Source organism: Scardinius erythrophthalmus, assembly GCF_964197995.2.
Source record: "Scardinius erythrophthalmus genome assembly, chromosome: 10".
Taxonomy (NCBI): Eukaryota; Metazoa; Chordata; class Actinopteri; order Cypriniformes; family Leuciscidae; genus Scardinius; species Scardinius erythrophthalmus.
In genome coordinates this window covers 45,271,365-45,522,431 of record NC_138230.1, presented here as the reverse complement: position 1 = coordinate 45,522,431, position 251,067 = coordinate 45,271,365, and the positions used below count along the sequence as shown (strand labels likewise).

General features: G+C 40.4%; 11 protein-coding genes across 25 annotated transcripts; 6 read left to right on the top strand and 5 right to left on the bottom strand.

Annotated features, from left to right (window-relative positions):
• Positions 1–19,245: 19,245 nt before the first annotated feature.
• cdca8 (cell division cycle associated 8) lies at positions 19,246–30,078 on the bottom strand. 2 transcript variants are annotated; one of them, XM_081376394.1, is made up of 12 exons: positions 29,957–30,078; positions 28,535–28,754; positions 28,346–28,446; positions 28,131–28,259; positions 27,065–27,102; positions 26,767–26,839; positions 26,618–26,682; positions 24,083–24,165; positions 23,897–23,992; positions 23,179–23,308; positions 21,009–21,095; positions 19,246–20,249 (listed from the first exon to the last, which is right to left on the bottom strand). In XM_081376394.1, the coding sequence occupies exons 3-12, from the start codon at positions 28,437–28,439 to the stop codon at positions 20,214–20,216; spliced, it is 831 nt and encodes a 276-aa protein (XP_081232520.1). In that variant the 5' UTR covers positions 28,440–28,446; positions 28,535–28,754; positions 29,957–30,078; the 3' UTR covers positions 19,246–20,213. The 2 variants fall into 2 exon arrangements, with proteins under 2 accessions (XP_081232520.1, XP_081232521.1); XM_081376395.1 differs by lacking the exon at positions 29,957–30,078 and having other exon boundaries at positions 19,327–20,249; positions 28,346–28,821.
• Positions 28,822–34,567, top strand: airim (AFG2 interacting ribosome maturation factor). Its single transcript, XM_081376396.1, has 4 exons — positions 28,822–29,242; positions 30,641–30,820; positions 33,194–33,312; positions 33,523–34,567. The coding sequence occupies exons 1-4, from the start codon at positions 28,974–28,976 to the stop codon at positions 33,561–33,563; spliced, it is 609 nt and encodes a 202-aa protein (XP_081232522.1). The 5' UTR covers positions 28,822–28,973; the 3' UTR covers positions 33,564–34,567.
• Positions 34,568–36,276: 1,709 nt separating this feature from the next.
• On the bottom strand, positions 36,277–36,964 carry cldn35 (claudin 35; the record flags this gene model as incomplete). The annotated part of the gene is made up of 1 exon (XM_081376185.1): positions 36,277–36,964. The coding sequence occupies one exon, from the start codon at positions 36,962–36,964 to the stop codon at positions 36,278–36,280; it is 687 nt and encodes a 228-aa protein (XP_081232311.1). The 3' UTR covers position 36,277.
• A 4,190-nt stretch (positions 36,965–41,154) lies between these two features.
• On the bottom strand, positions 41,155–70,753 carry ago4 (argonaute RISC component 4). 9 transcript variants are annotated; one of them, XM_081377232.1, is made up of 20 exons: positions 70,621–70,753; positions 63,146–63,317; positions 62,714–62,834; positions 61,624–61,805; positions 60,837–60,973; positions 60,412–60,546; positions 60,105–60,176; positions 59,210–59,297; positions 58,967–59,114; positions 58,766–58,885; positions 57,752–57,913; positions 54,660–54,808; positions 53,449–53,633; positions 52,366–52,525; positions 51,380–51,695; positions 47,934–48,068; positions 46,817–46,918; positions 45,734–45,933; positions 45,165–45,203; positions 41,155–44,061 (listed from the first exon to the last, which is right to left on the bottom strand). In XM_081377232.1, exons 1-20 carry the CDS (start codon positions 70,637–70,639, stop codon positions 43,953–43,955), a joined length of 2,751 nt encoding a protein of 916 aa, XP_081233358.1. In that variant the 5' UTR covers positions 70,640–70,753; the 3' UTR covers positions 41,155–43,952. The 9 variants fall into 9 exon arrangements, with proteins under 9 accessions (XP_081233358.1, XP_081233350.1, XP_081233351.1 ...); XM_081377224.1 differs by having other exon boundaries at positions 54,660–54,793; XM_081377225.1 differs by having other exon boundaries at positions 57,785–57,913.
• A 26-nt stretch (positions 70,754–70,779) lies between these two features.
• Positions 70,780–95,834, top strand: clspn (claspin). 3 transcript variants are annotated; one of them, XM_081377221.1, is made up of 24 exons: positions 70,780–71,573; positions 72,020–72,131; positions 74,124–74,470; positions 75,443–75,595; positions 75,689–75,745; positions 76,311–76,383; positions 78,570–78,672; positions 79,110–79,570; positions 80,189–80,377; positions 83,365–83,525; positions 85,594–85,775; positions 85,877–85,929; positions 87,039–87,223; positions 87,580–88,102; positions 88,193–88,253; positions 89,204–89,303; positions 89,974–90,077; positions 90,355–90,516; positions 92,181–92,302; positions 92,389–92,516; positions 92,749–92,872; positions 93,073–93,149; positions 94,256–94,417; positions 95,525–95,834. In XM_081377221.1, exons 1-24 carry the CDS (start codon positions 71,550–71,552, stop codon positions 95,636–95,638), a joined length of 3,777 nt encoding a protein of 1,258 aa, XP_081233347.1. In that variant the 5' UTR covers positions 70,780–71,549; the 3' UTR covers positions 95,639–95,834. The 3 variants fall into 3 exon arrangements, with proteins under 3 accessions (XP_081233347.1, XP_081233348.1, XP_081233349.1); XM_081377222.1 differs by having other exon boundaries at positions 89,977–90,077; positions 95,525–95,826; XM_081377223.1 differs by having other exon boundaries at positions 70,914–71,012.
• A 4,830-nt stretch (positions 95,835–100,664) lies between these two features.
• On the top strand, positions 100,665–103,384 carry c19h1orf216 (chromosome 19 C1orf216 homolog). 2 transcript variants are annotated; one of them, XM_081376931.1, is made up of 2 exons: positions 100,665–100,759; positions 101,574–103,384. In XM_081376931.1, the coding sequence occupies exon 2, from the start codon at positions 101,602–101,604 to the stop codon at positions 102,493–102,495; it is 894 nt and encodes a 297-aa protein (XP_081233057.1). In that variant the 5' UTR covers positions 100,665–100,759; positions 101,574–101,601; the 3' UTR covers positions 102,496–103,384. The 2 variants fall into 2 exon arrangements, with proteins under 2 accessions (XP_081233057.1, XP_081233056.1); XM_081376930.1 differs by lacking the exon at positions 100,665–100,759 and adding an exon at positions 100,804–100,887 and having other exon boundaries at positions 101,574–102,730.
• A 7,714-nt stretch (positions 103,385–111,098) lies between these two features.
• psmb2 (proteasome 20S subunit beta 2) lies at positions 111,099–129,676 on the top strand (the record flags this gene model as incomplete). The annotated part of the gene is made up of 8 exons (XM_081376564.1): positions 111,099–111,343; positions 113,195–113,317; positions 113,521–113,591; positions 126,488–126,650; positions 126,734–126,783; positions 127,531–127,631; positions 127,835–127,905; positions 129,651–129,676. The coding sequence occupies exons 1-8, from the start codon at positions 111,253–111,255 to the stop codon at positions 129,674–129,676; spliced, it is 696 nt and encodes a 231-aa protein (XP_081232690.1). The 5' UTR covers positions 111,099–111,252.
• Positions 129,545–149,167, bottom strand: tfap2e (transcription factor AP-2 epsilon). Of its 2 annotated transcripts, none has more exons than XM_081376176.1 (7): positions 149,035–149,167; positions 146,445–146,900; positions 144,348–144,402; positions 138,718–138,931; positions 137,672–137,790; positions 130,695–130,833; positions 129,545–130,013 (listed from the first exon to the last, which is right to left on the bottom strand). In XM_081376176.1, the coding sequence occupies exons 1-7, from the start codon at positions 149,077–149,079 to the stop codon at positions 129,758–129,760; spliced, it is 1,284 nt and encodes a 427-aa protein (XP_081232302.1). In that variant the 5' UTR covers positions 149,080–149,167; the 3' UTR covers positions 129,545–129,757. The 2 variants fall into 2 exon arrangements, with proteins under 2 accessions (XP_081232302.1, XP_081232303.1); XM_081376177.1 differs by lacking the exon at positions 149,035–149,167 and adding an exon at positions 148,329–148,370.
• Positions 149,168–150,928: 1,761 nt separating this feature from the next.
• ncdn (neurochondrin) lies at positions 150,929–162,328 on the bottom strand. Its single transcript, XM_081377133.1, has 7 exons — positions 162,227–162,328; positions 161,147–161,333; positions 158,320–159,744; positions 157,131–157,375; positions 155,399–155,614; positions 154,610–154,752; positions 150,929–151,456 (listed from the first exon to the last, which is right to left on the bottom strand). Exons 2-7 carry the CDS (start codon positions 161,318–161,320, stop codon positions 151,032–151,034), a joined length of 2,628 nt encoding a protein of 875 aa, XP_081233259.1. The 5' UTR covers positions 161,321–161,333; positions 162,227–162,328; the 3' UTR covers positions 150,929–151,031.
• LOC308697698 (mediator of RNA polymerase II transcription subunit 30) lies at positions 161,403–177,738 on the top strand. Of its 2 annotated transcripts, none has more exons than XM_081377135.1 (5): positions 161,403–161,468; positions 163,648–163,821; positions 167,911–168,069; positions 171,170–171,259; positions 176,973–177,636. In XM_081377135.1, exons 2-5 carry the CDS (start codon positions 163,648–163,650, stop codon positions 177,066–177,068), a joined length of 519 nt encoding a protein of 172 aa, XP_081233261.1. In that variant the 5' UTR covers positions 161,403–161,468; the 3' UTR covers positions 177,069–177,636. The 2 variants fall into 2 exon arrangements, with proteins under 2 accessions (XP_081233261.1, XP_081233260.1); XM_081377134.1 differs by lacking the exon at positions 161,403–161,468 and adding an exon at positions 162,772–162,958 and having other exon boundaries at positions 176,973–177,738.
• Positions 177,739–211,805: 34,067 nt separating this feature from the next.
• LOC308697278 (fucolectin-6-like) lies at positions 211,806–221,033 on the top strand. The gene is made up of 7 exons (XM_081376450.1): positions 211,806–212,036; positions 212,377–219,052; positions 219,332–219,465; positions 219,546–219,578; positions 220,049–220,328; positions 220,507–220,643; positions 220,743–221,033. Exons 2-7 carry the CDS (start codon positions 218,790–218,792, stop codon positions 220,745–220,747), a joined length of 852 nt encoding a protein of 283 aa, XP_081232576.1. The 5' UTR covers positions 211,806–212,036; positions 212,377–218,789; the 3' UTR covers positions 220,748–221,033.
• Positions 221,034–251,067: the final 30,034 nt, after the last annotated feature.

The window sequence follows — 251,067 nt, the reverse complement described above, 5'->3', positions numbered from 1 at the left end:
GGAAGGCAGAACGTAGTTGTATCCCTGCCGCTAATGTTTCTGATTATGGAGTCCCCCACTATCAGAGTCCTGGGCTCAGCTGTGCTCTGAGCTGAGTGCCGCTGTCTGCTCGACCTTGAGCGCCAGTTAGCATCAGTGTTAGCTACGGGCCCATTCAGTCTGTGTTCGATCACATTCATCACGTTTGGGGATTCCTCATTTACATTCATTAGCACTTCAAATCTGTTCTCAAGATGTATAGGGGGTGGTAGAAGACCGGTGTTTGCAATCCTTGTCAGAGCTGTATCTGGGGTAGAGGATGCTACTGCGGCAATATGTGATGCTCGTGACAATCTGATGTCTCGAGTGCCTTTGGGTCTCGCTTCCTGTTTCGCCATCGATTAGTAAGTCGATCGGCTTGTTTCTCTACCTGTCGAGGAGCACTAGTTTCATGGGACTCACCGGTATGCTGAGGGTGTTCATGACGAAGCTCTGTTGTGTGCTCCGTCTGGTTTGGTGGTCCCGTAAGTAACTTTGTTTCAAGAACTGCAATCCTTTGTTAAAGTCTGTGGCAGTTAGTGCAGCAAGTAGATTCTTGAACCAGAAGAGGCATTTTCTCTCTTATCCTTATGAGTGTAGGCAGTTGTGTTTTCCTTTCCCCGGAATGTAAGCTGGTCGGGTAAAAGAATTCTGCGTTTTTGTAGCAATCCAAACTTTGTCGTATGAGCACTGTGCTGATTTGCTGAAGTTAAAAATAGGAGATAAAAGGAAATAAAATACATACACTCACACACAAACACACACTCACTCTCACAAACACACTGTTACACACACACACACACACACACACACACACACACACACACACACACACACACACACAAACACTAACTCACTCACACACTCACACACACACAGACACTCTCTCACACACACTCTCAGAGCCAGTGGCACTTCATCCAATTCATCCAAACCACAGAGTCAGTCAGACATAAACAACTGTATGACGACTGAAACAAGTTCAAGTTTTATCAAGCGGTGCATCACAATGTTATTGACATTTATGATCCGCTGCTGGAGGAAAGGAAATAACGATACGGCGGGAAGAGTAGGATGACAAACTGAGTCTCTGAGGAATGAATGCGATTAATTCGAGAGGGACTGAAAGATCCCCTGCGGTTACAGACTCTTCTAGCTCTGCTGTCACTCCGATGCAGATGCGGTACATTTCTGTACGGATGGATGGATGGACGGATGGATGGATGGATGGATGGATGGATGGTGGGTTGGTGGGTAGGTGGATGGATGGATGGTTGGTGGGTAGGTGGGTGGATGGATGGATGGATGGTGGGTTGGTGGATGGATGGATGGTTGGTGGGTAGGTGGGTGGATGGATGGATGGATGGTGGGTTGGTGGATGGATGGATGGATGGATGGTTGGTGGGTAGGTGGATGGATGGATGGATGGATGGTGGGTTGGTGGATGGATGGATGGATGGTTGGTGGGTTGGTGGGTAGGTGGATGGATGGATGGATGGATGGATGGATGGTGGGTTGGTGGGTAGGTGGATGGATGGATGGTGGGTAGGTGGATGGATGGATGGATGGATGGATGGATGGATGGTTGGTGGGTAGGTGGATGGATGGATGGTGGGTTGGTGGATGGATGGATGGATGGATGGATGGATGGATGGATGGATGGTTAGTGGGTTGGTGGGTAGGTGGATGGATGGATGGATGGTTAGTGGGTTGGTGGGTAGGTGGGTAGGTGGATGGATGGATGGATGGTTAGTGGGTTGGTGGGTAGGTGGGTAGGTGGATGGATGGATGGATGGATGGATGGTGGGTTGGTGGGTAGGTGGATGGATGGATGGATGGATGGTGGGTTGGTGGGTAGGTGGATGGATGATGGATGGATGGATGATGGATGGATGATGGATGGATGATGGATGATGGATGGATGATGGATGGTGGGTTGGTGGATGGATGGATGGATGGATGGATGGATGGATGGATGGATGGATGATGGATGGATGATGGATGGATGATGGATGGACTCCCATCAGTTAAAGCTTGTTTCTTGTTTCAAAGAGAGTAAAACACCTTTGACGACGAGTCATTACCCAGAAGCCCTGAAGGCAAATCCTCAAACTCTGTGTTTTTGCTCTTTTCCCTCGCTCACTCCCTGCAGCGCTGGATCGTTTTCCTTTGTTAAATCTGTGCACTTTCTTCTTCAAATGTTGCTGTGCTGCGGGACAGACCTCAGGAGGAACAGAGGCCCATATAATGCCCTTAACCATCTCTTCGTTTCTCTATTAGCTGAGCTGGACTGACTTCTGCTTGAACCGTAAGAAGTTCCTGCTTCCAAAAAGTCCCATTTACTTTTCCAAATCAGACATCAATCTTCTTCCGCCATCGTTTACTTTTGCCCAATATTTAATTGGTACTTTCGCATGTATATATTTATTAACAATACACTTCTTTGGGTCTGAATCTGATCAACAGTTTTGCGAGGCAGTTTTTAGCTTGATTTAATAAAAGGTTTTAAAGCGTCAGTGTCTATTTCTGTCTGTCTTCCTCTTGTCTTGTTCATGTCCTGAAACTGCAGCAAAGTCACGGAGAGCGGCTGATTTATTTCCCTGGACAGAACATTATGGCACCTCATTAACATACACACACACACACACACACACTCACACTTTCATTTTCACTGGTATTGCTCTCGTCAGTAAAGGCCACAGAAGGAATTCTGTAAAGGGAGTGAGTGACAGAAGCAGGAAGAGAACACACACTCACACACACACAGTTAGACAGCTGCAGTTACGCATGAGTGTGTTGAGAAGAACAAAAAAACAGCAAGAGACGGAGAGAGAGGGGGAGAGAGACATCAAGGTACATTACTTCAGTTCATACTCCATCAAGCAGAACTCTCTCTCTCTCTCTCTCTCTCTCTCTCTCTCTCTCTCCCACTCTCTCTCTCTCCCACTCTCTCTCTCTCTCTCTCTCTCTGCTGTAGAATAAAGAGAGAGGAACATGTGACCGGGTGCAGTGACAGATTTACCACCTTCATTTCCCCCTTCTGCTGTTATTATTTCATCCCTCTCTTTCAATTTATCTTTTGACTGCTTTACTCTATTCCCTTGTACATAAAACATGGCTGTCATATTACAAAATGCAATTATTATTCACTAAAAACAGTGATATACAGGTAATATTAGGGGTGTAACGGTACATGTATTTATCCTGAACGGACCCGGTACAGACTTCCCGGTTCGGTTCGTACAGCCAGAATACGAATACAGTCAATACACACTCCAGTCCAGAAGGGGGCGCACACGGTAATGCAATGCTGTTTGCTATAACCACCGCAACAGGAAAAAGAGTTCATGAAAAAGAAACCGGGAAATGAGTGTGCACAAATAAAAATAGACCCTTTACAGTTTCGAATGACGTCTTAAAGCGTAACTCTCGCCAAAATGCAACCTAGGCTTTTTGTGAATCTACCCGAGGCGAACTTTCATTTAAAGCATGATTAGAATGGAAACGCCACTTTTAAGTTTGACCGTATTTTCGTTTTAGGTTAAATGCCTTGTGAATGGGAGTGAACTTTTATGATAGCATCAAAAATCTCTATTTTTAAAACACTAATGCGGCTCGACACAACATGAAACTGTGCTGAAGTGTCACCAGCGGCTCTACACATGAACTCCAGAGTCTGAAGTCTTCGTAAAATTACTTTTTTTCCGTATTCGTCATTCGGTGGCTCTAAATTGTCGAAACATCTCTCAAAGCGCTTGGTACAGCACGAAAAACGTAGAAATGGCTAAACGAGTTGAGAACTGCTGGTATAAAGCTATTCAAAACATAATTTAATGTAAGTTGTAAAAAACTGTAATTAATAAATCACAAATAAAATTCAAGGGAATAATCTTTTTGTCATAATCGTGCAGCCCTACTCTACACACAACAACAATAAAATAAAAATAGAAGTAAATAAAAATGTGTTCCCATCTTAACTGGTCTCTTTTTTGCTCTGTCGAATGGAAGGCTGGTTGAAAAGGAATTCCTGTTATTCAGGAATAAGAAATAAGAAAAGAACGGCTCCCAGCATCGGCTCCTCGGGAGAGACTGAACATCAGAAGTCTCACACACACACACACACACGTGACGCTGATGGATGACACACACGCCTCAGCATTCATCACTGGATCCTCATAAGACCTGCACAAGTTTCAGCATCTTCTCCCTCGGATGAACAGAGCGAAGGAGCGAGAGAAAGAAGACTGACGCTGCGTTCACACCAACGCGAATAGAGCGTCTGGCGCGAGTGATTTCAATGTTAAGTCAATGTAAAGATGCGTTTACGCGCGTCTGGAGGTCCTGCGGCGCGAATGAGGCGTGAATGATTTTATTTGGTGCTTTTTGTGCATTCACGCGTTTGACGCCCGAGTTGAAAAATCTGAACTTTGGCGTCTGTTCGCGCCGCGTTAACCAATCAGGAGCCTGCTTGCTGCTGTCACGTGGCAAAGTGACGGGATAAACTCCCGCCCGGAGCCACTCATTTAAAATGGAGTATAGCAATATAGCCGAATATAATATTCAATATAGCAGTTAACTGAGTATCACTAGAAAGTGAGTATATACTAGTGAGTATCACTAGAAAGAGCACCAACAGTGGTATCCGTACCACAGTTTGAAAAACATTGATCGTTTTTCAATATTTAATATACTGTATTTAAAAATTCATATCCATTTTCTAAGCGAAGACAGACGGACAGGCGCAGCTGGGATAGAGCGACTGTAGTTGGTGTCCTCGCTCCGGTGCGGTGACTCTCTCGATGAGTGCTCGATCAACATCAGCCATCTTGCAAACAGACAAGCGGATTTCGCCTCAGACGCGCGTCAATTTCGCTTCAAACTTTTGCTTTTTACGCGCGTCAATTTCGCTCTGGACGTGCGAATGGATTCAAAAAGTTCAAGCGTCCAACTAGACGCGGTAGACGCGAATTTGACGCCCTATTTGCGTTTGGTGTGAACGCACAGTGAAGGGTCTCAGGATCATTCTCTGTTCTCAAGCAGGAGCAAAACTGAGAACATGATCATGATCAACCTTGATTTGGGAGCGTGTGTATCCGGGACTCCATCATGTTCTCGGTTTTGCTTTAACCCAACTTTGGGTCAAATACGGACAACCCATTTTTAACCCAACAGCTGGGTTTGTCCGTGTTTGTTAAAACAACCCAGCATTTTTCCATAGACAGTAAAAGAAATGGACACAGCGACCCCATTGGATTCAACGGAGAAAAGTGAAGTCAGTTAGAAGCTCTCTCTTCCTGATGGCTGAGCGTACTGCGCAGACTCACACTGAGCTTGATGACGTAGATGTGACGTGAGCAACCCGTCTGTCTTCTAGTGGCTGTGCCGAGAGAAATCTGAATCATTCCCTTCTTGATGAAACTTCAGAAACTTGCAGAGACGGAGAGTGTGAGTAGGAGCTGTCCATGAGCTGGAGCAGGAGCAACTTTTGCTAAGTATTCTGATTAATTATTTTGTCACTTTGTCTCCACGTCCCCCCGATCGCCCGCAAGCTTCTCCTCCTGTCCATACGGTAATCTCTCTACTGTGCGACAGAGAGTCGCGTGGTTATGATGCAATCGTTAGACTATTTTTACAAAAACTGCTTCTACGGGGCCATAACGTAAGATACAAGGTAATGGAGTCTTTTATACATTTTCGTGTTTCTTTATAAATAAATAATGGACAAATGGAGTCTTTAAACGCCTCAGATGTAAAGTTATTCGCTGTCAAAGTGACGCCAAAATGAATGGGAGTCAATGGGATGCTAACAGCAGGTGGGGGTCCGCTAATCAATGGCGGCGCCCGGGAAAGCTTCAGTTTCTTCCGAAACATTGACCCCTGCATTTTTTAGAGTGTAGTTTTGCTGTTACCAGAGAGCCATCAAATAGCAATCTTATAACGGTCAAAGGGAACACTATGTATCGCTACTTCAACTTGTTCATTTGTGCCATAAAGGAGAAGGACCTCCAACACAAGAACGACTCAACACAAGAGGAAAGTGGAGGAGAACGTCGAGAATAACCTTGGTTTGCTCAAATCAAAGGAACGACACACTCGACAGTCTTTTATATAACCCTCTTCAGAGATGAACAACCGATATACTTCTGATTTATTACAGATCTAGAAGAATGACGACTGTAGTTATGACTCTCAGATGGCTGGATTATGATTTTGAAATAGCTGTATATTTATATAACGACCAGGCAGATTAATCTGACAATATTTGGTCAATTTAAGATTATCAGATAATTTATTTATATTTATGAGTGTTAAAGTCCCTCCGTTGTCAATAATTGTATCCATTAAAACTCATCTTTGATCACCAAAATGACATATTTAAACGTTTTTACCTTGAAAACAATATTCTTCATGCCTTAAAATATCTTGAATGTAACTCGACACCCTTGCCTCATTTAGTATGCGCGGTTCTATGAATATGCAAATGAGCCCCGCCTCCACTCACTCACTCAGCTCAGAGATCCACTGGTTGACGATCACACGTTGATCTGATTGGTTACAAGGTAGTTTGTGACGTCAGAAACACCAGCGATTTCAAAGCGTGTTTTTGAGACTGTCTTTGGTTCACTGCAGTTTTAAGGAGGAAATACTCAGCAATGCTGTCGACTTATGAACTTACACATGGTGTGTCTTAAAGCGTATTAAAAACACCACATAGACACATAAACAAGCTGGATTTTCACTAGGGGACTTTAAGTATTATATATATTAATAAAATACAATTTTAGACAGTATAGTATAGAATTTTAAAATTGTCCATTTAGTTTCGTGAAAATCAGTTTTTTAAATCAGTATATATTGATAGACAGTATATCGATAACTCGGCATATAAATCATTGTTAAAATATGTATATATATATATATATATATATATACACACACACACACACACACACACAAGTTCTATGCTATACTGTAAAAGAATATATTTAACATAAAACATAAAAATAAAAAGAAATTGAAATACAGGGAACATGTACAAGTTTAGGCATCGCTTTATGATGTATTTTATGAAAGATGCATCTTCAGTTTAAATGACATGATACAGTAAGTACACAGAAGTCTAAAGTTTTAAACTCCATCACTGGATGAGCATCAGATCTAAACACAGCGTATGATCCGCTGGAGTGTGTGTGTGTGTGTGTGTGTGTGTGTGTGTGAGGTGATGAGCGGCTAAAGAGTCTCTCACTTCATATTTCACACACTCTTTCATGCCCGCCAACTCCATTACTTTCAATTGACTGCCTCAATAATGAAGCAGCAAAATTTTCTTTTGTCATTCATCTATCTTTTCCGTGCCAGCCATCGGTTTAGCCCAAGACATATTAAAATATCCAACCAAACCGTATTAATATTAGATGGAGCGCACAGACTGTAATATATGCTCCACCGGAGGCCGTGCATCGTAAGAGAAATGAGAATATTAATCGCTGTCATCTTATTAAAATAACTCTCTCTTATTATTATGCACCTCTAAAGCCAGAGATATTAAACACACAGCAGTTATTAATAGAGAAATAACACAGAGAGGCTTTTGTTTGAAGTGGTCATTACTGAATCACAAAGGAGGACAGGAACAGCGGATAAACACCGGAGAACAAGCGCACACTCCTCATGTAAGAGTCAGACGTTTACTCATTAACGTCTCTTTGCTCATTAAAAACGCATTAAGATCCCGTCCCCGAGGCGAGAACCCGTACACACCCGTACACACCCTGCGAACCACCAAACTCTGGAGGAGAAGCATCTAACCGGGTCTTTAGCGGGATAACCAGATCTATCCTGCTCACCCGCGGCTCCGGAGTCAACATCTAATGGACGACGGGCAATTAAAGGAGCTCGTTTAACCTTGGGGGGGGGGGGGGAGAGAGAGAGGGGGGGGTGAGAGAGAGAGGGGGGGGGGGTGAGAGAGAGAGAGAGAGAGAGAGAGAGAGAGAGAGAGAGAGAGAGAGAGAGAGAGAGAGAGAGAGAGAGAGAGAGAGAGAGAGAGAGAGAGAGGTAAACAAAAAATTGTTGAAAGAGGTAGACATTTAAAAGTGTGGAGACCAAGAGAGGAACGTGTCTGTTCACACTGCCACCAGGATATCGAAACAGAATTACATTTCCTATGTACATGTCCCAAATATGAAGACTTAAGAACCAAATATTTCCAAAAATTTGAAAAACATATACCAGGCTTCACTACCTACACTGAGGACAAAAAGCTTCCTTTTTTATTAGGGGAAGATAAAAGCACAGCATGGCTAGCAGCTAAATATGTCTTCTCCTGCCACAATACAAGGCTAAATTAATAGAAAATTGTTTAAGAGGTATTTATACAAGTTATGTATTATATATATGTATATTTATATATTTTTTTTTTTTGTTATTATCTTGTTTGTCTGTATTCTCTTCTTTTTTTATGTACATATATATGTGTATATGTATGTATGTATGTTTGTGTATATATATATATATATATATGTGTATGTGTGTATATATATATATATATATATATATATTATTGTTTCAATGTACCCTTTGAGGGACATGCACAGAATGTGTTTAGTATCTGCATCTACATCATAATTATCCTGTTTACTTGTATTACTATATCAGATGTATTAACTCCTTGTTGTTGTTTATATTTGTTCTTATGCTTTGGCAACACAGATGCATTTTTTTTGTCATGCCAATAAAGCAACATGAAATTGAAATTGAAAAATTGAAAATTGAGAGAGAGAGAGAGAGAGAGAGAGAGAGAGAGAGAGAGAGAGAGAGAGAGAGAGAGAGAGAGAGAGAGAGAGAGAGAGAGAGAGAGAGAGAGAGAGATAGAGAGAGAGTGAGTAAGCATTTACTCTGCATCATTAGACCGAGAACAGGAGAGGAGGAAGAGAGAGAAACTAATAGGAGGAGCTGGAGCCGAAAGGGAATCTGAGAAAAATCGGAATAATGCCGGAGTGGGAAAGAGAAAGACAAACAGCTCATGCAAAACCTCATCAGAAGGAGAGAGAGAGGAATCCCTTGGGAAGCGCACTGTTAGACGGCTTCTCCAACTCTGCATCCATTATCTGATCCTCTGCCCATCACTCTTCACTTTAATTCATTCTCAAGAAGACAAAGATAAGCATTTACAATTATTTAGATCACAAAACAACTTATAAGCAATTTAACACGTAAATTAATAATAGTATATAAACTACCATGCAACAGTTTGGCACCACTATGATTTTTCAAAATGAAATTCATACTTTTATTTAGCAAGGAAATATTAAATTGATCAAAGGCGACAGTAAAGACATTTATAATGTTACAAAAGATTCTGTTTCAAATAAATGCTGTTCTTTTAAACTTTATATTCATCAAAGAATCCCTAAAAATAAAATGTATCACAGTTTCCACACAAATTTACTTACACTGATAATAATCATAAATGTTTCTTGAGCCTCAAATCCTCATATTAGAGTGATTTCTGAAGGATCATGTGACTCTGAAGACTGGAGTAATGATGCTGAACATTCAGCTTTGATCACAGGAATAAATTATGATTTACATTGCAATAATATTTCACTGTTTTACTGCATTTTTGATCAAATAAATGCAGCTTTGATGAGCAGAAGAGACTCTTTCACAAACTTTTGAACAGTCGTGTATTGCAATATTCTGATAAATGGTTATTAAAGAAATCTGCACCACAAAACATCTCAAGTCCTTCACTTGCAATCTCTGAAGAATGTAAAACAACAAAGAAACAGAGATGGAACGACCTGAGCTCTCTCCGTGTGTATGTTGATCTCATTTGGCCCCTCTGGATCCCCAAACTCTCTCCTCGGCTCTAATGAAACCCAGTTCAGCGAGAGAGACCAGTAAACACAGAGCAAACTCACTCCATCAGCCTCAGATATGAGGACATCTGCTCAGAAACTGCTGAATAGCTGAAAGAAACAAAGCAAGCACCTTTTCTGCTGACGCCTGGGAGGTTTCTCCTCCACGGGAATGACGTGCCCTCATTCCTTCATCTCACGGAGTGTGTGTTGTTACTGTGGATCTTCAGGATCTGAGAGAGAGAGAGAGAGAGAGAGAGAGAGAGAGAGAGAGAGAGAGAGGAGGATATGGAAATAATGTATACATTGACATGGTGCACATATTTCCTCACAGTGATGACTGATGGGTTTCCGGATGAGTCCATCATTGATTCACTGGGGCTTCGATGCAAACAAACAATCAGAGATTTGCCATGCAAGCAAATATTAGTCTGGGTTAAATGGTAAACACACACATAAACACTGGGAATTCTTCTTCTAATGAGGCTGAACTGCTGAGCAAGCAAATGTTTATGTGTTTATGCTCCAAGAAACTCTAAAACAATGAAGTTCAATTGTTCCTTTTATAAACTGCACTTTAAATCCTTATAGTAGGCAAGAATGGAAGAAATGAAGTAATGTATTCAGTGCTGGTACTTTTTACTTTAAGAGCTTTCACTGTAGTTTTGAATCGTTTGAAAATGTCTTTACCTGTAGTTCAGTTCAGAGTCGTTCACACGTCCATCTTCATCGATGATTAACTGGTTTCAGGTTTGAGATGGTTTGTAAGTAAACACCCAATTCATCCACCGATCTGTATTAATATTTAACCGAGTAAGAAGAAGAATACGAGGAATCCAAACGATTCAGTGAGCTGTCCGATTCATTGAATCGCGAACCGATTCAGACCGTTTCGCTAACACGTAGGAGTGAATTCGGTTTGGTTGGGACACTTTTTTTCCCTGTCATAGTCAAAAACGATCCCAATCAAACTAAATTCACCCCATGTATATTTAATTGGGGGGAAAAAACGAATGATTCATTCCCGATTGGGCATCGCTAATTCTGATTCAAACAGCCGACAGAAAATACGCGACTTAATTGTTGAAATATTGTCAGGATGAATATTTTGTACGTTGTGTTGTTATAAAGTAATCTCCCTAATATAAGTAAGATTTTACCGTGTTTCAGAATCCTTTTCCTCCACAATGAAATTTCCTTAAATCAGATGCGTATTTAAACACTTCCAAAATAAAAGGACTTATAGCTAACTAAAAACAATAAAATATATTTAAACACATATTTCACATATCATAGTGTTAAAAAAAAAAAAAAGTACTTTAATATTTACCCTAATGAAAATCAAAGTCACATTGCAGTCTTACACATGCTCCAGATTTATTAAAATAAGCTGTGAAGAAAACCAAGGAAAATCGTTCATTGACAGTCATTAAAATATTTTAGAACATATGCCTATTAAAAAACTTTGACATTAAAAATGACAAGAAAGAAATGGTGTTTTGAGCTTGAAACAAAAGCTCAGTCCCACTAAAGCAGTCCAGTTGCAGAAGGGGGAGGGGCATTCTTATTCTAGAGAGCATCTGATTGGACAAAAATGTATGCAGTGCAGGATGACTCATCAATATTACAGGTCCATTTTCCTGGGAAGAAAAATACTGTACAGATATTTTAAATGCACATATCAGCTAAATGTTATTTTGGTCAACACTTCCAATTAGCCTATTGAAAAAAAGGCTTGCTAAGTCTAGATCTTTGACCATCAAATTATGTGTGTATGTTTTCCCTGAATAAACTGTTGCCTTGCACTCAACAGGCGAGCCACACAACACCATGCATCCCTCCTCTCCTCTTCATCCCGCGCTCCGACAGAAGGATTTCAGTTTCACACTGAAGATTGAGCTCTTCGCTCAGAGATAGCCGTGACCTTCATCCTCGAATGTCGGCGTTCTTAATTTGCTCGCACAAAGAGCGGCTCCCATCCCTCCATCCATCACACCATCCCGGAAAACACACGCTGGTCCTGCAATCCCGATCCATGCCTCATCCTAATTTATTTATCTTCCCGAGAACTGCATCATTGCCAAAATAAAACACAGTCACCCCGCGTCACCCCAATCTGCCAAGATTTCCAATCCCGAGTCTGCGCGCGCATGTCAGGACAGCGAGTGTGTGCATCGCTCACCGCGTTTAATATTCATAACGAGAAGCTCGTTTTCAGGTCTCTTAATTTTAAGCATATCTATAAAGCCAACCTGCCCTATCCCGGTCGAGCGGGAGAAATGCAACATTACCGTGGCAACCGCTCAGTCTTGACTGATGTAAATGAGCTATTTCATAAAATAACCCTCATTTAAATAGTTTGATTGCTTGTCTCAACATCAGGATAAAACATGCATCGCAATGCTCATCATCGCTTCTTTTAGTAATACTGTTTTTAATGCATTTTCTTGAACACTTACACAACAATGCACATCGCGTGTCTGTAACAACACATATAATGTACAAAAACACAACAAATAAACACACACTCATATCACAAACCAACACTGGATAATACAGTATATGTTAACAATCAATAATGCCACAGATATGAGCACACAAACAGGGTTAATATAGTGCAAAATAAAATATATTTGTATATGAATATAATACCTAATCAAGCACTTTGTTCCTCCTCTATTATATTATATTTTCATCATCACTTTTAATTGAAATGATTCATTTTTCATCCTCAATCTGCGTCTGTTTCTGTGAATCTGTGGAACTGTGAGCGTAAGAGACGCTCTGGTGTGTGTGTGTGTGTGTGTGTGTGTGTGTCGCAGTAAAGCCGGGTTATTTCTCTGATCACAGAGTCGAGCTGGAAAAGGCCATCGTGGATTTGAAGAGGGAACACGAAGCGACTCTCAGACCTTTCACTCTTCAGAAGAGGACGAGCCTTCAGCTTTATCCTCCACACACACCGCAGTTCCTCAAACACTCAACACTCAAACACACACACCAATTCTGCAAAACCATACACTCATTCTCGGCCTTCGACTCAGTTCTCAATTTCATAAACCTTTTGCAAACCACAACACACACTTCTCTATGTAACACACAAATCTAACAGGAAGAATATTGATTTCCTACACTACCTGAAAACACCATCGTAATTCATCAGTTCCTCACACACACACACACACTCATCGCTTTACTGAACACCAGCCAATCATGGCTTTAGAATAGGCCTATAAACAGGTCAAAGGTCAAGTTAAAGGTTCTTCGGACTGTGTAAAACTGTATTCACATCCACAAATGCTCACAGTAAAAGAATCAAGAGTTTGGTTTCAATCTTGCTTTTGGGTTAGGGTTAGGATTATCTCTCAGATAATTACTTTCAGTCTTGTGCAGAGATGTGTATAGAAGCGTGAAATATTGACAAATTGTGTGTATATTATGAAATATCCAAAAATATATTATTATTATGGCAGGTTTTGCAACGTAACACAAATGTTTGCTTTTGAGAAGTGTGTGATATTCTGAATGCAGTGCTTCACTTGGGAAGAGATGTGAGGCATTGTGCATTTTGTGTGCAATTCTTGGATTTGTGTGTAAAGTTTTGGGGAAAAAAAGAGGATACATTTTGAAAATGTGTGTAAAGTACAATTTATCACCAAATGAAACAAAAATGGCTCCAAAATTAACAGATGAAAATGCAAAAGTATAAATGAGAGTATATACACTGCTCAAAAAAAATTAAAGGAACACTTTGAAAACACATCAGATCTCAATGGGGAAAAATATCATGCTGGATATCTATACTAATATGGACTGGGTAATGTGTTGAACGAATGAACGAAAGGATGCCACATCGTTTGATGGAAATGAAAATGATCAACCTACAGAGGATTGAATTCAAAGACACCCCGGAAATCTAAAAGAAAAAATGATGCAGCAGGCTTGTCAATTTTGCTGAAATTTCATTGCAGCAACTCAAAATGGTTCTCAGTAGTTTGTATGGCCCCCACGTGCTTGTGTGCATGCCTGACAACGTCGGGGCATGCTCCTAATGAGACGACGATCTGGACCCAGATCTGGACCAGCGCATCACTGAGCTCCTGGACAGTCTGAGGTGCAACCAGGTGATGTCAGATGGACTGAAACACAATGTCCCAGAGGTGTCCTATTGGATGTAGGTCAGGTGAGCGTGGTGGCCCTTCAATGGTATCATTCCTTCATCCTCCAGGAACTGCCTGCATGCTCTCGCCACATGAGGCCGGGCATTGTTGTGCACCAGGAGGAACCCAGGACCCACTGCACCAGCATAGGGTCTGACAATGGATCCAAGGATTTCATCCCGATACCTAATGGCAGTCAGGGTGCCATTGTCTAGCCTGCAGAGGTCTGTGCGTCCCTCCATGGATATGCCTCCCCAGACCATCACTGACCCACCACCAAACCGGTCATGCTGAACGTTGTTACAGGCAGCATAACATTCTCCACGGCTTCTCCAGACCCTTTCCTGTCTGTCACGTGCTCAGGGTGAACCTGCTCTCATTTGTGAAAACCACAGGGCACCAGTGGCGGACCTGCCAATTCTGGTGTTCAATGGGAAATGCCAATCGAGCTCCCTGGTGCTGGGCAGTGAGCACAGGGCCCACTAGAGGACATCGGGCCCTCAGGCCACCCTCATGAAGTCTGTTTCTGGTTGTTTGGTCAGAGACATTCACACCAGTGGCCTGCTGGAGGTCATTTTGTAGGGCTCTGGCAGTGCTCATCATGTTCCTCCTCGCACAAAGGAGCAGATACCGGTCCTGCTGATGGGTTAAGGACCTTCTACGGCCCTGTCCAGCTCTCCTAGAGTAGCTGTCTGTCTTCCTGGAATCTCCTCCATGCTCTTGAGACTGTGCTGGGAGACACAGCAAACCTTCTGGCAATGGCACGTACTGATGAGCCATCCTGAAGGAGCTGGACTGCCTGCGCAACCTCTGTAGGGTCCAGGTATCGCCTCATGCTACCAGTAGTGACACTGACCCAAATGCAAAACTGGTGAAAAACAGTCCGAAAAGATGAGTAGGGAAAAAATGCCAGTGGCCTCCACCTGTAAAACCATTCCTGTTTTGGGGGTTGTCTCACTGTTGCCCATCTAGTGCACCTGCTGTTAATGTCATTAACACTAAAGCAGCTGAAACTGATTACCAACCCCCTCTGTTACTTAACTGACCAGATCAATATCCCAGGAGTTTAACTGACTTGATGCTATTCTCTGAATAAAAAGTGTTCCCTTTATTTTTTTTTGAGCAGTGTATATACAGTACTTTAAAGAACATTAGTAAAAGACAGGACCATACGTCTCCAAAAAGTAAAATAATTATTACTTACAAAACTTGCATTGCTTTAATGTCTTCTTTACTATATAATCTCCAAGTAAGTGTAAAAACCATCGTTACATTGAATTTTTTTTTTTATATATATTAGACTCACAAACAGGAGATATTTATCAAACCTTTGCTGTCTTGAATGAGACGTCATGGCGAGAGACGGATCGACATATTGATCTATTATTTGTGCAGATTAAACAGAAATATGGTGTGATGTTCCTGCAGTGGCAGAGAGTCACTGTACGTCGGCTGAAGTCGTGTGTGTGTGTGTGTGTGTGTGTGTGTGTGAGAGAGAGAGAGTGAGTGTGTGTGAGTAAGTGTGTTTGTTTTTGTGTGTGAGTGAGTGTGTGTGTGTCTCTGTGTGAGTGTGTTTGTGTGTGTGTTTGTTTGTATGAGTATGTCTGTGTGTGAGTGCATGTGTGTGTCTCTGTGTGTGTGTGCGTTCATGTATGTGTGTCTGTCTGTGCTTGTGTGTGAGTGAGTGTGTGTGTTTGTTTGTTTGTTTGTTTGTGTGTCTGTCTGTGTGTGAGTGAGAGTGTATGTGAGTGAGTGAGTGAGTGAGTGTGTGTGTGTGTGTGTGTGTGTGTGTGAGAGAGTGTATGTGTGTGAGTGTTTGTGTGTGTGTGAGAGTATGTGTGTGAGTGAGTGTGTGTGTGTGTGTGTGTGTGTGTGTGTGAGAGAGTGAGTGTGTGTTTGTCTGTGTGTGAGTGAGTGAGTGTGAGAGAGTGTATGTGAGTGAGTGTGTGTGTGTGTGTGTGTGTGTGAGAGAGTGAGTGAGGGAGTGTATGTGAGTGTGTGTGTGTGTGTGTGTGTGTGTGTGTGTGTGTGTGTGTGTGTGTGTGTGTATGGACTGACCTGTACATGTGAAAGTCTATTTCAGCACCTGAAGGTTCACAGAAGTCAAGTCATCTTCATTTATATAGCGCTTTTAACAATGTAGATTGTTTCAGAAGTGTGAAGGCTGGAACGATAAACTCGTATAACACACACTTCTCTCACACTCACAGTTTATTTAATTCAACAACATGATGAGAGAATTCTGCTGATCTGTGTTCTGACCCCCACACCCCGTGATTGGGCATTTTGCAATAAAGTGTACAAAATCAAAGCAGTACAAAAAATACAGCTCAGATGGAAATGACCCTAATAAATATACGTGATTATATATACATATATCAGACACACCTCATCTTTAGGCTTCATCCAAAAGCCGTTCTCATGAGCGAACTCTTCACACTCCTCATATAGACGCGATTCTCCTCAGAGTCCGAGATGTTCGACCCGTGAGGACTCGGACACTCGCGCTGGATGAGCTGTTCTCCGGCTGTTTTTCTCCCTGCTCGACTAATAAATTGGTTTTGCCCTGTTTGCTTGCAAATTACCCTCCCTCCTCTCCTAATTTTCCAATTTGCTGTGTCATTTATATGTAATTTGGGATCGCACTGGGCCATATTACTTTCGCAAATAAGGTGATAGACTTTATTGAGGCACTTTAAGAGAAAGAGTGCGATGAACCAAAGCGCTCCTGCAAACCTGAAGAGATTCTGCTTTCTCAAAGACAAGCTAATTTCATTCTCAGCTCAAGGTACATCAAACCCACACAACATATAAGACGTTAAAATAAAGCCAATGCTGATTTGTCGACATGCAGCCACATTTCTCAAACTACATGAGTAAAGTTGGATGACAAACTTTGATGTTGGCTTGACAAAGCCTTGTCTGAACATTTTAATTGGCTTTCAAAAGCTTAAAGTTCAAAGATTTAAGTTAAAATATGTTAATAGCATGTTCTAGCTAGCACATTGCTAACATGTTTTAACAAGTTACTAACATGTTTCCATTTTTAAGCATGTTGTTAACATGATTTAGTACAACACTAACATCTTTCTAGCATGAGTGGTACATTGCTAGCATGTTTCTTAAATGATTTAACACTCTGCTAGCATGATTAAGGACATTGCTAGCATGTTTTAACATATTACTAGCATGATTTAGCACATTGCTATTATGTTTAGCATTTTGTAAGCATGATTTAACACATTGCTAACATATTTAACATTTTGCTAACATGATTTAACATATTGCTAGCATGTTTTATTTGTTGCTGTCATGATTAGCACATAGCTGCCATGTTTTAATGTTGTTAACATTATTTAACACATTGCTACCATGGTTTAACGTGGCTAGAATGATTTACAAATTTGCTAAACTGTTTAACATTGTTAGCATGATTTTGCATGTTGCTGCAGTCCCCCTGTATCAATAATTGTATCCCTTAAAACTCATCTTTTATCACCAAAATTACATATTTACATTTTCCCTCTAAAAAAAAAAAAGTGCTTCATGTCTTAAAATATCTTGAATGTAACTCGACACCCTTGCCTCATTTAGAATGCGTGGTTCTATGAATATGCAAATGAGCCCCGCCTCCACTCACTCAGCTCAGAGATCCACTGGTTGACGATCACACGTTGATCTGATTGGTTACAAGGTAGTTTGTGACGTCAGAAACACCAGCGATTTCAAAGCGTGTGTTTGAGACTGTCTTTGGTTCACTGCAGTTTTAAGGAGGAAATACTCAGCAATGCTGTCGACTTATGAACTTACACATGGTTTGACTTAAAGCAGATTAAAAACTCCACATAGACACATAAACAACATTAAAAGCTGGATTTGCACTAAATCTAGTTTTCTCTTTGAATGAAGGTGATTTTTCTGACTCTACTGATATTTGTTCTTGTTTCAAGCACAAACTCACTTCATATCTTCATTCTCCAGTGTATGTATCTTAATTTAATAATGAAAAACAAGACAAATACTGAAAGAACAAATGGCTTTTCACTGTAAATTATGATTTGTTCTTTTTTTAATTCCTAAAATTATACATTTAATAGTATTTTATTGTACAATTACATGAAACACAAGGTTAGATTTACAGTTTTCCTCATATATACTAACAAATCCTCTCATGTCTGGAGTGAGGAAAGTGTTTCCAGCGGAAGAACTGTGGAAGTGTGTGTGAGAACGGGATCTGAACTCTTCTGTTCATCCCCCAGGGTCAGAGGTCAGAGGTCATCTCCCGCTCTCTCCTGTAATGAGGGCGTCGCATTAACAAGCACTAATTGGATGCATTTCCCAGTTTTTCCCAAACCTGAAGGTCGGACACCGAGGATGAGAGGAGACTGAGCTGTTAGCGTATTCCTCTTTTTTTATTGATGTTGGAATATTAATTTAATAAAAGTTTGAGTTTGAATAATGACTAAACTGACCAGGATCTTAGTCAGCTGTTCTGTCCTGACCTTGGACAATTATGATAATAGTGTTGAATATGGACATGCACACACTGCCCTCTAGTGGCACACACTGGCAGCACAGGCTTACATTTACATGCATTAATATATACAGAAGACAAGTGGATCAACAAAGTCCATCACAGCTGTCCGAAGACAAGAACGGGTGTTGTTCAAATTACATGTGTAACTTTGATGAACGGTTTTGATCCACTTCAAATGTTGAATACTGTATATTTATTTACACTGCCGTTCAAACGTTTTGGATCTGTAAGATTTTTAATGTGTTTAAAAGAGTCTCTTCTGCTCATCAAAGCTGCATTTATTTACAAAAAATACAGTAAAAACAGTGAAATATTATTATATTGTAAATCATCTGTTTTCTATGTGAATATACAGTAAAGTGTAATTTATTCCTGTGATCAAAGCTGAATGTTCAGCATCATTACTCCAGTCTTCAGTGTCACATGACCCTTCAGAAATCACTCTAATATGAGGATTTGAAGACTGGAGTAATGATGCTGAACATTCAGCTTTGATCACAGGAATAAATTTTTTAAAATATTAAAATAGTTATTTTAAATCGTCATAATATTTAACAATCTTACTTTGTGTATTTTTAATCAAATAAATGCAGCAAATAATTGTGTAATAATATTATAAGATTATTACATTAACAATATTTATTCATATTAATAAATATTTATTATTAGTAATAAATGTAACATTTTATTATGTAATAATAAAATATTTCAGATATTTAATATTACCTGATTAATAATATTTGTGTTATGTTTTCTCTTGAACTGTGCAGACACTTCAGCGGTAAACCATCACAGAGAGTCTGAGCACATCTGAGCGATTCTGGACAGAGTTGAGTTTCCGAGAACAAGATCTAAACATCCATATGCAAAATTATTCAACCTCAAAGTAAAACTAACTGAACTTCAGCACATACATAAACTTAATGTATGCATGAATCACAACTAAAGCCATATGAAGAGTCATTACAGAGGAAAATTATATATCCGGTCAAGATCATTTTGAAACGAACCAGTTATTGATTTAAGAGAAAGTATATTCAACTTTTTTGTCCCACAGAACTAATGCCTGTGTGTGTGTGTGTGTGTGTGTGTGTGTGTGAAGAGATGAACAGCATAACTCAGGCATTCACAATCATCTAGAGATCATCAATACTGTAGAAATATAGAGCTTTAGGTTATTAATAAGCACTGAAAGCTCTTCCTCTCTCTCGTGTTTATATCAGTGAAGGACAGGAATATTAACTTACATTAGTCTTTGCTATCAGATTTGTGTTGGTGTTTAACTCTTCTTAAGAGCTTGAAGCGCCCCGGTTAGCTTATACTCACATGTGATAAAGAATAAATGCTTGTGAGTGTTTGGTGAAGCATCTCGAGGCTGATTTAAAGAAGCAGGAGAAGCGGGGATGAGGATCACGGCCTTTTAGAGTCATATTTACAAAAACATGTTACAACACAGATGATGATGATGATGATGATGATGATGATGATGGCTAGAGCTAATCTTATTTACATTTGCCTTTTAAAAGATCATAGCAAAGAAACTACAGCACATGAAGGAAAAAAGGAGTAAAACCCACAGATGGTTATAAAACAAGGATAAAATGGGGATGAACACTTTCACACACAGCGCTGGCGGAGAGTTCACTGCGCTGCTCCACAGAGAGTCGTCAGGCGATTCTGCATTAGAAAGAACAACATGTGTTGTAAGTTCAGCAGTTTACAGGAGGCGTTTAAACTCAGTCTAACAGTGGAAAATGACAGGGTTTCTGCAGGTGTTATAAAGAGACCATTATAAAGACATTAAGAGTAAAGAAACGTTCAGGAATAAACAGACGGGAGCAGTGTGTGTGTTCTCGAAACGTCCAGGGAGAAATCAGCAACACAAACTTCTGTATGAAACTGAAAACACAATACGTCTTTCCTCGCTCTGCTCTGGAGCGCTAGAATATGCAGATCTCTTCTTCTGTACCTTCAGCTAGAGCTGGTTCTCCAGCACAAATATCTGAACATTCTTAGATAAGACACATTTACTGCAGACGCAGAATTATAACAAATGAATTTCCTGTGAAATTTAGTGAGTCGATGATCAAAACAAGAACAAACATGGATCCGAGAGCTCAGAAATATCTTCATAACTCAAAGGGAAGTTGATAACTCTGACAGATATTAACTTGTGTGTTTTCTGCTAAAAACATTCACATCCACACCAGGTCAATGTATATTTCTTGATTTAAAGATGCCTAGATATTTGTATTGAAAAATAGGATGAAAATACTGAGGAAGATGTAATTTTTTGCAGAGCATGCAGCATTTAATGCCATGATGACCATGAGTTTCAGACTTCTGCTCTGATTTCAGCCTTTAATGATGTAGTTAGAGTGACTTGAGCCCACAGAAACCCAGTTCCCCGTGTTCTCCCGGTGGAGCGAGGCGTACCTGCAGGGTTCTGATGCTCTGCAGGGCTTTCTCATCCAGCCGGCTCAGATCTACAGAGTCCATCTCACTGGCCAGCAGCTGAACACACTGAAACACCAACACAGATAGAGTTACTTAATGCCACGTCAGCATCTGAGGCTATTTTCATGGCAGAAAGTGCATTACAAAAATACAAATATCATATAAATACAATAAAACCAAGCAAACAAACACAGGGTTCCCACACCTCGGTTAACTTCAAACTCAAGGACTTTCCAGGTCCAAAACCCTCAAACTCAAGGATTAATGTGGGGACACATATCAAGAGAGAGCAAGGTTACCTTTTAATATACACTGTTACAGTTTTTGCAAAAAAAAAAAAAAAAATATTCTTTGCATTTATTGTTGTCCATAAGACAGATCTGATATTCTATTTGTGGTATTTCTGTTTTGCACATTCGGTACATCCTCCTAAACTGTGCATTCAAATGATCTGAACGTTTGCATGACTGTTGAGACGAGCTTATGCTCATGTAACCAGCCTATGTTTGCAATGTTTCACGGTGTGTGTGTGTGTGTGTGTGTGTGTGTGACGTTGAGGTTCCATCAGGGTAGTACACACAGCACCTCACGCGGGAAACACTTAACGTAACGCGTAAATGTGCGTAACTAACGGTAATCAAGCAAGCTAGTGCGCATCGGCCACGAAGTGTTGGTGGAATAACACATTAGCGGACCGGAGGGAATAATATGGGAATTTTTCCAGAAAACTTCTTGCACAAAATAAATTCGAGTGGTTTCCAGGACCTGTATCTGTGTGCGCTTACTTTCAAGACCTTTCCAGGGCCTTGAAATCTTTTTTTCCAGATTCACAAACTTTCAAGGACCCGTGGGAACCCTGTCTTACACAATTACTTTTTTTTAAATTAACATGATAAAAAAACAAAACCTTTTCAGGTTAAAGTCGTTAAGTGAAATAACGTCATATAAGAGCATTCTGTGTGAGAGCCAGGACAGTCACCGTGAGGAAGAGGAGGAGATGGTGTCACGCAGGCGTTCATACACTCGATTTAAAGAGATCCTCGACAGTAAGTGACCCGTGTCGAGTAACTGGCGAGACGAGAACACATGAACCGCATTATTACACCGGTTTCTAAGGCTGACACCGTTTAAAATAATAATAATAATAATATAGCACAGTGCTATTGCGAAATCACAAAGTTGGGTTGGGAATCTAGTTTAGCAACTAGTCTAAAATGAAGGCTTCTATTTGTGACGTGCTGTCTTTGCATTTGAACACTGCGCATTTTAAACAGGACACACATTAGCTGAATAAATGTTACCCAATACAAACATATTTATAGAAAACAGTTGACAATGATTTTACAGGAGTCCAATAATAGCATAACGAATCACTTATTCTAGAAAGAATATACGTAGTTTAGAGTGACAAATCCTAGCAGCGTACTTTGAGGTCAAAATGCGTATCCGCTACGCAAAATGCGTACAGGTTGGCAGGTCTGTAAACACTGCTCACACACACTCAGTCTCTGCATACGCTGTGTGTTTAGGTCTCCAATTACGTGCGTTTGAGAACGCAAAGTTGGTTTGTGTTTCATAGTGTCACTGTTATCATTCATAGGCGTTTCTCACACTCCATCTCTGCATGCTGTGAGTGTGTGTTGCTTAGAACACTCATCTGGGAACGCAGTGTGTGAACGCCACTTCACAAGATTCGTAACATCCGTCATTAGTAAATCTCCTCCAACACAGAAGAATACATAAATGTTTCTAAATATGTTCTTGTTCAAGAGATGACAGCGGCGGTTGCATTTCTATCGTGCAAAAGTGACCAGATATTAAAGATTAAGTGGACATGTGAATTAAATGTTGTTTGGCCGATATTAAACAAGGATTTGATCATGCCGTGATGTAACAACAACTATCACCGCTTCTGTAGGCTTTTGTTATAATACATAATGTACACAAGTTATGTTTATGTAATTTATTTTACAAGGTGTGTTTTAACAGTGTTGTTCAATAAAATGATCACTCTGATACTTTATTTGAACCAATTATTATATTTGTATGTTAAGTCAGTTTAAAGGCTGTTGTTCACTTGGATTTATTTTTATCTCCACGATTTTAACCGATTAATCGTTAGAACTCTTTACGAGCAGCGGCCACTGACCTCTCCGTTTCCCAGCGGGACACTGATGACCACGTCTTCTCCACCGCCAGCGATAGGAGAACCGTTGACCGACATGCTGTAGATCTTCTCCCGGTGACGCGCAAGTCTCAGTCCTGGAGTCTTCGGCAATCTGACACACAAAACACACTAGAGCTTCAGATCTGCGTTCTGGTCCAGAGAGAGCCGGGTCAGGAAACAGTCTTTTCAACCAGTCTCATTATTTCTGTCTTACAAGCATACAGATTATCACAGAAGCACTGGAATAAAAGTTTATAGTGTGTGTATATAAACACATCAATAGAGTAAATCACCTTTTGAAAGTACATTGACGCCTCAAAGATTGTATCAATTTCATCGTTACACCAGTAGGTGGCGACAAGTGACTGTCATTGAATCATTCATTCAAGAGATTCGTATTAAAACACTGATTCATCCAGTTATGAAACAAGTGAAGTCTTTAAGAGAGTCATTGAATCATTCACTCAATCTGATTAAAAAAATATATATATATATAATTAAGTATCTTAATTAGATATTTTGAAAATAGACTGCAGTAATTACACCATTACACCAGTAGGTGGCGACAAGTGACTTAAATGCGTTTGTCATTGAATCATTCACTCAAAAGATTCATTCAAAAACGCTGATTCAACCAGTAATGAAACAATTCTTTATGAGTGTAAGGAAAGTCGTGAAAGGAAACCGTGCAGTCACTGACCTCGGGTCGAAGCGCGGCGTGATGAGCGGCGTGGAGCCGATGACCGAAGACTCGAGGAAACCCCTCGCAGGAGTGATCAGAGGCTTCCTCGTAGATCTGCGAACACAGAGCAGACGGACGGAGGCTTCAGAGGAGCACACCACTGGCGTGCGGGAGTAAAGCGGGGCGATGGTGTGGTGCGTTTACCTCTGGATGGTGTTGCTCTGCTTGCTGATGGAGAGAGCTCTGGCCTTCTTGGATGTTGAGGGCGCCTTCTTTGAGGCTTTCTTCTGCATTACACACATTAAAGAGAGAGAGTTAGGCTTCTGTACACAAAGCGTTTCCTTAAACAGTAAAGGCACTTGGGAGGGAAACGCCATGAGTTTGATTCCTAGGGAATGCAAGAACTGATAAAAAGTAAACCTTGAATTCGTCTGTCAAATGCATAAATAAGCGTACACTTTCATATACAGCTCTTTTAACAATATAGAGTTTCACAGCCGCTTTACAGAGATAACAGGAGATTACAGTAACAGAGATTGTTTTACAGCAGATCTGGAATAAAGTTATTGTCCAGATAAAGTTAGTTTTGATTGATTCACTTCCGTTGCAAAGATCATTAGTTATTAACTTAGGGGCCGCTAACACACACCGTTCTCACAGAAGACAGAAGCTTTTAATGTGTTCTGGACGTTCATTCGCACGATAGCTGTGTTTGGAGCTCAAGAACACACACTCTGAAACAGGATCCAATGTGCAAGTTTTGAAAAATGTTTTCATCTGTAAACGTGCAAAACGTGAATCTGTGAAAACACTGACGGCGTGCTCATGTGTATTACGTGTTTAGTCTATAGATATGCATGTTTGAATGTATATATGTGCGCAGGCAATTAATCATAATAAATTAGCATGGCCCCTCAGTGATAAAACTCATTTATTTAATAAACTCGCGATTTATTGACGGATGGCAGTTTTGTGATCCCGCTGATCACGTGATCAGTCTCATGATGGTTTGCTTTAGCTAACTAAAACGTCATATGCTTGGAATAACATGAATAAATTAGTATTTAATTTAATAACAAGAAAACAATGCTCTATTTATTTAATTCTCATTTTTAAAATAGGTACGGCATATTCGAAATAGTTCTTATATTCTTGCATTTTATCATAAAAGGATGTAATTTAAAAAAATACGGAAATTAGCGTTAACAAGTTAATGCAGACTCTTATTTACATGAGGTGAAAATAAAGCTGCAGGGTTTGTATTTTTAATGTTGTGCATAATAAAACGGTTAATTTTAAAACGGTACGTGGTGTTTGCGTGCTGTTTTCTCCTGTGTGTGTGCGCTGAGGTGGAGCGCTGATGAGATACTGCTCTTGTAAATACTTTCCAGCACTTCAGTAATAAAAGTGTACATCTTTAACGCATGCAGATTACAGTGAAGCGCAACAGTTATCGTACGTGCGGAGATCGGCAGTGGTCAGAAAGGATTTAAACAGTGAATTTTGAGGTGATCTCTTCTTAAACTCAGAGATGTGGATTCAGACGGCAATTAAATTACAACACGACCTTGTGTTCGTCAAACAACAGAAGGTCACTCGCTCTGGGACTTTTACGCGGGTGGAGGGAGAAAAACACTGACATTCTGCATTCGGCCCACAATAATCACAGACTAACCCCTGTAAATGTTGAAAATACCCATGAGAAACACTTACCGTCCGGATAGGGCTTTAGATGATCTTAATCTAGATGTGCATATTTATTCACAGGTGACTTCAGCTTAGGCTTGTTGCGATAGTCGGTGTTACCGGTGATACACGGTGTTTAACCCACCTACCGGTCATAGCACTTGACCACCGGCACCGTCCCCATCGTGTTGAAGTTTTAGCCTAGAGTAATAAAGCACTTAATTCAGTTAGTGACTATGTGCCTTCGTAATTTAGCGTAAGCGGAACGAGCGCCGCAGTAAAGCAGCAGGTGCCCGATTTCATTTATCATTTGAGGAGAGTGAGGCGAGCTAACTGGCAAAGAATGGCGGAAGATCTGGTTTCAAAGAGAAATGCAAACGTGAGTTTAATATTTTTATATTAGTTTTTTTTTGCACTTAAGTGTCCAGTGATTATTCGGGTAGGCTACCTTATTTAACGAAGTTTTTGATGTTCGTTCGTTTCATATTCGATCGTTGTGCGGTGTTTTTTTTTTTTTTTGCTGAAAAAGGCAGGCACTTTATTTAACGAATAGTGATTTTTTTAATATAATTTCTTGTTTGATACTTGCACGATGTGTGCAGTGGTTCGTTTTGTTAATAAAAACACTTTAAAGGTGTTTCATAAGTGCTTTTGTTTAGTTTTTACATGGTGTGTTAAGTTATTATTCATTTTGCAATAAAGATGTGTGTAATACAAGCGAGTGTCTTATTGTTTTGTGTATTTTTATTAAGAATAAAATAAATTAACCCATGATTAATTCAAACAAATGCTACTGAATTGCCGCTAATTAAAGTGAAAGTAAATTGAGACGTGTGCACGTCCGCATTTTCGGCCACCCGAAATCCCCGACACGCAACCCCGGTGACACCGGGATTACCGGTTCTTTTACACGTCGATTAACCGGTGGAAAAAATCCGTCACCGCAACATCCCTACTTCAGCTGGCTGATTTATAATGATGAATCTATGCTTATGTAAATACAATAACTTAAGACATGACATGATAGATTACAAAACCCATACTAGCACAAACCTTCTTCACTGTAGACTTCAGAGGAGCAATGTTCTCATCCTCTGAGTTTGCACCGTTCTTGGCTTCTGCAAACGAGGCGAATCGAGAAGATCAGCTTTTAAAATGCAGGAAAGAATGTTTTACAAGTTGACGGAGGACAGAAAAAGTACCTTTTCCAGCACATTTGGGAATCGCATGATTCTCAGCAATAGCAAGCTCCACTTGAGCAGCTTCTTCCCTCACCTAGAGAGAGAGAGAGAGAGAGAGAGAGAGAGAGAGAGAGAGAGAGAGAGAGAGAGAGAGAGAGAGAGAGAGAGAGAGAGAGAGAGAGAGGGAGAGGGAGAGAGAGAGAGAGAGAGAGAGAGAGAGAGAGAGAGAGAGAGAGAGAGAGAGAGAGCTTAAAATCAAGAACAACAGTGATGGATTTGACAAACACATTGGTGTAATTAACTGGTTTAGTGGAAGTACCTTTGAATCGTCCACTTGTGACTTTGGCTTCTCTATATCTGAAGGTAAAATGAGAATCATGACTCAGAATATCAAAGTATAGTTACATGATATTCTCATCAATATCTTATAAATTTTTCCAGTTGTTTACATTATTATGCATGTCTCTTATGACCATAACCGAGAGACTAAGTTACATAGACTATTTGTTTTAAAAAAAGGAACTAAAAAGCAACTAAAGTTATACAGTAGACAACATTTGAAGTGGATCAAAAGAGTTCATCAAAGTTGTCCGAAGACAAGAACGGGTATTGGTCAAAATTCATGGATGAGTTTGATGAAAGGTTTTGATCAACTTCAATTGTTGACAACTGTAAGAATGATCATATTTGTGACCCTGGATCACAAAACCAGTCATAAGAGCACGGGTATACTTATGGGGGTCAAAATTATCGATTTTTCTTTTATGCCAAAAGTCATTAGGATATTAAAAAAGAGGTTCACTTTTAAAATGAAAATTCTGTCATCATATAATCACCCTCATGTTTTTTCAAACCTGTATGAATTTCTTTCTTCTGCTGAACAGAAAGGAAGATATTTAGAAGAATATCAGTAACCAGGCAGTTTTTGGGTCCCATTGACTTCCATAGTAGGAAAAAAATATACTATGGAAGTCAATGGGACCCAGAAACTGCCTAGTTACTGATATTCTTCTAAATATCTTCCTTTCTGTTCAGCAGAAGAAAGAAATTCATACAGGTTTGAAACAACATGAGGGTGATTATATGATGACAGAATTTTCATTTTAAAAGTGAACTTGTCCTTTAAGTAAAGATGGTGTTCCATGAAGATATTTTATAAATTTCCTACCGTAAATATGTAAAACATAGATTTTTTTGCACCCTCAGATTCCCAATAGTTGTATGTCGGCCAAATATTGTCCTATCCTAACAAACCATCCGTCAATGGAAAGCTTATTTATTCAGCTTTCAGATGATGTTTAAATCTCACACATGACTGACTGGTTCTGTGGTCCAGGGTCCCATCTGACAGATGTGGTGGAACAGAGAGAAGAACAGTGTCTTACTGCAGTACTCGATCCAGTTCATCTTCCTCACGGCCATGGGGAGCTTGATCAGAGCCGTCTTATACAGGTTATCTGCGTCTTTCAGGAGATTGTTCGTCTTCTCCTTCAGCCTTTCGACAATAGTGTGAACTAAAAAACAAAGAATAAACAGAAAATATAGACAAAACACAGCCTAAACAGCGTGTATTCGGAATACAGCGAGTAAAGTAAGAAACCTTCGTCGTCGAAATCCAGCAGGAACGCTTCCAGTTTGGGAGCTTTGGGATTCTTCTTGCTTTTAGCATTTTGAGTGCGTTTTCTGGGCGCCATGATGAAACTGATCAACAAACACGACAAATTCCTTCAGCCTCACGACGAAAACGTGTGTGTGCTAGTCAATTAAATCAAATTAATGTTTTTCTTACCCTAACAACACTATCTGTGTTGGTTTCAACGATGCCTCTCACTGACTGACTGACTGAGGCGGTTAGGAAACAGGAAGAGCTTTTCAAATTTAACGCCGCTACATCTCTAAGCCAATCAGCATGCAGCTTTGACCCTCGCTTTGTAAATAGCTCCGCGTTCTGACCAATAAGATCAGTACATGAAGAATCTGGCCAATAGTTGAGTGTTTCACTCTTACGGCTGCAGAAAGAATCAAGCGGATTGGTGGATGATGATGATGTTGATGATTTCCCGGAAGAAGCTTAGCGCTGCGCTATTCTCACATGTGGAAACGGGATGATTTTATACGCGCAGTCACAGATATTATGTGTTTACCAGATAAAATAAGTATCTGGATGAGCTTTAAATGGCATATTTAATACATTTATAATGTTTTGTAAATAACACCGGAGTTTAAAAATGTCCAGTTCCGTTTTATCACCCTTGCACCAGGAGCTCAAGCGCTGCTTCTCGGCTCTGCGAGCGAGTAAAGCCGAGTGGGACCGCGCGCTGGCGGGCTGCGAGCCTCTCGTGAGCTCTGTGGGGAACATCGCAGTGCAGTTGAAGGCTCTCAAACACGTCCAGCTCGCACACACTCCTCTCGCCAGTTTCCCAGGTTTACACGAACGCCTGCACTACAAGCTCTCTGTGGCCGTGGACACCGCGCTCGGGAAGCTGGCAGAGAACATGTGAGTCCTGATGATCATATCATGCACACAACCTCCTCACTCGAGTCAAAGCACAGATCTACTGGTCACATATAAGACCGATTTTTACTGAAGTAAAAGCACAGAAGTACTCGTTTTAAAGTATCAAAAGTAAACGTCAATGCATTGTTGTATGCAGGCTTGGGAGGGTTACTTTAAAAATGTATTCCGTTACAGTTACAAATTACTTCATAAAAAAAGTATTTAGTAACGTAATCCAAGTACTATAATATTAAAGTAATGTAACTGATTACTTTTGGATTACTTCAAGGTCACGTATATAAATAAAGTCAAGCAAGAAGAATATACACACAGGCCTGAATATATATTTATGTAAAGGGCTATACAGACATCTAGTGGCTAATGTATGGTATTACAGATTATTTTGTTTTATTTTTCACAAATTTTTAACTAAAAAATAAAAACACAACATTTAAAATTTTTACACAATCTACATATTAGTTTATTTTAAAATAGGCTAGGCTTACATGTTGGCTAAAGCCGTGATCTTTCTTAATTTGCCTGACTGAACTTGGGGCGTTGGCAGTGGGAGTTCCCCTACGTTAAGTTACCTAGACAGCGAACATCCCGTTACGCGAGAAAAGATTAAGAAAGGACATTTTGGGTACTAAAAAAGCTACTCTCCTAATTTCTACAAAATAGCAGCAGAATTTCCATGAATAAAAACAAATTTACCCGCAGACAGCATCGTTTCTACTAGCAGCAGTGATTCAATCTGCGTCTGAGGAGATTGTAGACAGCTGTTATTTGCGCATGCACCAGCGCGTGGCACACGAGTCATTACCGGCAACAGAACCAGGAACTATAATCAAGCCGCGCTTAATATAGTGTTATTATGCCAAAATACAGATGTATTTAGTTTTAAATGAAACCATTGTAATCCTGAAAGTATTCCCCCTTTTTTCAAAATGTAACTATAATCTGATTACCAAGTTTTTTTACGTAACTGTAACGGATTACAGTTACTGGATTTTTGTATTCTGATTACATAACGCCGTTACATGTATTCCGTTACTCCCCAACCCTGGTTGTATGTAATGACCTTATGCCTCTGCAGTTAGTAGTGTCTGAGGAATTAAGAGCTTGTAGAATGTTATAAAATCATAGAAATTAAACAACTGAACTGACAAAAAAGAAAGAAAGAAATCTTTATTTCCAACCAAAATGCAAACCCTGACAGACGTTTCTACTTTCTACTCAAGGACTTAGAGTAAAAAGTATGATATTTGTCTTTCAAATGTTGAAGTTAAAAGTTTCCAGAAGATATAATACTCAAGTAAAGTACAGTCCTCCAGTAAATGAGTTTGTTGATGACGTGAACGATGACAGTGCCCTGTGTGACGGTGTGTCTATCTGCAGGGATGCTCTCCAGCGAGCGCGAGATGCCATCGGTCAGCAGGTTTCGGCTGTTTTCCAGTTCTACGAGAGAAACACACACACGCTTGACCTCGCTGCTTGTGTGTCCAGATCGGCCGTGTGTCCCTCCATCTCAGACATGTTGGAGTGGCTTCAGGACGCAGAACGACACTATCGTCTACAGTATCCTTTAAAGGCACCACGAAATCAAAATTGACATCGTTGTTTTTAAGTCCCCCTGTAGTCAATCATTTTATCCCTTAAAACTCGTCTTTGATCACCAAAATGATTTTTTGTTTATATATATATATTCTTCATGCCTTAAAATATCTTGAATGTAACTCGACACCCTCGCCTCATTTAGTATGCGCGGTTCTATGAATATGCAAATGAGCCCCGCCTCCACTCACTCCCTCAGCTCAGAGATCCACTGGTTGACGATCACACGTTGATCTGATTGGTTACAAGGTAGTTTGTGACGTCAGAAACACCAGCGATTTCAAAGCGTGGTTTTGAGACTGTCTTTGGTTCACTGCAGTTTTAAAGGTGCAATATGCAAGAATTTTGCATTAAAATATCCCATAATCTCAAGGCCAGTGTTATATATTTTGTTAAGTTGATTACTTACAATATCCCAAATGTTTCCAACTATTTTTAAATCGTGATAAAATTAAGATTTAAACCAAGGAAACGGGGCGTTAGAGCGGGGGGGGAGCTGGGAGTCGCCAGTCAGTGGCGTCATATCCCCGTTACCCTCGGCTTCCGCTCGTCCTGCGTGGAGTCCTGGACAAATGCGGAAGTTGTAGTTGTAGCGTCTGCAACAAACGTTAGCTTGTTTCGTGCAGTCGTTATGGAACACAATTATTCTTTACCGATTGCAGCTGGTTCTGTCGACAAAGCATGCTTAATTTTATATTTTCCAAATGTAGCATTCTGTAATAGTTATGTTTAGGGTTGCCAACTCTCTGAAATGAAAATAAGGAACGGGGGGACATGCCCCCGGACACGCCCCCAAGGAATAATAAAAAAAAAAAAAATAAATAACTTCTGAAATGATGACTTCTGGTGAATATTGTGGAAACTAATTGATATATTTAGATAAATATATTTAATACATTGTATCATATTATAATACAACTTATAGGCCTATAGAATAGCAAAGTAGGCCTAATCAATATACAAGACTGAACCACATATGTGAAATATAAAGCCTATCATGATCATTTTGCCAACAATGAACCATGGACTTGTTTAGTTTATAATACATTTTATTTTTAACTTAAACAAATACAACATCTAACATTCAAAACTTCTGTAGCCTTGTGCAAACTTATTCAATAGAATTAGACTTCTAGAAGGTTCTTTCCAGTGCAAAAAAATATATTTTTAATTTAATTAGACAACATTTTAAGGAAGTGTAGTGCAAATAAATTTATATAATTATACTTCCATTATCGTTAACTTTCTTTCCAGTGCAAAACAATAATATAAAAACATAAATAAAAAAGCTAATAAAGAAAATCTAAAATATTGCACTCAAATACTGCATTCAAGCAATACAACACCTGTATGTATGCACATGGAAAATCTCACAGAAATAAATAAACCTCCAGACTAAAAGCAAAACAAACAAAAGTTGTGCACAACGCGCATTCACCGTGGACACCGCGACGGCACAAACCAGTTCAAAAATGAGAGCTCGGATCCACCGGTTTTCTTTCTCTGCGTCCAATTTTCTCTTCAGTCTCTCTCTCGTTCCAGCGCGGATTATAAGCGTCTCTCCAGCGCGTGGATCACAGCAATAAGACACAGGTGTTCGTCATTTGCACTTGACCTACTTGCATCCCGCTCGTCTCTTCTCTTTCCCATTACAGACCGCGCTGAACCACAAAAAGCATGTCATTATAAAAATAGAACTTAGCCTCATCCATGAACATGATTTTTCGATTCCCGTCTGACTGATTTACATCCACAGTGGAGTTTAAAACGACAGTTCCCATCATTCCACGCTCCTTCACATCGTCATCAAGCTACGCCGTTGTTGTTGTTTGGATGTAGCGCCCTCTAGCGGCAAAAATGTTTTTGCATATTGTAGCTTTAAGGAGGAAATACTCAGCAATGCTGTCGACTTATGAATTTACACATGGTTTGTCTTAAAGCAGATTAAAAATGGATGGATGTTCACCACAGGGGGACTTTAACTTGATGTTCCTGGTAATCTTGAATCTCATCTCTTCTCTGATGACCAACATTTGATCATGTTTGATAAAGTTTCACTCGTCACAAAAGGGAAGAAAGAAACGCAACTTCCGTTTCATGCCGACGAAGTCTTGTTGGTCATTTGGTAATAGTTTCTGTGCATCTATTTACGGAGAAAAAATTAGGATTTTTTTTTTGTCAATGCTCTTTGCATGCGGTTTGTTAGGGAACGTAAAGCTTTTGCGAGTAATTATAAAAGCACTGGAATGCATGTTTTCCTCCCGTATCTGTACGATAGCTCTCCTCTCCTGTGAGCCAAACACATGCAGTGATGAACTCCTCAACTCGTCTGGTCAGATTAGTGCAGAGAAGGACGCTCCTGCAGACGCTGACTCCCAGTGACCTCGCGCTAATGGAAACGGCACCCAAGAGATGGGAATCTCTACATTCCTCTGGCGGAGAACAGAGAATCGCTGGTATTTGCTCGTATTCATTAGATGAGGCGATCTCTCGGGCCCATTTTCACATATGTCTCTGATTACAAGTGGTTAGCACTGAATACAGCTGTAAAAAATGCTTTGTGATCATAAGAGACACATTTAAACACCATGTGTAGTGTATATATATATATATATATATATATATATATATATATATATATATATTTGTTTGTGTGTGTGTTCCAGATGCATTGTGTCAAGTATCATTCTTCATGGAGACTGACTGAACGTCAGCTGTGATTATCAAGAGGTCATTTATTCTCAGTATCGCAACAGAGGATCCTTCATACAGAGAGTTTGGGATCTGGACACACACACAGTTCTTCTCGATCCACGGAACTCGGACTCCGGAATTAATTTTATTTTTGCTAAACATGCTTTGCAGGACTGAACATCAGCTCTATTTTAATAAATGTGGTTATTTAACCCTCTGGTACTGTTCATAATTTTATTTTATTTCAATGAAATGAATGTACTATATTTTAGTTCAATGTTTTTTATTTCATATTTGGTCTTTTTGGGGGATTTTATGGTACTAACGTATATTTATGCAGTAGTTATATTACATTTCACTTTGAGCATAGACCAGAAAATGACATTTCCAAAGTCTTAAATCTTGAACGCTTTAGAGCGACAGACTCAAGTTTGATCTCTTTTTAAAGACGACACTTGGCAGATTATTGATGAAGTTTTGAAAAGTGAACTTGAAAAGTTATAAAATTGTACATTTATTGTTATGAAAAATGCTCAAAAATACTATTTAAATTTTTTATATGAAATATATATTTTTCAAAACAAGTTTAGAAAATCAAAGCCATAAATCTAAACAAGCTGTGTTCCAAATTTGAGGTTGATATCTCAAAAAATGAGCTTGAAATGAAACTAGATTTAGTCTCTCATTCATTTCTGACCATAAACAATACAAGTGTGACGACTTTTTTCAGGACCATTTACCCTTTTCAAATCATGTCCACAAGTTGTTGTTTTTTTGTGTGTGTTCACACAGAAAGTGCCAAAACCTTTACCAAAGTCCGTACCATTCCGATGAAGTAAAATAATAATAATAATAATATTTCGGTCAAAAATGACCGAAAAGCACCAGAGAATTATTTAATGCTTTATTTCATTGCTAAAATGATTACATTGTTGTTATTGAATATCACATAACACATCCTTTTTATTCCTAAAATGGTTCAAACACACATTTTCAATAAATAGAGAAATCACAGTGAACAGCGTTGTGTTGACGTGTGTCCTCAAAACACAAGATAAATTACAATTTACACAAGAACAAAACACTGCAAAATGGGCCTAAGAGTTCACTTAGCCCACAGATAATACTATTGGTCTAAAAACCAATTTAAAAACAAATGAACACTTTAGTTTGGGGACCAATTCTCACTATTAACTAGTTGTTTATTATCATGCATATTACTAAGATATTGGCTGTTTATTAGTACTTATAAAGCACATATTAATGCCTTATTCCGCATGATCATATTCTCCATCCCTAATCTAAATTTAACAACTATCTTACTAACTATTAATAAGCAGTAATTACGAGTTTGAGGCTAAAGTCGTAGTTATTAGTGAATATGTTCCCCAGACTGAAGTGACCAAAGACATAAACTCTAAATAAAGTACTCATAAACAGGACAGTCCCTGAATAAACACCAGTAATAGCAGAGAGAGACACACATCAGGGAAAGGAAGTGTTTCTCACTGCAAACACTCGAACACTATGATCTCGCTCTAGATACTAGACCGTCGTTAATTAAAGGTGCACTCAGCAAATCTTCCCACGTTAGAAAGTTTTACTCCTAGAGAAATTAATAATGCATTTGACATGTAAAATGATGTCATTTTTGACATGTAAAATGTCATTTGACATGTAAAATGATGTCAAATGATGTCACTCAGCCTTAACGAGACTGACATGTTGAGATCTCACTGAGAACACTGAGTCTTACAATTCAGTTAAGTTACAAAATGAATTAATTGGGATGAGACAATCTATTTATCAACGGTAATTGGCAATCATCATTTTTTTTTTTCAATTTAATTTTTGCTAGTGGTGCAGAAACTCAGTTTTTCAAGTTCTAATCCTCCAACGTTAATCTACTAACTCTCCTGACTGCTTTGTCGGACAAAAATGGCGGATTATGATTGGTCAGATCGTCTGTCAATCAAACTCCCTGTGAAGGGTCAATTGGATTGCAATTGCATTTTGGTGCCACTAGATATGCAGAAATTTGCCTGTGGTGTAAATCCAGCATTTAATGTTGTTTATGTGTCTATGTGGAGTTTTTAATCTGCTTTAAGACAAACCATGTGTAAGTTCATAAGTCGACAGCATTGCTGAGTATTTCCTCCTTAAAACTGCAGTGAACCAAAGACAGTCTCAAACACACGCTTTGAAATCGCTGGTGTTTCTGACGTCACAAACTACCTTGTAACCAATCAGATCAACGTGTGATCGTCAACCAGTGGATCTCTGAGCTGAGTGAGTGAGTGGAGGCGGGGCTCATTTGCATATTCATAGAACCACGCATACTAAATGAGGCAAGGGTGTCGAGTTACATTCAAGATATTTTAAGGCAATTTTTTCAAGGAAAAACATTTTGGTGATCAAAGATGAGTTTTAAGAGATAAAATGATTGACTACAGAGGGACGTTAAATATAAAGCTTTAAAAACCTAAACATAAAAGTGCCTTTGAGCAAAAGCAAACCCACCAGTATAACAATATGCATATTAAGGACAACAAGTCAACAGCATCATGTGTCCGATTTACCAAACACAAGGAGCGAAGGAACAGAGTAGATAAATGATTGGACTTCAATTGCCACGAAATGCATCCGTCCATTGAAACAAAAACAAAAAAAGTTCTGAGTGCATCTTTAATTATTGTCCCTGTTGAGCCACGCCTTAACTTCTCTCCATCATACGTACTCCTTAAGAGGAAGGGTGCTGGTGGTGATAGTTTTGGGAAGATCGGGAGCAGAAGGCCTGGAGTTTGCAAAGCTACGACCCATGTACCCGCGTCTATACCCTCCTCTCTCCATGTGTGGACAAGTGCTGCTCAGAACCGCGCCGCTAATCATGAGGATCACCGCGGACGCCCATCCCAGGTAAATCGCCTGACCCAGCTCTCGCTTGTGCTGGAGGGGAACGTTAGGGTTGTAGAAGTCTTGCACCACAGTGTTTGCAGTCCAAGAAACCGGGACTAGAACGCACAGGCCCGTCAGGATGAAGAGCACCCCGCCGGACAGCGCTATACCCGCCTTAGCATGACGATCATCCCCGGCGCACGTGGTGCACTTCATCCCACAGCAAGAAACAGTGCAGGATAACCATCCCAAGAAGATAGCGATGCACATCAGCGCTCGAGCCGCCTGGATGTCGGGCGGGAGAGCCAGCATGGAGTCGTAGGTCTTGCACTGCATGTGGCCGGTGGTCTGGTAGATGCAGTTCATCCAGATCCCCTGCCAGACGATCTCCGAGGTCAAGATGTTGCTGCCGATGAAGGCCGTGACCTTCCACTGGGGAAGCGCGGTCACTGCGATGGCCATCACCCATCCGGTCACCGCACAGGTGAAGCTGATCAGCTGCATGCCCGTGTTCACCATCTCGCCACCCTCTGAGTACCACGCCTCCTCGGGCCACAACCTCGACGACACCTTTACGCTGCAGGGGCTCCAACTACGGATAATTGCCTCAGCCCTACTCGGCCACAGAGGTCGGCACGCTCGCCAATCCTCAGCCAGAAGCGTCGCTCAGTCCTCCTCGAGAAATCTCTCAAATTTCTCAATGCAAAATTTTGTTTTAGTCTGTCTATGGGTCACGTTTGCCTATCCTAGAAGGTTCCTTGCCAGATTTGTCTCAAATTTCTCAATGCAAAATTTTGTTTTAGTCCGTCTATGGGTCACGTTTGCCAATCGCTCAGTCCTCACTGAAAGTTCCTTGCCAATTTCGTCTCAAATTTCTCAATGCAAAATTGTGGCCCAGTTTGCCAATCCTCAGCCAGAAGCGTCGCTCAGTCCTCCTTGAAAGTTCCTTGCCAGTGTCGTCTCAAATATCTCAGAGCAAAATTTTGTTTTAATCCGTCTTTGGGTCACGTTCGCCAATCCTCATCAACTAGTTTTGGTTAGTAATTCCTCACCAGATCTCTTGGTTTGGTCTTTCCAATTTCTCAAAGCAACATAACGTTATTCTAGCCGGTCACGTTTGCCAATCCGTCTCGGTCAGCCCTTCTTGAAAGTTCCTTGCCAGTTTTGTCTTTCGGTTTTCTCAGAGCAAAGTTTCGTTCTAGTCTGTCTTTTGGTCTCTCAGACTAGTTCACTTTCGCCTGGTCTTTTTTTGAGGTGATGAATAATTGAAGAACTCAGAGCCCCGCTGCCACTCGTCTCAACTCGCATACACGGGATTGATCAAACTTCAATGAGAGTCCCATCCGGAGGGTAGAAGCCGGTCTGGCACCACTGTAAAGAAAGATCCACTCTTATCGCAGGGACATGTGTCTCTGTTGCCACCCAGTCCGGTGTTGCCTTTCCCAAATGGGTCACGCCGATTGAATTTGATACTCTGACGTGGCTGTCAAAGATGCATTACTTCCAAGGACCCAACAAACGTCAAACAGTCTAACCGATGGCAAAGCCCTCTGTAAATTATCCAACAGTTTCGTTTTAAAAGTGTATTACACCTGTAAGGATAGAAGCCGTTGAGGAGTAAAGACGTCCTTTTCAAGATCTTTACGTTGGGTCTACTGCTCTTTTCCAGAGCAGAAACAAAAAGGTTGCTGTGCTTCAGGCCAATTGCGCAAAGACAAAAGCGATTCAACAAAACCTTCACAGGTTGGTTGGTTGCGTTCAGAGTGGCGATCGCCAATTGGGCGGCCCGATAACCCTTACAGGTGATTCAAGTGTGCCAGTCTGGAAACACTGCTGAGCTAAGCCACTCTCAACCTGAGAGGAAAGCAGCGGATGGAGGGATATAAAGGCAGACGGAGCGAAACAGAGGTGGGAGGGAGGGCGAGCGAATCAATCAACACAAAGACAATCTATGAGCCATCAACAATACGCCCAAGCCTTTTGAAGGGCCGTGGCAAACGAGTGCTAGCTTTCCTTTATGAGACAGAGAAAGAAAGAATGTTTTTGGCCATTTCTGACAGCAAGATCCTTACACTTTGCAACAGTATGCACGTCGATTGTTTTTGTTTTTTTGTGATGGATGCATTTCACACACACAAAAAAAGAGTGTGAATTTCCATGTCTGTGAAATTGTAGGGATATTTTTACAAAGGTACAAATTGACCGATTACAGCAGGTTACCTTGCAAGGTGATTTAAAGAGGAATTATAAGGTTTTTATATTTAGGGGATACTTGCATTTAAAATTTGTATTTGCTAAAGAGACTAATAAATGGTTTCAAATCATGTCATTTCGCCCTTGTTTTGTCCGGCTCCATGTGCAGACATTAGCGTCTGCGGTGATGAATTAAATATTATGGGTACAAGATCCCTGGTTTAAGTTTCCTTTCTCTGCCTCTCCTTGGCAACAGTGGTCATGACAACAGCACAGGACACGGGAACGAGAGAGGGCACGCGAAACAAAGAGAGCAGACGAAAGGGTGACGGCCCACAGAGAAGCTCTGGAGAGGTTTAACAATCATACAAGGATGCAGAATTTGAACAGCTGTGTGATAAAGAAACGTGAGCGCAGTAATATCAACAGCTGATCTGTAGGCTTCAGTCTCTGCACACAGAACGCAGTTCTCGAATGACATATATTATACTATTATTATTATTATTCAAATACATACTTATAGTAAGTACATGTAGTTGCTTAATATTACTCAGTACTTAAATATATAATTACACAGTAACAATGACACTTGTGTAACCCTTTATTTTAAGTTGTCCTTGATAGTGTAATTATATATTTGAGTAACAGTACTTAACGTGTACTCACTATAGGGTTAAACTTAGGAGTTACTGTTATTACTAAAGTACATGTAGCAAGTTTACTGTTATTACTTCAGTATATGTAACGTAACAAGTTTGTTATTACTAAAGTACATGTAACATGTAACAAGTTTACTGTTATTACTAAAGTACATGTAACAAGTTTACTGTTATTACTTCAGTATATGTAACGTAACAAGTTTGTTATTACTAAAGTACATGTAACACATGTAACAAGTTTACTGTTATTACTAAAGTACATGTAACAAGTTTACTGTTATTACTTCAGTATATGTAACGTAACAAGTTTATTACTAAAGTACATGTAACAAGTTTACTGTTATTACTAAAGTACATGAAACACATGTAACAAGTTTACTGTAATTACTTCAGTATATGTAATGTAACAAGTTTACTGTAATTACTAAAGTACATGTAACAAGTTTACTGTTATTACTAAAGTACATGTAACAAGTTTACTGTTATTACTTCAGTATATGTAACGTAACAAGTTTATTACTAAAGTACATGTAAAAAGTTTACTGTTATTACTTAAGTACATGAAACACATGTAACAAGTTTACTGTAATTACTTCAGTATATGTAATGTAACAAGTTTACTGTAATTACTAAAGTACATGTAACAAGTTTACTGTAATTACTAAAGTACATGTAACAAGTTTACTGTTATTACTAAAGTACATGTAACGTAAGTTTGTTATTACTAAAGTACATGTAATAAATGTAACAAGTTAAATGTAACAAGTTTACTGTAATTACTAAAGTACATGTAACAAGTTTACTGTAATTACTAAAGTACATGTAACAAGTTTACTGTTATTACTTCAGTATATGTAACGTAAGTTTGTTATTACTAAAGAACATGTAATAAATGTAACAAGTTAAATGTAACAAGTTTACTGTAATTACTAAAGTACATGTAATAAATGTAACAAGTTAAATGTAACAAGTTTACTGTAATTACTAAAGTACATGTAACAAGTTTACTGTTATTACTAAAGTACATGTAACGTAAGTTTGTTATTACTAAAGTACATGTAATAAATGTAACAAGTTAAATGTAACAAGTTTACTGTAATTACTAAAGTACATGTAATAAATGTAACAAGTTAAATGTAACAAGTTTACTGTAATTACTAAAGTACATGTAACAAGTTTACTGTAATTACTAAAGTACATGTAACAAGTTTACTGTTATTACTTCAGTATATGTAACGTAAGTTTGCTATTACTAAAGTACATGTAATAAATGTAACAAGTTAAATGTAACAAGTTTACTGTAATTACTAAAGTACATGTAACAAGTTTACTGTTATTATAGGAGTACATGTACTGTAGTAATAAAAGCAAATTTGTTATGTACTTTAATAACAGTAAACTTGTTACAAATGTCACATGTACTGAGTACTGAAGTAATAACAATAAACTTGTTACATTTATTACATGTACTTTAGTAATACATTTGTTACATATACTGAAGTAATTACAGTAAACTTACATGTACTGTAGTAATAAAAGTACATTAGTTACATGTAATAAATGTAACAAGTTTACTGTTATTATTTCAGTATATGTAGCAAATGTAACAAGCACATGCTGAACTTAAAATGTTGGTCTATTGCATTAGAAAATCATTTGTATTTAAACATTCAACAAAGAAAACCATTTACTCTGGATAGTGCTGCATCACAACAGCAAGTTCTAGATATTAGCAGGCAATGCCATCTAGTGGCTTGGAAATCAATCTATTTTTGGAAAAAGTCCCTTAAAAAACAAAAGTTATGATAAATCAACTGTACTGTACATACTGACTTCAATAATGACAGGACACATAGGTGTGTGTTATAGGCATAAAATACCAATTTATTACTTTGCACAATAACACAAATATTCCCTGCAGGCTAAAAAAAAAAAGGAGGGGAGATTTTTTTTTAAATGTCACCAAGCAATACAGCAACTGACGGGGCACTCGAACGGAGAAGCTACAGGCGTTCCCCAGCAGGTCAAAGAAACAGCGCCCGCTATTGCTATCGGACAAATCACACAGCTCAGAACACGAGAATAGAACCGCACAAAAAAAGCTACACACCAGTTATAGAAACAAAAAAATTAAATTATAATACACATTTTTCAAATAACAAAGCCATATATATCAAATAGGAATTTAAAAAAAATCATGCTCTCTTTAAATCGGGGCAGAGAATGGCTTAAAAACAAAACAAGAGGTTAAAAGAGGTAATTCTTTCGCAGAGAGAAGTGTGGAGGAGCCACCAGGGCGGCGCCACAGAACAAAGGGGGAACCAGAACGAAAGGGCGAGGAGGTCAGTCTTAGTGACCCGGTGATTGAAGAAAGTACCTCGTTTGGGTTCGAGCGCCCAAAGACCGAGACCCTCGCCCCTTCAGCCCCCACATCTGTCCCTCAGAGTTACTGACATTTACAGAGAAAACTTTAAAAATCCCGGACAACACCGCTACTCGAAACAGTCTCACTGTATTTGATTTACGCATAAAAAAAAAAAAAAAAGAAAAAAAAAAAAAAACGAAATTTCCGCGCCGTAATAAATATTTCATAACAATACTCTGGCATGCAGGCGAGCACAGTTTAAATTTGAACATTTTTCCACATAGCCTAAAAGAGCTAGTCCACCATATGCACATTCCCACTGATTGATACAAGCAAAATAAGTACATAAACAAACGTCAATAAGATTCCAACCAACAGCCACATCGACGATTACAGCTTCTTAACTTGTTCTGGGTTTCGGGTTATATTGCTTTGCAATGATATCATGATAGAAACTGTCATGTAACAATTTAGCGCACCGCCTAAAAAGGACACAGACATACACTACTCAAACGCGGTATTCTCTGGAAGCCATGACTCGAGTAACCCATTCGACGCCTAAATCCAATTTATTGCATGTGTCTTGCCCGTTTCCTCCTCTTCCTCTTCCTCCACGGGGCCAGCGTTCACGCCGCCGACAGGCCGGGGCTCAAACTCATTCATAGCAAACCTGCTGCTTTACGGATGGTTTATTACAAAAGGTTTTTCGGAGAGCGTCCTCCCTGACGAGGCGTGCGCGTTGGAGACCCTCAAACCAAAGGCTCCTGTGTCTTCATGCACGGTGTCCTATCTTTAATACGCAAGAGAACGTCCATTCAGATTCATATCATCGATTCAAGTTCATATACACACACACACACACACACACACAGAGATAAGTAATAAACACACTTAAAGTGTAAAATTCATATAACTGCTGAACATTGCTAACTCCGCCCTAAAAGGTTCAGATTTGTCACTTTCTTGCCATTAACTTGGAGTTGAAACTCAAACGGATCATCTCAAACGTGGAAAAGGACAGACCGGAGCAGTTTGGGCCCTCACAAGAAATTAAGCTTTATAAAAAAAACCCACAATGCCTCCTAATTAGTTACGCGACCGATTTTCAGACAACTGATCAATATCGACATTAAAACGACAAGAACGACGGTTTATCTACTCTAACAAACTGTTAAAGTTTACCACAAAAAACATTTATATTAAACTCTTACAAATCTGATTTGAATCTTATGTATAAATGCATAAAAGAAGGGAGAGTGCTGTATGTTGCAAGCCGAGTCTGATACTGTGCAATGGCCAAACCTTTCAACCCTGTAAAATAATAAAACCATCCGAACGAGAACATCAAGCGCGTCCGGTCTCGCCACGGGCAGAGCGGCACCAGAACCGAGCCCGGCTAGCCCACGGGTAATGCTACTGCTACACAAAACCATCAGCTTATGAAAGCCCGTTGTGGAATATGCTTATAGAGTTGTAAATATTTATAGAATTTTTTATATATCTTTGTGTGAGTTAATATAAAAAAACGAGGCATTTACAGCAGTTCGCTCCTAGATTTCCCTTTACAATTCAGTGGCCTGCCATGAGACATGAACTCTCACTCTCACACACACACACACACACACACACACACACACGCAAGCACACGAAACGGTAGCGGGTAATGGGTGTGTATACCCAGGTCACCTCGTTTGTAAAAGACTGAGAGGAGAGTCCAAATACAACCATAAAAAGGAGACAAAACAAGTACCCCCCCCCCCCCCATACATGCAAGCCCCGCCCCCGCCCCGCCCTAATAGACATGTGACAAGATTCAGCCAATGGTGGCTTGAGGTAAAAGTAGACAGAGTCCAGCTTAGCTAAGAGAGCCAGAGCTGCCCTGACCAATGGCGCAGGTTTGCTCACACTCAGTGTATATTACAAATTAAAAACATTCAAAAACAAGAAAAGGAAAAGTTAAAAATGGCTCAAATTGATTTTTTTTCTGTGTGCATTGGAGGCCAGAAGCCTCTCAGTGCAGGACTGCTGGTAGAGGTTGGTTCTTCCAAGGCCTGTATATATATCGCCTGGATCGACGGATGAGTTTCAGAGCGGCTTGGCTGCAGACGACGCCGCGATAGAGAGAGAGAGAGAGAGAGAGAGAGAGAGAGAGAGAGAGAGAGAGAGAGAGAGAGAGAGAGAGAGAGAGAGAGAGAGAGAGAGAGAGAGAGAGAGAGAGAGAGAGAGAGAGAGAGAGAGAGAGAGAGAGAGAGAGAGAGGAGTGTAGAAGAGCGCCTCCTGCTGGCCGGCGTCAGGCGAAGTACATGGTGTGCTGGGTGTCATAGTGGATCTGGACCGCCTTGGCCAGCGCCTGCGGGTCTCGGCCGTTGCTCTGTCCTGACACGTGACTGCCTTCAGCACTGCAGAGAGAGAGGGATACAGAGAGCATTAAAGAGGATCTATGATGATCTTTCCTCATCTTCGTCTTTCTTTAGTGTGTTTAATGCTGCAGTTTGAGCATGAAAAGGGTTTCTGTAGTCGCTCCAGCGGGAGTGAAGGTCCGTGTACACCGGGTCCGAAACTTTCGTCCGTCATAAACTAAACTCAGATCGGGGTTTGATTTTCTGTGTTTTATTGTGAATTGTACTTTTATGGCGTTTCTTTGTCATTTTTGAAGCTCCTTAAATCCCCATTTTTTGCCTTTATTGTGATAGGATAGTATAGAGTGGACAGGAAGCGAGGTCGGAGAGAGAAGGGGGGCGGGATCGGGAAAGGTCCACGAGCCGGGATTCAAACTCGGGTCACCTGAAGCGCACCGGTGCTATATGTCGCCCCATGAGCCTATCGGTGCCGACATCCCCATTCACTTTCATTGCATGGAAAACCGTTAGTGTTTTTCTTACAGCAGGGGCAAACACAAAACATAAAATTGGTCAAAATTGGTAAAAACACGTCACAATATTATCTCATAATAATAATTTACACGCAGAATAAAGGGGCGGGGCCTGGTTGAGTGAGTTTGTAGTGTGTTGAACTGGCGGTTATGGTAAGGGGCGGGACATTTCCCAAACACACTCGAAGCACTCGACCAATCACAACACACTGCTCCAGCCGACCAATCAGAGCCCAGTGTGCTTTTCAGAAGGAGGGGCTTCATAGAGACAGGAAGTAAACAGGGGTGTGTTTCACAAAAGCACCAACCGAACTATGGTCACAAGTTCTGTCGTTACAACATAGAAGAGCGATTTCCCGAAACCAAACATTCGCAAACAGCGTCGCAAACTTGCAAGCTGTGGTTAGAAGCAGTTTCTTGTTAAAATGACATGTGGACACAATAAGCAAGCTAACATTCAGCACATTCTATGTCTTTCATCCCATTCAGATATTAATAAACACCTGCACGTGATGTCATCAACGACAGTTCTACACTAACGCTGGTTCAGACGACAGGGGGAAACAGTCTAGCTAGTTAGTTTCTACAACGATGCATCGTACTGGGTGGTTAAGCAGTGCGTTAACTCACCAGAGCGTTACTGACAGACTGGGAGGAGAGGTGCTGCAACTATGTCAAATATGGAAAAAAATATTGCTTTTTTTTAACATTCGTGCATGAAAACCTATTCTAGTAGAGCCCACAAACAAAATCAACACTTCATAGGTCCTTTTTTTAAAGAGTAGTTCACTTTACAATGAAAATTAGCCCATGATTTACTCTCCCTGAACTCATCCTAGGTGTGTATGACATTCTTCTCTCAGACGAACACAATCAGAGTTATATTAATAAACACCCTGACGCTTCCGAGCTTGATAATGCCAGTGGATTGCAGCCATGAGTATGAAGCTCAAAAAAGTGCATCTATGCATCATAATAAAAGTGCATTATCATGGATAGATGCACTTTTTTGAGCTTCATACTCATGGTTGTCCACTGGCATTATAAAGCTCGGAAGCGTCAGGGTGTTTATTAATATAACTCTGATTGTGTTCGTCTGAGAGAAGAATGTCATACACACCTAGGATGGAGTAAATCATGGAGTAATTTTCATTTTCCCTTGAACTTCCCAAGCGCCTCCTGCTTTGGTGTGGACGTACCTGTCGTGGTCTTTGTCCACGAGGTGGTAGCGGGCCCTGAAGGCCACGAGCCGGGCGTAGTAAGCAGGAGCGGGGATGGAGACGGAGCGCGTGCAGCGCACGTATGTGTGGCAGAGCTGGTACGTCAACAGTTGCAGTTCGTCGGCGGTGAAACAGTTGTCGTCCCACAAGACGTGATAGTGAGACGGGCGGCTCGTGCCCTGTGGGAGGAAGAGGAAACGCAAACGCATGAAATGCCATGAATGGACAATTAGATAATCAGGGCTCGTACAGACACTGTCAAATGAAATTCCAGGACTTTAAGCACTACTTTTTTTGGTTTTTAAGGACTACAGTCAAAGATCTCACTTATCAAACATTTACATTTATTCATTTAGCAGACGCTTTTATCCAAAGCGACTTACAAATGAGAACAATAGAAGCAGTGAAGCTAACAATAGGACAACAATATACAAGTGCTGTGACCCTTCCCAGTTTAATCCAAAGCAGTTTTTTAATAGAAGAGAAAGTGTTAGTGTTAATGTATAAATTACACAATATCTTCATTATCTTTCAAATTCTACAAAAAGATTATAGATAAATAAAAAAATACAGGCTACTAATAAAACAAAATTGTACAAATAAATAAGAGGCGGTGTTAAGTCATTTCAAAAATGGGGAAATTTGCAGGAATGTGTTATTTTGCAGATAAAATGCAACACAGAAAAACATTTCAACTATAGCGCGTCAATCTTCCCATTTTTAAACAGGAGGTTTAATAATCAAATAATATAAGGATATCATTATTTTATTACATAAGAATTTATTCTCATTATGTGTATCATATGTAGCATATGTATCAGACGGGCAGCAGCGTTAATTTAGCATTAAAATATTTGATGGTTAAATAAAAAAATTAAACACTTGGTCTATATATACAATGTCTTCCAATAATTTAAGCACTTTTCAAGTACCCATTCAGGAATATTGCAGTTTTTAAGGGTTTTCCAGGCTTTAAATTTCAAAAAGTCAAATTCAAGTATTTCCAGCACCTTGTACAAACACTGGATAATTCAACGAATCAGCAGCCGGGCTGCGGCTCACCTGGATTCCAGCGTGACTGCACAGGTAGAAGTCGAACTCTGAGGGGTGTGTGATGGTGCTGTCCACTGTAGTGCCTGCTGGGACATTCCCACTCTTCCCCACCTGAGGCAAGGCAAAGAAACTTGAATGCAAGATTTGGAAGTGAATGCAGTAAATGTTATCAGTCCTTGGTTTATATAGTTGCTCTGAACTGCTTTTGAATGGTAGTGCACACTTAAAGAATGACTTCACTTCAGAATTTTTTAATTTTCTCTCCTCCACATCATCCAAGATATTCACGTCTTTCTTTCTTTCTTTCTAAGGTTCTTGAGGAAAACATTCCAGGATGTTCCTCCATATAGTGTCTTCAATGGGGTCCAACGGGTCGAAGGTCCAGATGTGAGTTTCAGTGCAGCTTCAAAGTCTCGACACGATCCAGCCGAGGAATAGGAGTCTCATCTAGACAAACCAGCGGACATTTTAGAAAATAAAATCAACATTTATAAACTTTTAACCACAGATGCTGGTCTTGCTCTCGCTGTGATACATTACGTAATCAGGTTGAAAGGTCACGCGGGTCAGAAATGTAGATAGGGTGAAAATCTCCCTCTCATTTTCTCCTCCAACTTCAAAATCGTCCGACATCGTTGTTTTACCTTTTATTTATTTATTTGTTTTGTAAAAGGCGTTTGACTCAGTCTTTGCACGTTCTCTTTGTAAACACTGGGTCTGTTCTTACGCCTACGTCACGCTTGACCTTTCAACCTGATTACGTAATGTGTGTCGCATCACAGCGAGTGCAAGACCAGCATCTGTGGTTAAAAGTATATAAATGTTGATTTTGTTGTAAAATGTCCGCTGGTTTGTCTAGATGAGACTCCTATTCCTCGGCTGGATCGTGTCGAGACTTTGAAGCTGCACTGAAACTCACATCTGGACCTTCGACCCGTTGGACCCCATTGAAGACACTATATGGAGAACAATCCTGGAATGTTTTCCTTAATGTCTTTTCCACTGAAGAAATGAACATCTTGGATGACGTGTGGAGAGTGAATCATCAGGAGATTTTAATTCATCCTTTAACAGTGCTGATCACAGACTACAGAGTAGATGAAGTGAATAGCATCTGTAAACTCACCCGCTCGGCTTTATCAGAGCAGAAGAGTCGAGTGTGGTGGCGTTTCTGCACTACGATGTAGGTGATCCCGGGTCTGTAATCCTCTTCTAGACTAATGCACGCTTTCCTGATGGCGATCAGCTCGGGCCAGGCGACCTGCACAAGACCATTAACAAGATCAACCCAAGAAGGAAAACGAGAGAAGAAATAACGATTTTAAGACGAATAAATTACATTCAAACAAAATCATCACTGCAGTTGGAGTTTGGATTAAAGGGATAGATCACCCAAATAAATAAATTGTCGCTTCCTCGCCCTTATGTCGTTAAAAACAATCCATAAGACTTTTGTTCATCTCCAGAACCCAAATGAATTCATTAATGAAACCTGAGCGATTTTTACAGCATTCAAATATAGTAAACAGAAGGTTCGTTCTTCACATAAAGTATGGCTGAGCATCGCTTTATGTTCATTTGTGTTCATTGATCAATGTGAATAAAAGCCTAAAATTAAATCCGTTCATCATATAATAAAGTCATCGTATCTCTTCAGAAGACGTAGATTAACCCCTTAAGCACTGAGGGCATTTTTAGAGCTGTTTTGTCTGAGTGACATACACAAAACTAAAGACTCATAACTCCAAAAAGAGTCAAAAGGTAGGTATTGTTTGAAAGAAAACTTTTCAATTTTTTTAAAAATATAATACATTACATTTGGACATTCTCCTGCAGAGAAACTGCTGATAAAAAGGCAATATATATACATATATAATTTTTATAATGATAATGCATATCTTTCTTATTTGACATGGAATAACTCAGGAAGGAAATAAGGTAGGAGGAAATTTTTTTGGGGGAAGTCCCTCTGCATATGAGCAGAATCTGGATAAAATTTTGTGGTGATTGGATAAAGCAATCAAAAGTTACAGCATTTGGAACCAAGATAGCCTTTTGGTTGAGACCTTGACGCCCCCTCATGGGCATTTTTAAAATTGTTTCACCATGAAGAATATCTTGTCATAAAAGCAATAGATTAAGTTAATTTTGGGCTCATTTTAATTGTATTAATATGCTGTAAAAAATGAAGTGCCATTTTCATCGATTTTGGAATGTTTCATGAGATGTATGATGTTTTTGATGCATTGCAGTACATAGAATAATTTTTTTCATAATCTATAAAATACTTTTTTGTACTATCTATCAGCAAATAACTCAACAATACTTAGGAGTTTTTCAAATTGGCTACATTCACTGTAAAGTTCAGACTCTAAGCTTTCAAATTACACCAATTTTGTGTTAATCTAGGCAATATTTTTGTGATAATGAAAAAAATATGATAATGAATATTTTCGCAGCTAGGAGGCGCCTGCGGGCGGTACACGCCGGTTTAGAACGACTAGTCAGCTGTCTTTCAGATTTGATCGAAGTGGTTGGATGCTTTAAAAAGCTGAGACTCTAAAGCTTTAAAGGGCACCTATTATGCAAAATTCACTTTTACATGGTGTTTGAACATAAATGTGTGTTGGCAGTGTGTGAGCAAAACCACCCTAGAATGATAAAAATCCACCCAGTAGTTTTTTTACTATCTCAAAAAATCATAAGCACTGTCTCAGAACACCCTGTTCTAGATTGCCCTCACTGTGACGTAGAATTGCGCTAAGCCCCACCGACGTGATTTGATTGACATCTGGTTTTGGCATAGACCCCGCCCTCGGTGATCTGCATCCTTGTTTCAACGACAGTCGGTAATGTCTCCTAAGAAGTGTAAGTTAGGTGTTCTGTTGTGGGATGTAAGAATGGACATACTAGTCTTCACTGACATCAGAACCACTGAAAACGCAGCGGATGGATTTTATTTATGAAGAAAAGGCGCCACTTAAACTTCCTAAATACAAGAATCATGTTCTGACTGACTGTTTAGTGAAAGAGGGTCAAAGTTAATCCTCAAGTGTGGATCGTTGCCTACAGTTCGCGATCCAACGTCACCTCCAGAAAAAGTAAGTGTATTTTATGATTTTTGAGCAAATAGTCATTTCAATCGATGTCAGCCAGTTCAACAACAAATGCGTCTAAAGCTATTTATTGTCGTCATAGGATGTCTCAACAAACAACGCGTCAGACAGTTTTATGTCACGTAGGCATTTTTTTGCAGCATTTACAAATGTAAATAAATTAAGGTCTGCTCTATCTCCATAGACAGTATATAAACGTCTATCTCCCTCCCCTTAAGAAATAAATAAATCGTTTGTACTTAGCAAACGTTATCACAGTAGTGTGTGTGTGTGTGTGTGTAGTTTCAAAACATTGCGCGAACGTTATTACAGTTCGTGTGTGTGTGTGTGTGTGTGTGTGTGTGTGTGTGTGTGTGTGTGTGTGTGTGTGTGTGTGTGTGTGTGTGTGTGTGGGTGTTGCACATCCATAATGGCAAAGGGGACGCGATTAAAACTTTGTAAGTACATAAATGTATCAAATAACTATTCCGAGACGTTTAGTCCATTCTCATTCGACTCTGTGCCGCGGAGTCTCTTCATCATCTGGGTCCAGCAGCAGGGCGGGGATTATGCAGCTCATTTACATTTAAAGTGATACACACAAAACAGCTCTTTTTAAAACAGGCCCCAAAAATGACATTTTCAAATGGTTATAATAAATTAACTGTGGGGTATTTTGTGCTGAAACTTCACAAATACATTCTGGGGACACCCAAGACCATTATTACATCTTCTAAAAAGGGGCATAATAGGTGCCCTTTAAGGTGATATATATATTGTGTTATTCCACGTTTGAAAGCGAGCACGGACGGTTCCGGGAAAACACTTTGCACCCCGGAAAGATGAGAGACTTGTTTTTTATCCAAGTATGCATCACTTCATGAGGAATATCTCGTGATCAAAGCAATGGATTATGTTGTGTTTGTGCTCTTTGTAATCGTGAGAATCTGATGTCAATAAAGATGTTCCCACCGGTGGGACACTTCGAGTTTAAGGGGTTAAACCACTCTGCTCGTACAGATTTATTTTACAATCTCTTTATGAACATTTTGAAGTGGGTTTTGTATGGAAGCTTGTTTCGGCCACAGAATAAAAAATTTTTCAAGATAATTGCGACTTTTTAATCTCACAATTGCGAGTTTAAATCTCACAATTTTTACTATTTCTCAGAATTGCGAGATATAAACATGCAATTCTGAGAGCAAAAGTCAGAACTGCAAGTTTATTTCTCGCAATTTGACTTTATATCATGCAATTCTGAGATAAAAAGAGATGTAAACTCGCAATTGTGAGAAAAAAAAGTCGCAATTATCTTTTTATTTTTTGTTCTGTGGCGGAAACAAGCTTCCACAGTTTTAGGTGAACAGACTTTCAACAAAGGGACAGAAATCTCTCAGACTTTTAAACAGGATGAGTAAATGACAGAATTTACATTTTTGTGAGCAGTCATGTTAATCAGCCTCCTCTTGTAACTCACCTGCTTCATCTGGCCCTCAGAAACCCCCCCGCGGTAGTAGATGATGCGCGTGGGCTTAAACCGGGTGGACTTGTAGAACTGGATGAGGAGCTCTCGCACCATGTTGGTGAGGTCCTGGATGACCTCCTGGCTGAAGAGCTGCTCCTGGGACAGGTCCTGGCGTGAGGTTTGCACCCGCACCGTGGCACAGTACCGGCTCGGGTGCCCGTCCATGCTGCCCACCACTGCAGCGATGGAGGGCTTCTTCCCGTCGCCCGCCGGCGGGTGCGTCACATCCGCCCCGAGGAAGATCACCGGCTGCTGGAACACCGAGGGCCTGGGGAACAAACACACGGCAAGTGTCCCTTACTCCTCGATGCATTAAAGAGCACCTGTTATGCTTTACGTTGTCAATATTCCTCATTATAATAACTCATGCGCAGAATAAAGGGGCGGGGCCTAGTTGAGTTAGTTAGTAGTGTGTTAAACTGGCGGTTATGGTAAGGGACAGGACATTTCCCAAACACACTCTAAGCGCTCGACCAATCACAACACACTGCTCCAGCCGACCAATCAGAGCACAGTGTGCTTTTCAGAAGGAGGGGCTTCATAGAGACAGGAAGTAAACAGAGCGTTACTGACAGACTGGGAAGAGAGGAGCCGCAACAATGGAGAATATGAGGAGAATAATCAACATTCAAGCAGAAAACCTGTTCTAGTAGAGCCTGAAAACAACAAGGGCATAATATGGTCTTTAAAGTCTACAATAGTCAATCCTGTTGCTAGGTGATGTGTTTTTTTCTTTCTAAAAATGTATATTTTATGCAAGCATTGTCTGGGCCACACTCTTATCATTTACTTTTGATGTTTCAATCTGAATCACAATAGAAAAAAAAAAGGGGTTCGTTCAAACTGCAACTCAAAGATCTGAATCTTTTCAAAATGAAGTACTATAGACAACATAACAGCCTTTATAGCATCATAAACAAACCTTTAGTGAAACCCACCTCTGATGTGGCACCAGCACGTTGTTGATGCCCCCTAGTTTGGCGTTGATCTTCAGACAGAGGTTGGACAGCGTCTGAGGGGACGTTTTCACCACGTTCTTCACCTGCACGCATTGAGTGGCCATTCCCAGCAGGGTATCTCCGACACGCTTCACCTCCGCTGCAGACGCACAACATCATCATCATCATTACAGTGTCAAATCCTCTGAGATTTCTTTTAGGGGTGCGGGAAAAAATAGATTAATTTATGAATCGCGATTCTATCTTCTACCGATTTGAATCGATTCACAAATTTCAAAAATCGATTTTCTAAAGTGTTACACTTCACAGTACTACTTAAACTTAGTTAACGTTAATGATGTTAATCACAATAAGCAGCGAAACAAGGACTCAATGCGGTGAGGACTCAAATCGGAAACAAATGGGAGAAAACCGGATGTGTAACTATAACCGTGCATTCATTCTCAAAGAGACAGCAGCCTCATAAACTGTGGCTATACGTTTCTTTAATGTTAATAAAAAACACTGCTTTTGCCTGAATCACTTTTTTATCCTTATTACGAATCAATTTATATATAATTCATACAGCGTTTTATTTAATTTCGGTAGTATTTCTTACTTTATGTTAAATAAACCTATGCTAGTGTACCTTAAAAACTTAGTTTATTGAAATTTGTATATTTATCTATTATACGTGTCCTATTGTTTGTAATTTGCTTTGTTCCGATTTTTAATATAAAAAATAAAATAAAAATTGCCTGCCTTGCTTTATTACAGAAGAGTTATGATTGTTGTCAGCTTAAAGAGCATTTGTTTTATAACATTGGGTTGACTAAAAATGGGAAGAGAAACTAAATTTCAAGGTTCCCATTTAATTCAGTAGGGTTGTTTGCCCTTCTAGACCTATTAAACGGTCTACCGCAGTCAAATAAGTAACACAAAACAGTAAACTACAATCAAAATGCACATATCGGATCGAAATTTGATTCAAAAATCGAGAATCGATTTTAAATTTGTCACGATTCGATTCGTGAGGTACCAAAAGATTCCCAGCCCTAATGTCTTTGCTTCCAATCTCTTTACCATAGACCGGTGTTTTCCCAGGCAGAATGACCACAATGAGCTGTAGTCCCACGTACGACATCTTGAGATGCTTGAACATCGGCTCCACGCTGTCTGCGCCCTGGGCGTATTTGCAGAAACAGGGCTGGCCTTGGATCGGCATCCCTGCGTCTTTGGAGATCTTGCGCAGCTGGTCAGTGAAACTCCTAAAAACACACAGCGTAGAATCTTTAAAGGAACAGTTCACTAAAAAAATAAAATTCTGTCATCATTTACTCTCCCTCAAGTTGTTTCAAGCCTGTATGAATTTTTCTTTCTTCTGGAGTGGGAAAATAACACTATGGAAGTCAATGGGGTCCAACAACTGTCGGGTTACGACATTCTTCAAAATATCTTCTGTGTTCAACAGAAGACAGAAATTCATACAGGTTTGAAACAACTTGAAGGAACTTTAACAAAGCTCATCTTGACCAGGGTTATTAGTCAACTGAAACTAAAACCAGATTCAAACTTTATGTCTCGAACTAAATTAAGGCATCTAGGTTACTTTAAGTTGAACCAACAATGTTGGTGGAAAACGGTGTCTTTTAATTATAATCTTCAGTCTTTTTCATTTCGTATATATTATCATTGATGAAAAACAGGTGTAAACAATGGACAAACAAAGCACATTATAAAAAGGCAATAACAGGGTTCGTACAGATACTGCAAAATGAAATTAAGACTTTAAGCACTACTTTTTTGGCTCAAGGACTACAACGAGAGATCTCACTTCTCAAAATATCTTTATTATCTTTCAAATTCTAAAAAAGTGAGTAGATTAATAAAAATAAAAACAAAATGGTACAAATAAAGCGCAACACATGCAATGACTGCGGGAACTTTAACCATTGAAAGGAAATGACAAAGATATCGCGTTCCTCTTTCAAACTGATTTTTTCTCCCATTAATAATATATGATTGAGCTGAAGAATGAAAGCTGTATCGTATACTTGGATATTCATATGAGCAATACACTCGCATAAAATTTTTATTAATGCACATAAATTAGCACTAAAACTACTTTCACAAAAAAAATCTTTGAATTATTGATAGACAATATATAAAGTACCTTTTCATAAATGTGGCCGTTTCAGGTTTTTTCAAGGATTTAAATTGTTTAAAGAGATTAAAGTACTTCAAGCTCTTTGTATGAACCCTGCCATTAGGAAAGAGTTGAGAGTGCTCCTTACTTGAGCAGATCCTCTCGGCACTGTTTCTGCGGGGCGAAGCAGGCCACGGCCCACACCTTGATCTCGATACCCGCGTAAAACTGCTTCCCTCTCATGTCCCAGACGCCCTGGTTGGGTGTGGCCACCGTCTTGTTCTGAGGAGAGAGTCCCTACACTCTTAGTGAACCCCTCGGCTCTCTACCCAACATGCCAAACCATCAAACCCAACACAACCCATCAAACCCATCTCTGCAGGCCTGGACTAATGGTGCGTTCAAGTTATCTCGTAAAGATCGTATTTACAAGTTGAATGCACATGAACTCCACCACAATGTTATAAATCCAGTGGGAAGCTTGGGATTTTCCTCAAGCCCCAATCTTTACGAGTTGGGGCGTGTCAGTGAGCAACATGGCGGAATACCACAATACTTAAAGGGGTGGTATAATGCCCTTTCACAAGATGTAAAATAAGTCTCTGATGTCCCCAGAGTGTGTGTGTGAAGTTTTAGCTCAAAATACCCCACAGATATTTTTATACAGCAGGTTAAAGTTTGAGGGTGAGCAAAAACGCGTCGTTTTGTGTGTGTCCCTTTAAATGCAAATGAGCTGCTGCTCCCGGCGCAGGGGGCGGAGCTTCAACAGCTCGTGTCCTTTTACCTCACACACACACTGAAAATTTCAAAAACTTTTACCCTGTTATGTTCAAACTGTAGTCAGATGATGGAGAGACTCTAGAAGAAGTGAAACATGTAGAAGCAACAGGACATTTCTGAATGGTTAGTTAGATAAATCAATCATGTTCTGGGGGCGGGGTTTATGTAAATTTTAGGGTTTGTGAAGTCACTAACCCGGGAGGAAGCTTGTGTAGTTCCTACCAGCCGTTTGTTGTAGTCCTTAAAAAACAATTTCTTTAAAAGCAAATATCTCCCCTTGCTTTGAACTTTGAGAATTGTAACTTTGTTTATGCTCAAACAGCAACATTACACACTAACTAAAGTTGGAAAAGAGAAATAATAATCAACCACCCCTTTAAAGGTATTTATCAGTCATATAGTCAGGCTTTTCGGTTTACAGCGCAGTTAGCTGCACAGAACATGATGGCATTATGAAATAACAACGTAATATGTGACGGTAAGGTTTGCAGTGGCTTCATAAATTAATTAAAAACATTAAAAAAACAAAGTGCACCTGGTGCACATTTCTTTGTTCTTAATTTTCTAGAAGTAGAGTTTAAGAACCTTGCTGTATTTTAGTGTAATTAATTAAGAGAAAGCACTCCGCCATCTTACTCCGACGAAACACGACTTCCCACCTCGTGCGTACGAGCTTCCCAGGAGGACTTGAACACACCGTATTACCAGAAAACAACATAAGCAGAAAAAACCCACTCCCAACCTCCTTATTGGTTAAACACAGAATGTTTAATAATGTTATAAAAAAATTAGTCTAGAAATGCAGAACAAATCAGCTGTACAGGTTAAGCATGAAGCAAGTAACTAATGCAATAACATTCATTTAATGTCAATATAGGAGTTATTTGAATTTAATACAGTAAAGGATCGCTCCAGTGTTCAGGGTTTATGAAAAACTATTAAAAAGGTCAACAGAAAATATTCCAGATGTTTTTACATCAATATATAAATTAATAAAAATATATTTATATAATAAAAATAATCAAATGTAATATAACCAAATTTAATAAAAAAAAATATAATCAATTATATTACATTAAAATACAATAAATTATAATACAAATCAAAAATATTATAATCAAATACTTTCATATATAATAAATATAATCAAATACAATAAATTATATGTATTATATATTATATTAAATTATATTATAACCTAACAGGAAAAGCCCTGAAGACTGAAGCACACATTATTTAATTTTATTTAAAAGTATTTATAACATGCACACAAGCAAGATGTTAGTGATAATAGTAACTCGATTTTAAATTAAGCTCATTATATTCATTAGTGACAATATTGACTGCCCACACATTTAGTGCACAGTATAAGTTAGTGACAGTGGTTGGTAAATGTTAATAGCAAAGACATGATGTTGCAGATCCCTTTACATACAAGTATTTCAGCCCAAGCAAAACAACCGGCACTGTTTGCAAACAGAGAGCAATCACTCACGAGGTTATCTCACAGGAATGAGGTTCAGACTCTACTGGGAGGTTAAAGAAATCCCAATATTCAGATGAACAGTGATGCTGCTTCTCTACTGATGAGTAACATCTCATATCCATTTGTGGAAGTTAAAATGAGATGTTTATGCAGTTTTAGTCTTAAAGTCCCCCTGTAATCAATAAATGTATCCCTTAAAACTCATTTTTTAATCACCAAAGTGGCTTATTTAAATGTTTTTTTCCCTTGAAAAAAAAATAATGCCTTAAAATATCTTGAATGTAACTCGACACCCTTGCCTCATTTAGTATGCGCAGTTCTATGAATATGCAAATGAGCCCCGCCTCCACTCACTCACTCAGCTCAGAGATCCACTGGTTGGCGATCACACGTTGATCTGATTGGTTACAAGGTAGTTTGTGACGTCAGAAACACCAGCGATTTCAAAGCGTGTTTTTGAGACTGTCTTTGGTTCACTGCAGTTTTAAGGAGGAAATACTCAGCAATGGAGTCGACTTATGAACTTACACATGGTGTGTCTTAAAGCGTATTAAAAAGGCAAGCTTGATGTTCACCACAGGGGGACTTTAAGCAACAGCAAAGAGACTGTGATGAACACTACTAATGATCTAGACTTGAGTTCCTCAACATCATCTGAGAAGTTGAGCTGAAACACACCCGTAGGGTCTGATCATCATTCCTTGGGTTAGTCCATTCACCCCACGACACACACACACACACACACACACACACACACACACACACACACACACACACACACACACACACACACACACACACACACACACACACACACACACACACACACACACACACACACACACACACACACACACACACACACACACACACACACACACACACACACACACACACACACACACACACACACACACACACACACACACACACACACACACACACACACACCGCACCCGAGCCCCAGTACTCACCCTGCTACAGTCCCTCCCAGTGTCAGTACTCACCCGGCCCCCGTACTGGAGCATGGGCGCTGGGAGGACCCGCCCCGTCACCTCGGTCATGTCATTGTGCACCACGATCCCGAACTCCTTCAGGTACGGGTCGGGCCCGCCCACCATGCTGTTGCTTTTGACCTGGAATGATTAATAGGAGCTTTAGTGGTGAAAGCAGTCAAGTTACATTCTGAATCTAGTTAACTACAACATTCTTGTATAATAATTAGGGATGCACTGATATAAAAATTGTCCAATACCGATAATTTTTTTATTTTGAAGGCCGATAACCGATATATTGGCTGATAAATCTAAATCCAAATCCACATTTTGATACATCTTTTGAGAGCCTGATTACAAAAACAAGTCTCGCCATTAAAATCCAATTATAATCACACAATTATAATGTTGTCTTTAAAATTTTCTGTATCCGATATGACAGAAATGTTGTACTTAACTGGATTCCAATCATAATTCAAGCAACTCAAAACCATCAGGTTGAACAGTGCGCATCTGAAGTGTCTCAAGATGTAAGAAATAACCCATTATTTATCGACTGAAAAAAAATTCTAGAAATGCACCGACACGAAAATTTTGGCCAAAACGATAACCGATAACTCTTCATATTTGAAAGCCGATAACCGATATATTGGCCAATAAATATAAATCCAAAGTTTTTACAATTTTGAGAGCCTGATTACAAAAACAAAAGTCATCATTAAAAGCCGTGTCCCAATCACACAATTATGATGTTCTCATTTCAATTTTATGTAGCCGATATGACAAATTTGCACTTTACTGTATTTTCCTTTTTGAAGTGATTCCAATCATATTTCAAGGAATTCAAAACCATCATGTTGAACTGTGCGCATCTCATTGGGCCGATAACGATAACATTAAAAATGAACAAATATCGGCCGATATATATACCGATATATCCCTAATAATAATAACAATAATAATAATAATAATAATAATAATAATAATAATAACCAGTCTGCTGATCTCTTCCTGTCTGTCAGGGGCTGAGCGGGCCGTAGCTTTGATCATGGTCGAGGTCTGGTTATCTGTGAGTTTCTTTATACAGCGCTGTCCCGCCACTATGTTACAAACCTTTATGGAGGAAACAAGACAAGTGTTATCACATTCATTTCTGTATATGTGAAAGCTCCTCATATGATGGGCAAGTGTTACCTCGAGGGGCAGGTAGGTGTGCTTTTGTTCCTGCCCCACCTGGAGGCAGGGCAGATGGGGGTATTTGAGCTGCAGGCTGTACTTTTGTTTGAAATACTGGGCAACGGTGCACTCCATGGCTTGCCCGTTCTCGAGCTGCAAAGGAAACCTGCAGGAACACGCAGAGGGAATGTAACTGGTGGGTCAATAATCATGCATACATTTTTATAATGCAAACACTGATAAAATGTTGAAGACACTAACGTCTGATGGCTGGCTGGGCGGCGCGTGACGTTACACACACGGTACTTCCTCTTCATCTGCCCGCAGTGTGTGACCTCCACCTTCAGTCCTAAACACACAATGATATTAACTCAGCAATCAATACACAACCAGAATTTAAGCAGTCTTGGCCCTTGATGTAGTGCAACTTTAAAAAAAATAAAAATAAAAAAATAATACTTTAATCAGCAAGGATGCATTAAATTGATCAAAAGCAACAGCACAGACATTTATAATGTTACAAAATATTCCATTTCTATTCAAAGAAGCCTGAAAAAAAAAAGTAAGTTTCCATAAATAAAAAATATGAAGCAGCACAAGCGTTTTCAACATCAGCTTTGCATAGGAATAAACACATTTTACAATATATTAGAACTGCACAATTCTGGATTAATTGAGAATTATGATTTTTGTTTGTGTTTGTTTGTTTAAAATAGAGATCTCGATTTTGAACAGACAACTAAACAAAAGAACGTGTACTTTACTAAAGGTTCAAAATGTTATAATTTCTGCAGTCAAAATATCTAATTAAAATACTAATAAAAATTCAGATTGAGTGAATGATTCAATGACTCACTCAAAGACTTCACTTGTTTCATAACTGGATGAATCAGTGTTTTAATACGAATCTCTTGAATGAAAGATTTAATGACAAACAGTCACTTGTCGCCACCTACTGGTGTAACGATGAAATTGATAAAAATCTTTATTTGAAGCGTCAAGTTACTTTCAAAAGGTGATTTGCTCTATTTTGATCGCTACTGTAAACATCAGTGTTTATATCCCGACTATAAACTTAATTATTAATGATTGCAAGACAGAAATAATGATACTGTGTGGTTAAAAAAAAAAGACTGTTTGTGAAGCTGTTTCATACCTATATATGACACCTGCTCTCTCTGGGTCAGCGGCAGCGCCAACTCAGATCCCAATGTTCGCTGTGATCGTACTTGTCAAAAGTTTAATAGACAATTGGTAATTGTGCAGCTCTACAATATATTACAATTGAAAGTACTTTAATAAATAAATTGTATTTTCATATTACTGTTTTACTGTATTTTTGATCAAATAAAATGCAGCCTTGATGAGCAAGAAGAGCCTCTTCAAAGACATTTTTATAAAAATCATACAATCCCCAAACTTTTGAACAATAAATGACATAAAGACCCTGCTCCAGTCCTCACCTCGAATCTCCTTGGTGAACTTGACACGTTGTGAATCTGTGAGGGGTTTGGTTTGCTCGTTGATGTTCTGGATGTCCAGAACCTCACACATGAACTCGATGACAGGCTGGGCTCGGTAGAAGGCTGTGGCTGACACTGGAGTGTGTGGAAAAACAAAAAATAAATAAAAAATGTGCAATATACACATAATTAAATTTGCATACAATTCACATTCACAGTTTCAAAGCAGCTTTACAGAAAAAGTCCACATTACAGCTTACAGTGATCTGTTAGCAGAGGTAACCGTCATTTCAGAAATGTACACATACGAAATCATAGTTAGCTATAAATGTAAGGCAGAAACAAAGATCTCACTGAAGTAATGAATACTTGTTTGTTAACAAATGATTAGTAACGCATAGAAAGCTTCAGAAGACAAAACACACCATCTATGTTGAGCATCATGTTCCACATCGCTGGACGGACCGACTGGTGGAAGCCGAACCACACCTCCCGCCCTCCTCCCAGCGGGTGATAGTATCCCTCTGGCGGAGAGAAGAAGGAGCGACCCACTGGAGTGTACCTGCGTCACACGGAGCCAACCAGGTCGTGTCAACCACAACTCACAGGGCAAACAGTCCAAGATTTTAGGGTGCGTTCACACTTCAAGAAAATTACACATTTAGTCCGGTTTCGCTTAGCAATCACACTGTCAGGTTTAAAGGATTAGTTCACTTCAGAATTAAAATTATGATCTCTGTAAACCCATGAACGTGTGTATTTGTGGATATATAATGACATAAAAAGGAAGAGTTGTCATTAAAAGTGTCTTATTGGTGTGATTAACCATAAAACAAGACCTACGATTTAATAAGATAACATATTATAAAGACAATTCATATTTAATAGTTGATTTGTTAATTGCATTAAATGGATTACACTTTCAATAAGAGGTGTTTTTATGCTTGTTTGCGCTGAGTTTTACACTGTTCTGACCAGCGCTTCGAAACAACGAATCATTTTGGGAAAGCAATTGATTCAAAGTTTCCTCCAATCACTCCATCTTGTCCTGTTTTTGGTTTGTTTAGAAGTCTTTGTTCAATGTTGCATTCATATTTCAGTCGACCGCAGCAGAGTTTGTTTGGAAGAGAATGTGCTTGTTTGGGTGTGGGCTTATTCAGATGAACCGCACTAACAGAGCAGTCGCACCCGTCATGTGTGAGACGGGCTTACCGCATGGAGGGCAGGTGCCGAGTGATGACATCCAGAGCCTGAACCGAGTCCTCCGGGACCTCGTTGAGATGCCCAGACAGAGCTTCCAGGAGCATCTGCAGACTCACCACCGACACCCACTGCAGAGACACCTTAAAGGTCTGGTCCTTGCCCTCGCCCGGCAGCGTCACCTCCAGGTCCACCTGCAACAGTGGACGTCACATCCACGTTAATGGAAGATACAACATTTCATATAGGGTCATATATGGCAATAATGATAAACTGAGGGAAAAATGTGCTGACAAATAGAACTGAAGCTTCATTATTTTACTAAATTTGTGCATTGCAAACTGTATTATAAAAAAATAGAGACAAAAATGAAGAATTCAGATCCAGATTTCAGTGACGGATGTTAATGAAGATTCAGACGTGCCTTTAGGCTGGATCTGAATTCTTAATTTTGTCTCTAATTTTTTATAATACAATTTTTAATAATACGAATCAGATTAAAAATTAAGACAAAAATGTGACCATTTCCATTTTTGTTGTAAATACCGGACAGAAATCTGTGTGTTTTAATATCGTAGCCTATGTCTAAGTTAAATTATTTAAAAATATTAAGTACATTTTTCCCAGATATAGCATTTTATACTTTTTATTTTATTTGTGATAATACACTGTTTAACATATGTGACCCTGGACCACAAAACCAGTCACATGCGTAATTTTTTTTTTTTAAATTGAGATTTATACATTAACTGAAAGCTGAATAAATAATCTTTCCATTGATGTCTGGTTTGTTAGGACAGGACAATATTTGGTCGAGATACAACTATTGTAAATCTGGAATCTGAGGGGGCACAAAAAAAAAAATCTAACCATTGAGAAAATCGTCTTTAAAGTTGTGCATTTATGTTGGCGACTGTGCTGCATTCACTCACACAACTAATGTTTTATATATTTACGTTAAGAAATTCACAAAATATCTTCATGGAACATGATCTTTACTTAAAATGACCCATATAATGTATTGTTGGCTATTGCCACAGATAAACCCGTGCGACTCGAGACTGGTTTAGTGATCCTGGGTCACATGTGTTCCTTGCATTACCCGGTCCCTCCCGATGGGCAGCGGATGCGCCGTGTACATGTTCCTCTTGCCGTCGTAACCAGGCTGCCGGTCCCCGAAGATCTGCATCTTGAAGTGTCTCACCATCGTGTCCACAACCTCTCTATGAATAAAACATGACACAAACTTTAATACATGCGATTACTTAAACTCATTGCTAATTATAGCTGCATTACTGTTTTCAATTTCCACAAATACACACCCTAAATAAATAAATAAATGCAGTATTATTCTAAAGTTTTGTGTCAGTAAGATTGTTTTATATACATAAAATGTTTATATGTAAAAAAAAATAAATAAAAAAAAATCAGGATTCTTTGGTGGTTAAATTTATAATACACATGTTCCTTTGCACAGTACTCATATTATACTGCTATTATTATATTATATTATAATAAATATATGTAGCCTCACCTGTTGACCCTGCGGGGTCGCTTCTCAGGCTTGATGTCGATGTCATAATGGTAGACGTCGATCTTGGGGATCTGCACCTGGAAGTGATTGGCCAGGAGGCGAATCGGTTTTCCCACCGTTCCCAAGCCGGGCCGGCGCGGCGGCTGGAAGAGGGAGGGAGGAGCAGGCGGGCCTGAGGACACACACACACACACACACACACACACACACACACACACACACACACACACACACACACAGAGTTCAGAGGAAGCCTAAAGGCGGATCGCAGTTGATCCGCACGAACTATACCCTTTATACCATGTTTTTAATAATGTTTGAACTTCATCTGTTAGTAGTTTAAGATGTGGTGTCGAAGAACTTCAAGTGAGCTTTAAGTAATAAATGAAAAGCAAAGTTACACCCCCCTCCATATATCCATACACATATACATATACATAAATATATATATATATATATATATATATATATCTATAAGGGATCGCAGTTGATCTGCACGCTTCGGCACGCATGTGATTCGCGGATTAACTGCTAAATTTAACCATCATACAGTGAAAGTTTATAATTTGGACGTTTTGTCTTGTCAATTTACACGTTCAAACCATTTTAAACATGGAAGAGGCGAAAATCAGGACTGGAGCATTATCTGTGCACACAGAGATATACAAAATATATATTTTTCTTTCTCTGATCTCTGATCTGAAAAATGATCCTATCCGTGGCTCAAAAACAATAAATGATCCGAAATGTGAATTTTGTGATGCGTTCACTAGTACCGACGTGCCCTTTGCCATGTCCGGCTTTCAGATTGATCGACAGACAATGACAAGCAACTTAACAAGACAACATGACAGCCACCTTGACCTTTGACCCCCAGTGGGGTAAAAAACACAGATAAAATAAGGAACAATAACAGCCAATCATGTGTCCCGCCTCCACGCAAGCCATCAGACAAAAGAGTGTGTGTGTGTGTGTCCTGCGCAGACAGACGGCAGCAGGGTCACATGGGGGGGGTGATGCGATGATCCCAACACACACTCGCCTGCTAAAACACTAACTCAAGTAAAATCTAACATTTTAAACATGATGGAAATTTAATTCAACCCTATTCAGGGACCAAAGATGTTCTCAAGAAATCAGAAATGCAGAATCCAGGAATTTACAGCATAATGTGGAATTTTACACATTTTGGATGAATAAATCAAAAGCAGGGCTGTGCACAAAGTTATTAATCACACACATTTTCTGCTACCGGTAATTTTAACAACCTCTGCTGTGCAGGAATTATTTAATATTCATTAAATTACATTATAAAAGATTCAATAAATGCAGGCTTTTATTTTATTACCACCGTTTTTGCTAATAAATTTGTATACAAACATAAATCCAGAAAAAAATACACCACATAATTTCTGAAAACTAAAAAATAGGGATCTATCCCGAAAAATAGGGATCTATTATTGTAAAACCATAAGAACACATCATTAAATTTTTAAAATTTCATGACTTCAATTGATTAGTCAAGCTTTTTGATTACTAACATTTATCCATTAAACCCAGAAAAATTCAAACGGAAAACACAGAATTTGGGAATAATAAAACAGAATAAAAACCCTGATTTAACAGAGCTCTCCTATTGGACACCGGGAAGCAGGAGCGCCTCAAACGGTGCAACATCACTTCCTTACTTCAAACTGTGCCGTGCGCTTTGGGGGACGATGGTTTATTGGGGCCCATCATGTGATACGATGCACCCGTTGGTCACACCGCTGTGTTTGCAGGCGTCGGAGCCACACACACACACACACACACACACACACACACACACACACACACACACACGACACGCTCCAGTTAGCAAGACAAGCGGCGGGAAGAACAATTGGGAGCCTCTAAACGTCCCGTCCACACACTGCCCCCCCCCCCCCCACGCCAACCCAGCATGAACACAGCCGGGGGGGGGGGGGGGAGACACTCGGGGGGGCAAAGACATCTATTTTTCGATTATTTATTTTTTTAAGGCCATGAATTATTTTTTTCCCCATATTCATTTATCAATCGCCCAACGCCAGCGCTCCTCCACTGCTCACAGGCCTGCAGCCTCCGCGTTACAGCCAACACTGACAGATTTGGGTGTTTTATCTTAAATATAAAATAACCTGATCGTGTTTGATCAAGACTCTTCGACTCGTCCAATTTACAGCATCAATTTCTCGTCTCGCATCAAAACCCTGTCGACTCGTCGCATGCATCTGAAGTATAGAGCTGGGTTCTGTTTCAATCTACCTAAAATATAAAGAGTTCAATATACACTTCATTTATTTTTATTAATTAACCACTTGTAAACGTATGTTCACTGTTCTTTTAATAAACAGGATTTGTATTACATCTATATTCATTAAGGGGAATCGAATGGGAACATCTGAATGGAGACGGGGAACCAGGAGCACTCTATATATAGGCTATCAGCTGTTACACTTCACACACACACACACACACACACACACACACACACACACACACACACACACACACACACACACACACACACACACACACACACACACACACACACACACACACACACACACACACACACACACACACACACGCTAGAAGTGGGAAGCTAGGGCTCAATGTGCTCTCCTAATGCTTTCAATGGCATTATGGGTAAAATAACCCCTGAACATAAAGGCACTGGATTGCATATTCGATCCAGAACATCAAATAACAGCTTTTGGGCCTAGAGATCATTTGAAGAGTGAGAGCATTTACTGTGAAGTAGGGCTGGGCGATATGGCTGAAAACTGTATCACGATATAAGTGTTTCATATCGGTCGATATCGATAATTATTGAATTTTTTTATAACATATTTAAAATAAGGACCAGTCCAGGAGACAAATATATTACATTTAAAGATTTTTTTATTTTAAACTTAACCTACCTTTGATTATAATCCCATCAGTTATAAAGGCAGAAATGTCAACACGACCATGGAAAACTCAAAAGTCTAAAAATCACAATGAACACTTAACAATTATCTCTTAACATTAAGGTGCAAAATTAAAGAATACGTAAGAAATGCTTTATAAAGGGGTGGGCGATATGGCAAAAATATAATATTACGATTTCTTTCTATAAATTCTATAAATCTATTTCTTTCTATTTTCTATAAATTATACATTGATACTTATTAAAGCTATTAATAAAGTTATTAGTCAAGAGCAGTGAGTGATTTTCTCTTTACATTTTGTTGTTTTATTAACATTAAAGGGATAGTTCTCCTAAAAATTCTAATTTTCATAATTTACTCTCTCACGTTGTTTTAAACTCGAATAAGTTCCTTTCTTCTGTTGAAAATAAAAGTTATTTGGAAGAATGACCAACAGTTGATGTACCCCAGTGACTTCCATAGTATATTTTTATGGAAGTCAATGGGGACCAGCTACTGTTTGGATACCCACATTCTTCAAAATATTAATATTAGAAAATATTAGATAATTTTTATTTTTGGGTGAACTATCCCTTTAAGGATAGTTTACTATTACTGTCTCTTTAAGAGCTGCGCGCGACGCGTCTATTATACACGCATTTGACAAACAGATTTTCTCTCAATTTTCTCAAGTTTGCTTTTACTTTAGACATATCCGACTAGTTTATGTAAACCTTGTGTGTATATAACAGTATTAGCAAAATAAGACTCGAAAGATAACTTAGTATTCAGGCGCTGGTAGACAGGCTTTTAGTGCATGTGAGCTTCACATGTATGCGCTGAGAAACGCACACGCTAGAACGCATCAGCACGCGAATAACAGAGAAACTGACGACGGTCTTGCATAATCTGCAGACGACATTGGTCTGACTACGGTCAGACTTTAAGTCAGGCGAGCTGACTTTTTCTGTTTTATCTAGTTACTAGAGAGTGAGTGCCTTTGTTCATGCAATCAAACTTGCTTTGCTGGTTGGTTCCAACGAAAAAAAAAAAAAAAATTATCGAACGTTTTATCGAACGCATTTTTTATTGATATTGATTAGGTGTCTATCGCGATACATATCGTTATCGTTTTATCGCCCAGCCCTACTGTGAAGGATACACTACTATATTATAGTACGTACTTTAAAACATAAAAAAACAGCTATATATACACACTGTTGCATTATTTTCCTGTTTTCTCTGTAAAGCTGCTTTGAAATAATCTATATTGTAAAAAGCGCAGTATGAATAAAGGTGACGACTTTAATAGTGAGTAAATCAGCTCCACGACGGCCACAGAGAGCCGTGACCCACTGCAGTCACATCACCCATCACACTGCATGTGGAGTAATAATCCCCTCTGTGTAAAAGGCCATAACACTGGGTGGATCCAAGCAAACATGTCATCAAAAAAAGAGAAGTAAAAAAGTGTAAGCTGCAATTCATCACAGCAGAAGTGAAAACCTGATTTTGCGTTGCATGCATTTTGCACATACACCGAGTTATGTGTGTGTTCATGCAGGGATGCACCGATAACTCTTTATACCTGAAAGCCTATAACCGATATATTGGCTGATAAATCTAATTCCAAATTTTTGAGAGCCTGAGCCTTGACAAAAAAGGAAGTCTCACCATTAAAGCCACATCTTTCTCATAATATCATGTAGTCTTTATGTCAGACATGTTGCACTTTACTGTATTTTCCTTTGTGAAGTGATTCCAATCATATTTCAAGCAATTCATCATGAACAGTCGCATCTGAAGCGTCTCAGCTGAAGGAAATAATACATTATTTATCAGCTTTAATATATCTGCCAAGTGTTATTATCGGGCCGATAACAGTAACATTAAAATTGATCATATATCAGCCGATACCGATATGGTGGCCAGTATATCATGCATCCCGAGTACTGAATCTGGCCAACTAAACGAGTACTGAGCGAAGGAATATGAACAGTAAGATCATGCAACTCTATCTGGCAAATGCAAACGCACAAAAACCAAGAGGGTGTAAAATGAAGAGCCACATTTTTACTAAAAAAGTTAGTTACCCTACCCTTGGCTCAAAGTGAGAAAAAAAACACATTTCCCCACATTTGTGGAGCCATGGTGTGCCGACGTTTTTCGTTTTTTATTAATTTCCTTGTTGAGCAACATATTGCTTTGGATCTGATTTTCCCACATTTTTACTCCAATGCATTAGAAATTTCAATTTGAAAGGTTAATTTTGGCCATAAAAAAAAAGTGCACTAAATGCATAAAGTCTAAATAGTATCCCAGCATGCATTGTGTCTCTAATGAGGGGCAACAGGCTTTTGCTGTGAGCTCAGCTAAATGGCATGGTAGGCTTAAACTGAGGGGCATCTGGAGCCAGTGATGATGATGATGATGATGATGATGATGAAGACACAGGCAGATCACCTGGATTATATAGCGAATGCTCCGCATGACAGGATCCATGTTTCCGGCACACGGACTCGCGCCAGCGCCGCGATCGATCAACGCATCAGATCTAGTCCAACACAAGAGCTGCGGATCCTTCATGCGTTTCCTCTTCATTTCCAGAAGTTTAACAGTACTTATGAAAAGCATAATGCGCAAGATGGCAAAAAAGTTCAACATGAATGGTAGTTTCAACTAGGGATGCACCGATAATGACAACTCTTTATATTTGAAAGCCGATAACCGATATATTGGCCGATAAATCTAAATCCAAATCCAAATTTTTATATAATTTTTGAGAGCCTGATTACAAAAACAAAAGTCTCACCATTTAAAACCACGTCCCAAACACACAATTATGATGTTCTCATAATAATTTTAAGCAGCCGACAAGACACTTGCACTTTACTGTATTTTCCTTTTTTTTTTTTTTTTAGTGATTCCAATCACATTTCAAGCAATTAAAACCCATCATGTTGAACAGTGCACATCTGAAGTGCACTGAAATAATACTTTAATATATCGGCCAAATAGTCTTATCGGGCCGATAACAATAACATTAAAATGAATGTTATCCGATACCGTTATGGTGGCCGATATATCGCGCATGCCTAGTTTCAACCCATTTTATTCCTTCAATCTGGTGCATTTATTCCTTATTCCTTAAGGAATTGAATGGATGGTGAAAGTGGGAATTACAGAGTTTGCTAAAACAACGCAATGTTTGGCAGTTGTTTAACATTACTACATAGTTATGCAATTTACTACATTTAGATTAAAGATTGCAATTTTTCAGGGAAGTGTTCGAAAATAAGGCCAGTGGATCAAGTCATGTTGATTTGTGTAGTAACAGGGAAAAAACAAAACAAAGCCACAACACTCGTCAACACACACGCGCACAGAGCTTTATTGTGGCCCAGAATTACGCAACAACGATAAACATACAGTGTCACTTTTGCACTTTGATGGCAGATCTTTGGCCTGACCTCACAGCTGGAGAACGAAAGCCACATTTCCAGAGAACACATTCCCAAAACACACAACAACTGCTTTTTCTTTTAGACACCCTGTTCATTTCCTTACGAAGTGTGCTGAGAGTAATGCACATGGCTTCCACATTGTCTTGTACACAAACATGAATATAGACATTACTGATTGGATAAACTGAAGTTAGTGAGCCAGAAGGTTAATGAAAAGCGAGACGTCAAAAGCACATGCATTCACTTTGTAAGCAAACAACATGAAAACAAATGCATGTGGTAGAAATAGAAAATCAGCTTGTGCTCTAAAACACAGCAATTTGAAGAAGTCAAAGTGGACTAGCTTGTAATAAAATGATGATCCCGTAGCGACATCCGATCATTATCATGCATGACATGCCTGAGATCATAACTAAGCCTATTTGTCAGAGGTCAGCGAGTTCATTCTTGCAGTGACAACGGCTGCTCGTTTGCTGTGCCTGGCTCTGAAAGTCCTGTCAATCGCTTTCCTCTGGCATGGTCAACATTTAGGCATAAACAAACGCACATGGGGATCAAACAAAGCGCCAGCAATTAAAAAAACAACAGACCCCGCGCGCGCGCTTTAACTTAACAGCACGCGCACGTCCTATTCGCGTTTCGAGCTCGCGCAAAACACCCATAAACGACATTTGACAAACAGTCGAAATAAAACCCAGAATGCGTGTCGTTTTCAACACAAATGTCGTGTTGTTTATTATGCAGGCTTGCTCACGGCAGACGCGGAAGGAAAATGCGTGTGGTTAAATCCCCACCACACAATGCCGTCCTGTCTTCCGCACTGGACTCGAGCCATTTAACGCTCATTCAGTAATAAACACACACTTGTTGGCTTCTCAAATACTCGCTCTAAAGGGTGGAGTACGATTATTAACGGTTGAGTGTCGTTAGGATGGTTTTGACAAACAGGCGCGGCGTGATATGTGGATTGTTTTCGTTTTTTTCCGTTGAGGCCTAAACAGCGCGGAGCCTCGGGCCCTGGTGAGGCAGAGCGACGGCCCGCGCTACGCTGTCACACGGCGTAATTTCCCGCACTTACCGGGTCCGGGCGCTTCCATGGCCGAGGGATCTCTCTCCGTCTCTGTCCCGGCCTGGCGGCTCCGTACCGACACTGATATTGGGGGCGGTATCGCGAAGCTGAAAGTGGCTAATTTAAGAAATGGAAGGATGCGTAGATGTGTAGCGCTGTGCTTGCGTTGTCTTCTGAGTGATTTAAAGCAGATCCATGGGATTTGTAAGTGCGCATGCGCGAGGACGCGAAATTCGGTTGGTGGACGCGCACATTGACACTCAAAGGGAAAATGATAAAGGTTTGGGCGGCGAGGCGCACGAATGCTCATCAAGTCGCGTGTTTTATTACTTAATTTGATTTTAGGAACCAGGACCATCTAAATCCTGGGAAAATCTGCTACGCGCCCTTTAATTTCTGTTGTAAGTGACATTCGGCACGTGTCTTGATTGATCGATTACAAATTAATGTATTTTCTTTATTTGTTATCTTTATTTGTTCTTTATTTATTTGCTGAAAAAGCCTCCGTCTGATGTGCTTTATAATGGAGATATCCTTCCTGCCCCACTATTATTTGCTGGAACTCTGTTGTTGTCCATTTACAGTCAGCGTTGACCAATCCTAAGCGTTATTGGTGTTTCACAGCTGACAGTCCTGTCCAATCAGCACAGCCCATGAGCGCCCAACAACCGTTCGTCCAATAGCGAGGCTCGAAGAGAATGACGTAGTCAGTTAAAGAAAAGCGCTCGAGCTCAGCGCGCGAAGGCTGAAGTTCTATTGCTATCGGGCGGGAGTTGGATGTATACGTTTTGGCATTGTAAAAATAACATTTACATTTTAACTTTATGACGTATTCAATATAAAGATTGCGTTTACTACGTTTATACGTCGGTGGAGTGACTTCCTTGTGCGATTGATGTAGTTTTGCACCGAATAAAGCTCAAGACTCGACCTGAAAGATGAGCTCTCTTCTCTGTGAGCGGGTAACGTATCAGAGCGCAATAACTGCAAATTACCTCAAAAATACATATAAATGACTACATTCGGTAAACAAGTAGAAGCTAAGAAATAATTCTCCCGACAGGTGATAGAAGTTTTGAATGAATTCATCAGGTTATTTGTGTTTAGCTAGCCAGCTTAGCTATTCATCCTGTTCTTTCTAACTTAAGGCCTGAGGGAAATTGCGCTAACTTTTTATGCTCGTTGTTTCCAGATTTTGAATTTCTTTTTATTATATTCTATATAGTGTTTACAGCAGATAAAAAGAGCAATAATTACAGTGTAGGTAGCTAGTTATGTAGTCACCATTGCGATGTTTACATTCTGTTGTGTTTTCAAAAGCGCGCGATTCATCAAACTGAACGTTATTGGTTTTATTTGCACTGGTAGTTTGTCAGAATGATATAAACGTGAATGTTATATGTTGTAGGCTGTAGATCTGTCCGAAAGACGAACAGCTGAGAGTGATTCGGACAGTGGCATGGGATCCCCGATGGAGCAGGCGGTGATTGACAGCAACACGATCACTGAGAGCCAACAAGGTAAGAGAGTTAAAGGGATAGCTCACCCAAAAATTAAAATTAGCCTATGGCTAATCAGATTTACTCACCCTCAAGTCATCTTAGGTGTGTTTGACATTCTTCTTTCAGACGAATACAATAGGAGTTATATTAAAAAATGTATTATGATGGCATTATAATGGTATGCGTTTATAATGGCAGTGAATGGCTGTTTCTGTATTGAAGTCCATTAAAGTGCATCTATCCATCATAAAAGTGCATCTATCCATCATAAAAGTGCATCTATCCATCATTAAAGTGAAGCCATGTGTTTGTGTAAGAAAAATATCCTTATTTAAAACTTTACAAACTGTAATCTCTAACTTCCGCTAAGTGTCGTACGCACGTTCGCGAGAGACTGATGTTCTTGCGTATGATGTCGACGTCCGGTGGAACGTGGAAGCGCAGAGGATAGAACATATTCTCACCGGAGCGTCCTACATCATATTATCATGGATAAATGCACTTTTATGATGATAGATGCACTTTTATCATGAACAGATGCACTACTATGATGGATAAATGCACTTTTATGATGATAGATGCACTTTTATCATGAACAGATGCACTACTATGATGGATAAATGCACTTTTATGATGGATAAATGCACTTTTATGATGGATAGATGCACTTTTATGTTGATAGATGCACTTTTATCATGAACAGATGCACTACTATGATGGATAAATGCACTTTTATGATGGATAAATGCAATTTTATGATGATAGATGCACTTTTATCATGAACAGATGCACTTTTATGATGGATAAATGTACTTTTATGATGATAGATGCACTTTTATGATGATAGATGCACTTTTATCATGAACAGATGCACTACTATGATGAATAAATGTACTTTTATGATGTTAGATGCACTTTTATGGACTTCAAAACAGAAACGGCCATTCACTGCCATTATTAAGCTTGGAAGAGCCAGGACATTTTTTAATATAACTCTGATTGTATTCGTCTGAAAGAAGAATGTCATATACACCTAGGATGCCTTCAGGATGAGTAAATCATGGGCTAATTTTCATTTTTGGGTGAACTATCCCTTTTTTAAAGTCACCATGAAATCAAAATTGACAAATCTTATTTTTATGGAACAGTGCTGTATTTATTATAAATGTCCATGCACATCACTAGTTTTATTTATTTATGTGCCCTTGTAATTTTTAATTAAAATCCCCAGCCTTTTGCAATGACATCTTGTCTCTGATGATGTGTTTACTGGCGCGAGGGCGGGGCTACCTGTCACTCGCGTGTGATCGACCAATAGCAAACCACAAACATCCGATCTAGTGCTTGACAAGTGGATTTGAGTGGAAGAGTATTTTATTTGCCCGACCGGAAAAGTAGCCCGGTTAAAACTTCAGTGACTAAATATAACTAGGGAAGCATCGAGACGCAAGAATGATTCTGTTTTTAATAGTTTCAGTGGAAACGGTGATTGATAATGAATAGTGTATTTCTGGTATCAAGGTTGTGCTGTTGAAACTCGCGCTGCCTGTCTCGTTGTGAGAGACTTTCGTGGAGAAATCAAAACAAATGAGCGTAACAACACACATAAAGACTCTCACAGAAGAAACTAAATATCAAAATGTTGCGTTTTCTTGCGTATAACATGATATAACCGAGGAGCTGTTTTGCCAGATATGATCACGATTGCAAATGCATATTTTGACTATTGACTTTATAGTTACTTCATTTTTAGACACAATATTGACTGTTCTTGTTCTATTTCGCCAATGAAAATGGTTCCAAACAAAGATCCCAGCAGAACTATTGCGCGTTCTCAAAGCAAATGCAGATTTATGTAAAAGCTGATTAAAAACGCTGATGAAAAATTGCTTCAGAATAAATTGTTTACACCACCAATAATCCAGCGAGTTACAGCGTTGTACGGGAAACACACCCCTGATTAGTGACACCTAAATCTATTGTTTATAATAAAGATGCATTATGTTCCAGATTCAGACGAAGAGATCGCCGTCAGTCGTAAGGGCCGCTCTCGGAAGGCCCTGCAGGACAGCGACAGCGACGGGGATCTGGAAGAGGCGGGGATGGAGAACGCTCTGGTTCTGTCCGAGTCCAGCGACGAGCAGACGAACACCGGCGAGACCCAGAGCATCAGAGACAAGCGAGCGAAGCGAGTGTCCCGGATCTCGATGATGGAGAGTGATGAGAGCGAGCCTGAGAAAGCGGACGTTCAAAGCAAACCAAAAGAAGCAAAGAAGAAGAGGGAGAAGTCAGAAAGACGCAAAGAAAAAGAGAAACGCAACGCTGCTCTTGTGAAGCGACTGAAGGAGAGAACAGAGGTGTGTGTTCGGATCATGTAACAACCGTGAGCGTTTCACAACCCTGGAGGAACGAAGTAAACTAGACTAATTCAGTGTACTTCAAGTGTGCTAATGATCAGATAACTTGAAGTGTGCTTTTTTGAAACAACTAATTTTGACCTAGTATATTATAGTTGTGATTAAATTGTAGTAAAGCATAACTTTAAGTGTATTAGTGTACTTTTATGTGCTAAACTGGAACAACTTCAAGTATACTCCAAGTATATGCCTGTGAAGCGACTAATTACATGCTTGATTAGTGATATTAAAGTGTACTTTATTTGTGTTACAAGTACATTATAAATTCATTACGAGTGTCTTCAAAACATACTAGCGATATATCATATTATATTTATTATATTTTAGAATAGAATAGAATGAGGCATTTATATAGCGCTTTCATATGTACTACTGTACACCCAGTGTATTTTTAGTGTATTATATTTTAATAAAAAGTAAATGCTCAGTAATACCTTATATAGCTTATTCCAAATACTACAAATTGCACACTTTGTCTTCAATAACAAATGCATATTAATAAACAAATATTACTTTTCTATACTTAGTACAATATACTATTGAGTACTATAATGTATTTTTAAAGTATACTTTTAATGCATTGTTACAATGATCATTTCCAGCACACAGTTAAAAATATACTAAAATATTTGTAAGTTAAAGTAAATACACTTTTCAAAAATAATTAATTTTCACTTCAAGTATATTTTTTCTAAAACATATTTCTAGAAAATATACTAAAGTACAATTATTTTAGAGTGTGTTAATAGTTGTATTGTGAAAATGGGTAAAAGCATGATGCTAATATACTTTTAATAAAAGTAATTACATTTTTTTTTGTATATTTGCAATGTATTATTGAAAAAGGGAATTTATTTCAAGTATACTTTTTATTTTATTTATTCAATTCCATTTGTTTTTCCCTATTTTAAGGAGGCCCTTCCAATCAGAGCGCTGAATGACAGCGGCTGTTTGCTGGGAGACTCCGATCTGTTCGATGCCCAGTTAGAGGAAGGCTCTGAGGAGGAAGAGGAAGAGTCTCTTGATGCCATCCGATCTGCTGTGAAAAAGAAGGCCAAGCACAGAGTAAGCGCAGAATACAGGTTTCCGTGTTCAAAACGTCGACGCAAATCTGAATGCGCTACTAATGGCTACTTTTGTATTATTGCTTGTCTATAGGCTCGTGTGTCTGAGTTCAGTGGCGACGAGGAGCAAGAGAACAAGCCACAGCGAAAGGTGGGCGTGCTAAAGGTCATGCGGTGTTGTTGATTGTGTTCATTGTAGGGCTGTAACGAGACCCTCATATCACGATACTGAACTCACGAGACGATATTATTGCGATATGGTAAAAGGTTAACAAAAAATGCACTGTTGTTTTGTGTGTGTAAATGAACAGGCTTGGACTTGGTGCTGGAAACTCAAAGCACAGGACAATAGAGACACCAGAATAAACATATTCATGATTCTGAAGCTGAAAATACTGAATTATTTTAGACGAATATGCTTGATCTCAGTCACTGACTAGATATATTTAAAATAATGTAGGACACTTTTACCTGTAACAAGACATTTAGCATCATCAGGAGCCACAAATATTCCCCCATTGCATTATATTCAACATTATATATATCAGTTTAATGTAGAACTGACACTAAAACTCTGAAAACTTTTGGGTGAACTATCCACAATACATATTGTTTCATTTTTGTGTTGCGATATATTGTGACATGATATATTGTTACACCCCTAGTTAATTGTGAATCACTGACTTGTGTTTTTACTGACCAAACTGTGTTTTCAGGAGAGGAAAGCGGCGAGAGCCAGCAAGGAGGCAATCAAGCAGCTTCACAGCGAGAGCCAGAGACTGGTCCGAGGTCAGTGGCTGTGCTGTTTCCACAAAAATATGAAGCCTAATGTTTTCAACACTGATAATAATCAAAACTGTTTGTTGATCATCAAATCCTCATATTAGAGTGATTTCTGAAGGATCATGTGACACTGAAGACTGGAGTAATGATGCTGAACATTCAGCTTTGATCACAGGAATAACTTACACTTTACTATATAGAAAACAGCTTTTTTAATTTGTAATATTATTTCATAATTTTTACAGTATTTTTGATCAAATAAATGCAGCCTTGGTGGGCAGAAGAGACTTCTTCCAAAAACAAAAAATTACTCCATAATTATTAGAGGTCGACCGATAGTGGATTTTACCGATAACGATAGCTAGGTTGGGCCATACTTGCCGATAACCGATTAATCAACCGATAGTTTTTAAAATTGATACTGAATAAAAACAAATTGCACCTTGATCATTCATGTTAGTTTGATGGTTAACAAATGGTAAACAAACATGTTAGTTTGATGGCTAACTATGGTTAACAAATAAAAACCTTAATTTAAAAATGTATTAGTACATGTTAATTAACAAACAAACAATGAACAATCCTTATACAGCAGTTATTAACCTTAGTTAATGTTACATATGGAAGTGTTATCATTTCATATAAATCCAAACAGTCGTCATGCTTAAAGATATTTTAAATATCTACAACGCTAGAGCATTGAAATGACATAAATATTACATGTATAGTCTCACACTTTTGCTTCTATTTTATAAACACTTGATGATTATCTAATCAAAATAACAAAATATGTATTAAAGTGATGATGAAAAAATAACCGAAATCGAATGCTTTTCTGATTTATGTTTCTGTCAGCTGAATGAACATATCAGTTTGCTATCTTACGTCTCTAGCTTTAAATATGCAACTTCTCTGCATATTTAATGCATAAAAGTGACTAGCTGGATATAAACTAATGCAAATAGATGTTAACAATTGTGACATTAAACATTCGGGTCGGACTTATTTTATTTTTGTCAGTGTTTTAACCGCTTGAGGTGCTACTAATGTTAGGGTCCTCTCAGCCTCGAAGGCAAACAAACAAACTGTTGTGCTGTTCTTTCTCTACTAATGCAGCATTTAGTCAACAAATTAATCGCTTTATAATGATATGAAAAAATACCTTTTAGCTGTCAGTGGTTTAAACGCGCATCTGAGCGCTCTCCACGCAGCTTGTGCTCTCAGTGCAGCACGCAGCATCACGTGTGGAAATAAACAACACGAGGCATCAGCGATAGTTTTTATTACACCTCTAGAGGCCGCTCTTGTACTGCATGATGCCAGCAGACCCTTCTCCGCTCTCTCTTACTGTGTAATGAATGACAGCGCGCGCTTCTCAGCCGCTCCAACAAGGGACGCAACCAGGAAAAACTATCGGTATGTATTTTTGCCAATAACGATAGTTCCACCAATCAACTATCGGTGCCGATTAATCGGCAAAACCGATGAATCGGTCGACCTCTAATAATTATTAATGGAGGTGTAGACAGGGCAAATATCATCTCATAATAATAATAAAGGTAATTCCTTACACCGTGTCCTAACTACACGCGACACGATAAGATTCCAGCGTGTCACAGTGTGTCTTTCCACACTAGATGCGACGCGACTGTGAGACACCACAACGCCAATCAGAAATCACACCCAATCAGAACAGCATGTGGGCGGAGTCTCGTGGCAAATGCACAGCACTAGAGGGTAATCTTGACGCCACTCGCAAGAAAATGGTGTAATATTTGTGAATTTGATTATGTAGCTACTTATCCATTTAAAAAAAAACATAGGCTACTGAGTTACTAAAGCAATCTTTGTCAAAGAATACACTTGTTTGTTCACAGTTTGAGCGTTCTCGTTTCCATTTGTTTAATTTGAAGATCTGAGGTGAATTATCCATTGTTGCTTTTACAGCCTCAAAGCTGGAGCACTAAATGATATTCAGAGTCACATGACACGCTTTTAACATTAAATAAAGCGGATAAACAGCGCCTGAGATCATCATCGCCACACTTTGTGTTTGTTGTTCCAGCGCGATGTCGCAGAAAAATAGAAACAGTTTCTAAACTAGAATTGTCGCGTGTTGCCGTCGCGCCTGGTTAGGACAAACACTCTGATCAACATGGAAAGTTACATTTCTTTCTCTTGTGTATCTGCAGAGTCCATGCTGAATCTGCCATATCACATGCCAGAACCCAAAAGTATCGACCAGTTCTTCAAGAGAAGAGCTCGCCCCGAGGGTCCTGCCATGGCTTTGCTCAAGTATGAGATTAAAGTCTTATCAGTTCTGTCACTAATGAACTCATTTATCTCATGCATACGCTTTTGTCGCCTTTAGTTCACTTTTGGCTTGCTTAGTTTTCACTTAATATTCAACAATATTATTGATCTCCTGCATTGACACCATTATATGAGCTTGACGATGACATCACAGTTTTCTCCAGAGCGGCTATATATATAAATGAACTAAATTAATAACTTTTTTACAAAAAAAAAATGAACTGAACTTACTTAAGCTGGACTATGACGCTATTTTTTTATCTAGATCTGCTGTACAGCCAAAACACACTTTGTTGCATTATTTTGCTGTTATCTCTGTAAAGCTGCTTTGAAATATAAATGCTGTATAAATAAAGGTGACATGACTAGACTTAGCGATAGAAATAACCAAAATAATCTCTTTCTCACCCATCCTCAAGGTCTGCCAAGTACCAGGCTTGTATTTTAGAGACTAATGCACATCTACCTCCAGATCAAGCCACGAAACCTCAGCAGGAAGTAAACCCTCCAACAGAGTCCTCTCTGGATAACCGTTCGTCCACAACATCTCTGTCTCTGGAAGACACGGACGCCAGTCCTACTAATGATGGCAAACCACAGACCTCCCACGAAGCACAGGTAGAACATGAAACGAGCACTGATGAACTCAAACCTGTGGGTCACGATAAAGACGCTCGCGTTGAGCAAGGAGCCGAGGGAGACGAACATTCAGACGAGGACCGAGAGAAGCAGCCGGCTCAGACGCCATCTCATGTTCTCAAACCCCGAAGGGATAAACTAGCCAGACTACGCGAGCTCGGCCTCGACCCGCCTCCGGTGGCGAAGCTGTGTGCAGACGACGGGGCGTTTGTGCAGCTGGAGCCGCCTCAGGAGAACCCAGGTGAGGTTTTGGACATGATGATGGTGTTTGTACACGGTGCTTGAATTTGACTTTCTGAAATGAAAGTCCTGGAAAGCCCTTGAAAACAGCCATATTTATGAGAAGGTGCTTTAAAAGTGTTTGAATCATTTAAAGAAAATATATATGAAATTTTATTGATAAAACAATATTTTGACACAAAATGAACACTGCAGCCCAACTGATATAGATATAGAGCCGTTTCGTATGGCTATGAGTGTGATATTGCTCATTAATATCCAAGTATTTGATACAGCTTCCATTCTTCAGCTCAATCATATATTCATGAGGGAAAAAAATCAGTTTGAATAAGAAAGCGAAGTCCTTGTCATAGTATCTTTTCAATGGTTAAAGTTACCGCAGTTATTGCATCTGCTGCATTTTATTTGTATTATGTTTTATTAGTTTATTTAACTTTTTTAGAATTTGAAAGATGTAAAGATATTATTCAACAAGTGAGATCTCTTATTGTAGTCCTGCAAAAACAAAAAAGTAGTGCTTGAAAAGTCCTGGAATTATATTTTACAGAAGCTGTACAAACCCTGGTTTTAATTTCCTTCACCCTTTCAATGTGTGTGTGTGTGTGTGTGTGTGTGACAGCTCTGAAAGCACTACAGGAGCGCTTCATGAAGCACGTCCAGCCTGCTCCTCGGCCTAAACGCGAGCGCACTTTGCAGCTGAATGTTGTGAGGAAAGACAGCGCCCCCTCAGGACAGGAGGAACTGCTCTCCGAGTCGATCGCGATCACGGTCAACGAGGGAGAGGACGAGCCTGCGAAGGTCAAACCAGGTACAGGCTCAACATTTAACTTGCATGTGCGACTAAAAATAGATGTGTGTGTGAACTGAAAAATGTGTTTTGGAATAAAAAGTAGGTCCACGTGGTTTTTTAAAAGTCAGTTTTGTCAAATATAAATATCTTATTAAAGAAAGTCTTGAGTATCATTTCAAGAGGACTTAAATTTGAGGCTGTAAAACAGGAATGTGGCTTAATGTGATTATTGGGGATTTAATTGTGAGCGCTGCACAGTCAACGTCAAAATGTGGCATTGTTGCACGTTTTACAGGCGTTTAGGGCTGAAACGATTCATCGAGTTACTCGATTACAAAAATTCCTCGTTGAATTCCTATGACGCGCACTATACGCGCAGGGATCTGATTGTTTCACACGGACCGTTGTTCAGTGTTCAGGCAAAACTCCGCTCAGTGCCGCCGGCAACGCTGTAACTGTGCGTTCACACCGCCGCCGACTTGAGCTGCAAAGAAGCTCTGGCCGCCCAGTCAAAGACGCTTGTCAAAAAGTACGGGGAAGCTTGTTGACGCTTTGGCCGCTCTGACGTAGCAGCATTCTGTGTTCGATCATGGAAGAAGAGAAGTGTCACACCATGAAATGTAAACAGAAAAAACAAGCAATGCATTCGGCAATTTAGGATATCGCGCAAGATTTGTCAACACAGAAAACATTTCATCACTGGAGAGTTTTTTTTTCGACACCATCGTATCAATTGATTTTGAATAATATGCGCGAGGGAGAGAGAGAGAGCAAGAGTCTTGCATTCAAGACAGCGCTCGGGTGAGTAAGCGCGCGCGCGGCCGGGGATCTCTCTCTCTCTGCTCGTTCTTGCTGACAGGACTTTAAAACACATGCAAATGATACACTTTCACTGTATGATGGTTAAACTCTGCAATTAATAATTTTTTCTCGGAACTAATGTTTTGGTAGGAACGAAAGTTTACATCGTATGTTTCTCCGGAATCAGCCAGCGCGAAGGACGTCTATATTCCGATTGGTTGCTGGCGTTTTGCCGCTGCTTGCCGCTGAACCGCGTCATAGCTCATTACCATAAAGTTGAGCTTCTCTCAACTTTCAGATTGACGCTCAAAACGCCCAAAACGCGACGCCGAGGAATTTGACGCTCCTTGCAGCTGAGAGAAGCCAGCTTCCATTGAAAATGAATGATTTCCGGTAACTTTGGAAGCTCAAGTCGGCGGCGGTGTGAACGCACAGTAACGTCTCCGCTCTGGGGTGTGTCTGTTGCGAGTGTGTTTAATCTAAGTTTTTTTTTAACACACGGACAGTATGATCATCAGCGATGCACGCGATTACATTTAGAAATAGACCAGCTTTGTTTCCAAATGCACCAGGCAAAGATATCCTTTCAATTTTATAAACTTTTATAAACCCAGCCAATATAATCAAAATGAACACATCCAAAATAAAATCTTTAAAATTTATATAACAACTGCAAAGCGTCTAATTTGTAAACAAAATGATTTACGCATTCATTTACTACGTATTCATAGTTTTACATGTTATACATGTTTTACAGTAAGTTGACTCAACTGTATTGTTATATAATTGTTGGCACTGGCACTTATAAACACTAAATGGGTAAAAATGGCAATAAATAGGCTTAGTTTTGGAGTCAAATGTTGGAGTTGGAATAAATACCTGTTTTTTTTTTCTTTTTTGAGAAATAAAAGCCAAATGCTTGACCATTTCACAGCCACATTATTTTCGTTATGCATTATTTGTTTTGGTTGTTTAAAAATACAACATTTTTTTTTATCCGATTAATCGATCGATTAAGTGCCAGATTAATCGATTACAAAAAGAATCGATAGCTGCAGCCCTACAGGCGTTTCAGAGCAGTTTGCACGCGATGAATGCCATTCATTTATGTCACACTATTGTTTATGATATACCGTTAATGACTTATGACTGTTTACTTTGTTGTTTGGATCGTGATATGTTTTCGATGTTGTAAGAGTGCATATTTAGGCTCCCTCAACTCCTGGTTTTTATTGGTATTTTATTGCAAAATAAATTCAATCTGGCATTTAATTCAATGTTTAAAATACACATAATTATTAAATAAAAAGTAGTTTGAAGCAGAAATATTTTAAAATCGTGAATAGGGCTGTCACTTTTGTGAAAAAATCATATTCGATTTGAGACATAAGTGTGCATTGAATCGATTGTAAAATTGATTTTCCATGTCTAAAGACGTTTCCATTTTAAACGCCAAATATGGGCAAATCCACGGACGACTACCAGGCATTAGGACGAACGTAAAGAGGGCGCTTGAGACGCACACAAGTCAGCAATATTCCTGATGATTTATTGGCGTGAAGTTTCGTGCACAATGACAAACAGGAGTAACATCAGTGAGAAACATCACTGCAGTCTTCAACATGCCTGTGTTTACGGTTAGAAAAGTCAAACTAATTTCGCCTACGAAGGCGATTGTAGACCGTAGCCCGAATCGGTGTCTGTATGCATGAGACTGTCTGAATACCGGCAGAATTCACAGTTTTGTAGTAAAAAGAGACACATTATGCAGAAGTATAATCTGCTGATGTGTGTGTGTGTGTGTGTGTGTGTGTGTGTGTGTGTGTGTGTGTGTGTGTGTGTGTGTGTGTGTGTGTGTGTGTGTGTGTGTGTGTGTGTGTGTGTGTGTGTGTGTGTCAGAGCCTGCAGTCGCTGTGTGACGCGCGTTCGCTGTGGGCGTATCGTGACGAGCTGGACGCGCTCCGAGAGAAGGCCGTTAAAATCGATTCCCTATTTTCGTTTTCGAAACTTGCGTTGGTTGGTCCGATCGACTGTGCAATCGATTTTCGAACGTAAAGTGACAGCCCTAATCGTGAAGTTTTTGTATTCAACTAAATTAGATCATTTGCTGGTAAGTGTGTCCTAGTGTCTCAATGCTGTGATTTGCAGGTGTAGAAGCTGTTGTAATGTCTTCTCTCTTTCACTCCTCGTGCGCATCTCTTTAGGGGAGAAGCTGGTGTTGCTGAAGTCTCGCTTGCAACAAGCCATGGCCATCCGCAGAAAGGAGGAGCGGGAGCGCAGAGCGGCTCTGCATCGCCTCGATAATGAGGATTGTGGCGACGAGGAGGAGGAGGAGGAAGAGATGACCGAGTCAGAGGATGAAGAGGTACTAGAAAAGATCAATATATCAGTGTTTCCCCTACCATTGTTAAAGTGACAAAAATATATATATAAAAAAAAAAAGCGTATGCGCGCTCCATGTAGTAACTCTAGAGGCTATGATTTTCGCAATGCAGAAAACGTGGAAGTAATCGCCAAATCCAGTCATAAAAACGGATGAATAAATAGACAGCAGTTCAGAACACTTGAAATCAGATCGCGATATAGACTAGTGTGTGTGTGTGAATATTAAACCGCAAAAAGACTATTTAAATATGAATCCTGCATGTTCTGTGTGAATGAATGGTGCAGACGACGCGCAGTTTCATTTACCACACACACACACACACACACACACACTGTCACGAATGAGTTTTTTTTTTTTGCCTAATATGAGGACATGAATGCATGAACTTCATCTCCAGACTCTAGATCCGCTCTGAAAGTCACTTTGTGAGCATTTCACCGCTTCATTTGAGAAAAACACAGAAACTCAAAGGTCTTCACGGCAACCCGTCCAGATAACCCATCCTTCTGTTGTTATCATAAGTTCGGTTTAGCTCGACAGGAATATATCACTGTTGTACAGAAGAACTTAGATGCGTCTCAATGATACAAATACATTCTCATCAAAACTTAATTTAAGGAATAATACATTTTTCTTCCATGTTTTAAAGCTACTTGTGCAGCACGTTGTTTGACAGAAAGTTTCTTTAAAGTCCCTGTAAAGTCAAAATTAAGTATGTGTTCTGAGTTTGTCACACCACAGAAAAATGTGTTATTAGCCACCCAGTCAAATTTTAATGATAAAAAAAGCCGGCAAGTACATCAAATAAGCGATCAAAATCTTGAAAAAATGAGCAGTAGTCTCTGCTCTCAAACGCTGGGGGCGTGTCCGCTGGCTGCGCTGAAACCACGCCCACTCGCGGGAAAGCACGCTGCCGTCGACTCACAACAACACTCAACTGTCACCGCTACAGCCGGAATGGATGCTCCTAGCAGCTTAATTTGTTTTACAAAGCCATACATGTTCGAGCCTGGACTACCTACTATAATTATGACATAAGCACACAAGGCAACTTACACTCATTGGTGGGCACGCACTGCCGACGATGGCACCAGTTGTCGGCGCGACGGGAGGATGAAGGCCGAGGCGGGAGATAGTCGGTTCGGCCACATTCACCAGTAACAGCGGATTATCAGTGAATGAATCCCAGTTGTCTCCGACGAAATCATGTAAAATGATCACTACAGAGGCGGGTTTTGGCGGTGATCCTCAGCTCTCCATCATGTGGCTCTTCACAAAATTAATCCACCTCTTGTTGATATGATAGTTTTTCGGAAATTTAAATAAGGACACCGATCTGTTTTGTACGTGATCGCATCCAGGTAATACGCATTTCCGTGACGAAGGCATAGCTAGCTAGCAAACTGTAGGATGTAGTAAATAATCGTACTGACAGTAACTCGCGATTGAGTTGCAAACTGATGCGAATGGGGCTCCAGTGCGTCATCAAGTAGGGGCGTGTCCAATAGCTCAGGGGGCCTCAGTGCGTCATCGAGCCCCCGTTTTAGCCCCGCCCAAAAAATCCGGAACACAGCAACGGTGAAAAACTGTTTAACGGTCTAACTCCACAATTCAGTACTTTACAGTGCATAGTCTTTGTAATATGATTTAGCAATACATTTCTAACATTTATAATGTGTTTAGAACTTTTTTTTTGAATTGCCTTTACAGGGACTTTAATTTCATGATTGAAATTTATTTACATGTATTTAATGTATTTATTTATATGTTTTATGTCTTCATTTGATTACAAGAAAAAAAAACAGAATTTGTGTGGGGGAAAAAACATTTCATAGAATAAAAAAAAATATTTTTTTTGTAAAGTTTAATAATTGTATAAGTTTCATGATTTCAATTAATCAGACATGTTTTTTGATTACAACATTTTTGACACCGCGTCTCCATAACACGCCCGCCGCCTGAAAAATCCTAGGGGAAACACTGTATTTCTATGTGACTTCTCTCAATTCACAGTCATATATTTAACGGTTTGCTCCATTCCTTTCAGGGTGTTGATGAATTGTTGGGGGGTGGTGGTGATGAAGAGGAGGCATTGGACAAGGAGGAAGGTGAAGATGAGGTTTCGGTGAAAACGTGCCCCTCTCCAGGCTTCAAGAGTGCCTCTCCGACTCCTGCAGACGCCGACGGAACATTAATGCTGTTCGCCGGAAACTCCTGTTCCCGCACAGGGTGTGTGTGTGTGTGTGTGTGTGTGTGTGTGTGTGTTCGTCTCACAGTCAGGCTGCAACACTCTTTCTGCAGTCCATACTAATATCATGTCTTCTGTCCAGGGATGGTGTGAGAAGATCAGGAGCTGCTGGCAATGAAGCATACAGTAAAATGGGTGAGTGAATATGGATATTAAACACAACCGTTTTGGGTTGAAAATATTGTTTTTTCAATTTGAATCTATTTTAATTTTGATGAACCGATATTGATTCTTAAATCCCAAGAATCAATCTTTTAGTCTATTATGTTTTGCGTGAACAAATCTTCACTAAACATTATTCGTAGCTCCCGCCATCCAATAATCACAATAAGCTTCCATACTTTTGATATGAAACGAAGTCTCAGCTCTCAAATTCTGTCCGTTTTATTAATAAATTTAAGCAATAAATGTGTGTTTGTGTCTCTTTAATGTAGCGATCATCTCTTCCTCTTTACTACTAGTTACAGCAGCAAATAAACATCAATGAACATCAGAAGGAATGATGAAAGATACAGAACAGCTTTCTGAATTCAATCATGTCTCTCATGTAATCGATATATATTAAAATGGATATATCGTAATTGTAAATGAATTGAATCATAGTCTTCAGGGTTCGTACAAGGTGCTTAAAGTGCTTGAATTTGACTTTTTGAAATTGTAGTCCTGGAAAACCCTTGAAAACAGACATATTTATGAAGAGGTACTTGAAAAGTGCTTGACTTATTTAAAATATATATATATAATATATGTATGAAGCACAAATGTAATCTTTTAGCGCAAAGTTAGCAGTGCAGCCCATCTGAAAAACCCCCATCAGACCTTTTCTCGATACGAAGTACACCAACATTATAATATAAAATATGATTTATTGAACAATAATAGATTATAAGCTTTGTATTTAATATATATATATTATTTAATATGTTGCAAGTTGCATTTTGGATACCTTATATCTGTAATTTGAGTAAAAAAAAAAAATCTTAAGATATTGTTTGATAAGTGCAATCTCTGGTCTTTGAAAACCAAAAAGTAGTGCTTTAAAAAGTCCTGGAATTTCTTTTTACCGTATCTGTACAAACCCTGATTCTTGTGAATCTAAATGAACCGTGAAATTTGTCGCCCTAACCCTATTTATATATGAAATTTGTCGCCCTAACCCTATTTATATATGAAATTTGTCGCCCTAACCCTATTTATATATGAAATGCATGTGACCTCAGACTGAACTTGGGCTGTCTTCACAGAGGAGGATGACACCCTGTCGTTGGCGAAGGACAGCAGTCACAACAGTAGCTTTGAGCTGATGGGTTCGATGATCCCATCATATCAGCCAGTGAACCGAGCGGCCGGTCGAGGCCTGTCCCACAGTGTGTTTCGCTCTCCCTCTCCCTGCCTCTTCAGGCCCAGCTTCCTCGGCTCCGCCTCCAAGGTGAGCCTCTTACTGCACTCAAGTGGGACTCTATAACATGTTTGACCTTTGTCTGTTAGGCGAGTAGTTTTTGATGTGGTGTCGAAGAACTTCAAGTGAGCTTCATGTAATAAATGAAAAGCAAAGTTACCCCCCCCCCTTTTTATTTTATTTGCTGATCCGATCCGTGTCTCTAAAACCGTAAATGATCCGAACCGTGAATTTTGTGATCCGTTCCGCCACCACTGTCTTACTACATTAGTACTGTGTATAAACCTGGTAAAGAGGAAACTGGTCAGTTGTATATGACGATGATGATTTGTTATATTGCTCGTTTAACAGATACTTAATATGAATGAATGAATCTTCTTCTTCAGAGCTCGGGTAAGATGTCGGAACCCTCCCTCTCGCTCCCGGTGGAGGATTCCCAGGACCTTTACGCTCCCTCTTCCCCGAGCGAGTGTGCCGTGACCCGGGCCGGAGACTCCCAGGGTCGCTTCTCTCTGGAGGACGACACACACTCTCAGCTACTCGATGCCGACACACACTCTCAGCTGCTGGACGCCGATGGCTTCCTGAACGCCGGCCCTCGAGGCGTTCCCAGCCGATCCCACAAACGCCAGCTCATACTAGACAGCCTGGACGAGAACGCCATGGACGCCAACATGGGCGAGCTCCTGGGGCTCTGCTCCGGGGCCTTCGGGTCGGGCCAGACCCAGCCTGGAGTGGAGGATGAGCTGATGGGTTTGTGTTCGGGAGCGTTCACCACTCAGCCCGAGGAGCCGGCCGGGAAGCCCAGGGAGAAGAACGGGACTTCAGAGCCAGAAGAGCGGAGAGGAGAGAGCAGCGACATGGACCAGCTGCTGGCGCTCTGTTCTGGCAAGTTCACCGGAAGCCCGTGTAAGTCTTGCTTTGTTGTTGTTTACACTGAGGGCGAAAGGATACACGTTCAAGTTTTGTAGATAACACTATTATATAACCTCTTTTTAGCTGCTTCGTCACTGCGATCCGTCTCCAGTCCTGCCTTTGAAAAGCCGTCCGAAACAAACAGGTAACCAGCTATAATCAGTGGGGTTGGGAATCAAACCATTTACATTCCTTTGTGCGCATCTCAGAAACCATTCAGTTTCAAGGTGTGTGTGTGTGTGTGTGTGTGTGTGTGTGTGTGTGTGTGTGTGTGTGTGTGTGTGTGTGTGTGTGTGTGTGTGTGTGTGTGTGTGTGTGTGTGTGTGTGTGTGTGTGTGTGTGTGTGTGTGTGTGTGTGTGTGTGTGTGTGTGTGTGTGTGTGTGTGTGTGTGTGTGTGTGTGTGTGTGTGTGTGTGTGTGTGTGTGTGTGTGTGTGTGTGTGTGTGTGTGTGTGTGTGTGTGTGTGTGTGTGTGTGTTGGATTAGTGCAGCTCTTAAAGTGACAACAGCCTAATATTCCTGCTATAATAACACTAATCAAACAACAGAAGACAAAGAGAAAATTCACTCATTCTTCACTGAATAACTTTTATAACTATATTTGTAATGTATATTTTATTTATAAAGTGCAGTGTTATTTTACATTTGATTAGTTTCTGTACCTGAAAATCTTAAAACACTGTTTATTTCAATCGTATCTTTAGTCCGTTGTATATATTTGTTGCGATTGCAATTTTTTTTATATTTGTTCTTGTTTAATTACAGTGTTTACTTGTTTTTAATAACATTGTTAGTTAATCTGGTTGTTTTTTCTATGGTATTTTTAAACCACATTACGTTCCTTGTGTAAGTGTTCTTCAGCCTGTTGATTTTTGTTCATAATCAGTTACAATTAATGTTTTGCAATCAGACTAAATGTGAATATCTAGGTTTTTTTTACCTTATTGGAATTGAAATTAGGAATCGATAAGCAGAATCGGAATCGTTAAAATTCAAGCGATACCCAAGCCTAATAATCAGTTTACATGTATTCTTCATTTGTTTGTATTTTGTCCCTCCGAATGCTACTTGCTTCTAACTGTGCCCATATTAACAGGGACAAGAACTTAACCGAAGAACAAGAGGAAGAGGAAGAGGAGGAGGAGGACGACTGTGAGTTTCGGTTCGTGTCAGACGAAGACAGCCTCAGTGAAAAGGTAGATGTTAGAAAATAATAGAAATTGCTTTGCTCAATGTGGCAACATTAGTTCAACCAGTGGTGCAGAAAATGAGTATTTGGAAAACTAGGTAATTAGTGATTTATGGTGGCACAGTAATAACACACTGCAGCTAATCTTGTGAATATGTTTCTGTTTTGCCTGTATTTGTTCACTAGTCTTTTCAATGCTCAGTGTCGTTAAAGTCCCCCTGTAGTCAATTTTATCCCTTAAAACTCTCCTTTGATCACCAAAATTACATATTTAAATGTTTTTTCCTGGAAAAAAAGTGCTTCATGGCTTAAAATATCTTGAATGTAACTCGACACCCTTGCCTCATTTAGTATCAGCAGTTCTATGAATATGCAAATGAGCCCCGCCTCCACTCACTCACTCAGCTCAGAGATCCACTGGTTGACGATCACACGTTGATCTGATTGGTTACAAGGTAGTTTGTGACGTCAGAAACACCAGCGATTTCAAAGCGTGTGTTTGAGACTGTCTTTGGTTCACTGCAGTTTTAAGGAGGAAATACTCAGCAATGCTGTCGACTTATGAACTTACACATGGATTGACTTAAAGCAGATTAAACACACCACATAGACACATAAACAACATTAAACGCTGGATTTTCACGACAAGGGGAATATAACCATTTGTTTTATTTAAGGAGGAAAATGAGGATAAATCAGATCCCGAAGAGGAGGAAACTGAAAATGAAGAGGATGAGGAACGGGAAGCGGTGTTTGGGCGACGCCCTGGCAAGAAGAAAATGTAGGTCTATTTAGGATTTTCAGAGATTTCTGAATAATGCAACTGTTACTTGAAAGTACAGTAGTCAAAATTTGAAGTGGATCAAAAAAGTTCATCATAGTTGTTCTAAGACAAGAACAGGTATTGTTCAAAATTCATTTATAACTTTAAAGAAAGGTTTTGATCCACTTAAAATGTTGACTACTGTATATTAGTGTGACAGACGTTGAATTATTGCTAATGAATACATTTTATATGTGTATATTGGCATCTATACGTGTTATTTGTGTCCCAACAGCCGTATGGCCCAGTTTGTGGAGTCCGAGGCGGAGCTCTCTGGCAGTGATGTAGGCAGCGAGGATGAGGATGATGAAGCTGGTGATGAATACGAGGAGGAGGAGATACAAGAAGAGTTGCCATCAGATGAGGAACTCATGGACCAAGTTAACAAAATTCACATGTAAGAAATGTCATCTTTGACTTTGAGTTGCTCTGTACAGGGTTCCCACGGGTCCTTGAAATCCTTGAAAGTTTGTGAATCTGAAAAAAAAAAAAAGATTTCAAGGCCCTGGAATGTTCTTGAAAGTAAGCGCACACAGATGCAGGTCCTGGAAACCGCTTGAGTTTATTTTGTGCAAGAAGTTTTCCAAATCCATATTATTCCCTCCGGTCCGCTAATGTGTTATTCCACCAACACTTCGTGGCCGATGCGCACTAGCTTGCTTGATTACCGTTAGTTACGCACATTTACGCGTTGCGTTAAGTGTTTCCCGCGTGAGGTGCTGTGTGTTGTACATTGCCATGACGGTCACACGCTCAAAACTGTAACAATGTATCTTACAAGGTAACACAATGTAACCTTGCTCTCACTTGATATGAATGTCCTTGAATTTGAGGGTATTGGACCTGGAAAGTCCTTGAGTTTGAGGTTAGCCGAGGGTTGGGAACCCTGCCTCTAGCAGGAGCTGGAACAGGTGAGGACTTGCTCTACAGCTGAAAAGCTTGTTTGGTAGATTTGCATTTTACTGTTGAAGGCATAAGTGCGCATGTTGGCTGCTACTAGACAAAATTGTTGTGACATCAATTTACCACGTGGAGGAGTCAACCTATTTACCCAAGCTCATGCTATATAGTCAGTCAACTCCAAAAAATTGGTATAAATACACTAAACAGGGCTCAAAATTATATTCAATATACTCAGGTGGATTTTTTGAAGGGGCGAGTGAAAGATTTTTACTTGCCCGACCGGACAGAAGCCTGATTAAAACATCAACAACAACAACAAAATAACTAGGGAATCACCAAACCGCAAGAATGATTCTGCGTTCTTTTAAGTGTAAGTGGCGATTGATAGTGAATAATAATATAAAATGTAATGTTCTAAAGGTAACACAGTTGTGCCGTTGAGGCTCTCACAGCCTCATGAGGAGAAATGGAAACGGCTCACATTAAAACTCGCAGAATCATGTTAACAGAGTTTCTTTATTTATAACATATGATACAGTTAAGCAACAGCACACGACCAAGAGTGCTGAATACCATCACGATTTCATATGACCGTTAATATATTACTTAATATTAAGTTACTTGCATTTTAGATGCAATCTTGACTGTTTTTGTTCTGTTTCAGCAGCCAAAATAGTTCCAAACAAAGATCTCAGCAGAACCACAGCGCATCTCACAGCAACACTCAACCGCGTTTCATTCCTGAACGAATCAGCAGATTTAACGAATCGATGACTCACTCATTTAGACGGTCACCTGCCGCCACCTACTGGTGGTTTAGTTTTGCGTTTGAATTGTATATTCAGAAAGTCATAACATTTAATGCTTTTAATTTTATTTTATTTTATTGGTAACAGCTCTATAGTGTCTTATTCTAATTTAATTGATTATATTTAAGAATTTAAAATGAAAGATGAAGCACATATTTAAAACGATTAGGGAAAATTTCATCATCGTTAAATTATCATAAATATGTCAGAGCTGACTGAAGAATGACCGATTTACATGAAAAGGCTAAATGTCAAGCCCTGCTAAACCTCATAACTGCACTTCTCCTTGTACAGACACCATGGTCTTTAAATAAAGGACATGAGGCTCATTATTATCTTCTCCCTTCAGGAAGCAGATCTTGGATGATGATAAGCGTAAACTGAGGCTTTATCAGGAGCGGTATCTCGCTGATGGAGATCTGCATTCTGACGGACCCGGACGAGCTCGTCGTTTCCGCTGGAAGAACATCGGTGAGTTCGGCTGGTGATCCGCACCTCAGGATGCTCAGATTGAGGGGAATAAAAGCATGATTGTACCGTTGTTCTGTTTTGACCAGATGATAACTTTGAGTTTGGTGGAATGGGTCCTGACGGAGACGAGGAAGAGGAAGATGAAGAAATCGATCAAATTGAATTACAAAGACGTAAAGAACGGATCGAGAGGGATCAGTGGATGAGAGAACAGGTGCGTGTGAGGTTTTATACATAATTTATATTATATATATAAATATTTTATATTTAAATAACACATTTTCTTAAATATATACATGCATGTGTGTGTATTTAAAATAATTGCACACAGCACACACACACATATATTATGTAGACACAAACTTTTGGATGAGAGTAGTCGTTGCCCAGCCCTGAGTGTTCAGTGTGCATGCTCGTGCCGATCTGACTCGGGCTCTGTTCTGTAGACCGAAGCTCGGGCCAAGAAGGGAGAGGATGCAGATGCAGAAGATGAAGAGAAGATTGGAGACGAGGACAGTCAATTCATGAAGCTAGCCAAGAAGCTAACGGCTAAGACGCTCCAGAAGAGAGGTGCGCACATGCACTGGCATTTCTCTGAACAAGAACAAGCTGAACTTACATTTCAGAATCAATACTGACTTAGTTATTGTCTGTGCGGTGTGTAACCCCCCGCGGCGCTGGTTATTATGTGTTTCTTTCTGCTGGACACGCTGATAATGAAAGAGCTGAAGGTTTTTAGCCCGTATTGAAGTTGTTTCTCCTGTTTCCAGACCCTCCAGCTGTTCCTCTGCAAGAGAAAGCGGCTCCCAACACCAACCAGTTCAGAAAGCCATTCCAGCCCACTGTGGTCAGTAACTCGACACACACTCCTGTGTAAAGCGCAACACTCGGGTTCTGGGACAAAACCCCATTCATTTTCTCTATAGGGAAACAGATTTTTAATGATAACGTACTCTGAGCTACGAGCTTCTGTTGAAGCTGTTAGCCTACATTATTTCAACTTAATTTTCCTTCCCTCGGGTCATTTTGACCCGAAACTACATGAGTTATGTGGCAGAAATTTAGAAAAGTAACAAATCTTTCACTCGCGGGTCAATTTGACCCCGTTAGGAATGAATGGAATGCGAGGAATGCTTCAGTTCACATAGAAAAACCTAATAATGCTCAAAATTCAAACTAAAATTGCTAAAACTTTACCACAAAATTATTGTATAATGTCTACATGTGTATCTGAACGCACACTGAAGAGAACTGACTCTAGGACCCAGAGGAACTTCTCATTCGCTCCATATAGAGATATAAGGCCATCTAGAGTCATGAAATATCATCTTATATTATTAGTTTTCCACAAGAGGTCGGGAGACACCCAATGTAAGATATTTAGAGCTGAATTAAAAGGGTTATGCATGAAATTCTGAGTTATTTTGAATTTAAGTTGAAGGAATGTGCTTGAATTACAATTTATTTATTATTTATTGATCAAATCTAGTAATTTAAAGGTAAATACAATAAATAAATATAGAATCAATAAAAAAATTGCATTAAAAAATAGTAAATAAATCTGAAATAAAATAAGCTTTCTAGATGAAATAATAATAAGCTATATGAAATTCATCCAGAAATTTCAAACAGAGTATTAGTCACTCTTAAACCTAGATCTGATCCAGTGGTGTTCACCAGAGGGCGTATAGGTCACGCAGGTTTGACTCAAGGTGAAGGCCAGCTCTAGGCATGTGTTGAGAGATTCCCCTGCTATTGGACTGTCCTGGGTTTAACTCTAGCAGAAGGATCTTTATCAAGTTATTTCACTTAAGGACTTTATTTAGTAAGATTATCCCTGAAAAGGTTTTGGATTTTCTTTTTTTGATTTTCTTGGTTTTATTGTATTTATATATTTGTATTTTTTGTAATGTAATGTCCATCTATCCCACTCTCTCTCTCGCTGGTGTGCAGGTGAAGAGAGGCTCGTTGCTCAGCCATCCTCGAGCGGTGTTGCAGAAGTTGGCCAATATCTCGGACAGTAACCCGCTGGCCCCGAGGAACTCACGAGGGTTCCTCTTCCAAACCCTGTCCCCGGAGAAGGAGCCGTCGACGTCACAGGGACCCAGAAAACAGGTACAGCTCGATCACTGAAGGAGTCGTTCACTTCAGAATTAAAATCTCCTGATGATTTACTCTCCACACGTCATCCAAGATGTTCATGTCTGTCTTTCTTCAGTGGAAAAGACATTAAGGAAAACGTTCCAGGATGTTCCTCCATATAGTGTCTTCAATGGGGTCCAACGGGTCGAAGGTCCAGATGTGAGTTTCAGTGCAGCTTCAAAGTCTCGACACGATCCAGCCGAGGAATAAGAGTCTCATCTAGACAAACCAGCGGACATTTTACAACTAAATAAACTTGTTTTTAACCACAGATGCTGGTCTTGCACTCGCTGTGATGCGCCACACATTACATCATCAGGTTGAAAGGTCAAGCGTGACGTAGGCGTAAGAACAGACCCAGTGTTTACAAAGAGAACGTTCAAAGACTGAGTCAAACACCTTTTACAAAACAAATAAATAAAAGGTAAAACAACGATGTCGGACGATTTTGAAGTTGGAGGAGAAAATGAGTTTTTTGCTCTACTCTACATTTCTGACCCGCGTGACCTTTCAACCTGATTACGTAATGTGTGTCGCATCACAGCGAGAGCAAGACCAGCATCTGTGGTTAAGTTTATAAATGTTGATTTTATTTTCTAAAATGTCCGCTGGTGTGTCTAGATGAGACTCCTATTCCTCGGCTGGATCGTGTCGAGACTTTGAAGCTGCACTGAAACTCACATCTGGACCTTCGACCCGTTGGACCCCATTGAAGACACTATATGGAGAACAATCCTGGAATGTTTTCCTTAATGTCTTTTCCACTGAAGAAATGAACATCTTGGATGACGTGTGGAGAGTGAATCATCAGGAGATTTTAATTCTGAAGTGAAGTCATTCTTTAAGATGTTTGTTATTTATGCTTTACCTTTAGAGGGATATTTTACTTTGGAGTTAACATAACATATAACATAAACCAGAGCCGTTCATAATTCCTGGATGTAGTTCATAACTGCGCCACTGGATGGCGCTGTAGCCTCAGCATGATGATCACAGCTCAGTGTCAGCACTAGAGAGAGATGTGTAACTGTGATGGTGTGTGATGCTCTGTTCTGAAGTATGAGTAAATTACTTTATCAGATGAAGAAGCGAGGACTGGACTCTGCCGGTCCTGCTGCCAAACGCCCGTGTCTCGGGAACGCCATCAAGCCGGCCGGACCTCCACGGAGCATCTTCAGCTTCCTGGAGAACTGACCGTCCCAGCATCCCTCACAGTATTACTAACAATCAGTACATACTTATATTTGTCCATACTGAATGCTATGATGAGTCTGACTTGTTTTAGATTATGTGTATCATGTACATATTGCGATTTTTGTCTTTTAAGTGATGTAATTTTATTTGTTTTTATAAAATTGTAAATTAAAGTGTATTTTAAATCATCACAGCTATATGCATTTTTACTGCCTTTTAATGTTTATCCTAACCTACTTTAAGTGAAGTTTATCCGGACGAACGTGTTTAGGCGTCAGAGATCTGCTACTCGTTATATGAGGGATTAATCTGCTCTTCTCAGCTTCTGAACCAAAGCCTTCCTTGTTTTTCTGTCATTTATTTAAATTTTATTCCATTAATCAGCCTTTCTTTAGGCACTAATTTGTGGCTGTTTTGCAGTGGTTCTCCACCAGGGGTCCGGGGCCACCAGAGGCCCTCCACACACTTCTAAGAGGACAAACACTTTATTTATTTATTTTTGGTTATTTTTTAATAATGGATCTACATCTTTCTAATCATGTCAGGCTCTAAAATATGTTATGGGGTAGAGATTGTAATATTGTTATGAACCATGAGGGGCTTTGAAGGAAACAAATTGTTGAGATCCACTCCTGTATTCACTGTAAAAATAATTCCGTTAAATTAACGGTAATAAAACGGCAGCTGTGGCTTCACGAACATTTACCGTAAAAAATACGGTAGCAACATTTTAGGTTTTACAGACTTAATTTACAGTAAAAAACATTTCATTAACTGATAAGTTAATTTATCGACCTATTGAGGTACTAATATCTGTGTTTTACAATTGTAACACACTGACAACACCAATCACAGTGGAGATGAGTCACATGATCAATCAAAGCTCATCACAAGCAGATTTTCCACAAGAAAATTAATATTTAGAAGCTGCAGAGTGTCACTCACACACACACACACACACACTAAACACCGTCATGGTAACACAGGACATTTTAAAAATGCAATAAACATTTATTTAACAACATTAAGTGTAACCCTAATGCACATAACTGATTAGAAGAAAGATATTTCAACAAAAATACATCAAATGTGAAGTGTCGCGCAGGGAATTGTGGGAATGTTAATTTGTTTTTTCACTGTAAATTATACACCGACTTATTTTTCACTTCCAAAAACTGAATTTATCAGTGTTTTACTGTAAATGTACAGTTAGATCTATCACAGTTATTCGCAGTATATAGTCCGGAAACTTTCTGTTAACCGGTTTAAAAACTGCATTTTTACTGTTAAAATCACAATCATTTGATCCTGGGTTCATTTGTGACGCGCATTATTAAGCGAGCTTTGGATTCTGCAACATGTTGACCATGCAACATTTTATTTTAACCCGTGATCCCTAAAAAATGCTCTTTTGAAGATAATTGACCTTGTCAAACTAGGAAACAAATTCGTGTGTGTGTGTGTGTGTGTGTGTGTGTGTGTGTGTGTGTGTGTGTGTGTGTGTGTGTGTGGCTCTGGGCAGCCGCTCGGATGTGCCACACTGGATCTGTGTGCCAGCGTTTGACAGCGAGTCCCTCAGGGATTCTGTCACGGCTCAAACACTGCGCCTGAACTGAGGGAAATGGGTCATAACTGCAGGCTGAGCACACACACACACACACACAACAGCTTGCTCTCTGGCAGTGCCATGCTTACACCGCACGGCCTCATGCATGTGGCGTATTATCTTATTCAGTGCTATCAACATCCTCCAAACCTCTAATGTGACTTTACGAAGCGACTCCAAGGACCTTTTCATGAACATGGCTGTGTTTAAGGCACCAACTGTGTTTTTTTTAAGCGCTTTGTGGTTCGGATATCACGTACAAGGTGCTTAAAATGCTTGAATTTGACTTTCTGAAATGTAAGTCCTGGAAAACAGCCATATTTATGAGAAGCGCTTGAGTTATTGAAAGACGCTGTATGTGAAATTAGCGTTTAATTTTATTGATAATACAATCTTTTCAACTCTGCAGCCCGTCTGATATAGAGCCGTTTCGTATGGCTATGAGTGTAATATTGCTCATTAATAACCAAGTATTTGATACAGCTTCCATTCTTTAGATCAATCATATATTCATGAGGGAAAAAAATCAGTTTGAATAAGAAAGCGATATCTTTGTCATAGTATCTTTTACCATTTTTTATTTTATTTTTTATCTTTTTTAAAATTTGAACGAATATAAAGATATTGTTTGACAAGTGAGATCTCTGATGGAAGCCCCAAAAAAGTCCTGTAATGTCATGTTCCCGCTCCTCCTCGCTCGCTCCCGCTCTTCCCGGGATTGTTTGCTTGATGTGGATGGTTCTCCATGTGACGAGGCCGCGGGCGCGCTCTTTATTTGATGTATTTTTCATGTGTTCGGGCTGTTATGGGGAGATGTGAGGGGGAGAGACTGCAGACAGCCTGGAGCTGCCACACTTGAATGGGGATGTTGTTGGACAGAGAGAGAAGATCTTTTCTGTCGCTTGTCATGGGATCGGGGGGGAATGCGCTCACTGAGTCTGTCTGATGTGCGAGAGCCCAGAACAGTCACACATGCCTCATGATAACCATCGTACACCCACAACAACAAACCTGCAGCAGGAACATTAAAGGTGCAGTGTGTAATATTAGGAGGATCTGTTGACAGAAATGCGAAACCTGTTTTCAGTGGTGTGTAAAGACCTCACATAATGAAGCGTTATGTGTTTATTAGCTTAGAATGAGCAGTTCTCTCTTCACACACCGCGGGTCCGCTTACATCCACATGTGTCTACGGTGGCCCTGAGCGGACAAACGCGTTTCGTCGCTGTTGTTCTTCGTGATAAGAAGCGAGCTAAAGTCAGCGGATAAAACACTGACACAATGATGAACAGGTAACAATAATATTCGCAATAACATCGTTTTACTGAATAATTAAGTAAACCTAATTTCTTAATTTATCTTTGTAAAGAAACTGAAAATGGCTACAGACGATGACGTCACTTCCTGTCGGGGTGCAATTCGCAACCTCACCACTAGATGCCGCTAACAATTACACACTGCACCTTTAAGGGACATAAACATGCTTGTGGCTGTCCTAATCTCGTTGTCTGATGATGATTTTTTATATGACTTTCAGGGGGTAATGTTTTTAAAAACTAAGTGTCAGTCACTTTCTGGAAAAATCTCACGACACTCAGGTTTTCCACGTTTTTCCCGCAAAATTGGGCTTGCGGTCTGATGATAATTAAAGGTTTTTTTTTTTACTTGAAATCCTTGTATTGAGTTTTTTTTTGTGCTAAATGTGTTTTGTGGTACTGCTATATAGTGATTTTAAAATTTAATCGAGTAACTTGTATAGTGACTGTAAAATATGTATTTGGCATATTATACGTTTTAATATTTGGGCTGGGTCTAGTTTTGGGCTGCTTTTGATTGGCTGTTGGGCTAGTTTTGTTTACACTGTAAACCCGAATAAGTTAGCAGAACTCAAAAAATGTAAGGCAATCGATTTGAAATTCAAAGTTTAAGTAAGCAGAACTGGCAGATTTTAAGTTTGTACTTAAACATTTCAAGTTAAGATCAATTAAAATCAGAGTACACTATTTCATACATTTAACTTAAAACCTTCATGTAATCTCAATGTGAACACTTCATCAGTATTAACTTATAGTTTTAACAAGCTAATTTGCTAACATACTAATATGTTACCATACTAACAATAGTATGTTATACAGCACTTGCTGCAAGAGTGTAACATTTAAAAAAGATTTTATTTGCTCTCAAATCAAGCAGCATGCACCACTAAATTAGCATAACATAACATTAATCAATACTCAATCTCCCACTTAACATTAATCTTGCACACAAAAAAAAAACATTATATTACACTTAATTTTAGCATTTATTCTCCCATTCAAGTGCCATCGGCAAAGCATGCTGGGAAATAGACATCCCAGCCGTTTCAGTTAAACTTAAGTTTGTTTAAATTAAAATAAATCATTTCATAAAACTCAAAACAATGAAACAGTTCAGTTTACTTAAAATATATCAGTTCTGTGAACTTGAAAGAAAAAGAAAGTGCTAAATACTCAAAGTTAATTTGACTGAACTAATTAGTTTAATTTAAGTTTGTCCTACTCAAACCAATTAATTATTTTGAGCGTTAGGGTTTGCACTGTACCTGAAACCCTGTGTTTGTTGACCCTCTCAGGCTCTCACACTTAGCTAACCCTCAACTGTAGTTTCAAATAAAACATATAATAAAACAAAATTAACAATGAAACACACGAATACATTGAAACGGTGTCAGTCGCCAGTTGACAGTAACATTTTTATGAATTCTAACAATGCATGAATATCTGTTGTGTCTTAAAGTGAATGTAAACAGTTGAGAGAGTAAACGCATGTGTATCAGTGTATTAGACCTGTGCATTCGCTCTTAAAGAGACAGCAGCCTAATAATCCTGCTGCCGTCTGTGTTTAACGTTAATCAAACGACAAAAGACGAAGAAAAACAACAATAAATTGATATTAGTTAGACAAGTAGTTTTAGCTGTAGTGTCAAAATTGGAATAGAGAATTGTTCTGAAGTTTTCACTGGTATATAAAATGCTGCTGTCATTACTGCTTGTTTTTACAACAACAAAAAACGTTTTATTTCTGGTAAAAAAAAATATTTATGGCCAGTAGCCTACTTTTTTTTTTTTTAAGTTCGTTTTAGGCACTATATACACTCTCTCTCTGTGTGTGTGTGTGTGTGTGTGTGTGTGTGTGTGTGTGTGTGTGTGTGTGTGTGTGTGTGTGTGTGTGTGAGAGAGATAGATAGATAAACTTTAGTTTATCCGCTTACTCGCTAATTTTATAAACAAGCTTTGCTTGAGGAAGATTTCTTACACTATTTTCCACTCATTTCAGTGGTTTCCAGTTATGCGGTCCCTTTCCAGTTATGCGGTCCCTTCCCAGTTTAGGAAGTGAGTCACAGTCCAGTGTTCCGCTGCAGTGCATGGGGAGAGAGAGAGAGAGAGAGAGAGAGAGAGAGATCAGCATCGCAGGAGAGGAGGGGAAACAGGGAGGACACTGTCTCTTATTCGCGGACGAAACACGGACAACAAACCGTAAGACAATGCCTTATAATAACTGATATTCAAATGTTGTTGCCAATCAGGGATTTATGTAACAGCTGCATATAATATAATGTCCGCGATGTTTATTCCCTCAGAGGACGCGCGCGGTGTATGATGGGGTGAGATCGCGCTCTTACGTAATCAAACCTTTTTTATATCAGTTCTGCTCATCGATGGTGTTTCTGGGCTTTTGCTATTGCCTGTGTTTTGCTGATGATCCAAATCTGCGTTTTTGCTCGTTATATGCAGCTAGTCGAGCTTTCGTGGTTTAATATCCGGTCATTTCCTTCATCATCTTGCGCGTTTATTTTAACGCGACGCTTCAGTTCCTCTCGAATGGCGCGCGTCGTCAAGTAAATTACAGCTGGCGTGTTAAATATACTGACTCTCAGGTTAGCGCTAATTTCCAGCCCTGTTCCTGCGGCGGAATTGGACTATTGCAGATTTTATGTCCTCAGTCATTACATTATTGCGCCTGAGGCGCGCGACCCTGACTCGCAGGTTGCTGTTCTTCAGCAGCAGCACATGCACGCGCACAGTGATTGACAGGAGTTATTAGTGGACTATATCTGCGAGAGGACATCTGAATATTTCATGTCACCGAAATGGGAAACACGGCGTGGAATTGCATCACTGAATATTTCATGCATTCGGGATTTCAGCCACAGATATTATTTGCTGTGTGTTCGTGGCCTGCTCCGTTTTGTCTGAAAGTATATTCACTGCCGACATATATTAATGCATCACTTGCGGTCGGAGTCTTTTGTCAAATCACTCTCTTTTTCTCTCTCTCCTCTTTTCCCAGAGCAAGCGAATCTCAAGCGAGGCTGAAAATGCTCCAGCAGGATCGGGACATGAACCCGGTGTTCGGAGGTCAAGCGCCGGTCGGACCGTCGGCGTTAAGCAACAGTCAGAAGAGATGCGAGAAAGATGGGAACTTTAACTTCCTGGGTCAGGACGACGATCCGATAACGGGAGATGAGAACCGCAATCAGGTGCGTCCGAGAGCCTTGGGTCGTGACCCGTCGTTTTACGGATCCGGTCCTCTCTCGCCGCTGTCCCGTCTCCCGTGCTGGAGTCCGTTAGAGCCTCTTCCCGAGATCGAGAGCGGAGACGACACGGGCGGCAGAGTTCCTCCCGACGGAGCCGAGGAACACAAGATCGATGAAGAGATGAGGAGAGAGACGGATGAGGAGAAGGAGCAGGGAGAGAGTGAGAAAGTGGAGGATGAGGATGAAGAGGAGGAGTGGTGGGCTAACAGCGATGAAGAGTTTGAGTTCAGCTACAGGTCTGAAAGCTCTTCCCGACTCAGCGTGGAGAGCGCGGATATAGGGGGACCCAATTCAATATGGGACCAAATTTGCCGGGAACGTCCGGCACTAGAAAATGGGAATGCGACTGTGAAAAACCAGACCAAGACGGAGCGCCGAGAGAGCATTGATCTGGTTGAAAACGGGTCGTTGGACTCCGACTCGGATCCGTGTTCCGAGATTCCGGATCTCATGGAGGCGGTTTGGACTCTTCAGGAGCGGGAGAGGTTTAAAGCGCAGGAGATGGAGAAGCACCAGGTCCAGCTGATCATGTACCGGCGCCTGGCACTCATCCGCTGGCTCAGAACCTTACAGAACCGGGTCCAGGAGCAGCAGAACCGGCTCCAGTCCAGCTTCGACGTCATCCTCACACACAGAAAAGAGCTTCTGCGCATGAGCGCCAGCGCCGCACAATAACACACACATCATGAGGCCAGCTGATGACTATCATCATGTGGAGAGTTATCTTTGCATCTCTTTCTTTCTGAGTCCGTTTTCCTCCGGGGTCTCTGAACTATTCTGCCCTAATGTTCCTCTCGGCTCTCGTCACTATCAGAACTCCTCCAGAACATCACCTTTAGCTGTGTGCACATGCTTACTGATGATATATAGATACTGTATGTATGTGTGTTATAAAATAAATTATATTTAACAATTAAGACACATTGTGTTATTTTGTGAAATGCACAGTTGTGAGTGTCACCAGAAAAATGCACATCATGTGGAAAAGATTTTATTTTATTTTTATTAAAATTTAAATTCTGACTAAACAAATGTCTGTATTGGCCAATTAAAATAGCTTTAAGAGTCAGATCAGGTTGAAATTTTTCCTTAGGGTAAAAACACAAGTTTAACGGCCGGTTTTGACCCAAAAAAATTACGTAGTATTTCTTTTCTTTTTTTGCGAATTTTTATACTTCTTTGGAATGATATGAAACTTTGTATGAAAGTGCTTTCATATTTGATTGGAAATATGACATGATTGGAAATTAATCAGAGACGATTTCCTCTAGTGGAAGCGGTTGGTACTGCGCACATTCTCACTGAAAGCTCATTTTTTGAGATATCAACCTCAAATTTGAAACACAGCTTGTTTTTTTTTTTAGATTTACGGCTTTGATAAAAATGTGTTTTGGAAAATATATTTTTCATGAACGTGTCTTTAAAAAGAGACCAAACTGAAGTCTGTTGCTCCAAAGCATTCAAGATTGATGACCGTTTAAGTTGAACATTTAATTTAATTCAATCTATGCTCAAAAAGTGAATACATTAATTATAGCTACTGCATAATTAAGTAGGCTACCATAAAAAAAAAATTAAATAAAAGGCTAGTTCAATAATTTAATTGAAATAAAAACAGTAGGCTACTGGAGGGTTACGCCATTCAAACTCAGACAATTTAGTGCTGACGTCAACAATATTTAGCAATATTGTGCTCTAAGTCTTGGTATTGTTTCAACATTATTTGTTCAAGACCTTGACCTTTAATGACAGTGCTTTCTTTAAGAACCACACAGTGTTCAATTGTGCCTCCTTATCACACAGAAATAGTGTTGGGTGAGAGTTTTAAGTCAAAGTGGCTCTAATCTTGTGGCCCGGGGCTGTGAGCGTCTGGCCTTTCTGTGCGTGTGTGTGTGTGTGTGTGTGTGTGTGTGTGTGTGTGTGTGTGTTCATGGAGATACCAGTGTTTGTCCTATAATCCACAGTCAAAGCGAGAGCTCAGAGCTTCAGGGTGAGAGTTACTGGTTCGTGTCCCTGAGGGATTTGGACACCTGGTCCGATCGGTGAGCAGCGGCTCGGCCTGCAGGTCCAGCCCGACTCGGCAGCCAAAAGCCCGGGGCGAAATGAGGGATAATCCAGGGTTTCTCACCCAATGTGGGGAGTTGATGCGACTAACCTTCCGCGCTTATCACACTCCTGTGAGAATGTACAGAAGAATTAACATGTTTAATGATTTGGTTTGTCGTCTCTGGCTCAGTCACACACTATCAAAAGTGCAAATTACACGTCTTTGGAAGCGTTTTCGTCTCGGAGTGTTCTGCGAGAATACAAAAAGCGAGTGTTTTACAAGGGATAACATTTCTCGTTTAACAAATAGGCTAACAGCTCATCTCAGCACGGAGTGGAGGAATAGCATACCAGTTTAGCATAGTGTTTTAATAGTTCATTAACAGCGGTGGCTTTTTAAACGAATAGTCAGTCAGTTGAGTCTGTTGAGGTTTTTCGCGCGCATCGCAATTTTTGGCGCCCATTCCAACCGTCAACTATTTAAAAGACGTTTTTAAATATAATAAAGTGAATAATTATTATAAAGTGAATGGGAGTATAGCCTACTCACGTTTTATCTATGAACTGTCAGGTAGCGTTTGAGAGGCGTATTGCCATATTAACCTCTTCAGGTGAACGGTCGCGTCTGACCACACTTAACTTGTAGATTTAGTGATTTGTAAGTTTAGTGATTAGGCTACTTGAAAGCTCTGTTGAAATATAAAGCTGTAGGCCTATTTTAAAAGCATCTCTTAAAGACACGTCGTTCTTGCGTTGACTTTTATTTGGGGGTTTAAGAGCCTTAATGACGACAGGTTCAATAAGTCTAACATAAAACTAATCTGTGTTAGAAGAAACTGTACGTCCCTTATCGTTGCGGTGTACAGATACTAAAATAAGCTCTCATGCTTTTATTAAGGACAAGCCTGGGAGGGAAATGGGTGGGTTGTTGATCCTGCAAGTTCAGCAGTGTTTTTTTGACGTGACTCGGTGTGTCTTCACCCAGAAAAACATCCAAAAAAAAATTAAATAATATATGTAATTAAAGCCACACTGTATAATGTAGGCAGTGGGACAGACTGCTGAGTGAGAAGGTCCCCGCTGGGCGCGAATAACGGCATCGGTGAGCAGATCTTCTCCACCCGAGGAGATGAAGTGAGTTTCGGGATGAAACGCGTGTTTCTCTGGTGCTGAGCGCCGGTTTTCCCCAAAATAAAAGGAAATGTGACAGACGTACTTGCGTTAGTTAGAAACTATAACCGTTGTGACACCATACACAAAACTACAGCCCATGCATCACCGCTCTCTCATGAGCTGAATTGAAATATTTCCAACATATTTAGAATATTAAATAAGATGCATGTTCATACAGATGTTTTGAAGGATCTATCTATCTATCTATCTATCTATCTATCTATCTATCTATCTATCTAATTATTATTTATTTGTACTCATTCTAACTTCTACTGGGGTTATTATAGGCTAGTATTACAATTTTATTACATATTTCATATTTGTAGGCCACTTGTTAAAACGTGAACAGTTGAAGGCTTTTAAAGTTGTTTTTTGCTGCACAATTCCAGAATAAAATTATTTCCAACATTACAATTCCCAAGGAAACTGTTCAAGGTAAAAACCGTGTGGATGCATTAATCATTCCTCAACACGAGGGGGCAATATCAGTCACAGTCATGTGAACAGGCATCGATGTTGGTAACCATGTCCCTTCTCATGTGTGCCCTCAAAGATTTTAAACTCTTTTTCTTACCTCTCCCCTCATCCTTCCCTCTTTGTGATGTAGTGTGACAGTGAAGTGGCCTATAGCTCTCAACTGGCGTGGAAACAATCCGCTCGGACAGAGAAGGGGGTCGCAGAGAGTCAGGGATGTTGACAGCCTTGGGGTACATGATAGATAGATAGATAGATAGATAGATAGATAGATAGATAGATAGATAGATAGATAGATAGATAGATAGATAGATAGATAGATAGATAGATAGATAGATAGATAGATAGATAGATAGATAGATAGACGAATGGATGATAGATAGATAGATAGACGAATGGATGATAGATAGATAGATAGACGAATGGATGATAGATAGATAGATAGATAGATAGATAGATAGATAGATAGATAGATAGATAGATAGATAGATAGATAGATAGATAGATAGATAGATAGATAGATAGATAGATAGATAGACGAATGGATTGATGATAGATAGATAGATAGATAGATAGATAGATAGATAGATAGATAGATAGATAGATAGATAGATAGATAGATAGATAGACGAATGGATGATAGATAGATAGATAGATAGATAGATAGATAGATAGATAGATAGATAGATAGATAGATAGATAGATAGATAGATAGATAGATAGATAGATAGATAGATAGATGGATGGATACATAGATTAATAATAGATGGATGGATACATAGATGGATGGATGGATGGTGGATGGATATATTTTGGTTGTTTAATAGTAGGCTGTAGAGCCCATGATATCTGAAGCCTGTTGGTTTGAGTGGGATCAGCTGCTCGTCTGCATTAACCAGCTAATAAATATGAAAACAGAGGGTTTAAACTTTTATTCGTTTGCTGCTTGAAAGGATTATACCCTTCTATGGAGTCCCATGTAAATCTCGACACCTCATAATGGCCGATGTTGTCCCATAAAAATGTGTTGAACAAAGGCGTCTGAATGGGGTCTCTTTCACGCATAAGGGGGTTTTCACAGGCCTCCATTGAGGCAGGCCCGACCACACCACGCCCCGCGTTAATCTCTCCGCCGGGGAGAGTGCGCCTCAGAGCGGCAGGTGCGTGTGCCTGGCACGGGGGTCACGGGCCGATGAGGTGGGGGAGCTCGCCATGTCAAATCCTCACAGCTGCCGGTAGGAATGTTCTCAGAGGCTGTCACTTCCATTTAGCTTGCTCTTTTTCACCCCTTCAGATGAAGTAGTCCCTCTCGTGACCAGGTCCTTGTGAAAACCCTCTGCCACTTTACAAAAGCAAAGCGCCGCTAAACGACGACAGGACAGAACAATGCGTTCAACCCGGCTCGCTCTCAGCACCGTGAAATTGCAGATTAAACCGAGAAAGCGATGACGGTGGCACAGGCTTTGCGTTTTTCTTCAAGAATGCAAATGTGGAAATTGCTACGTTGAACACTCTCGCATCGCGTCTGACCGCATTTCCCTCATGTTTGGTCAGAATCAAAGCTTTAACTAGATAAAGCGTGACGACATGAATATATTACAGTGTGTTGCAAGTCGTTTCAACATTTTTTTTCTTCTTTAAACTGTTATCTATCGCAGTTTCACTTCATTACCGATTCTTTTGCTGTCTCAATAGTAACAAGTAACTATTCAATTGCAAATGTTTGCTGACCTGTATCTGCTCTTTTCACTTTCATCTGTTTTTCAATTGTTGCTGGTATTCCAGTTTGATTAGTTAAATCTTAGACACGAGTGTGTAGCCTATTCCAATATAGGACCAATCTATTCATATTTTTAATTGAACATTAAAGTAGCCATTCTGACTAATAATACATGACAAGTAAACAACATTCTATAAAGTTCCCTTGTCCCCATCATTTGATCCCTATCACCAAAATAACATATTTAAATGTGTGTGCCTTAAAATAGAGCTGGTAAGTCCCGCCCCCTTCGTAAAACCCCAAGTGGACCTCTAGGTTGAAAAATCGTCAATGCAAGTGAATGGGAGAAAATAATTATTTTCTGGTCCCGTTTGAATTGTGCCATGAATGTGAACATATGTTGTCTGTGAATTTTTTTATATAATTTTTCATGTTACGAGTTTGACAGTATATGGTATGATTCTTCGGCTAGCAGTTGTGGAAAAGACATAACGAGAAAGACTACATGTCGCCTATGTGACGTCACCCCATAAAGTTGACTTACCCGTGGTTTTCGCCAACCTCAACGGTTTTGTCCTCTCCCTGAAAGAAGGCGGTGAAGTGCACCAAAGACACAGCCGTGTTTAGCGGGATCCGTGAGCTAGTGTCCGTGTGCGAGTGGTGTTGACGTTTCAAACGCGTCGAAAGCAGCGAAGAGTTGTAGTCCACAAAGTGCTCTCACACAAAGTCTAACCATATCAAACTTCTACCCGCTAAATTGTAGCATTCTTTACACGAAAAATTATATTAAAAATTCACAGACAACATATGTTCACATTCATGGCAAAATTCAAACGGGACCAGAAAATAATTATTTTCTCCCATTCACTTGCATTGACGATTTTTCAACCTAGAGGTCCAGCGGGGTTAGCGGAGGGGGCGGGACTTACCAGCTCTATAGCTTGAAAGCAACATACTCTTGGAAGTATATTTTCTATGAATATGCAAATGAGCCCCGCCTCCACTCACTCCCTCAGCTCAGAGATCCACTGGTTGACGATCACACGTTGACCTGATTGGTTACAAGGTAGTTTGTGACGTCAGAAACACCAGCGATTTCAAAGCGTGTTTTTGAGACTGTCTTTGGTTCACTGCAGTTTTAAGGAGGAAATACTCAGCAATGCTGTCGACTTATGAACTTACACATGGATTGACTTAAAGCGGATTAAAAACACCACATAGACACATAAACTACAGTAAAAACTTGATTTTCACCACAGCGGGACTTTTATGTGAACATTAAAATTCTGATTAATATGACAAGTAAAAAAAGTAATTGTGACTTCAGTAAACTGAAATACACACTAGTATCTTTGGGATAGTTATAGTTTCAGGTATTTCATTTTACTGAAGTTACAGTTACTTTTTCACTTGACATCTCAGAATGGCTAATAAATCTTATACTAACAATATGAAAATAGATTCCAGTATAGCTAAAAAATATAAAGAAGCCTATTGATATCTAAATCAGTAGATCTCCAAAGTGTTCAATGGCATAATTTACAAACATAGAATATACTTAAAAAAAAAAATCTGTATAGTTTTAATGGTAAAAAACTCTAAATTGTAAAACATGAAATTACTTAAATTAACAGTTAAATACTGTAAATATATGATTGTGAAATTGAAAAAGATACCAGTTGTGGTTTCTTCATATTAGCTAAAAATAAGTAGTACTATTGTTGCAGTAGATGTGTGATCGCCAACCACACACACACACACACTCAGCGTTTTCAACTTTTTCTTCCACTGATTGACACAAAAACCATGAATACTATTAATTTGCTCTGTCTGCCCCCCTCACGCACCACACACATATATTCTTAATCTGAGTTCAAAACACGCCCTGCTCTTAACAAACTACCCCTGGGCGACGAGTCCGTAATCCCCGAACTCAGACGAGTCCCTCTGGAGCCCGTCTCTGGCTGAAGACCGGATCTCAGAATCAGGACAATAGAGCGAGAATAAACCCTTCGTTTTATCTGGACGCAGCAGAACCTCTGCCTTTTTCTTTCTTTTTTCACATCTCAAATGATAGGAAACAAAAAATTTCGATACTTGCTAATGAGTTCGAACTACATGAAAATGAAATGCCAGCTATTCCAAACTCGGAATAATCCTTCAAACAGCCAGAGGCCTCAATTATAGCTTGTGTATGAGAGGGAACGAGTTGAGCCAACAACTACTAGACACCAACCAGATGCAGACGAGAACCAGGCTGGTGGTGCCTAAAATAAAGAGAGCGAGAGAGAGAGAGAGAGAGAGGTGTACAGATTTACAGAACAGATAATAGATGCGGGGAACGTGGTGCATGATGTATGTCACAGTGTGTGTGAGAGTGTATTAGCAGTCAGAGCGCCGGGCCCCGGAGGCGATTCCTGTGTGTGCTTGCGATAAAGGGGGAACTGGAGGAAGTGAGGGAGGGCGAGAGAGAGAGAGAGCTGGAGAAAGATGTGGGTTGGCAGAAGGGTGGGGGAGTCAGAGACAGAGAGAGAAGTTGAAGGGGGAAAACAGAGTGAACAACCAGCAGAGCTCCGAGCTTTTGTGATGCTGTCAAGATTCCTGGATTTTGTCCCCATCGGGTTCTCTCTCTCTCTCTCTCGTTCTCTCTCTCTCTGCCCCTTTTCCTCACATGAAAAGAGGGGAAGAGTGTCTTGGCAGGGTAATTAAGAATGGCCTCTAAACACAGAAGTATGGCAGGAACACTCCAGATGAAAGTAAATGATTAAAATAATTACAGGCGCACGAGCTGACGAGCCGGAGCGCGGGGTGGCCGCCGGACATTTGTCGGTAATTAGATAATTAATCTGAATGCAAATGATGAGTCCTAACGAAGCAGTCAGCCTGAACCATGTGACAACTAAACAGAGAAAGAGAGAAATACTTTCATCACATGCACTGTTTTCCATCTCGAAAGAGTCAAACGCTACAGTGACTCGAGTGTATATAAGGGCTCCGTCGGTTTATGGATTTAGGTTTAATTTTAAAGCAGTTCGTGGACATACTTTATCAGTGGACAAAAAATTAAATGGCCTGTTAAACATCCCACAAAAGTCTCCCACAAATAAGGTTTCATTAGTGAACATTAGTCCTCCAGTGGTGTAAATCCAGCTTTTAATGTTGTTTATGTGTCTATGTGGTGTTTTTAATGTGCTTTAAGACAAAGCATGTGTAAGTTCATAAGTCGACACCATTGCTGAGTATTTCCTCCTTAAAACTGCAGTGAACCAAAGACAGTCTCAAAAACACGCTTTGAAATCGCTGGTGTTTCTGACGTCACAAACTACCTTGTAACCAATCAGATCAACGTGTGATCGTCAACCAGTGGATCTCTGAGCTGAGTGAGTGAGTGGAGGCGGGGCTCATTTGCATATTCATAGAACCGCGCATACTAAATGAGGCAAGGGTGTCGAGTTACATTCAAGATATTTTAAGACATTTTTTCAAGGAAAAACGTTTAAATATGTCATTGATCAAAGATGAGTTTAGGGATACAATTATTGACTACAGGGGGACTTAAAGATTTATGAATCTGAATTGCATATAAAATTTCCATGCATTTTGGATTACACATACATAAACTAATAAATGCATACGTTTATAATGTAATAATGTATTAGTCAATCATGCAGTAATGTTTTTTCCCCATCTTGCTCTATTTTTTTATTTTTATTAAATGCTTGAAGAAAAGAAAACCAAAGGAAAAAAAAACATTAACAACAATTATCATCATCTTTGTCATAACATAATACAACTATACTCCAGAGTCCTTCGGTTTTTCAGTCCAAATGAAGTTGAAACAGGTCATGTGTTGCCAGAGCAGCTCGACGTGACGTGACAGGAGGGCGCGAACGCGCTGATGACGTCTGAGCTGTGCGCCGCTGAAGAACTCCATCAGCTTTTGCTGTGTAATATCTGACAGAGCTGCACTGCGAGTCCACTTACTGAACAGAGTGTGTTTAATTAACTCAGTCTGAAATATGGAATACTTGATCGGGATTCAGGGGCCGGACTTTGTTCTGGTCGCTGCAGATAATGTTGCCGCCAGCAGTATAATCCAGATGAAACACGGTGAGTTTGATGTAGGTTAGCATGTTAGCAGCTCACTAACCGGCCAGACAGCAAGACAACACGCTATTCTAACTAATAAAAATGTTGCAGACCACAATAATTAACCTCATTTCACTGTTTATTAATTTCTGTTCTCCTTTCATCTGTATGTTTTCACCGCTTCTGAATGTGTGGCGACTGCTGAGAAGGGTTAGCCGTGCTAGCTTCTCTGTGCTAACTCAGTTTGTGCGTTGAACTGATTTACATATTCATATATTCAGATACAGGGTTCTCAGCGTATTAAACTCGGGTTAGACTACACTTATAACCTTTAACGGGAGCAACACGTCAGTCATTGCTGTGTGATTGTGCGCGAGAGTCAGTGGAGGATGAGTTCGCGATTCACATGCGAAAGTGAAAGTAAGAGCGCCATTATATATGCGTGTGTGTGTGAGTATAAGTGAGTGTTTGAATGTGTGTGTGTCTGAAAATGTGAGTGAGTGTATATAAGTGTGTGAGTGAGTGTGTGTGTATGCATGTTTCTGCCATAGAAAAAAAAAGGTAATCTCAATTTATCATCTCATAATTTTGACTCTTTTATTCTCCAAAATCCCCAAATATAAACCAGAAAACAGTCAAATTAGTGTCACTGTTTTTTGTCTATAAAAACCTTACTTGATCATATATATATCTTTCATACATCTTATGAGAATTATGACTTTTTGGCAGATGTATCTGCATGATTGACAAATATATCTCATTATGAATGTATGCATTTATGAGTTTTTGTATATGTAATCCAAAATGCATGGAAATTTTAAATGCAATTCAAATGCTTAAATATTTAAGTCCCCTTGTAGTCAATAATTGTATCCCTAAACTCATCTTTGATCACCAAAATGCCATATTTAAATGTTTTTCCTTGAAGTCTATGCCTTAAAATATCTTGAATGTAACTCGACACCCTTGCCTCATTTAGTATGCGCGGTCCTATGAATATGCAAATGAGCCCCGCCTCCACTCACTCCCTCAGCTCAGAGATCCACTGGTTGACGATCACACGTTGATCTGATTGGTTACAAGGTAGTTTGTGACGTCAGAAACACCAGCGATTTCAGCTATTTTTTTTATTGAAAAATAAACAAATTTACATACAAAATAGGCATTGAATAAACAATATTAACGATTTACAATTCTCAAAAGTCAGACATAGTTGCAAATTACAATAAATAATAGCAATGAAGTCTCTAATAAAATACAATCACGAAGGGTATAGAAAGAGAAAATAAATGAGTAAATTTTTTTGAATAATATTCTGATTGCATACTTTCATGTTTAACTGGTCATTTCATTTTTTGTCCACTGATAAAGTATGTCCACGAACTGCTTTAAAATTAAACCTAAATCCATAAACCGACGGAGCCCTTATATACACTCGAGTCACTGTAGCGTTTGACTCTTTCGAGATGGAAAACAGTGCATGTGATGAAAGTATTTCTCTCTTTCTCTGTTTAGTTGTCACATGGTTCAGGCTGACTGCTTCGTTAGGACTCATCATTTGCATTCAGATTAATTATCTAATTACAGTGAAAATATACAGTCTTTTCTTTCGGAAAAACGGATCTTATTGTACAATAAAAACCCCTCAAGAACAGCATTTCCCTCCCTCTAATATCTCCTGCTTCTAACGAACATTTGCAAATAGAAATATCTCTCTGCATCGTGAACTAACGGCTGTTCGGCTCGTCCTATAGCGGCAGGGTTATGATAGTGTCCGTACAGGAGACACATGCCTTGAAGAGTTAAACACATCTGCACAGATTCCTGAGATCCGGTCAAGTGTGTCACACATGATGTTAATTTGATCAACAGATTATGACAAGATGTTCAAGCTGAGCGAGAAGATCCTGCTCCTGTGTGTGGGTGAAGCCGGAGACACCGTACAGTTCGCAGAATACATCCAGAAAAATGTCCAGCTCTACAAAATGAGAAATGGTAAACATTAATATGTCTTATTTTTGTATTGTACTGAAATCACAGTCCGGTGTTGAGCATCAAACCAATGTTTTTGACATTACTGACATGCATTTCTTGTAGTTAATCCAGAAAAATGCTTATTTTACTGTACATTTTCTGTGCTTTGTGTCAGATCTGTGCTGTTTTCTGTATTGATCTGGTTGATCTTCCTCTTCCATCAGGATACGAGCTCAGCCCGGCAGCGGCTGCAAACTTCACGAGGAAAAACCTGGCGGACTATCTGCGGAGTCGGGTGCGTGCGCTTTAATATTTAACATTCATTTATCAATAGATGTATTGCACATCATGTAGACCAGCGATTCCCAAACTGGGATTCATCTAGAATGGATCAAATCTCGAGTTGCTTGTTAAATGAACAAACATTGCAAACGTGGAGTTTTTAAAGCTGATGTGTGCCATGTTGAAGAAACCTGTTTGAACTCAATTATTATATTTATATATATATTTATATATACACACGAGTGTTTAAAGCAGAGTTCTCAAACCGGTTCCACGGAGGGCCTAGTGTATGCAGGTTTTTGGTCTTTCCCTTCAATTAGTGCCCAATTAAGACCTAGACTACCAGGTGAGGGGAGATCTTAACCAATTAGTGACCTACTCAATCAGTTTGGTTCAAGGTAAAAGAGAAAACCTGCATACACTAGGCCCTCCGTGGAACCGGTTTGAGACCACTGGTTTAAAGGGATGGTCTCTTGCTCACACGGATGCATTTATTTGATAGGGATGTCCCGATACCACTTTTTGCAGAACGAGTCCGATACCGATACTTTGATTTTTGGTACTTACCGATACCGTAACCGATACCTGAATTTACACTGCATTTGTAATTTTTAAATGTATTAGTTGATAAACCAAAAGAATATACATCATATTAGTTGGCTTAATTTGTTCATCAAATTCAAATGTTCAAATGTTTGTCAAAACCAGTGAAATATCAATTATTTAATCCAATCTTGATACTACAACAAAAACTACCATCCTAATTAATGTGAATTTAAAACAAGTAAGCAGTCAGTGACAAAATAAGAACAAACAATCGAATTAGAAATAGGACAAATATATACAATAGAACAAAGAAAGGCTACAAATGAAATAAACAGTGTTTGTAGAGTTTTTCGGGTAGATCTAACAGGTACAGAAATTTGAATAAAGTAATCAAATGTGAAAAAAAGCATTTCATTACTGTATAAATTATATAAAGATAGATGTTTTTGTAAAGTTGAAAAGGTTAGCCTATTTAGTCAAGAGCAGTGAGTAATTTCTTTGTCCTTTGTGTGATTAACATTAAAACACAGAAGCAGGTTTATTAAACTGCTGCCCCTTTAAGACCAAACGCACGGACCGCATTTGAATATGCTACGTTCATTTGAGATATAACTGACTTTGTTTACTATAGGATACTCGCCAAGACGGGCGTTTTTACCTAATTTTGTGTGAATTCGTCAGTACAAGCGCAAGACAATTTAATTCAGTATTCGCGCGCCAAAATGCATGGAAATTTTATATGCAATTAAGATTCATAAATCTTTAAGTCCCCCTGTAGTCAATAATTGTATCCCTAAACTACTCTTTGATCAATGACATATTTAAACGTTTTTCCTTGAAAAAATGGACTTAAAATATCTTGAATGTAACTCGACACCCTTGCCTCATTTAGTATGCGCGGTTCTATGAATATGCAAATGAGCCGTTTTTTACAGTAATTTTTTATTACAGTAAAAAAAAAAAGTACTATATAAAAGCTGAATGTTCAGCATCATTACTCCAGTCTTCAGTGTCACATGATCGTTCAGAAATCACTCTAATATGAGGATTTGATGGTCAACAAACATTTATGATTATTATCAGTGCAGGTTTCTGTGGAAACAACCCCATCCAAAGTTTGGGGTACATGAAATGTTGTTGTTTTTAATTATCTCATTTTTAAAATATAATAATTTAAATTAATTATTTTATTCAGCAAGGATGCATTAAATTTAACTTTTATTTTGAACTTTCTGTTCATCAAAGAATCCTGAAAACATTGTTTCTAAATAAGAATCATTATTAATAATTGAGCACAGATAAATATTAAGCATCAAATCATCATATTAGAGTGATTTCTGAAGGATCATGTGACACTGAAGACTGGAGTAATGATGCTGAACATTCAGCTTTGATCACAGGAATAAATTACACTTTACTGTATATTCACATAGACAACAGATGATTTACACTGGAATAATATTTCACTGTTTTACTGTATGATCTAAAATAAACGCAGCTTTGGTGAGCAGAAGAGACTTCTTACAACAAATCATACAGACCCCAAACTTTTAGACTTTTGTAGTTCACAGAGATTATTATCTGAACGCAACCGGTGTAAAATGTTCTGAGAAACAGATGCCGACATGTTTTGTGTGTGTGTGTGTGTGTGTGTGTGATATCAAGGTCACAGAGGTCGTCGACACCTGCGCCTCCTTTGTAATGTGATCCTGCTTAAATGATACATTCCCCCAATGTGTGTGTGTGTGTGTGTGTGTGTGTGTAGAGTGCACCCATCTGTGTAAAAACGGGCTTGTCGCCATCTTGCCTCTTTTGTCTGCTAGTGTGTGTGTTAATTTGTTAGGAAGAGTGTAACTGCCTCCTGTCACAATAGCAGAGTGGAGAAAATGATTACAAAAACAATTAGAGCGAGTCCGGGGGGGGGGGGGGGGGGGGTTGGGGGGGCGTCTCTGGGGCCGAGAAGTGCTACAAGTTCATAAATCTGCTCGTCTCTAAACACTCACAGAGCGGGTCGGTGTAACGCTAACCAGGGCTGGCTTCTCCTTCTTTTTTTTTTCTTCATCAGAATGGTACAAAACTTGGTGAAGGTTTTGCCACTTGCTGTGTGAACACACACACACACACACACAGACACACAAAAAATCATGGACATGATTCGAACAGGTTAAATGGTCCTGAAAAAATAGTCACACTTGTGGACAAAAATGAGTGCATTGGAACCTAATGAGAGATGAATTTCCTCTAGTGGAAGCGTTTGGAACTGCAGCCGAACACACACTCACCGAAACACACACTCGCCGAAACACACTCGCTGAAACACACACTCACTGAAACACACTCTCACTGAAACACACACTCGCCGAAACACACTCGCCGAAACACACTCGCTGAAACACACACTCACTGAAACACACTCTCACTGAAACACACACTCGCCGAAACACACACTCGCCGAAACACACACTCGCTGAAACACACTCTCGCTGAAACACACACTCGCTGAAACACACTCTCACTGAAACACACACTCGCCGAAACACACTCGCTGAAACACACACTCGCTGAAACACACTCTCGCTGAAACACACACTCGCTGAAACACACTCTCGCTGAAACACACACTCACCGAAACACACTCTCGCTGAAACACACACTCGCTGAAACACACTCTCGCTGAAACACACACTCGCCGAAACACACTCGCTGAAACACACACTCGCTGAAACACACTCTCACTGAAACACACACTCGCCGAAACACACTCGCTGAAACACACACTCGCTGAAACACACTCTCGCTGAAACACACACTCGCTGAAACACACTCTCGCTGAAACACACACTCGCTGAAACACACACTCGCCGAAACACACACTCGCCGAAACACACTCGACGAAACACACTCGACGAAACACACACTCGCCGAAACACACACTCGCCGAAACACACACTCGCCGAAACACACACTCGCCGAAACACACACTCGCCGAAACACACACTCGCCGAAACACACTCTCGCCGAAACACACTCTCGCCGAAACACACTCTCGCCGAAACACACTCTCGCCGAAACACACTCTCGCCGAAACACACTCTCGCTGAAACACACACTCGCTGAAACACACACTCGCTGAAACACACTCTCGCTGAAACACACTCTCGCCGAAACACACACTCGCCGAAACACACACTCGCTGAAACACACACTCGCTGAAACACACTCTCGCTGAAACACACTCTCGCCGAAACACACACTCGCCGAAACACACTCTCGCCGAAACACACTCTCGCCGAAACACACTCTCGCCGAAACACACTCTCGCCGAAACACACACTCGCTGAAACACACACTCACTGAAACACACTCACTGAAACACACTCTCGCTGAAACACACTCTCGCTGAAACACACACTCGCTGAAACACACTCTCACTGAAACACACACACTCACTGAAACACACTCTCACTGAAACACACACTCGCTGAAACACACACTCGCTGAAACACACTCTCGCTGAAACACACACTCGCTGAAACACACTCTCGCTGAAACACACACACTCACTGAAACACACACTCGCTGAAACACACACTCGCTGAAACACACTCTCGCTGAAACACACACTCGCTGAAACACACACTCGCTGAAACACTCTCACTGAAACACACACTCGCTGAAACACACACTCACTGAAACACACACTCGCTGAAACACACACTCACTGAAACACACACTCGCTGAAACACACTCTCACTGAAACACACTCTCACTGAAACACACACTCGCTGAAACACACACTCGCTGAAACACACTCGCTGAAACACACACTCGCTGAAACACACTCTCGCTGAAACACACTCTCGCTGAAACACACTCTCGCTGAAACACACACTCGCTGAAACACACTCTCACTGAAACACACACTCACTGAAACACACACTCGCTGAAACACACACTCGCTGAAACACACACTCACTGAAACACACTCTCGCTGAAACACACTCTCGCTGAAACACACTCTCACTGAAACACACTCTCACTGAAACACACACTCGCTGAAACACACTCTCACTGAAACACACACTCGCTGAAACACACACTCGCTGAAACACACTCTCACTGAAACACACTCTCACTGAAACACACACTCACTGAAACACACACTCGCTGAAACACACACTCGCTGAAACACACACTCACTGAAACACACTCTCGCTGAAACACACTCTCGCTGAAACACACTCTCACTGAAACACACTCTCACTGAAACACACACTCGCTGAAACACACTCTCACTGAAACACACTCTCGCTGAAACACACACTCGCTGAAACACACTCTCGCTGAAACACACTCTCGCTGAAACACACACTCGCTGAAACACACTCTCGCTGAAACACACTCTCGCTGAAACACACTCTCGCTGAAACACACACTCGCTGAAACACACTCTCGCTGAAACACACTCTCACTGAAACACACTCTCACTGAAACACACACTCGCTGAAACACACTCTCACTGAAACACACTCTCGCTGAAACACACACTCGCTGAAACACACTCTCGCTGAAACACACTCTCGCTGAAACACACACTCGCTGAAACACACTCTCGCTGAAACACACTCTCGCTGAAACACACACTCGCTGAAACACACTCTCACTGAAACACACACTCACTGAAACACACACTCGCTGAAACACACACTCGCTGAAACACACACTCGCTGAAACACACTCTCGCTGAAACACACTCTCGCTGAAACACACTCTCACTGAAACACACTCTCACTGAAACACACACTCGCTGAAACACACTCTCACTGAAACACACACTCGCTGAAACACACACTCGCTGAAACACACTCTCACTGAAACACACTCTCACTGAAACACACACTCACTGAAACACACACTCGCTGAAACACACACTCGCTGAAACACACACTCACTGAAACACACTCTCGCTGAAACACACTCTCGCTGAAACACACTCTCACTGAAACACACTCTCACTGAAACACACACTCGCTGAAACACACTCTCACTGAAACACACTCTCGCTGAAACACACACTCGCTGAAACACACTCTCGCTGAAACACACTCACTGAAACACACTCTCACTGAAACACACACTCACTGAAACACACTCTCACTGAAACACACACTCGCTGAAACACACTCTCGCTGAAACACACTCTCGCTGAAACACACTCTCACTGAAACACACTCTCACTGAAACACACTCTCGCTGAAACACACTCTCGCTGAAACACACTCTCACTGAAACACACTCTCGCTGAAACACACTCTCACTGAAACACACACTCGCTGAAACACACACTCACTGAAACACACTCTCGCTGAAACACACTCTCGCTGAAACACACTCTCGCTGAAACACACTCTCACTGAAACACACTCTCACTGAAACACACACTCGCTGAAACACACACTCGCTGAAACACACTCTCACTAAACGCTCATTTTCATCCAAACCCTGACCTCAAATTTTAAACAACTTTTTAGATTTATGGCTTTGATTTTCTCACAGTTTTAGAGTAAAAAAATGTTTTTGATAATATAAATTTCATATAAAATTTTAAAATAGTATTTTAGCAAATTTTTCATAACAATAAACGTAAATTTCTGAAAATTCAAATTTTTGTAAATTTTAAAAAGAGATCAGACTTCAGTCTGTCGCTCTAAAGCGTTCAAGATTTACCACAGTTACATTTTCAGGTTTATGCTCAAAAAGTGAATAAATGGATTATAAATACAGCGTCAATATATTTTAGTACCATAAAATCCCTTAAAAATTCATAAAAAATGAAACATTATCGGACTACAATATAGTGCATTAATTTCATAAAATAAAAATGTCGGTAATTTTTGACCGACACGCGAAGAGCACCAGATTGTTAAAGTAAGCATTATGGTAGTACAAGCTTGCGTATTATTTAGCCCGCGGTGAAACCCTTCGGGACGGTTAAATGAGAGCGGTGTCGTGAACCAGGTTTCTAAAAAAACAACTGGGCCTTTGGGGCTTCCCTGGAGCGGCTCCTCAGACGGATCTTCACGGAGAGAGAGAGCAGATGCTCGGATAAACTCCGGCGCTCACTTCTGAACCGGCGCTGTGCAGCCGAACACACTCTCTGTGGCCGTGTTCTGTGTTGGGCTTTACCCGTCCAGCATCCCCTCAAGCTCTCGTTCAGAGCGGTCCAGCAACAGTTTGCTATCATTGGCACACATGAAGCATTACTGGCCGCCCAACACACTGGCACAAATAATTACTGGTGCCATATTGCGAGGCATTCCCCTGTTCCGCTACAGATGAACAATTAATACGGCAGATTGGGCAGAGATGCCAAAGAGGAGAGCGTGTCCTGGGGCGAGTGGAACAGAAGAGAAGATGAAAGCTGAATTACACACTGTTGTCAGTCTCTTTACTAAGCTAGATTGTTTAACCGGGACCAGGTGAGATTTGGTGGTGTGTTAAGCGCAGCTCACGTGACAGGTGTTGAGTTTAAGCACAGGGGTGGAGGACACTCAGGGGAATATCCCACAAACTCAGATCTACCCCCGCCCTGCTGGGAGCGAAGCGTATCGCACAGGTGAGCTTCTCTGGGGGGTGTTTACTTGCGCAAGCGGCCCGCCGAGAGCAGGGCGGCCCAGATCAGATTAGAGCCTCTCAGGCGAGTTCAGGTGGAGCTGCTGTAGTCTCACACTGGACGCCATGATGTACATTTGCTTTTACACTCTTGCAAATACAGCTTCCAGAACCATAGATGCCAATAAAGAACTTGTGTGATGAACACAAATGAAGACCCTGGAGTTAAATCTGCACCGCTGCGTTTGTGCTGCACCAAACAGGAGTGCGTTAACAACAAATGTGGACATTTTCTTAAGAAAGTGGGAGTGTAAACATTTTTTGTTTAATTTTAGCATTTAAAAACAAATTTATTTTGCTTTTTATTCATTTATTATAAGCTTTATTATTATTTTGTATCAGTTTTTATTTTTATATTTTCGGTTTTTGATTTAATTAAATGTTTTATTTATTTAAGTTTTGTTAATTTTGTTGTGCGTCTTTGTCGTTTTTTTTTATGTCTATATAGTTCATATACATTTATTTCAGTTAAACTAAAAGAAAATATGAAATGTTGCTTTGGAAACTAGTATTTTTCATATTTTGTTTCAGTTAATGTTTATTTAATTTTAAGTAATGGAAATGTTATGGTTTTAGTTTCAGTTCTCGGTGCTTGAGGGGTTTTTAGCATTTAAAAAAAGATACATTTTTATTAATATTTTCTATCAGTTTTTATTTTTATATTTTTTATTTTAATTTTAATTTATTTTATTTTTAGTAATTTTGTTGTGAGTTTTTTTTTTCGTTTTCTTAATTTCTATATATTTTATATACATTTTTAGTTCAGTTTTAATTATTTTATTACATCAAGTTAAACTAAATGAAAATGAGATGTTGCTTTGGAAACTAGTGTTTTTCATATTTGATTTCAAGTAACGGAAATGTTTTTTTTATGTTTTTTGTTTGTTTTAGTTAACTATAATCCCACTCTACCTTTGTTCTCTTTCTTAATATAAAGTTAAATCATTATTAAAGAAAAATCAGCAGTCAGTAATAAAACAAGAACAAATAATCAAATTACAAGCAATAGCCCAATTAAATACAGTAGAAGATATGAATGAAATAAAGTGCTTCTCAAGTATGTTTTTCAGGTTGATAACAGTTTCAGGTACAGAAATTAAATGTAAGTAATCCAATATAAATAGCATTGCATAATCTGTATAAATTTAACAGATTATTCCTTATTTAAGTTATTCAGTCAAGTGATTTATTTCTTCGTCTTTTGTCGTTTGATTAACGTTAAACACAGACGGCAGCAGGATTATTAGGCTGCTGTCTCTTTAAGAGCGAATGCACAGATCTAATACACTGATACACATGCGTTTACTCTCTCAACTGTTTACATTCACTTAAGACACAACAGACGTTTACGAGATTTTTCTTTACATAATGTGTGAATTTGTGCGTTCAAGCGCAGGAAGATGTAAAGCTCAGTTTAGTGTTCGCAGCCTTCTGGCTCGCTTTGGATGTTGAATATTGAATATGTTCGATTGAGTTTTTAAATGGGCATGCAGTGTCTGGAGTGTTGTTCAAGTTTTACGTTCATGTTCTCGCAATATTGCATTGTTAGAATTAATAAAATTGTTACGGCCATCTGGCGATTATTACCCTCATTTGGCGCTTGACAAGTGTTGTTTGACGCTTCAGATGCGCACTGTTCAACATGATGGTTTGAATCGCTTGAAATATGAGTGGAATCACTTTGAAAAGGGAAATAGAGTTCAGTGCAACACAAGTCTGTCATATCGGCTGCAGAAAATAATAATGAGAACATTATAATTGTGTGTTTGGGACGTGGTTTTAAATGGTGAGACTTTTGTTTTTGTAATCAGGCTCTCAAAAATTATATAAAAATTTGTATTTAGGTTTATCGGCCAATATATCGGTTATCGGCTTTCAAATATAAAGAATTATCTGTGATCGGCACCAGCCAAAATGTTCATATCGGTGCATCCCTAGTCTTTATGCATTTAATAATCATAAAAATGACACTTCAGCTTCACCTTTAAATCCCCCCTGGAATGCCGAAATTGAGCTCTCTCTCTCCGAGAGCTGTGGAGACGGGAGACGGGGGGAAGCGACGGTAGTCTGAGAGTTTAGAGAGCGAGCGCGAGCAGGATCGAGGACTAGCAGAAGTTTTAATGAGAGCTGGCAGAGCTCCAGGGCATCGGGGCGAGCGAGAGGAGGTGCTTGTGGCAGCGGGGGTGCAGATGATCACAGTCACACTGATGGTGACACCAGCGACCCCCCCCCCCCCCAGACCCATACACACACACACACCTCACCCCCCGTTCTCTGTTTCACACCCTCTCTCTCTCTCTCTCTTTCTTTCTCTCTCTCCCTTTCCTCTCCTCCATCTCTCTCTCTCTCTCTCTCTCTCTCTCTCTCCCCCTCCATCTCTCCCTCCATCTACCCCGTTGAAGTTTGGGGTTTTCGACAAGATTCTGTGCTCAGTTGGTTTTTCTTTTAGTATTTTTCCCCCTAGGAAGTTGGTTCTATTTGTGCTAGTTTCTGTTTTCTCCCCCTCATAATAAAATAGACTCAGATCAGTATTATTACATCATGTCCTAACCAGACGCGATGCAATCAGATTCCAGCAACAAGCAATTTGACTGTCCACACTAGACATGAGACGTGAGTCAAATTCACAGCCAATCAGAAGAGTGTGGGCGGAGTCTCTGCAAGCACACTGCACTCGCAACCAAATCAAATTCAGCCAATCAGAAGAGAGTGTGGGCGGAGTCTCTGCAAGCGCACTGCACTCGCAACCAAATCAATCTAAAATCACAGCCAATCAGAAGAGAGTGTGGGTGGAGTCTCTGCAAGCGCACTGCACTCGCAACCAAATCAATCTAAAATCACAGCCAATCAGAAGAGAGTGTGGGTGGAGTCTCTGCAAGCGCACTGCACTCGCAACCAAATCAAATTCAGCCAATCAGAAGAGAGTGTGGGCGGAGTCTCTGCAAGCGCACTGCACTCGCAACCAAATCAATCTAAAATCACAGCCAATCAGAAGAGAGTGTGGGCGGAGTCTCTGCAAGCGCACTGCACTCGCAACCAAATCAATCCAAAATCATAGCCAATCAGAAGAGAGTGTGGGCGGAGTCTCTGCAAGCGCACTGCACTCGCAACCAACTCGCAACTTGCACTCACAGCCAAATGGATAAGCACATGTTAAAATGTTGTAATATTTATGAATTTGATTATTACTTAAAAATACAAACTGACTGAGTGACAAACTATCTCAGTCATAAAATACGTTTGTTTCTTCACAGTTTAAACATTCCTGTTTCTTTTCAGTTCTTTTCAGGATCTGATGTCTTCAGTACGGCTGTAAATGATAGACAGACTCGCATTAGACGCTTTTAGCATTAAATACAGCACGTAATCAGGAAAAGAGGCTTCTTATCGCGTGTGGCGTCTGGTTTGATAAAGCTGAATAATGTACAGTCACAGAATATCCCCTCAGGGCGATGCAGGACCGCGCGTCAGTAATGACCAGCTCACACACAGTGTGCAATAGTTCTTGCAAGCATTCATGACTTCAATGAGCTCATTGTTTCTGCATTAAATTATTACATTGTTTAAATTAATACATTTTTCGCTAACTGTGATTTGTATATGTATATTTCTGAAATACATAACTCAGACAGTTTCCTCTGATATCGCTTTCAGCTTACAGTGATCTGATATCAGAGGAAACTGTCTGAGTTATGTAGTTATGTGGACTCATGCACTTTCTGTGAAATGATGTGTGTTGTGAAAACTGTACATTTCTGAAATGCAACTCAGTTTCCTCTGATATCAGATCACTATGGAAGCTTATTTCAGCCACAGAATGAAACATTTTTAAAGATAATTGCGACTTTTTATCTCACAATTGCGAGTTTACATCTCGCAATTCTGACTTTATTTCTCAGAATTGCGTGAAATAAAGTCAGAATTGCGTGTTATAAAGTCGCAATTCTGACTTTATATCTCACAATTCTGACTTTATATCTCACAATTCTGACTTTATTTCACGCAATTCTGACTTTATATCTCACAATTCTTACTTTATTTCACGCAATTCTGACTTTATATCTCGCCATTCTGACTTTATATCTCGCAATTCTGACTTTATATCTCACCATTCTGACTTTATTTCACGCAATTCTGACTTTATATCTCGCAATTCTGACTTTATATCTCACAATTCTGACTTTATTTCACGCAATTGCGTCTTTATTTCACGCAATTCTGACTTTATATCTCGCAATTCTGACTTTATATCTCACAATTCTGACTTTATATCTTGCAATTGCGACTTTATTTAACGCAATTCTGACTTCATATCTCACAATTCTGACTTTATATCTCACAATTCTTACTTTATTTCACGCAATTCTGACTTTATATCTCGCAATTCTGACTTTATATCTCACAATTCTGACTTTATATCTCGCAATTCTGACTTTATATCTCGCCATTCTGACTTTATTTCACGCAATTCTGATTTTATATCTCACAATTCTCACTTTATTTCACGCAATTCTGACTTTATCTTGCAATTCTGACTTTATATCTTGCCATTCTGACTTTATATCTCGCAATTCTGACTTTATATCTCGCCATTCTGACTTTATATCTTGCAATTGCGACTTTATTTAACGCAATTCTGACTTCATATCTCACAATTCTGACTTTATATCTCACAATTCTTACTTTATTTCACGCAATTCTGACTTTATATCTCGCAATTCTGACTTTATATCTCACAATTCTTACTTTATTTCACGCAATTCTGACTTTATATCTCACAATTCTGACTTTATATCTCGCCATTCTTACTTTATTTCACGCAATTCTGACTTTATATCTCACAATTCTGACTTTATTTCACGCAATTCTGACTTTATATCTCGCCATTCTGACTTTATATCTCACAATTCTGACTTTATTTCACGCAATTCTGACTTTATATCTCGCAATTGTGACTTTATATCTTGCAATTCTGACTTTATATCTCGCCATTCTGACTTTATTTCACGCAATTCTGACTTTATATCTCGCCATTCTGACTTTATATCTTGCAATTCTGACTTTATATCTCGCCATTCTGACTTTATATCTAACAATTCTGACTTTATTTCACGCAATTGCGACTTTATATCTCGCCATTCTGACTTTATATCTTGCAATTCTGACTTTATATCTCGCCATTCTGACTTTATATCTAACAATTCTGACTTTATTTCACGCAATTGCGACTTTATTTCACGCAATTCTGACTTTATATCTCGCAATTCTGACTTTATATCTCACAATTCTGACTTTATATCTTGCAATTGCGACTTTATTTAACGCAATTCTGACTTCATATCTCACAATTCTGACTTTATATCTCACAATTCTTACTTTATTTCACGCAATTCTGACTTTATATCTCGCAATTCTGACTTTATATCTCGCAATTCTGACTTTATATCTCACAATTCTGACTTCATATCTCGCAATTGTGAGAAAAAAAGTCAGAATTGTGAGATAAAAAGTCGCAATTATTAATATTTATTTATTTATTGTTCAGTGGCGGAAACAAGCTTCCATAGATCACTGTACGCTGTAATGTGGACTCATGCACTTCCTGTGAAGCTGCTGTGAATGGTGTGTGTTGTGACAAGCGCTGTACAAATACAGTAAATGTGAAGTGACCCGTGATGTCTCGTCTCTCAGACTCCGTATCATGTGAACCTGTTGCTGGCCGGCTACGACGAGGCCGACGGTCCCGGACTCTACTATATGGATCATCTGTCGGCTCTCGCTAAAGCTCCGTTCGCCGCTCACGGGTACGGCGCCTTCCTCACGCTCTCCATCCTCGACCGATACTACAGACCCGGTGAGCACACACACATCATCACGGTTATCATCATTATCAGGTCATCTGCTGATGTCTAACCCAGTGTTTCTGTTGTTCTGCAGATCTGACCCGTGAGGAAGCCGTGGATCTGCTCAAGAAGTGCTTAGAGGAGGTACGTGTTCATACGGGCCATTTCAGGAGTGATGGTGCTGCGGTTATTATTGTTCATAATTACACTCCAAATTGATCCCATTAAAACTGCATAGACTTGCACTAACGGTACTTTTGAAAGTGCAATATTTGATTAAATCTACAGTAAAAATAGTAAAATATTATTTAAATGTAAAACAGTAAAGTGTAATTTATTCCTGTGATCAAAGCTGAATGTTACTCCAGTCTTCAGTGTCACATGATCCTTCAGAAATCACTCTAATATGAGGATCCGATGCTCAACAAACATTTATGATTATTATCAGTGTTGGAAACAGTTGCTGCTTCATAATTGTGTGGAGAAGTTCAAAATAACAGCATTTATTTGAAGTAGAAATCTATAACGTAACATTATAAATGTCTTTACCGTCACCTTTAATGCGTTGTTACGGAATAAAAGTGTTATTTAAGACCCCAGTGTTTCTACAGTCGTGGAGAACCTCTCTAATGTTCTGGAGAACCTCTCTAATGTTCTGGAGAACCTCTCTAATGTTCTGGAGAACCTCTCTAATGTTCTGGAGAACCTCTCTAATGTTCTGGAGAACCTCTCTAATGTTCTGGAGAACCTCTCTAATGTTCTGGAGAACCTCTCTAATGTTCTGGAGAACCTCTCTAATGTTCTGGAGAACCTCTCTAATGTTCTGGAGAACCTCTCTAATGTTCTGGAGAACCTCTTCTGAACCGTTCTGATCATGTGTTTCTCCAACAGCTCAACAAGCGCTTCATCCTGAACCTCCCTTCCTTCACCGTCCGCTTGATCGACAAAGACGGGATCCACGACATGGAGAAGCTTCCGGTCGGCTGCTATTCGTATGATTTTTTTTTATGAATTCGTATGAACATTTCTGTGCGTCTGTCTTTGGATGTGTACTTGTCTCCTCGCTGCTTTGTACACAAGTGTTTTTGCACTTGTGTGTGTGTTGTGTGTGTGTGTGTGTGTGTGTCTCCTCCACAGACAGGTGATTAATAAACATTAAACAATCCCTCTCTCCTGAACACACCGGAATCTGAAGGGACGAGCAGCATATGTTCGCCTGCAGGCAGAGAGAGACGCAGAGAGAACCTGCTGAGTGTCAGAGCGGAGGTGTGTGTGTGTGTGTGAGCCGGCAGGGGGGCAGGTACGGAGACGTCGGGCCCCTGAGCAGATGAAGAGCGCTGGAGTGACAGATGGGGTGAGAGGAGACAGAAGAGCGAGTGTGTGTGTGTGTGTGTCGTCCTCAGGCTTGGCTGGTCAGGACTGCTGTATCTCTGAGGTGTGTGTGTGTGTGTGTGTGTGTGTGTGTGTGTCACTGGTCAGGACTGCTGTATCTCTGAGGTGTGTGTGTGTGTGTGTGTGTGCGTGTGTGTCGCTGGTCAGGACTGCTGTATCTCTGAGGTGTGTGTGTCACTGGTCAGGACTGCTGTATCTCTGAGGTGTGTGTGTGTGTGTGTGTGTGTGTGTGTGTCACTGGTCAGGACTGCTGTATCTCTGAGGTGTGTGTGTGTGTGTGTGTGTGTGTGTCACTGGTCAGGACTGCTGTATCTCTGAGGTGTGTGTGTGTGTGTGTGTGTGTGTCACTGGTCAGGACTGAGGTGTGTGTGTGTATCTGAGCTGGTCCTCCGCGGCGAAGAACAGCCGGAAAGCCTTCGTTTCATTTTAGTCATTTCGTTGTGTGCTTTTCCCATTACTATTATTTTTACGTTTATTTGTTTTTAATTTCGGCTTTATTTATTATTTATTTATTTACAGTTAAAAATTTTAATGCTTCAACTTTCGTTTTTCACTAATATTTAGATGTCATATAATAAGTCTTTTTTTTTTTTCATTTTACCATGTTATTATTATTATTATTATTTTTAATTTTTAATTTCTATTTTATTTATTAATAATTTTTTTATCATTTATCAAGCATTCTTCAACTTTTTTCAACTAATATTTATATTTCATAAAATAGATTTTTTATATATTTTTAAGTTTTCATTTTAGTCGTTTTGCCATGTCTAGTTTTTTTTTGTTTCAGTTTTATTTATTTATTAATCATTTTAATGCTTCAACTTTTGTTTTTCAACTAATATTTATTTCATATGCTGCATTATTTCAAACAAATGATTTTAATAGTTTATGATAATGATAACCCTGTCAAGCGGTTGAATTCAATTGTTGAATTTAGTTTTATATTTTGCGTTTTCATTTTAGTAATTTTGCCATGTTGTTATTATTATTATTTTTAGGTTGAATTTTTTTTTTCATTTCAGCTTTATTTATTTATTTATTAATAATTTTAATGCTTCAACTTAAACTTTCGTTTTTCAACTTAATATTCAGCATTATTTCAAACAAATGATTTTAATAGTTTACAATAACGACAATAATTCCGTCAAGTGGTTGAATTCAATTGTTGAATTTAGTTTTATATTTTTAGTTTTCATTTAAGTCACTTTGCCGTGTTATTATTTTTAGTTTTTTTTCCCAGCGTCTTTATTTATTAAATAATTTTAATGCTTCAACTTCAACTTTCATTTTTCAACTAATATTTATACATTATCATATGCAGCATTATTTCAAAACAAATAATTGTAATAGTCTTTCACAGCGATAATGACCCCGTCAAAGCGATTGAATCCAGTCGTTGGTTTAATATATTACATTTACATTGCAGTACAGCGATAAGAAGAACAGCAACATTGATAATAAACATACAACATGAAGTACAAAAATGACATTTTGAAATTCATCAGTCGATCTCTGATAACTTTACACCCGACGCTTCAGTAGTCCGTGCCGTTTCCCGCGTGTCGCTCGACGGGATCCGATGGGAGTGTGAGGTCCACATGCTTGTGTTTTCTCAGGAGACCAGCGGATCCGAACGGGCTGAACGCACACATTCGCACACATAAATACACTCATACGCTCCTGACGGAGAGGGAGGAGCAGTCAGTGTCTCTCGCCCGGCCGCTCACTTGCGGTGCTTGAGCTCCTTGTCGTGGAGGCCCTTGGCTCCCTCCTTCTCCAGCAGTTTGAGGGCCTCCAGTAAGTAGCTCTGGAAGGCGTTGAGCGCGGCGCAGATGGCCGGCGTCCCGAAGCCGTGGGTCAGCAGACTGAAGTGGGTCAGGCTGTTCTGCACCCCGGGGTCCAGGCAGGGCGTGGGCCGACCGGCACCCAGAGGAGACCTGTCCTGAGACATCAGGTCCATGAACTCCTTGCAGATCTCCCTGAGGACACGGAGAGGGGTGAGAGGCGTCTCACACACACACACACACACACACACACAAACACACACACACACGCTACACACACTACACACACATCAACTCCTTGCAGATCTCCCTGAGGACACGGAGAGGGGTGAGAGGCGTCTCACACACACACACACACACACACACACAAACACACACACACGCTACACACACTACACACACATCAACTCCTTGCAGATCTCCCTGAGGACACGGAGAGGGGTGAGAGGCGTCACACACTACACACTATACACACACACACACACACACACAATCTAGACACACTACACACACACGCTTTCAATAATACACTGATGAACTGAGGAGAAAATGTGCTCACGAATAGAACTGAAGCTTCGTTATTTTACTGAATTCCTGCACTGACCCATTTATATAATGAATAAATATAAAAATATATATAAAAATTTTTTTTTTGAAAATGATTTTATACACATAAATCTACAGCTGCCTTTATACTTTATGAAGGGTGTTCCTCATATTTAAGGTCTGAGACAGCAAGAAGTGAAACCCCTGGTTTAAAGGAACAGCAGAGCTTTATTCCAGCGTTAACAGAATCTACAGGTGTGTGTGTGTGTGTGTGTGTGTGTGTGTGTGTGTGTGTGTCTCAGAGCCTGCAGAGGTGTGGTCTTCACTCACTTGCTGGCCATCAGCATGCTGCGTCTCGTGGGCGTCTGATCCGGGTCGCTCTGCCGGCACAGATACTCCGCTGTCGCCCGGGCCGGGAACTCTGTCTCACACACGTACCCGAAGTCCCGAGCGAGGTGAACCGCCTCACCTGAGGAGAGAGAGAGAGGGGAGAGGGAGAGAGAGAGGAGAGAGAGAGAGAGAGAGAGAGAGAGAGGGAGAGAGAGAGGGGAGAGAGAGAGAGAGAGAGAGAGAGAGAGAGAGAGGGAGATCAGGCTGACGCAGAGATGAGGTGATAATAGACTGACTTCTCATTGGCACTTATTTTAACTTAACACTCGACAGTAACATCCACGATAAACTCGCTTGCCTAAGTGACTGATAATGTTGTGTGTGTGTGTGTGTGTGTGTGTGTTTGTCTATGTGTTTGTCTCTGTGTGTGTGTGTGTCTCTGTGTCTGTCTCTGTGTGTGTGTTTCTGTGTCTGTCTGTCTCTGTGTGCATGTGTGTGTGTCTCTGTATGTGTTTGTGTGTTTGTCTCTGTGTGTGTGTGTCTCTGTGTGTGTGTGTGTGTGTCTCTGTGTCTGTCTCTGTGTGTGTGTGTTTCTGTGTCTGTCTGTCTCTGTGCATGTGTGTGTGTCTCTGTCTGTCTCTGTGTGTGTGTGTGTGTGTTGCATTTGACACAATAACCGCAGCAAATACGAGTTGGTGCGGATGTGATCTGATCTGGCTTTAGTATTCTAAATATTGTTCTGAATATTGTTCCAGTCTGACCTCTGACGCTGCCTGAATCAAAAGCTGTGTCCCAAATGACACACTATACACAGAGTAGTCCAGGGCCGGAGTGGGGCCACTTTCAGCTCAGGAGTTTCAGGCCCAAGACCGGCCCACTGTTTCCATGGTGGAATTCCAAATTAGCACTTTTTCCAAATTGGATAAATGAAGCAACAGTTCAGCTCTTACTATTGTGTAGTTTGTAATGGTTCAACAAATAATGTAAAGGTTAAATAATAATTCACAATTGCGACTTAGTTTCACACAATTCTGACTTTATATTTCGCAATTCTGACTTTATATCACGCAATTGCGACTTTATATCACACAATTCTGACTATCTCGCAATTCTGACTTTAAAAGAAGCAATTGCAACTTTATTTCACACAGTTCTGACTTTATATCTTGCCATTTCTGACTATAAGAAGCAATTGCGACTTTCACACAATTCTGACTTTATATGTCGCAATTCTGACTTTATAACACACAATTGAGACTTTATATCACGCAATTCTGACTTTATATGTCGCAATTTTGACTTTATAACATGCAATTGCAACTTTATTTCAGGCAATTCTGACTTTGTCACAATTCTGACTATAACACGCAATTGAGACTTTATATCACGCAATTCTGACTTTATATGTCGCAATTCTGACTTTATAACACGCAATTGAGACTTTATATCACGCAATTCTGACTTTATATGTCGCAATTCTGACTTTATAACACGCAATTGCAACTTTATTTCAGGCAATTCTGACTTTATATGTCGCAATTCTGACTTTATAACACACAATTGAGACTTTATATCACGCAATTCTGACTTTATATGTCGCAATTTTGACTTTATAACACGCAATTGCAACTTTATTTCAGGCAATTCTGACTTTGTCACAATTCTGACTTTATAACACGCAATTGAGACTTTATATCACGCAATTCTGACTTTATATGTCACAATTCTGACTTTATAACACGCAATTGAGACTTTATATCACGCAATTCTGACTTTATATGTCGCAATTCTGACTTTATAACACGCAATTGAGACTTTATATCACGCAATTCTGACCATATCTCGCAATGCTGACTTTATAACACGCAATTGCAACTTTATTTCAGGCAATTCTGACTTTATATGTCACAATTCTGACTTTATAACACGCAATTTAGACTTTATTTCTCGCAATTCTGACTTTATATGTCACAATTCTGACTTTATAACACGCAATTTAGACTTTATTTCACGCAATTCTGACTTTATATGTCGCAATTCTGACTTTATAACACGCAATTGCAACTTTATTTCAGGCAATTCTGACTTTATATGTCGCAATTCTGACTTTATAACACAATTGAGACTTTATATCACGCAATTCTGACTTTATATGTCGCAATTTTGACTTTATAACACGCAATTGCAACTTTATTTCAGGCAATTCTGACTTTATGTCACAATTCTGACTTTATAACACGCAATTGAGACTTTATATCACGCAATTCTGACTTTATATGTCGCAATTCTGACTTTATAACACGCAATTGAGACTTTATATCACGCAATTCTGACCATATCTCGCAATGCTGACTTTATAACACGCAATTGCAACTTTATTTCAGGCAATTCTGACTTTATATGTCACAATTCTGACTTTATAACACGCAATTTAGACTTTATTTCTCGCAATTCTGACTTTATATGTCACAATTCTGACTTTATAACACGCAATTTAGACTTTATTTCACGCAATTCTGACTTTATATGTCGCAATGCTGACTTTATAACACGCAATTGCAACTTTATTTCAGGCAATTCTGACTTTATATGTCACAATTCTGACTATAACACGCAATTTAGACTTTATTTCACGCAATTCTGACTTTATATGTCGCAATGCTGACTTTATAACACGCAATTGCAACTTTATTTCAGGCAATTCTGACTTTATATGTCACAATTCTGACTATAACACGCAATTTAGACTTTATTTCACGCAATTCTGACTTTATATGTCACAATTCTGACTTTATAACACGCAATTGAGACTTTATATCACGCAATTCTGACTTTATATGTCGCAATTCTGACTTTATAACACGCAATTGAGACTTTATATCACGCAATTCTGACCATATCTCGCAATGCTGACTTTATAACACGCAATTGCAACTTTATTTCAGGCAATTCTGACTTTATATGTCACAATTCTGACTTTATAACACGCAATTTAGACTTTATTTCTCGCAATTCTGACTTTATATGTCACAATTCTGACTTTATAACACGCAATTTAGACTTTATTTCACGCAATTCTGACTTTATATGTCGCAATGCTGACTTTATAACACGCAATTGCAACTTTATTTCAGGCAATTCTGACTTTATATGTCACAATTCTGACTATAACACGCAATTTAGACTTTATTTCACGCAATTCTGACTTTATATGTCACAATTCTGACTTTATAACACGCAATTTAGACTTTATTTCACGCAATTCTGACTTTATATGTCGCAATTCTGACTTTATAACACGCAATTGCAACTTTATTTCAGGCAATTCTGACTTTATATGTCACAATTCTGACTTTATAACACGCAATTTAGACTTTATTTCACGCAATTCTGACTTTATATGTCACAATTCTGACTTTATAACACGCAATTTAGACTTTATATCACGCAATTCTGACTTTATAACACGCAATTTAGACTTTATATCACGCAATTCTGACTTTATATCTCGTAATGCTGACTTTATAACACGCAATTGCAACTTTATTTCAGGCAATTCTGACTTTATATGTCACAATTCTGACTTTATAACACGCAATTTAGACTTTATTTCACGCAATTCTGACTTTATATGTCGCAATTCTGACTTTATAACATGCAATTGCAACTTTATTTCACGCAATTCTGACTTTATATCTCGCAATGCTGACTTTATAACACGCAATTGCAACTTTATTTCAGGCAATTCTGACTTTATATGTCACAATTCTGACTTTATAACACGCAATTTAGACTATTTCACGCAATTCTGACTTTATATCTCGCAATGCTGACTTTATAACATGCAATTGCAACTTTATTTCAGGCAATTCTGACTTTATATGTCACAATTCTGACTTTATAACACGCAATTTAGACTTTATTTCACGCAATTCTGACTTTATAACACGCAATTGCGACTTTATTTCATGCAATTCGGACTTTATATATCGCAATTCTGAGAAAGACATGTAAACTCGCAATTGTGAGATAAAAAGTCGCAATTATCTTTTAAAATGTTTTATTCTGTGGCGGAAACAAGCTTCCATACCTCCTGGCCTCTTCCTCCCATCCATCCTCCCTGACGCGTTACGGTAGGGCCGGCCCAGCTATCGGTAGGCGCCGGCGGTGCCGCGGTAGCCTACCTGAGAAAACGTTTTGGAAAAGATGGGCTATGGACCCAACCAACTCTATAGGAGGGGAGGGGAGAACTCCCTCACATGGTACAACCCATGCAGAGGCTGCGCGCTGCGGTGTCAGAATGCGGAATGTGTAATGTAGCCTAACTAAGTGACATTGAAATGTGAAAAAAAAAAAAAAAAAAATTCCTCGACCGGCCCAAAAGTGAAGCGCCCCACCAGGATTTCTCCCGATTACCCACTCCGGGCCTGGAGTACTCAACCGTCTAGCTCAGCGGTCCCCAACCTTTTTTGCGCCACGGACCGGTTTAATATCAGCCAATATTTTCACGGACCGGCCTTTAAGGTGTGGCGGATAAATACAACAAAATAAAATGATACGACCGGCATAAAAACTGTGGTATTTTTTAAATATAATAATAAACATGAATCCAATGTGTAGGCCTACTCGCAACTTTATTTGGGTGGGGGTGCGAGACGACCACCATTCAACCCGAAAAATGTCATATAACCATTCCAATGACTCCGAAGCTGTTCAAATTAAGCTAAAAAAACTGCATAGTGCTGCTTTAATGATTATGAATATGTAAAATATAGCAGGAGACATTTTAATTGTTTACTAATAAACTGGTGTTTTCTGTGTCAGTGTCGGCTGCAAAGATGAAGTTGACGATGCTGACTCGCGATCTTCGCAGTAGTGAACGCGCCAGAGAGAAATGCACATTTCATACGGATTACACAAGCAGAGAGCAGTCTGTTTTCTTTCGTTTTGAATTGTTCTGTTTAAAAGTAGACATTTCAATCTTTCTATATATGTCTCAGGTCTGTGAGGCAAGTAGGCTACCTTATCACTGAGTTTCGGTTAATTTATGAGACGAGCTCCAGTTCACGCGCCGGCGCCTCCGTACGTCATTATGTATTTTCTAATATATTTATATAAAATTAAGATACAATTAATTAAAAACGAAATTAAATTTAAAGACAGGCTTTGTGCTTTCTGTTTGAGGTCTCTGTGAAAGTTTTAAAGCAGTCTTTTAGTGCAGCTTTCAGAGCGCTCACGTCCGTAATGGAGAACTGTCCCGTCTGTAACCCTTTTTTTTTTTTTTGTGAAATAAATTTCTAAATAAATGCGACTTATAGTCCAGTGCGACTTTTTTTTTCTTCTTCATGGCGCATTTTTTTGACTGATGCGACTTATACTCCGGAGTCCGGAGCGATTTATAGTCCGGAAAATACGGTAAGTTATTTATTCTTTCTGTGCGGCCCGGTACCAAATGTCCCACGGACCGGTACCGATCCGCAGCCCGGGGGTTGGGGACCCCTGGTCTAGTGTATGAACTTATACACTACTTATAAGTTTATTTTGTCTTTCAACATCTGAGTCTGAGCCGCTCTGCTGCTTAAGTAAAGCGGTGACCGAGCATGAAGTGTCCAGCGTCACACGCTTCGTTTTTCTGGTTAAATAAGTTCATCATCCGCGCACTTAAAGTGCACTTCTTCTGTTTAGAAGTTTCAGTGTGAACGCACTACTCACTATTTATACCACAGAATGGCACAGAATAGTGAACAAGGACGCAACTACACAACTACGCAACTACATTCTACACAACTACACACTACACAACTACATACTACGCAACTACACAACTACACTCTACACAACTAGTCTACACAACTACGCAACTACACAACTACACTCTACACAACTACACTCTACACAACTACACTCTACATAACTACAGTCTACACAACTACACACTACACAACTACACACTACACAACTACACTCTACACAACTACACTCTACATAACTACAGTCTACACAACTACACACTACACAACTACACACTACACAACTACACACTACACACTACACAACTACACAACTACACACTACACAACTACACACTACACAACTACGCAACTACACAACTACACTCTACACAACTACACTCTACATAACTACAGTCTACACAACTACACACTACACAACTACACACTACACTCTGCACAACTACACACTACACAACTACACACTACACTCTACACAACTACACAACTACACTCTACACAACTACACTCTACATAACTACAGTCTACACAACTACACACTACACAACTACACACTACACAACTACACTCTACATAACTACAGTCTACACAACTACACACTACACAACTACACACTACACAACTACACACTACACACTACACAACTACACACTACACAACTACGCAACTACACAACTACGCAACTACACAACTACACTCTACACAACTACACTCTACATAACTACAGTCTACACAACTACACACTACACAACTACACACTACACTCTGCACAACTACACACTACACAACTACACACTACACAACTGAGAGTCTGGTTTCTCACGAGGGTTTTCCTCCATTCTGTCGCTGATGGAGTTTTGGTTCCACTGTCGCCTTTGGCTTTTGTCTTGTTTATTTGTGGACATTTAATTTAATATTCATCAATATTATGTTACATACGATAATATATCGACACCATTATATGAGAACTGAACTGGAGAGAACATCGTGAGCTGGACGATGACATCACGGTTTCTCCAGAGCGGGTTTATGTATAAATACACTAATAACTTTTTTGCAACAGAAATGAAGCACTGAACTCACTAAAGCTGGACTGTGACGCTGTTTTCTTCTGGAAACAAACTCTGTTGGATTATTCTCCTGTCATCTCAGTAAAGCTGCTCTGAAACTCTGTATAGTTCTAAGCGCTGTATAAATAAAGCTGACTCGACTAGTAATGTCTGGTACCTTCCACCAGCGCTGTGAGGAGCGTGACGTTTGCAGCCTTCCGTCGGCCGGCCGGCAGGTTCAGGCCGATCTTCTCCAGGCGCTCGCGCAGACATCGGCCGCCGTTCTTCGACTTGGCTCTGAGGAAGAACAGGGAGAAGATGAAGAATGGAGAAGATGAAGAGCAGGGAGGAGAGGAAGAGCAGGGAGAAGATGAAGAATGGAGAAGATGAAGAGCAGGGAGGAGAGGAAGAGCAGGGAGGAGAGGAAGAGCAGGGAGTATTTTTCCCTCTATATTGTGATCCTGATCACAAAACCAGAGTCACATGTCACTCTGGTTTATCTGTGGCAATAGCCAACAATACAGTGTATGGGTCACAATTATCCATTTTTCTTTTATGCCAAAAATCAATAGGATATTAAGTAAAGATCATGTTCCATGAAGATATTTTGTAAATTTCCTACCGTAAATATATAAAACATGTATTTCTGTGAGTGAATGCAGCACAATCGCCAACATAAATGAACAACTTTAAAGGAGATTTTCTCAATGTTTCAATTTTTTTGCACCCTCAGATTCCAGATTTACAATAGTTGTATCTCGACCAAATATTGTCCTATCATAACTATCCATACATCAATGGAAAGCTTATTTATTCAGCTTTCAGATGATGTATAAATCTCAATTTCATAAAATTGACCCACTGGTTTTGTGGTCCAGGGTCACATATAGTGTTGATATGGCAACTATAGTATCATGTACCGTATGCTAAAAGCATTTAAAACACGTGTTGCATCACCCCGCTCACTCCTACGCCATTTTGGGCTTTTAGTGCGGATCCCTAGCGCAGTTTTACTGCTTTCCTGGAGCTCAAACAGAAGAGCGTCGGCGCTTGCAACGCCAAGGTCATGGGTTTGATTCCCAGGGAAAGCAAGAACTGATAAGAATGTAAATGTGAACCTTGAAATGCAATGTAAGTCGCTTTGGATAAAAGCATCTGCCAAATGCATAAAAGTAAATGTTTTGTAAAGGAGAGCCGCTGAATGTGTGTGTTCTTCGTGTGTACCTGCGCAGGACTCCTCCGAGCAGCGACGCGTTCAGGCACTCGGGCGGCGCCAGGCGTCTCTGGACTTCTCCCACCGTCACCTTATACTTGGATGTGGAGCTGAGGAGCGACAGGCGTCCCGGGACCGAGCAGAAGATCTCCGACGGGTTCGACACGCCGCCCAGACCCAGGCCCTCTTTACTGAGACACAGCGAGCCGTTCAGCTTCGACGGCACTAAACACACACACACACACACACAGATGGTGATGGTGAAGCTTTTCTGGAGTTTAAACAGTAGAGCGTCAGCGCTTGCAACGCTAAGGTCATGGGTTTGATTCCCAGGGAAAGCTAGAACTGATAAGAGTGTGAATGTGAACCTTGAAATGTTAGTAAGTCGCTTTGGATAAAAGTGTCTGCAAAATGCAGTAATGTAATGTAGATGAACCAGAGCTATCGCAAATCACAGGAGAGGGAACCTTGTGTGTGTGTGTGTGTGTGTGTGTGTGTGTGTGTGTGCGTGCGTGCGTGCGTGCGTGCGTGCGTGCTGATCAAGTCCTGATCACCCTGTCGGGTTTATTCTGAGATAACAACCGGCTGGATCTACATTATCCCTTACTTAATGCACCATGAACAAACAATGAGCAGCTGTTAATTCATGTTAGTTAATACATCAAGTAAGGGATAATGTAGAGCGAGGCGGCTGTTATAGCGAATACACCCCCGACAGGCTGATCACGACCCCGACGCGAAGCGGAGCCTGAATCCTGAAGGGGTTGTATTCGCTGTGAATCTTACATGGCTACCTACCGAATAAATCAATAATTTGACACAAAATATTGATTTTAAAAGGAGTTTATTGATTTAAAAAACGATTGTATTGCTTCCGCTAAAGAAAATAGTCTGTTCCGTCTCTACGGTTAGAATCCTGCGTCCATAGCAACGCTCTGTTTGTCATGGCAACGGTGTGTTATACTCAGCAGCGTCTGATATCGAGAAATAACACACCGCATTCTGCATTAGAATTCAACCAAGCCATGTAATAATGTTAACTAATGAACCTTATTGTAAAGTGTTACCGAAAAACTAATAATGATCTGCACTTCTACAGCATTTATTAATCTTTGTTGATGTTAATTTCAACATTTACTAATACATTAACATTAGTTAATGCACTGTGAACTAACATGAACATTTACATGTATTCATTAAGCAGACGCTTTTATCCAACACTGCCAGAAATAGAGGTACAGTAGGAGTTCATTACAATCTACACTAACGTACCCCATAGGGCTTATTATTGGACCTCAAGGTACATATATGGACCTTTTTGAGGGTCAAAATGCATTAAAAGGTACTGCTTCTTTTAAAGGTTAAGGTACAATATTGTACCCTAGTGACAAGCCACTGTACCCCTGAAGTACAATTATGTACTTTATTTTCTGAGAGTGAAAGCGACTTACAAATGAGAACCATAGAAGCAGTGAAACTAACAATAGGACAACAATATGCAAGTGCTGTGACTCTTCCCAGTTTAGTCTAACACAGTAAATGCAAAAAAAAATTTTTATATATAGATATAGAAGATAAAGTGTTAACAAACAATGAACAACCGTATTCTTATTAGCTAACGTTAACAAAGATGAACAAATACAGTAACACATCTATTTCTCGTGGTTAGTTTGTGTTAGTTAATACATTAATGTTAACTGTGAAGTGTTGTTCGGTGTGCCAGAGCGATCGCGAACCACAGGAGGGCGAATCTTATTTTTAAGTGTTTATCAAAATGTGATAATTTGTGCTTTTAGATTCGGTCCTGTAACCTTTTCAAGACGCTCTCCCACAGGTTGGCATCTGTTGTCTCGGTGTTTAATTTCTGTTTCTCACTCTTATTTTCGAGCGGGTGTTGCATCTCCACTGGGGGAACGCTTTATTCCATCTGTTGTGCACACAGTCGTTGTGCTTGTAATTAAAGTTTTCTGGCTCCTTAAAAAAAATCTGACTTTAAAATGAACCCAACAATCACAGTGACGAAAAGTAACACGGTTTAATCAAATGGCAGAAATAAAAACAGGCTGTTATGTGTGTGCTATCCCATTAAAACAAGGCTTTTGTCTGAATGAGGCATAACCCTCCATTCAAACTCTAATAATGATCAGCGTTCATGGAAGAACAGACCATTGGGTTTTAATATGAGCTCAAGGATCTTTGTTACGTCGTTCCTAAAAACCTTCATTTGTTTTCATAAGATTAGCCTTTGGTGTGTTTCTACGCCTCATCTGTGTGGGCTGGATCTCAATAGGACTAGAGAAATGCAGCTTACGCATGTATTAGGAAAATCCGCTGGTGTGTGAATGATTCAGGAAACGGAGAAGGGAAAATCCCGGATTTTTAACCCAACCGTTGCGTTTTTCCATATTTGACCCAAATTTGGGTTGAAACGACCCAGCATTTTTTAGAGTGTGGCTATTTATTTGAGGAGATCTTATTAAAGCTGAAATCTATTAATTTTGATATTAAAATGTACCAACGAAAGCACCCTGAAATCGCTGGTGTTTCTGACGTCACAAACTACCTTGTAACCAATCAGATCAACGTGTGATCGTCAACCAGTGGATCTCTGAGCTGAGTGGGTGAGTGGAGGCGGGGCTCATTTGCATATTCATAGAACCGCGCATACTAAATGCGGCAAGAGTGTTGAGTTACAGTCAAGATATTTTAAGGCATGAAAAAGTCCAAAGAAAAAACGTTTAAATATGTAATTTTGGTGATCAAAGATGAGTTTTAAGGGATAAAATGATTGACTACAGGGGGACTTTAACGACATGACAAATAAAAATACCAACAGTTGCAATCGTTCTCCCCTCCGCCATGTTTAAAGTTTACGGCACGCCCAACTCGGGTATCAAAATGATCTCAGTGTTTCCCAGTAAAAAATGCGACTTGAGAGGACATATATAGCTGAATATACTCCGAGTCATGATTACCATAAATAAAGCTCTGCATGCTTTCGAATCGGTACTTCGGTGTCATACACCGATCTGTCTGCCGCTTCAATTCAACGCACCTTAAAGGGATAGTTCACCAGAAAAAAGAAAATGATCCCATAATTCCCTCACCCTCAAGCCATCCTAGGTGTATTTGACTTTATTCTTTCAGCCAAACACAATCAGAGTTATATCAAAAAATATCCTGGCTCTTACAAGCTTAATAAGGGGAGTGAATGATGCCTGAGATTCTGAACCCCTAAAAAAGTGCATCCATCCATCATAACAGTAATCCATCCGGGGGTTAATCCAGGCCTTCTGAAGTGAAGAAAAATATCCATATTTATAACTGTATAAACTCACTGGCTTTCCTATAACGGCCGTATGCGAGTCTAGTTCCGGCGGAAGAGTGACCTCTGACCCGACGCATAACGAGTGACCTCTGACCCCACGCATGACCTATGACCCCACGCATAACGAGTGACCTCTGACCCGACGCATGACCTCTATCCCCATGCATGATGAGTGACCTCTGACCCCGACACATGCGGCCCCACGCATAACGAGTGACCTCTGACCGCACACATGACCTCTGACCCGACGCATGACCTCTGACCCCACACATGACTTATGAGTAGTGTAAGCTCAGTTGAGAGTCGACGCCTCTCGCGGTTTAAACAACAAACTCAAGCTCCTCCCACATTTCTCTTTAAAAATTCTCCTTTTACTCTTCTAATTCGTGACTGGTGTCTTGCTCTCAAAATTATGAGTTTACACATTGTAATTAAAAAGGCTTTTGTTCTGAAAACTCGTTAAAGCTCGTTACAGTAATTACGGCATCTGTGAATGCACCATATGTTCAATTTCCGACTAGGAAACTCATTTTTAATATAATTCTGAAAGCAGCATATAAGATGTAGGGGGAATATGTTAAAAGACATCAATATTATATCTTATACGTAGCATAAATGTAAATGTTTCTACAGCGTTTGCAAACATCTCAGGAACAAAAACTTTCACATAAGTCACACTCGTCTGTATGCAACCGTATGTTTTACGTTTCCCTCTGTAGTCAACAATTTTATCCCTTAAAAGTCATCTTTGATCACTAGAATGACATATTTAAAAGTTTTTCCTTAGTATACGTCCTTTAGTATGCGCGGTTCTATGAATATGCAAATGAGCCCCGCCTCCACTCACTCCCTCAGCTCAGAGATCCACTGGTTGACGATCACACGTTGATCTGATTGGTTACAAGGTAGTTTGTGACGTCAGAAACACCAGCGATTTCAAAGCGTGTTTTTGAGACTGTCTTTGGTTCACTGCAGTTTTAAGGAGGAAATACTCAGCAATGCTGTCGACTTATGAACTTACACATGCTTTGTCTTAAAGCATATTAAAAACACCACATAGACACATAAACAACATTAAAAGCTGGATTTCTCCACAGGAGGACTTTAAGAAGTGCAGAAAATGAGTAGGCCTACGCTATGTTGTTTAAAACTATTGGGAAACTAATAATGACTGCTGTGAAAGTCAGTGTATACTTCACACACTACACTCTAAAACTACTGGGTTGTTTTAACCCATGTTGGAGGGTTTTTTTTATTAAATTTTAAACCCAACGGTTGGGTTGGTCCACATTTGACCCAACATGGGTTGAAACAAGTGCATTCAAAGGCAATGATTATCTTCCAAAAATTCTAATTGAATGCATAACGTTTGTTTATAGTTGCTACGCGACACACTCGCGGTGTGTTTGCTTCTCTCCTCCCGCTTTCGGTGGATTGGCACAAACACACACGCTACTGTATATTATCTCTGTTGTACAGTAGAATTAACGCGCGCGTGTGTGTGGGCGGCGTGCGCGTGTCCGCTCCGAGCGCGCGGCCGAGCATCTGAAGCGTCTCATGCTGATCCCTTTATTCCTGCAGGATTTGGCTTCTTCTCCACAGAAATCTCGCTTCGCCCGTTGATCCGTTCAGCCGCTCGGTAAACACGCGAGATTTCATAGAACGCTAAATAAAATCTAGAATTATGCAAATGAAAACATGCTAGAGTGTTTTCAGAAGCTGTTCTTATTAACTATCCAGCCTGGTGAGTGTAGAGGCACAGCGATGCTCTGAATTCTTCATAACTTTATTATCTGCTCTCTTCTCTAATCCCCCTCTCTCTCCCTCTTTCTCTCGTATGACCATGAACAGTTCATTAACAGCAGCGCTTCAGGGCGGAGGAGCAGAGGCAGCACTCAGGACTTCAAATGAAACTGCAGAGCTGAATTAGTGTGTGTGTGTGTGTGTGTTTGTGTGTGTGTGTGTGTGTGTGTGTGTGTGTGTGTGTGTGTGTGTGTCTCTTTCTCTCTGTGTGTGTGTATCTGTGTGTGTGTCTCTCTCTCTCTCTCTCTCTCTCTCTCTCTCTCTCTCTCTCTCTCTCTCTCTCTCTCTCTCTCTCTCTGTGAGTGTGTATCTGTGTGTGTCTCTCTTTCTCTCTCTCTCTCTCTCTCTCTCTCTCTCTCTCTCTCTCTCTCTCTCTCTCTCTCTCTCTCTCTCTCTCTCTCTCTCTCTCTCTCTCTCTCTCTCTGTGTGTGTGTGTGTGTGTGTGTGTGTGTGTGTGTGTGTGGTCAGCTCCTCTCCAACAGTATTATGTTCATCAGATCAGACTCTCACCTTTCTTGATGACTGAATGGTCCAGGATCCCCAGCGCCGACGCTTCTTCTAAACCCTGTCACACACAACAGCGCTGTTGAGGTCACTTCATGTAAACTGTTGAGGTCACTTCATTTACAAACCAATCGAGGTTAAACAACAACTGCCTTTTTATTTTTAGATGAGGGACATGAGTGATTAATATTCCCTGTAAAATACTGACTATGAACATATTTATCAGTATAATTATGGTGATTAGATCACCTGTTGTGCATAAAATACGAAAGTTATTCTAAAAATGAAACTGCTACGAATTACAATTATTTTATTTGGCTACAATATTTTCCGAAATATTTGTGGAACGAGTAGAAATATGTCAAATGGAAGAAATGCTTTTATAGTCCTCGTGATGTCACATAACAGCAAAGAGAAATAAAAAAAGAAACGTAGATTTTAGGTCACATTAACTATTGTCCCGTAATTTGAAAGCGAATAAAACAAAACAATATGAGTATAGGCTACTCTGATATTTAATTTGAAGTCGCAGGATTGAAGTTAAAAAACAAACAACGACAAAAACCCTTTACGCTTATTTGTCACTTTATGGCGAATTAAACGTTCGTTCTCGTGTAAGTCAGTTCTCGGAAACGCTTCTTCATCAAAGAGAGTCCAGTTGTTTGTTGAGTCATTGACCGAGGAAACCGATTGGACGCGCTGCAGGTTTCCAATGACAGACAGAAGAACTCATTCTGCACCTGCAAACCACTGAAACACTGAAAGAGTGAGAGAATGAAAGAATGAAAGAGTGAAAGAACAAGCAGCGCGAGCCGAAAACCAAACCGGTTCCAATCCGAATCTTCTGTTCAATCCGAATCCTACATTTCACGGCTGATTCTTCTGACGATTGCTATCTTATAAAGGGGAATTTTTATATTATTAACTTTTAAAAGACGAATTATAATTATTTAAACCTTATTTATTGTATCTCGCATTCTAATATCTAGTTTTAAGAAAATGTTGCGGTTTTAATTTCTAGAGGAAGTAAAATTAATTGTAAGACTTTTGCATCAAGATTAGTTCTGTTACTGTTATGTGCCAGAAATCATTCAGGTCGAAAACTTTTAATTGGGAATCATTTTATTTTCCACATGCGTGTTAATTGACTGCTAACTTTCATTACCATCACACATCGTTCCATTAAACATCTCAAATCAAACGCTCTTTTGCAGCACATATTACAGTTTAAAGCTTTTTAAAGATTTCAAGAAGTGACTCAAATTGAAGAATCAACCACTTGATTTTTCCTTTATTTCAGAAGCTGTGATTGTAGTCTTTTTTTAAGAACGTTTTTAAATTTTATGTGTAAAGATATTTATCCGTTTCAGACAATAAATAGAGGAGTTGTTAACAATGATTTATTAAAATGCATTTTCACGCAAATGCACGGCAGAAAAAAACCTATAAAGCACTTCTGCATCAAATAAGATTAGGCCTATAAAAGAAATCGTTATTTAGAAAATATTTATATTTCGTTTCATGCGCTATATTTTATATAAACATTTGCTAACACTTTATTTTACAGTGTCTCTGTTTCATATTTTACACGTAGTTACTATAGTAATAACAGTCAGTTATGCACATGCAAACCTGTGTAACCCACTAATTATATACCTACATGTAATTAATTACTATGACTCAGTTCTTAATTGTATAATTACACTGTAACAAGGACACCTTAAAATAAAGGGTTACACTTTATTTTAAGGTGTCATTGTTACAGTGTAATTATATATTTAAGTACTGAGTAATATTAAGCAACTACATTACTATAGGGTTAGGGTTTGGTTGAGGGTTAGTTGCATGTAATTATGCATAATTTACTGTTATACTTGTAACATATGTAACGAGGACACTGTCAAATAAAGTGTTACAAAATAAAGTGTAACCAAAAATGTCAAACACGCCAAAGACTCTCATTTAAATAAGCAAGACAAATTCTGTAGAATTACGCCTGAATTGCGTTGTTTACATTTTATGAAACATGCAAAAATCCAATGATTTTTCCTTTTCTTTTCTTTTTCCTTGCAATTCTCATAAATGTCCCCCAGATGAACTCACCTGCATGTCCTCCAGCCCGTGATGAGCCATCGCATGCATCCCCAGAGGAGCTTCCCCCAGCGCCGCGGCTCCTTCGCCCAGGCCGTGATGCAGGAGCCGCGGGACGCCCGGATACTCGCGACGCGGGTCTAAACTCAACGCGCGGTGGGACTGAGACAGGAGCCCCGCGTCCTCGGAGCGCGAGCGCTGGGAGTGCCAGGCCTGCTGGTGCTGGTGGTGCTGGTGGAGCGAGTTGATGGACGGGTAGGGCTCCGGTAAATGCGGGTATCCCGTGTCCTGGCCCTGGGAATAGGACAGCGAGGACTGGGGATAAGGAGGAGGGAAGTAGGGCGGCTGGAAGTCCGAGGCCGGGGTGTGGCAGAGCGGGGGAGCCGAGGAGTAGGACGCCTGGTTCAGCGAGGAGAGCTGGGAGAGCCGTGCGCTCGGAGAGGAGCTCGACAGCCCGTCCGATCGGTCCTGTGCGTGGGGGAAAACACATGAGTTTCGTGCAGATACATCATCATGATGACCGTTCTGAGGTGCATCATAAAAAATAGCTTAATAAACATCTAAAGGATGATTGCAAAGTGTGCAAAATTCATCCTGCCATTACTGATGTTGATCTCAGTAACCTATGAACAATTTAGTCTATTTTAAGATTGCAATTATTTTTAAGTTTCCCATAGTAGTGTTAATATATATAGCTAATAAAATAGCTTAATAAAAATCTAAAGGAACGACTGCAAAGTGTATTCATCATGCCATAACATGCTCCTGATTTCAGTAAGTGCAACGAAAAATATGGCCAATTTAAGATAGCAATTATTTTTAAGTTTTGAATATATAATTAAATATACACTGTAAAAAATAAATTAAAAATCATGATTTGTTACCACAACATTTTTGCCTCTGTCAAGTCAACTTGGATAATTTATGTGGATCGGATAACATAATATTTCGAGTGGTTGATTAAACCAATCTCCTTCATCGTATTAACACATTTTTAATTTTTTTTATTTCAATGAACTTAAGATTTTAAGGCGAACAGGTTAATTACTTTAAGTTAAACCAACAAAAATGTTTCACAGTGTAGGACTGTTTGTCTTGTTATTAGCACAATTTATTACATTTACATGTCAAGTGTTCCTGGAAAGATTGTATATTAATTTGATTAGTTTAAATGATATATTCAAGGTATTAAATTAGTCGTCGTTAATTATACTAGCCTATTATTAATTATAACCATAACCTAATGCAATGTTTTGATGCGGCTCCAGAAATAAGAGTGTTTTCCTGTAGCAGGTCTGAATGATTCTCCCTGTTTTAGACAGTTAATAGATCCAATTAATTCAGGATTACACGCGTGTAAAAACACGAAGGGCTAATCTAATTTCCTTTTTGGTGCTTCTATAATCTTCCCTTCTCTTTTTGCAGTTTCTCGGATATTTTTTGTAAAAAAAAAACAAAAAAACGATTGCAATGTAATTTTACAGAGAATCGTTTTATTTGTATTCACATTTATTAGTTTTATTTGTTTCATTTTATGTGCATGCATTAATTTGATTAGTTTTACTTTTATTTCGTAGCGGGAATATTCACGCGCCAGTTTCTCCAGCTCGGAATGAAACGCGTCGCTCGCGAGAATAAACCAAGCCGAAGTTTCTGAGTTTAATGATTCATTCCCAAGTCACTGTAAGACAAAGACCAGCCTGTTATCTTCGCTTAGACCGATGGCAGCATGTGACATATTTCCAATGAAACACTCACTTTATCACACACACACACTCAATAACACAGATCGCGCTCGCGCTTCTATGCACGCTCATCTCAGCTGATCTCACATGACAATCTTCTCAATGATGATCCCTCAGATCTGAGGAGGATCTTCTCTCGAGTTGAACTCACCATGCTCGAGTAGGTGTGGACCAACATCTGCACACACACACAACTGCTCCAAAGCGCCTGAGATTCGCGTTAATAGAGTCACTAAAGGCCCGGGATCACAGATCCATCAACTCTCCTGAAGCTGTACATCAGACTGGCCCTGTTCATCACACACACCAGCTCTTATAGCACTGGGGGGAGGGGGAGGGGGGACACCTTAAAGGGACATTAATTAATTACTCCAAATTAATTCAGTCTGATTGGAAAAATCCATTTTCACTGGTTTGTTGCGGGTTAATGGTTCGCCAAAACTTTATTGATAATTGTTTTACATTTTAGAAATTTTATTTAGTTAAATATTGTTTTTGTTTATAAATGTGATACAGTACTTTTTTATCACGTGACTATCTAAAGCAATAGGTCTATAGCAAAACTTCTGGTAAAATTTTATTTTTCAAGTGCCATTGATGTTACATGTATTAACCATAGTAATAACAGTAAATCATGCATAATTACATGCAACTAACCCTCAACCAAACCCTAATCCTACTCTAACCCTTTAGTAATGTTGTTAATTATTATTACGTAGTACTTAAATGTATAATTACATTGTAACAATGACACCTTAAAATAAAGTGTAACCAAACTTCGTTTTCACAGTAAAAAAAATAAAATAAAAATTGGGTTTCTGTAGCCAGACCTACAGCTGAGAGGATGATAACAGTACCTGTAAGCAGTAAGGCTCTGTCTTGGTCCGGGATTTCCACAACATGATTCTGGAGAAAGAAAGTTCGTCCTTTGTTGATGTGAAGACGAGAGAGAAGAGACTCTGAGTCCTGCGAGAGATGAGTGAGAGACACCGCAGAGACACGCGAGTTTTACTGACAAAACACACACACACTATAGAGTTATGAGAGAGAGAGGGGGGGGGGGGGGGGGGGGAGAGAGGGAGGGGAGAGAGAGAGAGTGAGTGGAGGGGGGGAGAGAGAGAGGGGGGGTGAGAGAGAGAGAGAGGGGGGGGGTGAGAGAGAGAGAGAGAGAGAGAGAGAGAGGGAGGGGAGAGAGAGAGAGAGGGAAGAGAGAGAGAGAGAGAGAGAGAGACAGAGAGAGAGAGAGAGTGTGTGTGTTTGAGAGAGAGAGAGAGAGAGAGAGAGAGGCTGATGGGAGGAGGATAAACTTGTGTGTGTGAGACTAAAGTGATCCTGATTTTGTCTGGAATGGTAAGAGAAGAAAACGGCTGTATTTTTCATTTCTACTATTTTTGGATGATGGCTGAACAAATGACCCACTCAAAAAAAGCAAAGAAAAAAAGCCTTTTTTTTCCAAGATTTATGCATTTCAATTAATATTGAAATCCATTAAATTGAATATTAAAAGTTCCATTTAAATTAGTAAAAAAAAAAAACAACAAGAACATCAACATCTAGGGGTTAATCTTTTTTTTTTTTTTGCAATCTTAGTGGAAATGGGCCATTTCGTTTTTGTAATTCGTATTCATAAAAGAAAAGAAAAGATGTTTAAATCTAAGTTTAAGATTTATACTAAATGTTTTATTAAGCTGTTTTTTTTACTCATTTAAAATTCTTAATTCATAATATGTATGATTATTCAATTTCAAATATTTAAGTGTATGATCAATAAGCCATCACAACACCTTTTCCATTACTTGAACTCATCAAATTTAACCAACTTCAACTTAATTTTTTTAAGTTATACAAGATTCAACTATTAGATTTTTTTAAATGAGTTGAACGTGTTTGTTATTAATTTTACAATTGTTTTGTTTAACTGTTTAATTAATGAACAAGTGAACAATAAAAACACACTCAAGCAAGTCACAGGATTTAATAATACTCTATAATTCAGATCTCTATTGATCTTCTCAATTTATCATCATTATTATTATTATTTGTCTATTACCTTCAATCAGCGTGATGTGGTTATGAAGAGCCAAAACAGTGTCATGTGACCAGAACTTCGCTGGAATGGCATGACATTGAGGTGCAATTGATTTTTCAAGCAGTAACAAACCAAAACATTGTTCTAAATCAATTATTAATGTCAATTGTTTGACAAAAAATGCTATAAATTAGTGAAATATTATTATAATGTAAATCATCTGTTCTCCATGTGAATATACAGTAAAGTGTCATTTATTCCTGTGATCAAAGCTGATGTTCAGCATCATTACTCCAGTCTTCAGTGTCACATGATCCTTCAGAAATCACTCTGATCACATTTATGACTATTATCAATGTTCATTTTTATGTGGACTTTTTGATGCCTTTATTTTTCAGGATTCTTTTCAGGAAAAAATGCAAAATATATATATATATTTTTAATTATAAACGTAATAGTGATTTTACCCTAAAATGTTCATGATTAATAATAAATCCTCATTGTGCAAATTTGATGATGACGTGTGTTTCTACATGATCCCTGTCTGTCTGTGAGCGACTCTAGACTGCTGTGAGGACGCCACCTGCTGGACACACAGGTCACTCACACATGACAGTCACTCCCAGGGACATTTCTATCAGGATTTGCTCCTGATGAATCCGGGCCAAGCGCCGTACTCCACAAGCTGAGCTACTGGATCAAAACAATGCATAAAATAACACTTCAAAAGCAAAAATATTTTTATTCAATATTCTGGATATCCTTCGACCGCAGAGTGTATTTTTAATGTGACAAAGGCAAACATGTCAATACAGTAAGTGCTTATTATATAGTCTTATTGGACTCCAGCAGAGTTCTGCTGAGCCGAGGCATTCCCTGAGGAGATGCTGTGTTCCTGAGCAGCTCCCGGATCTCCTGGAGACACGCCGGACTCTGCCGGGCCACGACACACAGAACCTCCTCCAGAACCTCATGAGAAGCTCGGTCCGAGAGACGCCCGCCGGGTCCCAGCCGAGCGAAGAGGTTCTGGAGCCACCGCTCGTCCCGGATCAGGCCGGTTATCCAGGACTGGACCCGGACACAAGCGGCCAGAGCCTGCAGACTGAGCCTCCACAGCTCTCCGGCCTCTCCCCAGCACTCCTCCCACAGGACACTGATCCGGGCCGCTTCCCGGGCCGGTCCCGACTGCACCGCGCTCAGCAGGAAACCCAGAGCCGAGGAGAAGAAGCGCCGCTGGCCCGGTTCAGGCTCTGCAGGGATTCAAGGAAACCATTAGGAACAGGTTTGGGATATTTGTGCATTTTCTGTATTTTTAGATTTCCAAAACCTTTGCTGTAGTCTATTTATATACAGGGTTTTTCCTGCATAGAGAATTATGAGGCGGCCGCCTCCGTCAAATTTCGTGCCGCCTCCGGCTCTCGACAAAACTCGGACAGACAGTCATGGTCAGATACACTTTTTCCACCGTGACGGTTCTGTTGCGGTTACCGCATGTGTCCATTCTCAGTCAAACCGTATAGTGCTGCTGCTGCGCGCGGATAAGTAATAAAAACATTCCATTCCAATTAATCGAGGGTGGATGACAGATAAATAATTTTGTGTTGAGTTTGTTGAAAGACACGGAACTCTCATCACGGTAAAACGCAATGAACGTGCATCACTCTACTTTCGTTTTCCTGAATGCCATCAAGATTGAAACCGAGACTGATTTCATAGCAGTTCAATAAACAAATAGTTAAAATTAAGTCATTTACATTTTAGACGCAATGACTGTTTTTGTTCTGTTTCAGCAGCGAAAATAATTCCAAACAAAGATCACAGCAGAACAACCGCAACACTCACAGCAACACTTCAGCCATGTTTCATCACTGAATGATTCAGCGTTTTGAACGAATCGGTTGAGTCAAAGATTCAATTACCTATTCATAAACTGCCTCATTCGTAATGAATCAGCCTTTTGAACGAATCGTTTGAATGAATGACTCAATGACTCGCTCATTAAGACGGTCGCCTGCCGCCTCCTACTGGTGTTTTAGTTTCATAAAGTATCATTCTTTTCAACATTCCTTATTTGTATATTCAAAAATATTTAAAATAATCTAATTTAATAAAGTTATACTTTTTCCAATGTAAATTATTTAGTTTGATTGGAAACAGCCTAATGCCTTATTTTAATTGAATGTATTGATTAAATTTAAGAATTTGAAATGAAAGATGGAGCAAACAAAAAATGAAAAATAAAACCTTATAAAGGTACAAAAAATTATTCTGTTTTCAAACAGTGATGTAATGAAACATTGACAATTTAAGTTTGAATGGAGTAAAGCCTCTGTTAAGGATATTAAGGAAATGTAATTTTGCCAAAAGAAGAACTTTTATTTTAAATAAATGTTCATTTATAATTAGCCAACTTCAGTGTGATATGTAGCCATATTATCATGCTTAACACTGAAAATTTGAATAATTATAATGTGGTGATCAGATGCAGATATCTAAATCAAAGAATATGGGCGGTTTGCGGGTGGATTTTTTTATTTTTAACAGTGGATTTGGGTGACTCAAAGTGCACCAGATTAATGAATTTATCTTTAAAATATACAAAAATTTCTTCCGGGGGGGCATGCACCCGGACCCCCCTAGGGGTACAGGCCCCACCCACAAAAATAATGCCGAAAAACACATTAGGCTATATGATGATCTATGAAAAATAACATTTAATTATTTAACATTTAACATTAACATTATTAACATTTGTTATTATTAAAATACATTATTAGGATTTTACCACCTCCGCCTCATTTTGCGCCAGGAAAAACCCTGATATAAATATATCACTTAAAGTTACTTTTTATAAACTCTAATACTTGTTAAAATGTAGTCTTGTGGTATTTAAAATTTACATTTAAATAAATAAATGAATAATAATAATTTAAATAACAAACATTTATCCGTTATCAGTCATAACCCAAATTAACAAGCAATGTCTAACGCTCACTTAAAGTTGCCTTTTATAAATACTAATAATTTAATAACACTGTTAAAATGTAATATTGTAGTATTTAAAATTTAAACAAATGTCTAAATAAAATAAAATAAATAATTTTAAATAAATATTTATCGGTTATCGGTCATAACACAATATTGTTTGTGCATTTTCTGTATTTTTACATTTCTAATGCACTAATAATTTAATTACACTGTTAAAAGTAATCTTGTAGTATTTCAAATTAAAAATTATTTTAAATACATTTCTTATTTCTAAATAAATGTAAAAAAATTATTTTAAATAACCATTTATTTGTTATCAGTCATAACAATTTAACAAGCAACAATAAGCAGGTTTTGGATATTTGTGCGTGAGCATTTTCCATATTTTTATATTTCTAATACCTTTGCTGTAGTCTAATGCTCACTTAAAGTTACTTTTTATAAACAATAAAGATGAAAAACCTAAGCCAAACGTGTCTGTGTGGACATGGTAACAATAAATCTATGAAATTATACTTTGAGAGTGCGGTTTTTCATCTTTATTTTTGATAACTTCTTTATTACTCGCACACATTAATGATTTGGGAGTTGAGCACGCCTGTACTATTTAAAATACAAAAAATTATTTCAAATTAAAATAGAAATACATTTCTAAATAAAATAAAATAAATAATTTTAAATGACAAACATTTATCCGTTATCAGTCACAACCCTAATTTTCTTTTTTCTTTTTACATTATTATTATCATTTTATATATTATTATTTTATATTTTATTTATATCTGAATATTGTACCAGTATTTTATATATTTATATTTTACATTTAATATTTTAATGCATTCCTAAACACATTTTAAAGATGTATTTACAGTCAAAACAAAATTCCTTTAATTACTTACTACTAATTTCTGCTCTTATTGTAAATGTTTCATTGGTGGACATTATTCATAAAAAACAGAAACAGTTATATTCATATTCATAACATTCCTTCATAATCTGTATTGTGAAAAGCGCTATATAAATAAAGTTGAAAGTTGATAATGCATTAACTTGCTCTGCCTTTAAAAATTAATATTTTGAATTAGATTTTATTTTTAAATGTTGTTTTCATTTTAATTTTAGTTAGTTTTAGTAATTTTGTTATGCGTTTTTTTGTATTATTTTTTTTGTTTAGAGTTTTTATTAAGATTTAGTTTTAATTTATTTTAGCACTTAAACTAAACAAAAATAAATAATGTCAGCTGAAATAAAATAAGTGTCATTTTTTAAGTCATGACAATGTCTTTTTAAGGCTTTAACTTAAGTTAAATATTATAAACCTGCCAAGCAAACTTACCTTTTTACTTAAAACCTCTATATGAAACTCAGAATTGTTCAAATGAAACGGTACATCCCTCTAACTGAGCCAACAGTACCTGTGGACGCGGACTTCAGTCGACCAATCATGAGGCCCAGAGTGCAACAGTTTGCTGTGAAGACCAGGAGGCGTGGCTTATGAAGAAGAACAGGAAGTGCTTCGCTCAGTAGTTTCTCCAGAGCCAGGAAACAAGGATCATTCCTGAGAGAGAGAGAGAGCGAGAGAGAGAGAGAGAGCGCGTGTGTGTGTGTGTGTATGTTAAAACACTGTGGCATCAAATGTTCAGGAATGTTCTAATTTGTTACATTGTTCATTTAAATTTATGTTATAATATTTAAAGGTGCAGTGTGTAATTGTTAGCGGCATCTAGTGGTGAGGTTGTGAATTGCACCCAACAGAAGTTACGGTGGCTGACAGGAAGTGATGTCATCTGAGACAGCGGAGAGTAGCCAGTTAAGCAATGAGCTTTCATTACAAAGATAAATTAAGAAATTAGGTTTACTTAATTATTCAGTAAAACGATGTTATTGCGAATATTATTGTCACCTGTTCATCATTGTGTCAGTGTTTTATTCGCTGACTTTAGCTCGCTTCTTATCACGAAGAACAGTGAGGAAGCGCGTTTGTCCGCTCAGGGCCACCGTAGAAACATGTCGATGTAAGCGGACCCGCGGTGTGTGTAGAGAAATGCTCATTCTAAGCTAATAAACACATAACGCTTCATTACGTAAGGTCTTTATACACCACTGAAAACACAGTTATGAATATGATATCGCATTTCTGTCAACAGATCCTCCTAATATTACACACTGCACCTTTAACTGAGCGAGTTCTGCTCGGTGTTTACCTGACTCGCTCTGGCTCTGTGACGGCGAAGTTGAGTAAAGCTGAACACGCGGTTTCGAGACTCGGGTCTCGGGTCACCGTCTTCCCGCTCTGACCTTTCAACGACCCCCAGCCTTTCCTCAGAAAACCCAGGAGCAGAGCTGGAGTCTCCAGAGAGAGAAGAACCCGTCGAGGCTCGTCTTCAGCCGAGAGGTGACACAGCGCTGGGAGGAGATATCTAGGAAAGAGCATTTAGACTTGATGTTGTGTTCAGACTCTACTAGAACAGGTTTTCCTGCTTGAATGTTGATTATTCTCCTCATATTCTCCATTGTTGCGGCTCCTCTCTTCCCAGTCTGTCAGTAATGCTCTGTTTAGTTCCTGTCTCTATGAAGCCCCTCCTTCTGAAAAGCACACTGTGCTCTGATTGGTCGGCTGGAGCAGTGTGTTGTGATTGGTCGAGCGCTTTGAGTGTGTTTGGGAAATGTCCCGCCCCCTTAAAGGGGTCATATAATGCCATTTTTGTACAAGCTAATATGATTCTTTAGGGTCTAAATTAAAAGTTTGTAATATACTTTAATTAAAAATTCTCATTAGTATTGTAAGAAAACACTAATTTTACCTGCTCAAAAACAGCTCTGTTTTCAGCACGCCGTTTCAGTGCATACAGCTTTAAATGATAATGAGCTTTGCTCACCCCGCCCCTCTGTTCTGTGCGTACACCGTTTCTAACACAATAACCACGCGTTGTTCATTTTAAACGTGGGATTATGAATTATATTGAGAAGGTCGTACATAGAAAACATGCCGTAATGTACCTGAGTGTAAACCTTAGATGCATTCATCATGAAGCGTGCAGCAAGGTTTGCAAATTTGCAAAGATTAATATAAATACTAATATAAAGGTTAATAAAACATTACACTCACATTTTCTGGAGGTTCAGCAGGAACACGTTGGTACCGATCCGTTTTTTTCTCGTTTGTAACGCTGTCTGATGTGAAATGATTCGCGCAAACATGAAAGCATGGACGATCGTGGGGAATCCCCGTGAGGGAATCCCCGCGTCAATCCTTTGATCCTCGCTTCAAAAACAAAACTCTTCAACGGCTCGGATTTAGGAACATCCAAATGACTGCTGTGTTCCTTATTACATCTAAGAACAGAACACCACAATCGCTTAGACGCCATTCTGCTCCAGCATATCCACAATGGCGGACTACTATGATGACAGCTGTCACAGCTCACTCAGGGCGGGTCTTGTGTTGCAACACAGCTGTCAATCACAATCGTGGGAGGGGCGTACGATCTTATGACGTCACACGGTCGAACGGCTTGATTTCAGAGAGGGTCAAACATATAAGGAGATTAAAACAAAACCACTGGATGGATTTTTATCATAATAGGATGGTTGTGTACAGGCACTGCCAACACACATTTCAGTGCAATCAACTTGTAAAAGTGCATGTACCATTATATGACCCCTTTAACATAACCGCCAGTTTAACACACTACTAACTAACTCAACCAGGCCCCGCCCCTTTATTCTGCGCATGAATTATTATAATGAGGAATATTGTGACGTGTTCGTTCCCGGAAGAAACTCAAGATACAATGGAGGCGTTTCAGGAGTTCAGGAACACTGACACTGATATAGAGAAGAACTGGAGATTATTCATGATCAAACAGCAACACTACACACTAAAGATGAAGATGGGAAATAGCATAATTTAAAGAAAAGGCTCGTCTCTCTTACCTAAGAGCAGCGTCTCTGCTCCAGGTCGCATCATGTGATCTGTTGCTCATGGACATCTGTGACATCCAATCAGAAAGCCCCTTTCCTTCCCCCCCTCCCTCAAAGTGACTTTTCGCATAGCCAACGAGGAAAGGCAGGAGCTCAATGACGTCGTCCTTCAGACACGAGGTTTCTTCAGCAAGCCAAGCACAGAGCGAGCGGAACGTGGCGAACAGAAACGGGTCGGCGTAGGCGCTCTCTTCCACCTAAACGAGACACATTTTATAACATGAAAACATGCTATAAAAGTACATTTCCTTTCAATTTAACTTAGAATATTCTTCAAACTAAATTCCAATAATTTAATAATAACATGAAAACATTTTAAGTACATTCCCATTCAAAATTCAAATAATTTTATAACATGAAAACATTTTTTTAAAGTACATTTCCATTCAATTAAACAGAATATTCTTCAAACTAAATTCTAATAATATATATGGGAACACTTTATTTTAAGGTGACGTCGTACTTCCTATTGTAATAACAGTAAATTATGCATAATTACAAGAAACTAACCCTAAACCGATGTAGTTAAATAATTAATAGTTAATCAAATTAATTATTTGAAGTAAGTACAATGAAATCAACTTAAAATAAAGTGCAACCATATACAGCATATACACTACCATTCAAAGGTTGGGGTTTTTAATGGAAAGAAATTAATACTTTTATTCAGCAAGGATGCATTAAATTGATCAAAAGTGACAGTAAAGGCATTTATAATGTTACAAAAGATTTCCATTTTTAAATAAATTCTGTTCTTTTGAAATGTATTCATCAAAGAATCATGAAAACACATATATGATGAAGCAGCACAACGGTTTTCAACACTGATAATAATCATAAATGTTTCTTGAGCATCAAATCCTCATATTAGAGTGATTTCTGAAGGATCATGTGACACTGAAGACTGGAGTAATGATGCTGAACATCAGCTTAGATCACAGGAATAAATTACACTTTACTGTATATTCACATAGAGAACAGCTGATTTACACTGGAGTAATATTACACTGTTTTACTGTATTTTTGATCACATAAATGCAGCCTTGCTGAGCAGAAGAGACTCTTTTAAACACATTAAAAAAATCTCCCTGACCCCAAACTTTTGGACGATGACATGCATGTTTAACCCTTGCATTCGCACCTGTTTCAGATAGTACATCTCGGCAGAGAAGGCCTCCTTCAGAACTCCTAAGACCTGCCGGCTCTGTTGAAGACTCAGGCCAGCGATGGCCGTCAGTGGCGGGGCAGGATTTGACGGCGCCCCCTGTGGCGGGGCAGGATTTGGGGCAGGACTTGACGGCGCCCCCTGTGGCAGGGCAGGATTTGGGGCAGGACTTGAGGGGGCAGGACTCGACGGCGCCCCCTGTGGCGGGGCAGGATTTGGGGCAGGACTTGAGGGGGCAGGACTCGACGGCACCCCCTGTGGCAAGGGAGGATTTGGGGCAGGACTTGAGGGGGCAGGACTCGACGGCGCCCCCTGTGACGGAGCAGGACTTGAGGGGGCAGGACTCGATGGCGCCCCCTGTGGCGGGGCAGGATTTAAGGGGGCAGGACTCGACGGTGCCCCCTGTGGCGGGGCAGGACTCGACGGCGCCCCCTGGCTGCAGGCCTGCTCCATCGCCGCCTCCATGATGCGATAGCATGCGGTGAGCGTGTGCTGGAGCTGCGGGTCGATCTCAGTTCCCGGCGACTCTTCTAAACCCATCCTCACCTCCACACACGCCCGGTTCACCAGCAAACAACAGAACTTAGGCGGCCCCGTTGACTCCCATCCGAACAGATCCAGAAGGCAGGCGGATGCCACTAAAACTGGGCCTAAATGCTCCTTACTGATTTTTCCCTGAACCAAAGGCCGGAGTGAACCCCATAGACGACCCACAATCTCCTTAAGCACCTGGTTTTCCGACTCGATCCCGGGAGGAGGGAGAAACAGTGGGATATTTGTGCACATCGTTAATCGGGCATGTTTGGAAGCCTGGGAGAAGTTTTCCGCGACGATACCCAACAGCGAGAGCAGATCAGACGAGTGTTTATCCCAAGCTCGCAGTCTCGCACTGGAAGATAACATGAGTCCCAATAACGGAAGGCCTTTATCATGGCTAAGAGTTTGATTTTTGAGTACGGCTCGAGTTAGAGCCGGAATGGCTCCGCGTGTGAGAAGCTGATCGGGACCTTGCGGTAAAGCACATACAGCGCTTAATACCTGGTAGCAGTCGCAAGCTAACGCCTCATCAAGGGCGTTCTGGGAATCTGTAGCACTTTGGGATCCGGAGATGCTCTTGGATTCATTTGCTCTCTCGGGCCGGGTGGGTCCGTTCTCCACAACGCTCAGGATCAGAGGGATTGTGCTGAGAAGCTGTGGATGCGCGACCATGCTAGCATCCGTGCTGAGAGCCGCCAGTAGAGCCGAGCCCAGAGAGATCAGGTCCTGCGGGGGTAACCCGGACCCGTCTTCACCCCGGAACGCTGTGACCAGAAGACGAGCGGGAAGATTCAGGCCGACCGCTTCGAAGATCCGATGGAGAGTCCCGGAGTCCATCTGTCCGGCCGGACACAAGCGCGTGATCTAAACGCACAAGAGAAAACTACTTATGTTTCCACTCAAAGTTGTGAATTTAAACCCTCATCCTTCCCTCGGGTCATTTTGACCCGGAATGAATTTTTAATTCATCTGAGGGGTCCAAGATTCTAGGACTTAAATGTTGAATGAATTTTTTTTTTTTTTTTTGGATTCAAGGAGTTTTGTGGTTGAAGTTTAAAAGAAGTAACAAATCCTTCCCTTGCGGGTCAATTTAGGATTGAATGGAATGCAAGGAATGCTTTAGTACACATAGAAAAACCTAATAATGCTCAAAATACTAGCTAACTAAAAATAATAAAACTTCACCAAAAAACTATTGTATAATGTCTACATGTGTATCTGAACGCATACTGAAGAGAAACTGACTTTAGGACCCAGAGGAACTGCTCATTCGCTCCATATAGAGATATAAGGCCATCTAGAGTCATGAATTATCATCTTATATTATTAGTTTTTCCACAAGAGGTCGGGAGACACCCAGTGTAAGATATTTTGAGCTGAATTAAAAGGGTCATGCATGAAATTGTGAGTTATTTTGAACTTAAGTTGAAAGAATGTGAGGGATGTGCCTAAATTACTGTTTATTTATTATTTATTGATCAAATCTAGTATTTTAAAGGTAAATAAAAGAAAAAAAATACACAAATCTCCAAAAAATTGCATTAAAAATAGAAAAAATATGATCAAAATGAAATAAAATAAGCTTTCTGGACAAAAAACAAACAAAAAAAGTATAATTTTAGTGCTTTCGGTCATTTTTGACCCGCGAAGGAAAGATGTGTTACAAAGTGTGAGATAAGGATGAAGGTTAACTTTGGAATATCGCATAAAACATTTAAAAATAAAGCAGCATTTCCATCTCATGTGTTCAAGAAGACAAAATCATGGGAAAATAAAAATGGAAGTCGCTGCAATCGGGCTCTTATATTCGCGGTGGACGAAACGTTCTCTTGCGTTCGGATGCTGGAGTTTGGGAAATGTTTATGGATGTGTTAATTACTATCTTTAAAGCATGAAAGGGAAGTAGTCTTCCCGATAGTGCCGTATATTCGAGTGAAACGCTTCTGGAACAAGAACAAATGTGGGCGGGGCTTGATTGTGTGGGGAATTGATTGGATGGTTGTGGTTTGCTATTGGCTGATCTAATGTGAGTGACAGGTTTCCCCGCCCACATCATCACAGAAGAGAAGGCCAATGAATTTAAAACAATAATGATGTGGATCGATAATGTAATGCAATGTTACATTAAATAATAGTAATTTTGATTTCATGGTGACTTTATATTAAATAGTGTGTGTGATGTCACATATATCAGCCATTGGCCACCAGAATAAAAACGATGCGGGTCGATCACTGATATGGATGAAGAGGATAAGCTGTTGTTTACCAGGAGCAGCGCTGCTAAAACGTGGCTGTCGTTCTTGGCATGAGTGAGAGTGTGCAGACAGCGCTCCAGAACCTCGCTCTGAGACCGAGACAGGCCACAGCCGGACCCTTCCAGGGCTTTGGGACCCGCGCCGGCCCGAGTCTGCGGGTCGAGATGACACCCGCTCTCTGCCATCTTCTGCTCCAACCTGTCAACAACCATTCACATCAGGAGATATGCTGTTAGCAACTACTTCAGACACTAGTCCAAGTGTATAAGCCCATGGTGCTTTAACACGGCAGATTCAGGACTGGAAAACGCCTGCGTCATATTCTCATAACAGGTGAGCAGGTCTAAGAGTTCACCTCAGGTTAAATCAGGCATTAAAAGAAAGAAAATGATGATAGAAAGTTGAAATTGTTGAAATGATGACATACTACATCGAAATTATGACAATTATTACTCTAAACCAAAATTATTACATTAAAGTCTAAATTAATTCATTAATTAATTAAGTCGAAATTACTCTATACTAAATCAAAATTATGACATAAAAATTCAAAATTACGACATAAAAAGTCTAAATAATGACATACAAAATCAAAATTGACTTAAAAAGTAAATTATAGAATCAAAAGGTCGACATTATGACATACTAAATCGAAATTATGACATTAAAAAGTCGAAATTACGACATACTCCGTCGATATTATTACTCAACAAGTCATTATGATAAAGGTCAACATTTCAAATTTTTTTAAAGGTCGTAATTGTGACTTAATATATCAGAATTTCACCTAAGCATGTTATAAATTCGACTTGATTTCATTATTTCGACTTTTATCTCATAATGACTTAATATTTTGAGTTTTTCATAATTTTGATTTATGACTCAATTAGCAGGTTATTAACAGGTTTAAGAGTTTAACGTTACGTCAGGTTATCACAGAGCTGTAAAGGCAAATGACGGTTGTTTATGTTATTATTGTTGAATTATAAAGAACTAATACGATAAGAGTCGACTGACTGGCGAGCACACATAAAGCTAAACAAATTTTAAAACCATATTCAACACATATGTATGTTTTGAATTATACTTACTTGAGTAAATCAAATCAAAAAGCCATGAATTCATACCATATGCAGTGAACGAGGCAGGATTACCGCAAACACACGTTGAAGCTAGTACGTGGTGGAGACGGAAAACCTCGCGAGACATAACGCGAGAGTACGCGCTTTCAAAATAATAGTATACGGTAAAGCAAATGTGTGCACATCATTTTGCAAATAATATTCAGAATTGTGTATTACCAACATTAGAAATGAAAAATCTCAGTTTCATTATGTTGCATTATAATACAAATATTAACATTAATATTACCAAAGATATATAACATAGGATAAATAAATATTAATTAATTAATTAATTAAATAAACTAAAAAGAAAGCGTAGTGATACTGAGTGAACATAATGAAGGAATATATAGTACAAATAATAATTTAATTAATAGTACAAAAAACTTATAATTAATTCATTACTTAATAAAACGTTTAATAAATTTAAAAAGAGAGAGAATTTTTTTCAAGGAAAAAATGTTTAAATATGTCAATTTGGTGAATAAAGATGAGTTTTCAGGGATGCAATTGACTACAGGGGGACTTTAAAGGTATCTCATGAAACAGGAAATGACGCATTAAGTGATGGCTGACGCTCATCTGTTTGAAACTGAATGGGAGCGAGTGCAGAAGTCTCGCATTCATGTTTAGCATTTTTTTATGGTTAATAACGCGACAAATAAACTACCCAAGCAGCAGGAGCAACGTCAATACTCAGTGAGTTTCTACACAAAGTTTGTGTTCCGAATTTGAAGCGCTGAACTCTGTGTTATGTTTATCCATTCATAAACCAGCGCCATTGTGTGTCTGGTTTCCTCAGAAAAGACGAAATTATGACATTAAACCAAAATTATTATATTAAAGTCATAATTATTACATTTAAAAGTCGAAATTATTCTATACTAAATCAAAAGTATGACACAAAATAGAAATTGACGTACTAAATCAAAATTCTGACATAAAAAGTCAAAATTACGACATAAAAAGTCTAAATAATGACATACTAAATCAAAATAATTGACTTAAAAAGTCAATTATAAAATCAAAAGGTCAACATTATGACATTCTAAATCGAAATTATGGCATTAAAAAGTCGAAATTGCGACATAACGTTACTCGAAGTCATTATGATAAAATGAGTCACGATTTCAATTTTCGAGGTAGTAATTAACACTGAATATGTCAGAATTTCGCCTAAGTATGTTATAAATTCGATTTTATCTCATTATTTCGACTTTTATCTCATAATGATTTAATATTTTGAATCTTTCAAAATGTCGATTTATGACTAAATTAGCAGGTTAACAGGTTTAAGAGTTCAGGTCAGGTTTAATTACAGAGCTATAAAGGGAAATGATGGTTGTTTATGTTATTGTTATTGACTCTGAAGCGCTCTCTGTGTGCAGATGTCCACTGCGGTCCCTCAGAAGGGCCCGGGGCCCGGCGTGGGTCTGCCTGGCCCTCAGCAGCAGCAGCTGAGAGAGATCTCACCTGTGTACCTGTGTCGCATCGGCCAGGAGACCGTGCAGGACATCGTCACGCGCACCATGGAGATCTTCCAGATCACGCGCGCCACTCAGGTGAGAAGAGCCGCTCACCCGAGACTCACTCATCAGACCATGAGGACATCAAGACGATCGCTGACACACAAGAGAAATAGCATGCTTTCATAACTGTGACATTTGAAATTTTAATAAGAAGGGAAATTATGACATACTACATCGAATTTATGACTTAAAAAGTTGAAATTATGACAAAAAGTTAAAATATGCAATCAAAATTATATTAAAAGTCATTATTATAACATTAAAAATTCAAAAAAGTTATAATTATGACAATCAAAATGGCAAAAAAGTAATAATTATAACGTTAAAAAAGAAAAAAACTTGAATTTATGACATACTACATCGAAATTATGACATATTAACAAAATTAAGTCATAATTATAACATCAGTCAAAATTGACAAAAAGTTAGAAATTATGACAATCAAAATTGTGATATTAAAAAGTCATTTTTAAAACATTGAAAAGTAAAAAATTATGACATTCAAAATTGACATACTAAATCGAAATTGACTTAAAGTCATAATTATGACAAAAAATATAATTATAATAAAAAATTAATTCACATATCAAATCAAAATGATCATATTGAAGTCAAAATTATGACAAAAAATCTAAATTGATAACATTTTTGAAATTGATATAATAAATCGAAATTATGATTTTAAAAAGTACATATAAAAGTCAAAATTGACACTTAATCAAAATTGATATGAAAAGTCATTATAACATTAAATAATCAATTTTATTGACAAAAAGTCAAAATTATGAGCTAAAAAAGTCATTAATCGAAGTGATATAAGTCAAAATAATGAGAGAGTACAGGGTTTTTCCTGGGTCAAAATTGGTCTTCGGTGGTGGCTGACCGTCATGGTCATCCACACACAGCAAAGAGTACCCTAGTACCCACATGATCCACAAGCCCAATATTGACAATAAATGTTACATTTAAAATAAATACAAAGAAACAGGTTGTGATTTTTTTCTTATCCTATTTATTCATGGAAAAATGATCACTGTCACGCGAGTAAAAGAAAGCGATTACAACTTATTTTATATCTATACCTTGATGTTTGTTTCTTTTGTTCCTCGTTGTTAATATTTGGTTGTTCATTCTTTTTATTTTCTTTTTTGGGGGGGCCATCATAGGGGTGGGCGATATGCCAAAAATATCATCACAATTTTTTTTTTCAGGAAAATCACGATTCACGATTTTATCACGATTCTTTTTATATTTTGTTTTTACTATTTTGTGACTGAGCATTACAGCCAAACTAATGTCCATATTTTAAAAAACAAAGCCTTAGGTAACAAAAAACAAAACAAAATGGCAGACAGGGGCAAAGATAAAAATATTTGTCATTATTTTCTTTGTTATTAAATATTAAGATCAAAGATACACATTACATATACACAACTTAATATACAAATTAAATAAACAGTGCTTTATGTTTTCAGCTACAGGTGTATTTAAAGGGGGGGTGAAATGCTCATTTTCACTCAATCTCCTGTTAATCTTGAGTACCTATAGAGTAATATTGCATCCTTCATATCTCCAAAAAGTCTTTTGTTTTAATATATTTTTAATTGAAAGATTGACTGTACCGAGTCTTTCCGGAAAAAAAACGAGCGGCTGGAGGCGGGCCGTGTGGGCGGAGCTAAAGCTGTGCTAACGCGCCGAGCTAACAACACACAGAGACATTTGTTCAACAGTTTTACTCACTGTTCCAACGCACGACCGCGAACCTTTATCATTGTGACTGCTCGATCCTTAAGCATTAGACGATCTGCAAATCCGTCGATCTGGGCTTTGTTTATAAAACAATCATCGTCGAAATGCAGGGAACAACAGTCTTACACAACTCCGTTTATGCTCAGGAAAACAAACTCCATCCACTGGTCCCTTAACGCCGGGTTCTTTGGGAATCTGTGCAGGGTTGTCTTGCCCTGGCAACCAAAAACACACTTCTTTGGTGACATTGACTTCCCAAAAGCCGGGCAGGGCGCATTGATGGCGAACTGCTTTCGCTCTCTTGCTCTGGTCTACGAGTGCGCGCGCGCCCGCGATCTTACCGGAGAGGTGCCCTTAGGACCCATATAAGGAAATTCCGCTCTATCTTACGTCAGACAGAGCCATACTCGAAAAAAACTTTCCGAAACTTGTGACAAACCGGAAGGAGTATTTTTGGAACAAAAATACTCCTTCAAACGTACAACTTAGGTATAATATAATATAAAAATATAACAAAACAAAAGACTTTTTGGAGATATGAAAGATGCAATTGCATATGAAGGATGCAATACGTCCTTCAAACGTACAACTTAGTTTTTGAAACTTTGTCCATGTTTAGCATGGGAATCCAACTCTTTATCAGTGTAAAAAACTCAGTATGCATGAAATAGCATTTCACCCCCCCTTTAACAATAGCGTTGAAGAAAGTAATTAAATTAACAAATATGAAAATAAAACAAAACATAGACTTCACTGTATAAATTATGCATTGATACTTATTAAAGCTACTTAAAGTTATCAGTCAATAGCAGTGAGTGATTTTCTCTTTGCATTTTGTTGTTTTATTAACATTAAAGGAATGGTTCTCCTAAAAATTCAAATTGTCATAATTTACTCTCTCAAGTTGTTTTAAACTCGAATAAGTTTGTTTCTTCTGTTAAAAATAGGAGTTATTTGGAAGAATGTGGGTAACCAAACAGTTGATGTACCCCAGTGACTTCCATAGTATATTTTTCTCCTTTGGAAGTCAATGGGGACCAGCTACTGTTTAGCCACATTCTTCAAAATATTAATATTAGAAAAATATTAGAAAATATTAGAAGGAAATTAATACAGGTTTGGAACAAGACAACATTAGAGTGCGTAAATGATGAGATAAGTTTTATTTTTGGGTGAACTATCCCTTTAAGGACAAGCGGCAGCTTGTTTACTGATGCTACTGTCTCTTTAAGAGTTGCGCGCAACGTGTCTAACGCATTTGACAAGCAGATTTACTAAATTTTCTCAAGTTTGCTTTCACTTTAGACATAACTGACTTTATGTAAACCTTGTGTGTATTTAACAGTATAAGCACAATAAGACTCGAAAGATAACTTATTCCAGTATCCAGGCGCTGTTAGACAGGCTTTTAGTGCATGTGAGCTTCACATGCACGCGCTGAGAAACGCACGCGTTGAGAACAGCGCATCAGCACGCGAATTAAATGTTTAACCGACAGGGCATTAAATCACATGCAAATTATGAACCTTTGTGAACTGCAGTGTCCTGTCCCTCGGCTCAAAGGAGTCATTAGGTCGCGAATCTGACTTTAGCGGACGTGTTGTGTGGGAAATTGGGAATCCTGGCTGTTATGACATCACGAAAGATTTGTCAACACACACAAAAACACTTCAAACTTTTTTTTTTTTTTGCGTTTATTTAAAGTTACGTCAGCTGCATGTGCGGAATGCTTGTCACAAGTTGTAAGAGAAGATAAGGCAAAAAATTTTTGACTGCAATTCACACCAGCGCTAATTCAGCAAAAATATTCTCCGAATGCACCGCGTGAAACATGGATTCGGTCTTCCGACCTTTAAGATCAGTTGATTTTGATGCGAGGGAGAGAGCAAAGACAGAACTGAAGACGGAGAGTGCGCGCGCGGGGGTGGGGCGCTGTGATCGTTCTCTCCGTCACTCCGGCAGTAGAGCCCGCTTCACTCACAAAACCCAATTACAGATCAAATAAGGCTTTGGTGGGACAAAAAATCGTTTTGGCGGCCGGCAAAAAATTTTCAATGTAGGAAAAACCCTGGAGTAGAAATTATAACTACACAAAGCTACACACACAAGCTCTTGAAGCTCCGCCCCTTGTGCCGGGAACAGCAGCTCATTTGCATTTAAAGGGACACACACAAAAACGGCGCGTTTTTGCTCACCCTCAAAAAAGTGACAATTTAAACATGCTATAAAAAATATCTGTGGGGTATTTAGAGCTGAATCTTCACACACACACTCTGGGGACATCAGAGACTGATTTTACATCTTGTAAAAGAGTCATTTCACCACCGCTTTAAAGTGTGGGAAACGGATGTACTGGAGCTGTGTTTCTCTCAGCTTCCCAATGGAGTGACGCAGAGTCAGGCTGCGTATCAGGATCGTTTCGGGAAGCTTCAGGAACACCTGCGTCAGCTGACTCTCCTCTTCCGGAAGCTGCGTCTGCTGTACGAGCGCTGTGTGGAGATGACCCCTGACCTCCAGGAGTCTCCGGCTGAGGTCAGTCTGACTGAACATGATGAGTGATGCACAAACACTGTTGTCGTGCGAACGAACGGCCAGAACGCATTAAAAGTGTTCTGTCTTCAGTTAAAACGGTGTTGTGTATAGTTAATAACTAATGATCTTTACAACGGAAGTGAAACAATCAATCAATAAAACTAACTTTATCTGGACAATAACTTTATTCTAGAGCTGCTGTAAAGCCTAAACAATCTCTGTTTGTAATCTCCTGTTATCACTGTAAAGCTGCTGGGAAACTCTATATTGTTAAAGCGCTGTATAAATGAAGGAGACTTGACAGATCATTCTGATAAACACTTGATCTGATCAGCCTCATAATTAATTTAATACATCTTATTTTAATTATTATTACTGTATTAGTAAACTATTTGTATTATTATATAGTATTTTAGATGCCATCTGCATTATCATCAAGGCCGCATTAATGCACGGGCTTACCTGGGCTGAAGCCCAGGGGCCTCCCAAGTTCAGGTTCATGATGAGCTGAAAAGGTCATATTGTTTTAACTTGTCAGATTTTGTCACTGTATGTCGCTAGTCGCTTGTGGAGTTGGTAGACAGTGCTGTCGCTCTAATGTTATTGTCATGGTGCGTTCACACCAAACGCAAAAAGAGCGTCTGGCGCGAGTGATTTCAATGTTAAGTCAATGCAACGACGCGTTTACGCGCATCTAGAGGTCCCGCGGCGCGAATGAGGCGTTAAGGCTGATTTATAAGACTACAGTTTATAAATTTATTTACGGTGCGTGTCCACTACAGCGGCAAAAGTTGCTGGCGGCCGCTGGCAACGCTGTAACGTCTCCGCTTTGGGGTGTGTCTGTTGCGAGTGTGTTTAATCTAAGTTTTTTTCAACACACGGACAGTAGCCTATAATCATCAGCGATGCACGCGATTACATTTAGAAATAGACAAGCTTTGTTTCCAAATGCACCAAGCAATGATCCTTTCAATTTTATAAACTTTTATAAACCCAGCCAATATAATCACAATGAACACATCCAAAATAAAATCTTTATAACAACTGCAAAGCGTCTAATTTGTAAACAAAATGATTTACGCACTAAATCCAGCATACACTCACTGAGACTGTCGACAGTTTCTTTTCCATGCATCATTTTATTATATCCATGTTTGTGGTTAGTTACAGTCAAGTCATAAGTCTGTGAAATCGCCCTCGAACTCTTCTGTCTTGCCTGCACTGCACTCCAGACGGTGACGGGAGCTGAGCTCCACTGAAGGCTTCTTTCCTATTTGTCGCTCGCGAAATTTAGTTGCTGTGTGTGGTTGTTAAATAAAGTGTCTTGTGTTTATGTGCTCAGTGATATGTTAATAACAATATTAAAATTGAAAACAGGTCTCGAAAGAAACTAATGCATTCTGTGATGTAGATTAGATATTACACTTTTTTTGAAATTAGACTCTATAAATCGAGGGGATGGGGGGGCCTACAAAACCTCTCAGCCCCGGGGCCTAACATTAGGTTAAGGCGGCTCTGATTATCATAATCAAAGAATGCATTTTAAATGTATTAAATTTAATTTATAGTTTAACCCTGAAAAATATTTTAATAGACATTTTATGATTTGTATCATATTTGATCCATCAAATCCAGTTTTTTGTCTCATATAGTCTGATATAGTGAGAATATGGAGGAAAAAACACCTCAATTTTAATCAGACACTCAAAAATATGCACTTTGCTGCAGATGCTTATATTTATATGAACAAAAATTAAATTATCAATATAATACGTGCCAATAATCTTTCTTAGTAAAACGATATTTAAAGGGTCATGAAACCCCCCTCTTTCAGCTCAAGTCTAGCTCACAATCTTTTTGAAAAATGCAACTTAAATGGGCGTGGTGGCTGTGAGAAGAAAGGGGAGTGGGTGTGGTCAAAGCCCAAAGTGGACCATGCATATCGACTGTCACAAAAAATCAGTGGTAAAACGTGAGGAAATGCTAGATTTTTTTATAGCTGGCAAAGTTAAAGTCTAATGAAATACACTGACACCTTATTTTTGTCCTTTCAAAAGTAACTGAATGCCCTGCTACACATAATAGCCTACTACAGTAATCATAACTCTATTTAAAACATATAAATGTACATGCATATGTATAATTATGCCATTATAAAATATATATTTGTTTATATACACACTATAAATGCATATATTTGAAATAATAAATTTTCCGCTTAAAAAAAAAAAGTTCCGTACATAGATCTACGCGCCCCATAAACCCACATAATAAAGATGGAAAGTGTCATAGAAATTTGCACAAACTAAGCATACGTTCCATACAATTGAGGCATTATTGAAATATCGAAATTTTAATAACGAGTGATTATTTAACAAAATGCAAGTAAAACGGTTAGGGTTACATTTTAGACACACACACACACACACACCTCTGAAGCGATAGGAAAAGTCCTCGGAACCGCATCACTCGCAAGACCGAAACCTGCATTGGTGTACAAGGTCGAAGTCCACCATTCTCCCGTTGAATGGTTGCTACACACCCATAGTTTAGATGTGTCCGTGGTTGATGCCGGGCAGCCCGGGCAGAATCGCGGGGAAAGATGCACTGGAACTTTTGCACCACGTGTCCCATTATAGCCTCTCTCATCTACTACGCGATATCACAGTTTAACATGTCTGTCTTTGGAAAGTTCCACGTGGTGTCATGAATAATTAAGAGACAGTGTCTTCTCATTGGATAAGAAAACTCAGTACATGAATAATTATGAGACACCGATGAGTCATCAAAGTACTATAGTGCTCTGCCACGTCACAGCCTGTGACGTGGACACGATGAAGATTTTAAACCCGGAAGACGAAAATAGCGTAAAAAAAATAAAATTTAACCATTTTACCCCTACTATTAAATCTAACAGATGCTAACATTGTCTTCAATGGTGTTCAACACACATACCTGTGTTAAAATCTCAGAAAATTTGGTTTAGGGTTTCATGACCCTTTAAATGTTTAGATTTATGATCAAAGCTCTGTAGTTTTAAAACATGTAATGCAATACAAAGACCTTCCTCAAAGCCTAATGATCATATCTGATCCTCCAGCTGGTCCCGTTTGTGTCGGAGGAGACGGAAGCCGTGAGGATGGAGACCTGCAGCCCAGCCGTGATTCAGGAGAGACGAGAAGTTCTAGAGGTTTGACTGTCATTACCATCTCTGAACACACTAGTGCACTGCATATATCACACTTTTCCTTTCAAACCCAACAAGGTACCGCAGCTTTTCATAAAGGGCTTTCGCACCGGAGGAAGCGTTTCATAGTTCCTAGAACTATTGGCGGAAGTTCCCGTTTTTTGCATTTTCGCAGCGCATGAACTAGGAACGATTTTATTTCTAGGAACTCGTTTTGGAGGAACTAATTTGGAGGAACACCAGCACACGCCATTTAAAAAGGCTGTAAACACACAGATTATATCCTATATTTACTCCACAAACTGACTCTACGAACATGGAAAACAGAGATAGATGGAGCTCTTAATCTTTACGCTGAGGAGAAAACCCAGCGCGACTTTGAGGGACCAAGAGAAACATGATTATGTGTTTCTGCTCAGCAACACTGGACATCAAACACACGCCATACGCTAATAACTTCATTACTGTCTACTTTCTATTAGTGATCGACCGATATATCGGTCGGCCGATAAATCGGGCCGATATTTGCGGGTTTTACGTGTATCGCATCGGCCGATACGCGGCTGCTGTGTTCGCCGATAGTTTTTTCCCGGCATTATTTACATACAGGCGTCCGCAGGCAGCTCTGTGATGCTGGAGACGCTGCAGTTCACGTGCAGCCCATGCACTGCCCCTCCCACACTAGCAGAGTGCTGGAAGCCTCTTCAAGACAACGGCAAGTTTTAAACTTTCAAAGCATCTTTTAACTGTTTGACTTAGCTGAAATATTGCCATACGCTTTAAAAGTGGAAACACGTTGCTCTATATGTGCGTGCAACTAAGCAAGTTTGTGGGTCCAAATGGAAAACGCGAATGCCTATAAAACTGCTTGTCATTGTATTTAAGGAGCTGCAAATAGCTAAGTTTGAGGCCATCTAGGGCTGCACGATTTTGAGAAAAAACCTAATTGCGGTTTTTCTGACAAATATTGCGATTGCGGTGCGATTTTCGATTTTTTTGGTTTTATTTATTTTAAAGCTTAAAACTGTACTTTTTATGTAATTTATGTAATAAATATAACCTTATTGTAAAGTGTTACTGATTAGTTATACACCGATTCAGACGTCTCCTGAGTTCACTGTTGGAAAGATCAGTTGTTTTAACCATTCATTAAAATGAATCGGTTCAAAGGAGTCATTAGTTCGCGAATTGGACGTGTCATGCGCGTTGTGTGATTATCCCAGCAGTTAGGACATGGACATCCAAGATTTCTGTCAACACAGAAAACATTTCATCACTGGATATTTTTTTCGTTTAATTAAAGAGTTTTTTTTTTTGTCAGTTAAATGTCCGGAACGCTTTTGAGTTCAATTTATTTAGCACAATTCACACCCAGCGGTAATTCAGGGGGAAAAAAAATCTCCGAATGATCCACATGAAACTTTGGTCTTCCGACCTTTTACCACCGTGTCGATTTATTTTGTGCGAGGGAGAGAGAGCAAGACAGCGCTTAGTTTGGAGACTGTGAAGTCTTGTTTACTTTCGCCAGGCTCCGAAGAGAGAGAGAGAGAGAGAGAGAGAATGCGCGCGCGCGCGACCGGCTCTCTCTCTGCTCGTTCTGTTAAACATGCGCCCTGTCACTCACAAGCGCAGCAGTTCATCTACATTACTCACCGATCAAATAATACTTTGGCGGGACAAAAATTCACTTTGGCGGGCGCTAAAACAAGTTCAATGCAGAAAATTCATGCGTGAATTTAACTTAGTAGGCTACATGACCATGCACTCGCACAAATGCGACCACATAAAATTTTAACTCGCACATTCTCAAAAAATGGTCGCATATTTCGGCCATTTCTGCGCAGTTACAAGCTTTTTCTATTGGCACAATTCGAGGTAGCCTACACGTTGTGTGTTAGCTGCTTTGCTGCTGACAGAAATACGGTGCACTGCATACAACCTTGTAACTTTCCATTGCCATTTCTAATTGGCCAGCAAGCCAGGAACGCGAGATTCGACCATTTTGATTGGCTAATAGGTTTGTCACTCAAATGTCAGAGGTGGGGGAAAAAACCTCAGACTCCTGAGGTTAGGTTATTGCGGGAGTTAAAACCTCAATATCGATGCGATAAAGGTTAATCGTGCAGCCCTAAGGCCATCCATATGCATACGGCAGCTGTTACGAACACTGGTCATAGGATTAAATAATGCCGACGTTGTTCCGTGATATTTGTGGGAGTTTTATTCAGCGACCACCTGGCTGAGGTTTGGACATGCTCATAAAAGAAGCGACGCGGTTGCGACACGCATGCGATGCAGCGCGCTCGTTTGTCCAGGCGCTCCTATGCAGTGTTGAGATGAAAACAAATAAATTTTTTAGGGCCTGTTCACATATCGCGTCTTTTGCGCGCTCAAGTTCGTTATTTCAAATGTAGGCGCGCGGTATGCGCGCTCATAATGGAAGCGACGCGCTTGTTTTTTCCAAGCGCGTCCGCGCCGCATCGAGATAAAAACATCTCAACTTTTCAGAATGCCGCATCCGTGGTGGAATAATACGACAGCATCGAATACTCGGCCGAACAGCTGATCATAGCTGGACAGGGCGGGTTTTTATTTCTCATCTCCAGAAATATATGTAGTTGTAAAGGGCAGGAAATAAATTAATCCTTCCTCCATGTCATCATGGAGAGCGCAGTTCATGGCTGCATAGCAAAGACAGACGTTTATTATGCTGCTTGCTTGTTGCTACTGTGTGCAATAGTGTAATTATTTTATTCATGCTTAAATATTTATTTCAGAATTTACTTAAAGAATTTGAATTATGCTTAAATATTTATTTTCAGTAATTTTAGCACTGAAGTTTTTTTTACTTGTTCTACCTCACATGTTTTTAATATTTGTCAAATATTTTTTTTTTTTTTTTTTTAAGTTCAATAAATGTTCCTTTTTTAAATTGAGACTTGTAACATTTGTTATCATCATTGTGTCATTTTTATGATTTAAATTGAGTGAGCAAAAGCAGTATCGGCTCCAAATATCGGCCCAAGAAAATCGGCAGCCCGTAAAAAAATCGGTATCGGCATCGGCACTAAAAAATCCATATCGGTTGATCCCTACTTTCTATGTATAACAGTTCTAGCGAATATCGTTTGTATGGTTGTTTGCACAGGTTCTGGTATTCTCAGCGCCGTCAAAATAAAAGTCCCAACAACAAGCGTGTCTTGCGTCACTTCAGAGTTCCTACTGGCGGTGTGAATGCAACAGGAAAACGTTCCTAATGGCTCGTTTCCACTGAGCGGTACGGTACGGTTCGGGTCTGTTAACCATGATCTGGCTAGCGTTTCCACTGCCAACAGTACCCTTACTTGATAGGCGTGGTGTTTCGATCGACGTCATTTTCGCGCGAAGAAGAACATAGTAAACTACAATGGATGACATACAGCAGAGCTTGTTCTTGCTCCTCGACATGTTTGTCACAAGAAGACAAGCGCCGACATTAGGCTTTTCTCAATATCAAGTACGCAAAGTTTGTACTTGCCATGTGCGACTCCTGCCAATGGTACAGCGCGTTCTTAAAAGCGTCACTCAGCTCGCTCTGCTACTTCCGGTTATCTGTTACTCTGTATGTACATTTTAAGCAACTATAAAACGAAATATGTTATAAAACACCTACTCTTTTCGTTTTCATTTAAATAAATTAAACATTATAGGGACACACATGTGGTTCATGCGCAACACATATTGATTATTCACTGCACGTTATAACTAAGTTATTCTATTTACAACTAAACAAAATTTAAAACACAACCCTAACGTTACCTCTTTTCGTTTAAATAAAAAAAAAACTACACATATTCCAGGCAATATATGCTTTTGTACAAATGTTGCAATAAATATCAGTGATAATCTTGTAATAAAAAAATGACAAGAAACCATATTTCTTTTTGTAAAATTTCAGTTTTATCAATAATAGCCTATATAAAAGTTTAAGTAAAAGGTACAAGAATCTATACAATAAGAAATAAAGCAAACAATTCAGTCAAATATCCAAATGCAGCGCTCTAGTCTAACATTACAAGTAAAGTTAAACACAAATAGCCTATAACGTTAATATGAAACTAAACTTAGCCCTCAGCCAAAACGATTGACAGGGAACGAATTATATATTCACAAGACCAAAGACCGCCCGTTAGGTCTACACAAGACAAATTATATCATGTTTAACCACTACCGTCGGAGTCAGCGGCGAACGTCAGAAGAACTAGCCAAGGAAAGGCTCATCCAGCCGAGCGCCCGCTGATCGCATGGATCTCACAACCGGGGGAAAAAAATCATCTTTATAAATAAACCACAGATTTGAGCTTTAAACAACTACATTCTCGCCTGAAAAACTCTTAAAATTACATTTCGTGACACAGTAACAGTAGTATTATATTAAACTGTAGTAAAAAATGGCGCTTCTTATGTTGTCATTCCTCTTGTAGCACGCGCAAGTGACGATTCTCTGTCAACCAATCAACCTCCTGCAGTGAGTCTAGCTCCACCTTTAAGTACCGTACCACTGTGCTAGGTACCCCAATGGAAGGGTACCTAAGGGTGTATTCACACCTGCCTCGTTTGGTTCGATTGAATCGAACTCTAGTTTGTTTCCCCCCTTGGTGCGGACCTTTTGGGCAGGTGTGAATACAGCAATCGAACTCGGGTGCGGACCAAACAATCGAACCGAGACCCAGCTGAAGAGGTGGTCTCGGTACGGTTCCAAACGAACTCTGGTACGGTTCGTTTACGGTGTGAACATGAACCGACCCAATTGCAGAAAACTGCGCCTTTTTATTTGACTGCTCTTATGAGGATACTTAACAAAACGGACATTTTGGCATAATGGTGTCTAAAGCGAGCGAGCTAGAGCGCGCGCACGGCAGAGAGAGGGAGCGAGAGACCTTGTGTGTGTGTGTGTGTGCGCGCTAGTGTGCCTCACGACGCGCATGTAACGACCCAAGCAATCAATTGTCAGTGCGGCCGGGCTTTTATCTATACCATATAGTTTCTTCATATTGCGTTTGTAGAGAATAACACCAAATCAGTAAAATAACAAATATTACATTACGAAATATCTCCATGCTGAGCCTGTTTGTGCACTTCCTGCTTTTCCCTGCTTGAGAATTCCTGTCCAGTGAATGGACGACCTTAGCACACGTGTGGTTTTGTTTACACATTTTGGTTCACTTGCAAAAAGAGCAGTGTGAAAGCGAACCGTACCAAACAAAAAAAATCAACATTCTATTTGGTCCGGACCAAAGCAAGTGAACTATCGGACTTTCCTGGTGTGAAGACACTATAAAAAGTGGTACGGTACGGTTCGGCATTTTGGTACCATTCACAACTTTTGATAGTGGAAACGCAAATAAATGCGTTCCGTACCGTACCGCTCAGTGGAAACGAGCCATAAGGGAACCACTAGTTCTCGGGGAACCATCCTGGTGGCTCGTTCCTATAACTGAGTTCCTAGAACCCTGTTCATTACCATCTCAGTCTGAACACACTAGTGCACTGCAATATATCAAGCCTTTCCTTTGTTTTGGTTTTAATCACGCATATAACCATGGGTGAACCAGCTGTGGATTAAATCCATGAGCTCCAGGAATTATACATTTGTAACATTATACATGTTTACTGTCACTTTTGATCAATTCAATGCATCCTTGCTGAATAAAAGTATTAATTTCTTTTTTAACAGAAAGTGAGGCAGAAGAACCAGGAGATGAAGGTGCTGATGGACCAGATGAGGAACCTCCTGTGGGACGTCAATGCCATGCTCACCATGAGGAAATGACCTCGGTACGCTTCCTGTTAAACACCTGACCATCTTCAGTCCAGACTGTGTTTCGTTCACGGCTCGTTCATCTGGACAGAGGAGATCAGACTCAGTTACAGGGTTAAATCCCAACACTCTGATTAATAACAGCTTTATCAAAGCACTGAATTAGCATCAGTTTGAGGAAGTAATGTCAAAGCCATGCTGATGATGATGTTTGCACGACTAAGCTTGGTAAATAATAGTGCTTTTACTATGGTGTTTTCAGTGATGTGTGTCACACTCTTGCTCCTCAGGTAGTGTGTATGTGTGTGTGTGTGTGTGTGTGTGTTTTCCTGAGCTCTGCATTACACTCCTGATATCTGCCTTCTGGGTGAAGAATCATGTTTTTTTTTTACTTTCTTTTTTTTATACAAATATAAAAAATAAAAACAACTTTTTTGTCTCATGTTATTTCTTTCAGGAAATACTGAACAGAAATCACATATCCTGAATTCTTAACAATTGGATAATTATTGTATACTATAAGTTGACACTACATGGAACATTTGCAATACCGTTCAAAAGTTTGGAGTCTGGATGGTTTATATTTATATTTAAATCTTTTTAATGATTTAAAGCAGGGTTCACCAATCTCGGTCCTGGAGGGCCGCTGTCCGGCAGAGTTTAGCTCCGACACACCTGTTTGAAAGTTTCTAGTATGCCTAGTGAGACCTTGATTAGCTGGTTCAGGTGTGTTTAATTGGGGTTGGAGCTAAACTCTGCAGGACAGCGGCCCTCCAGGACCGAGATTGGTGAACCCTGATTTAAAGATAATAACGCTGTTCACCAGTTGCAGAATGACTGCTAAAATCACAGTACTGGGTGTTTACCAGCATATGGAGTCATTGTGACTTTGTTTCTGAAACTGCTCCACATGTTTCTCTTTGTTTGACTGGGACAAATACCTGGCAACCAATCAGTGCAGCTCCTCTTTCAGCAGAATTGAGTGAGAAGTGAGAACACGTGGGCACCAGCTCTTCAAATACAAACTATTAATTTAAAAAAGACTCCCTGTTCTATCCCTTAAAAATGCTGTGAGTTGGATGAAAGAGGAGCTTGATCATCAATGCATCGATGAGGTTTGCCCTGGGCAGAGAGTGTGAGCTTGTGTTGCGTTCCTGTAGCACGCAGACCTTAAAGAGCAATGTGAATCTCTAATGTGCATAACAGCAGCACACACTCTCATTGTCAATGTATATACAAATATGAGTGGATGTTTCATGATGCCGGTTTAATACAGAATGAGATTGCTCAAAGAAAACAGAACATTTTAATGAATTATTGTGGAAATCTAAAATGTCTTGGTTACATTGGGAGTGGTGGGAACTTTGGGCATGTATTTAGGCCAGGTTCTCAGGATCACGTGAGATGAACATCAATGGTTCGTTGACCGAAAATGCAAGTGGAAGTGAGCGCAGTCAGGAGCCACTTCTGTATTAAAGCACTTCTTCTGTATTAAAAGACAGGATTTTAAGCTCAGCTGTTCAGAGAGGACCACAGAGAGATCCCAGGCATGGCCTAGGAGGATTTAACCCCATGTCAAGAATCTGATGACCAGGTCGTGCTTTCACACTTAAAGGCAATTATAATAATGACAAAAAAACAATGGTAGACAAATTTTCTAAATCATCCTTTTCAAAATCAATATGCCGTTACTGACAATCTTTAATTTTTGAAGGTGGATTGAATTGTATGTCCAAAGTCTTGAAAGGTTTACATTGTGCTGATGTTGTGTTTACTGAGCGCTACATTTCTTCCTTATTGAATGAGAAAGCAGACACAACCAGAACTGCACAAATAAAAGAGTACTGTTTACATTGAGCACACATCCTTTTCTTATGACAGAACTACACAATATTTGAATAATTTTTCCTTGTATGCCAGGAAAAGTGTTGTGATATAAGAACATAAATAATGGTATTATTATATTAAATTGAAATGTTAGCATGACAATTACTACAGTGATCAGTAAATGGTACTGAACTGTAGGCTACCTGAATTTAACTCAAATCCTGCTAACAATGCATCTGCAAAATTTGCAAATGTAATAATGAAATCATTTTTTTTTTGTTGTTGTTGTTGTGAGAAGACACAACTGCACTAAATCAATTTACTCAACCACAATATGAGTGAAATCATTCTGCACCAATACTTCGTCTTCATGTGTATTTCTTCCCTTTTTTGAAAGTTGTGAAAACATTATTGTGGACTTTTCTTTTGCTATTTGAGCAACTGGGAACATAAAAAATATAGCTCTTTTATTCACCAATATAGAAGTTTACACAACTATGATACTTAAACTTGAAATCGCGCCGACACCACGTGACTATGTGTGAGACGAGTGTGGGCTTTGTTGTTACTCTAGATTTTTGGAAAAAAATATTAACTATTAATTTAAGGGCATTTATATTGAAATCATTTGTATTCTGAGAAATTTTGCTGCCTTCCCGTGCTCTCAGAATTATCGTAAATACTAAGTCAAGTCAACACTAACACTAAACACTAACTCAAGTCAAAATTTAAATGCTATGTGAGCTCGTAATTATGACTTCGGAAGTGGTAAGTAGGAAATTTATGATAGTAGGCTACGTGAGGATTTTGGTCATGTGATCATAAGCATAATATGCTGAGTGTTGTTTTTTCTTTATATATGTATTTTTGTATTTCTGTGTTTTTGTTTTTGTTTTACTCTTCTTATAAATTTGTTAACCTGTTGTTAAAGGGGGGGTGAAATGCTATTTCATGCATACTGAGTTTTTTACACTGTTAAAGAGTTGGATTCCCATGCTAAACATGGACAAAGTTTCAAAAATTAAATTGTACGTTTGAAGGAGTATTTCTGTGCTAAAAATTGTCCTTCCGTTTTGTCACAAGTTTCGGAAAGTTTTTTTCGAGTATGGGTCTGTGTGACGTCAGATGTAGCGGAATTTCCTAATATGGGTCCTAAGGGCACTTCTCCGGTAAGATCGCGGGCGCGCGCGCACTCGTAGACCAGAGCAAGAGAGCGAAAGCAGTACGCCATCAAAGCGCTCTGCTCAGCTTTTGGGAAGTCAATGTCACCAAAGAAGTGTGTTTTTGGTTGCCAGGGCAAGACAACCCTGCACAGATTCCCAAAGAACCCAGCGTTAAGGGACCAGTGGATGGAGTTTGTTTTTCCTGAGCATCAACGGAGTTGTGTAAGACTGTTGTTCCCTGCATTTCGACAATGATTGTTTTATAAACAAAGGCCAGATCGACGGATTTGCAGATCGCCTAATGCTTAAGGATCGAGCAGTCGCAATGATAAAGGTTCGCGGTCGTGGTTGGAACCGGGCGGTGAGTAAAACTGCTTCAAATGTCTCTGTGTGTTGTTAGCTCGGCGCGTTAGCACAGCTTTAGCTTCACCCACACGGCCTGCCTCCAGCCGCTTGTTTTTTTCCGGGAAGACTCGGTACAGCCAATCTTTCTTTTATAAATATAATAAAACTAAAGACTTTTTGGAGATATGAAGGATGCAATACTACTCTATAGGTACTCAAGATTAACAGGAGATTGAGTGAAAATGAGCATTTCACCCCCCCTTTAAGGAAGCGCCGTTACGTCATGTGTAAGCGTGAGCGCGCTCTCTTTTCGCGGTATGTCATGACGACGAAAGGTATGTTTTTATCAGCTCCTCAAAGAAGTGCTTAAAATAATGTTAATTACTTATAGCTTATAAATGTTCAGTGTGATATGCGTTTGTTTGTTAACTTTTTTAAAATGAGAGATTAGTTATCAAAGTTGGGAACGTAAGAGTATGTTTAATCGAAGTATGCGTTCGAGTACTCATTTCTACCGCGGTCAAGTGAGCCGTCATCTGGAAACGCTCGTTCAAGCCAGCCGCCGCCTAGATATCAGCCGTTTCTCAATACCAAGTACGCCGACTTCGGATTTGCATCCTCGGTAGTTCGGACTTGACAAGTTTGACTCGGACGGAGCACTCAAGTCCAGTATCTTCTGCAAATGGAACAGCAGCGTTCTTGATAGTGTCACTCAGCTCGCTCTGGCTGGTTATGTATATTTAGGCTACAATAAAACAAAATATGTTATAAAACACCACTCTGTCTCTTTTCATTTTCATTTAAAAAATCTTAAACATATTAATAGCCACAAAGATGTGGTTTAGGCAATGAGTAGCTACAATGATTATCTTCACACGAACTATAAAACAACCCTTTTTTGTTTTCATTTAAAAAAATATGAAACAATATAATATTGATAATTAAAACTGACATTTAACAAAAAGAGACGGTTGTGTAATTTTATTTTATTATAGCCTGCATAGAGTGAAGAGAATGTACATAAATATTTGAAATATATCAAATAAAATGACAAAACCCTTTTTGTTAAATGTCAGTTTTAATGATCAAGCAAACGATTCATTAAAACATAGGTCACCTCTCTAGTAGGCTACAACGTTAAAGTTAAAGCTGCAGTCCGTAGCTTTTTTGGGTTAAAAATTATCCAAAATAATTAAAAGTACATAAAGAGCCAGTGTTCAAAACTATCTGCTTGCCTTAACTCGTTTCAAATTGGTAAGCTTGTAATAATGTTTTTAATTCCAGTGGTACTCACAGGATTCTCAGTGGGTGTATCACTGAGTGGGGAGAATCTATTTGATGTTGTAATCAGAATGGAAGAGTGGTGTTTTGTCCCTCGACTACAGCGCCTCTCCGTCACCCAGTTGCCCTGCTGCACAGGCTCTACTTCAGCCGGAACCGAACAATGTACAGAGTTCACTAAGCTAGTCGCATCCAAAGCAATATCTAAAGTCCTTGCACTCTTACAATTAACCTCAATTAAAGCTTGGATGCGTGTCTCTAGTTCTGAAATCTTCCCTGTCAGATTGACTATCTCCCTGCATTTATCACATGTAAATCCTGTGCTGACAGAGAAGGATATGCTAAACATGTTGCATGAGGTGCAAGTAACAATAAGAGGAGAAGATGACATGATTCACCATGTTTGTTGACTGATCCTACTCACCTAAGTTGTTTGATGGACTCGTAAAAGGCGCAAGAAAAATAAATAAATAAAGAGCGCACGGATGGCACTCTAACAGGCTAGCGAATTACTAGCGTGTTGTGGAATAATAGTAAATAATGATTCAAAACAGAAAGATATACAGTATACAAAGCTTACAGACGCAAACCAACACAACAGCAGCAGAAGCAACGAGGCAAACAGGAGCAATCGATCAGGGAGAAATGAGCTCATGAGTGCACGGTCTAGACTACCCTCATGCATGTCCATGAGTGTCTTGGCCTGACAGACCTGCAACAACGCCATGGCATGCAAAGAGGAGGCGGCTTGCCAGCTAGCTTTGTAGGCTCTGACCGTCAAACCTGACAGGAGCTCACAGGCCTGCGAGGGGAGACAAGGATCTCCCAGATGCAGCGGCCGTTGGACACAGGTGTGTCGCAATCTTATAGTTCTCTACTGCCGCAGCAATGATGTCTCCTCTGCTCCCGCAGGAGCTCTGTTTCTCTGTCTAATCTTCTCCACTGCCGCCGCAGGAGCTCTGTTTTTCTGGCTAATCTTCTCCACTGCCGCCGCAGGAGCTCTGTTTCTCTGGCTAATCTTCACCACTGCCGCAACAGTGATGTCTCCTTTGCTCTCGCAGGAGCTCTGTTTCTCTGGCTAATCTTCTCCACTGCTTCAGCAATGATGTCTCCTCTGCTCCCGCCATAGCTTTGTTTCTCTGGCTAATCTTCTCCACTGCTTCAGCAATGATGTCTCCTCTGCTCTCGCAGGAGCTCTGTTTCTCTGGCTAATCTTCTCCACTGCCGCAACAGTGATGTCTCTTCTGCTCCCGCAGGAGCTCTGTTTCTATGGCTAATCTTCTCCACTGCCGCAACAATGATGTCTCCTTTGCTCTCGCAGGAGCTCTGTTTCTCTGGCTAATCTTCTCCACTGCCGCAACAGTGATGTCTCTTCTGCTCCCGCAGGAGCTCTGTTCCTCTGGCTAATCTTCTCCACTGCCGCAGGAGCTCTGTTTCTCTGGCTAATCTTCTCCACTGCCGCAGCAATGATGTCTCCTTTGCTCTCGCAGGAGCTCTGTTTCTCTGGCTAATCTTCTCCACTGCCGCAACAGTGATGTCTCCTTTGCTCTCGCAGGAGCTCTGTTTCTCTGGCTAATCTTCTCCACTGCCGCAGCAATGATGTCTCCTTTGCTTTTGCAGAAGCTCTGTTTCTCTGGCTAATCTTCCCCACTGCCGCAACAGTGATGTCTCCTTTGCTTTTGCAGAAGCTCTGTTTCTCTGGCTAATCTTCCCCACTGCCGCAACAGTGTTGTCTCCTTTGCTTTTGCAGAAGCTCTGTTTCTCTGGCTAATCTTCTCCACTGCCGCAACAGTGATGTCTCCTTTGCTCTCGCAGAAGCTCTGTTTCTCTGGCTAATCTTCCCCACTGCCGCAACAGTGATGTCTCCTTTGCTCTCGCAGAAGCTCTGTTTCTCTGGCTAATCTTCCCCACTGCCGCAACAGTGATGTCTCCTTTGCTCCCGCAGGAGCTCTGTTTCTCTGGCTAATCTTCTCCACTGCCGCAACAGTGATGTCTCCTTTGCTCTCGCAGGAGTTCTGTTTCTCTGGCTAATCTTTCTTCACTGCCACAGCAATGATGTCTCTTCTGATCCCGCAGTAGTTCTGTTTCTCTGGCTAATCTTCTCCACTGCCAAACAGTGATTTCTCTTCTGCTCCCGCAGGAGCTCTGTTTCTCTGGCTAATCTTCTCCACTGCTGCCACAGGAGCTCTGTTTCTCTGGCTAATCTTCTCCACTGCCGCAGCAATGATGTCTCTTCTGATCCCGCAGGAGCTCTGTTTCTCTGGCTAATCTTTCTCCACTGCCACAGCAATGATGTCTCTTCTGATCCCGCAGGAGCTCTGTTTCTCTGGCTAATCTTCTCCACTGCCGCAACAGTGATGTCTCTTCTGCTCCCGCAGGAGCTCTGTTTCTCTGGCTAATCTTCTCCACTGCCGCAACAGTGATGTCTCTTCTGCTCCCGCAGGAGCTCTGTTTCTCTGGCTAATCTTCTCCACTGCCGCAACAGTGATGTCTCTTCTTCTCCCGCAGGAGCTCTGTTTCTCTGGCTAATCTTCTCCACTGCCGCAACAGTGATGTCTCTTCTGATCCCGCAGGAGCTCTGTTTCTCTGGCTAATCTTCTCCACTGCCGCAACAGTGATGTCTATCCTGCTCCCGCAGGAGCTCTGTTTCTCTGGCTAATCTTCTCCACTGCCGCAGCAATGATGTCTCCTCTGTTCCCGATGGAGCTCTGTTTCTCTGGCTAATCTTCTCCACTGCCGCAACAGTGATGTCTTCTCTGCTCTCGCAGGAGCTCTGTTTCTCTGGCTAATCTTCTCCACTGCCGCAGAATGATGTCTCCTCTGTTCCCGATGGAGCTCTGTTTCTCTGGCTAATCTTCTCCACTGCCGCAACAGTGATGTCTTCTCTGCTCTCGCAGGAGCTCTGTTTCTCTGGCTAATCTTCTCCACTGCCGCAGCAATGATGTCTCCTCTGTTCCCGATGGAGCTCTGTTTCTCTGGCTAATCTTCTCCACTGCCGCAACAGTGATGTCTTCTCTGTTCCCGATGGAGCTCTGTTTCTCTGGCTAATCTTCTCCACTGCCGCAACAGTGATGTCTTCTCTGCTCTCGCAGGAGCTCTGTTTCTCTGGCTAATCTTCTCCACTGCCGCAACAGTGATGTCTCCTTTGCTCTCGCAGAAGCTCTGTTTCTCTGGCTAATCTTCTCCACTGCCGCAACAGTGATGTCTTCTCTGCTCTCGCAGGAGCTCTGTTTCTCTGGCTAATCTTCTCCACTGCCGCAGAATGATGTCTCCTCTGTTCCCGATGGAGCTCTGTTTCTCTGGCTAATCTTCTCCACTGCCGCAACAGTGATGTCTTCTCTGCTCTCGCAGGAGCTCTGTTTCTCTGGCTAATCTTCTCCGGCCAAGGCTGCCGGTCAGGGGTCCGCGAAGAGCCTGCTAGGCACTACGTGGTAGGAGGTCAGTGGAGCACTGCGCACCGCCCCCTAGGTGATTTTTCGGGGCAGACCGCGCCGGGCCCGAGGGGTATTTCATAGGTCCTAGGGAGCTGAAACATGGTACGAGTACTAAAAAATAAAGAGATTGGAAAAACTTGAAAATTTTGGAGGTTCTGAAGACTGCAAATTGCTCAGTGGGGCCGAAAGAGTAACATAAATCTGATATTTAATTATTTTTATTAATTTTTTATCAATCATGGCATCAAAATATAAAAAAGATCCCACCTGTAACTTATCTGACAGGGCCCCTGTGAGCTGTCCGTGGACAGTTAAATTTTATGCAAATTATGCATAAATAATGGCTGTAATGTACATCAGTGTGTTGTGTTGTGTCCGCTGTGTGGTGTACAGTAGATTTCACCACATAAAACCAATTTAGTTATGAAATATGACCTTTTAATGTAATTTCCACAGACAGCCTACAGGGGCCCTGTCAAATAAGTTACTCATCGACCTTCACCTACTTAGGTGAAATTCCCAAATCGTTAGAGGAATTCAACCTCTGAAAATTTCTAAGTCAAAAACAGCATCCCACCTGTAACTTATTTGACAGGGTTCCTGTAAGCTGTCCGTGGTCAATGCATTAATAGGTCATATTTCATACTTAAAAAAATATTTTATTACTTAGAATGTGCAGTAAAGTGCACAGGGAAGACAATCAAACATTATGCATTATTAGCCTTAAAATGACATGTCCATGGAGAGCTTACAGGGACCCGGTCAAATAAGTTACAGGTGGGCACAGGAAGGGCCCACCTGTAACTTATTTGATGGGACCTCTTTAGGCTGTCCGTGGTCAGTGCATAAAAAGTTCATATTTCATAATTATAAATGTTTTATTGCTTAAATCATAGCCACCAGGAGCCGAGATACGGCTGGGTGAGTTGTTGGAAAGATACAAGTGAGTTGTTGGAAAGATACAGGTGAGTGGCCCCCCCTGAGTTGAGCCCCCCAACATCCCCAGCTCAGCAAATTAAGCACTTAACAGGGTACTACGGGCCCCAGTCTTTGCATACCATCTAAGAGGAACCTGAGGTTTGAAACCACAGGTTTCAAATTGGAGCCATTCGGAGCCATTGGGACCGTTCCGTGGGATGTTCACCAAACACCTGTGAAAATGAATGGGATAAGTTGCACGTGTCAGTGGCTCTCGCCCGGCCCCCGGGGGCCCAAAGGGCCCCAAACTCGACTAAAAGTTGTGTCACGTGGCCCTCTGTGACATAGCGAGCGGGCTAGGTCGAGAGATGCCAAGTTTATTTTTTGCTATTTTTTATGCATCTCTCTGTCTCACATTGATCTCTATGGGAACATGTGTCTGCTAGGGTTAATGGAGCAGTTAGGGTTAGAGGGCCTAATAGGCTCAGGAAGCATCTAGAGCCACGAAACTCGGGGGCCCGATTCGGTGTGACAACGAAACACCTGTGAAAATGAATTCTACTAGAAGGACTCAGGAGATAAATTGATATAACAAGCGTATATTTATTAACAGCCCAGCAAGCATAAATTTATAAAGTTCTTTGGTGTAGGCCCCGTCCTTAGCGCGCAATGCGAGGGTAGCGGAAGCTGCATATCCTGCCTGAAGACGAAGGCAGGGGCGCAGCTGACCCCCTGGATGTAAAGGAAGGGACCATCCTGGTGGTGGCGGGGAGGATGAAGGGGAAGGTACCATCTTGGTGGTGGTTGGGGAGGATGGAGGTAATTGGCTGCGTCAGCATCTGCGAACTCAGACAAATGTAAGTACCAATCTTTTATACTGAGTGTTAGCACATGATTGGTTAGAAGTGAGGTAATACATGACGCGCTGATTGAGTCTTCCTGGCAGAACTTACGCTAAAGCTTTCATTGGTGTAAGTTGCACGTGTCAGGGGCCCCTGTTCGGCCCCCGGGGGTCCCACGGGCCCCAAACGGGTGCTGGTAGTCTTCGGGCCCCCGAACGACATATTAGGAGGACGAGTCTCTAGAACTCAGGGGCAATTTTTTTCCTTGTTAAAGTTTCTAGCACAGGCCTCTTGCACTCATCTGACATACCCTCTTAAAAGGTCAAACTGAAGACACACTTGGAACCGATCTAGAACCCTGCGACCCAGGATCTAGAACTGGGGGCCCCTCGACTACCACCGTGTCAAATTTGGGATCGCTGCGACCTTTTGACCCATTTTGGCCCCTGATTTTTAGATGTCCCACTTGCAACTTATTTTATTAGGCTGTTGGTGGCAAATCAGTGTGAAAAATGGACGCATGTGTCAGTTTCGGGCCGATCGGGCCTTTCTGTCAAACACATACTTGGAACCGATCTAGAACCATGAAATCCAGGATCTAGAACCGGGGCCCCTGGACTACCACCATGTCAAATTTGGGGCCACTGTGACCTTTTGACCCCTTTTGGCCCCTGTTTATTAGACGTCCCACGTGCAACTTATTCTACTAGGCTGTTGGTGGCCAATTAGCGCAAAAAAGGTCAAAGGGACACAGAACTCTGGACACCGTCCCTGGGGCCCGTGACAAGACGCATACGTCAGTTTCTTGACAATCGGACCTTTCTGTCCACGACTTCATGAAGCACATGGTCAAATGAATGGTTGGCTTCTTGCACTCATAGACAGACATACCCTCTTGAAAGGTCAAACTGAACCAAAATGAGGAGAATTTTGCACTGCAAAAAGACATACTTGGAGCCAATCTAGAACCCTGCGATCCAGAATCTAGAACCGGGGGCCCCTCGACTACCACGATACCAAATTTGGAGTCGCTGCGACCTTTCGATTCCTGTATTTCTGGCCGCCCACATGCAACTTATTCAGTTCAAACTTCACAGGCGCTTCCAGGTCAAGGGGGTCTTTTTTGGCCAAACTAGCAGACGTGGACACGGGGCCCGTGATGGGATGTATGTGTCAATTTCAGGCAATCGGACCACCGTCCACAAAGTACCTATGAAATCGCATTGAATTAGTTGCACATGTCACTGGACTTCGTTCGGCCCCTGGAGGTGCTAGGGGCCCGAAACTTCATAGAAAGCTGCATCACACGGCCCCCGAAAACATACAGAGAGGGGAACGTCTACACAAAAAAACTTGTTGCCCAATGTCCACAGAACACCTGTGAAAATCAATGGGTTAAGCTGTATGTGGGGAGCTTTGCCGTTTGGTCCCTGGGGGCCCTGGCGGTCCCAAACTTGATCTTCCTGCAGTCACTGGGGCCCAGAAAGACCCTTGTGGATGGAGAAAGCTGAACCATGTGTGGATCAGGCCGAACCGCTGAAACACACACTTCTGAACACACGTGTCTTCTGATCCCGCAGGAGCTCTGTTTCTCTGGCTAATCTTCTCCACTGCCGCAACAGTGATGTCTCCTCTGCTCTCGCAGGAGCTCTGTTTCTCTGGCTAATCTTCTCCACTGCTGCAACAGTGATGTCTCTTCTGCTCCCGCAGGAGCTCTGTTTCTCTGGCTAATCTTCTACACTGCCGCAGCAATGACGTCTCTTCTGCTCCCGCAGGAGCTCTGTTTCTCTGTCTAATCTTCTACACTGCCGCAGCAATGATGTCTCTTCTGCTCCCACAGGAGCTCTGTTTCTCTGGCTAATCTTCTCAACTGCCGCAGCAGTGATGTCTTCTCTCCAGTACCTCACTATTCAGAATTAATATTCCCATAACTCACCGTTAAAACCCCTACTCGAAAAATGCTTTGAGTAGGATGAAAGATGTGCTTGATCATAGCATCGAGATTTGCCCTGGGCAGAGAGTTTATGACGGTGTGTGTATGACGGTGTGTATATGTGTGTGAGCAGGTAATCGGAAGTGTGTGATCTTGTTGCGTTCCTGTAGCACGCAGACTTTAAAGAGCAACATGAATCTCTAATGAGCACACACTTTCATTGTCAAGGTATATACAATAGGGCTGTAGTACTCGAGTCCGGTCTTGGACTCGAGTCCGGACTCGAGACCGCTTTTCTATGGTCTCGGACTTGTCTCGGACTCGCTTGTATTCGGACTCGGACTTGTCTCGGTCTCGGACACTGGTCTTGCCAAATATGGCTTTTGGTCTCGACCGAGTCCAGGTGTCTTTATTATATTCCCAGTAATCACACATACGTCGCCGCGATATTAAAACAAAATATTATTGGAGGGAAAGTGAAACACTGGCATGTCGGCTTTTTCGTGAGCCGTCTCGTTTCACTCAGCTCACTGAAAAGAGCCGGCTCTTTTGACTCACAAACGGATCTTTAAAAAATAAATGTTTAAATAAACTCGCTGAAAGTCCACCGCTAGTGCAACGTGAATATTCCCATTTTTAATTGTCCATAACACCCCGAAAACTAGCCTGCTTGCCTAATATCTAATTGATGGGCAAATACCTTTCTTTCTTTGCCTATTCCACGAGTGGTAGGCTAGGCTCCAATAACTGGCTGTTTTAAAATATAGCTAATATCGAAACAAAATAACCCAGCTCATAAATTTTTCATTTGATTGCTTCAGCCGCCACCCACCCGAATTTAATTAAAATATTATTTTTCGTCACGTCATCCGCCCAATCCGCGGTTTATCCGCATCTCTTGTGTGTGTGTGTGTGTGTGTGTGTGTGTGTGTGTGTGTGTGTGAGTTGGCTCGGCCCTCCCTCATGCAGTTTAATTGGTTGACATCGCGTGTATGATTGACAGGAACAGAATGTAAGGCTGATCAGACAGTCGAAACGAATGTGTGTGCTCCTTTTGGCCTATATAATTATTATTTTTTCGTTGTTCTTTGAATTAGTCAATTATTTTAAATAAAATTAAAATGATTAATTATTTCATTATTACATAATAATTTAATTTCTATAGGCTAGCCTATATTTTAGCCTATACTTTTTTTTTTCCTGTCCTGGACTCGGTCTTGACTCGGACTCGAACCTTTTTGGACTCGGTCTTGACTCGGACTCGAACCTCTTTGGACTCGGTCTTGACTTGGACTCGACTAGTCCTGGTCTTGGACTTGTCTTGGACTCGACAAAGGTGGTCTTGACTACAGCCCTATACAACGTTAAGTAGATGTTTCATGATGCCGCTCTAATACAGAATGAGATGGCTCAAAGAAGACAGCATATTTTAATCTGGGGTTTTTTTAATAACTAAAAACGCCTTGGTTACTGAATTAAACCTTGCTTCCCGATGAAGGGAATGGAGACGTTATGTCGCCTGACAAATGGGGTCCCTATGGATAGTGCCACTACCACTGAACTGTGAAATGAATGTTAGAGACGCAGATGCTTGCAAGTTGAACGTGCCCTTTTGGCAACTGCTCTCTTAAGACGAAACTTACCCAGAACCCCACATAAGCCCTCAGTGATAGTTTTCCAACCAATGTGGTGGAAGGAGAAGGGCTTACCATGGCTAATGTTCCTTGGAGTGTTTCTGAAGAGTGATTCTTTTCTTCCCATTTTTCAGTTTTCTTTTCAGCCATGACCAGTGTTTTTAATGGTGGGGAAGCATACCTAGTCCAGACGGAGGCCACATCATACCTGTACGGAGGAAACCTGTGGAGATACACATATGGATTGACCCGTGGGAAAAGACGCTGCGGTAGGTCCTACCTAGAAGGGACGGAACAACTACAGGGACAGAGCAGAATCGGCCCTGGGAAAGGCAGGTTTACCGAAAGGGAAACCTGACATGGGGTATCTAGCCCAGTACAGGGGCTTACCGACCGGGCATGCATCTTGAGTCCTGGGCCTCGGGTTGGACACCTCCGCCGAGCCTGAATGCTGGCGGATGCTTGGAGGAACTCGAGCTAGGGTTCGCCAGCTGGGGAACTTACATGAAGATCATAGAAGGCACTCGCATCTCCTCATTAGAGGTGAATGGAGCTGCAAGCCAGACACAGAGTCTTACCACACATTACCTGTTTGTACCCAACACAGGAAGAACCCGGCTCAACCCGGAGATTGTAGAATCTCGTGAATCGCCCAGCCTGTAGCTCTGCAAATATCTGCCGGAGAGATGCTGTGCACAAACGTCCAGGAGGAGGCAACACTCCTTATAGAGTGAGCCCTCACTCCAAGGGTCATGGCACACCTTGGGATTGGTACGCCAAGGCTATCCAGTGGGCCAACCTCTGCTTGCAGTGTAACTAACACGCCCATAGCGCGATCAACTAACATGTTCATTATAAAGCTAGCCTGTTTAAAACACAAGATGCATAGTCTTGCACATATTTGAAAATCGGAATATCATTTATTTCACAGTATAGTTAACAAATTCGTGAATATATTGCAAAGAAAGAAAACATAGAGAGGCTTAAAGATAAGGCTTGGAGATTTTGCATATCCAAGGTCTTGATAAGGCAATGTAGTGTACTTTGTGCTAATGTTACAGTATGTTACTGAGCGCTACATTTCTTCCTTTATTAAAAGTAAACACAACCAAAAAGTGCACATGGCACCAGGACACCCTAGGCCGGAGGTTGATGATCGACTTTGTGGTCGTTTCATCCGACCTCCGGCCGTATGTCTTGGACACTCGGGTGAAGAGAGGGGCGGAGCTGTCAACTGATCACCACCTGGTGGTGAGTTGGATCCGATGGCGGGGGAGGAAGCTGGACAGACTCGGCAGACCCAAACGTACTGTGAGGGTCTGTTGGGAACGTTTGGCCGAATCTCCTGTCAGAGAGATCTTCAACTCCCACCTCCGGCAGAGCTTCGACCAGATCCTGAGGGAGTCTGGAGATATTGAGTCCGAGTGGACCATGCTCTCCACCTCCATTGTCAACGCGGCCACTCGGAGCTGTGGCCGTAAGGTCTCCGGTGCCTGTCGAGGCGGCAATCCCCGAACCCGGTGGTGGACACCGGAAGTAAGGGATGCCGTCAAGCTGAAGAAGGAGTCTTATCGGGCCTGGCTGGCTTGTGGGACTCCTGAGGCAGCTGATGGGTACCGACAGGCCAAGCGGACTGAAGCCCGGGTGGTTGTGGAGGCAAAAACTCGGGCCTGGGAGGAGTTCGGTGAGGCCATGGAGAAGGACTATCGGTCGGCCTCGAAGAGATTCTGGCAAACCGTCCGGCGCCTCAGGAGGGGGAAGCAGTGCCCTACCAACGCTGTTTACAGTGGAGGTGGGCAGCTGTTGACCTCGACTGGGGATATCACCGGACGGTGGAAGGAATACTTTGAGGATCTCCTCAATCCCGCCGTCACGTCTTCCATTGAGAAAGCAGAGGCTGAGGGCTCGGAGGCGGACTCGTCCATCACTCAAGCTGAAGTCACCGAGGTAGTCAAGAAACTCTGCGGTGGCAAGGCACCAGGGGTGGATGAGATCCGCCCTGAGTACCTCAAGTCTCTGGATGTTGTGGGGCTGTCTTGGCTGACACGCCTCTGCAGCATCGCGTGGCGGTCGGGGACAGTACCTTTGGACTGGCAGACCGGGGTGGTGGTCCCTCTTTTCAAGAAGGGGGATCGGAGGGTGTGCTCCAACTATAGGGGGATCACACTTCTCAGCCTCCCTGGGAAAGTCTATGCCAGGGTACTGGAGAGGAGAATCCGGCCAATAGTAGAACCTCGGATTCAGGAGGAACAGTGTGGTTTTCGTCCCGGTCATGGAACACTGGACCAGCTCTATACCCTCTACAGGGTGCTGGAGGGCTCATGGGAGTTTGCCCAACCAATCCACATGTGCTTTGTGGATTTGGAGAAGGCATTTGACTGTGTCCCTCGTGGCGGCCTGTGGAGGGTGCTCCGGGAGTATGGGGTCCGGGGCCCTTTGCTAAGGGCTATCCGGTCCCTGTACGACCGGAGCAGGAGCTTGGTTCGTATTGCCAGCAGTAAGTCAGACTTGTTCCCGGTGCGTGTTGGACTCCGGCAGGGCTGCCCTTTGTCGCCGGTTCTGTTCATCATTTTTATGGACAGAATTTCTAGGCGCAGCCAGGGGCCGGAGGGGGTCAGGTTTGGGGACCACACGATTTCATCTCTGCTCTTTGTGGATGATGTTGTCGTGTTGGCCTCATCAAGCCAGGACCTCCAGCATGCACTGGGACGGTTTGCAGCCGAGTGTGAAGCGGCTGGGATGAAAATCAGCACCTCCAAATCCGAGGCCATGGTTCTCAGTCGGAAAAGGGTGGTTTGCCCGCTTCAGGTTGGTGGAGAGCTCCTGCCTCAAGTGGAGGATTTTAAGTATCTTGGGGTCTTGTTCACGAGTGAGGGAAGGATGGAACGGGAGATTGACAGGCGGATCGGTGCAGCTTCTGCAGTAATGCGGTCCCTGTACCGGTCTGTCGTGGTGAAGAAGGAGCTGAGCCGCAAGGCGAAGCTCTCGATTTACCAGTCAATCTACGTTCCTACTCTCACCTATGGTCATGAGCTGTGGGTCATGACCGAAAGGACAAGATCCCGGATACAAGCGGCCGAAATGAGCTTTCTCCGCAGGGTGGCTGGGCGATCCCTTAGAGATAGGGTGAGAAGCTCGGTCACTCGGGAGGAGCTCAGAGTAGAGCCGCTGCTCCTCCACATCGAGAGGGGTCAGTTGAGGTGGCTCGGGCATCTTTTCCGGATGCCTCCTGGACGCCTTCCCGGGAAGGTGTTCCGGGCATGTCCCACCGGGAGGAGACCCCGGGGAAGACCTAGGACACGCTGGAGAGACTATGTCTCCCGGCTGGCCTGGGAACGCCTCGGTGTCCCCCCGGAAGAGCTGGAGGAAGTGTCTAGGGAGAGGGAAGTCTGGGTATCCCTGCTTAGACTGCTGCCCCCGCGACCCGGCCCCGGATAAGCGGTAGAAGATGGATGGATGGATGGACAACCAAAAAGTACCTAACTGCACAAATGAAAGAGTACTGTTTACATTAAGCACACATACTTTTCATACTGACATGACAAAACTACACAACATTTCTATCATGCTTTTTTCTTGCATGCCAGGAAAAGTGTTTTGATAGAAGAACATAATGATATCATTAAATTCCAATGATAGCATAACTATTATTACATTGATCTGTGAATACTACTAAAATTTACCTGAATTCAATTCAAATCCTGTTAAATTGTACAACATGTATATGTTGTAAAAACTTAACACTAACAAAGTTTTTCTGTACAGAAAATTCACCTTGCTTTGTAATATCATAATATTGTCACATGCCTGTCCTGTCTTGTGCTACACATGGGTGTTTTTGTTATGTTTGCTGTGTGTTCTTGTCTATTGTCTAGCCCCTCCCATCTTGTTATCTGATTATTTGGTTAATTTGTCCCACCTGTTGTGTTCGTTACCCTCCTTTGTTTGTTCCCCTATTTAGTCTCCTTGTGTTTGTAGTCTCGTGCTGGTTCGTTGTCCGAGTTACCTGTCCTTGATGTTCCTGTCTGTTGGATACCTGAGTTCTGAGTTTTTGTACTTCGTCTGTGTTTGTTTATTAAATCTCCTCTGCACTTGAATCCTCGTCTCTTGTTTAGTGTTCCGTGATAAATATAATGTGTAGGACATGCATGAATGTAATTGGAGGATGTTTTGAGTTTAGCATCCCAATCCAATCTCATGTGGAGCATGCGGGGAAATCCACTGTCTAGTTTCAGCTGTCAACAAAAATGGTTCATGTTATCCCAACTCAAAAACACCATAAATTCATTTTCATTTTACAATTTTAATTGAATCACAGTTCGGCAATATAATGTTAATGTCGCTACAATAACAGACCAGCGTGCATCTAATAAATGATTAAAGGGATAGTTCACCTTGAAATAAAATTTTGGTATGTTTTAGCTTACCTCAAGGTCATCCAAGATGTAGGTGTCTTTGTTTCGGCAGTAGTTTCAATTTTGATATTTTTAGGTCAAACCGTTCTAGTCTGTCAGTAATATAATGCAGGTCTATGGTCACCACCTCAAAGAGCATGCACAGAGAAGTCCGAATTAAACAATTCCCCATCGTAAGTACACATTGATGGCCTAAGACACGAAACGAGCGGTTTGTGTGAGAAAATGAACAGTATAAAAAAGTAGTAGTTATAGAAATGCAAGTAACCCCCCCCCCCCCAAAAAAAAATTGGTTTTACTAACTTACATCAAAAATACATTTTATTTCTCATTTCATGTATTGCCAGCTTTACAACTAGAAAGATCACGTACAAAGACGTTGTTCACATACCTCTGTTGGATGTGAAAACACCATAGGCACAGCTGATGATGTCAGTACTATGCGATCCACTCCTTGGTTTATAAAATCATCAGGGGAAAGATGATCGCTGCAGACCCTCCTCAACTTTAGTAAGTTTATGGGTGTGTTGATATCCAGCCGAAGAGCGATCAACCATAACTTCAAGAGAGAAGGCTTATAAATTGGGAATTCATGAAAACTCACCACCCCCAGATGAGTTCGTGCAAGCATACGTAATTGTTTTCTTTTACGTCGGTTTAAACATCCCAGATAAGCACAAATCAGTACCATTTCTATTACCCGTCTTACCTACAATCTCTGTTCTGTGTAAACAATGAGTGACGTAACGTACACGCCCTCAGATCACTTGGACGGGGTTGTGTACAAGAGGCAAAAACGATTTAAATACTGTTCGATTTCTCACACAAACCGCTCGTTTCGTGTCTTAGGCCATCAATGTGTACTTACGATGGGGAATTGTTTTAATTTGAACTCTGTGCATGCTCTTTGAGATAGTGACCATAGACCTGCATTATATGACTGACAGACAAGAACGGTTTGACGTAAAAATATCAAAATTGAAACTACTGTGGAAAAAAAGACACCTACATCTTGGATGCCCTTGAGGTAAACTAAAACATACCAAAATTTAATTTCAAAGTGAACTATCCCTTTAATTCAAGAACATTGTGCAAGTTTACTGCAACAATGGAACAGTGAACTTCTTTTGAAAATCCAGCATTTAGTTGATCCTGGTAAGCACTCATTGTCACAGTTGTAAACACAACGGCTTTCTTCTTCCACAAGGGGTTTTTGCGTGACACATTTGTTTCCAGAAAGACCGATAAAGAACGCGACACACGCGTCTCTTGGACATCCTTTAGAATTCAATCAATCAGATTGTGACTTCGAAACTCCAGAAGTGTTTCCAAAATAAGTGTTCCATATGCATTCAGCCAACCGTCCGTGAGCATGACTTCTGAGGCTGAGACTAGCCGTCACCTAACACCTGTGCAAGATTCTACAAAAGTCCTGAAGTGTATCCAGAAAGAATGGAGACTCCATCCCCAGGTATCTGGAGTTGATTCGAGATGTTTTATTCCCTGACCAAGGGGACTCTTGGCACGGATGCATTGGCACACAGCTGGACCCGGGGCCTACACAAATATGCATTTCCCCAAGTGAGCCTACTCACACAGACACTGTGCAAGTTCAGGGTGGAAGAGGACCTCCGTGGTGGACAGTGTTGGGGGAAATTCATTACAAGTAAACCTGAGTTATGTAATCAGATTACTTTAACTTAGAACTCAAGTAACTAGTAAAGTAATGCATTACTTTTAAAATTTACAACAAAATATCTTAGTTACTTTTTCAAATAATTAACGCAAGTTACTTTGTTTTTGTCACGAACCACACACGAACGAACGAGAAAGATCCAAATGCAGTTTAGTATTTAATGGGGAATTCCAAAAGCATAATCCAGTCCAGGCATAAGTCGTCATCAAATCCATCCAAAGAACAAGAAACATAAACCAGGAAACTACAGGGAACAGAAGTGGTGAGATAAAATACAAGGACACCGTGACACATACTAAAACAGACAGGGTTATATACACAGGGAATTGACAATGCTAATGGGGAACAGGCTGGGTGCAATGATCAGTGATAAGGGACAGCTGAATGCAATGAAAAGACAAGGATCATGGGGGATGTAGTTCAAGAGTGTGATGGACACCGTGGGGAAGGAGGACATCTAGTGGTGACCCAAGGAACATAAACCAGACACTGTGACATAACCCCCCCTCTACGGAGCGGCTGCCAGACGCTCCAAGACCCACAAACAAAACCAGAGTCAAGGAGGGAGGTGGAAAGGTGGATGATCAGGGGGTGGGATGGGGGGCCAGGTCCATGGAGGGGAACAGGAACAGGGGGTGATGGCTTAGCCAGCGGCCAGGGCGAAGCAGACAGTTCATCGGCCGGCCAGGGTGAAGCAGACGACAGTCCATCGGGTGGCCTGGGCGGAGCAGGCTGTGCAGACGGCCAGGGCAGAAATGTCAGTCCATCGGGCGGCCAGGGCAGAGCAGACATTCTCTCAGGCGGCCAGGACGGCGGAGACTTTCCCTCGGGCGGCCAGGGCGGAGACTTTCCCTCGGGCGGCCAGGGCGGAGACTTTCCCTCGGGCGGCCAGGGAGGAGCAGAAGACAGTCCATCGGGCGTCCACGGCGGAGACGACCCCTCGGGCGGCCATGGCTCAGGAACTGGAACAGACACCACCGGCTCAGGCACTGGAACAGACACCACCGGCTCAGGCACTGGAACTGGCACCACCGGCTCAGGCACTGGAACTGGCACCACCGGCTCAGGCACTGGAACTGGCACCACCGGCTCAGGCACTGGAACTGGCACCACCGGCTCAGGCACTGGAACTGGCACCACCGGCTCCGGCACTGGAACTGGCACCACCGGCTCCGGCACTGGAACTGGCACCACCGGCTCCGGCACTGGAACTGGCACCACCGGCTCCGGCACTGGAACTGGCACCACCGGCTCCGGCTCAGGAACAGACACTGGCTCCGGCTCAGGAACAGACACTGGCTCCGGCTCAGGAACAGACACTGGCTCCGGCTCAGGAACAGACACTGGCTCCGGCTCAGGAACAGACACTGGCTCCGGCTCAGGAACAGTCTCTGGCTGGGCAGATTGTATAAGAGGAACCGATAAGGCGAGACACTGGGATGGCGCTGGCAGAGCGAGGCGCTGGGGTGGTGCCGGCAAGGCAAGCCGCTGGATCGGTGCCGGCAGGGCGAGACGCTGGGGTGGCGCCGGCAGGGCGAGACGCTGGGGTGGCGCCGGCAGGGCGAGACGCTGGGGTGGCGCCGGCAGGGCGAGACGCTGGAGAGGTGCCATCAGGGCAAGCAGCTTGGGGACGGCCTCCGGGACGACAGCAGGCTGCTCTGGTACGACCTCCAGGGAAACAGCGGGCTGTTCGGGGACGACCTCCAGGGAGACAGCGGGCTGTTCGGGGACGACCTCCAGGCCATTGGGAAGGCAGGAAGTCCTCCTCCTCCTCCGCCGTTTCCGGACCACCGGACTCGAGACCACCGGTACTGGGACCACCAGCACAGGGACCACCGGCACTGGGACCACCGGCACAGGGACAGAGGAATTCCTCCTTCTCCTCCCCCGTTCTTGCGAGGGAGTGGATGCTGCTGTCCTCCCGGAATCTACCGGGAACGCAGCACTCTGCTTGGTGAGATGATCCCACCAGGAATAACATTCCACTAATGTCATTGAAGGCTCTGGGCTGGACGGAACCAGCGGCGGATGGGGCTCTGGGCTGGACCCCACCAACCCAGGGTTGAAGAGTGGCCAGAGTGGAGTCGTGATTCCTCCCGACCAGTACCTCCACTGCGGCCTCCACGGGACCCGCGAAACTTGGCTAACCGGGTCCCCTCAAACAGTTCTCTTCTTGTCGACATGATACACACACACAAAAAAAAACAAAAAAAAAACTGCTGGATCTTGAGTTTGACGGAGTCCTTCTGTCACGAACCACACACGAACGAACGAGAAAGATCCAAATGCAGTTTAGTATTTAATGGGGAATTCCAAAAGCATAATCCAGTCCAGGCATAAGTCGTCATCAAATCCATCCAAAGAACAAGAAACATAAACCAGGAAACTACAGGGAACAGAAGTGGTGAGATAAAAAATACAAGGACACCGTGACACATACTAAAACAGACAGGGTTATATACACAGGGAATTGACAATGCTAATGGGGAACAGGCTGGGTGCAATGATCAGTGACAAGGGACAGCTGAATGCAATGAAAAGACAAGGATCATGGGGGATGTAGTTCAAGAGTGTGATGGACACCGTGGGGAAGGAGGACATCTAGTGGTGACCCAAGGAACATAAACCAGACACTGTGACAGTTTTCCCATGTATTGGCTGACAGCTCTCCTTTCCCCATGCTGAGACCAATTGAAATGCAGAGGCGTTGTCTAAACATGATGGTTATTGTAGCTCTAGACCAGTGGTGCCCAATAGGTCGATCGCGATCTACCAGTCGATCGCAAAGACAATGCTGGTAGATCGCACATCATTTTAAAATATGCTTTTGTTAAATTTGAATAAAAATAAATATAGCATTGTCCTTCCTTCTTTTAGTGTCTGTATAACTTGCACTTGACGAATGAATTTTTACCAGGCGCAATTTTTGTTTATTCGGTTGTCATGACAACTAGCCTGCTTCTGCTTTCCAGCTCAAGAGCTTCGGGGGAACAGAGCGCGAAATTGTGAAGCTAACAGTATTCGGAATCGGTAGCGTACACAAATGCCATTCATTCATTCATAAATTCCAACCATTTGAAAATAAACTGTTTGAAAATGATCAAAACACCGGTCCACCATGACTGATGACAACGTGGAGGACTGTTTGAGACTAGCTATCAGCAGCTTCTGCCCGGATTATATAAAACTGTCTGATTCCAGTCAGTGCAAGTCATCAGAATAAGGCAAAATGTTGTAGGTATTTTGAGTTTAGTGTTAAAATTGAATATCAACAATGAACATTTATTATTATTTTTCTCCTTAATTACAAGATTACATGCAGTACTGTAGTAGCAACAAGCATTTGAAGTGTTTTTTTTTTTTTAAACTGTGTTTTTTAGTTGGTAGTTGGTAGATCTCATTGTGTTGATCATTTTAAAAGTAGATCATCAAGCAAAAAAGTGTGGGCACCCCTGCTCTAGACTAAATGTGAGCATGCATTTACTAATTTCATTTGTGCAAAAAAAAGATTCAATATTCCTCAAAATGAATAAAGTCAGTAATGCAGAATCAGAATACTATGCAAACCTCCAATAACTAAATATATTAAATAAAACATGCATTTTTGTGCATTTAATCTCAATTTATTGACCAGTGTACTTCCTTCTGACCTTCGATGATTCAGTTAAACCGGGGGTCGGCAACTCGCGGCTCTAGAGCCACATGCGGCTCTTAAGCGCCGCCCTAGTGGCTCCCTGGAGCTTTTTCAAAAATATGAAAATGGAATAAATATTTTTTGTAACCCTTTCGCACGTACAATCACACCGGTGTGATCAGTCTAGGCTGGTCCCTGGAGCGTACGATCACACGGGTGTGATTAGAACAGTCAGTGCATGACGTGATCAACTGCTAAATTCAAATGTGCTTTTGCGCATTGGCTGGCGCTGAGCCAGAGACAGGCGCGCTCAGAGCTGTCATATATCACAACTTTTCAGTGTTTTCAACCACATTGTTCGGATCTTTTTAATTTTTCAGCCATCCGAATGGGCTAGTGACAGGCAGCACACATGGCACGACTCGTGTTTGTCATTAGTCTTGTATTTTTGTTTTTATTTACAACAGACCACAGGTCATAAACCTGAAATAAGAAATAAACCAGTGTTACAAATATATCCATTGAATATATAATGCAAAATAAACAAACGAAGTAGTTACAATAAAATAACTAGAACTATTCTGCTGTAAATAAGAATACATTATTATATAATCTCCTATACAGTCTTACAGAACTGCGTCAGAAACCCCGCTGAAACTACATTTGCCATCATGCATTTCAGCGCACCTGCGCAGAGTACAACTATCACACGAGTCAACAGGCAAAGTGCAATAATCATTATAACACTTCAATTCAATGTTTAACTAAATGCAACTCCGTCGCCTACCACACAGCCAACTGCTACATTAGTTTACTTGGTAATTTGTTAATTATCCAGCGTTCGAACATATCGCAAACCGAGAGAACTGAACAGTACACGCGCTAACTTAAACTACAAATTAAGTCTCTCAGCACGGACTAGGCGCAGCCAATGTCAACAATTACACAAGTACGAAACTTTAAACATTCCTAAATTAAAGTACAGCAGACCGTAGCTCATGGTAAACATTTAAAAAGGTTCTAAATTCGCTACATACCAACGGGCTGTGTGCTCCTGACGATGGGTTGTGAATAAACAATGGACGCGTCGCTAATCCCTTTACGTTTTTTATGAAGCTTACGGCGAAACTGCGCATACTCATACCCAAATAATCATCACGCAACAAATAATCATTATGAACTAAATATAATTTGCTTAAATAAATCCCTTTTGTATACACATACATATATATATATATATACACATACACATACACACATATATATATATATATATATATATATACATACATATACACACATATACATTAATATACACATATATACATACATACATATATACATATATATACATATATACATATATATATATATATATATATATATATATATATATATATATATAAATCCTACTATTCCCAATATTTTAAGCAGAATTTTTTATAACCATGATTTTTACCAATATATTTTTTCTAGTGACCCAAAGAACCGAACACCTCCCACTTGGCCGACTGATGCAAATTCAAAGAGGCCACTACAAAGTCACTTGAGTCTTTCAGTAAAAAAAAAAATAAAAAAAAAATAAATAATAAAAAAAAAAAACTGCTTTTCAATGTTATCATTTGCTCACTAAGGAGGTAGGCCCCACCACCTTGCCTCCTACTGAGTGTAGGTTTGCCCTTGAACCACTCAGCCGCCTCCCAGGGTTACCCACTAGCTAAAAAATAAATGTCTCTTGGGTACCCAATGGTAAGGACTTTATACTTTGTGCTGGTCTTCAACAGGAAGCAACACGACCAGTCTCCGCACATCCCTGCGAAGGACGATAGTAGAAGGTAAGGTAGAATCTTTTGCCCGGGTCCTAGCAACAAGAGAGGCAGGAAGGCCTATACAGTTTGCCACGTCAGCATCTCGGACCACTCCAGACTTGTCCGGATAGGTGACGACGATTCGACCGAGCCGGAACTGTCCTCTCAGGGCATTTTGGTCTGCGATCCAAACCAGATCTCCAACCTGGACACTTCTTTCCACTCTATGCCACTTATGCCGGATAAACAAGTTTGGTCCCGCTAGTTCACTCCACTTTGACCAGAATTTGTCAACTCCCGCTTGAACAGCCCTTAGTCTACGCCAAGAGTGGGTTTCTAAGTCGATACTGTGCATATCTCCTCTTTGTCCGGTGCGTCACAGGATGAGGGAGTTAGGAGTCAAGTACTCTACTGTATCCTCTTGCTCTTGCGCTTTGGCGTCGATGGGTCGTTCGTTAGTTCGGTTGACTGCTGAGTAGAGAAGAGTTTGGAACTCCCCCCAAGTGTAGCTGCCGGTTGTTCCGCCGAGGCTATTGAGAGCTCTTTTGATAAGTTTAACAGCTGCCTCGGCCGCTCCATTTCTGTGGGGCGAGTCCGCAGGATGGAAATCCCACTGCCATTCGGTTCCATTTTTGGCTGCTATGTCCTCAACAGCCACCTTCTGTAAACATGCTAAGTGCTTGTGTAGATCTCTCAGAGCAGACTTGGCACCCACGAAATTTGTGCCCCTGTCGGACCATAACTTCCGAGGGTGCCCCCTCAGGGCAGTGAATCTGGAGTAGGCTTGAAGAAAGCTCTCAGCAGACAAGTCGTCAACGAGGTCCGCGTGGATGGCTCTGGAAGCCATGCAACAATATACAACTCCCCAAACCTTTTTCTTGGTCCGTTTCTTTACTGCATCTCTGACCTCAAAGGGACCGAAGAGGTCCAAAGTGGTATACTCAAAAGGGTTTGCTCTGCTAGTACGCTCATGAGGAAGGTCGCTCATTACTTGTTGGCATAGCTTTGCTCTTTGCTTCTTGCAAGTAACGCACTCGTTAATAATTTTCTTGACTATCCTTCGGCCTTCTATGACCCAAGCTTTTCTTCTTGTACGTAGCAGTGTAGCAGCAACACCTTCATGATTGGCCTCGTGAGCTTCTCTAGCCAGCAAAGTCCCCAACCATGACTGGAAAGGGATCAACGGTACCGCTCTACCGTCTTCACTCCAAGATTGTACTCTACCGCCACAAAGCAAGAGTCCTGTGTTTTCATCTTTGGTTACAACTAGGCGGTTCAAGGCTGTAGTCTTAAAGTTCAAGCCGTCCTGGGCAGCAAGGGCTAAGTCTTGAAAAGCAACTGTTCTCTCTTCTACAGACAGGTTAGAACTCTTTGCCTCCCACTTTGCTGAATTCAAGGCTCGGTATTTCACACTTAGCCAAGATTCTGCAGCTCGTCGAACCCAAGCGACAGTTCCACATAGTTTTGATAAGCTACTGAACCGTTTGGGCTCCACCAGACGCACAAGAGCCACGCCCCAAAGTTTCTTTCTCTGCCTTTCTACTGCTTGAGTTGGACCTTGGTCTTTTGGCAGTGGTTGGAGTACATTAACTCCCACGCTAGCGCCATCATCAGCGCTGCAGGGTCTTGAAATCTTTTGCGATTGAGCTCTGGTGGTTACAGCTGAGAATGCCTTTCTTTGTAACTTTTTTACCTTATCAGCAACTTTGGTCACAATTTCGCTGGCCATCTTTACAGGCCATTCAACTTTAGGTCTTTTTAGAAATTCGGGGCCTTGTTGCCATTCTGACTCTTCATCGAGCTCTTCAGGAGTTGCTCCCCTAGTGACGATGTCAGCAATGTTGAGGTTGCCGTCAACCCACCTCCAGTCATCCACTGGCCCAGCCATCTGTATTTCACCGATTCGGTTGGAGAAGAATGTTTGGTAGCCATAACTATCCTTCTGGATCGCCCCTAAGATAGTTAGGCTATCCACAAAGTGGACCCAGCATTCGACCTCAAGGCGGCAGTGCTTCTCAAAGTACCTTTTCAACCGGGTTGCGAAGACAGCGCCACATAACTCTGCCTTGATCACGTCCCCTTTTTGGTTGAGAGGAGTAAGTTTGGCTTTCGATTCAACAAACCTCACAACAACTCCTCCTTGCGTTTCCCAGCGGAGATAAAGCACAGCGCCGTAGGAAGCCTCACTCCCATCCGAAAACGTGACACCCATAGGGCGGCCCATGGCTCCAAAAGGTGTGAGACTTCTTTCGAACTTTATCTTGCCAAGTCTCACGTACTCTTCAAAGAGTCTAATAGCAGCCTCCCGGATTTTTGGCGACAGTGGGTCATCCCAAGTATCTTTAGTTGGATTGCCTATACTTGCTTCTTGGTAGGATTCCCTTACGAGCATTACTCCTTTCTGCTTTGCTGGAGTGCCAAGACCGATAGGGTCGTAGAACCCAGCGACCTGACTTAGAAGTACTCGATGAGTTAAGGGGTTTGGAGTTCCACTTCTTACTTCATCTTCTTTCAAATCAATTCCCGTCCTCATCTTGCTTCGCTTCTTTGAGAAATTGATGGATGTCAACACCCGAAGTTTGTCGGTCTCTGGTTCGTAGCCGACACCCAGTGCTTTACTTTCTTCGTCTCGCATCTGATTAGGCAACACCAGAGTCTTAGGCGCGGACAAAGTTGTCTCACTGTTACTGGAGTTAGCTGCAGTTTCTAACCTCCCACTTTGGCCTGTCAAAACCCACGGTTTTAGGAAGAAGCTTCCAGCCTCCAAGATCTTTTCAACTCCGTTGGTAATCTTTTCCAGTGTTTTGATGTCATTGTGGGATGTTAATATGTCATCGACATAGCTGTCTTCTACCAGAACACGGCGTTCTTCAACCATGGCTGCAAACTGTGGAAGATTAGCAGTCTCCCTCATAGCGACCTGGGCAATGCAGCCAGCAGGTTTATCCCCGATGTTAACTCTGACGACAGCGAAGGTTTGAATCTCATCCTCTGGGTTGTCTCTCCAGAGGAATCGATGGAGATGAACTTCTTTGTCTTTAAGCCAGACAGAATTATACATTTTCTTCACGTCGCCTAAGGCAGCGTACAATCCAGTCCTGAATCTTAGAAGGACTCCTCTGATCTGATTTAGGATGTCTGGGCCCTTGTACAAAAGGTCATTCAAACTCACCCCGCGGAACTCTTGGCTGCTGTTCCATACAATTCTTACAGGGGTAGAGGATGAGTGTGGATTGGGTGCGACTAAATGGCTGATGTACCACTTCAGTCCCTTCCAGCTATCAAGTACTTCTTGAGTGAGTTTGGTGGCAGCTCCCCTTGAGATCATCTCGTGGATTTGCTCCCCGTATGCAGCCTTCCACTCCGGCTCCCTCTCGAGGCGTTTCTCAGTGTTGAGGAAAGTCGCCTCCACTGCACGTCTGTTGTCTGGTAGTGTCGCAGGGTCTCCTTTCCATGGATAAGCTGCATCCCAGTGAGGAGACCTGCTGTGCTTGTCTGCTTGCACATAGGTGAGGCATTCTTTGATCTTTTCTATTTCTCTTTCCTCTCCTAGTGTCATTTCTTTCCCACCAGGGGGACATCTACCGCATTTGCAGCCACCACATTGAGGGTCGCAGGCAGCGCCGACGCTGTCCCACTTGAACCAATCGAAAATTTCTTTGTTGGTGACCGCAGTACTCCTGAGGATTGTTTCTCCATCAACCATTTTAGCTTTGGTAAGTTCAGTTGGGTCAATAAGGACTTCTTTATAAGCCTTCGAAGCTGATCTCATTGAACGTGCAAAATGAGTTTCGGACCTGTGCACCGCTAAGTCTACTTTCTCGAAGAGGTCAGGATGAGCTCCACCGACCGTTATTCCCAGAGGACCGTCCCAGAGAACAAGGTCTCCTTCCACTTTGATTGGCTGTGGGACCAGGCGACCTTCCCTATGACTTATTAGTAGGTCAATCTTCTCTGGACGGACGAAGTCGTGAGCGGCGACGTTAGGAAAGAATTTCAGTAGTTGCTGTTGCGTGACTGCTTGGTTCACTTTTGCAATGTTTTCCAGGCCGTAACATAGGAGCTTGTGCTCCGCCACTGTACCCTTCTGTGTTTTTACTCTTAGTTTCAGAGTATACCTTTTGGTAGCAACTATCTTCTCCATTCCTCCAACTCCTTGCACAATCAGCTTGATGTTTTCGCCTTTCAGCTTAAGACGCTCAGCGGCTTCATTTGAGATATAATTTGTATCTGACGCAAGATCGATAAGTGTACCGATTAGCTGGCCCGAGTTAGTCGTCACGGAGAGTAGCATCATTACTACGGGGTACTCTAATGGCTCACTGTCTGAACTAGTGCACACTGTTGTTGAAATCTTATTTGAAAACGCTTCTTTGACCTCTGCTTTCAGCTCAGGGGAGAGTTTGGCAAGAACCTTCTCTTGTTTGTCTGTCAATCCAAGTCTCTTCTTCTCTACTTTGGCTTTGCATTGCTCTTCATTCTTTTTATCGTTCTTTTTCGTCTGTGGCAACGGGCAGAGTAAGTAGTTGTGGTCTGAGGACCCTCCTTTCTGACAGTCTTCTTTGGAGCATAGAAACCTTTCAGTGCAGCTGCCGTCCTCATTATGGATGCGCAAACATTTGGGGCATACTCCTGACTTCTTTAACTGAGCTTTCTTGCTTGACAGGTTGAGCTTCTTGAAGGCTTTGCAAGCAAACAATCTACCTGCATGCCCTTCATCCCCACAGGTTATGCATGAACTAAGATGAGAGCCCTTTTGGATAGATGTAGCCTTGGTAAATGCCTTCTTTTCTCTACTCTTCTCCTGTGACCTCTCAGTATAGTCTTTAGAGCTAGGCTGCAGTTGATCCAACTCTTCAAGAATGTCCTCCTGTTTTTTCAGGTACTCCATTAGACAATCGAAGTGGTTTCTGGGTGAAAAGCCACTTGCAGGGTCGTTCTTATGAGTTAGCCACTTCTCTTTCAGGGAGTCTGGTAACTTACTTTCAATCGACTGTGCTACTAACCGATTTTTCACAGCATCTTCTTCCCCCAGGACTTGGAGGTCACGAAGAGCTCTTTCCACAGCTTGAATTAGTTCGATCGTCTTTCTAGGGCTGTTTCCCCTTACAGGCGGTAGGTCATGTACTTCTTTCGAGATAAGTAGCACTATTTTTGGCTTGTTTCCATATTTGTTGTCTAGAAGCCTGAACACGTCAGTGGCAGATCCACAGCTGGACAAGACGAGGTCTCTTTTGACTTTGTCGTCTAGACTTCCTATAAGATGGAACTTTCTTATATTTTCCAAACCATGAGGGTTCCCCAGCTGTTGAAGGTCCTCCCATTCAGCTTTCCAACGGTAGTAATCTCTCATGTTACCAGAGAATGTAGGCAGGCGTGCACGTTCCAGCATGATTTGGGGCTTGAAATGGAATGGCCCTGGGTACATGTTGGGAGCATCTTGGACTTGCAATGGCGTGCTTGTAGCATTTTGAAGTCCACCATAACTGAGATAGGTGGGAGCGATGGGCGGGATATGCCGAACTTCGCTTATAGGGGTGTGACTGTCTACGGGACAGGACAGTTTACGGTTAGGAGAAGAACTAATAGACGAGGCTTGCTCACCGGTTTGGCTTTCCTCGTCTTCGTCTTTCTTCCCAGTAACTTTCAGTTTCACCAGTTCTTTCTGCTCCTCTTCGTCATCAGACCAAGTACTGCGTCGCCATGCCCACTTATCCCTCAGTCTCTCTTGACGCTTTCTCATCATCCTGCTACGGTTTCTAGATTCCGTTAGCTCGGCATGAGGGATCATTTCTGTCCACTCAGTTACTAGACTGTTGACTTCACAGACCTCTCGTTCTAGGTTTCTATTCACCAGTTCACACTCCTTCCTAGACAGCTGTAGATGGTCGGTTGCTTCGGCCTGATCCAGCGCTGAGTTAGCCTCTTTTACGAGGGTGGAGATTTGCTCCTCAGCAAATCTGGTCCAGAAGCTGTTTTGGATGAGGTGTTTAACTGCATCAAACTTGCGGTCGCATTCCAATGTTTTCTCGTCAACCTGATCTGCCTTTTTTGTGGCCTCTTCATCTTCTAATTCTCGTAGGGCCATAGCATACTCAAATCCTGCATCTTCCACTCTGGTATGGTCTCCTTTGAACTCCCTCCACTCAGCCTTTAGATCCCTTTCTTCTAGTGCATTGGCCCTGGAGGTGAGATGGTTGGCTCTTTTAGTGAACGCAGTCTGGGCTGCTGAACGCTTCTGCCGTAACCTCTCTATTTTCTCCTTATCTGCCATCTTGTTAATTTGCTTTCTTTTTTAGCTTTGCAGACTAGCAAGTGAATAGTCAGTATAGATGGGCTTTTAAACTTATCTAGATAAGGTAACCAGTCACTGATTTATTTTCTGGTCTTCAGGCTTTGTTTTGGCTTCAGAACAGAGCCACAATGTTGAATGGCAGTCCTGTGGTTTATGACTGTTCGGATCTTTTTAATTTTTCAGCCATCCGAATGGGCTAGTGACAGGCAGCACACATGGCACGACTCGTGTTTGTCATTAGTCTTGTATTTTTGTTTTTATTTACAACAGACCACAGGTCATAAACCTGAAATAAGAAATAAACCAGTGTTACAAATATATCCATTGAATATATAATGCAAAATAAACAAACGAAGTAGTTACAATAAAATAACTAGAACTATTTCTGCTGTAAATAAGAATACATTATTATATAATCTCCTATACAGTCTTACAGAGCTGTGTCAGAAACCCCGCTGAAACTACATTTCCCATCATGCATTTCAGCGCACCTGCGCAGAGTACAGCTATCACACGAGTCAACAGGCAAAGTGCAATAATCATTATAACACTTCAATTCAATGTTTAACTAAATGCAACTCCGTCGCCTACCACACAGCCAACTGCTACATTAGTTTACTTGGTAATTTGTTAATTATCCAGCGTTCGAACATATCGCAAACCGAGAGAACTGAACAGTACACGCGCGATATCGAACATATCGAACACGTGCGATATCGAACATATCGCAAACCGAGAGAACTGAACAGTACACGCGCTAACTTAAACTACAAATTAAGTCTCTCAGCATGGACTAGGCGCAGCCAATGTCAACAATTACACAAGTACGAAACTTTAAACATTCCTAAATTAAAGTAGAGCAGACCGTAGCTCATGGTAAACATTTAAAAAGGTTCTAAATTCGCTACATACCAACGGGCTGTGTGCTCCTGACGATGGGTTGTGAATAAACAATGGACGCGTCGCTAATCCCTTTACGTTTTTTATGAAGCTTACGGCGAAACTGCGCATACTCATACCCAAATAATCATCACGCAACAAATAATCATTATGAACTAAATATAATTTGCTTAAATAAATCCCTTTTGTATACACATACATATATATATATATATACACATACACATACACACACATATATATATATATATATATATATACATACATATACACACATATACATTAATATACACATATATACATACATACATATACACATATATATACATATATACATATATATATATTTAAATCCTACTATTCCCAATATTTTAAGCAGAATTTTTTATAACCATGATTTTTACCAATATATTTTTTCTAGTGACCCAAAGAACCGAACACACATAACGTTTATCTTAGGCTTCAGACATATGTAATAAAAACTATTGTATGTGTTTAAAATATCAAAAGAAACACAAAAAAGTAGGCGCTTTTGTGTTTTTTTTCATTGAATCTTTCTTTGAAAGTGTATAAGAAGTAAGAAGGGAGAAGTGGATGAATTCACGTGTTGTAAATCCAACAGATCCGATTCTCTGAATTGCATCTGCAGCACAAACTAAAATGGTAGCTCGGAGTCAGCGGTAGTCCAGCAATAGTGGCTAAGGGACTACATCTCCGTTCCCTCCTTCAGGGAATGAGCGTTGCATACGCAACCAAGACGATCCCTTTCATTCGTTCACGTTCGACGTAGTCTACGTCAACTAAATGGGATCTACTATGGAAAGCGCCACTAGAGCTGCCACCTTCCAGTGACTAGACAAAAGCCTGCTGAACGTCCCGCATCTTAAGGCGGTGATAGGACAGGGCTTAGGCCAGGGAAGTCACTGCTGTTCCGCAAGACCCGCTCAGTAGACTTGGATAACACTGGGAAAGTGTGCCCTATCGATGGAAGGAAGGGACGCTACGGAAGCCACATCCAGCCCGAAGGGGGGAAATGTGGGAGATACACATATGGACTGGCCAAATTATTGGGCAGTACAACTTATATGGAATGTCACTGGCATGACTCCAGCCTATAACAGGGGGGAGGATCAACCGAACAGTGATGGCAGGGAGGACTCTGCCAAGAGAAAGACACAGGCTCACCTCGGGGAGCCGTACCGTGGAAGAACACACATATGGGATCGCCATAGGGATCACAATATATGGACCCAGTATAGCACAAGTTCCACCAGTGCATACGAGTGGTAAGCCTAGCATTGGATGCTCCGCCACGTCCATTGCTGCAGGGGGTACGGAGGAGCTCAACAGGGTTCAGCCAAAGGGGAACTCAATTGGAGCAGAATGGCGTATCCAGTCCATAGCAGGGGAATGGCGCAGCAAGCCAAAACATCGAGCGGGGCTTACGGTGTTAACTGGCTTCAATGTGAAGAGAGCACACAGGATGCATCCGGCTCGACACGTAGGCTATAGACTCCAGCGAACGTGTTAGGTGTCGCCCAGCCCGCAGTTCTACAAACATCTATAAGCAAGGCACCTTTCACCAGCGCCCAGGAAGCGGCTACACTCCGAGTGGAGTGAGCTTGCAGTCCCAGGGGACAAGGTACACCTTGGGATTCATACGCCAAGATGATGGCATCCACTATCCAGTGGGCCAACCTCTGCTTGGAGACAGCCTTTCCCCTTCTGCTGGCCTCCGTAACAGATGAGGAGCTGATCTGAGGTCCTGAGGCTTTGCGTTCTGTCCACATATAACCGCAAGGAACATAAAACAGAGAACAGAGAACAGGGACAGAGAAAAGCCAGGACTGGGTCTGCCTCCTCCGGGGGCATTTGCAGGCTCACCACCTGGTCCCGAAAGGGAGTAGTGGGAAACTTGGGCACATATCCAAGCCGGAGTCTCAGGAAAACGTGAGAGTTAGCTGGCCCAAATTCCAGGCACGATTCATCGAAAGAAAATGCGTGCAGGTCCTCTACCCTCTTGATGGAGGCCAAAGCAAGCAGGATAACTGTTTTTAAAGACAGGACTTTTAACTCAGCTGCCTGTAGCGGCTCAAAGGGAGGTCTCTGCAGTGCAGATAGCACCAGAGATAAGTCCCAAGAGGGTATAGAGGGGTCGCGAGGTGGATTCAGTATCCTCGCCCCTGTGAAGCAAGGTGACGAAGCTCCACCTGAGAGTGTCATTTCATTCACTTCAATCACACCTCAAACTCGACGTCAGCGCAGAAAGGGTCACAATAAGAAACCTGTAACTGCAGATGCACTCTCTGGGTTACTACAGCATATGACAGTCTAAAAATGTTGATGTGAATAAAGAGTTTTCTGTCCCTCTCTGCCTCTCTCAAGTCACATGAGAGAGCAGTGACAAGGGTCTTTGTCCACCCATACAAAGGAACTATTGTATCTGCAGAGGGACAGCCCCTGACTGGACAGTCAGGGTACCGAAATAGACTACACTAGCCAACGGTTACACATGTGATTGGAATCATGTGTGCCTTACAGTAAATATGATAAGGACACCTCAATTCGGGGTATAAAAGAAGGAATCTGGACGACACTCATGGCTCTTCCCTGCATCTCCAGTTCAGAACACCAGCAGTTTCTGGGCGCAGGAAGTTCCAAGCCTAGCTAACATTCCTCTGTTAGTTTAGTACTCTATAATAATCTGTAACAATTTTACCTTTCATTTTGATTCTTTTAATAAATATTGTTAAACATTTATTACAATCATCTGACTGGAAATTGGATTTTTGAGTACGCTTCACCTTTTCTTTCCTGGATCAGGACGATCCCAACCGGGGGAAAACTACAAGAGGGTGAGCATTCTTTTCTGATATAAGAAAATGTATGCACTGTTTGATTGATTAAAAGCCTAGCCAAAGAGGCAGCTTACGACAGGGTTATTGTTGTATAGCGAACACGGTTGAAGAGTACCTAAACAGGTAGACTTAGACTACGAAGGGGACATTTATTATATTTATAGTTCTTATTATCTTTATAATAAAATACGAATTTGTAGAGACTGATCACCTAACTCTTAAAAGTACGACTAAGGGTTAGGCTCCTTAGTTACCGCGGGATTATCCATATATCCTGGAGAGGATGTAGGATAATTTGGAACGGTATTAATCGTATAAACTTTTACACCCCCCTCAGGTTGTGTTTTCCCACGGATCTCCTATACACTGCATCGTGATGTGCGGCAATAGAGGCAACATACAGGGCGGAGGGAGAGAGCACTCACTCCAACCCATCTTGCAGGAAAGAAAGCACGGCGCCGATCGAGCAACTTCGGGGGTCTTCTCTGTGAGAAGAACACCATTCAACGAATAGGTTCCACTTCAAGGCATAAGCATGCCTCGTAGAGGCTCTCGTGGAAGTGATGGTGTCTACGACTGACTGTGATAGATCACCTAGAACCTCTGCGTCCCATCCAGGGACCAGACATGCAATTTCCAGAGGTCTGGACGCGGGTGCCATAAGGTTGCCTCATCCCTGAGAGAGAAGGTCTTCTCTCAGAGGAATGGGTTGAGAGGAGCGTAAGTTCGGGGAAGCAGGTCGGGTTGGGCCAATAAGTGGCAACTAGCAAGACCTGCTCTTCTTCCTCCCTGACTTTGCACTGTGTCTGTGCAAGAAGGCTCACTGGGGGAAACGCATACTTGCGGAGGCCCCGAGACCTGCTGTGTGCCAGTGGGTCCATGCCGAGGGTCCCCTCGGTCAGGGAATAAAACAACTGGTAATGGGATGAGTACAGAGAGGCAAACAGATCTATCTGTGCGGCCCCGAAGTGGTCCCAGATCAGCTGGACCGTCTGGGGATAGAGTATTTTAATAATTTCATAATTACTTTGTTCATTTTTAATATCAGAACCACCACCTATTAGAACATGGGAACAAGTATAAGTGAAATACAAGAATATTCTACAAAATGGTTATCTTTACTAAAAAGAAGTCTCTTTTAAAAAGCAGTTAATTGACAACAAAAAGGCAGTTGTTTATAACAACAACCAAGAAAAAGGCTGAACAAAAAAAACAAACAGCCAGTGGTCCTGCAAACCCACGTCACACCCCTGCGGAAGAGCTGGCCCTTGGGTTAAATTTGAATTGACCTATTGTGACGGGCATCCCTGGGGACATCAACTCCTTCATTACTGGTAAATGAGCTTTAAATTTAAATTAAAATTTAAATAAAAAAAATAAATAAAAAAATGCCACTAGAGATAGAGTTGCTTTAAAAGGAACTTCAGAGTTAGTGCTAATACATTATTTCACACAGAGTGCTATTGCTGACTTTGCATAATATCTCTTATTGCAGGCAAAATATGACTTAATCACTGGCTTTTCTTTACAAAGAATAATTTAAATAGAACTGAAGGAACTAAGCATATATGTCTTGTCTTTTATTAAACATTTAATAAAGTATTTTTTTACCCCCTAAAAAAAAATGGAGTTCCACAATTCTGTCCCGTACAGCTCTGCCACTAGATCGGTCCAAGTGCACAGGCTGGAGCCGTTGGTCATCATCAGGCTTCACCCTCACCAAAGGGCTCCTCTTCTTTCTGATGTGGCAATGTCGTGTAATACGGCACATGCAACAATAACGTCACAGGCCTTGTCAGGGGCAACCCCTCAGGCTTTTAAGACATATTCCCTTTAGGTCATTTCAATCCGTGCCATTGTCCTGGCTAGAGCTGCATTCTAGAGCTGGTTTGTGGTCCGGTGTTTGGGTCAGGGAATACATCATAAAATACTGCCTGCAGGCATAGCCGCTATCTCCAAACAGGATCCCATCATAATCTCCTGTATAATGGAAAAATGCAGTTCTGTTAGGATCAGCAAGTGTATGTAATACAGTGAGCTTGATATTTATATTTTCCCTTAACACGTTCAAATAATGTGTCAAGTCAAGTCATATTCATTTATATAGCGCTTTTAACAATGTAGATTGTTTCAAAGCAGCTTTACAGAGATAAACACTTGATGGTGTTTTAAGCCCCCAGTGGCTCCTTAGAGGCAGCTAACCCTACAATCAACCTTAAACCTACCTATCCCCTCGCTGCCTGGAAGGTGCCGTTGGGGGCTTAAAACACCAAGTGCCGAGATAAACGTATAATTTAAGGTAACAGAGATTGTTTTTGCTTTATAGCGGTTCTTTAATAAAGTTATTTTCCAGCTAAAGTTAGTTTTGATTGATTCGCTCCCATCGCAACGATCATTTATTAATTTAGGGGCCACTAAGACGACACCATTCTCTCTACACAGACTTTAACCCTCAGAGGTCGGAGATCACGCCGGCGTGATCTGCTCGCTTTTCTCCTTATGAGTTGAATTGAGACCCGAAATACTCTTTTGACTTTGATTTTACAAAACAAGTTTCATACATCAATCGATTCTGTTAAATGTGTATTATTTTTGTGTATACTCACAATAAAAACAAAGTGCTGTGCTTTTTGCCAAATAAAGAAAAATAAACACGAAGCGAATTCTGCCTTCTCTCTGCCAGTGTAGTCCATTCTGAAACGCGTCCGAAAATGAACAATAACTCAGCGAATACTCAGTCAAACAGGCATACAGTCACACAGGCATGAAGCTTGAGTTCTCTTCTTTTTAATGAAGTAATTTATATAAAAAACAAATATTCTCATCTTGTGAAATCTGTATTAAAAGAGAGCGATTCCAGTTGAGCTAATTACATCTGATTCAGATGTAATGTGACTCCGCCCACGGAGAGCGCGCGCTATTCAAACGCAAATGGCTGAGGCAATCCGCGCATTGGCGCAATCCTGTGAACGCCCCCATATCAGCTCGAGAAAAAACACAAGTTTATTCAGATCATTACTTGTTTACACCGTCTTGCAGCTGTGAGGAATAATAATGGAAAATGTCCCCCAGAAGTGCGGGTATATCGAGGAGCGAGCTGAGGAATACTAGAAAGTTTTTTTCCTTCTCACGTGAATTTCTTCATGTGGGTTTCTGTTTATGAATGAATGAACGGCAGAGATGCGCGCTGTTTACCACAGCTGGCAAAGACAGTTTAAATTTAAATCGCGTGTGTGAATGAATGATGATGTTTCAGCAAGCTGTATTGCTATACTGAGATGAGTAAAAATCGACTGAAATATGTTGAAATAAAATGTAGGCTATTTGTATAAGCAACGTATTAAACTGCAAATTAACAATATGCCCTAATATTTCATGAAAACAACGTTACAGTCAGGCGAAATATGAAAGTAATGAATACATAGATAAAATGTAGGCCTATAATCATTTTTTTTTTACAAAGAAAGAGTACACTTGAAATATTGTTGAAATTGTAATATTGTTGTAATTGTAACCTTTTTAATAAAATGGCAAAACATATTTACAAGATAGATGTAAGCAAAATCTTAAATGGTCAATATAAGTCTTCTTCTAAATATATCTTTCTCCTTGCATTGTGGCTCAGTCAGTGTCACACCTGAGTGAATGGCTAATTATGCAGAGTCATTATGCAGAGTGGGTGGGACATTGTATTCTAAGGTGTAAACCACTCCTCGTTCACGCCTCCTCGCATATTGGCTTTCCAAGCAAAACCTGTTTTACATCAATTTAAATCAATGTATGGTTTTATGTGAACGATAAAGCAAGACTATTTTCACATAATTTTGAAGAAAAAACACTAGGCGAGGACATCCATTATTCAAAAGTCTTATTGACACATATCTACTATGTGTTTTGTGGCCTTATTTCAGAAATTTTAGTTTTTAGTTTTTTCAATAACCATGCATAAACATTATTCTCTCAAAAATGAAAACATGTACATACACGTGGCTCACATATTATGGTAGCCCTGTTTGTGCTTTATAGAGTGAATTTACACCTTTGCCATTAATATGTTTATAAGCAACTGAAAAAAGCACAAATGTCAGGGCATGTCAGAACATCTCAAGGGCCCCAAAAACAGCTCAGACCCCAGAGGGTTAAACGTGAACCTGTGATAAACGCTGATGGCGCTCACATGCGCATTAAGAATTGGTTCTATAGTTATGTGTGTTTGAATCAGCCCGTTCTCATCCCAAGGCGTCATATACTGACGCTTTTGACATTTCGTCTACATCGAACGCACATGGCACCCTTTAGCGTCAATATGAGACGCAGATAGAAATGGCCCAGAAGGCGCCTCCTAGCGGTCTAACCCTAACCCTACCCCAGACCTAAACCTACCCATAACCGAACAAAACTCTGTGCGTCTCATATTGACGCTAAAGGGTGCCATGTGCGTTCGATGTAGACCAAATGTCAAAAGCATCAGTATATGATGCCCTAGGATGAGAATGCGTTGGTTTGAATATATGTGCGCAGGTTTGGAATTCCCTACAAACCAAGCCTAAACAAAGTACTGGTCTTTCCTTATAAATTTTGATACAGAATTTTATTTTATTTTGTCACTTCGGGGATAGGTATGTGAAACGAATTTTCCCGACAACACTTTATCTGTAGAGTGGTAAAGGGCTATAGGGAGAGACTAGATGGCATTTCAGCACTGCGTTGTCATTGGGTCCAGGCGAAGGTCCTTCGTCAGACCTGGATATGGCCTGGATCCGGCAGGGTGCGGGAGAAGGCTGCACAGTCATATTTAATGTGCATAAATATGACTCTGAAAATTTTTGAGTCATGTACAGATCCTGGCCATTTTGCTTCCAAATTTGTGATATGGAACATAAACACCATCTAAGAGAATTTAGTCAGTCCACTGCATACTTTTTCGATTTTTTTAAATTTGATATAATATTACTAATCTGGAATATTAAGAATCGTAATAGTAACTTGCCTGCACATTTACATTGTGAACCCCCTTTGGATTCACAAAACCCCTTCATTGAGGCCTTGATGGGAACTTGTGTGCAGTCTATGGCACCAATCACATTAGTGAAGCCTGAGGTATACGGAAAACGCATCCCAAAACAGGGAGACAGATCAAAAACAAACATAACCCTGACAGTAATGGTCCATTAGATATTTATTTTACAGATATCAGATAAGACTTATTTGGTTGGGAGGGCAATAGCTCAACAATAAATAGAGCATAATTTCTGAGCACAATATTATTGAACTAGACCATCTTCAGACTGCTGGTTCGTATTAATATTTATATCTATATCTATGTTTAATAGGACATTTTTGTTTTGAAATGTTTTGATAGGGCATAATATAACTTTGCAATTGTTTATAAACATGTATTAATATTGCTATTTGTTGTTTATATAGAAATGTAATATTTTGTTTAAAAGCAGATAACTGCTGAATCGTGAAGGTTTTCTGTGAGGTTGATACATTGACGAATTCCAGGTGAGTTGAATGTTTATTCACTCTCTACACCGGGAAAACAGTATAATTGGAATCCATTAGTTTTCTTATTATTATTTTTCCCTAATGGGAGTCAATGGCAGCCATATGAACCGTAAGTAGGAAAATTTTAAAATATGGCAGACTTGCAGTGATGGTAAAGAAAAGTATTTTTTTTTTAAATTTACATTCAAATGGTTATAATTTTTTAAACATTTGATCTAGAAAATTAAAACATAATACATCTGATGCTGATCACATTAAACATCTTACATCAAGACTCTTTTCAAGAATTTTGAAAAGTACAGTATTCTGGTTTTTCACCACTCCTTCAAATTTTGTTCAAAATCTGATAAAATGATATTTGGACCGAGCCGCACAGAAATGACTAAACATTTATTTTTATTTTAAATGTATATTTGTTCAAAAGTGTACTTAACGAGGTCGACCAAAAATTGGTTCAGAGGCTGTATCTCGGCCGAACTTTGATCAATCGAAATGAAAACTGGTACGTTTAACCGGAACCACGATCTGAAAACGAATCTAAGGAATCTGAAAGGAGGAAGTTAATTATTATATAGCGATGATTTAAGCATAACAAAATAACAATACAGTTCCAAAAGAAAGAAAAGAAGAAAGTTTAAGTTAACCATAATAACAGTGTAAAGTTTTACCAAATTGTCTTAATATCATGGGCGTAGAAGATGAAATCAAATAAAAATAGAGCAAACTCAGCAAAGGAATTCAAAACAGCGCCCGAGATCTGCCCTCAAAGTTACTTGCGTTTCGCATTTGATATTTGCTTTTCAGATTGTCAAAATAGGGCCCATGGGGTTCTTCTATATCATTTTATCATTACAATAGCAATATATATGTTTCTTTGTTTAAATGAGGAGAAGAAACTGAAAATGATTCCTTCATATGCTGATATGAGATGTGTTGTTATGTCTTATATCAGGATGGCCATGCATGTGATTTTGTTTCTAACACTTTTTACTGGGATGTGTGTCGCTGATTCCCAAGGTACGTTTAGAATAATACAAGTAAAAATCGTGTATTACCATAACCCTACCCATTTTGTATTACATTTTGATCAGATTGATTTATTAAAATTATACCCTGAAATATGGTAATTGAAAATGTGTTTTATTTATTTATATTTATTTGTAATGCTTTGAACCTGTCTTATCCTTTATTTGATTTGATTTCATATCATCTTGAACAGGGAATCTTGCTCTTAATGGCATGGCTGTGCAGTCCTCCTTAGGAGACCCACAGGGAGATGCTCAACATGCAGTAGATGGAAACAGAGAATCCGATTACAAGAAGGACTCATGCACTTTCACTAAAACTGAGTTTAATCCATGGTGGAGAGTCGACCTTGGAAATGTCTACAGTGTAAGCAACGTTACCATCACTAATCGTGGAGACTGTTGCAAAGACCGGCTTAGAGGAGCTCAGATTCGTATTGGTAACAAGCTGGACAACAACGGAAACAACAATCAGCTGTAAGAAATGTTTTAATTGTTTTATCATCTTCCCATGTTTACGATGTTCAGTCTGGTTTAATAAAACAGGAGGTAAAATTGTAACTCCACAAACCAACCACTCAGTGAGCCACAGCCATGGAGATGTACTTGAACATATTTTATTCAGATTGTGATAAGACATTTGTTTCTTGTAGCAGTGCTAACCATTTGATTTCAATACAGCTGAATTGAATTTGTTAGACGTGTGCATTGTAGCTACTGTTTTTCACTTTAACACTGTTCTTGATGTATTTGCAGGGCTGCAACTATTCTCACTGCTCCTAATGGCACAGAAACATTTTCATTTGAGTCTGTTAATGGCCGATATGTCAACATTTTTTTACCTGGGAATGATGAAATCCTCACTCTGTGTGAAGTCGAGGTGTTTGCAGGTAAGGGACAGAGAGAAGGCTGATTGAATTTGTTTATGTACTTATTAATGTGTGTGTAACTTTTATTATTTTATCAACAGTAATGGACACACCATCATACATTTGTGGCCCAAGTAAGTGTTCTTCATTACTTTTAATGTTGTCGATAGCGCATATATAATATTCTTACTGAACATTTGGTAACCAATAAGGGAGAATGTACATCAAGACGGATGTTATCGCAAAATAAACCCGGCAGCGTGATCAAGACCCCAGCTTATTACATGGCTACTAGCCACAACAGAAATAATTTTGGACACAAAATATTGTTTTGAGTTGAAATATTTTATAAGCTCGCTTGACATAAACGCAAAGCTTCTATGAAGAAAAAAATATTCCTAGCAAGACAAATATTTAAGGGATATTGTACAGTCATGTAAAACAAATAAATGGTTATATGGACATATGATTTGCGATGAAACGTGTAAAAATAGTATAACATTAGTATAACATAGCTTAGCATTATTTGGCCCATTTTACTGGGATTATACTTTAGCACATTAAAGTAAAAAAAAGTTATTGTTTATTATTTTATGTTAAACAGGGAATCTTGCTCTTGGAGCCACAGCTGTCCAGTCTTCCACAATCTCTGGAGGAGAAGCTAAAAGGGCTGTCGATGGAAACAGGAATTCAATTTTCAATCTGGGGTCATGCATTCACACTAATGCGGACAGAGACACCTGGTGGAGAGTTGACTTGGGGTTAGTCTACAAGGTAACCAGGGTTAGCATCACTAATCGTGGAGATGGTGGTGCAGAGAGGCTAAATGGAGCTCAGATCCGTATCGGCAACAGCCTGGAAAATAATGGCAACAATAATGAGCTGTAAGTATTGTCTCTCTTTTAATAATTACACAAATGGTTATAAAATGAGTAAATAAGATAGCATTCATTTTTAATAAATACTTTCAATACAAACTTGCCTTTGACAGAAAAATATTTAATATGCTTCTTGTAGTTTAGATACGCCCCTCTCTATTTCTCTGTTACTCTGTCTTCTCAGGGCTGTGACTGTTGTGTCCATCCCACTTGGAGAGACAAAAACATTTGAGTTTAAGCCTATTAAGGGGCGATATGTCAACATTATTATACCTGGGCGCAATGAATATCTCTCACTGTGTGAGGTTGAGGTGTTTTCAGGTGAGCAATAAAAGAAGAGAGAGATGGTGTGTAGACATTTGTACTATTTTACACTATGTGTATGTTGCCTTCATAATGGTTTTCTGATTTCATTGCCAGATTAAGTGGAATGAGAGGATGTTACGCCACAGTCCACTGATCCTACAAGCAAAATACCAAACTTCTGTTTTCTGAGCAATACTAATATTGCATTTTTTTCATTGTTTTCATTTTACCTATGCACCTTTTATCCTTAAGATAAATGATAAGTTTCAGTGCACATTCAGTAAAGGTTTGAAATGGTTTTTAAAATGCACCTGATTCTTAACCCCAGTTTGATCCAGGGGTTTGTGTATTTACTTATCTTTGTTTATCTCTGCTTTCCACATCAATAAATTACTACAGCATTGCATGTTGTATTGTATGTTTCTGGATCAAAAAAAGAGGCTTATTTGAATATTTACAATGAGGAGGAGGTATAGTGTTGCAGAGCTACCCATCTAGGGTTGAGGAGCTGATAACAAAGTAAATAAGAATGACATTTTACAAAAAAGAGAAAGAAAAAGAAAACCATGGAGAGAACAAGGATTTTCAACCTTCTGTCCCAGAATCAACAACACAACCACCAATTCAACCAATATTAACTTTCAATTTTCTGTTATAAAGAGTAAAAAAAGGCACAAAAGCAACAATAACCAGACCTGAAATATCAAAAAGAATAATAATGAAATTAGGGGCTATAGCTTCAGGGGAGAGCCTGGCCAAAATAACAAACAAAACAAAAAACTAACTACCCCAGAAATCTCTCTAAATTACCTGGAGAAAGATAATCCAGAAATATAGCTGCGAGCAGCGATTACGGGCCCAAGCCAGTGGCACCGCAACCCCAGTGCCTTTAGTAACCTAAAGGCACCGGGGATGGCGGTGCCGCCGGCTTTGGCCCTCCATCGCTGCTCGCAGCTATATATATATATATATATATATATATATATATATATATATATATATATATCTTTCTATCTATCTATGTCTATATATGTATATATATATATATATATATATATATTTACACACACACACATATATATATAAGACAGAAAATATTACTTGTCTTACCTTATTCTGATTTTATGATACACTCAAAATATTCCACAACAAATCATTTAAATTTAATGTAAAAATAAAAACGAAAGTAAGCAGTGTTGGTCTCACGTAACCCTCTCATTAGAATAAAAAATTTCAATATTTGCGATGTATTTGGATGTTAAACTGTTCTTTATTATAGGCTTTGTACTTCACTCGTGTTCCAATATCGATAGAAAAAAATCATACTCTTCACACGCGCAAAAATGTGCTTGGAAACATCACAGTGGAGCTCTGCTTACTGTGAATGGTACAAATTGTACTACTGACTATTTAAACAGAGCAGTGTAATTCGTATATGTTAGGTTGACTATTTTTATTATTATATTGTATTAGGGCTATAATGAACAGGCTTGCAATTCTGGAATGTGTGTGTGTGTGTGACGCGGTTGCGGTTGAACAGTGGACACATAAAAACAAATAAAATGTTTAAGTTCATTCCTACTTCCATAGGCATACATTGAAAATGCTCGCTTTACTCAATGTCTGCGCGGACGTCTGTATTTTACTTTAGCTTTTAAGTTAGCGATTTAAAAGCCCTCAGCGGTGTCACACATCGATTAACTGGTGGGAAAATTTTATCACAGTCACATCCCTAATATATTTATATATAAATACAATAGGCCTACCTGAAAGAGAATTTTACTTGCCAGACCAGAGTATAGCCTGATTAGAACGTCAATAACAAAAAAATAACTTGGGAATCACTAAAACGAGAGATTATTCTAATTTCATTACATCCATTTTAAGTTGCAATCAGCAGTTCATAATAAATGTATTACTGATCAATGGTAACAAGGTTGCCCTGCTGAGGCTCATGCTGCTTCTCCAGGAGAATTGTAAACAAATGAGCGCAGCAAACTAAAACGCAACGCAGTTAACAACATACTGACTATAAAAATTACAAATATGGAGTTTTTATATATTTTCTAACATATGATAGAGTTAAGCAACCTCATTTGACGAGTAGGCAACTATTTCCTGAATACAATCACAATTGAAACTGTGACATTGATTTCATACAACAGGTTAATAAACAGTTACAATTAAGTCACTTACATTTTAGATGCAATATTGACTGTTTTTGTTCTGTTTCAGCAGCAAAAATAGTTAAACAAAGATCAGCAGAACCATCGCGCATCTCACAGCAACTTGTTTTCTCATTACTTAATGATTCAGCATTTTGAAACGAATCGGTTGACTCAAAGATTCAATGGTCAATCCATAAACATCTGTCTCAATCATGAATGACTCAGTCATTCGAACGAATCGTTTGAATGAATGAATCAATGACTCGCTCATTAAGATGGTCGCCTGGCGACACCTGATGGCTGTTTAGTGTTATGTTTAAAAGTATCATTTTTTCCAACGTGCACCATTATCAATGTCCGTGCGGACCTCCGTTTTTTACTTTCACTTTTATATTAGCGATTTAAAAGCACCCGCTCGTGTCACACGTCGATTAACCGATGGGAAAATATACTCACACAGTCATATACCTAATAAATTTATATTTAAATACAATAGGCCTACCTAGTAAAACGTTTTCTATACTATTTTAATATCCTTTTGGACACAAGAGGGCAGTATAGCCCTATGTTTGATTTTTTGTTGAACCAAATAGCACTAAATAGCCTGTTTTTAACTTTTTCATACTCCTTGAATTGCAAAAACAGAATGAAATGGGTTTATTTGTAATATTTGTATCATTTTAAATAAAAATAAATGGTGTATAATTACATTTTAAGAAGTTATGTTGAGATGTTTCCTGCTTCCTTTTTGACATTATAATCCCTCGCCATAGCAAAACCGTTTGAGATATTCAATATCCGTTTACAATTTAGCATCATTAATATATTTTAATCAGGTTGAAAAAGTTTGGTGGGAATAAAATAAACCTTTTTGGAGGAGTAACTAAAAACTCAGAGGCTGATTTAGCAAAAAATCCATATTCAGACCAAAATATCTGACACCCTGTTGGTCATAGCAAATAACTGTCAATTAGAAAGTTGTCCGGCTTGATGAGAACAATACACCTACCAAGTTTTGTGATTCTAGGAAAAACTAAGCCCCCATTTTTGACTAAAGGTGGCGCTACTGAGGCATTTCACCACGCCCCTTTCTGAAACTTTTAACATGTCTACTGGCTAATAAGTGTTATGTGTCTGTCGAGTTTCATCCAATTTCAAGCATGCTAAGAATCTCAAAAGCATCAAAAAAGAATATTAAAGTTTGAAGCGTTGCCACGGCAACAGTATCTAAGATATCAATCATCCTTTCACAGGTCTACATCTGCAGTGTGTCTACCTTATACACATAAAGTTTGAAGCAAATCAGGTAAAAAGAAGAGGGTGATTTCAAAGCATTTTGAAAGTGACACACTTCCTGCTGCCAGTTGGTGGCACTATAACTTTGACTCACAAAGGTCACATCCATGTGATCGGCCTCTTACAACGAATACACTGCTGAAGTTTCATCAAGATCAGTCGATGTATGCAGAAGTTATAACACACTTCCTGTGTCCCATTATTCGCCATAAATTCGTTTCCTCGCCACGGCCAAACCGTTCGAGATATCAAAAATCCGTCCGCAATTTAGCATCCTCAATGTCTTGACTTCATTCACACCGAGTTTGGTGGTAGGAGTAGGAGTATTTCACATTCCATTGTATGCGTTTTCCAAACAACGTATAATAACTGACTTCCTGTTGGGCTGGTGTAAAACTTAGAGCACGAAAGTTGTTCGGCCCGATGAGATCTATATGTGTACTGAGTTTCATATTATTACATGCAAGCGTGTTTGATTTATGGACCAATTTTTCAGACACCATTCCAGGGGGCGCTGTCGAGCCCCCGTGCCACGCTCGGGTACCAGCTTCAGTCCGGCCCTGATGGCCGCGGGTTCTGACGTGTGTGCAGAAAAAAATTATAATAATAATAATAATAATAAACAATAATCCTACCGAAAACAATAGGGCCTTCGCCCTTTCAGGGCTTGGGCCCTAATAATAATTTACATAACTGTTCCCTATCTCCCTTGTAATAAAAAAAAATAAAAAAAAAATAAGACGTTGGGATATCTTTCAAGCAGAAGTTACTCTTTATTGAGGACTCGCTGTAGTCATCCTAGTCTGACTATTGCTCAGCACAGTAGAGTTTATACCTCTCAAGGGGAGGGATGCATAGAGGTGGAGACAATCTAAAGAAAGCATGCAAATGCATTACAGGAGTCAACCGGTTACCGGAATCTCCCCGGCCCTGATCTCATCAGCATAACAGTGTCATTCAAATGCATAGATGCTAATCCAATCAGGGCGACAGTATCGCCCATACCTCACTTCACCATTACAAAGATCATTAGTTATTAACTAAGGGGCCACTTACACGTCACTGTTCTAACAGAAAACCCTTAACGTGCTCCGGCCGCTCATTCGCATTGACAACAGTGTTTAGTGCTCGAGAACGCAAACCTTCAAATAGATTCCAAGCCTTGAAAAATGTAAAAAAAAAAAAAAAAAAAAAATCTCTATGCAAACTTCAAAACCGTGAACCTGTGAGAACACTGACGGTGTGCACATGTGTATTGCGTGTTTAGTCTATTGGTATGCGCGTTTGAATATATATGTGCGCAGGCATTGTAGTCTTTTTTTACAAATTGACCTAAAAAAATTACTTGTCTGGCCTTAAAAACATATTTTTTATCACTTCCGCATATCCATGTGAATGGAATTATTTGACAATGTTTTTTCCTTTTCAAAATCCCTTATATTTGCCGTTACTGACCGATTAATTTGCATGTCGAAAGTCTTGAAAGGCTTACATTGTGCTGATGTGGTGTTTACTGAGAGCTACATTTCTTCCTTATTGAATGAGAAAGCAGACACAACCAGAACTGCACAAATAAGAGTACTGTTTACATCGAGCACACATCCTTTTCTTATAGACATGACAAAACTACACAATATTTGAATAATTTTTCCTTGTATGCCAGGAAAAGTGTTGTGATATAAGAACGTAAATAATGATATTATTATTATAAAATTGAAATGTTAGCATAACAATTATTACATTGATCAGTAAATGGTACTGAACTGTACCTGAATTTAACTCAAATCCTGTTAATATGTACATGTTGAAAGAACCTCACACTAACAAAGTGTTTTGTAAGTTTATTTGCATTGTAATTTGCATTGTAAGATCATAATTTACTGACAAACTTGAATGTAATGGAGGATGTTTTGAGTTTAGCATCCCAAGTTTAGCATCCCAATCCCATGCGGAGCATGCTGGGATATTGACCGTACAGTTTCAGCCATCAACAAAAAATGATTCATGTTATTCCAACTTAAAAGCATGATTCGTTAACAATTTGAAGTAAATTGTGTGTAATGAAATCAAATGTTGCAATTCATTTCAAATAACTGAACTTGCAGCAAAAGTATTTGGAGTGTAAATTGTACTTGCCTGCAAGTTTGTTTTGTAGCATTTTCAGTGCGAGGCTATTTCACTCAAAAGACAGAAAGTTATAATAAAAAAAATACCAAGGTTATTTTTCTATATAAACAAAACTTGTGATTATGACTCAAAATCATTATTTTATAAAAAAAAAAATATCTAGACAGTTTGCAAAAATGCAAATTCTGTAATTTTGAGACCAAAACATCCATGCTATTCCTGCAAAACATGTGACATTAATGCAAACAAAGATAAACACAACTGAAGTTGTGTAATTATCCGCAGAAGTGAGGATCACATCCTGATCACAAGATCACACATTACGTGTCCGATTACATGACGAGAAGTTCCTGCATAAACAAGTTCTGTTCACAAGAAACAAGGAATGAATAAACTGATGAAATGTCTGACTTGAATGCACTTAATATATTATAAATATAATCAATTTACTCAACCACAATATGAGTGAATGTATTCTGCACCAATACTTCAAGTCTTCCTGTGCTGAAACAAAATGTATAAATAATTTTGAAATTACAAAAAATAAGTATGATTTGTATACATGAAGTTATCAATGAAACACTACAGAGCACGAGACGGATGTTTTTAGCACCGAAAAAAAAAAATCGATAACACAGCAACACAATTCAGCTAATGATGAAATTAAAATGTAGAAGAATTCAACTAGGATTAAAACAGTAATCACTCTGGTTGCAAAACTTTCTATTAATTGAAGCTATCATTCAGTACCCCAAAATTAAAGATACTCATTTATTACAGTATAATTACAAACATTTTGATGATTAAAATGTTACCAAGCTTGCCGTGTTTAATCACAAAATTTGATTAAAATTTGGTCTGCACAATATTTATTGTTTCAGCAACTGGACATGCAATGTCCAGCCAAATTTATTCACACACATCATTCTACAACTTTTTTTCAGAGGAATTATTTCACTTTATTTATAAAACACAGAGATTCACTGTGGAGTATAGCCCGTTTCAATTTGTGAATATATTGCAAAGAAAGAAAGAGAGAGGCTTAAAGATAAGGCTTGGAGATTTTGCATATCCAAAGTCTTGATAAGGCAATGTAGTGTACTTTGTGCTAATGTTGTGTTTACTGAGCGCTACATTTCTTCCTTTATTGAAAGTAAACACAACCAAAAAGTACCTAACTGCACAAATGAAAGGGTATTGTTTACATTAAGCACACATACTTTTCATACTGACATGACAAATCTACACAACATTCGTATCATGTTTTTTCTTGCATGCTAGGAAAAGTGTTTTGAAAGAAGAACACAATGTTATAATTTTTATAAAAACTTCTATGATATCATTACTATTATTACATTTATCTGTGAATGCTACCACAATTTACTTTGTACACCGACGCATGTTTCATTCCTATTTTGCACCCGCGCAAAGCGGACTTTTCCCTCCACAGACACACGTCGGTTAACTAAGAAATACACTTGCGCTCCCCGGGGCGGTTCAGCGCAAAGAGGAGGCGTGTTCCGGCGCAAACGTTCCCTCATGCTATTTTGCAGGTTTAGAAAACAATTCCGCCACTGGCCGGAAAAAAACAGTATAAAGTCAGTGGCGCGTTGCGCATGTTATTCATATGCTATTTTTAAGGGGGGGGGGGGTGTTACTGAGTTTTTTACACTGTTAAAGAGTTGGATTCCCATGCTAAACATGGACAAAGTTTCAAAAATTTAATTGCACGTTTGAAGAAGTATTTCTGTGCCAGAAATTGTCCTTCCGGTTTGTCACAAGTTTCGGAAAGTTTTTTTCGAGTATGGGTATGTGTGACGTCAGATGTAACGGAATTTCCTAATATGGGTCCTAAGGGCACTTTTCCGGTAAGATCGCGGGCGCGCGCGCACTCGTAGACCAGAGCAAGAGAGCGAAAGCAGTTCGCCATCAAAGCGCTCTGCTCAGCTTTTGGGAAGTCAGTGTCACCAAAGAAGTGTGTTTTTGGTTGCCAGGGCAAGACAACCCTGCACAGATTCCCAAAGAACCCAGCGTTAAGGCACCCGTGGATGGAGTTTGTTTTTCCTGAGCATAAACGGAGTTGTGTAAGACTGTTGTTCCCTGCATTTCGACGATGATTGTTTTATAAACAAAGCCCAGATCGACGGATTTGCAGATCGTCTAATGCTTAAGGATCGAGCAGTCACAATGATAAAGGTTCGGTGAGTAAAACTGCTTCTAATCTATTGTCTCTGTGTGTTGTTAGCTCGGCGCGTTAGCACAGCTTTAGCTTCGCCCACACGGCCCGCCTCCAGCCGCTCGTTTTTTTCCGGAAAGACTCGGTACATCCTATCTTTCTTAATATAATATAATAAAACTAAAGACTTTTTGGAGATATGAAGGATGCAATACTACTCTATAGGTACTCAAGATTAACAGGAGATTGAGTGAAAATGAGCATTTCACCCCCCCTTTAAGGACCATAATCAATGTAGCGTGTGCTCAACGCGCATATACTTTGATTCTCTCATCTACACAAAGACAGCAGTTTTCATTTTTGCAAATCATACATTATTACGATAGATAGATAGATAGATAGATAGATAGACAATTTATTATAGGAGTATACATCTAGCTTACACATTTACCCACATTATTATATGCCTGTTTAACCGAAGCTAATTTGGGTGTGTTTCTCCATCCCCAATGTCACTTCTCTCTCTTTTACGGCCGTGACGAGAGCGTTGCTCTACTCGGCTGTGAACCGCTCCTGGTGCGCGCCTGGCAAATCCGCCGTTATAATAGCAATACGCAAAGGAAAAAGCGCATCTGCTCTTAAAGGAAATGTGAGATGATGCTCTGATTGGTTTATTTCACGCTACGCCCAAACCACACCTATGAATAATGAAGCTACTTCAGACCAAACCCTTTTAGATTTGCGTCGGGCGCAAGAGTAATTTATCCCACCGGGAAAATAGCAACAGCGCAAAGACCCGCCTACAAAGTTACTTGCACTTTGTGCTTTGACACTTGCGTTTCAGATCGTTAAATTAGGGCCCCATAAATTAATGTTCATTTTACAATTTTAATTGAATCACAGTTCGGCAATATAATGTTAATGTCGCTACTCGCTACAATAACAGACTGCCGTGCATCTAATAAATGATTAATTCAAGAATGTTGTGCAAGTTTACTGCAACAATGGAGAAGTGAACTTCTTTTGAAAATCCAGCGTTTAGTTGATCCTGGTAAGCGCTCATTGTCACAGTTGTAAACACAACGGCTTTCTTCTTCAACAAGGGGTTTTGGCGTCACGCATTTGTTTCCAGAAAGACCGATAAAGAACGTGACACACACGTCTCTCGGACATCCTTTAGAATTCAATCTATCAGATTGTGACTTCGAAACTTCAGTAGTGTTTCCAAAATAAGTGTTCCATATGCATTCAGCCAATGGTCCGTGGGCGTGACTTCTGAGGCTGAGACTAGTCGTCACCACTCACCTAACACCTGTGCAAGATTCTACAAAAGTCCTGAAGTGTATCCAGAAAGAATGGAGACTCCATCCCGAGATATCTGGAGTTGATTCGACATGTTTTTTCCCTGACCAAGGGGACTCTTGGCACGGATACATTGGCACACAGCTGGACCCGGGGCTTATACAAATATGCATTTCCCCCAGTGAGCCTACTCACACAGACACTGTGCTAGTTCAGGGTGGAAGAGGAGCAGGTCTTGATGGTTTCGCCTTACTGGACCAGCCGGACCTGGTTTTCGGATCTGGTACTCCTCGCCAGGGCCGGCGCTAGCCATTTGGGTGCCCTAAGCACAAATGCTTGGTGGTGCCCCCCCCCCCACCCCCCACCCCCCCCCACCCCCCACCCACCAAGGGAATAACAACCATTCAGAATTTCTTAGTTAGGTTCTCTTTACTTCCAAAATAACTGCTGCAAATAAATAATTTTACATTAACAATGGCACCAAACATGAAAATAAATAAATAATATAAAGGTTAAAATTATAAATACCAAATACCACCACAATTACTAAAAACACAGATTTGGAACTGAACAATGTAAACACAGAAAGTTAAAAGTGCAAAGGTCAGGCACAATATAATAATTCTGTACATAATTTGACAACTCTGTGAATATGAAAATATACAAACACTGAGATTGTGTTTTTTTTTTTTTTTTCTTCTAATTGCAGTTTCAAAGTTTAAAAAAATATATATATATATTAGCCATGCAGGGCTAAAGCCCCGGATCTTTTGCACTACTATAGCGACGCCCCTGGACATGCATAGGCGTAATTTGCGGGTAGGACATGTCCCCACCACTTTTGAAACATCTCGCGGCACGAATGTACCAATACAAACAAACAAAACATCTCCAGTTAACCAGCAGAGCATTCATTTAATTCGTTTTTTAAATAAGAGTCGATCTAGCGCTGAAATGTGTTGTTTTTTTAAATCAACTGATCAAAGTGCTCGTTGCCGAGCGATCAGTGGCGCGGATACTATGTTTGTTTCTGGCTCGCGCACAGCCTTCACTCAGACGCGCGTTTCAATCCGTTGTGGAGAGACTCTCTATTCGCTCCGGTACAATTAAAAAACAAAAAGCACAAAAAGTGTCCCTGCCTGATATACAACCACTAAAAAACATAATCGGTTTTGATGAGAAAAAAAAAAAAAAAACTATATGAGTGCGGATTAGAACTCAGAACCTCTGACACGCTTGGCAAAAATTCTACCAGAAACTGCGTCAGTTTCTGACGCAGAAAAGTTAGTTCATGCATTCATGACCTCGAGACTAGATTACTGTAATGCGTTATTAGCCGGTTGTCCTGCATCCTCAATAAACAAGCTACAGTTAGTCCAAAATGCCGCCGCTAGAGTTCTAACTAGATCAAGAAAATATGATCATATAACACCGATTTTATCATCCCTACATTGGTTACCTATAAAGTCCCGTATTAATTACAAGGTATTGCTACTGACTTATACAGCCCTAAACGGCTTAGCTCCAGTCTATTTAACGGATCTTCTATCGCCCTATAATCCATCGCGCTCTTTAAGGTCACTAAATTCGAGGCTTTTGGTCATACCTAGGATATCTAGGTCCACCAAAGGAGGGAAAGCATTTTCACATTTAGCACCAAAACTCTGGAATAGTCTTCCGGATACTGTTCGTTGCTCAGACTCGCTCTCCCAGTTTAAAACTAGATTAAAGACGCATCTCTTCAGCCAGGCATTCATATAATACTTTTAATTCTACAGTTAAATCCGACCTCTAGTTCATAAACGCCAGAGGAGAACTGGCCCCCGACTGAGCCCGGGTTCTCCCAAGGTTTTTTTTTCTCCATTAGGTCACCTGATGGAGTTTTTCAGTTCCTTGCCACTGTTGCCTTTGGCTTGCTCAGTTGGGGATATTTGGGGATATTTAATTTAATTAATCAATCAACGATACTATTGATCAGCATTACCGAACGTAGACGTTCCACTAGAAACAAACATTGATGTATTGTTCTAATTTATTACTGTGAAGCTGCTTTGATACAACCTGTGTTGTGAAAAGCGCTATATAAATAAACTTGACTTGACTTGACTTACCACTGGACCACTTAAATACACACACTTAAACCCAATATTAACATGCTTTAGACATATTTTATTTGTTATTTATACTAGTACCCTATTGTGATGATTTTTCACGATCCAGATTTTTTGGTGCCCCCCCAAGCACTTGGTGCCCTACGCGCAGTGCGTGATGTGCGTGTGCGGAGCGCCGGCCCTGCTCCTCGCGTCAGCCCCTACGTGGTGGACAGTGTTGGGGGAAACTCATTACAAGTAAACCTGAGTTACGTAATCAGATTACTTTAACTAAGAACTTAAGTAACTAGTAAATTAAAACATTACTTTTAAAATTTACAACAAAATATATTTTGTATTATTTCTTTTTAAAAATATTAAAAAAGTAAAATATTACTTTTTCAAATAATTAACGCAAATTACTTTGTTTTCCCATGTATTGGCTGACGGCTCTCCTGTCCCCATGTTGAGACAAATCGTAATGCAGAGGCGTTGTCAAAACATGATTGTTATTGTAGCTCTAGACTAAATGTGAGCGTGCATTTACTAATTTCATTTGCACAAAAAAAAAATTTCAATATTCCTCAAAATTAATAAAGTCAGTAATGCAGAATCAGAATACTATGCAAACCACCAATAACTAAATATGTTAAATAAAACATGCATTTTTATAAATTTAATCTCAATTTATTGACCAATGTACTTGCTTCTGACCTTCGATAATTCAGTTAAACCAAAGGCAAAATAACGTCTCGGTTGCGTATGCATCCCTCGTTCCCTGAAGGAGGGAACGGAGACGTAGTCAACTTAATGGGGTCATCTTCGAGCATGTTAGAACGAGATTCACGCGAGTTGCATCACACACGCCGCCCTGCCGCGTGGGTATAAACACGGAAGCGGATGCACACAATAAGACCCGCTCAGTAGACTTGGATAACACTGGGAAAGTGTGCCCTATCGATGGAAGGAAGGGACGCTACGGAAGCCACATCCAGCCCGAAGGGGGGAAATGTGGGAGATACACATATGGACTGGGCGAATTATTGGGCAGTACAACATATGGAATGTCACTGGGATGACTCCAGCCTAAAACAGGGGGGAGGATCAACCGAACAGTGACGGCAGAGAGGACTCTGCGAAGGGAAAGACACAGGCTCACCTCGGGGAGCCGTACCGTGGAAGAATACAGATATGGGATCGCCATAGGGATCACAACATTTGGACTCAGTCTGAATGGCACACGTATCCAGTTCATACGAGGGGAATGGCGCAGCAAGCCGACACATCGAGAGGGGCTTACGGTGTTAACTGGCTTCAATGTGAAGAGAGCACACGGAAAGCATCCGGCTCAAACCATAGGCCAGAGACTCTAGCGTATATGTTGTGTCGCCCAGCCCGCAGCTCTAAAAACATCTGTAAGAGAGGCACCTTGCACCAGCACCCAGGAAGCGGCTACACTCTGAGTGGAGTGAGCTCGCAGTCCCGGGGGACAAGGTACACCTTGGGATTCTTATGCCAAGATGATGGCATCCACTATCCAGTGGGCCAACCTCTGCTTGGAGACAGCCTTTCCCTTCTGCTGGCCTCTGTAACAGATGAGGAGCTGATCTGAGGTCCTGAGGCTTTGCGTTCTGTTCACATATAACTGCAAGGAATGTACGGAACAGAGAAAAGTCAGGACTGGGTCTGCCTCCTCCGGGGGCAGCGCTTGCAGGCTCTCCACCTGGTCCCGAAAGGGAGTAGTGGGAACCTTGGGCACATATCCAAGCCGGGGTCTCAGGAAAACATGAGAGTTAGCTGGCCAGAATTCCAGGCACGATTCGTCGAACGAAAATGCGTGCAGGTCCCCTACCCTCTTAATGGAGGCCAAAGCAAGCAGGATAACTGTTTTTAAAGACAGGACATTTAACTCAGCTGCCTGTAGCAGCTCAAAGGGAGGTCTCTGCAGTGCGGATAGCACCCGAGGTAAGTCCCAAGAGGGTATAGAGGGGTCAAGAGGCGGATTCAGTCTCCTCGCCCCACTCAGGAACCTGGCGATCAGGTTGTGCTTTCCCACGGATCTCCCATCCACTGCATCATTCTCATTGAGAAGAACACCATTCAACAAATAGGTTCCACTTCAAGGCATAAGCATGCCTCGTAAAGGGTGCCTTCGCGGAAGTGATGGTGTCTACGACTGACTGTGGTAGATCACCTAGAACCTCCGTGTCCCGTCCAGGGACCAGACATCCAGTTTCCAGAGGTCTGGACGTGGGTGCCATACGGTGCCCCATCCCTGAGAGAGAAGGTCCTCTCTCAGAGGAATGGGCCAGAGGAGGGCTGACGAGAGGAGCGTAAGTTCGCGGAACCAGGTCCGGTTGGGCCAATAAGTGGCAACTAGCAAGACCTGCTCCTATTCCTCCCTGACTTTGCACTGTGTCTGTGCAAGAAGGCTCTGTAAGAAAAAATGATGTGCATGTTGAAGATCTCAAAAATGAAGTTTATTACAGCTTAGCAGTGTCAAGGTACACAAAGCACCTTGGGTTCACCGGCATCAGAATGAACCCAGAACATCCAAATCTCAAACCTTTTATCCTGGTACAGTTTTACCACTCTTCATGTAAATGAAGTTGCTCTTCTTGCAACAGCTGTGATCTGTATGTTAATGTAGTTGTGACACCCTATTGTCTGAGAAAGTTCCCTGTGTCCCACACCCATTCCCATTCTACAATTGATTACCATTTGTTCAGGATGTGATCAACCGAAATGGTGAAGAAACAATATAACTTGACTTTCTTTTATCTCTATGATAATTAATAGGGGTGTGACGAGATCTCGTGTTACGAGATCTCGCGAGATTAAAACGCGACGAGATTTCTCGTCGAGGTAAAACTTTGTCTCGTGAGTTGTTGTGATGTCAGTGTGATGGAGCGTGAGGGTGAAATTAGTAGCCTATTGAAGATGCCCCTGCCACTTTTAAATCATTTGTCCAATCTCACAAACACTCCGCGCACACACACACACTCACTGTGTGACTCACTCGCACGCGAACACACACACACACACACACACACACACACACACACACACACACACACGCTCACTGGCGGGCTCACTCACGCACACTCACTCTCGCTCACACTCAACCCATCGTTGAGGACCGTTAAAGTTAAACATGCTAGTTTTACTGTCGTGATGTCCTGAAGCATCAAAGACGCGTAGGTTGTCGCCCATGTAAGGACCATCCATTGGCCCAACGACGGAATCCAACGGCCTGGCGAAGGTTTAAAGCGTGTATGTCTTTTCAGCGATCCAGTGAAGTTCACTTAATTTATTGGAACTTAGTTTTAGTATTACTTTAGCTCTATGCGTAATCTGACTCCAATTTCAAATGATAACCAAATTTAGATCGTATTTCTGATTAGAAAATACTCATAAATATTGATTATGAATTAATTTAGATCTTTGATTATTCTGATTATCCCATACTTTCAATTATTCGTTCATTACGGACCTAGTGTCGCTTTGAGACGTCACGTCGCGACTGCGCGCTCACGATCACAAACCAGCCAGTCCTGAAATAGTCAGAGGGTGTAGTACAAATATTTTACCCTATGCGGTCGCACACTACAGACCCATAGGTGTAATTTATATAATATTTGTAGCATACAACATGCTAAGTCAGGGAATAGTCAGAAATCAGAAGGTCTCCTAAGATGTGCCCCATGGTCCATTCAAAGTGCCTTCAGTTTGATCTATTCTGGACAAGGATTTGCGGAAACACCAGACTACACATTAATCTACTGGAAATAATGATTTCAGAAGAATGCAGAATAAATCAAGGTTAACATTTATTTGTCAGGTAAAAATGTATCATGCCAATTACAGAAGTAAATTATTAAAAGCCAATTCAAAAAGACATAACATCATTTACTCAAAGATTACTCTAAAAGTAAGTAATGTTTTCCTGACAAAGACACACAGTAATGTGTCAGGATTTTCCAACAGGAAAATACGGAAACATTACTGTGGGGGAATGATCCTGGTAAAAGATTCCCAAAGTGTGTTCTATTCCCTCGCCTTAAATACCAGACCAGAACAGAAGGGGGTTATACAAATGTTGTTTAGAGTTGGTTGGGCCAATCCATGTACCCCAGGGGGGTAGCACCTGGTTTCTTGAGATATCGTAAAGAGATATCAGCCAGAGAGATACAAGATTATCCTAAGTTCTCAATCTTTCTCATTAAACCAATGACTGCAATGAAATTAAGACCATTTTACCAGTCGCACTGTGCCCTTTAAAATGACATCAAACATGTAAAGGAAAAACAACACATTCACAAGAAACACCATATGTGTTAAATAGACATTCTTAATGAACTTTCAGTGCCTTGAGGAGGGAGAAGAGGAGGGAGAGGGGGGATGAGTTGAAGTCAAACAAAGGGACAAGGAGATACGTTTGGGCAGGACAAGGTTCTGTGCTCTGTCTTTGCTATCTGCTGTCAGGGGGCATTTTATGGCGTTATTGCAGGGTGAGTTTTGTTTTAGCAGGAAAATCAGTTCTTACAGACGGCCCCTGGCCCCTTGGGACAGATTTAGATCAGGCCTAAGGGGACATGTTTTGGACATTTTCCTGTTTCCACATTTTCAGTGTTATTCTCTGAGTGTTCATAGACCTGACCACTGTAGTTTGCAGTGTTAGTCGATTGGTGCAGGAATCCAGTCGTCACCTGAAATAACAGCATTAAGACAGGTTGAACATTAAAATGAAAGCATGGCAGAATGCGTGGATGCTGCAGCAGCTGGACAGGGTGTCATGACCCTCTTGGCCGGGTTTGCTTCCACCTGCACTTGGCTGCGTTGGTGTTCAGTCTGTAGAATGATCTCGTTGTATCAAGTCTGTTTGCGTTGGTCAGCATGATCAGAAAGTGTCAGTGGAAAGTGTCATTATAACGCTTTGCGGAAACATCTTTGTCCTCCCTAGGATGCTTTAACTGACCCTTTGAGAAGTCCTCGGTCACCTTCAAGCAGAAGGTTTCATTTGCCGGGTAGATCAGAACTCCATAGTTGAAGGAATCATTTCACTGATGACGCTCCACTGCGTGTAAGACACCTGAACAACTTCTGAATGACCATGCAATAATTGAACACTGATGTATTTGTGGTTATTGTAAGATGAGGAAAAGTTATTGGATAAACACAAGAATACAAGATAACAAAACATTATGTACTCAAAAATATGAAACCCAAAAGTCAAAGGTGCGAGTGGTAAATATGGTCTCTTCTTCAAAATCATATATTTAATGAACATGTGTAATTTGATCACCAAATTCTTCACTACCGCAGTGATTTGGTAGTGGGATTTAGACTTGGTCTGGATGAATCAAGGACGGGTAGCAGAAAGTCACCATACCTAGTATATTTACTGGCAGTATGCATAATTAGAGTAATTAGAGTATATCACATAATTAAACACGGAAATACGCCATTTCATAATTATAAAATTTCATTAGTTGTTATAAGTGCAAATCATCAATGAAACTTAATGTTTTAATAGATTCAATTAGAGAATGAAATGTATAGAAACAGAGATTTAAATTCTCTGGTTTAACTTTTGTAATTATCCTCTGTGCATTTGATGTACAGACTAGGTCACACTCAATAGTGCAGGTCTGACTGGGAATCGTTTAGTTGACAGATATAAATGCCTGCATTTTAGATTTAGCTGTTTAGATCATTGTCATTAGCAGAGGTGGAAAGTAACGAATTACATTTACTCGCGTTACTGTAATTGAGTAGTTTTTTTGTGTATTTCTACTTTTTTAAGTAGTTTTTAAAATCTGTAATTTTACTTTTACTTAAGTATGTTTTGTTTAAAGTATTGTAGTTCGCTACATTTTAAAACGTATCCGTTACTGAGTAAAAAAAAATAATAAAACATTATTAAAAAAAATGAACTAGCCTACTATGGGTAAACCAGCGCGCGCGCTCGTGCTCAGCATTGATTGATTGAAGGGCGGGAGAACAGACACGCAAAAACCACAAAAAATATGGAGACGGACAACACAGATTCTTTACACACACACGTGAGGCGAACCCCTGGTAAGTATGGGGATACTTTGGATATAGAAAAACGAACGCGTGGTTGTCCTCGAGGCTCGAGCATAGCCTAATCATTTTGCAAAAATTGTGGACGCAAATTGGCTGCAAAAGAAGGAAACACATAGAACGTGTTCGGGAACACCATCCCTCCGTGCAGATTAAGATATGTCCCGTTTATAATTTAAGGTCGAAGGATTTCTGTGATGCAGAGGGAATCCCGGAGTTTCATTATTATCATGAAAATGGAATTTAGCCTACAGTAACGCAGACGTCACGTAAAACACATGAAAGTAAAGCTGTACAATAAATCAAATTGCGACATGGTCTGTAGTCTATATATTAAAGCACAAGAGACTGCTACATAAATGTATAATCTGCGTGTCTATGTGAATCAGTGCGAATGAGACGAGCCGTTTCGTCTACTACTACATACTCAAGTACGCGACGCGCTAATAGTGTTTTCAGCATCTCACAAACAATATGAGAACATGAAAACATGAACATCTCCAGAGCTGCTCTGAGAGAATGACCTTTGAGAAAAACCTTGTCAAATAGCCTACACTCTGAAACAGGACTTCATTACAACCCATCAAAATAAAAGTTTGGTTTAACTACGAAGAAATGATGACATAACTGTTGTGGGCCTACAATAGAATGTACTTCTCATAATAATATTAACAACAACAATAATAATACAGATTATTTAAACATTATTTAAGGATTTTTGTCCATGGTTTAATTGAGTAAATCTGTTTTGCAGCACTTTGCCAAAAAATAAAAGGATAAAAAAATGTGTTAAACTTTTATTTGATTACCACCGTTTTGGATAATATATTTGTTTTAAATCATAAAAACAAAAAGGATTTTTCTGAATTAAATACATTTCATAGAAGTCTTGTTCTTGAACATTTTAATAAATTATTAATGATAAATAAGTTGTTAAATGAGTAGTTCACATTAAAATGAAAATTACCCCATGATTTATCAGCCCTGAAACCATCCTATGTGCAGGCTATATAACTTTCTTCTTTGTTCTTTCAGACGAATACAATCGGAGTTATATTAATAAACACTCTGATGCTTCTGAGCTTTATAATGGCAGTGGATTGCAACCATCAGTTTAAAGCTCAAAAAAAGTACACCATACGCAGTCTACTTACACCTTAAACGCAACTCATGACGTCAGAAGTAGTGTAGTGTGTCCTGGCGTAGCGTAAATATCAGCAGTACGTCGCATTACTCGCATAAGTTGCGCTTTAGATTTAAGTCGAATACATATGTTCGTTTGGCCGGAAACTAGTTATTTTACTTCATAAAGATTTAAATATGAATATCTTTCTTACACAAACTCAACGTTTTGTTTCAGAAGGCCTTTATTAACCCCCCGTTGCCATGTGGAGCACTTTTATGATGGATGGATGGATGCACTTTTATGAGCTTCAAACTGATGGTTGCAATCCACAGCCATTATCAAGCTAGGAAGCGTCAGGGTGTTTATTAATATCAGAGGCTTCCTTCACCTCTGTACAGATAAAACATTATCAAAATGATTCCAGTTCGCATGGATACGCGGAAGCGACAAATTTTTTTTTGTATTATGCAGGCCAGACAAGTAATTTGGTGAGGTCAATTTGTAAAAAAAGACTACCGGCATGCACACATTCAAATGCACATGCCTATAGATTAAACACGTAATACGCATTTGCACGCCGTCAGCGTTTTCAAAGATTCACGTTTTTTAAGTTTAGACAGAGATGATAGCGTTTTTCAAAAATTTTCAAAGCTTGCACCTTGGAACCTATTTCAAGGTTTACATTCTCGAGCTCCAAACACTGTTGTCGTGCAAATGAACGGCCAGAACACATTAAAGTTTTCTGTTTTCTGTTAAAGCGGTGTCGTGTTAGCGCCCCCTAAGTTAATAACTAATGTGCTTTTCGCAACGAATCAATCAAAAATGAATGAATCAAAAACTAACTTTAGCTGGACAATAACTTTATTCTAGAGCGGCTGTAAAGCCAGAACACTCTGTTACTGTAATCTCCTATTATCTCTGTAAAGCTGCTTTAAAACAATCTATATTGTTAAAGCGCTGTATAAATGAAGGAGACTTGACTTAATATAATTCTGATTGTATTCGTCTGAAAGAAGAATGTCATATACATGGCTTGAGGGTGAGTAAATCATGGGCTGGTTTCATTTTAAAGTTAACTACTCCTTTAATCAAATTCATAATCATTTATTGAAATTAGTTGATTAGACATGTTTTATTGAAATTTTAATAAACAAAACAAATGTTTCCAAAAATACTGTTTTCATCCCATTTACTGTAACTGTCATTTTAACTGATGATAATAATAACCCTAATTTAATAATACAGTTTTTATATTTAATAATTGTTTAATACCATTATATTAGTCGGTTATCATACTGTGAAAATCTCATACCTTTACAACCCTACTCGGGGGACTCCCCAACCCACCCCCGCTGTTAAAAAAGTAACTCAGTTACTTTTACTCTGAGTACATTTTAAATGAGCTACTTTTTACTTTTACTTGAGTAGATTTTTCGACCGGTACTTTTACTTGTACTTAAGTAAAAAAAAATTGTAGTAATAGTACTTTTACTTGAGTAGAATATTTTATTACTCTTTCCACCTCTGGTCATTAGTCATTTGTTGGAAACTAGGGGGCCCTCCTGGTTTGCAACAACGCTAACGACTGGACATAAAAAATATTTTGTCCAAAGACCAGTTGCATTGATTAATAGGTCTCAATAAGATTTTTTATGTGGATTTAAATCAATTGATGTGTGACCACAGCCATGCATGTCCTATGCACAGCACAATATTTACATACAGGAAGTTGACAAGAATGTAATGCTGAAAAGAAATTATTAAAATAATTTCCCTTGTCCTATATGTATGAAGGTAAATGATGTATTGCATGATGTGAATAATTTTGGCCTGGATAGTCTTATGATCTATGCCAGGTAGAGATGTTCTAAGATTGTCATAGTGATGGTGTGTATTGTGTATGTTTGTGTATAGGAGATGGGTGGTGTTTTATCCTACCATAATCTGTGTTGCATAATTTAGTTCCGGTGCTACACCGGGAGGCCACATAGCTTCTGTAGTGTTATGAGGTGTGAGCGGCCCCTTGAAGTTTCTCCATCCCCATCTCCTAATGTAAAGTTGTGTGTCCTGCTTAAGGCAGGCAGAACCAGACCCTTGTGGAATCTGGTTCTAAAGAAAGTCATTTGTCAGCCTGTAAGGAAATAGACCTAGAGAGGAAAACACAGTTTAATCTTGAGCCTTTATACAAATTGCATTTAAGATAGATGGTCTATCTCAATATTTATTTGATGGCTTTAGCCAGACAGTTGTTACTGATGGCTTTGATCTGTTAAGATTTTACGCCATTAGAAGAAAATGTGTTTTTGTTTACAAAGACATGTATCATTCTCATGATCATGTGTTTGCAAAGAAAAGGTCAATTAAACAGTGATAATAGTCAGATCTGACTGCTATTGCATCTAAACTCAAACAGTCTGCTGTGTTGTGAGCATTAGGACCCTCAGGTCTGCTAGGGAAATCTCTTTACATGATGTTGTTTATTTACACTAGCCAGATCTGTGTTTAGAGCAATTAGATCACCAGGGGTGGTGCTGTGCTTGTTTGTTTTAGCCTTTGGAATTTATGGTGTTATTCAAACTCTTGACCATTTGGATCTCTGTGGTCCATAAAGACTTTAGATTTTCTGCCTGATATTTACAATTCACACAACTGTACATGTCCAGTAAAATACCTTCCCTGATCAGATTCCATGTGAGCTGAAGCTCCCAGAGAGGAGTTTAACACTTGCACCACTTCGTTTGTGGTTTTGTTGCAAGAGAAAATTAAAATTTGTACCTCCCCTTGTTACTGGGTTAAAGATCTGTTAGATCAAAATGAAATCATCCTGTGGATTTGGATGGATATTTAAGACATGGTAATCAGGTTGATCATTTTAGTTGGTATATACTGAGCATTGTAATTTCTCTCATTAAAGATTCTTGCACAAATAGAAGGTAAAGAAGTTCTTTCTGATTCATACTTCCTTTCAGTTTCCTTTCCAATACTTTCTCTAACCATCTATTATCTCATTCCTCCCAACACTAGTGTTCCTTCTTGTTCCCTACATACACGTACCATCTTTCTACATTCTGATTCTTTTAATTCTCATTAAACATTCTTTCCTCTTCCAACCCAATGCTGAATCATTACGAGATTAAAGCCATTCTTGGCCATTACAATATAATATATATTACAATCTGGTCATAATATAAATTATATTTTATAAAATTGTATAAATCATACCAATCTTATTTACTGGTCTCGGGGGTTTTTACTGAGTAATTTGTCCAAACTGACTTGTTATCTTCTCACTGATCTTTTAGAAGGTGATTGGCCCTGCAGCTCCAGCTGTGCTGGCATGAGCATTGTGTACACAGCAACAACACAAACTGGAAACCAGTTACAGCTGCTTTGATGCTGTGAACATTCAATGGACTGCATGAATTGAGAAACATGGGTCAAATCATTGCTCAATTTAAAGATTTTTGTGACTACAATTTAGAATTGGACACAATTATCTTATTTTAGGCTGAGATGTTATCAGTTGCATTCTTTTAAGAATCTTATTTGAATATGAAAGAAAGGTTGGACAAACAGGTCTCATGGAGGGCGCCAAGATTGTTTTATGGTTTGTTGCTTTTGTCAGTCTCTTTTGAGACCTCAAAAACATACAATAATGCAGTGGTTGCAAAGTCTGACATAAAACCAAATTAAAAGCTATGTTTTATAAAACTGAGCCTTAAATGGTGTTGTTTAAACCATATTTGGGACATCAGTCATGAACTTTTTTGACACTATTGAAAGATTTTCAAAGAACAATGATTACTTTGATGTAATTCATAGTGGTCTTTGTCTAAATTATCTCATAAGATAAGGACAAGCTGTGCATGTCCTCTGACACTATCAGGGCTGGTAACAAGCCTCTTAGTAACACAATAATTTTCATTATATACATCAGTTGTAAAGTTTAGCGTATTTTTCCAAATTTCAGCCTCTAGGACTTCTGCATAGCAGCTGTTCTCTAGGACTGAAATCAATTTCTCAGATAATTTCTTTTGAAATATTCTAATTGCATTGCACTGTTTTGTCCAACTTTACACTTCACACACAAGGGATTCAAGTGAGACAGTTTTACTTGTTATCTTTTAGCTCATCAAATCACAAGGTTTTTCACAAGTTAGCGTGACCATTTTCTTATTTCCAGTGTTGCAATGTTGTTGCAACAAAACAAATAATTAAATGTAACGACATTATTTACCTCAGAATTTAAGTTTTTAGTTTTCAACCCTCTGTTGAGTACCAGAATAAAAAATTTAATTATGTTATTCCAATTTAGGTTTCATCACTTGTTGCTTGGGCAAACAAGGAGGTATTTAAAGTTAAAGCAAGGGATATCTTTTCTCATCTACGCTGCCGCTATCATGTCCCTGATATGTGGTTTTATCTAATTCTCAAGCCCCACCGGATTTTGCGTTCTCCGGTCTAACTGGGTATGCCGACCCATTCTACAAATGTGTCTATATGAGGTGCGTCTGAATTTACCCTCAACACTTCTAAAAGGCAAAATAGAATTGACTTACCAAACGGCTGAAGAAAGAGAAGGACATCTTACTTCTCTTATTTGTTGCAAGTCCCAATATTTCACTGAAAAGACACTCACAACCTGGAGAATCACGGAGGGACTGTCACCACTTTGTAAGGACCATCCATTGGCCCAACGACGGAATCCAACGGCCTGGCGAAGGTTTAAAGCGTGTATGTCTTTTCAGCGATCCAGTGAAGTTCACTTAATTTATTGGAACTTAGTTTTAGTATTACTTTAGCTCTATGCGTAATCTGACTCCAATTTCAAATGATAACCAAATTTAGATCGTATTTCTGATTAGAAAATACTCATAAATATTGATTATGAATTAATTTAGATCTTTGATTATTCTGATTATCCCATACTTTCAATTATTCGTTCATTACGGACCTAGTGTCGCTTTGAGACGTCACGTCGCGACTGCGCGCTCACGATCACAAACCAGCCAGTCCTGAAATAGTCAGAGGGTGTAGTACAAATATTTTACCCTATGCGGTCGCACACTACAGACCCATAGGTGTAATTTATATAATATTTGTAGCATACAACATGCTAAGTCAGGGAATAGTCAGAAATCAGAAGGTCTCCTAAGATGTGCCCCATGGTCCATTCAAAGTGCCTTCAGTTTGATCTATTCTGGACAAGGATTTGCGGAAACACCAGACTACACATTAATCTACTGGAAATAATGATTTCAGAAGAATGCAGAATAAATCAAGGTTAACATTTATTTGTCAGGTAAAAATGTATCATGCCAATTACAGAAGTAAATTATTAAAAGCCAATTCAAAAAGACATAACATCATTTACTCAAAGATTACTCTAAAAGTAAGTAATGTTTTCCTGACAAAGACACACAGTAATGTGTCAGGATTTTCCAACAGGAAAATACGGAAACATTACTGTGGGGGAATGATCCTGGTAAAAGATTCCCAAAGTGTGTTCTATTCCCTCGCCTTAAATACCAGACCAGAACAGAAGGGGGTTATACAAATGTTGTTTAGAGTTGGTTGGGCCAATCCATGTACCCCAGGGGGGTAGCACCTGGTTTCTTGAGATATCGTAAAGAGATATCAGCCAGAGAGATACAAGATTATCCTAAGTTCTCAATCTTTCTCATTAAACCAATGACTGCAATGAAATTAAGACCATTTTACCAGTCGCACTGTGCCCTTTAAAATGACATCAAACATGTAAAGGAAAAACAACACATTCACAAGAAACACCATATGTGTTAAATAGACATTCTTAATGAACTTTCAGTGCCTTGAGGAGGGAGAAGAGGAGGGAGAGGGGGGATGAGTTGAAGTCAAACAAAGGGACAAGGAGATACGTTTGGGCAGGACAAGGTTCTGTGCTCTGTCTTTGCTATCTGCTGTCAGGGGGCATTTTATGGCGTTATTGCAGGGTGAGTTTTGTTTTAGCAGGAAAATCAGTTCTTACACCCACTATGACACACTATTCGTAGTTGTCGCCCACTATGACACACTATTTGTATTGTAAAAAGTGCTATATAAATAAAGGTGACTTGACTTGACTTGACTATTCGAAATGAAACGATCGAATCTTGCGTCCCGACGCCCGTTGTCCTTTACGAATCTCCACGAAACGGATCGTGCCAAAATCGCGCTAAAATAGTGTAATCTGAACCAGGCAGGTAATAAACATTTGACCTATCGCGCAAAGAACCTATTAAAGCACTAAGACATGGGAACAGTAGGCCTATAGCTAACATTCACATATCACAAGTCATATCGACATCGCAATATTAAACAATGTTATCGCACATCGCAGCTTTTCCTCATATCGTGCTGCCCTAGTTAGCTACTGCCCAAAGGTCTCAACTGCTGCCAGAAATCGTCGACATGCTTATATTCTTGAAAAAAGAACATGACCATAATCTTAGTCTGTTCTGTGTAGTTAATTTTTTCTCTTTTTCATGCTTGAAAAAAAATGCTTCTGTTTGAACTTGTAGTTTTGAGAGAGCAGTACTTTGATTATGGATACACACTTACTGTTTGCATTTAAAGTGTTATTTCAGTTATTTATATTTATTTTATTTATACTGTTTTATTTTTTTTTATGTTCTATTTGTGGAAAGGATTTCTCATGTGAAATCGTACAGGGGAGAAGCCAGACAGTAGAGTTTATAGCAAAACATTTTGCAGTGTTTGCATGTCCTTTACTGCATAGAATTCATTAAAATAGAAGTAAAATAACATTCATTACAAGTTGATTTCAAAATGAACTTAAATTGTTTTGCATTTTTTGATTTTCAGTTGAATAAAAGACTATTTTCTATTCATATATTTCATCATTGAGGATTTCTTAAAAATTGTGTAAAAATCTTGTCTTGTCTCGTTCTCGTGAACCCAATCTCGTGTCTCGTCTCGTCTCGTGGAGTAAGCGTCTCGTCACACCCCTTATAATTAAGCCATTTTGGGGATGAACTCATTCTAAAATATAGTTTGGAGTGGAATCTGGGTCGAGGCAGGCCACAATTTCTTACAGCTCACTGGGGGAAACGCATACTTGCAGAGGTGCGTCCCTGCCGAGGGTCCCCTCGGTCAGGGAATAAAACAACTGGCAATGGGACGAGTCCGGAGAGGCAAACAGATCTATCTGTGCGGCCCCGAAGTGGTCCCAGACCAGCTGGACCGTCTGGGGATGGAGTATTTTAATAATTTCATAATTACTTTGTTCATTTTTAATATCTGAACCACCACCTACTAGAACATGGGAACAAGTATAAGTGAAATACAAGAATATTGGTAACACTTTACGGTAAGGGTACATGAATTATCATGAATTCATGTATAAATTCATGCATGAAATATGAATTCATTCATGCATTAATATCTCATGAATCATCAGGAACTAACACGAGTTCAACGTTTTTCATTCATGACTTCAAGGATGAACAACAGCTTAATTAAAACATTAACAAAGATGAGTACATCATCATGAATTATGCTTTATTACGCATGGTCATGATGTTTTCTTTGTTCACACAAAAAATTGGTCTTTACCACCCATTGTGGATACAGCTATGGTTATGGTACATGAATCATCATGAATTCATGCATAAAAAGTATTAATTCATGCATGCAAGACTACTCTTCGAATTATTAAAGGAATGTACAAAAATCCACATTATCTAATGCATGCATACAGGCTAGAACAGTATATCAATTAATGTGAGAACTTTTTTTCTGAATTATGATCTGAGTTATCCAGCATGTTCATGTCTTCTTCATAGCCTGCAGGTAAATGGACAGACCCCAAAATTGGCCAATCACAGCACATAACATACGAATTCTGTTGGCATTCAAATACAGTAGTCATCATTAACTAAGCATTATTTATCAATGATTTCATCATGTGTGTGGCCCCTCAACTAAAGTGGTGACTTGGTGCTTTGAAACACTGATGAACAATGTGGCATAACTGTGAAATGACATGAATATGAGCATGAAAGTTCAAGACTTTGCAAACAATGTACTGTGGACACAAATGGACTTTGATCTTAACTGTACTGCTTTATTCTTAAATGGTATAAACCAGTTAAAAACCATAAAACCATGTTTAAAAAAATGTTTCACAAACAGCTTGATCTCTATTTGGGTAAAGAGTCACCTTTTAACGTATAAAGCTACTGATATGACTCCTCCATATCATGAAATTGTAAAACAGCTTTATGGTTTTGTAAAGAGTTCCCTTTCGTGGTCACTCCGAGTTACGTCGGATGACGACGATTGGGGTTTCGCTTAGAAGCCTATCACCTTTGAGTATTTAAAACGAGCCAATGGCAATGAAATGCCATGGGTCTGCGGAATTTGCATAGCGTATCTCAGCCCACCGCAGGGGGTATATAAGGAAGTACGCTGGCAGAATGCAGATATGTTTTTCGCTTCGGAGCCGAGAACTTCTCCACTCCTGCAAGCCAAATATTCTGAGTTAGTCTTCTCCCTTAGTTATCCCTTCGAGACGAGCGAACTCTCCGGCGTTGGTGTGATGGCGATTTCAGCGAGTGCTCACTACCCTGCTGATCTGTTCAGTGATCTGACAGATAGTGTGTTTCTCCCTGTTCGCTTCAACCGCGGAGTTTTTCCTCTCACAAAAAGAGCATTGCACGCGGCATGTCTTTTTAAAGATGCCTCGCCCGTGCACTTCTGATTGCGGTCGCGACATATTCTTTTCTGATGGGCACAATCTCTGCTTAGCGTGTTTGGGCGTTGATCACGCTGAAGCAGCGTTTGTGGATGACTCATGTTCCCATTGCGGGAACATGACCATCTCCATGCTGCGGTCGAGACTCAATGAGCTCGTCAGAGCGAGAGTCCCCTCATCCACACCCCGATCTACGGTCTCCCCAAGAGGCTGTACTTCGGCTGGTGGCCAGGGTGACCTGAGGGTGACTGTGTGGGACAAACCGCCGACACGTCCACGGTTCACACACCCCTCTTCAGCATCGGTACCCGCGAGTGTCCAAACCGAAACCGCTGGTCCCTCTACGGAGGCCCTGCACGTTTCGGTTGGCTCTTCAATGAGCTGCGCGCCGCCACCGACCTCGCTCTCCAGGCGACGAAGGTGACCGCGCGCTGCTCAGCCGTCGATACAGAATCCTCAGCCTGCTCGCCGCCGAAGGCGCCCTCCCACGGCTCCCGCCCCTCCCGCACGGCCCCAGCAGCAGCCTTCACCCGGGCCGCGTCGTGGAGGAAGCCGCAGGAAGGCGCCACAGCCCTCTCCAGCCCCGCGGCCCGCTAAACGCCAGGCCAAGCGGCGCTCCTGAGACGGGCAGCTCAGGATTGGCTCTCTTTTCTGTTCAGGACCTGGTAGCAGGGCCACTCCTTCCCCCGGTGGAGGGCCGGGGGAGAATCTTTTGTTCTCCACTCCCCGCTGCTCGTCTAACGGCGAGCAGTACCCTAATGTGGTTAAAGACAGAATCGAATCCCCCAATCCTGAGCCCACACAGTCCGAGGGCCGCAGTGCGCGCCACCCTCGGGTCCCGCCACTGCCGCCCTCCTCTGTCCCAGAGGTGCGGGATAACAGCACGCGCCGCCCACGGGCCACGCTCCTCTCATCCCCCTCTGTCGCCAGACCCCTGCCAGAGCACGCTCCCGTGGGACGCGCGCTCTCCCCTGGCCTCCTCTGGCAGGACGCGGTTAATGACCGTGCCCCCGCACAGGGCCGCTATGCCACCCTCGCCGGTGCCGGTCATTCCGCCTCGCTGCCCCACCGACGGTACGTCCGTGGTTCGTATGACCCCGCTGGTGCACTTTCTGGAGGCCTGGCTAGAGCTTCCCAGACTGGCCCGCTGGGTCGCGAGAACCATCAGGCTCGGCTACGCGATTCAGTTCGCGATATCTCCTCCCCGCTTCAGGGGAGTTCGCTTCACTATGGTCGGCGGCAATGCCCCTGTCAGGAGAGCGGAGGTCGCCACCCTACTGGCGAAGGGTGCGATCGAGATTGTCCCTCCAGCCGAGATTAAGTCTGGCTTCTACAGCCCTTACTTCATTGTACCCAAGAAGTCCAGTGGTTTACGGCCAATTCTCGACCTGCGCGTCTTGAACCGCTCCCTTCACAGGCTGCCGTTCAAGATGCTAACGGCCAAACACATCCTCCAGTGTGTACGGCCGCAGGATTGGTTTGGTCCCCCCTCTGGGCGACCCCCACATGTGTATTCCACTGTAAGTCTCTGTGGGAGCGTGTGTCTTTCCCTTGGCAAGCCACCTTGCCCCCCCTGGGGGTTAAACATTCCACCTGCGGCTGGACACCCCAGTGATACTCCATATGCATCCCTCTGGGTCATATGTGTATTCTAAGTCCCCCCCTTAATGGCTGGGCATAATTGCATATTTCTCTCTTGAGATATGCTTCCCAGTGTACCTTAGTATTCCTGTGTTAAGTAGGACTCCTTCGTTCGTGCTAGTCTCACAACAGGGAGCTCAGACTTACGCAGGGCACTGGAAGACAGCCGAGGTGGCGTGATTAGACTGGAACCCCAATCGTCGTCATCCGACGTAACTCGGAGTGACCACGAAAGGGAACGTCTCGGTTACGGATGTAACCCTCGTTCCCTGAGTAGGGAACGGAGACGTTACGTCTTCCTGCCACTTCCGCTGTACTGCTGAAAAACGCCTGGGTCCAGTCTCGACTCCTCAGCGAAGACATATCTGCATTCTGCCAGCGTACTTCCTTATATACCCCCTGCGGTGGGCGGAGATACGCTATGCAAATTCCGCAGACCCATGGCATTTCATTGCCATTGGCTCGTTTTATATACTCGAAGGTGATAGGCTTCTAAGCGAAACCCCAATCTTCGTCATCCGACGTAACGTCTCCGTTCCCTACTCAGGGAACGATGGTTACATCCGTAAGCGAGACGTGTTCAGATATACAGACACTTAAAATAAAGTTCATGGTGTATGTACTGAATTCCTTCTCAGCTCTTTCCAGCTGTTGATTTAACTGGTTTATACCGTTTGGTTTCAGAATAAAGCAGTAAAATTACATAAGATTATTATGATTTTACAGCTAAAAAACGTATGTTAAACTATTTACGAATATTTCATATCATAAAGATATCTGTATAATTTCCCTTTTACCATTTAATAGTAGAAATGCACTGATTACAATTTTCTAGGCCGATTCCGATTTACGTTTTTTTATTGAGTTTGACCTGCCGATACCGATTTTAGCCGATTCCGATTTCATTTTTTCTAACCACTTTACAACACACACAAATATTTATTTTTTCCTTTAATAGAACATTTTGCATAGAACATAGAACATTTTTGAACAGATAATAATCACTATAAAAAGAACTATAAATTACTCCTGGTGTGGGAAATTCACACACATCTAAAGTGTAGTGTTATGGAAGAACCATTTCCTTTTCGCATCCAATATCTTATCCAACTAAAAAAAACATGATATATTCAGCAAACTAAACTTCTGTATGAATACAGGGAAACCAGCTAATGGCAATAAAATAATATATAAATAACAAATAAGAATAAATAAATATAGCCTTGCAGTATAAAGGTATTTCTCAAAACACACACAGGCCTATTGCAATCATTTGTACATCAATGGCAAGTTTTTCTTCACAAACAGAAGCATTTCTGCTTTGTCACCAGATAGTCTGTTTCTTCTCTCATCTGCCACATGTCCAGCCAGGCTAAACAAGCGCTCACTGTCAACGCTTGTACATGGAGCAGAGAGGTAAGCTCGGGCAAGTGGAGCAAGTGCAGGGAAATTATCTTTGTTGATCCTCCAGTAGGTCAATGCATTTTCACTTCTGCCAATGGGCACCTCTGACAGGTATCTCTGTACCTGCACAGACAAGGGGCTGGCCAGTTGTTGCTCCACCTCAGTATTTTCCTTAAGGATTTCGTCACGAACTGAAAACAGTAAGCTACGTGGCTTTTTGGCTGCAGATGCTTCCTCTGGGTCAGGTCCATGAGCCATGGATACTTCAGCAGCATGTTCCTCTGGTGG

Excerpts from the sequence above, each read along its gene's own strand:
- cdca8 (XM_081376394.1), bottom strand. The coding sequence starts at position 28,439 with ATGGCGCCCAGAAAACGCACTCAAAATGCTAAAAGCAAGAAGAATCCC. Across the intron at positions 23,993-24,082 it reads CAGAGCAACACCATCCAGAG|ATCTACGAGGAAGCCTCTGA; the intron begins GTAAACGCACCA and ends CTGTGTTCGCAG. Across the intron at positions 23,309-23,896 it reads ACGCCGCGCTTCGACCCGAG|ATTGCCGAAGACTCCAGGAC; the intron begins GTCAGTGACTGC and ends TTTGTGTGTCAG.
- airim (XM_081376396.1), top strand. The coding sequence starts at position 28,974 with ATGTCCAGTTCCGTTTTATCACCCTTGCACCAGGAGCTCAAGCGCTGC. Across the intron at positions 30,821-33,193 it reads GAACGACACTATCGTCTACA|ATTAGTGCAGAGAAGGACGC; the intron begins GTATCCTTTAAA and ends TCGTCTGGTCAG. Across the intron at positions 33,313-33,522 it reads CGGAGAACAGAGAATCGCTG|ATGCATTGTGTCAAGTATCA; the intron begins GTATTTGCTCGT and ends TGTGTGTTCCAG.
- ago4 (XM_081377232.1), bottom strand. Across the intron at positions 57,914-58,765 it reads AGGAAGAGATCAGCAGACTG|GTCAAAAGCAACAGCATGGT; the intron begins GTTATTATTATT and ends TAATCATTCCAG. Across the intron at positions 45,934-46,816 it reads GCAGTCACGCTGGAATCCAG|GGCACGAGCCGCCCGTCTCA; the intron begins GTGAGCCGCAGC and ends TTCCTCCCACAG.
- clspn (XM_081377221.1), top strand. The coding sequence starts at position 71,550 with ATGAGCTCTCTTCTCTGTGAGCGG. Across the intron at positions 75,596-75,688 it reads AAAAGAAGGCCAAGCACAGA|GCTCGTGTGTCTGAGTTCAG; the intron begins GTAAGCGCAGAA and ends GCTTGTCTATAG. Across the intron at positions 79,571-80,188 it reads GCCGCCTCAGGAGAACCCAG|CTCTGAAAGCACTACAGGAG; the intron begins GTGAGGTTTTGG and ends TGTGTGTGACAG.
- tfap2e (XM_081376176.1), bottom strand. The coding sequence starts at position 149,079 with ATGTTGTGGAAATCCCGGACCAAGACAGAGCCTTACTGCTTACAG. Across the intron at positions 138,932-144,347 it reads CCATTCAGTCATCAAGAAAG|TGCCGTCGAAGCTGAACGGC; the intron begins GTGAGAGTCTGA and ends GTGTGTGTTTAG. Across the intron at positions 137,791-138,717 it reads CTCGGAGGAGTCCTGCGCAG|AGCCAAGTCGAAGAACGGCG; the intron begins GTACACACGAAG and ends GTTCTTCCTCAG.
- ncdn (XM_081377133.1), bottom strand. The coding sequence starts at position 161,320 with ATGGCAGAGAGCGGGTGTCATCTCGACCCGCAGACTCGGGCCGGCGCG. Across the intron at positions 154,753-155,398 it reads ACAGAGCCAGAGCGAGTCAG|GAATGATCCTTGTTTCCTGG; the intron begins GTAAACACCGAG and ends TCTCTCTCTCAG. Across the intron at positions 151,457-154,609 it reads ACTGAAGTCCGCGTCCACAG|AGCCTGAACCGGGCCAGCGG; the intron begins GTACTGTTGGCT and ends GAATCCCTGCAG.
- LOC308697698 (XM_081377134.1), top strand. The coding sequence starts at position 162,902 with ATGGTTAATAACGCGACAAATAAACTACCCAAGCAGCAGGAGCAACGT. Across the intron at positions 162,959-163,647 it reads AGGAGCAACGTCAATACTCA|ATGTCCACTGCGGTCCCTCA; the intron begins GTGAGTTTCTAC and ends CTCTGTGTGCAG. Across the intron at positions 171,260-176,972 it reads AGAGACGAGAAGTTCTAGAG|AAAGTGAGGCAGAAGAACCA; the intron begins GTTTGACTGTCA and ends CTTTTTTAACAG.
- LOC308697278 (XM_081376450.1), top strand. The coding sequence starts at position 218,790 with ATGGCTGTGCAGTCCTCCTTAGGAGACCCACAGGGAGATGCTCAACAT. Across the intron at positions 219,053-219,331 it reads AACGGAAACAACAATCAGCT|GGCTGCAACTATTCTCACTG; the intron begins GTAAGAAATGTT and ends ATGTATTTGCAG. Across the intron at positions 219,466-219,545 it reads TGAAGTCGAGGTGTTTGCAG|TAATGGACACACCATCATAC; the intron begins GTAAGGGACAGA and ends TTTTATCAACAG.